This window comes from Jaculus jaculus, chromosome 2 (assembly GCF_020740685.1).
Source record: "Jaculus jaculus isolate mJacJac1 chromosome 2, mJacJac1.mat.Y.cur, whole genome shotgun sequence".
NCBI classification, from domain to species: Eukaryota; Metazoa; Chordata; class Mammalia; order Rodentia; family Dipodidae; genus Jaculus; species Jaculus jaculus.
In genome coordinates, this window is record NC_059103.1 from 65,149,574 (window position 1) to 65,437,931 (window position 288,358).

The following is a 288,358-nucleotide window of genomic DNA, read 5'->3' on the forward strand; positions in this document are numbered from 1 at the left end:
CTTCTATACATGCAGCCCCTATCACTCACCCAAACATTTCAGTGACTCCGCTGCTCAGAGAACAGCCCTACCCCAAGTCTGCTTATGCAATTTGTGAGCACTGGGAATAACCCTTCTCTGGGAATAAACTTCTCTAGTCACCACATGGTTAAAATTTACCCACTCATATAGCCCTTGCACTGAGCACTGGGCATGGCTTGGCTTAGCCAATGTCATTAACTTGAGGATGACCTGACTGCCTCTAGGGTCATGAGCAATTGGAAGCTATGGCATAGGCCACTGGCCTGCAAGACCCCCTTGAGTTCCCAAGTAGTGTAAGCAGTAGCAGAAGACACAGGCCACAAATGACTGCTCCATTCTTCACTCTATTCTCCTTCCCAGCACCCATTTGCCCCAGCAGAGAGGTCACCATCACCTCGGATTCCCACTTTCTTATTTTCCTAGCCAAGTTTCCTCCATTGGCATTGCCTTTCCACCCTTCCATCCTTTCTTCCCTTTCTTCCACAGCCCAGCTTGTCCTCCCTCTTTGAATCCCCTCTGTGGCTTACTGTCCAGTTCAAATCCCCAGCTGAGGCTGAGGCCCTCTCATCCTGTTACTAGCAAAATCTAAGAACAGGATGCCATACCTGCCTTACAGCCAGTAGCTGGCATCTCTCCTGTTGAGCTCCAACCCCTTTATCTCATTCCATGGACATTACTGGCCTTACTCTAGTGAAGACAGTTTGCTAAGAGCAGAGGACCTGGCAGTGCAGGCCAAGCATAACAAAGGGTGCTAGGGGAGACATCTGCAAGCCATCCTTAATGACTCACTGCCTATTTTTGCCAGCAACCTGCATTCATCCTATACACACTAGCACCCACTAAAACATAGCTGTAGATCTAGTTCCTGTTCTTTGCTGAGTAGGGGCCATTTTTATTTTTTAACTTTCTGGTTTTCATAAATCCTACAATATATATCATAGGTTTATCCCCTCTGATATCTAAAATATCAGTCCCAGCTGAAGATATGTTGGGGACCCTTGCTTACCTCATCAAAGGATGAACCTGTCCTTTTTCTTCAGGAGGTGGCCTGGCCCATATTTGAATAGCAAGTATTAAACCTTCTCTTTCCAATAAGAGAAATAGGAGCTAGTGTGTGGTCTACAAACAGATACATACATCAAATTCCAGCACTGCCTCTACCAAGTCGCTTAACATCTTGAAACTTGGGATTTTTACCTATAAAATGGTAAACCATGGTCTGACCTCCAAGGCTTCTTATAGGGACTGAATATCATGCAAGGGCCTGTCTCATGCTTGGTACTCAATATATTGTAGCTACTGATATTTTTCCTTTAATATTTACATAATCTATATGCCAATCCACATTAGAGTGTTAAATATAGGCCAAGAAGGATCAGAAAAAACATAGCCAAATGCGTCATCATGATAGGCAGTGTGGACCACAGCCAGGCAGCGCTTTTCCCTGATGGAGGAGTTGTCTGGGTCAGATTTCATACTAACTTGGAAAAGTGTTCCTGTCATATGAGTCAGATGAGATGGAAAAGAATGCATTTGAACAACAAGGCTGCAACAAGGCAGTTTTCTTCTCCTTATAGCCACAAAGGGCTCTCTGTGTGCCCTTGGGATATCTCAGTTGCTAATGATGTTTCCTTGAGCCTCAGGGCTCCTAGCTGACCTCAGCCACTGGGAGCAGGACCGGATGCCAGGGCACCTGCCCTAGGGATAGTAGGCATTGTACTTCCAAGAATAACCACCCCTCTTTTCTCTCTCAGAATGCACTCACTGCAACACAACAGCCTCAGAAACCAGGTCTTGTCCCCTCTTGGTTCAGTACTGTGCAAAGGCCCTCCACAAAGGACCTCCTGTGCTGTTGTACTTGCATGGCATCTTAGTTCCTTTCCTCATTGCTGCAGTAAAATGCCTGACAAAAACAAAGTAAGGAAGGAAGAGATTATTTTGGCTCTGAGTTTGAGGGGACAGTCCATCACAATAGGGAAAACATAAACAGGGTCATAAGGTGGCTGGACAGGAAACAGAGAGTGATGAATGCTGATGCTCAGATCACCCTCTCCTTTTTGTTCAGCCCATAAGGGATCCCAGCCCATGCAACAGTGCTGACAACAGTTAGGGTAGGTCTTCCCAACTCAACGCAATCTAGAAGCTTCTTTACAGACATTCCCAGAGATTTGTCTCCTAGGTGATTCTAAATCCAATCAAGTAGACAATGGAGATTAACTGTCATAGATAGTATAGCTCTATTGGGGAATCTCTCCTTCACCATCAAGCCCTTATCCAACAGTCTTATAACACTCCTTCTCTCTAATGTCCCCCTTGGTTCAGAAGCCCTAAGATTTAGGATTAAGGTTTTAATCCATAAATTCTTAGCAGCAAGCATATGTTGAACACATGAGCCAAAGAACCAAATAGGGAAAGGCAGGGAAGGGAAGAAGGTGGGTGAGTGCAAAAAAGTTTCTTAGTGGCATATCTGCCCTCCATTTGGGGGCCTTTCCATGCCTCCACCACACAGGCTGCAACCCATACCTCACCATATAGGCTGCAACTCAGCATCTTGTCTCCCTTTTACTTGGCACCAGGACAGAGATTTCTGTGGGGAGTATGAACCTCAGTATACCTAGTACACAGATAGGAACTTGCTGGCTTTGAACTCAGTGAACCTCTTGTCTCAGGTCTCCCAGTGCTGGGGCTACAGGCATGCTCAAAACTGCCCAGTTCCTGAGTGCCTCCTGACTTTATATTGTCACACAATGTGTGTTTTGGAAGCCACCATACCAACACAGTAAAGCCTGTGGTTATCCTTGGGAGCAAACCTGGAGCTAAGTCACTAGAACTACAGCACAAGAGAGGTCCCAGCTCCCATTTCAGCTGAGTTGAGGGAGGTGAGCAGACTAGCAGGCATGAGATTCTCAAAGCTGGACTCCTGAGGCCCAGGTACTACACACCTGCATCCCTGGGTACTGCACAGCTTTCTCCCTGCTTGCCAGATAGCTGTACTGCACATTGTACCTCAGACACTGCACAGTTGTGTTCCAGGTGCTGTACCTCTTCAGGAATCCTAGGATTGTAGTCCTGATCCCTGTCTGACAACAAATTCTCATGGCCCATAGTGTGATCATCTATAGAGCCCGTTACAAATCTTGCTCACTTCTCATCCCAATTTTGTGAGCTATTGTCATCACTTTTGTGGAATCTGAGACCCACAGAAGTTAAACCACTTACCCAAGATCATCTGTAAGGAAATAGAAAAGCTGGGACTCAGCCCAAGCCTCTATTCCAGACCTTACACACTGCCAGCCTGAGTCACTCAGGCTCTTGGTATAAGTAGAAGTCAGCTTAGAAGAAGTGTTCACAGAACCAGAGGGTTTGAATTAAATCTGTCCTATGCTTTGACCCATGAAGTACCTTCTGGGAAACTACCTAAACAAAATATCCGAGTTTATGCACAAAGATATGCATTGCCTTATTTTATTATTTATTAAAAATATGCTATACCTAAAATCCTAAAAAGAAAATGTAAATATTCACCCAGAAGCAAATGTAGTATAAGAAAAATATAAAACTATGCATTCATCTAAAGGATACTTTAAAATAGGGTTAAAATGTTATACTATGGTGTAACTCTAAATGAGGACAGGGGGATACAAAACTAGGTGTGTATTATTGGTTTACAAATGTCTTTCTTGAATACAGCTGCATACAGAGTACTGTAAAGATATCAGGAATCAAACAGAAAATGATACCATCATATTAAATACCCCCTCTGTCCCTTTCTATTCCCTTTATATCTCCTTTCTAGCTTACTGACCTCTGCTACTGAGCTTTCTTCCTACTCACGTAGAAGTCCAATCATTTGTAGCTAGAAGCCACATATGAGAAAGAGCATGTGATGTTTGGTGGGCCTGGGTTACCTCACTAAGTACAATACTTTCCAGATCCATCCATTTTCCTGCAAATTTCATAACTTTATTTTTCTTTACTGCTGAGTGGAACTCCATTGTATAAATGTGCCATATCCTCATTATCCCCTCATCAGTTGAGTGACATCTAGGCTGGTTCCATTTCCCAGCTATTGTGAATACAGTGACAATAAATATGGTTGAGCATGTATCTCTAAGAAGTCAGTGCTTTTGTAAGAGGAAACAGAATTTAATTTTTAGAGACACATTCTCCCTCTTAGGCCTACCACCTATTCAACATTTGGTTGTGGGAGACATTTGGTGCCAGGTTCTAGTAGTTCCTATCATGTTGCACAAGGCCTGCAGGTCATGGAATTCAGCTACTGTCCCTAATGGGGTCAATGTAGCCATGTGAGAGGGCTGAGTCTGGCCATAGGACATATGTAAATGTGGATCCCAGCTCAGCCCTCCCCTGGCAGTGTGATCCTGGGCTTGCCAGTATACCTGCACACACAAATGCATACAAAACATGCATATACATGAAGGTAGAGAAAATGGACTTTGTTGAAAGGTAGAAGAAACAGAATGTTAGAACTGAGTACTTTCTGACAGTGATGTGGATCAACAAGTTTAGTGAATAATCACCTTTATTAATTAGGCCCACTAAGGGGCCTAGGATGCTTAATGAGTGATAGAATGGTGCCTGAAGACCTATCAGGTGGCATCAACATGGCCTATGGGGACTTTGTCTCAGAAAAAGACCCAAAGCAGACCTTCATAGTCCACTGTCTGGAGGGGACACTGGTACAGTAGAAAGTCCCTGGCTGAGGCTCCCTGGTCTGGGAGCAAATGCTAATCCTGACAAGACTGCCCACCCAGGAAGACAGTCATGCCTATCCTTCTTCCTCTCCTCTGCATGTCTCCCACAGCTACCAAAAGAAAGCAGAAGTGTGATCAGCACTGCAGTCCTGAGTAAGACAGAAAAAATGCAGGTAACGAGACGTTTTCATTCTCTCTGACCCTCAAAGTTGCCATCATATGATGTCTTTAGCGATCTCTGACAGCACCTCAGACAAGGGCTGAACAAAGGCAGAACAGGCCCAAACTCAAAGACATCTTGGCACTTGGAGTAGTCTTTCCTTCACAGTAGATGTGTCAAAGGCTGCAGAAAATCTATTTTCCCCTTTTGTGTATCCCAAATAATGCTAATCTCATGACAAACATCAGTAGGTGGGTGCCTAGCCTCAGCTCAAACTTGTTCCTCTCCAGCCTCATGCCCACGTGTAAGACATGCCACTGGGCCTAGATAAACCTCAGAATCCTTCAGTCTATGACAGAATGAGGATGACACTCATTTCTATGCAACCTCACTAACTTCTGACCATGGCCTGACCCTCCCAGCTTTCTCTTGGTTTTCACCATGCTTCATAACCTGCTATGCTTTCATCAGACAAAACCTTCCAGAATGAGGAATTCCATGGACAGAGAACCCACCAGCCCCCATGCAAAGTATTCAAAACGAGAGTATGGTAGTGAGGAAGGAGACCCAATGTCATCTGATCAACTTCAAGCCAACTCTTAGCCAAGATAGTTCAAGGGTGCACAGTGGCCAGCAACGGTGTCTGATCTCACTGGTGCATCCCTTATTGTGTATTCATTGACCGGAACTACCTTGTCTCTATGAGCATGCTCAGACTACTATGATGAAGACCTACATTTGGAGGACTACACAACAGAAATGCATCATCTCCTAGTCATTACTTTTATGCATGTGGATGAACCTACATGTCTTCCACAGGCTCCTGTATTTGGGCACTTGGTCCTCAGCTGGTGCTGCTATTTGGGGAGGCTCTGGATTCTTTAGGAGGCATAGCCTTGCTGGAGAATGTGAGTCACTAGGGGCTGGCCTTGAAGTTTTATTGCCTGGCCCTACTTTCTGTGCCCTAACTGCTTCCTAACTTTAGACAATATGACCAGATGCCTCATGCTTCAGCTACCATGCCTTTCCAACTATAATAGATTGTATCCCTTCTTAAACCATAAGCCAAAATATACCCTTCCTCCCTGAAATTGCTTCTTGTTAGGTATTAGGTCATAGCAATTAAAAAAGTAACTAACAGAGAGGGAAAGAAGGCCTACTAAATGTTTATGAGATCCTCAGGAATATATAAGGCCCACAAAAAGCTTTTGATACATATCACAATGACTTCTATTCTGCCACACTACCCCAGCCAGGCCTTCTCCACTCCATCTTGACAAATAATTCTACCCTGCCTTCAATGTGCAAAGCACTTTATATTTAGAAAGTGCATCATAGTGCCCCAGATAGGTGATTAGTCAGTGTCCCTGGGCTTATCTCATTCAGTACTTAGACCAAGAGAAGCAGAGTGCCCTGCCTCACTGTCCTTGGCCCACATCTTCTGATTCCAGAGCCAGGACTCTGTCCACAGTAAGCACAAAACTTTGCTTCTCCCTTACATGAACCCTAGTGATCTGTACTGATAAAATTTAGAATGATGTTTTAGGCCCTGGCTTGAACTTGCTTTTGGTATTGTTCTTCCAACTATTTGGGCTGGCTAGTCCTCCCAATAGTTACTTGTTACTAACACTCTCCTACTATGTCTCTCCTTTCCTAGTTTTACACTAAAGTGCTTCCAGCCAATAAAAAAAATGAAGGAATGAAGGGGTGTAGGGTAGTCAGTGTGTGTGTGTGTGTGTGTGTGTGTGTGTGTGTGTGTGTGTGCTCCTGAACATGTGCACATGGATATGTGTGCAGGTATACATGGATGTGTGGGAGTTACAGCACATATGTGAATGGAGGCCAGAATATAATCTTGGCTGCCAGGGACTGTCCACCTGTTTCTGAGTCAAGGTCGCTCACGGGCCTGGAACACAACAAATAGGCTAGACTGTGGTCAGTGAGCTCCAGGGATCCTCTTTTGTCCACTTCCCCAGCACTGGGATTATAAGTGCATGTTACCATGCCTAGATTGTCCTTTGAATGGGTTCTGGGATTTATAGTTGCATAGCAAGCATTTTACCAACTGACCTAACTCCTCAGCCCAGTCATTATATTCTTAAATATACAGATAAGTTAATCACAATGTATTTTATGTGATACGTGGAGAGAAATAAGTAAAACTTACAAGAATTTTTACTTTGATGTCTTATTTTCCTGTTTCCATAATGAACTAAGGACAAAAAGCATCTCTCCTTTGAGTACTGCCTTTACACTTGACCTAGCCAAAAAATACTCAGCTGCCCCCAAGTTCCTCTGACCACTTCCCACCTCCATTGCTGAGGGTCAGGAGGCACAGCGACTATTAGGTCTGTGCTGGGTAGATGTGGAGCTGGCCACGGCCTCCCTGTACTGTGTTCTATCATGTCGCTCAGGCTGGGTTGGCCTCATTTCTCTGCTGTTCCTGAAATGGCAAGGTGCACAGTCCAGATTCTCTCTTTTTCTCATTCTGACGAGGCTTCTGATGAGGTACCATGCTCGCTCACTCACTTTCCACTATTGGCATAGAGTCCAAAGGCCTCCTGCCCTATGCCAGCCCAGAACTTCTGCTCCGCAGCCTGTGGGAACAGCCCCATTCATCTCCAGCATGTAGGAACTCAGCAACTGGGCTTTGCCTGAGTGTGCTCCAAGGTTCAGTGTTTGAGACTCAATGGCTAAATTCAGTAATAACACCATAATTTCATCAAAAAAAGGCATTGTAGTGATTACTGAGTTATATCAGGAGCTTATTTAAGATAACATCTTATTTGCACAATGCAGTTCAAATAACTGGTTGGTGCAGCCTGCGTGACTGTTAAACTCCTTATGTACATTAGCATAATCACTCTGGAAATGCTTTGCTGCTTTCAGACATATGAGCAGCTAAAACGGAAAGCATAAATATATGTCTCTTAAGGTGGTGGCACAGTGAGAATGAGAGGGTTTAGGTTTGCATGTAAACAAGAATTTAGTTGTCTTCTGTAGAGCAATATAGTAAGATGTAAAAGTCCCTCCAAGTCAGCTTTCTTAAGGAAGCTAAAGCTGTTATCTCAGGCCATCAATTTTATTAATAATAATAGTTCCTGTTGATCAAATACCTTCTGTGTACCAAGCACTGGGCCATGTACTTTATAGAAACATTTCAGATGTCTTATTATTCCCTGCGCTTGCATGCTGTAAATATGACTAACCATGCTTGAGAGAGGATAAAGTTGGGAGTCTGGAAGAGAAAGAGATTTACCTGAGGCTACATGTTACTGATAAAATTCTAACTCTAACATCTGACTCTCCCAGTGACACCACTAAATTCAGAGGAGACTTCTGGGACTCCCAAGCCCCTGACCAGAATGGCCAAGGTTGGGGTCAGTCCTCTAAGAACTCATCCCCTGGTTCTGAGGTACACAGGCACCACTTACCATAAAACAGACTGATGGGAGCCAGGACCCATAGGCCCAGCCAAGAAGGGTGCTGTCTCCTCTGGGCTTTGCTTTCCTTACCATCTTGCATCTCTCTCCTGGAGACGGATGCTTAACAAATGAAATGAAATGGAGAAAACCAAAGAGAATAAAGCATGGTGGAGTCTTCCAAAATTTCTCCTGAGCCACCCTTAGTCACTAAGTATCATCACTACTTCCTGTCTGTCCCCTGTTGCTACAGATGGCTTTCTGTGCTAAGGTTCTCATCCTCACCAAATAAAGTGATTTTCTTCACAGAAAAATGCTTTAAATAGGAACCTTGTGGTTATTAATTTCTGCTTGTCAACTTAACAAAATTTAGAATCACCATGGAAACAAATCTCTGGGAATGCCTGTAAGGGGTTTTCTAGACTGCATTAATTAAGATGATAGGACCTACCCTAACTGTGGACAGCACTATTCCATGGGCTGAAGTTCCAGACTGAATAAAAAGGAAAAAGTAAGCTAAGCAGCAGCAGTCATCTGCTCTCTCCAGTTCCTTCCTGCTGCTTTGACACTGACCTTACTCCTGCCATGCTTTCCCCACCATGAGAGACTCAGCCCTTTGTAACTCTAAGCTGGAATAAATTCTTTCCTTCCACAAGCTGCTTTTTAAATAACAAAATGTAATTGGAACAAGCCCTGAGCTGCCCCAGGGTGCCTCAGGTCCACCAGCCTCCTGTACCCAGCACCCCACCTAGTCTCAAACCAGAGTATCTGGACTTTCCAGACACACAGCTAGTCACACATGGCCCCTGTGTGAATTATCCCCAAGTCAAGGCCTCCCCCTCACTTCCTCCCAACAACAGTTGCCACCTTCTCTCTGCGCTTAGGAGAAATGTGAACCAGTAGCTATAGTGGCCAGTTTGCCATTGACTCTGACCCTTTGGCAAGAACACACTCTATGGCTAGAAATTAACCAAGACACCAGTATATATATATACCTATGTATTCTGTTTAACAGAGGACATAAATTGATTTGATACAGCACATTGAATTATATCAAAAAGGAGTAATAAATTTGCTCAGGTCCTTTTTAAAATATTTTCTTTTTGGTGCATTGAACATTTCTTAGCTAGGTCTATGTGACTGGCATCTCACAGGTGCTATCCAGAGAGTTTCAAGTTGTCCCCTTCTCCCTGCACACTGAAGGCACGTCTCTGTGGACACACCACAACATGAGATGGGCACAGAACCAGTCAATACCACAGTGGCCTTTCCCTCAGCCTGGATAACTTGAGTACAGTCCTCACTGTTTCCAGATGCCTTAAGGGATGGGATCACCTAAGCTAGGAGAACACTTCCTTTATTAGCTTCCTTCCCTTGTATTAGGAGTTGAATTGTGCCCTTCCCAAAACAGTTAAATTGGTGTTTAACTTCCACTACCTTAGCATGTGACCTTACTTGTAAATAGTATTTTTTAAATATAGGTGTGCATATGCAGGGGTCATGTGTATGAGTTCATATATGTGTAGATGTACATTTCTATGTCTGTATGTGGACATGTGCAGGTGGAGGCCAGAAGTCAATATTTAGTGCCTCTCTCTATTGCTTTCCATGTTATTGATTAAGACAGGATCTCTTGGGCTGAAGAGATGGCTTAGAAGTTAAGATGCTTGCCTTTGAAGCCTAAGGACCCAGGTTTGATTCCCTAGAACCCACATAAGCAGATGCACATGGTGGCATATGCATCTGGAGTTTGTTCACAGTGGCTAGAGGCCCTGGTGTGCCCATTCTCTCTCTCTCTCTCTCCTTAAAATAAATAAGTACATAAAATAAAATTTGAAAAGTTAGCATCTCTTACATATGGCAGAGCTCACCAATTCTGCTAGATTACCTAGACAATTTACCCTGGGGATTAGCCTGTCTCTACTTCATGAACACTTGGATTACAGGTATGTGCCACCACACCTGGCATTTATGTGACTTCTGGGGATCCAAACTCAGGTTCTCTTTCTTGCCCAGTATGCACTTTACCAACTGACCCATCTTCCCAGCCCATGGAAATAGTCTTTATAGACATAGTCACATTAGGATGGGGGATTCAATATGACTGTGTCCTTATAAAGAGGGGAAAGTCAGACACAAACACAGATGCAGACAGAAGACACCCTGGGAGAGAAATGTAAACACGAAGGATACAGCTACAGACCAAGCAGCACTGGAAGCTGATAGAAACAGGCTAAGACTGGAACACAACCCTTCTGAGGGCCATCTGTCAGAGACAGCTGCCTACCCACACCTGGTCTTCAAACATCTGGCCTCCAGGATTCTGAGGGCACTTTGTTCCATGTAGCCCAGGACACTAATAGGCCTTAGGTCTATCTCATTTCCTCTGAGCTTTTCTTCCTGGGGTAGTCTCATCAACTCACTTCACTAAAATTTTTGCCTCCATGTCTCCTAGGACCATTCAAACTTAAGTAGCCCTGAAGTGCTATTATTTTAACTTCTTTATCAATATGGATTTTTTTTATTTGTAAAGTTATTTGTTAAATGTTAAATTAATTGTTAAATGTTATTTGTAATATTAGACTCATGCTTGGGATTAGAATTTGTCTGCACAGCTGTTCTTAGAGTGCTGAGATGAGCAATCTGAAGTAGTAGGTGCCAGGCACATCTCAAGGCATAAACATGATGGAAGTTCTGTCCAGGGTACCAGGGAGTGGAAAATGAGAGTGTGAGTCTGTAAGGAGCCACAGTCTTCAAGGAAAGAAAGCAGCATCTAGCCAAGGGCCCTCATCCATCCCCTTCTGTGGTTCACAGTTATAGGAAGACAGAACACAAAGTCTTCAAGGGATACCCCTAAGCCATAAGCCCCAGCCTTTGTCTGGATTTCCGCCTCTATTCACCTAACAAGAAAGAATCTGAGCTTCTCTGTCTGATGGAGGAAATGAATTCCCACAGCTCTCACCCACCCACTTCAGTGGCTCTCATATTCCTGGTGAAGAAGTGACATTGATTTGCTGGAAAAGAGAAGGATCTATGTCTTCTTCCTGTGTCTTCTTTCTGCATCTCCCCCCCACACACCATAACAGCTAACTCTAGGCCAACTTCCACTTCAGTCAGATGGTAGAAGATCAGAAGACCCACCCCCATAACCCTACCAGCTTCTTTAGGCTGTAACCATGGCCCTGACAATACCTATGGATGAAGAATGCCATCGTTAGACCATGTCCTCCTCTGTATGGGGGGCACAGGGATGTGGTTTGTATGGGTTCAATAAGAAAAAGTCCAAATCACCGCCACCTAGATGACTGGTACCTAACAATGGAGGCTGGCTGATTGGATCATCTTGTCTGACCCTTCCGTCCCTTTTCTTCCCCATCAGCCTCTAAGGCTTACTGACAAATTTGTGAACTTTCAGATGTGCCCCTCCCATACCTGTACACTTGGCCTTCACCCCAGACTTAAGAAAATCCCTTACATCTGGGGGCTTTAGCAGGCAGGGGTTGCTGGCACCTCTGGTGCTACTGGGGAACATAATAGAAAGACAGGAAAGACTGTGGGCTCTGAGATTTGCTGCACCCACAGCAGCCATATGGAACTGACTCCTCACCACTGTCAGAGAAGAAGAGGATCAAGCAAGGGTGCTGAGAATTCCCAGGTACCCACAGGTACTCAGAAGAGTCCTCCAGTGAAAATTGCCAGCATCAAATTGGGCCACATTCCTGTTTTCCAGTAGCATTCTCCCATGTTAGGACTGTCTTTGGATGTCTACCTTAGTGTAGCCACTGGGGAATAGCCTAAATGACCACAACAAGATAGTCATTCTCTTCACCTGGGCAGGTCAGATTCAAGAAGAACTCATGCAGGAGAGACCTTGGAAATTCCGTGTGACAGGAGACTAGGTATGTCTACCCAACCTATGAATTTGAAGCACCTCAGAAGAAAATACAGTAGCAACAGTGAATCAAATTATCTGTGCGTATTAACCACCAAGTCTGCCTAGCAAAATATTACTGACAGCAGGCTCAAATAGAAATAGCACCTGCTTATTTTCTTATAGTTCTGGAGGCTGGAATCCAACCAAGATCAGAGTTCTGGGGGAACAATCAGAGTGTGGTGAGAGCTCTTGTCCTGGCTTTCTGACACCCATCTTCCCTTCAGTGACAGGGGAGAGGAGAGAGTAAGAGGTAGGAGTATGCTTCCTGTGTGTGTGTGGATGCTCATATGTATGTGCAGATGTGCATGTGGAGGCCAAAAGTTGATGCCAAGTGCTGAGGACCATCATTCTTCACTTTATTTATTGAGACAGGACCTCTCACTTGAACCCCATAGCTCATGGATTTGGCTAGTGTAGCTAACCAGCTTGCCCCAGGGATTCTCTCTCTTTCTCTCTCTGTCTCTCTCTCTCTCTCTCTCTCTCTCTCTGTCTGTCTGTCTGTCTGTCTCTCTCTCTCTCTGCCTCCAGAGCTCTAGGACTACAGGAGGACTACCACACCTCTCCAGCATTTACAGGGATACTGGAAGTCCAAACTCATATCCTCATATTTGTGTACCAAGCACTTTATGGACTGAGCCATCTCCCCATCCCCTGCTCTGTTCTTATAATGATATGAGCCCAGTCTCACCCTTTATGCTCTCATTTCACCTTACTTCCTAAAAGGTTCAGTCTCTAAATATAGCCACACAGGGCCTCAGGGTTTCAACCTAGGAATATGGGTCAAAGGACATAATTCCTTAGATGGGGGCTGCGTTGCTATTGTTCTTGTAGCAAGAGAAAAATGGACCTTGAACCTATTCAGTGGTTTGAGCTAAGTCCTTACAAAGACTGTGTCCTCTTTTGCAGTCAGGTTTGCATTGCTGGCAGAAATCACCCAACCAAGAGCAACTTTATGGAGAAAAAAAAGGTCTATTTTGGCTTACAGGCTCAAGGGGGAAGCTCCATGATGGTAGGGAAAATGATGGCATGATCAGAGGGTGGAAGTCCCCCCTGTCAATATCAACAGGAGAGTGTGCCAAATACTAGCAAGGAGAAACTGGCTATAACACCCATAAGAGCCCCCTCCAACAATACACTGCCTTCAGGAGGCATTAATTCCCAAATCTCCATCAGCTGGGAACCTAGCATTCGGAACACATAAGTTTATGGAGAACACTTGAATCAAATCACCACACCTCTGTCCCCTCTCTTGCTCTGCTGTCTTTGCTCCTAATGCCAGCCACCATTCTAAAAAGCACCAGCTGAATGTTTGGCTGTAAGTGACCCCAACATACATCTTCTTGGTTGCTCACAGAAACACCAGGAGGCAGGCATGTGAAAACTGAGACAGGAAGAAGATGAGGGCAATGCCTGGCTGGTAAGTGGCGGAATCAAGATTTGATATGAATTGATGTCATTTTCTCAATCCAACAACACCCTTCAAGTGTGAAGTGTGTGATAGAGATGAGAAAGACAGAATAGGCTCAACTAGGGAGAAAATCTCAGCTCTGTGAGAAAGACCTGAAGCAAGGTGGAAATTGAAGCAATCACACAGAGAACTGGGCATGATGTTTAGCACTCAACAGACATGAAGTTGACAGTAGCTGCTATTTATATTAGATGCATAGATGTGTTTCTTCCTTGGAATGTAACACACTCCTTGTGACACATTCTGAGAGAATGTCCCTGCCCTGCCCTGCACATACCCATAAGCATTCCTTATCACCATCCTAATATGTATAATATCACTGCATCTTGACGGGCTGGTTGACTTTCAATAACTGACTATTAGATCTGCAAGCTGGCTGAGTCAGGTGCTCTGTTCCTGCCTCTCAGCCATCACTGTCTGTGTGATCACTTCTGCTCCAGTCTCTTTCTTTCTTGGTCAGAGGCCCTAGAGCCAGAGCAGTGTTGCTTCTCCCTCCCCAGTTGCCTAAACAGGGCAGAAGCTTGGCAAGTGGGTATTTACTGAGCAAAAGTTGCCAAGTTTGCCCCTGGCTGATGATTTAAGTAGGAGTTTCAGTTTATCCCTCCAGTAGCCAAGCAAAGGTGGATTTTAAATTGATAAACACACCTGTGTTTAGCACACAAGGAGAATTCACCCAGTTTCCTGGTGCTGGTCCTAGCACAGCAAGTTTACCAGTAAAATAAGAAGAGCTTCTTCATGCATGCAGCAGACATTGTCCAAGCAGAGGGTGCATACACATTGTCTCCTCTCACCCTTCACCCCAAGAGGTAAGTAGTGTCAGCCCCATTTTACAATGAGAAAATGGACAGCAAGTCTCAATTGCCACAGGTCACACAATTGCTAAACATTTTTCTGAGAGCAGGAAAACAATTGATGTTTATTCCAGGAACTAGGAAGGTTGATGCTGAGAACATTTAAATACTCCTGTGAGTTTTCCCATTCTTGGAACTATCTTACTAAGCAGGAACTTGGTTGTAAAAAAAAATCCAGCAAAGTGACTCAGTTCCAAGCAAAATGCCATCTCTCGCCATCAATCTGGGACAACCCCAGCAAAGTCTACAGAGCACAGAAGCAGAAAGAGACAGAGACCTAGGAGAAAAGGGAGATGTGGACACATCAGCACCAGCACAGAGGCCAAAGTGATATCCTCTCTACAGGTGCTGCAGCCCCAGGTTCTAGGGGTGTTTTCAGTGCTGAACCCCCACCTGTGGTCAAATCAAGGGCAAACTGGAGGAGTGATTCCTGCCTTCTAAATATACTCTTGTTCCAATAGTTTCTTACCCTCTGCAACAAGAAGGAGGGCCACTATTTACATTGCAAATGTCTGAAGCACACCTCTGCCCAAAGGAAGCTGGCCTTCCTTTCTGCCTTCTAGAGCCACAAGCTCAGGCCCTGGCCAGGCCCTAGGTTAGGCCACTACCCCTTATTCTTCCATATCTTTCTCCTTGCTTTCCTGGGACATTTGCCCCGTATTTCCCTCCACCCGCTTGGGTTTCTCTTCTCCCCTCCTCCAGGATGCCCCCAGCCCCAGAGTGGACAGTGACGTCCCGTAGCCTGCTCTTTGTGAATGTTATCAGAGGAAACATTTGAGACCCAAGAAGCAAACAGAAACCATTCTATACCTCTTGTCAGCTGATTCCTGAGCCCCCAACCTCCATCCAGGTGTCCTATGGGAAGAAAGGGCCCATTCAGAACTGCAGCTGCTGATTTTGCAGCCAACATCCTCAGACATGACTGAAAGGAAGGACAGACAGAAAGAAGGCAGCAATGCCTCCCAGAGTGCCTTAAGCTCAGAGCAGGCCTCCTTGTGCCCACTCTGGGTGTCCTGATTTGCTGTCCTTTGGGGAACTGGGTGCCCTGTAGCCTATGTGTGTGTTCTGGTTCACTGAGACAGGAATAGCCTCACAGGTCTTCATGAAGATAGAGAGAGTTGTTGCCTTGAGCCACAATCATGGCTTGTGACCTTGTAGATGGAGAGCCAGTGCTCCCACTGAACCTGGCACATTCATTTACCACTGTAGCACTCCCCCACCCCCTCACCACCTTACCCACACATAACATTCTAGACGACCCTGATCCAGCAAGCTGCTTCATATCTCTCCCTGAGATATCATCTAAACACCTGCCTGCCCACACACAGGTACTGCACCTGGCCACCTGGCCTGCAGAAAGCTTCTGGGACCTTTTCTCATGACATCTGACCAACTTCTGCTCCCATGTCACCCTGCCTGGTCATGCTTGGGCATCATCTACTTAATGGTCTTTTCCCCAATAGACTCTCAAGCTCTCTTAGGCCCTCAGCTACTTCTAATGAATGATTGTGCATGCTCCTTGGTGTCTATTAATTCTTGCACCCTAAAAGAACCTGGTACAAAGGAGGTGCTTAAGAAATGCTACAGTCCAGGGCTGGAGAGATGGCTTAGCGGTTAAGCGCTTGCCTGTGAAGCCTAAGAACCCCGGTTCGAGGCTCCGTTCCCCAGGTCCCACGTTAGCCAGATGCACAGGGGGGTGCACGCGTCTGGAGTTTGTTTGCAGAGGCTGGAAGCCCTAGTGCGCCCATTCTCTCTCTCTCCCTCTATCTGTCTTTCTTTCTGTGTCTGTCGCTCTCAAATAAATAAATAAATAAAATTACAAAAAAAAAAAAAAAAAAGAAATGCTACAGTCCAATCTTCTGCTATAGATTGTATACCAAGGCTTTGAGAAGACATAGCTTTTGAGATGTCACAGAGCTAGTAAGTGGTAGGCCCTGAATTCTAAGTTCATTCTGAGTTCTGCCTTCCTTGGTGTCCCTGCCAAACAATGAACACACCTAAGGTAGTTATTCCTCAAGTAAGCAATGAAGCAAAAGGCTTGGAATGGAGATTTGGAAGGTGCCTACAGTATGAAGACACACTGTGTGCTGTGACATGTTTGTCTCCATCCCTCATTGCCTTTACCAGGCATAGCAGGGTGGCAAGCAGAAAGGCTCTCTCTCACATAAGACTACCCTCCAAATACTTGAAAGAAGCTTGTATGCAGACAGCGGCAACTTTTATGTAGAGAGGATTCTAAGGGCTTGCATTCATGGGTTTCTAGGTGTGCCAACATCTGTTCACAGCATGGGTTGTCTACAGAACTTTGATCCTCCGGAGTACCCTTAAATACATGTGCTGTAACTGACATATGTGGCCTTTTCAAGGTAGGAAATTGGTGCCTGTGGGGAAACAAAAATCAAGAAGCAGGATTCTGGAAATAGGGGCATCACTAGCTGTGTGACCAAAGACAAGTCGCTGAGGTCCCTAGAGCTAGATGGCAAATCATTCCTGATTGCTGCCAGGGTGGCCATCAAGCCATTCCTATGGACAGATTAAGCACACAGGCTTTGAGCCTCTCCTACCTCAGAGCAAAGTCCCTAAATCCTCTGCTCCACCTTGTTAGGTCCTGAGGCCATCAGCTTCCCTACCATTTCTCTCACAAATATAGTATAATTTCCTGATAAGTATAGTTGTGGACCTTCCAAATCAGATGCGTGCTACAGCCAAATACAAGCCGGCTTCTCACACATACCCTTAGCAATGCCTCATAGAAAGTTTTAATTATCATGGGAGAATATTCACAGCCCCAAAATGGGAAATGCTAAATATTGGGACATTTTGTTTGGAGGCGGGTAGGAGTGGTGTCAGTAGCTAAACATTTACCAGAATTCTGCTGAAGCCATGAGTAGCCAGGCAGAATACCATCCCATCTCCTGAGTACCTTGCCTACTTTCTGTACCAGGAAATCCAGCTAGGAACCAGGAGAGCCCTAGGTGGACATGTCCTATACCTTCTGATGGCTGGAGGGCTCAAGCACCAGAGCTCATGTTAGTATCCAAAGCTTACCCCTATCATGGAGTCACTAAGCAACATCACAGAGCTGACTGAGCTTCAGCTTCAGTACCCCAACACACACACACATGGCGGGGGAAGCAGCTATGATAGACTTTGGATTAGGAGCCCAGCATAAACCAGACACCACTGGTTGGGCAACACCCCCACTTAATCTTGTGCTTATCAAGATTTCCTGTGTTTTTCTTCCCCCTGACTCACTTTGATCCTCAGGAGCTCTTGGAAAATTGTCAGGTGAAGGGTGCTTGAGCCCTGGCGAACACAGGAACAAAGAACTACTCTTTACAGAAGTGCTTCCTAGACCTGTTCAGTTTGAGATCCAAAGTGTTAACTAAGCGTGAAAAGGCATCCCAGAACTGAAGGGTCTCCTCTCACTTATCACATACCATTATCTCTCAACTAGGCAACTGGGTCTTGTTCAAGGCCACTTAGCTGTGGATAGTAGTGTTGAAACCAGGAGTGGCAGTGGAAGACATAGTTGCTTTCTACCATCAACCCACCCAAAGTGTCACATGTTCCTGAAGAATTGTTTCTTTTTTTTTTTAATTAATTAATTATTTATTTATTTGAGAGCAACAGACACAGAGAAAAAGACAGATAGAGGAAGAGAGAGAGAATGGGCGCGCCAGGGCTTCCAGCCTCTGCAAAAGAACTCCAGACGCGTGCGGCCCCTTATGCATCTGGCTAACGTGGGACCTGGGGAACCGAGCCTCGAACCGGGGTCCTTAGGCTTCACAGGCAAGCACTTAACCGCTAAGCCATCTCTCTAGCCCAAGAATTATTTCTTGAACAATGAACATTGCACAAATCCACCTTAATCCCATGTACTAGTTTCTCTGGAATGGCCAATTTGCCTTTCCCCTTGTTGGAAGGCACTTCCCAAGCCCCTGTTAAGTGAAAGTTCTAGATGACGATTACCTTGCCCAAAATAGATGGCTTCATGCAGCAGGGTAAGGTGGATGGCCTCCTCTCAGTGTGCTTAACACCAGCTGCTGTACATTCACTAACAGAGATGCAGGCAGAATACAGCAGTGTCTGTATTGGCTACTTTTCATGTGGCTATGACCAAACATTCTCACAAAAGCAACTTCAGAAAGGCATAGTTTATAGTCCAAGGTTACTCCCAATCACAACAGGGAAGGCATGGGTGGTGGCAGGAGTATGAAGCAGCTGGTCATGCCGCATCCACACTCAGGAGGCAGAGAGCAGTGAATGCTAGTGCTCGGCTAGCCTTTCCTTTGTATCTAGTCAAGGCCCCAGCCTATGGAGTGGTGCCGCCCACAGTTAAGATGTATCTTCCCATCTTGATTACCCTAGTCCCTATAGTCCCTCATATGCATACTCAGAGGCTAGTTTCCTAAGTGGTAATAGTTCCTGTCAAGTCGATAAGTACGATCAATGTCCATCCTTCAGTGCCTCTTGATTGGGCTCCTGGATGCTGGGTATTAATTTCCCATCAACTTCTTACTTCCATCTCACTTCTAGACATAGTCTCAGTGTTAGCAGCTCTCCAGATAACCATGCTAGATCCTTCTTAAAGCTATGCTAGAGACCCAGACTAAAGCCTTGAGTCCTACTGATTTTGTAAAGAACAAACTCCTTGCATTAAATAAAGTTCCTCCTGTCTGACATCCTTAGAGTGGTTACTTTTTGCTTCCACATGAGTTGATATATTCACTTATAGGTTCTCAGATCTAGGTGGGGATTTTTTTGTTTTTGTTTTTGGGGGTTTTGTTTTGTTTTGTTTTGTTTTGTTTACTATTGTGAATATAAAAATTGGCTGCCTAAAAAACTAAGTCTCTTTGTACAAATTCCTTCCTGGATACTATAGTCAGTTCCAATTCACTGTAAAGGAGATACTGGAGCCCCATCCTTCAGTGGCTTTTCTGCTAATGAGCATCAAGTGCCTGGGATGCTGGGGTGCCTCTTCCATACAGGAGACAAATCAAATTCACACTTATACAGTTTAAGCCTCTATTGAAGCAAATCTTAGGTTGAGGTAATATATACCCACAATAGACAGATGAAAACTTTGGATTCCATTCTTCCTCTACAGAGTCCTACAGAGAAAATTTAAAACCAGAACAAAAACAGAATCTTCTGTCTCTGGTCAACAGACCAAGTTCCTGAGCCTAGATAGGACAATGCCCTCCCATAGAATGATTAAAGGTCACTCAGTCAGTAAATATATGAGGTGGCACTGGCTAGGATGAATAAAGAATAAAGCACTCTATACTTCATTTAAATTTGGAGGAATACAAATCCCTACCCAGTCCACTATATAAGAGATCACCATCAGGGGGGGGAAAAAAGTCAATTATATGCCACTTAGCTCTCTTCTGATATGATTGCAGTCATCTGACTCAAGGGCTAATTTCAGAACATCTTCCCATTTCTGCTTCATGCTGTGTCATCAGAGACATGTCTGGTCAGTTGGTAGAATTAGAAGTATATGTCAGTCTTAATAACAGAGGGGGGTGGGGGAGGGTTTCTGGAGACCTTTTTCCAACATTCCTTTTGGGAAGATGAGACAGCAAGAAAAAACAAACACTCACTAAGCAAATGTTTGAAAGAAGGGGCGACAATAGACCCTCCCCAGCTTTCTGTTCAACCTCTTCTCTCCCCAGGAGTGTAGTGGAGTCTCTCCATAGCCCTATTCATATCCTCAGCCCTGTCCCAGGCTCTAGGACCAGCCTAGAGAGTAAGGCAAAGGTCCTCTCAACCTCCTAGGCTCAGTTGGGTTCCTGGGTCCCAGGATTGCTGCCCATGCAGCCAAGGGCTCAGCCTCAGGAGCGCCATAAATGGCCTTGCTCTCTGAGCACAAAATCCTGAGCCTTCCTCAGACATCTCACTTGAAGCCACTCTTCCAATCATGTATATCATACATCCCTTATTTCACTGTTCAATATTGTCTTATTTTAAACTAACCATGGCCAGGCATGGCAGTGCATGCCTTTAATCCTAACACTGAAAGCTGAGGTTCCCCACCAGCCTGGGCTACAGTGAGGCCCTGCTTCAAAAATACAAAAAAAGGCCTGGCAAAATGGCTTAGCAATTAAGGTGCATGCTAGCTAAGTCAAAGGACCCAGGTTCAATTCCCCAATACCCACCTAAAACGGATACACAAGGTAGTGCATGTGTCTGAACTTCATTTGCAGTGGCTAGAAGCCCTGGTGCACTGGCTAGGATGAGTAAGAATAAAGAGCTCTCTATACCTCATTTAAATTTGGAGGACTACAAATCCCTACCCAGTCCACTATATATTCTCTATCTATCTATCTACCTCTTCTCTCTTTCAAATAATAATTTAAAAAAAATTAATTAGCCACATTTTTCAATAAAAATTATATACTTATACATAGCAACAAAAAAAGTCAGAACACCATGGGATATATTTTATAATCATGGAAAATGTTAATAAATTTTTTTTTAAAAAAGTCAGAACATAAAGGAAATGTAAAGTGCAAGCCATTGTCTCTTCTCAAGTTCCCACCAGACACAACTACAACTGTCACCTAGATCCCCTTCCCAACAAGTTCTCAACATTCAAGGGCAGATTGCTAGATGACTTAAGTACCTTTTCTGGCTTTTACCTTGATGACGTGGCTAGAAAGCCCCATTCTTACATTCTTAGCTTACCTTGTAGCTAAAAATGGATTAGCTTCCTCCTACCCACCTTGTCTCAGAACCTGGCTGTGCTCCCCACTCTGGCCTATCACCCCACTTCTAGAACCTGTCCCAGAACAGACCCGCATCAGGCTGAGTGAGTAAGGCCACCTTGGCAGCTCCCTGAGGAAATAGAGTGCATGACCACACCCCACCTTTTGTCAGGCACTGGTCCCTGGTTTTAGCACCTGTAACCAAGCTATGAAATTCACACCAGAAAGCCAACCTTACACTCCCACCAAAATCCCACTTGTCACAGAAGCTGAAAAATGCCACTGCTGTATAGAGAGAGACAAGGGGAATTGGTTGAGATCAAATAGCAACAAAACAAACACATGGGTTTACTACCTCCCTATGAAAGCAAATGGAGTTAATATGCTATCAGATCAAACTGGTTTCTGATCATCAAGTTGTGCTCATCCAACCAGGCTATGCAAATAGCTGAGACACAGTGAGCCCAGGGCAGGGGAAGGGTTGTTCTTAGCAGGTCAATTTTCAATCTTAGCTTCTAAAACAAAGGGTATCTTCTCTTACCAGAAGAGTTGCAAAGCTGATTCTAGCCTGTGGACAGCATGGCCTGCAGCCCCTCTCCAACCCTCTCTCAGCATACTCCACCCTTTCCAGTCAGCTGCCCCTGTGCCTGCATGGAACATTGGGAAAGTGTGTCCTCCAAGATCATCTGGACCAACCCAAATTTTGAAAGGTCAACATCATCCAGCCATTTACTTACAAAGCCAAGGTCAGGAACACTAATGCTTCCCTTAATGTGTACCTCCCAGATGCTAAGAACTGTCTTTATCTGCCATTAAAGCTATGAAACTCCCCTGAGAATGACACTCTTGTCCCCATCTTATCCATCAGCCATTATAGACTGATCGAGGCTTTGGAGTTTGTTCCAGAGCACACAGCTGATGAGGAACAGAAGTGAGCTACAAACCTGGCTACTTGACTAATCATGCAGGGCACCCCTTAACACTATGCTTAGGATGAGTATAAAGCCTGGGCCCAAAAGGCAGGAAAATAAAGCATGTATGAAAAGGATGGTTAAGTATGTAAAAAATGAAAATAGACCCACACATCTCACCATACACAGCAATCAAGTCCAAATGGATTAAACATCTCAGTATAAGACCTGAAACTCTTCTCCTACTGGAAGAAAAAACTAAAAGCAACTCTCCAAGATTTAGAAATGGAGAAAGACTTCCTAAATAAAACTCAAGTTGCTCAGTAAATTAAAACAATCACTCAACCAATGAGATCTCATGAAGCTGAAAAGCTTCTACACAGACAAACACACCATAATCAGAGCCAATAGGTTACCTACAAAGTGGGAGAATATTTTTACAAGCTATCCCACTGACACAGGCCTAATACCTAGAATCTACAAAGAACTAAAAAAAAAAGCCAAACAATAAAAAAATCAAACAACCCACTTCAAAAATGGAACAGAGAACTGAATACGGAGTTCTCAGAGGAAGAAATCCAAATGGTTAACACACACTTAAGAAAATGTTCAACATTCCTAACCATTAGGGAAATGTGAATTAAAACAACTTTGAAGTTCCAACTTACTCCAGTAAGGATGGCAATCATTAAAAAATCAAATGACAACAAATGTTTGTGAGGATGTGGGGACAAAAGGAACCCTCATTCACTGTTGGTGGGGATGTAAACTTATACAAAGCATGTGGAAATAAATATGAAGATTCCTAAAAAGAATGAACATAGAATGAACAACAGACCCAGTTATTCCCTTACTGGGCCTCTCTCCTAAATGCTCCACATCTCACTACAGAGATATTTGCTTAACCGTGTTTATAGCTGTTCAATTCATTATAGCTAAGAACTGGAATCAACCCAGGTGCCCACATTGGATGAATGGATTAAATAGTTCTGGCACACACTGGAGAGGGTAGGATCAAGACTGACCTAAATCTCCTACATCTTCCCTCCCTCCCTCTCCCCCTCTCCCCTCTATCTCTCTCCTCTCTAACTCTTGTATATTAGTTATCTTTTTCCTCAATTTCTTAGTGGACACTGACCTGTAACCCCCACTTCCAGCTTGGGCCTACCATCCACAATGAGCTTTTTTTTTTTTTTTAATTTTTTTTTTTATTTATTTGAGAGCGACAGACACAGAGAGAAAGACAGAGGGAGAGAGAGAGAATGGGCGTGCCAGGGCTTCCAGCCTCTGCAAACGAACTCCAGATGCGTGAGCCCCCTTGTGCATCTGGCTATCGTGGGACCTGGGGAACCGAGCCTCGAACCGGGGTCCTTAGGCTTCACAGGCAAGCACTTAACCACTAAGCCATCTCTCCAGCCCCACAATGAGCTTTTGATCAGAGAAACCTACAAGGTTTCCCAAAACAATGACAGACTTCTGTCAGAGTAATGGATGACCCACCAAAGGCCAGTGGTAAGACCCTATTGCTGAAGACTCCATACGCAGCTGACACATAAAATGGAATGACATGGCCAGAAGCCAGGAGAGAGTCAGTCCCCAGACAGTCAGCGTGTCTAGTGCCAGAAGGCGCTACATAGGCGACTGGGGGAAATGACCAAGATCTGTCCAAGCAACACATTGTTTAACCTAATTAGCAACAACCGGATGTGATGCCCACACAAGTGCAATAGTGGTACACAGCCATGGTGAGGAATCAATTGCTCTTGATTTGGCTAACTGATCCACTCAGTGGTACTAGACCCTTAGCTGGAGCTGGGAAACAAGTCAGAACCATACCCAAACACAAGCCCACTCTACAATATCAAGCTACCATCAATCACGGGGTATAAGGGGGCCTACACCTATCAAACTGTCTATCAAAAAAGTAACTGTTATCCCAATTTTCCGGGTGCTAACTTACTCTCCGTTGGAGAATCTGCTTCTCTTTTCCAGATAGATGCAGATCCTAAGAAGAGAGCTGCCCCAACATACCTCTAAAGGGGCCCAACTGAAACTAAGGACAACTGGCGAAATAAGCAAGGGTGATGTTTTCCTGTGAACTGGATACCAGCACAAAGGGGAAGGAGATCAATGCAGAGAAAAATCAACTCCTACCAAATCAGAGAGCCAAAGCCTCAGATGCCCCCAACACCTCAGCACTGAAGCAGACCAAAAATGAACCCAACATGGCTCAGGGAAATCTTGCGGAAGAGGGGGTGGAAAGAATGTCAGAGTTTCATGTTGGGTCATGATTTGCAGAGACATTTATCATACTAATAACTGGGGCTAACTCCACAATGCACGACCCATTTTCATTAACAAGGAGGGTCTAATGGGAGGGGGTAGATCACAGATGAGCCTAAATAATGGTACCAAACTGCCTGTATTTACTGAAAAGAAAACTAATAAATTAAATTTAAAAAAAAAGAAAAAAAATAGTTCTGGCACATTTACACAATGGAATTCTACTCAGGAGGAAGAAAAAAAATGATACAGTGAAATTTGTAGAAAAAATGAAACAGATCATAATCAGCAAACTCACACAGTTTCAGAAAGAAAAATGCTGCATGGTCTCACTCATCTATGGCTCCTAATCTGGACCAGCTTGAGTTGCTGACATACCTGATAGGCAACACATGACCCAGACATTAGGGATGGAAGATATTAGGGGGGAGGGGAAGGGGAGCGTAGGAGAAAACATACACAAAACTCAATCCAAAATGAACTGGTACCATAGAAACCTTTAGAAAACCATGGAAACCCTGGAGATAGACTAAAAGATATAACCCTCATCAGGAATATGGGAGGAGCACCTGAAAAGCAGGGCCCTGGAGAGGGAAGGATGAAGCCTAACCTTAATTTTTTTTGTTTTGTTTTGTTGCCTCTGGCCGGTAACTCCCAATGTCAGAAACTGGTTGCTATTCACAATGAGCTATTGATCCCTCAGACCTCTGAGGTCCCCAAAACAAGACAGGCTTCTATCAAATAACTTGGATACCCATCTGAGGCAAAAGGTAAGACTGTGTTGCTGAAGACACTATATGCTGCTGACACAGAGCATGGAGAGACCTGGGTGTAATCTGGAAGAGAGCCAATACCCACACAGCCTGTGTAATGCTTTAAAGCACTACATGAATTACTGGGAGAAAACAGCCAACAGTGACTTTAGCAACCAGAGGTCTAAGCTACTCAGGAGCAAACACCTTGACAGGAGGATGTACACACCAGTGTGATAGTGGAACACAGCCTTGGCAGGTAACCAATAGCTTTCTGATTGGCTAAGAGAGCTGCTCAATGTAAAGGAACCCATATCTGGAACTGGGAACCAAATCATAATCCTGTAGAGACAAAGATTATGCTCTCCAGTGTCAAGCTATCATTAGTCTTTGGCTAAAAGAGGGATTACATACATCAAATTCTCCCTAAATTAACAATTTATCCAATGCAAACTATGCAAACTCACTCTCTGTTGGAGAATCTGTTCTTTTCTTCAGAAAGTAGTGAGACCTAAGGAGATAAACTACTTACTCCTCATGCTGCAGTCAAGCCCCAGCTGAAACCACAGAGGAATTGGGGAGATGAGCAAGAGTGCTGGTTCCATATGAACCTGACAATCAGTGCCAGGGTGAAGGAGACAGACGCTGAGGGTACCCAACACTTACCAAACTAGAGAGCCAGAGGCTCCTAAGAGTTCATCACTGAAATACATTTAAAACCCACCCTACATGGCTCAGGGAATTTTGCAGAAGAGAGACAGAAGGAATGTAAAGCCACAGGGCAAAACATCATGCCCAGAAAAAGAAAAAAAAAAAAAAAAAACAGACTGCTGCTCCCACAGTACATATCTCACAACCCCATGGGAAATACCTATAACCCCACTGAGGAGTATCCCAGCAGAATGGAGGCAGGGAAGAGGGATAAGAGAGAACCAACATATGATGTGCCCATATAAAATATGTTGTCAATAAAAAAATTTAAATTAAAATAAAAGGATGGTTAACAGTTAGCAATGAGAATGCAAATGCAGTGCCCAGCAGGTGTTCAGTAGAAGTGCCTTTCACTTTAAGTAATGAAGTGTCAGCAGGACCCAACTACCCTCAAAGAATACCCTCTGGCCAAGGCTGGTTCAGTATGAGCAACAAAGTAAATGTCTAAGCATTGGATTCTAGCCCAGAGTTATGCCTATGAACCCATGCTATTCAAATATCCATCCTATATAAAGGGTCTTCACCTCTGTGGTCTTCTTCCCCAAAACCAAACTACCACTCTGACTCTAAGAAAAATATTGGGCAAGCCTGAGCTTGGGGACCTTCTACAAAATACCTGATTAATATGCCCCCTAATTATCAGTGTCATCAAGGCAAGTCTGAGAAACTCTCACAGGCCACGGAATGTATGATGACCAAATTCAACATGGGACCCTCTAGAGGATCCTGGAGCAGAAGAAAGGCTTAGGGGAAAACTAATGAAGTTTGAGTCAACTACACTGTATATCTGTGGGTTCCTTAGTGGTGACAAATGTGTCTCAGTACTGTAAGCTAACTACATGGGCCTGGGAGAGGGGCAGAGGGGGAGTCTCTGTACTGTCTTTGCCGCTATTCTTAAACGTGCAGCCATTCTAAGTAAGAGGTTTGTAATGTCATGCATGATAGTGCCTTCTGCACTGGGCAGGGAGATGGATCTCCATTTCCTTGGACTGAGAGCAAGGAATGAGATCTCTAGGCCTGAGCCAGAGTAGCAGGATGCTGTAAGGCTCCCAGGTGATTTTGTGTGCAGCTACAGATAAAGTCAGGAGCCAGGGTAAGACCAAAGAATTTCTGTGGAATCAAAGGCAATTCAGAAGAACTCTAGAGATCTCCACAGGATTCCAGAGAGCAGTGCTAAACAGCCCCTGACTCTCCTTACCATTCTCCAGAGAATTCATGCTTAGGTCCCTGACATCTGCTCTCTGTTCTCTTCTAGCCAGTGGTGCCCTCAAGTGGTCCAAGGGTTCAGATTTCCCCTGGGTATGAAAATGCAAAGTGACCTAAGCCTTCCAGGTATTCTCTTTCATCCAGCTGGGGTCACTGTCCCCTAAGGGGGCCCAGGCAGGTCCTTTTGGTCACATGACATGTCAGACCTCAAGTTCCTGGGGACCTGGCTGAACTCCAACAGGCCAGTCCAGAAGCACTGGAGTTCCAGCTGAGCCCCAGAGGGCCTGGCCTTCCCAGTCCCATATCCCTGGGCAGAGGACACAGGCATTTCCAAGGGCAGGTTGGCCTCCTGCCAGTGGGTCCCCACGATGCCATGCAAGACACACCTGAGTGAGGTAAGAGAATAGGTGTGTGTAAACAGTGTTTGAAAAAGAAAGTAGCTGTACAAATACAGCACTTGTTAACACAGGTGTCTACAGGTGGAATTATTTTTCCTGGGCTGCTATCTCCCAAGCCTCTTTGTGTGGCTCAGCTCACACCTGCAGGGACTTTCCTGTATAGGGAAGCACAAAGGGGAAATGGCTAGTTCAGATCAATTGTACCACCCATGAGGTCAGTGATCAGCCTTGGCCAAGCCAGCATGCAATTTCCATGGCTGGACTAACTTTCTAACTTTCTTTTTCTTTTGTAATGTTCTCGAACAGGGTCCAGCCTGTTCACCACTTCCTGCTTGGCCAACACAGCTGTTCTTGCCTGACCCAGGGCACTCACAGTATGAGGCCTATTTCTGGAGGGTAGGAGCTAGCCACTCTGGCTCACTCAGGCGTGACTGTCTGACTACCTCTCCCCTGGGGAAGTCTCATGATTTGCATTTTACAAGACAAAGAAACTGAAGACTTTTGTCTCAAGTCACAGAGATGAATAAGTAGAGAAGTCTGGTGTGGACACCAGACTCAGGCAGAATATAGAGCTTCAGCTAGAAAGGACTCCAGTGTATCTCCAAAGGGATACTCAGAAGTAGTAATGCACTCTGTGGGATACCTGAAATGTCACCACCTCATAGAAGGCAGTGCTGCCAGGATAAGAAAGCATGGAAGTCAAGGAAAAGAAGCTAATGCCACCATCTACTCAGAGTTAAGATGGCAATTTTGTTACATGAATTCTGTTACAATTTTGTTTCTTTTAATTAAAAAAAAAATTCAAAAGAAGCCAGACATGTTGGCACATAGCTATAATGCTAGTATTTTCATTAGAAAGATGCCAACCTCGTCTATAAAATAAGTTCCAGGCCAGCCAATACTTCATAATGAAGCCTTGCCTAAAAAGAGAGAGATTGCTCAATGGGTAAAGCTCTTGCTATACTAGTGTCACAGCCTGAATTTAGATCTCTACAACCCATGTAAATCTCAGCATACTTATAGCAAGACAGACTTATAACAAGATAAAGGAGAATTCCAGGAAGCTTAAAGACTACCTAAAGACCATACAGTAGTAGTCAAAAAGAGAACCTACCCCAAATAAGGTGGAAAGCAAGGACCAACCCCAGAGGTTGTCCTCTGATCCCCATACACATACCTGCACACACACTCAAGAGTACACATTGTACACAAAGACGAGAGACATTAAACTGAAGGCATTCTATTCTGTTCCACATGGACCCAACACAAAGTTGTTCATGTTAGCCATAATTAGCTGATCATGATAATCACCCTTGTTAAATTCTGAGGCAGCACTGTCTGAGAGGACCTGGGAGAAGGGTGAGGGTTGCTCTATTGTTTGAGGGAATTCCAAAAGGTGAAATGCCCCAAATTCCAAAGGATAGAGGGCAGGAAGAAAGCAAGGAAGAAAAGCAAGACCAGCCCTGGCCTAGGAAAGAGGAGCAGCAGGAGACCTCCGGGATGTTTGTGGAAGGCCAAGAGCTCCACAATTCTGAGAGGAGGCAGGCTGGTTTCCTCCCATGCCTTAGTAAAGCCAGGGAAGACAGCAGCCTGGGACATGGCTGGTGGCGGGGGTGTGGGGGGCTACCCCACTTGACAACAGCAGAATGGAAAGGAATGGAAAATGCAAGAACAGAGGCCACTACTAGGGAAGCTAAGGTGGTAAAAAGGGATGAACATGATGAGTACCATCCTGAAAGCTCCCACAAAATCTCCAGAGGGTCTCAGATCCTGTAGACACATAGCTAGGACTCATGGAAAATGGAGAACAGTTTTTTTGTTTTGTTTTGTTTTTGTTTTTGTTTTTCAAGGTAGGGCCTCACTCTAGTCCAGGCTGACCTGGAATTCACTATGTAGTCTCAGGGTGGCATTGAACACACAGCAATCCTCCTATCTCTGCCTCCTGAGTGCTGAGATTAAAGGTATGCACTACCACAATGCTCACCCTCAGAGAACAGTTTTGATGTCACTGTACCTACAAACTAGGAAATATCCTTTCTCCGTTTTAGTAGAAAGTCTCTTCCATGTAGCATGAAGAACAATGAGGCTTCCAAAAAATTCTTCAGAAACCACTGCTCTATTCTAGCCTTCCTTTCTGACTGCTCACAGATGAATACCACTTGCTCCATTTTATAGATGAAGAAATTAAAGGTCAGAGAGGCAGGGCCCTCACACTTGCTTCCATCACTGGGAGATTGTCCTGGATTTTAGCACAGGTGTCTTGGTTCTTAGTGTGGGTTTTCCATTTTTCTACATTTTCTCCCAGAAATAAAAAAGAGCATCACTATGAGAAAGAGGAAGCCTGGCCACACTCCAACGCCCTTCTGACTCCTCCATGAGGCCACTTCACCTCCACCCCTACTTCTCTGTGTGCTCCAGTAAACTAATACTGGATACAGGGGGAAAGAGGAAGAAAGGGAGGGAGAGAAGAAGGGAAGGAAGGAAGAAGGAGCCTGATTGAGCATGAGATTTAAAAGCTTACCACTGAGAAGCTTAAAGGTTTTCTGTTTGGCCTATAACAAAGTCTTGAAAAGACAGGATGGTATCTAATTAGACATGCTCCTGTCATTCTAATAAGAATAACCTCATGTCATAATTGTATATCAACTCCTTTCCTTTGAAGTAATTAGAAAGACAGCCTGTACTCTCTGTCTGCTCCATGCGAACTCCATAAACCTCCACCACCTGTCACCCAAGCTTGTCCTCTGAGGCACGTGTCAGAGTTGAGATGGAGCAAGAAGAAAACAGCCCAGCTCACACCCTCATCAGTGGACAGGTGCCCAGTGAGCACCTGTGTGCCATAAACATGCACATACAAGAAATGTGTCTTTCCTCAAGCCCACAATTCCTCTATCACATTACACAGGGGATCTAAATATCAATTTCATTATTTCTCTATCCTTTATTATACTGTTTTTAATATCTGTGTGATTGAATGGAAAGGACAGCTGAGCCCTTCTGAAATACTCTGACAGGAGAAGTTGCCTAAGACAAAGCAGTAGTGTGAGTTACCAGCTAAATTATCACCTTTATCTCATAAAACATCATCTGCTTTCAATATCTGACAAGCTATGATTTTTCAGGTACTTTTGGTCACATGACACGTCAGACCTCAAGCTCCTGGGGACCTGGCTGAACTCCAACAGGCCAGTCCATAAGCACTGGAGTTCCAGCTGAGCCTCAGAGGGCCTGGCCTTCCCAGTCCCATATCCCTGGGCAGAGGACACAAGCATTTCCAAGGGCAGGTTGGCCTCCTGCCAGTGGGTCCCCAAGATGCTGGAACTCCCTTGAAAATGAACAAAGTGCACCTATTAGTTTAAAGAAAATGACTGTCAATTATAAAATTAGAGATTTCAAGTGAAAATCTGAATTTTGGAAATTTTATTTTCATCACCATGTGCTTAACTGAGTGCTTTCCAAGATATTTTGTATGAGATTGATGGTGATATTAAAACAAAAATGTGGTTACTGGATGTTGTATGATGAAATGTGTCAACATTCAGAAGATTTGCATAATAGTAATTTAGTATATTCCAAATGATACTGTGAAATAATGCATGAGTAAGACTCACTGAAGGGAACCAATAGACCGTAAGGATATTTAATCCTCCTGAAAATTAAATTCCTCTCTGGTAGTTACAAAAAGATGTTAGCAATATATCAGTTAAGTAAAATATACACAGTAACTCCTGTAATTATTTACAATAGTGGTGGATAAACCACTGTGACAGCAGCTCTGCCCTCGATGTACATGCACACCTGTGTGCATTGTGCACGTGCATCACACACACACACACATACACACACACACACACTACCATTGCATGCCCTAGTATCATCTCATCCTTGTCAGGTTTGGTTGGAGCTCATTACAGAGTGCAATTTTATCAGCACATGAGCCAACATCTAAGTATATCCATACACAACTAAAATTTAACCCAATAGTGGTGCCACTTCAAGTACTGGATCATGTGCCCAAATATTTACATCCTTTATAATATGTGTGTATTTGTCACTGCATTGTAGTTGGGTCCCACTTCAATAACAGACTACAGACATCCAAGCTGGAATTTCAAATCTACTGTATTTTTTGCATGTGCAGCATATATATATATATATATTTGTGTATATGTGTTCACCTGTATGTAGGTACACATATGTGCAGGTGTATGTATTTTGTGCATATGGAGACCAGAGATCACTGTCAGGAATCCTCCCTCTAATCTCTACCTTATTTACTGAAGGATGGTCTACACTTGAAATCACAGATCACCATTTTTGGCTAGTTTAGGAATCCCTTGTCTTTGCCTCCCATGCTCTGAAATTACAGGCAAGCTCACCTGGTATTTATACAGCTCTGTTCCTCATGCTTGCACAGCCAGTGCTTTACCCATTGTCCCTGCCACTCAAATCTACTCTATTTTTGTAATTTTTTGTTTGTATGCCTGTAAATATGGATGTTAGATGCATGTGTGTACATTCATCTGGAGTCCAGAAAGCAACCTCAGGAAGGATTCTAGGAAACATGATCTACCTCTTTTTTTTGGGAGAAAATTATTTAATTTTGGTTTCTGTAAAACTCTAGAAAATCCTATGAAAAGAGCTTCCAAGCTCTTCTTCAACTCTGAATTTCATGATGGAGAAAAACAAGATGCCACCTCCAGGTCAGAGTTAACTTGATCTTGACTATTTTTGCTATCCTCATCATTTAAGGACTTCACAAATCGAGAGCACATGTTCATATCAAATCGGTTAGGCAATATAAACTTCATTCCCATGGGGTGTTGCCATGATCTACCTCTTTTATTGAGACAGTTTTTCATTGCCGTGGAGCTCACCAAGTAGGTTAAACTGGCTGCCCAACAAGCCCCAGGGATCCTGCTCTCTGTCTCCCAAGCACTAGAATTATAAGCTTATGCCACCATGTTGGCATTAAAAATTTTTATTGACAATTTCCATGATTATAGACAATAAATAATGATAGTTCCCTCCCCCATTTTCTCCTTCACAAGTCCACTCTTCATCATATCCCCACCCTCTCTCAATTAGTCTCGCTTTTATTTTAATGTTGTCATCTTTTCCACCTATTATGAGGGTCTTGTGAAGGTGGTGCTAAGCACTGTGACATCATGGATATCGAGACCAATTTCTGTCAGAACGATTGTGTTGTAAGCAGTCCCAGCCTCTCTTTGCCTCTTACCTTCTTTCCCCCATCTCTTCCACAAGGGACCCTGAGCCTTAGAAAGAATGCTGAATGCCCTCTGTGACTTCTCATCACTCTTGCCTTTTAGGTCATCCCAGTGGTCATGACCATATGAAAAGAGAAACTTCTCTAACCAAAAGTGAGGGTAGTATTAGTATATGGGTATGAACATTAGGTAAAGTGCTTACAGGGAAGTTTGGTGAACAGAATATATGCATTTAGCCAGACAAGAGCAGGTGTTAAACTCCTAGGGCATATGACCTCCCCACCATAGGTTTTGACAAGTATTCCCTCACACAGAGTAGGCCTCCATTTCAATTAGAAAGTGGTTGGTTTCCCTCATAACAGACAGGCCACTATTGCATCTGTTGGATTATTTGGCCTGACTGGCCAAACTTAGGCTTGCAGTGTCTACTATTTTCACCACTGATGACTTTTTTCTCCCATAGGGCTACATACAGTATAGCTTTTTCCAACTTTCTATCAGCTGGTCTATAGGGAAGAGGTTTTAAGCTTAGCTCCAGATTGATTTCTCAGTGACTTTGCTGGCCAAGTATGCAGAATCATCACCAATGGGGTCTTAACATCTATTTCTGGTGGGAAACCAAGAGCTTTGGCAATGGCCTATAATATTTGGGGGACACAAGGGACCTCCCTGGCCAACAACTCACCAGAAGGTATTTTTCTAGCAATAGTCTGTGGTTTCTGGGTGTGCCATTATCCAAACAAGTAGGCTTACATATGGCTTATTCATAATATCTTCAATTTTGATTAATCCTCCCCACCCTTCCTTTACTCAATCTCTTCCCATGACTTCACTTAGACTATTACACCCCCAGTAGTCTATTCATTTACTTACATCTATACAACACCATCTCATTAAGCCCCTCTCACCTCATCCCTTGTATTCCTTTTCCAACTTACTGAACTCTGCTACGGATTTTTACTCCAACTCACACACAAGTCTAAATATTTGTAACTAGGATCCACATATGAGAGACAACATGTGATGTTTGTCTTTCTGGGCCAGGATTACTTCACTTAGTATAATCCTCTCCAGCTCCATCCATTTTCCTGCAAATTTCATAATTGTATTTTTCTTTACCACTTAATAGAACTCTGTCATATAAATGTACCACATCTTCATTATATATCCATTAGTTGAGGGACATCTAGGCTGGTTCCATTTCCCAGCTTTTGTGAACAGAGCAGCAATAAACATGGTTGAGCAAGCATCTCTAAGGTATTGAGAAAGTCCTTAGGATATATGCCTAGGAGTGGTATAGCTGGATCATAGTGTGAATCTATTTTCAACTGTCACAGGAAACTTACATTGATTTCCACCAGATTTCATCCCCACCAACAGTGTAGAAGGGTTCCTCTTTCTCTGTGTTCTCACAAGCATTTGTTGTCATTTGTTTTCTCTAGTGATAGTCATTCTGACGGGAGTGAGATGGAATCTCAAAGTAGTTTTAAATTGCATTTCCCTGATAGCTAAGGATGTAGAAATTTTTTTTAGATGTTTATATGCCATCTGTATTTCTTCTTTTGAGTACTCTCTATTTAGTTCCATATGCAATTTTGATTGGGTTGTTTGATTTCTTGTTAATTTTTAAAATTTATTTTTATATCCCAGATATTAATCCTCTGTCAGATGTATAGCTGGCAAAGATTTCCTTCCATTCTGTAGGTTGCCTCTTTGCTCTATACACAGTGTCCTTTGCTGTATAAAACCTTTTTAATTTCATGAGGTCCCAGTGGTTTTATTTCCTGAGCAACTGGGGTTATATTCAGGAAATATGCCATGCCAATAATTTGAAATGTTTTCCGTACATTTTCCTCTAACAGTTTCAGAGTTTCTGATCAGATATTAAGATTTTTTTTTTAGATATGGACATATTTCATATGCAAACAACACATGTAGATACCATCTTTTCCTTCCTGCCTGCCCCTTTTCTGAAGAGGCCTTCTCATTGGGGATGCAGTTCAATCCCATGGGTATTGCAGGTCATGAATTATGAGGGGTGGGGGGAGATGCAAGGTCTTTGTGCAAAATGTCCCAACTTGTGGCTCTAACAATCCTTCCACCACCTCATCTGCAAAATTCCCTGAGCCATGCTGGGAGCATTATAAGTCCACTTCAGTGATGGGCCTCTGAATCTCTGGTTTGGTAGGTGTTGAGTGTCGTCATTGTCTATCTACTTCACCCTTGTGCTCAAATCAGATTCACTAAGAAAGCATCACTCATGCTCATTTCCCCAGTTCCTCTGTAGTTTCAGCTGGAGCCAGGGTGGAATGCACTGGGTCATTTATCTCCTCAGGTCTAGCTCCCATTCTAAACATAGAAGCAGATTCTCCAACATAGAGTGAAGTTAGCACTGGTTAAATGCTATAACCATTATTAATTTAGAGAGAATTTAAAGGGTGTAGACCCTCTTATAACCCAAGGTTAACAGGAGATTGACAATGGAAAGCAGAATCATTATCGGGATATGATTCTGACTTGTTTTCCAGTTCCAGATAGGATTTCCTTTCCATGGAGCAGAACAGCTAGCCAATCTAAGAGCAATTGGTTATCCACCATGGCTGTGTGCCACTCTTAGACTGATGACTCTTAGACATCACAACAGGTTGCTTGGACAGATGTTGGCCATTTTTCTCTGGTATCTCATGTAGTGCCTTCCAGCACTAGATGGGCTAATTGTGTGGGGACTGGCTCATTTCTGGATGCCAACCAGGTCTCTCCATGGTTTGTGCCAATAGCATATGGTGTATTCAGCATTAGGGTCTTACCATTAATCTCTAGTGTGTAATCAAGGGCTTTGACAGAAGTCTGTCTTGTTTGTTTTGGGAGATCTAGGAAGCGTCTCTGATTAACAGCTCATTGTGGATGTAGACCACATCCTGTACAGGAAATTACAAGCCAGTGACAAGAAAAAAGAAAAAAAAGAAAGAAACATAGAGAAGAAGGAGAAACAAGAAATTTAAGGTTAGGTTTTCTCTCACCCTCTCCAGGGCCATTTGATTCAGGTGCTCCCATTAAGGTCCTCTTGAGGGTTGTACCTTTTAGTCTGGCTTACAGGATATAGGATTCTATGGTTCAAGTTCAATTTGGGTCCAGTTTTGTGTCTCATGCACACCACCCTTTCCCTTCCCCCAAGCCTTACCCTTCATTAGTATTATCCCAAGGTATTTAATTTTTTTTGTTGCTCTTGAAAATGGGACAGCCTTACTGCATTCTTGGTCTGTGTATTTGTCCTTTGTATATAGAAAAGCTACTGATTTTTGTACATTGATTTTGTATTCTGCCTCTTTGCTTAAGGAATTTATCACCTTTAGAAGTTTTGAGAAGGAGACTTTTGGTTCACATATAGGATCATATCATCTTCAAATAGGGCTAACATAAATTGTCCCTTTTCAATTTGGATCCCTTTTATCTTTATCCTGTCTTATTTGATGGGCTATTACTTCTAGTACTATGTTGAAGAGCAGTGGTGAGAATGGACACCCCTGTCTTGTTCCCAATCTCAGTGGGAACTCCTTGAGTTTGTTCCTATTAAGTATTACTTGGGCATATGAGAATTATATATAGCCTTTATTGTGTTGAGATATACACCCTGTATCCCTAATCTTTTCCATGTTTTGATCATAAAATGGTGTCATATTTTATCAAAGGCCTTCTCTGAATCAATTGAGATGATCAAGTGGTTCTTAAGGTTCAGTTTATTTATGTGGTGTATTACATTGACCAATGCCTGTTTCTGTATGTTAAACCATCCCTGCATCCCTGGAATGAAGCCTATTTGATCAAAGTGGATAAGGCTTTTAATGGGTTGTTGAATTAAGTTTGCAAATATTTTGTTCAGGATCTTTGCATCTAAGGTCCTTAGAGATATATGCCTATAGTTTTCTTTCCTTCTTCAATCTCTATCTGGTTTTGGTATTAGGGTGTTGCTAGCTTCATGAAAAGAGTTGGGGTAGGGGGATGGGGCTTTCCTGGTCTCTGATTATGAAGAACAGTTTAAGAAAAATTGGTTTCAGTTCTTCAATGAAGTTTTGATAGAATTCAGCTGAGAAGCCATCTGGTCCTGGACTTTTCATTGGGGGAAGGTTATTAATTACCTTTTCAATCTCCATGGATGTGATGGGTTTGTTTAGGACATTAATTTGCTCTAGGTTTAGTTTGTTAGGTAGTATGTGCCTAAGGAATTCATCCATTTCTTCCAGATTATCAAATTTGGGGAGTTGAGGTTTTGGAAGTATGCCCTGATGATCTGTTTTGTTCTCTCCTTTTTCATTTCTGATTTGGTTACTCTGAGACTTTCTTTTGCTTCATCAATTTGGCCAGGCTTTGTCAATCTTGTTTACATTTTCAAACAACCAGCTCTTCATTTCATCAATTTTTAAAATTGATTTCTTAGATCCAAATTCATTAATTTCTGCTCTAATCTTGATTATGACTGCCTTCATTGTGTCTCATAAGTTTTGGTAGGTTTGTTTTTATTCGATTCCAGGAATTTTAAAATTTCTTTTTTGATTTGTTCCACAACCCACCCATTGTTTAAAAGTGTGTTATTTAGTCTACAAGAGCTGGTGGAGTTCTTGTTAGTAATTTCTAGCCTTAAAGCATTGTGATCTGACATTATGCAGGAAGATACTTCAATTTTTCTGTTTTTATGAAGGCACAATTTATGGCCTAAGATATGGTCAATTTTGGAAAAGGTTCTATGTGCTGCTGAGAAGAATATGTATTGTGTAGAGTTGGGGTGGAAAGTTCTGTAGATATACGTTAGGTCTAGTTAATCTGTGATGTTGTTGAGCTCTATTGATTTTCTGCTTGAATGATTTGCCTATTAATGATAGTGGAGTATTGTAGTCTCCAACTATGATGGTGTTGGTGTTTATTTCTGTTTTGTTGTTGAGTAGATTTTGTTTTATAAATTATGGTGCAATTGTGTTTGGCACATATATATTTATGATTGTGTAGTGATCATCCTGGATCATTCCAACCTTTTACCCTGAGGAAGTGTCTATTTTTGGTGGTGAGGTGGGTTTCTTGAAGACAGCAGATAGAAGGGTCCAGGTTTTTGATCCATCCTGATAACCTATGTGCCTTTCGATGGGTGAGTTAAGACCATTAATATTTAAGGTTGTTACTGTAAGGTTTGAATTAATCCCTACCATGATGAGGTGTTTTAATGAGGTTTGGTGCTTTCTTGTATTATATAGTGTTTTGAGCCTGATCTATTTTAGTTATTGTTTGACAGTTCTGTTTCAAATTTCCCTCTGTACATTTGGTTTTGTGTTCATAAAGTCATAGAGTTGACTTTGCACATGGAAAGTTTTTCTTTCACCATCTTTTATGAGGGATACTTTTGCTGGGTCAAGTAGCTCGAGTTGGAAGCCATAGTTTTATAGACTTTGAAGGGTTCCATTCCAGCCCTTCTGGCTTTTGGGGTTTCCATTGAGAAGTCTGATGTAATTCTAATGGGATTGCCTTTGTATGTTGTGAATTGTTTCTCTTTTGCTGCTTTTAATAATCTCTCTTTGTTTTTATTAAGAGTTTTAACTATGATGTGTCTTGAAGTTTCTTCTTTGGTCCTGTCTGTTTGGTGTTCTGTGGCTTCTTGTTTCTGGATGGGCCTTTCTCTGGAGAGATTTGGAAAATTTTCTTCAATAATTTGTTGAATATGTTCTCTATGTCTCTGGCCTGGATTTCCTTTCCTTCTGGTATACCCATGATACAGATATTTGGTTGTTTTAGAGTGTCTTACAGTTCCCTCATATTCTGTTGATTTTTTTGAACTTAGGAAAGGTTTTGCCCTCCCAATCAATTTCTTCTGTCTTATCTTCTAGGTCAGAGATTCTTTCTTCCACATAAGTAACTCTGTTGGTGAAGGGTTCTAGAGAGGTTTTTATAATTTTTATTTGATTTTTGTTTTCTATTGGGTTATTTTGCATCTTGTCCCATCTCTCTCTCTCTTTTTACTTTTTTTTTTTTCTTTTTTGTTTTTAGAGGTAGAGTCTCACTGTGGCTCAGGCTGACCTGGAATTAACTATGTAGTTTCATGTTGGCCTCAAACTCATGGTGATCATCCTACCTCTGCCTACCGAGTGCTGGGATTAAAGGTATGTGCCACCATGCCTGCCTTTCCATCTCTTTTTTTGAGGTAAGATTTCAATTCAAGTTCTGATTTTCTCAAGGCTTCCTGCATTTGATCTAGTCTTCATTAAGGTTATTCAACCAGTTGTCGAGATCTTCCATTTCTTGACTTACCTTCAATTTATTCATATCACTTTGGAGGGTTCTAATGTTTTCTTCAATCAAGTTAAGCCTACTGTCAAAAGCTGAATGCTCTAGGAGACAATTATGTTCAATTTCATTGTCATGATTATTGGTTCCTTGATAGTTTGCTTCAAGTTCAGCAATTTGTTGTTGTTGTTGTTGTTTGTTTTTTTAAGGTAGGGTCTTTCTCTAGCCCAGGCTGACCTGGAATTCACTATGTAGTCTCAGGGTGGCCTCCAACTCACAACAATCCTCCTACCTCGGCATGTTGTTAGCATATAGGAAGGTTATTGATTTCTGTGGTTTATTTTGTATGCTGCTACATTGCTAAAAGTGTTCATCAATTCTAACAGTATGCTGGTAGAGTCTTTAGTGTCCTTTATGTAAAGAATCATATCATCTGTAAATAATGTTAATTTAATCTCTTCCTTTCCAATTTATATCCCTTTCATGTCTGTCTCGTCTCTTATTGCTATAGCTAAGACTTCTAGTACTATATTAAATAAAAGTGGGGCAGTGGACACTCTTGTTACTGATTTTAGTGTAAAAGCTTCTAGTTTTTCTCCATTTAATATGTTGGCTGTAGGTTTGTTATAAATAGCCTTTATTATGTTTCTTTTATTCCCAGTTTCTGTAGGACTTTTACCAGGTTGGATTTTGTCAAATGCCTTTTCTGTATCTATTGAGATGATCATATTATTTTTGTCCTTCAGTCCATTTATATAGTATATTACATTTATTGTTTTCATATGTTGAACCGTCCTTGCATCTCTGGGATAAAACCTGCTTGGTCAGGGTGAATGATATTTTTGATATATTCTTACATTCTGTTTGCCAATATTTTGTTGAGAATTTTTGTATTTATGTTCATGAGGGAGATTGGTCTGTAATCTCCTCCTCCTCCTTCTTCTTTTTTGTTCTGTCTTTGTCTGGTTTTAGTATCAGGGTGATTCTGTCCTTGTAGAAGGAGTTTGGTAGTATTCCTTCCTTTTCTATTTTACAGAAAACTTGACGAAATCCATGAAGATTTGGTAAAATTCACCAGTGAATCCATTTGGGCCTGGACTTCTTTTAGTTGGGTGATTTTTGATAACTGCTTGGATCTCTATATTTGTTATAGGTCTATTTAAGTGGTTAATTTCAACCTGATTTAATTTAGGTAGGCCATATAAATCAAGGAAATCATTCATTTCATTCAGCTTTCAAAACTTACTGGAATATATGTTCTTAAACTACGTCCTTAAGTTTTCTAGATTTCTTTGTTATCTCTTATAATGGTGGCATTTCCATGTCTATTTTTGTTTGTCTGTTTTTGTTTTTTGAGGTAGAGTCTCGCTCTAGCTCAGGCTGACCTGGAATAGCCTCAGGTTGGCCTCAAACTCTCAGCAATTCTCCTCCCTTTGCCTCCCAAACGCTGGGATTAAAGGCATGCACCACCACACCTGGCCCTTCATGTCTACTTTTATTAGTTTGTGTCTCTTCTCTCTTTTGGTCAAATTTGCTAAGAGTTTACCAATCTTGTTTATCCTTTCAAAGAAGCAACTTTTTGTTTCATTAATTCTTTTGTTTGTTTGTTTGTTTCTATTTCATTAATTTCTGCCCTAATCTTTATTATTTCTTCACATTTACTGATTTTTGGTTTGCCTTGTTCTTCTTCTTCCAAGACCTTAAGTTGAAACATTAAGTTGTTCACTTGCAACCTTTTTAATTTCTCAAAATAGGTACTTAAAGCTATAATTTCCCTTTTAGGACTGCCTTCTTTGTGTCCCAAAGGTTTTGGTATGTTGTGTTCTCCTTATCCTTTGATTCTATGAATTTTTTTATTTCCTTCTTGATTTCTTTATTGACCCGTTCATCATTTAGTTGTGTATTGTTTAGTTTCCATGAGTTTGTGTATGCTCTATAGCTTTTCTTACTGTTTACTTGTAGTTTAATCCCATTATGATAAGATAGAGTTCAAGGAATTATTTCAACTTTCTATATTGTTAATTTTCTCTGTGTCCTTATATGTGGTCTATTTTAGAGAATGTTCCATGTGCTACTTAAAAGAATGTGTATTTTGCAGCATTTGGATGAAATGTCCTGTATATATTTGTTAGGTCCATTTGTTCTATGACCTCATTTAATCCAGATACTTCTCTGTTTGTATTTTCCCGGGATGACCTGCCAATTGATGAGAGTGGGGTATTGACATCACCCACTACAATTGTGTTTGGTGTTATCTGTGACCTAAATTCTAATAATTTTTTTTTTATGAAATTGTGAACTCCCATGTTAGGTACATATGTTTAGAATTGTAATGTCCTCCACTTGGAGTGTTCTTTTAATCAATATAAAGTGACCTTCTTTATCTTTCCTAATTATGTTGGTGTGAAGTCTACTCTGTCAGGTATTAGGATGGCAACACCTGCTTGTTTTCTAGGCCTGTTTGCTTGAAATATTATTTTCCATCCTTTCACCCAAAGATAGTTTTTTTGTTTTGTTTTGTTTTGTTTTGTTTTGTTTTGTTTTGTTTTGTTTTGAGGTATGGTCTCCCTCTAGCCCAGGCTGACCTGGAATTCACTCTGTAGTCTCAGGGTGGCCTCGAACTCACGGTGATCCTCCTACCTCTGCCTCCCAAGTACTGAGATTAAAGGCGTGTGCCACCATGCCCTGCAGGGTCCTGCTTTTTAACCCAGTCTGCTTACCCATCTTTTGGTTGGGATAGTACGGCTATCGATATTAAGAGTTATTGAAAGGTATGCATTTATTCTTGCCTTACTTCTTGTTTTGTAGTTCTTCTTGTTTTTCTTTTACTCTCTTGTGTTAACTAGTATTTGAGTATGGTTCATTTTTTCCTGTTTTGTTAAATGTGAGCTTTCTTTGTCTGCAGCAAGGATTATCCTTTCAAGTTTGTTCTGTAGAGATAGTTTAGTTGTCATACATTCTTTAGCCTGTTTTTCTTGTGGAATACCCTTAATTCTCCATGAATTTAGATGGATAGCTTCACTGGACAAAGTAATCTTCCTTGATAGTTTCTATCTTTCAGAACTTGAAGTACACCATTCCAAGTCCTTCTGGCTTTTAAATTTGTGTTGAATAATCTGCTATTATCCCAATGGGCTTGCCTTTGCATGTGACTTGATTTTTCTCTCTAACTACTTTCAATATATTTTCCTTGGTTTGTGTCTTTTGTAGTTTAATTATACTATGGTAATGAGAGTTCTTTCCTAATTTTGCCTGTTTTGTATTCTAAAGGCTTCCTGTATCTGTACTGGTATCACTTTCCCTATTTGAGAGAAAATTTCTTCTATGATATTGTTGAAAATACCTACTATGCCTTTGGAGTGAAGTTGTTCTCCTACTATTCCCTGAATTCTTATGTTTAATCTCTTCATAGTATCTAAATATCTTGAAATTCCAATTCATGCCTTCCTACTAGTTTGTCTTTCTCTTTGTTGGATTGTATTAGATTGGCTACCTGCTCTTCTAGTTTAGATATTCTGTCCTCTCTGTGATCCATGCTACTGGTGAGATTTGCTACAGAGTTTTCTATTTGACTTACTGTGTTTTTCATTTCTATTATTGCTGATTGATATTTTTTATTATATCTAGTTCCTTATTCATGTCTTGTATTGCCCTCCTTAATTTGTTAAGTTGGTTTCCTGTGTTCTCCTTCAGTAGTTTGTTTTCTTTTGGGATTCCCTTGATTTCTTTGAACATAGATATAATCATTTTATTTAAATCTTTATCAGGCATTTTTATCTAAATCAGTTTCACTGGAGATAATTTCTGATGGATTTATAATTTTTGGTGGAATTGTATTGTCTTGATTTATTGTGTTTCTTGTAGAGATATTTTGCATCTTGAATTAATTTGATACTTTGATTTTCTAATTATCTGCAGTGTTCTTAAACATGTAAATCCAACTTTACCTATCTTCAGGATAGGAGTTTAAAGTTCCAGGTGTAGAACTCATACTTCCAGAGTAACAGCAGAAGTAAACCTTTTGGAATGGCTTCCAATCTTACCAGTGCTGACTGCCCACTTCAGTTCCTCTCTGTTGTCGTGTTTGGGTCTCTGGATATGGTGTGATTGGCTATGCTAGATGCCATGCAGCCAAGGGAGGGGTGGTGGATGAGTTCTCAGGTGGTTCCTGGTACTGGTAGTTGGGGGATGGGAGGCTATGCAGGATGCTTGGAGTTGTACTGGGGCTGCTCAGATGGTCTATTTGTGCTCTCATTCAGCAGCTGCTCAAATGGTGCCTGATGTCTTCCCCTTCAGATTTCTTGGCTTTTCAAGGAGGCTGGTATGAGTGGAAAATCCCTCCATCTGACTTCTGTTCTCGCCAATCTGTGCCAGCTGGGTGGGTACACAGGTTGGGGCTGCCAGTGCCTTAGCAGGACTGTAGTCAGTTTCCTGCTAGGTAGAAGATCTGGGTCTCTCCTGATTCTCTGCTGTGGTTGGTATTACCGTATTTCACTTTTCAGCATAAGAGTGTATTTTTGCTGTTTTTCTGCTTATTTCCCTCCTTAGGCTGCTTTGTTTGGCATAGCTACTATGCCTTCATCTTAACCAGTAGCCCCTTGTCTTGATTTTTTGGGTTTCTTGTGTTATAATGTAAAGATTTTTGTATCTTGGGTTAATTTGTTTTTTGAATTATCTGCAGTATTCTTAGACGTGTAAATTTAATGTTATATATTCTCAGGGTAGTAGCTTAAGATGCCATGTGTGAATCATATATGACTTCCAGAGTAACAGCAGAAATGACCCTAGGTGTTAGGTTTGCCTGCTATACATGTATTCAAGTAGGCTGGGTGGTACACAAAACAGGCAAATTCTAAAATTCAATTGAACAATATACACATTAAATCAAAACCAACACAGATTGTTTATGTAAGAGTGCATTTTAAAACAGATAATCTAACAAAGTTCCAAAGGGTGTGTATGGTCCCATACCCTTAATCCTGTCAACTTGGAGGCTGAAATTTCTGGTCTGTAAAGGGTTTCAGATCAGTCTGGCATTGAATGAGAATGACAGATGAGGAAGAATGGCAATGTGAATCATCAATCAAATCTAATACATAATCTGCCCTAATCTGGAAGATGCAATTAGCACTTCCAATGAGGCCAATATACCAGGCTTTATGGCCAGTATTGACCCAGTGTAAGAAGGCTCGGTTACTTTTTGGAACGGTTTTAGCATCAGCTATGCTGCATGCCTGCTTGAGTCCATCTTTCCTGTGCTGTGGACTTGGCTAGGTTTGCTGGGTTGCTAGGTCCACTGTTCTGATCACCTGTGCTGGGTGCTGTGTGGCTGATCTTCCTTCCCTCCATGCTGGCATTTTTATGTGAGTTCTAGGGACCAAACTCAGATCCTGATGCTACAAGGTAAGCACATTACTGAGTGAGTCTCCCAGCCTTCTCTTAGCAATTTTGAAATATACAATGCATTGTTATTTATTGTAATCACCATGGTGTGAAAAAAGTATGCATAAGCGATGATGGTTAGGCTGGAGATAAAGCTTAGTGGTTAAGGTGCTTGCCTGTGAATCCTAAGGACCCATGTTCAACTCTCCAGGTCCCACATTAGCCAGATGCACAAAGGTGAGGCAAGCGCAAGGTCATACATGCCCACTAGGTAGTAGAAGCATCTAGAGTTAGATTGCAATGGCTGAGGCCCTGGCATGCCAATTCTCTCTCTCTCTCTTTCTTTAATAAATAAATAAATAAATATAGAGATAATGATTAAACTGGGTATTGTAGCACATGCCTTTAATCCCAGCACTTGGGAGACAAGAGATAGGAGTATCACTTTGTGTTCGAGACCATGCTGAGACTACATAGTAACTTACAGGTGACCTTGGGAAGGACTGTACATTGAATACACCACCAAAAAAAAAAAAAAAGAAAAGAAAAGAAAAAGAAAGAGATGATGGTTAAATATCTTGAGTTATCTCATTCTACACTGTAAATAAATAAACATGAGTTTTGCATGATAGCCCCAATAACATGTACCACTATTATTTTTCAATTAAAAATAAACATTATTCCATAAATAAACATACTCTGTGATGTTTGTGTGTTTGTCTGTGTGTGTATGTGTGGTGTATACATATGTATGTACAGATATGATCACAGGTATGGATGCCAGAGGAAAATGTCAGGTGAGGTGTCCTTTCTCTAAAGCTCATCCATGTATTACCTTGAGATGGAGCCTCTCTCTGAACACAGAGCTGTAGTTTTCACAAATTCCAGCCATTCTCTGGTCTCTGCTTTATACAGGACTATAGGAGGTTATAGACATATGTGGCCATACCCAGCTGTTTATGTGGTTCCTGGGGTATCACACTCTGATGGATCAGGCTCTCTCAGGTTCTAATACTGGGATAAGAGCTCATACTCACTGAGCCATCTCCCCACCCCTGTAAAAATAAATATTTTATGATTCTGGGCAGATATTTAAGTGGATAAAAGCACTTGCTCTACAAGCCTTCCAACTGGAGTTCAGCTCCCCAGCACCCACATAAAGCTAGATGCAAAGTAGTGCATTCATCTGTAACCCCAACATGCCTATAGAAAATGGCTGTGGAGTGAGGAGAACCTCAAATTCAAAGGTCAACTATGCTGGCCATATCAGCATAAAAACTACAAGAAAGACCAGTCTCAAACAAGGAGGAAGGATAGGAGCAACACCCTTAGGTTGTCCTCTGACATGCACTCATATGTGTGGCATATGTACACCCACAATACACACACACACACACACACACACACACAAACACATACACATGTTGCTTTTTAAAAAGAAAGTTTGGCAGAATGCAGAGCTGGAAGCACTGTTACTGGCTTGTTCAATTCTTCCACAAGTCATGCTCAGAAAATGTAACAATGCTATTCTTTTTTTTTTTTTCCTCAATTTTTACTAACATTTTCCATGATTATAAAAAATATTCCATGATAATAACCTCTCCCCCCCCCACCAATTTCCCCTTTGAAATTCCAGTCTCCATAAAATCCCCTCCCCATCTCAAACAGTCTCTCTTTTATTTTGATGTCATGATCTTTTCCTCCTCTTATGATGGTCTTGTGTAGGCAGTGTCAGGCACGGTGAGGTCATTGATATGCAGGCCATTTTGTGTCTGGAGGAGCACGTTGTAAGGAGCCCTACCCTTCCTTTGGTTCTTACATTCTTTCCACCACCGTTTCTGCATTAGATCCTGAGCCTTGGAAGTTGTGATAGAGATGTTACTCAGTACTCCAGTCACTTCTTTCCAGCACTATGATATCTTCTGAGTCATCCCAAGGCCACTTCCATCTGACTAAAAGTGAGAGTAGCATTAATATAAGGGTATAAATACTAAGTGCTTACTGGGCAATTTGATAAGCATAGTATATACACTTATCCAGACCTCAGCAGATGTTACACCCCTAGGGCTCATGACTACCCCTGTTTTAAGTTTTCAGTATCAGGGATGTATTCCTCCCCATGGACCCGGCCTCCAGTCCAACTGGAGGGTAGTTGGTTTCCACCATGACAGATGTGCCACTATTGCACCTGTTGGCTCATTTGGCCTGGCTGGCCAATTCTAAGGCTTGCAGTGTCCACTGTTGAGTATCTTCACTGGTGGTATCTCTTTCTCCCATTGAACTACATGTAGAATGGCTTCTTCCAGCTTTCTGTCAGCTGGTCTACATGGAGGAAGTTATCAGCTCAGTTCTAGCAGGATTTTTCAATGACCTTGCAGCCCAAGTATGTGGACTCTTCAGCAATAGGATCATACCATTGATTCCTTGTGGAAAACTAAGGGCCTCAGCAATGCAATGGCCTATAATGTTTTGGGGGCATCAGGTACCTCCCTGGCCAACAACTCACGGGAAGGTATCCCATCCCTGGCACTGAAAATTTTCTAACAACCACCTATGGCTCCTGAGTGTTCTATTGTCCGAAACTGGAGGATTCCATATGATTTATTTGCATCCTCTTATATTTTGATTAGCCCTCCTTCCTCCTTTCCTTTACTCAATCTCTTCACCTAACCTCACTTTGGGCCTTCTCACCACAGTTAATCTATTCTTCTACTTACATATATACAATACCAACCTATTAAGTATCCTCCTCCCTTCCTTTCTCTTCCCTTTATATTTCCTTTTTAACTTACTGGTCTCTGTCTCTGCTATTGAGTTTTTTTCCTTCTCGCACAGAAGCCCAATCATCTGTAGCTAGGATCCAAATATGCAGAAGAATATGCAGCGCTTGGCTTTCTGGGCCTAGGTGACCTCACTTAGTATAATCCTTTCCAGATCCATCATTTTCCTGCTAATTTCATAACTTTATTTTTCTTTACCACTGAGTAGAACTCCATTGTATAAATGTGCCACATCTTCATTATCCACTCATCAGTTGAGGGACATCTAGGCTGGTTCCATTTCCCAGCTATTATGAACTGAGTGGCAATAAACATGGTTGAGCATGTACTTCTAAGGAAATGGGATGAGTCCTTTGGATATATGTCTAGGAGTGCTATAGCTGGGTCATATGGTAGATCAATTTTTAGCTGTCTTAGGAACCTCCACACTGATTTCCACAATGGCTGGACCAGATTGCATTCCCACCAACAGTGGAGAAGGGTTCCTCTTTTTCCACATCCCTGCCAGCATTCATGATCATTAGTTTTCATGATGGTAGCCAATCTGACAGGAGTGAGATAGAATCTCAATGTAGTTTTAATCTGCATTTCCATGATGACTAAGGATGAAGAACATTTTTTAGATGCTTATATGCCATTCGTATTTCTTCTTTTGAGAACTCTCTAGCTCCATAGCCCATGTTTTAATTGGCTTGTTTGATTTCTTATTATTTAACTTTTTGAGTTCTTTGGATATGCTAGATATTAATCCTCTATCAGATATATAGCTAGCAAAGATTTTTTCCCATTCTGTAGACTGCCTCTTTGCTTTATTCACAGTGTCCTTTGCAGTACAAAATCTTTGTAATTTCATGAGGTCCTAGTGGTTAATCTGTGGTTTTATTTCCTGAGCAATTAGGGTTATATTCATAAAGTCTTTGCCAAGACCAATATGTTGAAGGGTTTCCTCTAGCAATTTCAGAGTTTCACGTCTGATGGTAAGGTCTTTAGTCCATCTGGATTTAATTTGTGTCCATGGAGAGAAAGAAGAATCTATTTTCATCCTTCTACAGATACGTATCCAGTTTTCCTAGCACCATTTGCTGAAGAGGCTGTCTTTTCTCCAATGAGTATTTTTGGCATTTTTATCGAATATCAGGTGGCTATAGGTACCTGGACTTATATCTGGGTTCTCTATTCTGTTCCATTGATCTACATGTCGGCTTCTGTGCCAGTACCATGCTGTTTTTGTTACTATGACTCTATAGTACAGGTTAAAATCATGTATGGTGATACCTCCTGCCTTATTTTTGTTGCTCAGTATTACTTTAGATATTCAAGGTTTTTTGTGATTTCAAATGAATTTTTGGATTATTTTTTCTATTTCCGTGAAGAATGCCTTTGGAATTTTGATGGGGATTGGATTAAATGTGTAGATTGCTTTTGGTAAGATTGCCATTTTCCCAATATTGATTCTTCCAATCCAGGAACAAGGGATGATTTTCCATTTCCTAGTGTCTTCTGCAATTCCTCGCTTGAGTGTTTTATAGTTTTCATTGTAGAGATCCTTTACCTCTGTGGTTAGGTTTATTCCAAGGTACTTTATTTTCTTTGATACAATTGTGGATGGGATTGATTCTCTGATTTCATCCCCTGTGTGTTATAGGAATGCTACTGAGTTCTGTGTATTTATTTTGTATCCTGCTACATGGCTGTAGGTGTTTATCAGCTCTAATAGTTTGCTGGTAGAGTCTTCAGGGCCCTTTATTATAGAATCATGTCATCTGCAAATAATGATAACTTGATTTCTTCCTTTCCAATTTGTATCCCTTTTATGTGTATCCCTTACCTTATTGCTATGGCTAAGACTTCCAGTACTATATTAAATAAAAGTGGGGAGAGTGGACACCCTTGTCTTCTTCCTGATTTTAGTAGAAAAGCTTCCAGTTTTCCCCCATTTAGTAATATGTTGGCGATAGGCTTCTCATAAATAGCCTTTATTATACTGAGATGTGTTCCTTCTATTCCCAGTCTCTGTAGGATTTTTATCATGAAGGGATGTTAGATTTTGTCAAATGCTTTCTCTGCATCTAATGAGATGATCATGTGATTTTTGTCATTCAGTCCATTTATATAATGTCTTACATTTATCAATTTGCATATGTTGAACCATCCCTACATCTGTGGGATAAAGCCTACTTGGTCAGGGTGAATGATCTTTCTTTTATATTCTTGTATTCTATTTGCCAATATTTGGTTGAGAATTTTTGCGTCTATGTTCATGAGGGAGATTGGTCTGTAATTTAGTTTTTCCATTCTCTTTGCCTGGTTTTGGTATCTTGGTGATGCTGGTTTCATAGAAGGGGTTTGGTAGGATTTTTTCTTTTTCCATTTTATGGAAAAGCTTAAGAAGCAGTGGTGTTATTTCTTCTCTGGAGGTCTGGTAAAATTCAGCTGTGAATCCATGTGGGCCTGGGCTTTTATTAGTTGGGAGATTTTAGATAACTGTTTGGATCTCCATGCTTGTTATAGGTCTATTTAAGTGATTAATCTCATCTTGATTTAAGTTTGGTAGGTCATATAAATCAAGGAAATCATCCATTTCTTTCAGATTTTCATACTTAGTGGAGTATATGCTTTTATAATATGTCCCTATGATTTTTTTAAATTTCTATGGCATCTGTTGTGATGTTACCTTTTTTATCTCTAGTTTTATTAACTTGTGTCTCTTCTCTCTTTCTTTTGGTCAGATTTGCTAAGGGTTTATCAATCTTGTTTATCCTTTCAAAGAACCAACTCTTCATTTCATTGATTCTTTGGATTGTTTTTTTTTTGTTGTTGTTGTTGTTGTCGTTGTTGCTTGTTTCTATTTCATTAATTTCTGCCCTAATCTTTATTATTTCTTCCTGTCTACTGATTTTGGGTTTGCCTTGTTCTTCTTTTTCCAAGGCTTTAAGGTGAAGCTTTAGGTTGTTTACTTGCGACCTTTCTAATTTCTTAATGTAGGCAATTAAAGCTATAAACTTACCCCTTAGGACTGCCTTCATTGTGTCCCAGAGATTTTGGTATGTTGTATTCTCATTATCATTTGACACTATAAATTTTTTGATTTCCTTTTTGATTTCTTCATTGACCCATTCATCATTTAGTAGTGTGTTGTTTAATTTCCATGATTTTGTGTAGGCTCTATAGCCTTTCTTGCTATTGATTTGTAGTTTGATTCCATTGTGGTCAGATAGAATGCAAGTAATTATTTCAGTTTTCCTGTATTTGTTAAGGTTTGCTTTGTGTCCTAATATATGGTCTATTTTAGAGAAGGTTCCATGTGCTGATGAAAAGAATGTATATTCTGAAGCATTTGGATGAAATGCCCTGTTAGGTCCATTCTTCTATGGCCTCATTTAGTCTAATCCTCTCTGTTTACTTTTTCCTGGGATTACCTGTCAATTGATGAGAGTGGGGTGTTGAAGTCTCCTGTTGGAGGGTGCCTTTAATCAATATAAAGTGACCTTCCTTATGTTTCTTCACTATTGTTGGCCTGAAGTCTACCTTGTCAAATATTAGGATAGCAACCCCTGCTTGTTTTCTAGGTCCATTTGTTTGGAACACCATTTTCCAACCTTTCACCCTAATATAGTGTCCATCCTTTGTAGAAAGGTGGGTTTCTTGGAGTCAATAAATTGAAGGATCCTGTTTTTAACCCAGTCTGTGTACCTATGCCATTTGGTTGGGGCATTTGAGGCCATTGATATTAAGAGATAATATTGAAAGCTGTGTATTCATTTTTGCCATTATTTGTAGTTCTTCTGGTTTAACCTTTACTCTCTTGTGTTAACTAGTATTTGAATATTGTTTGTTTTTTCCTTGTTCCTTATATGTGTGTTTTTCTTTTTCTTCAGCATTGAGGGTTCTTTCAAGTATTTTCTGTAGAGCTGGTTTTGTCTTCAAATAGCCCTTAAGCTTGATTTTGTCATGGAATGTCCTTATTTCTTCATCTATTTGAATGAATACTTTTGCAGGATAAAGTAACCTTAATTGACAGTTGTTATCTTTCAGGACTTGGAATAAATCACTCCAAGCCCTTTTGGCTTTTAAAGTTTGTGTTGCATAATCTGCTGTAATCCTGATAGGCTTGCCTTTGCAGGTAACTTGAGTTTTCTCTCTAACAGCTTTCAATATTTTTTCTTTGGTTTGTGTGTTTGGTAATTTGATTATAATATGGCGAGGAGAGGTTCTTTCCTGGTTTTGTCTGGCTGGTGTTCTAAAGGATTCCTGTATCTGCATTGGCACCTCTTTCCCAATTTGAGGGAACTTTTTGTCTATGATTTTGTTGAAAATGCCTACTATGCCTTTGAAGTAAATTTCTTCTCCTTCTACTATGCCCTGAATTCTTAGATTTGATCTTTTCATAGTGTCCCGAATATCTTCAAATTACTACTCATACTTTTCTATAAGTTTGTCTTTCTCTTTGTTGGACTGTATTAGATCTGCCACCTGGTCTTCTAGCTTAGATATTCTGTCCTCTCCTTCATCCATTCTAGTGGTGAGATTTTCTACAGGTTTTTTTATTATTGTTATTTCATTAACTGTGTTGTTCATTGCTAGTAATTCTGTTTTTTCTTTATTATGTCTATTTCCTTATTTATGTCTAGTATTGAGCTCTTTATTTCATTAAATTGGTGTCCTGTTTTTCCTTTGATTCCTTTGAGTTCCTCTTTCATTCCTTTGATTTCTTCTCTGACTTCTTTGAACATATTTATAATCATTCTTTTGAAATCTTTCTCGGGCATTTCCTCTAACTTGTTCTCACTGGAGGTCATTTCTAATGCTTTAATACTTTGTTGTGATGGATTTATATTGTCTTGATTTTTGGTGTTTCTTGTGTTATAATGTATATATTTTTGTATCCTGTATTATTTAATTATTGGATTTTCTAGTTATCTGGGTAGTATTAGATGTATCAAACAATCTGATGTTATATAACTTCAGTGTAGGAGCTTAAGGCATTAGGTGTGGCTTCTCAGAGTATCTACAAATGTGACCCTAGGTGTTGGGTTTGCCTGCTATGAGAGTATTCAAGTAGGCTGGGTAGAACAAAATACAGGCAGATTCTAAAATTTAACTAAACAGTGTACACTTTCAAGGAATAACAGCTCAGAGTATTTATCCAAGAGTAGGTATTATAACAATCAGATCCTCTAACTGTCCCTTAGGGTGTGTGGTGCCCTACCCACACCCTTAATCCTGACAACAAGGAGGTTAAGATTTCTGATCTGTTGAGGGTTCCAAGTCAGCTAGTGACCAGGTAAGACCCTTTCCTGGTGTAATCCTAGTTACCTCTGCTCCTGCTTGGCTCCTGCTGTCGGTTCAAGTTGGCATGGCCAGGTCCCTGGACCAATGCTCTGTTCACTGTAGCTGAGCACTGGTGGTGGGGGAGAGGAGGTTGCCAATGCTGCTCTAGTTCTCTTGCTGCTCCATGTGTTCTTCTACCTTGTGATCTGCTGTTCCATTGTTCACTGCTGCTGTCCCTTCACATTTCTTGAGTTTGAGGAGAGCTCTGGTGTGAGTGAAAAATCCCCTCGCTGGCTTTTCCTATGGCTCAAGCCAAGCCTGGAGGCTTTCTGGTGTGCTGCGGCAGCTGCTATGGTCGGCAGTCCTGCCAGAGCTGCTTCTGCCAACCCGTGTGGGTTCTGGATTCTCTGGATCTCTCCTACTTGTCCACTGCCATTTCAATTTCCTATACACCTCACTTTTTAGTAAAAGTGTGTATTTTGCTGAGTTTTTTTGTTTTTTTTTTTTTGTTTTTTTTTTTTGCTTTTTCCCCCCTAGGCTGTTTTGGCGTGGTACCTATGACACCATCTTAACCGGAAGTCTCAACTGTGGTATTCTTAAAGCTACCTCCCTCCTTAGCAGCCCATCTGACCTAAAATAAAGCACATCCCCTACTAAGATCAGCTAAAAAGAAAGCCAGAGAGTTCACTCACCCTTTTCATCCTCTCTCTCAGAGGACTGGAGAATAAATTATGCTTGTCCACAAAACATTTCTATCTTAATGTAACTAGTATTCAAGATCAGAACAGACCATTTTGTGGCATTTTATACTGTCCTCCAAGAATACAGCAACTTGAGCAGAGATCAGGACAGTACTTTATAAGTGAGGAAACACCAAACATAGACATCACCCCCAAAGCTAGGACAGAGGCAGGGTGACTTTCTTTCTCAGGTCTGGGAAGGGATACACACACATTGATTTTGGACTTCTGGTCTCCAGAACTGCATGATAATGAACTTCAATAGTGTGAGCCTCTGTATGATGCTGTAACAGCAGCCCTTAGGGAGGAAAAAAAAAAAAAACCTGTCAGGAGCTATCATTACAACTTAATTTTTTTTACAGGTAAACAAACAAGAAAACCAGAGATTATGAAATTGGTCCAAGGTCCACGTGAGTAAAATACAACCAACTGTAGTTAGATCTGGCCCAGTGTGTCTTAATAGCAGTACTTTTCTGTACTGCTTCACCCTGCATCATACAAACTGAGTTGGTAGTCACTTATCTACCCATAAACTCTGAGGTGAGCAATCCATTTTCGTAGATAGCACAAAGTAGAGTTTAAGCAGATAAATCTACTTTACCCTTGGCAAGCCCCAATATTTCAATGAAGGGGAGAACTGGTGAGCTTTGGATTTAACGAGCCTCACAGTAAACGGGCAGGTATAGGGTTTGGAGCCCTGCGTTTGTATGCCAGCTATGGAGATTCCATCACGTGGCTGAATTTTTCTGCATCCTAATGCCCACCCCAGTCAAATAGGAATGCTAAGGTTGAGATGAGGGGGCCAGGAGACCATGCAACCTTTGCCTGTGGCTGTAGCTATAGCACACAGTCATGTCGCCTAAGTGATCCTGCAGCTGATATCATTGTGCTTCCTCTCACAGTAGGCCTGCTGGCTCAGGCATGTAATCTCAGCTATTCAGGCAGGAGATCAAGAGTTTAAGGGTACATTATACTACAGAGTGAGTTCAGTGCCAGCCTGAACAATTTAGTGAGATCTTGTCTCAAAAAGTAAAAACAGGGGCTGGGTTGAGGGCTCAGCTGTTAAAGGTGCTTGCTTGCAAAGCCTGATGACTTGGGTCTGATTCCCCAGTACCCATATAAATCTAGATGCATGAAGTGACACATGTGTCTAGAGTTCACTTGCAGTGGCAAGAGGCCTGACATGCCTATTCTCTCCCTCTCTCTTTCAAATAAATAAATAAAATATGTTTTCAAAATGTAAAAATAGCCAGGTATGTTGGCACATTCTTCAATCCCAGCACTTGGGAGGCTGAGATAGGAGGATCACTGTGAGTTCAAGGTCAGCCTGAGATTGCATAGTGTATATCAGGTCAGCCTGGGCTAGAGCGCAAACCTACCTTAAAAAAAGAAGAAGGAAAAAGAGATCTGGAACTATAGCTCTATAGCATAGCACTTGCCCAGCATGCATGAGGCCCTCAGTTCAATCCTTATTCCATAATATCTAAATAAATAAATCTTATACTCAAAGCCTCTGCAAGCACCCAGCTACCTGCTTTTCAGAAATGCTTTCCTCATTTACAGAGGATCCTCACAATGAACAGGACATGAGGAAGCTCCCTGGAGGGAAAAGGACATCAGGATAGGGGCTGGACCACAGGCCCCTGACCTCCCTTTCCCACAGGTTTCCTGTCCATCTAGAGGGCTTCCCTTTGAGCACTTCCTATCTGAAACTAGGACTATATTTTGTAAACTGAAGCCTCAAGTACTTGTGCTTGGGCTGAAAAAAAAAAAAAGGTAGATCAGAAAAGGGGCTAATAGGACAATGGACCCAAGCCCTAGGCTCAAACCTGAGCAGAAGGATCAAATATATAATACACTAGGTGAAGCTTCCTGCACTTAGAGTTAAGCCTCTAAAACTGTCTACAAGGACTTTCTGTTAAGGACTTTCAGTACTTACTAGCTCATGAATTGGATACCCAGAGGGCCAAGTTTCCTAAGGAGCTATGTCTGTCCCTTTCAAAGGCAAGTTCTCTTCTTTTTCACAACCAATGGAATCTAAGCACAATGGAGCACTGCAATGACCTTCCCTTCTGGATGCTCCCCACCCACCTCTAGACCTCATGTGAATAGCAAAACTCAGCTGAGGACTCCTTTGTACCTCTAACTATAAACTCAGATATGTCATTTGTCACTTAAACCTCACCAAGCTTTGGTGTTTAAATAGGAAGTGTCCAATACAGTGGGAAAATACAACCCTGTAAACGAACCCCTGGCCAGACTCAGTCCATGGCCGTCCCCAGTTAAACTTGCAGACTACAGAAAGAGCTGAGTCAGGCATAGGGAGGAAAGGTTAGAGGGGAACCTGTGTCTCCCTGGAGAGGTAGAAGGGGAGTAAAAGTCCAAGGGCCCTTTAGCACCATCTCAGCAAGAGAATTGGGAACTAGGGCCTCTGCAAGATTTCTTCAACTTTTTTCACTTCCCTACTTTTCCTTGTCACCACCCTTCTGACCTGCATAATTGCTGATTAACCCTTCCAGCAGCAAGGTGGCCTTCAGAGTCAGCTAGGGAAAAACCTTACATAAGATAGCAGAGCTGGCTTTGGAGGCCATAGAGCAGGCCCAACTCCTGGGCCCCCAACACCCTCTGAGCAGGCATCTAAGGACCAACTGCACAAAAAGGGTCCACTTGGAATGAGTCTCATTTAGGAGAGGTGGTCTTAGACCAGGACTCTACTATGCTGAAACATTCTCTGCTTCTACTGTATTAGCCCTTGGAATTCTTCCCTCATGGAAGTCCACATATGTGTGAAAAGATGGGGAGATGTGGTATGATGGGGATGGGAGAGACTCAAGGTGGCATCTGCTTTGATTTGGGAAGGGCCAAGGAGAAGTATTGAGCTCAAGATTGTGCAGATTGCTTCTAGGAACATCCTGAGGGAAAACCTAACCCATGGCTGAAAGTTCCCAAGTGGTCAGAGAGCCTGTCTTCCCCTTGCAAAGGTATTTATAACCTTATAGTGGTGGGCTGTCTTTTGGCTCAGGTGAAACAGAGGGACAGCACGTTGGTTAGGGCTAGGGGCTGTCTCAGAAAGAGGCTAGCCCTGACACCATGTTCCCGGGGCTAAACTTGATCAACTACAGTGTTTCCTATGAAAGACCTCTCTCCCAGGAGCAGTCCTGGTTGTCTGTGGAAAAACATGTCTAGGGAACTAGGAAAGAGATAAGAAGTCAGCTCATCTCTGATTTTTTAACAAGTGTAAAGTTTTCTGTCTTTTTTACCTTTAGGTGTCCAGTTGCCCTAACTGTAGCCCCCTCTCACTATCAGCTGAGCTACCTCCCTAAGCTCTATCCAGAATACAGGGAAGATACTTTCCTCATCCAAGTGTACATGCAGATTTAGTACTCACCTTCATCCTATCTTACCCCAAATCCCCTTCCTCCTAAGTTTTCAGTCCTTCACTCATTTCAGGGGTTACAACCTGGGAGTGGCTAGCAGATGGGAAGCAAAGCTTGGTATTGCCATTGAGGTCTTCTCTGGGCTTGTGCTCATCCAGCAGTACCAGCCCCACTGCTCCCTTTTGGAGCTGTGATGAGATCTGCATCCTAGCTTGGTGTCATGCACAGGGTAGGCACCAAAAACCAATTGGTTTAGAGCCACTTGCACAAGGCCCTCTAACCCTGCTATGCCATAGTCCCTTCCTAAGATTCCACTTCTTCTTTCTGTGGCTCTCTTGGCAATATGGACAAGGTCTTTTATCCTACCTAGAGAAGACCCCTTTCCACACCCCAGGGTGTCCTCTGAAAAACTTATAAGTTCTCCATTCTTTGTCCTGGATGTTATGGTCTCACCAACTGGCCTGGATATCACTGACTGTCATTCTTCCCTGGGTAAGTGGCACCTGAGGCCCTAATCTAGTCAGCTTGTGATCCAAACAGCTGGACAAATCCCCTGTGTTTTCTAGTATGGGGTTGAGGAGGTTTATCACCTGGAACAAAGTGAACAAAGGTCTAACTGAACTCAAAATAGGTGACATATCAGTGCTTGCGATCTGCAAACTTGCCACTCTGCCTAGGAAGATTAGATAATAAGAGGCTGGTCATCAGACTCAGATACCTAATATCTCCTTCTCTCTCATCTGCTTGCAGTGTGTGAGCAGTGTTCAGAAGCAAATGGCTAGCATTTTCTCAGTCTCCCTTCAAAAACATCTCCCCCAGCAATTCTAAGTTGACAGCATGGTGGCCCAGGCTTTCCTCCAGCTCTTTCATTCCTGTTCGCTGACCACACTATCAATACCTTCAGCATTTTCTGGAGAGAAATACAGCCCAAGTGTTTGAGTGTCTTTCTCCATTTCCTTATTGTCTTCAAGTTGTTGGCCAACCATGGCAATATTGCCCTACTCTACCCTATCCATCTTAATGCCTGTTTCCTAGAACTGATCCTATAACAGGAATTAAAAGAATGGCTGCTGTTTGCAGCCCTATTTGCACTTCAAAGAGCTGAAAGAGTTAATGAAAGCATAGATGTTTTACCAGGAGGAAGTAAATCAGGACCTTTGGCTACATTCTGTGGACAAAGTTCACCAACCAGATATTACAGGTGAGGCCTGCCTCTTAGCACCTAGAGAGGAGGGCCCAGACACAAACTGTAGAGCTGAAAGACCTTCAAGAGCTTCCATATCCATTCAACCTGATGTTTTCTGAGCTGGATCTCTCTCCCTCCCTTATTCTTTTCTACCCTTTTCCTTCTCTCTGTTTCTCTGTCTCTGTCTCTCTGTCTCTGTCTGTCTCTCTCTCTCTCTCTCTCTCTCTCTCTCTCTCTCTCTCTCCTACTCTTCCCTCTACATATCCCTGTATCTCCTTCCCCTCTATATCTCTAGACTCTGTCTTCCCCATCTCCCTTTCTACCTCCAATCTTCACTTCGCAGCCTACAGGAAGTTCAGATTTGGGGAGCCCCTTCCCAGCTGAATCTCTGAGCATTTACAAATGTGAACTTCATTAATTTGGGAAGGATTTATCAGTGTAATCTGGTTAATTGTCTTTCTGTAACATGTTTTTACTGAATACTTCTGGTTGACACAATTAATTTCCTCATTAGCTCTTTTTGAAAGTGGAACAAGCTGAGAGGGAATCAGTGAAAAACAGACTTTATGCAGAGTGAACGATTCTTCCCTGCAAGTGGTTCTGCCCGGGTATCCTAGTTCTTACCCAACCAGTCAGAGACATCCAGGTCAGAGGTCAGTAGTCAGTCTCCTACCCCTGAAGGTGTCTAGGCTGAGATGAGGATTATCTGATCTCAGGAGCTCTGAAGAGGGGACACAGGGCCCACCTGGCCATTCATAGCCCCTTACTGCCCTGTGCAGGAAGCTGCCTTATTTCTTAACACCCCAATCATGATTTCTTTTTTTTTTTTTTTTTTTTTTTTTAAGCAGACTGGGAGTTGTGAACAGAGGTAAAGATGCCCTAAGTAGTCCCATTCCAAGGCCTGTCCAACTGGATCCAGAGAGCCAAGCTAAGTTATTCTGATGGTCCCAGGCAACTATGGCCTCCTACCAGACACCTTCCTGTAGAACAGCCAGGACTCTGCACTGAAGTCAGTCCATCCTTGAGAGAAAAGGAGCTGAGAGGTGAACTCCGCCTTGGAATTCTGTGTGGGGACATCCACCTATGATCACCATGAGGAGCCCCCACCCTGATGTGGAATTCAAGCCACTGAGAGTCTGAGGTGTGTCCCTTGGGTTCAACTCACATTCTCTAGGCCTAGGCCTGTTTCCTGGTCTATGGAGGGAATGGTTTGCCCATAGCCTCACTTCCTGGTCCCAGGAACCTCCCAGACACAGGAGTGCATAGTTATCCCCTCCCCTTGTTGCCTCTCAGAGATCTCCCCTTCCAGAGTCAGCCTTCACTTCACTCAGGGCACATTTCAGCCACTGTTGTCTAAGACAAAAGCATTGAAAACACCCAAGATACAAAGTTAAAAACTTGATCATTTATCCCTCATTTAAACCAGAGAAGCAAACAGTTACCTTTGACTGCAGAGAAGAAAACAGTCAAAAGACTGCCATAGGTCTAAGGACAAAAAGTCCAGGTAAAGCCTAACCTCTCTGAGCATTCCCTGTGTCATCATCCCTGGCCTCCTTGGAGAAACCCAGACCTCTGTATTATTCCTGATCTTCCGGGGCAGGGTGGGGAAGAGGGGTGGCTCAGCCTCCCCGTGCTATTCCTGACCTTCCTGGGGATCCCAAGCCCCTGTTTCATCCCTAATCTCTCTGGCCTCCTGTGACTTACCCTGCTGTGGGGGCAAATCATGTTTCAATGACAGGGTAGCCTCAAGGACCCTGTCTCCCCTAACCCCTCAACCACCAGAACTTCTGTTCAAAGGGGGCTGTGCTTCTAGCAACCTTTCCACTTAGCTCCAAACTGCCTTAAGCCTAAAAAGGATTTCCATGTCCTTAGGCTCCATGATAGCCTCCCTGCACCAGCCTATCTCTAGTGGGGTTTTCTGGAGTAAAAATTCAGACTTCCCTCTATGGAGGGACAAGGTTCTGGAAATGAGACAGGATCCTGAAAGACTTAATTATGTTCCCCCCAAATAGGAAGCATTCTATTTGTCCTACCAAGGGGGTAACTAGGAACATGCCATGAGGCACTGTGACACCTTGACACAGCCTTTGAATGAGGGAAATAACCCAGGCATAAGAGAGCCAAAGGAGTTAAAGACGATTTCTTGGACGTACCATAATGAAAACGGAGTAGTTTGTTGTGCTGGTCAAAGAGAAAAGGGTGTGCAGAGAACCAGCATTTTCAGTGGCCCTGGAATTAGGCACTAAGATCCTCTGTGCTGCTCCCCTGGGGCATATGGAATGGGAGGCAGATGAGGGAGGTGACCCTGGGTGCAGGGCAATGGCAGAATCAGGTGTTCAGTTTAACAAGAGGGTCTCTGGAGGCCATGTAGAATCTGTATAGGATAGAGGCCAAAGCAATGTCTGACCTAGAAATCAGGGAGCACTGGAAAATAAGAGGCTTTCTTCTTTGTTTTGTTTTGTTTTTTAATTTTGTGTGTGTGTGTGTGTGTGTGTGTGTGTGTGTGTGTGTGTGTAGAGTATCATGTGTGTATGTAGATGCATGTGCCCCATGCATACACATGTAGAAGCTAGAAGAAAATTAAGTATTCTCTTCTTCTTCTGTCTTATTTCTGTGAGACAGAATCTCTCACTGAACCTGGAGCTCCCAGTTTTTCTGTTAGACTGGCTGAAGCCAGCAAGCCCTGGAGATACTTCTGTCTCTGCCCACCTCAGCACTGGGATTACAGGAATATGTGGACATGCCTGGCTTTTCATAGGTGCTGGGGACCAAACTCAGATTCTCATGATTGTACAGCAAGTATACTTTTACCCACTGAGCCATCTCCCTGCTCCAGTAAGAGGTTTTCTAATGTGATCATTTCCTCTAAGAGAGTGGAGGGACATTGGCAGACACCTTCAAGTGACTTCTCAGAAAACCTCAGAAGGAAATTGGAAGGGATCTGAAACCCAAGCACAGCCATCCTCCCAGGCCCAGGCAACCTCCTTTCTTTCTTTTTATTTAACTTTTTATTAACATTTTCATATATACACATAATTCATTGTGATCATAATCCCTTCCTATTACTTTTGTCTCTCTCCCACACTCCTTTCAACTGAACCCCTTCTTTCCAACTAGACTCTCTTCTATTTCAATGTCCTTTTGTTTGTCCTCTTCCATCATCCATGACTTTGTACCTGGAAGACAGTATTCCAAAACACTCCTCCCCATTCGTTGGCTATTACAATCTTTTCACAACCTCTTCCAAAATGTCCCCTGTGCTTTGGAGGGTGTGATAGAGATGTCTCACTTAGTGCTGAGCACTCCACTGTTACTTCATTCAACACTTTGATGACTTTTGAGTCTCAACAGTGGTCACTGTCATCTGAAAAGAGAAGTTTCTCTAACCAAAAGTGAGAGCAAAATAATATATGGGCACAAACATAAATATAAATATTGAGAGGGCAATTTGATGGACATAATATATCAATTTAGCCAAAAAAGTACTCGTAGATTCCATCTACCTCCCTAGGGTTTATCACCTCCCCAGCCATAGGTTTTTGACTAGCTTTTCAGTACCAGGCATGTATTCTCTCCCATGAAGTGAGCTTCACAAAACTTTTTTTCCTAATGAACAATTCACTCTCTCTTAGCTTTGGAAGAGGAGTATTCTGGGATACCTAAAAGCACCCAGACACCCAACTGTGGAGTCGCAGGCTACCCATGTGTACTTGCAAGAAAGCCTGTATATCTATCACCCACATCAGACTGCTGTGGTCCAGGCAGGAAGTCAGGGTGGTTAGTGCTATTCCTGTTACAGGTATCAACACTGTGATACAAAGCCTGCCTCATCTTGGCTCCTCCTCCTGAAAAAAAATGGTAGGATCTAGCTTATCTGGCTCCACAGCAACTCTTGGGCCACTTTACTGCTCTAGAATGGAAGCCCCTGAGTATACAGGCTTGGACTTTAGGGGCCAAGTGATTCCTTGCTGGGTCTAGCCCAGAGCCTGATTTGGTACTCAAAAGAAGGCAGAAAATATGTTCAAATTCAGTCATGTAATTCTGCTTTGGGGTGTCATTTTCATTCTTCACAAACCACATCTACAAACAGATTAATAAAATCACCAAGCAACAAAATCTATAGGGACAGTTGCTTTAGGTAGAAGCCAGATGGTTGGCTCCAACCCCAGGCTCTGTGCCTAAGACCAAGGGCTGAGCTTGAGATCCTACATCCTGCCTTTTGCACAGTTCCAGGTGACTGTTCTTGCTGGTTTGGGTCACCCTTCAGGGGGCTCTGCTGTCTAGACAGGACTCCATCCCCGAAGAGCAACCTCTGGACAGCATGGGAGTCAGCTTTGAAAGGCTACTTCACACCATAAAAAGAGAACAGCAAATGAGCATGTTTGAAGTATTGTCAGGAGGAGTCATTTGCTGAAGTGGGGATTTCCTCTCCATTTTTTGGAAATGCCAGGAAACAAAATTTTACATGATACGATAGCCTAATTAGAGGCACAGCAAACTCACCCCACTATACCTCAGAGAAAGCTTGGGGCTCCCCATGAAAGAGGCCATGCTCAGATTTCTCAAAACATGAAACTATTTATTTTTTCGTTAGTGCATTCTTTAAAATTTTTCCTAATCTCTCCCCCGCATACACACACACACACACACACACACACACCAGCTTCAGCTTTCAGTTCACAGTGAGTGTGTGACCTGTGTGGTCTTCCCTATGTCACTCACAAAGGCCCAGGGAACAGACCTGGACCAGATAAGTTACCCCACTATGCTCTTCATAGGGCATGTCCTTGTCCCCACACCTCACCTGCCAGAGCTGGTGAATCGCCCAGCCAGCAGCCTGTGCCCTTTCCCAATTATTGCAGCTCTCAGAGTTGGCTGAAAAACCAGTAGCAGCTGGCAGGAAATGGGTAAGAAAACTGACCACAGATAAACTGCAGGGCTCTACAGAGGAGCAGCAGACTAGGGGCCAGGAAGTTACACTGTCATACTTCAAGGTCACAAAGGGCTCAGACCCCAGTAGTGCCCCAGGTCCAGTGAAGTGGTCCCACAGTGGAGCTGGTTACCAGAGACCTCTGGGATCCCTATGTCCCACATTCATGGGTAAAAGCAATGGCTCAAATGACCTGGAAGTGAGAAATCAGACAGGCCACAGCCTACACTTGTAGAACCAGATAACAATTGCCCAAGAGTTTCCTAGTAAGGATATCTACAGCAAAAATTACCAGCTCTAAGAGAGAGATGGGCCAAGGCCCATGGAGTACATGATAGTAACTCTGCAAAGGGTCCATTTCTCAGGGCTACTAACCTAGACCTTCTAGAGGGTTCCATAGCTTCTCACCGGATCCAAAGGGCATCTTTAGAGTTGACACAGAAAGTGACTTCTGAGAAGCAGAGGTACATTTTGTCATACACTTTCTCTGTAATGCTCATAGACATCTTAGGAGATAGGTTGGATTGTCCCATTTGAAAATTTTATTTACTTATTGGAAAGCTGAAAGGGAAAGAATGAATGAGATTGGGTACACAAAAGCATAGTGCCTACAAACAAATTCCAGATACATATATAATGCAATGTTGTTCATCTGGCTTCACATGGGTACAGGGAAATTGAATAAAGGTCATCAGGCTGCGCAAGAAAGTGCTTTTAATAACTGAGCAATAACCCTTGGATTGTCCATTTTACAGATAAGCAAACTGAGGCCCAGGAATTAGGTGTAAATGACCTTGAATCACATAACCTATAAGAGGCAGATCTGATGCTGGTCTAACTATAGTCTACTCCCTGTGCACTGAGTGATTGGCCTTTCTTCACAGTGAGTCAGTATGTGGGTGGAGAGCTATGGCCAGGCCTATATCCCTGGCTGGATGGCATTTCAGTGTTTAGTAGCATCTTCCCAGTGGCCCAGGTGAGCACCCACCTAGGACAACCATCCCTACCAGGTCCCTTTCCTACAATCATTGACCCCTTCTGCACCAAAGTAGTTGTAGGGATTTTTCTGAAGGCTGCCAGGGCAGAGCAGTGACCAAGGCCCAGTGAGCCACCACATTTTCTATAACATGCTTTGTGACCAGCTATCTTGACAAGCTGTGGAAACATCTGCACTTGTACTTGTGACTGATGACAGTCCCTTGGAGGGGGAAGGGACACAGCTGGAAGGATGGGTCTGAGTACCCATGAGGCTCCACATGAGGTCCCCTTCCTTTATGGAGATGAGACAAAGAGCACCTGCCCCAGGAGCAGGTGGTCCCCTGAGCTTGGCCCCAGGGCTATTGGGTTGGCTTAGCAAGACAGGCTTCAGCTGGCTCTGACTCACCCTCCTTCCTGGAACTGTCTGAAGGCGGGAGAGGATGCTGTGGGTAGGCTCCAACTGTATCATCTGGGCTGGGGCCGGTAGCAGATGGTCCTTAGGAAAAAAAAAAAAATACTTCCATGTGGGCTTAAAATAGCACAGCACTCACCATCAGCTGAGTGGGGAAATGTACAAGCCAATCATTTACATGGGAGTGGGCACCATGGGCTGCAAGTTGAAGAAGAGGGACCTCGAAGATCAAGAAGCCTTGGTATGGACAATGTGCTAAAGCCTCCATTTGGAGGGTGGCATACATGGCACAAGCTGAATTCCCAGTGATCCTGAAGCCTTGGGTCTTTCCCATTGTCACAGTGAGCCTTAGCCAGTCATTGGCTAAACACACATCTTGGCAGTGTGTCAGTGGGACAACAGTTTTTTCCACTGCCCCATTGGACTCTTACAGGCAACCCAGGAAATGTCTTCTTTGTTCAGGAAAGTCAGGAAGATGTGACTACCCAAAAGCTGAAGCTGTTAGGAGTTACTTTTGGTTCCAAGTCCATCTCTGTACTTGGGCCTGGAGGAATGTGGAAAACAGGTCTGGAGTCTATGGAGTCTGTCCCAGAGAAACTTTCACATCTGCCCTTGCGATCTGAATATCTGGAGAAGGTTACTTCCTCTGTCTCCCTCAGTTTCCTTATCTGTCAAATGGTGCAAACATGGGGAGAATCCCAGCACACACAGGGGCCAAGGGCTCCTCAAAGAAAACACAGCATAGCCAGCTCTCTCTCTCTCCTCTCTCTCTCTCTCTCTCTCTCTCTCTCTCTCTCTCTCTCTCTCAATCTCCTCTGTGGCAAAAAAGAGGCCTCTACTTTCCTTCCTGCTTTAAATAATGCTTTTGTCTTTACTAAAGTCATGTGACATTTTGACAAGCAGAAGTAACAATTCTGAGAGACTGGGTCAAATGCTGCTTCTCTGAGCTACTGCTTTGTAGACTCAAAGGGAAGGAACTGGGAGCTGCAGCCACACGTAGAAAGGCCTCCTCAGCCCACTCCACTGTAGGAGGCTCTGACTCTCTCATGTTGCCCAGACACTGAGAGCTCAGCAAATCCAAGCCTAGCCACTGTGGCTTTTGAGAGACAGAAGACATACCAACACAGGGCAGAAGGAGGGATTTTTAGGAGCCAGAGGCCTTGTCCTGTTCTGCTTGTCCAGGACAGAAGGATTCTTAGAGGTAGAGGTTTCCACACAGCAAGTCCCAGTGTTCTTTGTGGATTAGGGTACAGTGTGCTAGTCGATATACAACAACTAGCTCTGGGAGGAACAGGATTAAAAATAGCACTATAACCAGGTATGTTGGTGCACGCCTTTTTTTTTTTTTAATTTAATTTATTAGTTTTCTTTTCAGCAAATACAGGCGGTTTGGTACCATTGTTTAGGCTCATCCATGACCTACCCACTTCCAGTGGACCCTCCTTGTTGATGTAAATGGGTCATGCATTGTGGAGTTAGCCCACAATTATTGGTACGATAAAGGTCTCTGCATATCATGACCCAACATGTGACTGTGACATTCTTTCCGCCCCCTCTTCCTCAAAATTTCCCTGAGCCATGTTGGGTTCATTTTTGGTCTGCTTCAGTGCTGAGGTGTTGGGGGCCTCTGAGGCTCTGGCTCTTTGATTTGGTAGGAGTTGATTTTTCTCTATGTTGGTCTCCTTCCCCTTTGTGCTGGCATCTGGTTCATCAGGAAAACATCACCCTTGCTTTTTTTGCCAATTATCCTTAGTTTCAGTCGGGCCCCCCTTTTGAGGTATGTTGGGGCAGCTCTCTCCATAGGATCTGCATCTATCTGAAAAAGAGAAGCAGATTCTCCAACGGAGAGTAAGTTAGCACCCGGAAAATTGAGATAACACTTTTTTTATAGAGTTTAATAGGTGTAGGCCCTCTTGTACCCCATTATTGATGGTAGCTTGGTAATGGAGAGTGGACTTATATTTGGATATGGTTCTGACTTGTTTCCCAGCTCCAGCTATGGGTCTCGTACCACTGAGGGGATCAGTTAGCCAAATCAAAAGCAGTTAGTTCCACACCATGGCTGTGTGCCACTATTGCACTTGTGTGGGCATCACATCAGGTTATTTGTTGCTAATTAGGTTAGACAATGAGTTGCTTGGACAGATATTGGCCATTTCCCCCAGTCGCCCATGTAGCACCTTCTGGCACTAGACAAGCTGACTGTCTGTGGACTGACTCTCTTCTGGCTTCCAGCCATGCCATTCCATTTTACATGTCAGCTGCGTATGGAGTCATAAGCAATAGGATCTTACCACTGACATTTGGGTCATCAAGTACTCTGACAGAAGTCTGACATTGTTTTGGGAAAACTTATAGGTTTCTCTGATCAAAAGCTCATTGTGGGGCTGGAGAGATGGCTTAGCGGTTAAGCGCTTGCCTACGAAGCCTAAGGACCCTGGTTTGAGGCTCGGTTCCCCAGGTCCCACATTAGCCAGATGCACAAGGTGGCGCATGTGTCTGGAGTTCGTTTGTAGTGGCTGGAAGCCCTGGGCACCCATTCTCCATCTCTCCCTCTATGTGTCTTTCTGTGTCTGTAGCTCTCAAATAAATAAATAAAAAATGAACAAAAAATATTTTTTTAAAAAAAGGCTCATTGTGGATGGTAGCCCCAAGCTGGTAGTGGGGGTTGCAGGTCAGTGCCCACTAAGAAATTTAGGAAAAACATAACTAATATACAAGAGTTAGAGAGGAGAGAGAGAGGAGGGAGAGGGGGAAAAGGGGAGAGGGAAGGAGGGAAGATGTAGAAGATTTAGGTTAGTCTTGATCCTACCCCCTCCAGTGTCTTGTGGTTCAGGAGTTTCCTGTAAGGGTCTAGTGAAGGTTCAGCCATTTGGTCTGTCTTTTAGGAAGTAGAATTTTAAGCTACCATTGCTGTTTGGGTCCAGATTACTGTTTTCCACCATGTCAATGCCCTCCCCTCCCTCCCCATCCATCCTATTGTCTAGTCCATGAGGTGTTTGCTGGGTATGTAAGGTGACTTGGGTAGATTCAGGTTAGATGTTGTAGATGAGTGAGACTATGTGTCGACTTTTTTTCTGTGATTGGGTAAGTTCACTGAGAATGATCTGTTCCAGCTTCAACCATTTTTCCTCGAATTTCTTTGTGTCGTTTTTTCTTACTGATGTATAGAATTCCATTGTGTAGATATACCACATCTTAGTTATCCATTCTTCTAATGATGGACATCTGGCTTGATTCCAGCTTTTAGCTATTACGAATTGAGCCACTACAAACATGGTTGAGCAAATCTTTCTGGCCTGTGGTTGGAAGGTTTTAGGGTAGATGCCCAGTAAGTAAGTAATGGGTCTGTTGGTATCTCTATAGTCAGCTTTTTCAGGAGTCTCTATATTGCTTTCCAAAGTGGTTGTACCATCTTACATTCCTACCAACAGTGAATGAGTGTTCCTGCTTCTCCACATCCTCTCCAACATTTATTTTCATTAGATTTTTTGATGTTGGCTATCCTCATTGGGGTAAGGTGGAATCTCACAGTTGTTTTAATTTGCATTTCTCTGATGATTAGGGATGATGAACATCTTCTTAAGTGTATGTTTTCCATTTGTATATCTTCCTCTGTGAACTGCCTGTTCAACTCTGCGCCCCATTTTGTGAGTTGGGTAGTTGTCTTCTTATTGTTTAGAATTTTGAGTTCTTTCTGGATTCTAGAGATTAGGCCTCTATCAGTTGGATAACCTGCAAATATTTTCTCGCATTCTGTGGGTTTTTCTATTGTCTTTGCTTATTATATGCTTGTCTGTAAAGAAACTCTTCAGCTTTGTATGGTTGAGTGACTGTTTAAGAACTTGAGCCACTGGGAAGTTCAGGAAGTCTTTTTCCATTCCTATATCATGGAAAGTACTTCCTAAATTTTCTTCCAGTAGTACTCAAGTTTCTGGTCTTATGTTGAGGTCTTTGATCCATTTGGATTTGAGTGTAGTGCATGGTGAAATGTGTGGATCAAGTTTTAGTTTCCTGCATGTGGTTATCCAGTTTGTCCAGCACCATTTGTTGAAGATGCTATCTTTTTTCCAGCCTACATTGTTTGGGCCTTTGTTGAATATCAAGTAGCTATAGTTGCTTGACCCAAAATCCGGGTCCTCAAGTCTATTCCATTGGTTTATACTCCTGTTTTTCTGCCAGTACCATGCTGTTTTTATTACTATGGCTTTGTAGTACAGCTTTAGATCAGGTATGGTGATGCCACCAGAGGTATTACTTTTGCTGAGGATATGTTTGGATATGCGAGGCCTTCGGCCTTTCCATATGAAATTTGAGATCATTTATTCCATCTCTGTGAAGAACACTGTAGGGATTTAATTGGAATTGCATTAAATCTATATATTGCCTTTGGTAGGATTGTCATCTTCACAATGTTAATTCTGCCTATCCAGGAGCATGGGAGGTCTTTCCATCTTCTCAAGTCCTCCTCAATTTATTTTTTGAGAGTTTTTATATTTTCGTTGTGCAGATCTTTTACTTCCTTAGTTAACATTATTCCAAGGTATTTTTGTTGTTGTTGTTGCTATTGAAAAGGGGACTGTGTCCATTATGTCTTTTTCTGTACCTTTGTCATTTGCATACAGAAATGCTACCAATTTTTGTGCATTGATTTTGTATCCTGCTACTTTGCTATAGGAGTTAATCACCTTCAGGAGTTTTGGGATGAAGTCTCTCAGGTCTCTTACATATACAACCATGTCATCAGTGAATAGAGCTTACTTAACTTCTTCCTTTCCAAATTGTATCCCTTTTATTTCCTTCTCCTGTCTTATTGCTTGAGCTAGGACTTCCAGAACTATATTGAAAAGCAGAGGTGAGAAAGGACATCCCTGTCTTGTTCCTGATCTTAATGGGAATTCCTCCAGTCTCTCTCCATTAAGTATTATTTGGGCCTTTGGAGCTTTGTATATTGCCTTTATTATGTTAAGATGTGAACTGACCATGCTGATTCTCTCCAATGTTTTGATCATGAAGAGATGTTGTATCTTGTCAAAGGCCTTTTCTGCATCTATTAAAATGATCATGTAGTTTTTATGTTTAAGCTTGTTTATGTGGTGCATTACATTGACAGATTTTTGTATGTTAAACCACCCTTGTGTTCCTGGGATAAATCCCACTTGCTCAAGGTGGATAATGCTTTGGATGTGTTGTTGGATTCAGTTTGCGAGTATTTTGATCAGGATCTTTGCATCTATATCCATTAGGGAAATAGGCCAATAGTTTCCTTTTCTTGTGGCATCTCTGCCTGGTTTTGGGATTAGGGTAATACTACCTTCAAAGAAGGAGTTGGGTAGCTTTCCCTGTTCTTCAATTGTGTGGCACAGTTTTAGAAAGATTGGTTTGAGTTCTTCCATGAAGGTTTGATAAAATTCAGCTGGGAATCCATCTGGTCCTGGACTCCTCTTTTCTATGAGGTTATTTATTACTTTTTCAATCTCCATGAGTGTGATGGGTTCATTGAGGTGATTAAGCTGCTCTGAGATTAGCTTTGGTAGATGATATGCGTCCAGGAATTTATCCATCTCCTCCACATTTTCCGGTTTTGTGGAGTAGAGCTTTTTGAAATAAGTCCTGATGATTCTCCCAATTTCACATATGTCTGTTGTGATCTCTCCTTTTTCATTTTGAATTTTGTTAATTTGGAGTCTCCCCTGTTTTTGCTTGATCAAACTGGCAAGAGGTTTGTCAATCTTGCTTATTTTTTCAAAAATCAGCTCTTTATTTTGTCAATTGCCTTAATTGTTTCCTTGCTTTCCAATTCATTAATTTCTGCTCTGATTTTAATTAATTATTTCCTTCTGGAGCTCTTTGGGTAGGATTTTTCTTGTTTTCCAGTGCCTTTAGGTGGATGGTTAGGCTATTGATTTGGGATCTTTCTGTCTGTTTTATGAAGGCATTGAATGCTATGAATTTTCCCCTGAGAACTGCCTTCATTGTGTCCCATAACTTTTGGTATGATGTGTTCTCATTGTCATTCAATTCTAGGAATTTTGCAATTTCATTTTTTATTTCATCCACTATCCATTTATTGGTTAAGAGTGTGCTGCTCAGCTTCCAGTTGCCATTGGGATTCTTGGTGGGTTTTTTGTTGTTGATTTCTAGGAATATAGCATTATGATCTGATATCATGCAGGAAATTATGTCAATTTTCCTAAATATGTGGAGGCAGTCTTTGTGACCCAGTATATGGTCTATTTTAGAGAATGTTCCATGGGCTACTGAGAAGAATGTGTACTCTGTGGATTTGGGATGGAAAGTTCTGTAGATGTCTGTTAGGTCTATGTGCTCTATGGTTTTGTTGAGCTCTATTACTTCCCTGTTGAGTTTCTGTTTGGATGATCTGTCTATTACTGATAATGGTGTGTTGAAGTCCCCAGCTATGATGGTGTTGGTGATTATTTCTGTTTTATTGTCAAGTAGGTTTTGTTTTATGAACTGTGGTGCCCCTGTGTTTGGTGCATACAGATTTATGATTGTAATATCCTCTTGATGGGTTGTTCCCTTGATAAGTAGGAAGTAGCCTTGTCTTTTTTGATTATTTTTGGTTTGAAGTCAATTTTATCCAATATTAATATAGCTACACCTGCTTATTTCTTATTCCCATTTGCTTGGAATATTGTTTTCCACCCTTTCACCCTGAGGAGGTGTCTGTCTTTAGTGGTAAGGTGGGTTTCTTGAAGGCAGCAGATTGAGGGGTCTAATTTTTTGATCTACCCTGTTAGCTTGTGTTTCTTGATGTGTGAATTAAGGCCATTAATATTTAGGGTGATGACTGTGAGATTTGATTTGATCCCTGCCATTTTGTGGTGCTAGAGGTGTGTTGGTGTTTTCATGGAATTTGAAAATTTTTGTGTCTACTCTGGGTTTGGTTGTGATCTGCTTCTTGTAAGCATTTGTGTTTGGTTATTTGTTTCTTCTCTGTGGAGAATTTCCTGGAATACTTTCTGTAGGTTTGGTTTTGTGTTCATATAATTGTAAAGCTGAGTTTTGTCATGGAAAGTTTCCTTTCACCATCTATTATAAGGGAGACTTTTGCCGGGTAGAGTAGTTTGGGTTGGAAGCCATAGTTTCTTAGAGTTTGGAGACTTTCATTCCAGGCCCTTCTAGCTTTCAAGATTTCCATTGAGAAGTCTGAAGTAATTCTGATGGGGTTTCCTTTGAAAGTGGTGTGCTGTTTTTCCCTGGCTGCTTTTAGGATTTTCTCTTTCATGTCAAAGTTTAGAGTCTTAATCATAATATGTCTTGGGGAGTTTCTCCTTTGGTCCAGTCGGTTAGAAGTTCTGTTCGCTTCTTGAATCTTGATGGGCCTGTCTTTTAAGAGACTGGGGAAGTTTTCTTCAATTATTGTGTTAAATAAGTTCTCCATGCCTTTGGTCTGAAATTCTTCTCCTTCTGGTATTCCAATGATTCTGATATTAGGACGTTTAAGTGTATCCCACAATTCCCTCATGTTCTGTTCACAGGAACGTTTGAGCTTACTGAAATTTTTGAACTCTTGAACTGTTTCTTCCATCCTGTCTTCCAGATCAGCGTTTCTATCCTCCACTTCGCTGACTCTATTCTTGAGAGCCTCTAGCGAGTTTTGGAGTTGTTCAATTAAGTTTGCATTTTCTACTACTTTCCTATGTATCACTTCCATCGCTCTGTCCAGCTCCCTTTTTGTCTCATTTTCTGGTTTTCCTGATGATTCTTGGAAATCATCCTTGCATTTCTTTATGTTTTCATTTAGTGTGTCCAGCTGGTTTTTAAGGTCCTCTTTTTTTTTCACCCTCCCTCAACTCTCTTAGCTCTCTTTGAATTCCTTCCAGTGTCTTATCATATTGCCCTAGCTTAGTGATGGTAGCATCCACACGATTATATGTCCTTTGTAGCTTTCCTGCAAGTTCTAGTAGTAGGTTGGTCAGGGTTGCATTGCTCATAGCTTCCACTTGATGTTCTGATCCTAAACACTCTTCTATGTTTTGGTTAGATGTAATCCTTGTTGGACTGGTGATCTGTCTGGATTTTTTTGCATTTTATTTTTCATGTTATTTCTTTTGCGCTGTGGTCTACCCATGTCAGTGTATTGGCAGGTAGGTGGGTGGAGCAGTCTGGGCTCTAGCTCAGTGTGAATCCAAGGCAGCCTGGGGCAGTTGCCAAGCATCCTGGGTTTTTGCTTTCTCTTGCCAAAGCCGCCTATCTACTGCCTGACAGGGGCACCAAAGTTGCCTGAATTCTCACCCAGTAATGCGCCAAAGCTGCCTGCCTTTGAGCTTGAAAGGGGACTGAGGTAGTAAGCCCTGAAGCTGCCCAATCTCTGGCTGGGAACACTGGGACCTGCAAACAGTCTGTGTTCTCCCACCTCTGGGGAGTGGGGGATGGGAGGTGATGGACAGGTATGGGATGGCACATGAGCTGGTGCTAGTGACTCAGTGTGGGCTTGTGTGGCCCTTCTGTGGGACTGGGCCCACTGCACGTGCAATTGTAGTATGGAGGCAGCTGTTGCGGGCACGGGATCGGGGCACAGCAGAAGCTGGCTGGTGGGCTCGCGATCGGAGCACAGCAGCAGGTGTCTGGCTGCCACCTAATCACAGTGGAGGTGGTCCCCACGGGTGTGCAAACTGAGCACAACATGGCGGGCTGGCGCACGAGATCAGAGCACAACAGCTGAGGTCCCAGCACTGTGGAGGTCCTGGCAGGTGTTTGATCACAGCACAATGCAGCAGACTGGCGGGCATGTGATCGGAGCACAGCCACTTGGGGCACGGGGGCGGCAGATGTATGGGGGGGTAGACTACCCACCCAAGAGGGGATCCACAATCCCCTGTTTTTCCCCACTCCATGCCCTTCCACTGGCAAGAAGACCCTGATAACCCTTAATTTCTTGCCTTTCTTTCCCCGGTATTTACAGCGCAGCTAGGCGGTCGCCATCTTGGCCAGAAGTCTGGTGCACACCTTTAATACCAGCACTTGGGAAGCAAAGGTAGGAGGATCGCAGTGAGTTTGAGGCCACCCTGAGACTACAGAATGAATTCCAGGTCAAGCATGTGCCAATTTCTGTGGTATAAACACTCCCACCTTAGCTAGTTTCCTTACGGAAGGAGGTCATGCAAAGAGACAAGAACATTCAGCTACCAAGAGCACCATTCTCTTACCTGTGCACAGTGAAAATGAGACTAGATGGTTCTTTCCACAACAGATTAACTACCTGGCCAGGGGACACAAAACAGGCAATGTGACTAGGCTTAACTGTGAGATAGCAGAGCAGAAGAGTTGGTGGGTATGCTTTAGATGTGAAATGTTCCCCATAGGCTCATGTGTTCAAACACTTCTTCCCCAGCTGTTGGTGTTATTTTGTTATTTTGGAAAGTTGTAGAACCTTTGGGAGGTGGGGCCTAAGGAGGAAGTAAGTCACCCACCAATGTAGTGATAGGGCAGGTTATAGTATCACTTCCTGGTCCAGTGAAATATGAACAAGCAGCCTTATGCTCCTGCCACCATGCCTTCCTTGTCATGATGTAGTGTACCAAAATAAGCCAAAATAAATCCTTCCTCCCCTCCCTTCAGTTACCTCTTCTCAAATATTTGGTCACAGAAACAAGCTCAGAATAAGATACAGATCTTTCATTTAGATGCCAGCTACCTGTGTCAATTAGAACCCCATTCTGTGTGGTTTGGGGAAATACCAGATTGATTCTGGGCCTCATACATACAGAGAGAAGGAAATGGCAACAACTTTATTATATGGATAATCGTGATGACTCATTTTTTCTAATTTTTTTTTTTTTTTTATTTTGAGAGAGAGAGAGAGATGAGAAAGAGAGAGGAAGTGGATGCATTAGGGACTCCAGCCACTGCAAACTCCAGATGCATGCACCAACCTGTGCACCTCACTTCATAGGTTCTGGGGAATTGAATCTGGGTCTTTTAGCTTTGCAGGCAAGCACCTTAACCACTAAGCCCATGACGATTCATTTTGATTGTCGACTTGACTGGATCAAGATATGCTAAGAGATTGGTAAAGCACATTTCCAGGTATTTTTGGGAATGTATTTCCAGAGAGAATTAACTGAAAAGGAAAAACCTTTAAATGTGGGGCAACCATTAAATAGACTGAGGTCTAGATGGAATAAAAGAGATAGTAGGCATATTTATATTCATTCTCATGATGAGAGTTGTGCCACACTCTCAGGCTCTCTTTGTCATGATGGAAGGAGAGACCTACTTATATTTATGAATGTAACTGAGGGTTTAAAGTATAGTTGTCAAGAAGACATTAAGCCTCCTCCTTCCCAAAATTAAATAAATATATGGCTTTTCATGATGCCACTGCCCCTCCAAGTACCTCTATCCTCTTCCCTCAGACATTTCTCCCAAGGGTTACTGGCTGTCCTCACATCCTTTGCTTCCATCCACTTGTCCCCCAATGCTTTTTGGCCTTTCCCCCACCACTCAACCATATCCAATATCATGAATGACCCAGCTTCACAAACTCAGAGACATGTCCCAGTCACCCCTGTACTCACTTTCTCAGTAGTAGTCTAAGGATCATGGTTCCATTTTCACTTTGGAAGCTTCATCTCTAGGGTCTGGGACTGACCCATGCCCTCTCGCTCCTCATCCTGTTACTGACTTAGTCCTGTTCCTCCACCCTATCATCGGGTGGGCATGTCCTCCATTGGGAGACTCCACTCCCTGAACAATATCTCCCACAGGCTATGCACTATGGACTGTAAACTCTCCACCCTGTGCTTGCAACGCAGATGGTCCCTCTGCCTGAATAGCTGTTCCATATGCCACCTAACTATCTTCAGGGTACCACAGGCCCAACTTGCCTTAAACCAAGCTCACAGTGTCCTCAAGCGTTTGTCTGTCACCAAGCCTATGACTCTATTTAACTTCTCTTTCTTTTTCTTTCTTGCCACAGGTCTGAACTCTCCTTTCCTGAAAAGCCCTGCCTTTGATCATCTAGATCTTACACTAAACAAGCCCAGTTCTGGGATAGCTCCATGATGGGTGTCTGCACCTCTACCCTTGCCCAGTCTGCCATACAGCCTTCCAGATAATCTTTCTAACTTCAGGTATGGTTGGGAACCCTCATACCAAGAACTCCTAAGAGATTGGCCATGGTTCCAGTGTGGCTCCTTAAGCAAGTGTGACCACACTCAGCCTCTCCCCATTCCTTCCAAACATCCCCTCTACCTTTTGCCATTTCAGCCCTCATTCATGTGCTACTTATATTTAAGAATATAACTGGTAACTCAAGTAAAATATAGCTGTAGTTGGAACTAGATTCCCTTATTCCCAAGATTTGGAAGTACTAAAGTCTACTGGAAAAACCTTCCTCTTATCTCTAGCACCAGCATCATCCCTTAGCACCTGCCTGTGCTTCAAGTTCCAGCCAGCTATTGCCACCTGTATTCTGTGTGCCCCTTTCCTGGTCCAGAGTTTCCTGAATCTGCCTTCACAGCAGCAGTTGATATAGTTTTCAACTACTCACTTATTTGCATGGCAAATTAATTAATATCTAGCTCTCCCACTAGATTGGAAATTTCCAAAGGTACATTGGACAGTTGACTAGCATTTTAAGCAAGATAACTCTTTGCCACAAGGTACTGTCTGTGAACTGTAGGATCTTATACTTACTAAATGCCTAGGGCATTCCCAATCACTGTGAAAAGAAGCTAGTGCCCTCAGTCATTTTCATTCACCCTGGGACCCTGGACCACCTTTGCAGAGGAAACCTATTGCTTACATTCTGGGAGAACAAAATCTCTGTCTCCCTTACAGGAAACACCTGAAACACAAGACACTGGAGAGGGTAGGATCAAGACTGACCTAAATCTCCTACATCTTCCCTCCCTCCCTCTCCCCCTCTCCCCTCTATCTCTCTCCTCTCTAACTCTTGTATATTAGTTATATTTTTCCTCAATTTCTTAGTGGACACTGACCTGTAACCCCCACTTCCAGTTTGGGCCTACCATCCACAATGAGCTTTTGATCAGAGAAACCTACAAGGTTTCCCAAAACAATGACAGACTTCTATCAGAGTACTTGATGACCCACCAAAGGCCAGTGGTAAGACCCTATTGCTGAAGACTCCATACACAGCTGACGCGAAAATGGAATGACATGGCTGGAAGCCAGGAGAGAGTCAGTCCACAGACAGTCAGCGTGTCTAGTGCCAGAAGGCGCTACATAGGCGACTGGGAGAAATGACCAAGATCTGTCCAAGCAACACATTGTTTAACCTAATTAGCAACAAATAACCGGATGTGATGCCCACACAAGTGCAATAGTGGTACACAGCCATGGTGAGGAATCAATTGCTCTTGATTTGGCTAACTGATCCACTCAGTGGTACTAGACCCTTAGCTGGAGCTGGGAAACAAGTCAGAACCATACCCAAACACAAGCCCACTCTACAATATCAAGCTACCATCAATCACAGGGTATAAGGGGGCCTACACCTATCAAACTGTCTATCAAAAAAGTAAGTGTTATCTCAATTTTCCAGGTGCTAACTTACTCTCCGTTGGAGAATCTGCTTCTCTTTTCCAGATAGCTGCAGATCCTAAGAAGAGAGCGGCCCCAACATACCTCAAAAGGGGCCCAACTGAAACTAAGGACAACTGGCGAAATAAGCAAGGGTGATGTTTTCCTGTGAACCAGATACCAGCACAAAGGGGAAGGAGATCAACACAGAGAAAAATCAACTCCTACCAAATCAGAGAGCCAAAGCCTCAGATGCCCCCAACACCTCAGCACTGAAGCAGACCAAAAATGAACCCAACATGGCTCAGGGAAATCTTGCGGAAGAGGGGGCGGAAAGAATGTCAGAGTTACATGTTGGGTCATGATTTGCAGAGACATTTATCATACTAATAACTGGGGGCTAACTCCACAATGCACGACCCATTTTCATTAACAAGGAGGGTCTAATGGGAGGGGGTAGATCACAGATGAGCCTAAATAATGGTACCAAACTGCCTGTATTCACTGAAAAGAAAACTAATAAATTAAATTAAAAAAAAAAAATCTCTGTCTCCACTTGTCAATATCCAGGACCAGGTGGGGTCCCAGCACATAGGTTAGGCTGGGGAAGTGCAGAATGGATGGATGAGTGAGCAACCTGCCTGAAGACTTCTGAGTGAGATATTCTGACTGTGTGATGGATAAGGAATTTACCTTTGGTGATTTTGGAAGCTGTCTTGGACCTTAAAGATGCGGTATCTGCCTAAATCTCAATCAGGTATGTCCCAAACCAGGCAAACTGTTATATCACCTTCCTTCAGCATCCCAAGGCACAGGTGACATGGATGTTCCCTGGGCCATGTGGCAGCAGGTGGAGCTTCTTTCACCTCTCAGCCAGGATCTCCATTCTCTGAACCTTCTTTTATGTGCATGAGAAGTGATCCTCTAGGTCCAGCCATTCTGAGGGAAGGGCATACAAGAGGCTATAACAGCAGATGTGAGCATCCCTAGAAGTAGACCCAGAGACCACTGACCACCTCAGGTTCAAAGTAGCCCACAGGCAACTGGTGAGAATTCATGCCTTTAGTTCATACTACCACCACCAGGAATCCCAGTTATGTTTCCTTAGGTAATGACAACAACTTCAAAGTGAGCTAATCTTGACTCCCAACCTGAGATAGTGCCTCATCCCAGTCTTCCCACAAGCTTCCCTCCACTCGCTCTTCCCACAAACTAAGTGCCAAAGAAGACACCCGCTTCTTGTTTTTTCTTGTTATATATCTTTCTATATAGGCCTATATATGAACTCTATATGAACTCAAGCTCATGATGATCCTCCTGCCTGAGTCTCCTGAATGCTAGAATTACAGGTGTATATCACCATGTCCTTTGTGTGTGTGTGTGTGTGTGTGTGTGTGCGCGCGCGCGCATGTGTGTGTACACCACAATTTCCTGGAATTTTTACACTGGACTATCTAATGAAAAGCAGAGTATTTTATTGCATTGGTATCAGGCTAGAGGCTTGGCACCATTCCTACCCCTCCATGCCTTCCCCATACATATAGGTGTTCCTCACTCCTCTAAAGAGTTTTTTTTTTTTCCCTTTCCTTTTCTTCCCTGCTGCCTATAATGAAGATACACCTTGAGTTCTAGAGCTAGTTTCCCTTTCAGTCACTTCCTGGGGTCACTCTATGAGTCACTTTCTATGAACCCAGGCTCAGACAGCCAAGTCATTGCCCAAAGACTATCCAGGGCTCCCCTGGCCAAACAGGAATCTGCTATTCAAGACCATCTACCTTGTATGCCAAGTCACACCCCAAAGGGCTCTTCACTCCTGTTAATCTGACCTGTTCACCTGCCACCATGCCTTCTTGTACTCTGGCTCCTAACTTCACATGTTTTCCCTATGTTCCCTCTCACTTGGATCCTGGTCATCCTTCAAGGTCAAGTTTTATAAGCCCTTCCAGAACACTCCAAGTCTGCAGTGTTGGCTTAGCAAGAGACAGTATGTGTTCAAAAATTCTTTTGTTGTTGTTTTTTTTGTTGTTGTTTATGTGGTTTTTTGAGGTAGGGTCTCACTCTAGCCCAGGCTGACCTGGAATTCACTCTGTATCCTCAGGGTGGCCTTGAACTCACAAGAATCCTCCTACCTCTGCTTCCCAAGTGCTGGGATTAAAGGCATGTACCACCATGCCCAGCTTCATGAATTCTTTTAAGTAAAAAGCCTCATCACTGTTGGCAGTTAATGGTTGCAAGGGATGCTATGGGAGGGAGAGACATTTTCTTTAGTGGTATAGCCACTGGTAAGTTGCCATTCTCCTGTAAATAAGCCTTCATGATAATTAAACTCATAGGTCACTAAAAAAATAAATATGAGCATAGAAGAAAGACTAGATGGGAAGAGAAGGGGGATAAGCATGTATTTGAGGATAACAAGAGAGGACAATGGGTTGAATATGATCAAAATATGCATACATGAATATATCTTAAAGAAACCTATTATTAGGTACAAATTTTTTATATAAATTGAGGTGATAAAAACTGAGCACCCTCCAATCACATATGTGTCTATAATTATAATATGTTGTTTGGTGAAAACAAAAAATAAAGGCATAAGTAGAATATATCTTAAATACTTATAGCCATACATATCCATAATAAAAAATTAACATGAATATACCTTCATCCCTCAGTGGGGCATGGGTCATGTAACAGGGTGATAGGGATCCAGGAAGGTCCTTAAACCCCAAATCCTAGGTTTGTTTCTAATTTTTTAAATATTTTATTTATTTATTTGAGAGCAAGAAAGAGATAGAGAGAGAGGAGGGAGAGAAAGAGAATGGATGCACCAGGGCCTCTAGCCACTGCAAATGAACTCCAGGTGTATGTGCTACCTTGTGCATCTGGCTTATGTGGTTACTGGGGAATTGAGCCTAGGTCCTTAGGGTTCACAGGCAAACACCATACTGTTAAGCCATCTCTCCTGCCTTTGTTTCTAATTTTAATCAAAGAATTGAATAAAAAAGGATAATTATTAAATCATTATATTTATTGAGGGAAGTACAGAGTCAAGGAAAGGCACTCAGGTGGCTAGAGATCCCATGTGGAGGGCCTGAAAAAAAAAAAAAAAACAGGGAAAGAAAAAGAGAAAGAAAAATTCAAGGAGCTCATGCTATGTGGGGAGCTGGAGGGGATAAAGGAGCCCATGTGGAGAGTAAGGGCTAGGGGGCCCACCTGGCTGGGCTTGGGCCTGGTCAGAGCCAGCGTAGGTTCAGCTGAGGGAAAAAGTCTCCCACAGCTGGAAGTTCCCAAGTCAGAGAGTTTACCCACCCTTGCAAATGTATTTATAACCTTATAAAGGTGGGCTGGCTTTCAGCTCAGAACCAGAGATAGCTGTTTGGTTAGGGCTAGGGGCTGTCTCAGGAAGAGACTGGCCCTGACATCAAGTCCTTGATCAACCACAGTGTTTCTTATGAAAGAGCTCCCTCCCAGAAGAGGTCCTGGTTGTTTGTGGAAAAATAGTTCTAGGGAACTAAGCAAGAGATAAGAAGTCAGATTATCCTTGATTTCTAGCAAGTGCAAATTTGCCTACTTTTCCACCTTCAGGGGTCCAGTCACCCTTACTGTATCCCCCTCTCACTAAGACTGCTGTGTTAGTCAGGGTTCTCTCGGGGAAGAGATTCAACAGAATGAATTGTATTAAAAAGGGAATTTATTAGATTATCTTACAGCAGTCCAACAATAGCAAGTCTGCAGGCTTGAGAGTCAAGAAGCTCAGTAGCTTCTCAGTCCACATGGTCGGATACCTCAGCAGTCCCAATCCAGCACTGAAGGCCTGACAGCTTCCTGGAGAGCTTCTGGTCTTCAGTGTACACTGGACAGCTGAGGAAACTTGGTTCCAATGCTGAGGAAGGATAGCTGAACAGGGTAGAAGCATGTACAATTGACACACTCACCAGTAAGCACCAGCAGCAGCCAGACAGAAGGCTCTTTCCTCTCAGGCTTCTTTACATAAAATCCACCACCAGGAGTGCTGTCCACCCACTCTGGGGGTAGGGCTCACTCTGGAGGAAGAACATCCTCCTTCATTCAGTACTTCCTGGGAACAATCTCATAGACCCACCCAAGAGGAATATTTATGGATTCCTAACCAGATCAAGTAGACAGAACTTAACCGTCACAACTGACTATCTATCAAAATCCTCAAATACTCAAGTTCCTTGTATAAAATGGTGTGTCATGAACAATTAATATATGTTACTAAGAAGTGCTTCATCACAGCAAACAGACTATGAAAGAGAAGATGGGGATTTTGTACCGCTACCTGTGCATGCACCCCATTCCTGTCCTCAGCATGTAGTTGCCTGTCTGAGTCACTCTGTATTTGACCTTCCAGTTCCTCTTAGGAGCAGTTCTGAATCTCCTTTCCCCTGAAAACCTGTTCTTTACAGATAGTACCTGAAGACAGCATTCTCTGCCCTCTTCTCCCCAGACACATTCATTCATTTCTTACACCAGGCACAGATATCTTTACAGTTGCAAACAAAGACTAGAAACTCAAGTGCAGAGCACCCAGAGAAACCATGCATAATGGCTTTGATGGGAGAATTATACAGAGCGCTGCTCAGGTGTGCAGCTGAGCCCCACTTCTCTGAGGCAGGATGGTGTTGGTATCAGGACTAGGTAGAAGGGCAGAGGTTAAGTAGGTCTGTGGTGGTCCCAACTGCATGGATGGCACCTCCTGACATTAGTCTGGACTCTGGGCCTCAGTGGTGAGACTCCTGTTTCCTGACTCCTTCTAGATGATGCCCATATTACTCAATGGCTGGCTACTTTTACAACTATAGTTCTGCTGTTCTGTGTTGCTTTATACACATTGTTCAGAAATAAACTATTGACCATATCACATTTTGCTTCTAAGTATCTTGCCAAAGAGGAGGTATGACCAGTGTTCTCTAAGTCACATCCCACCAGACTCTGGCCATTTTCAGACTTGGAGAAAACTGACTGACAGCAGGTAGGACCTGCCTTTGCCTGGAGCAAGTCCTCAGCAGCCAGGTGCCTTTTTGAAAGTCTCTTAAGTGTTTGATCTGAGACTGAAAACTTCTCCCAGATGCCTTTGGTCTCATGACTACTTGGCAAAACTCTTACAAGTTATTGGTTGACTACGGTCACACATGCCTGTAACCTCAATCCTGTGAGAAGCAAAGACCAGAGAACTGCTGGGGCTTGCTTATTAGCCAATCTGAATGAGAGTGACAACTCTGGATTCAGTAAGAAATTCTCAAGGAAACATATAAGTAACACAGGGGAGGGTATATGACATGCACGCCTGGAGTGGGACATGTCCACACCCACACTTGCATATACCACATACATAACTATGTACCCACACACATATACATATAAAAAAGTCATTGGGCATCCTAAAGGGCTAGTGTCAAATATGTTGTATTTCATGATGTTTGCTATATTAAAAGTTAAAACTGAGGGTATCAGTTAGCCAAATCAGTGGGCACTGACCTGTAACCCCCACTTCCAGTTTGGGAATACCATCCACAATGAGCTTTTGGTCAGAGAAACCTACAAGGTTTCCCAAAACAATGACAGACTTCTGTCAGAGTACTTGATGACCCACCAAAGGCCAGTGGTAAGACCCTATTGCTGATGACTCCATTCGCAGCTGACACGTAAAATGGAATGACATGGCTGGAAGCCAGGAGAGAGTCAGTCCACAGACAGTCAGCGTGTCTAGTGCCAGAAGGTGCTACATGGGAGACTGGGGGAAATGACTAATATCTGTCCAAGCAACTCATTGTCTAACCTAATTAGCAACAAATAACCTGATGTGTTGCCCACACAAGTGCAATAGTGGCACACAGCCATGGTGGCGAACCAACTGCTCTTGATTTGGCTAACAGATCCCCTAAGTGGTACAAGACCCATAGCTGGAGCTGGGAAACAAGTCAGAACCATACCCAAACATAAGCCCACTCTCCAATATCAAGCTACCATCAATCATGGGGTACAAGAGGGCCTACACCTATCAAACTTTCTATCAAAAAAGTAAGTGTTATCTCAAGTTTCCGGGTGCTAACTTACTCTCCACTGGAGAATTTGCTTCTCTTTTTCAGATAGATGCAGATCCTAAGGAGAGAGCTGCCCCAACATACCTCAAAAGGGGCCCAACTGAAACTAAGGACAATTGGCAAAACAAGCAAGGGTGATGTTTTCCTGTGAACCAGATACCACCACAAAGGGGAAGGAGACCAACGCAGAGAAAAATCAACTCCTACCAAATCAGAGAGCCAGAGCCTCAGAGGCCCCCAACACCTCAGCACTGAAGCAGACCAAAAATGAACCCAACATGGCTCAGGGAAATTTTGAGGAAGAGGGGGTGGAAAGAATGTCACAGTCACATGTTGGGTCATGATATGCAGAGACATTTATCATACCAATAACTGTGGGCTAACTCCACAATGCATGACCCATTTACATCAACAAGGAGGGTCCAGTGGGATGGGGTAGATCATAGATGAGCCTAAACAATGGTACCAAACTGCCTGTATTTGCTGAAAAGAAAACTAATAAATTAAAATTAAAAAAAAGACAAGTTGGTTCCCCACCATGGCTGTGTGCCTCTATTGCACTTGTGTGGGCATCACAACAGGTTATTTGCTGCTAAATAGGTTAGACCATGAGTTGCTTGGACAGATATTGGTCATTTTCCCCCAGTCACCCTTCTGGCACTAGACATGCAGACTGTCTGGGGACTGACTGTCTTCTAGCTTCCAGCCATGCCATTCCATTTTACGTGTCAACTGCATATGGTGTCTTCAGCAGTAGGGTCTTATCACTAACCTTTGGTGGGTAATCAAGTACTCTGACAGAAATCTGTTTGTCTTTTAGGAAACCTTGTAGGTCTGTCTGATCAGAAGCTCATTGTGGATGATAGCCCCATGCTGGTAGTGGGGGTTACAGGTCAGTGCCCACTAAGAAAATGAGGAAAAAAGATAACTAATATACAAGAGTTATAGAGAAGAGAGAGAGAGAGAGGGAAAGGGAAAAGGAGGGAGGGAAGATGTAGAAGATTAAGGTTAGCCTTGATTCTACCCTCTCCAGTGTCTTGTGGTTCAGGTGTTCCATGTAAGGTACTGGTGAAGGTTATGCCATTTGGTCTGCCTTTTAGGAAGTAGAATTTTATGGTACCATTGTCCTTTGAGTCTAGATTGGTGTTTCCCACCCCCTTTGATGCCCTCCCCTCCCTCCCCATCCACACTAGTGTCTAGTCCAAGAGATGTTTGCTGGGTATGTAAGGTATCTTGGGTAAATTCAGGTTAGGTGTTATAGATGAGTGAGATTATGTGACGATTTTTTTTTCTGTGATTGGGTAAGTTCACTGAGAATGATCTGTTCCAGGTTCAACCATTTTTCCTCAAATTTCATTGTGTCATTTTTTTCTTACTGCTGTATAGGATTCCATTGTGTAGATATACCATATCTTAGTTATCCATTCTTCTAGCGATTGACATCTGGCTTGATTCCAGCTTTTAGCTATTACAAATTGAGCGGCTACAAACATAGTTAAGCAAATCTCTCTGGCCTGTGGTTGGAAGGTTTTAGGGTAGATGCCCAGTAAGGGAATAACTGGGTCTGTTGGTATCTCTATAGTCAGCTCCTTAAGAAGTCTCCATATCGCTTTCCAAAGTGGATGTACCATCCGACATTCCCACCAACAGTGGATAAGTGTTCCTACTTCTCCACATCCTCACCAGCATTTATTATAATTTGATTTTTTGATGTTTGCTTTCCTTATTAGGGTAAGGTGGAATCACATAGTTGTATGGGACTCATAGCTGGAGCTGGGAAACAAGTCAGAACCATATCCAAACATTAGCCCACTCTCCAATATCAAGCTACCATCAATCATGGGCTACAAGAGAGCCTACACCTATTAAATTCTCTATAAAAAAAAGTAAGGGTTATCTCATTTGTCCTGGTGCTAACTTACTCGGTTGGAGAATCTGCTTCTCTTTTTCAGATAGATGTAGATCCTAAGGAGAGAGCCCCCCCATCATACCTCAGAAGGTTCCCAGCTGAAACTAAGAAAAATTGGCGAAACAAGCAAGGGTGCTGTTTCCTGATGAACTGGATACCAGCACAAGGAGGAAGGAGATCAACACAGAGAAAACTCAACCCCTACCAAATCAGAGAGCCAGAGCCTCAGAGGCCCCCAACACCTCATCACTGAAGCAGACCAAAAATGAACCTAACATGGCTCAGGGAAATTTTGCAGAAGTGGGGGTGGAAAGAATGTCACAGTCACATGTTGGGTCATGATATGCAGAGACATTTATCTTATCCATAACTGTGGGCTAACTCCACAACGCATGACCCATATACCTCAACAAGGAGGGGCCAATGGGGAGGGGGTAGGTCATGGATGAGCCTTGTAATGGTACCAAACTGACTGTATTTGCTGAATACAAAACTAATTAATAAAAATAATTTAAAAAAAAAAAACCACCAAAATAAATAAATAAGTCAAAACTGAGAGGACATTAAATTTATATAAATGTGTGAAAAATTTAATAATTAGAATTAAGCCTGGTAGCACAAGCCTGTAAACCCAGATACTTAGGGAAGCTAAGGCATAAAAATTACAATTTCACAAGTTCAAGGCCAGCCTGGGCAGCTCACCCCATCTCAAAATAAAAAGTGAAACAAAAAAAGAGAGAGAGAAAGGTGGAACTGGGAACTTAGCTCAGTGGTAAGTCAGTTGGCTAATATAGCCCTAGGTTCAAACCCCAGCACTACATTAGTTAATCAATTAATTAATTAATTTCATTACATTTTAAAATGAATGTCATATATCAAGAATAACTATAATTTTTCAAATAAAAACAGCAGTGAGGGAAAAGCAACATCCTATATGGTCCAAAGCTCCCTAATATCTGCCTAGCAGTAAACAGCTGTATTCCCAGCTCTGCTCAGTCTATAGCATCCTATTGTTTCACTGGTGTGGAGAAAATTCAGCCTCAAACAGAGACTTTGAAAGAGGATATTCTTGTAATGGCTTTGTCAGATGTTTGTTGATTCACTTCTTTAACTTATACTAAATGGCAAAAAGTGGTGGCTTCTTAAAGGTCAGCTACAATACAGAATCTGGAAACCTATTCATTTTTTTCACATATATATATATACATATATATATATATATACACATACATATACACATACATGCATACATACACACACACACACACACACACACACACACACACACACACACATACACATACACACAGTTACATTAAAATCCATTAAGGGCTGGAGAGATGGCTTAGCGGTTAAGCGCTTGCCTGTGAAGCCTAAGGACCCCAGTTCGAGGCTCGATTCCCCAGGTCCCACGTTAGCCAGATGCACAAGGGGGCGCATGCATCTGGAGTTCGTTTGCAGAGGCTGGAAGCCCTGGCCTGCCCATTCTCTCTCTCTCCCTCTATCTGTCTTTCTCTCTGTGTCTGTCGCTCTCAAATAAATAAATTTTAAAAAAAAAAATAATAAAAAAAAATCCATTAAGCATCATGTACCATGAATAGATTGCTTTTTAATCCATTCATAATTTTGCCATATTGTGCATTAGTCATTAGGCAAATATTGATACATTGAGTTATGCAGATCTATAAATATTGGCACATTTCATCATTCAATCATAGCATTAATGCAGCCACTAATCTCTTCAGGAAAGTCTCTGGGGACTAGCAACCTGTTGAACTTACAAAGTGAATAAGTTTTCTAAAACTCTAATTTTCACTTGAAAGCATCAGTTTTATCATTGGCAGCAGACACTATTAGGGATTTTTCTTAAAGTATCAGGCTCACTTTGTTTATTTTCAGGAAAATGCTTAAATTAGGCCTAGTGGCACAGGCCCGTAATACCAGCTATGTGGAAGGCAGAAGAATTGCAAGTTCCAGGCTTGCCTGGCCAACTTAGTGAGATGCTGAATCAAAATTAAAATGCACAATAGGGGCTGGAGAGATGGCTCAGCAGTTAAGTGCTTGCCTGTGAAGCCTAAGGACCCCAGTTCAAGGCTCAATTCCCCAGAACCCACGATAGCCAGATGCAGAAGGAGGCACACACATCTGGAGTTCGTTTGCAGTGGCTGGAGGCCCTGGTGCACCCATTCTCTTTCTATGTCTATCTCTCTCTGCCTCTTTCTCTCTCTGTCTGTCACTCTCAAATAAATAAATAAAAATAACCACAAAATTTTAATAAAAAAAATAAATAAAATGTAAAATAGTTGTGGGAGAAAGGGTGGAGAAATGTCGCTCAGCGGTATAGTACTTGCTAACATTCAGGCACAAAACCCTAGGGAAAAAAAGGGAATGGGGAAAGGCAGAGAAAGACAACAGGGAAGGGACTAAAAGGAAGAAGGGAATAGGAAGTGTTTGGGACATTGCAGAACAGCAAGCAGGGTAAAGTCAAAAAAGCGATGGAGTTCAGATTCTGACTCTCTTACCTATTAACAACATGGCTCTGGCAAGATACTTAATTGTTCTGTACTTCAGTTTCTAATGTGTAGGCCTGGAGCAATAATATGGCCTTGTGATACAATGTTAGGACTGGGGGAGCTCTTGGCAATGAAGCATATTAGTAGCAATCCTTAGTGACATGGGCTCTCAATTTCCACATGTGTTCATCTCTGCAGAGAATTGTCACTCATAGCCTTGAAGTCCCGCTTTGACTGACTTTTCACCCATCCAGACACTATATGGCTCTGTCTCAGGAGTAACACACCCAGAAAAGTTAAACAAGCAGTTTCCATCCTCCTCAGTGAGTAGAGACAAACATGAGGAGAAAGGGACCCTTGTAGTAGACTTAGGAATCTAAGAGAACATGGGGCTGATGTTACCTTCAACACAAGTCACATATGTCAAGCAAGATGTTGTGGAAACAATCATGGCCACAGCTCCATCTGGGCACCTACCACCCTGCAGTTATGGGTGTTGTAAGAAACACCACAGGAAGCATTATCTCCATGGTGCAATATGGGGCTCTGTCAGGCTGTCCAGCCAGTCAGGCCATACCATATCACTATGATGGTTAATACAATATTACCCTAGATCTAAAATCACCTACAAGACAAACTGCTGCACATATCTGTAAGGAATTTTGTAGATTAGGATAACTTAGTTGGGAAGACTCAATCTAACTGTGGGCAGCATCACTCCATGTGCTGGGGTCCCAGACTGAATTAAAGAGAAAGCAAGCTGAGAGCCATCACTCAACTTTCTGTACAACCTCAATGTAGATGCAGTATTACCAGATGCATCATACTCCTACTTCCCTGCCTTCCCTGCCATGATGGACTGTGTCCCCTGGAGCTTGAAGCCTCCCTTATTTCTTGTCTGCCAAGTATTTGGTCACAACAACAAGAAAAGTAACTATTTCAGACTCCTTGCAAAGACCACGTAGGGAACCCTCTCTTAGATGGAAAGACCTATTGTAAAGCCAGAGAAGACCATGAGCCATAAGATACAGCATGGTGATCACAGAGACACAGTAACATGGAGCCAGCTGTTGTCTAGTTCAATCTTAGCTTCAGAAAGACTTTTGTAGAGTGACACAGGGGATTCGCATGGAGGTTCCTAGAAAATAGACAATCACTCTGAGGGCTAGAAACACATATGGTGCATGCAGCAGGGAGGAGCTGGGTGGCCAAGCACTATAAGGAGCTGCCTGGCAACTGCACCCTCTCCACAGTAAAGCTTTTCCAGTGAACACTTACCTGGGCTTTATTTAGGTTGGTTTATCTGGATTCTACTCACCCAAGAATACTTTATCAGTCTTACTGGTGACATTCAACTAGCAATGGACCTAATGCCAGTCAAAATTTCTTTCACAAGAAATCTGGTCAACATTGCCCACTGCTATTTTCAAGCTCAGGAGCTAAGGGGATGAATGTAAGTGGATCAAGAAGAGAAGATGGAGCTGGAGAGATGGCTTAGCAGTTAAGTGCTTGCCTGTGAAGCCTAAGGACCCTGGTTCGAGGCTCAGCTCCCCAGGACCCACATTAGCCAGATGCACAAGGGGGGGGGGGCACACATGTCTGGAGTTCGTTTGCAGTGGCTGGAAGCCCTGGCATGCCCCATTCTCTCTCTATCTGTCTCTCTCTCTCTCCCTCTCTCTCTGTCACTCTCAAATAAATAAATAAAAATAAAAAAAAAATTAAAAAAAGAAGAGAAGATGCATTTATTAACAGGAAAGAAGAGGAATAGAAGGAAGATGAAGAGAAACAGGAGGAAGTGGAGGGGAGAGAAGGTGCTACAAAGTTCAAAAGGGAAGCAGAGAGGAGAAAGGAGAAGGCATGTGCAGAAGACAATGCATGGAGTGTTTAGCATGTTCAGGACACTGCATGAAGAGTTTAATGTGTGCTAAGAACTTTGCAGTTATCACCTCATACTAACCCAAAAAACCTGAAGCCAAAAGTATCCCCCTTTATAGACAAATTAACTAGAGGGATTTGTGGAAAGTCACAAATGACAGATGTGCTTCAGAGTCCAGAGGTATGCCTCTTTTGTTTCCACAAAACTGCTCATAAGACTAAGGAATGTGAAGGTGGTAGGAAGTTTCTGGACAAAGTCATTGGTAAGTCCATGTTTGCTCTATGGTTTAATGTCAACATTATACACACAGATAACCAAAGTACTTGCCAATTGCTACAGATGACCATTATTAGAGAGCAAAGGCAATGGAGCCAAGAATCTAGCCTAATAAGACAGGCAGAGAATTGTGCATGGGTACCAGGGCCAGCCCTGCCTACAACACATTAGGAACCAGACCAAACCATGAATAACTTTGCATGAAATTATTTGGTCTATAAAATGTGAGGAGAGATGGATTAGCAGTTAAGGCTCTTGTCTGTGAAGCCTAAGGACCCAGGTTCAATTCCTCAATACCCACATAAGCCACATGCACAAGGTGGTGCATGCATCTGTAGTTTGTTTATAGTGGCTGGAGTCCCTGGCACACCTATTCTCTTTCTCTATCTGCTTCTTCTTCCTCTCTCTTTTCTTCTCCCCCTCACTCTCTCAAATTAATAAATAAAATAAAATATTTTCTTAAAAAATGTGAGAGCTGGAAGACATGTCTGAAAATTCCTTCTGAGTATAGATATAAATTATGAAACACCAGCAAATGACATCCTGTGTGCTCATCCTAAAATTCTTCAAACTCCCACTGGATATTAACAAAGAAAACCTTCTAACCAAAAATTTATAAAGCAATGATTTAAATATATTCCCAAATGTAAACATATTTATAAGGTGATAGGGAAGCAAAAGCTTTACTACAGACCAGTAATAATTAGAAAACATTTTTAATGTTCCCATTCACAATAGCTTTAAAAATCTCTAGAGAAAAACGAACAACAAAATTCAAGATCCATATTAGGAAACTTACCAAACTTATATTAAGATCTTCTTGGAGGTGCCAGTAGTGTTGCTTAGTGGTAATATACATGCTTAACATTCACTAGGACCTGACAGCAGCAAATAAGAGAGAACCTTATTTCTGGACGGGAGGACTTTATTTCTAAAGTTGTTGTTTTTCAAGTTAACCTATAAATTTAATGCCATCCCAATCCAAATAATCAAAGAATGAAAAGACTTATAAAATGTCATATAATGTATATATTTATTTTATTTTATATTATATTTAACATTTTAAAAAATAAACTCTACCTAGAAGGCCTTACCCTACCAGGTGCCAAAGCATATGTTGATTTATAGAAATCAAATCTTAAATCAGTAAGACGCTAGTGTAACCACAAGTGGACCAGAAGACTAGCTCAGAATCTAGATATAGGTTCAATAAAAAAAGTAAGTTTAATACACAATGAGAGAGGGTGAAGCTGTTTAAATGTACAGCCACAAATCCATTGGTATTTCCAGTGGACATGCAATAGCCTACCAGTTGAAGTGATGCCATGTGACTTCTGAGGTGACATCATAAAAGGCCACAGTTTTTTCCTTGTCATTGGAATATTTATAGTCTTGGTATCCTGAGTTCCCATTAAGAAATCAAACCACTCAAGGCCTCCATACTGTGAGGAAGCTCAAGTCACACAAAGGCAAAGTGTAGGGTCTCGGGGTCTGCTCCCAGCAAGTTCAACTTTTGAGTCAACCCAGCTTAAGAGACCAAATGTGTCAGAAATCCCAGCACCTGACTGTTCATATCACTGCAGCCATTCAAATCTTTCCAACTGGTGTCAGCCATGGTGAGGCAGAGACAAGCTTGCCACATTATGCCAAATTCCCAATCTACACAATTCATGAAAATGATAGGAAAGTGGTGATTCTATACCAGTAATTCGAGTCATTTGTTACTCAGCCACAGAGAGCCAGAAGAGACATTTCCAAACATGACAAGTAGTGACCTCTTCAACAAATGATATAGACTTAGAAATTAATTTTTAATGTTGATCCTTACATCATGCCAAAAAAAGTAAATTATAAATAGATTTATAAGATAATCATTTATAGTTATAAAATACAGTCAGCCATTCATATTTGTGGGTTCCATGTTTGCAGATTCAACCTATCATAGATCAAATATGGCATTCCTGCTAATGTGTGCTATGTTGGTAGCAGCCATAATGAACATATGTGCATATACACAGCTTTCTCTTGTTATAATTCCCTAAATAATATGGCATAAGTACTACTTATATAGCACTTGTAATATCTGAAGTATTATAAGGAGAATAGAAATTATTAAGCTTTGTGCAAACAGTTTTACTATTTTATATCAGGGACTTGAGCATCCATAAACTGTGAGATTCGTGAGAGTTTGTGGAACCAGTCTCCTCACATCTCATAAAAATGGCATAATCTCCAACATAGTCTCTCTAACACACATATAACATAAAAGATTGACAAATTAAATTAACCTTGTGAAGACAAAATATAAGAGCAGTTTCATTTAAAGAGAATAGTTTCATCTTTCTTGACATAGCTAAGAACTGAGACATCCTTAGCTCCCATTAGAGAAGGAGAAAATGAAGCAAGCATCCAATTTCTCCATCCTTTTGGGTCATGAGCTAGGAGGCCCACTTCTCTCATACCTCATCCAAACCATTAAAGACTTGTTTACCTGGGGTAAATAAGAATAAAACAAAGTGTAGCTGGAGAGATGTCTCAGTGGTTAAGGCACTTGCCTGCAATTGAACTACACTCAGGTTAAATTCCTTAGTACCCACATGAAGCCAGATGCACAAAGTGGTGCATGTACCTGGAGTTCATTTGCAACAGCTGGAGACCATGGTACACCTATTCTCTCTCTGTCTCTCTCTGTCTCTCTCTCTCTCTCTCTCTCTCTCTCTCTCTCTCTCTCTCTCTCTCTCTCTCCCTCTCCTCTCCTCTCCTCTCCTCTCCTGGCAAATAAATAAATAAAATAAAAATAAAGAAGAATAAAGAAAGGGGCAGATTTTACAACAATTGGCAGGCAGATCTCAACAATCAATCTGTAGACTCCATCAATTAGCTTCCCAACTGGTCCAGTTGGGGACCTCACCCAGCCAGTCAGTCTGTGGACTCCACCAACCAGATGGCCCTCACATAAATCCCAAAAGCTGGTCTTTTGGTGCCTCTGCAGGTAGTGCCTAGAAAATTCCCACAGATCACATACACCCTAGCAGAGAGCAAATTAATCTCAGCCATTGCCACCAATCCCAGCAGACAGCTCGGCTCTACAGGACATATCAACAGCTGACTAGATCAAGCAGAAGAAATAATCAGTGAATTCAAAAACAGGTCCTTTTGAATTATTTACTCATGGACAAGAAAAGAGTAAAAAATACTCTATGGGACTTAATGAATATTAGCAAGCAGAAAGTGAGCATATTGCATGTAGCATATAGCAAGCAGAAAGCTCATAAAACCCAGTGGATACCCAATGGGTGGATCCTTGAGGTCTACCCTAAAACACGCCATAATTAAACTGTCCAAAGTCAAAGACAGAGGATTATGAAAGCAGCAGAAGAATGGCTCATCACATGCAAGGAATCAATCACCAGACCTTCCACAGATTGCTCAGCAGAAATACTACAGGCTGAGACAGATCAATAATATGTTTAAAGTGCTGAAGAAAAACTTCCAACTAAGAATGGCATATGTTTGTCCATTAAATTTGTCCATTAAAAATGAAATCAAGCTATAAGCTTTCCCAGACAAAACTAAAGGAATATGTCACCATTAGACCTAGAGCTACCTTGTAATAAGTGTTTCAGGCAATATTTAACTGAAAGAAAGGAAACTAAAAATACCAAGGCATATGGAATTATAAATGCCACTGATAAAGATAACTGCATAGACAAATACAAAATAACATAGTGCTTTAATGGTGATGCTTAATCACTTTTAACCCTAGTATAAAAGTTAACAGTCAAAAGAGTTAACAAGTTTAGCAAAAAAAAAATAAGAAAGGATATTCAATATAATAATGAGAATAGACATGCAATATAAAGATTAGAATATAAAAGGAAGGAACTCTGATATCATTAGTATAATGTGTGAGGAGAAGTGATAAGTATAATTTTTGCATGGAATTGTAGTTAATTGTTGTCAGCTTGCAATAGCTATTTTGACTATAAGAAGTTTTATGCAGGGCTGGAGAGATGGCTTAGCGGTTAAGCGCTTGCCTGTGAAGCCTAAGGACCCCGGTTCGAGGCTCGGTTCCCCAGGTCCCACGTTAGCCAGATGCACAAGGGGGCGCACACGTCTGGAGTTCGTTTGCAGAGGCTGGAAGCCCTGGCGCGCCCATTCTCTCTCTCTCGCTCTATCTGTCTTTCTCTCTGTGTCTGTCGCTCTCAAATAAATAAACAAAGAAAAAAAATTTAAAAAAAAAGAAGTTTTATGCATATTTCACAGTAATCACAGATAAAACTACTACAAAAAAGATAAACAGACAGTAATCACAAAATATATCTTTTAAAAAATCATCAAATCAAAAAGGTGAGCAGCAAGAGAGTAAGAGAAGAATAAGAAAATTACAAGACATAGAAAACAATAAAATGACAATGAATTATAAGTAATGACTTTAAATGTAAAATGATTAAATTTGCCAATCAAAAGATAAAAGTGGCTGAATTTTTTTATTAAGAAGCCAAGTATATGCTATAAGATCCAACTATAGTCTAAAAGGATACATGAAGCTAAAAGGGAAAGTATAGAAAAAGATATTTTATGCAAACAGAAACCAAAGGAAAGAAGAAAGTTCTATATTTACATAACAAAAAATGGACTTTAAATTAAAAATTGTCACCAGAGATGGAAAGGATCACATAACAATAATAAAATAATAACAAAAGGGATTTTACAGCAGTAATGAATACATATGCTTCTAATGTCAAAGCACCAAAGACATAAACATTCCCTGATCTAGAGAGAGAAATAGATCACAATATAATAATATGAGGAGAATCCAATGCCATATGTTCAAACATAGATGTAACCCTTAGAAAGAAGAGTCAATAAACACACTTCAACAACACTATGGGTAAATGGACCTAACAGACATATAAAGAACATCTTACCCAATGGCAAAGAATGCACATTCTTGTTAAGAACATACATGATCTTCTCCCATGTAGATCACATGTGTTGCAGTTGGGTTTGCATTGGTGAAAGAAAAAAACTGACCAAGAGCAGCTAGCTTATGGGGAAAAGGGGTTTATTTTGGCTTATGGACTCAAAGGGAAGCTCCATGATGGCAAGGGAAAACGATGGCATGAGCAGAGGGTAGACATCACCTCCTGGCCAATATCAGGTAGACAACAGCAACAGGAGTGTGCCAAACACTGGCAAGGGGAAGCTGGTTATAACATCCATAAGCCCGCCCCCAACAATACACTGTCTCCAGGAGGCTCCAATTCCCACTGCTACCAACTGTGGACCTAGCACTCAAAACACATAAGTTTATTGTGGTCACTTGAATCAAACCACCACCTTCCACCACTGGCACCTATAAACTGATAACCATACATGATATAAAATGCAATGCATTCATCCAAATTTAAAATTCCCCATACTTTTTTTTATCAATCCCAATGATGTTTAAACATCTCGTAGTCCAAGCTCTTTTAACTGAACTATAATACTATATATACATACATATATCCATAATGGCACAGAATAAACATTCACACTGCAAAAGATGGCATTGGGGCATCTTTTCAACCAATACAAGTTTTAGACAGAGCAAACATCAAACTCTGTAGTTCCAAGTCCGACAACTCTAGTCAGTGACAAGTCTTTGAGTCCAACAATTCTAACCAATAACAAGTCTCTGGAGCTCCAATTCTACCCCTCCAGCTAGGCTACTCACAGTCCTGGAAAACTTCATCTAGTAAGAGCAGCTCTCCTTGGCAGCCATCTCATAGTCCTAGCATTTTCACAAGGTCTCCACTGTAACCCACAGTTTATTCTGATAGCTCCCACTGGGCTCCACACAGGTAATCCAACAAGCCTGCTTCACACTGCCCATGGCAATTTCCAAAATACAAAACCATGTTTCAAATTCAATGACCCTCTCTTTCCTGCATTTATTGTACTTCATAATACCAGGTGGGCTACCAACTTGTTAATCCAAGGGGGAATAAAGCAAACTTTGAAGAACAGGACACTCCTTCAGCATTTAGGCCCCTTCAAAAGACTCTGCATGCTTCCTATTATTCCACTGCAGGTCATCTGGCACAATCTCAATGGTTGTAATCTCTCAATTGCAGATGAATGGGCAGCACTCTCAGCCCAAAGACTTCCTTTCTTTTTTCTGTGCCATATACCCTGGCTCATACCAGTCCATTTCTACACAATGGAATTCTGCACAAGTTCTCAGGACAGGGTCATGACAGAAAGCCTCTCACACAAGCTGCTTCTAGTTCAGTCCCTACAAAGTTTTTCTCATCCTCATAAGCCAAGCCACACAATCCATAGTTCTTACTACATTCAGGTCTTTCAACTCTGACCAGAATAGTCCATCCAGCTGCACTGACAGCACTACAAGGCATCTCCTAGGGCAAGATTTCAAATCCTCCCACATTGCTTCCTCAAAAATCAGCTCCAAAAGCCAGGCATGGTGGGGCACACCTTTAATCCCAGCACTCAGGAGGCAGAGGTAGGAGGATTGCCATGAGTTCAAGGCCACCCTGAGATAACAGAGTTAATTCCAGGTCAGCCTGGACCAGAGTGAGACCCTACCTCAAAAAAACAATAGCAAAAAAAAATCAGCTCCAAAGGGCCAAAGCCACACAAGTCGGGTTGTTTTGAGCAGCAACAACCCAACTCCTGGTAATCAATTTTACTGTTGTAGTCAGAGTCATGTTGCTGGCAGACAATTCCCAACCAAGAGCAGCTTGTGGGGAAAAAGTTTTATTTTGGCTTACAGCCTCAAGGGGAAGCACTCCATGATGGCAGGGAGAAATGATGGCATGAGCAGAGGGTGGACATCACCTTCGGGCCAAATCAGATGGGCAACAGCAATAGGAGAGTGTACCAAACACTGGCAAGAGGAAGCTGTCTACCCATAAACACACCTCAAACAATATACTGCCTCCAGGAGGCTTTAATTGCCAAATTGCCATCAGCTGGGGACCTAGCATTCAGAACATCTAAATTTATAGGGGACACCTAAATACAACCACCACAACATGCCAGGCCATAAAATAAGTCTTCAAATTTTGGAGTCTTCAAAATTTGTAAATTTTGGTGTCTTTTCCAAACACAATGGAATAAAATTAAAAGTTCACTTAAGAAAAACAGAAGAAAAAATCACAAATATATAGAAATTAAATTAGAAAGAGTTGAATAATTGGGTCAAAGAATAATGCACAAGATAAATTAGAAAAATTCAAAACAAATTAAAACTATACTATATAATACAAAAATTTATGAATTTGGCAAACACAATATTAAGAGGGAATTAAATAAAACAAGCTAAACCCAAAGTTAGCAGAAATCAGATCAGTGGAGCTGGGGATATAGCTTGTATTAGCACGCATGAAGCCTGGTTTCATTCTCTAGCTCAGGACTTATTGCCAGAGCACAGAAAACTTACCAGTGCTCACATCACTGAAGAACCCCTTAGATATTATTAATGGCTAATAGCTTCGTGTGGTTCCTGAGTATGCTTGCTATAGAATTAAGTTTCTCTCCCCTCTCCTCCCTCTCTAATCTCTCCCTTCCCCTTCCCTTCCCACCTACATTTCATTCATGCTCTCTCTTGCCCCCACAATATCCCCTACCATGTTACAACATAGTACAAGGCTCTCACCAGATGCAGCCTGGACCTTGGATTTCCCAGCCTCCAGAACTGTGAGCTACATTTCTGTTGTAAATCACCCAGTCTTAGCTATCCTATTGGACAAGAACCAGCTGGCAAGTGTGTGACTGTGTGACAGGCAGCTCAAATCCAAGTTAGATAACCATTCCTTAGTAAAGGCATGAATGTTAACACCAGGGCCCAAGTCCTAAAAGGTCCTGTGAGTGATGGTTCTCCAAGCCATCAACGTGTTCCTCACAACTCTACACAAGGAGTTCTGAATGGGAACAGGAATGGTATCTCCTTGAAGTGGGGCTTCTTCAGGGTGAGCACCTACTTTTTCATGTAGGTCTTTGCATCTGCAATCAGGAACTCATGCTCAAAAGAATAATAACCTCTCTTCTCTGCAGTCTGGATAGAAGCAGACTCAACCTGACATGCTACAAAACTATTACAGGTATGTTTCAAGAAGACCCAGGAGGCCAGCCCAGGCTAGTGCCAGAGAAGAAAGTCCACTGCACAGTGAAAGGGGCCATAGATGGCTTGAACCTATAAAAAACCATTGTGACTCCCTGGAGGGCTTGGTGAACAGCAAGGGCAGCCTGGGCAGGAGCTGACAGGGATTGCTAGAAACAAATTTCTCTAGCATAAAGACACTGCCTCCATTGACATCACTCAGTGCCATTTCAGAAGGCAGAGACACCCAGAAAGCTGGTAGGAAGCACTGTGGGTGCCTGGAAAGTATGGAAGAAACCTGATGAAGATCAAAGACAAGGCCTACTGGTCAAAGTGTGAAGTGCTGTGCTTGTATGAAGTTACAGGAGCCATAATGATGCTGTGTCAGAAAGTGAACTAACAGGTATGCTTGTAAGATATTCATAAATGAGAAAAGAAATGTTTTCAGAGTCATTTATAGAATATGATCCAATGTTGGCCAATGGAAATAAATGCTACAATGGGATTTGTAGGCATTCAGAAAAGATTGATTTTAGTTAATACTGCAAAATATGAACAGTGTTTAAATCTGAAAAACATAACAACTTGTCTTATTCTCTTTCTTGCGCTCCCTCTCTCTCTCTCTCTCTCTCTCTCTCTTTTTCTCCTTTTCACCTTTCTTTCCTCCCTCCAAATTGTATGCTGAAAAAATATATATAATTTTATATTTTGGAACAAAATTACTATTGTGGTTTCATCTTCCAGATACCATGGAACTGAGTCATAGTTAGAATTTCCAATGCTTTCTGTGGTAAGCTCACTCTCAATATGCCCAAACATCGGCACCCATCCTCATACTCTCTACAGCGGGAAAGGTGAATACAGTGACTGTCACAAGACGGAAAGGCATAGACCCTCCAGGCTCATGCGTCATCAGAAACCAAATGCAGGTGAGCAGGAAGGAGAAAGGATGAGAATCTAAGACAAAAAGTGCACCCCATACCAGCCACCTGCCATATTCCTCACATATATTTGCTCCCCTGCAGGGATGGAGGACCTGGCAGCATGATCTACCATGGGCTTGTTGATTTGAGTCTGGTGGCATCATTACATTAGCAGTTTCCATGTGAGCTTTGAGGGGCTCACAAGGACATATGTGGCTCTTTCCAATATGTTCTGAGCACAGATGGCAAACACTGTGTATAGCAAAGTTTACTAGAAAATGGCACACACAGTTGGTGAGTAAGGGAGTAGTAACTCATGTCCAACCAGGGGAATCATTCTGTCTCTAAACAGTGGCTGTAAGCTCCAGTGTATATAGACACTGCTAGAACTGCATCTCCTAGCTCCCATCCAAACAATATCCATCAAACTCTAGTGTGTATTAAAACTCTCAGAGCTACATCTCAAAGATCTTCATCCAAAGACTGATTCAGAAAGTCTGCAGGATTCATATTTACACTCTACCCCCAGGCTCAAATGAGCAAAGCAGAACATCCACAATCTGCAAATCACATTTTTTGAGGGAGGAGGAAGAAAGAGGGAGTTGCAAAGAGAAACAAGGCAGATGGAAGAAGGGAGGGAGAAACAGGGAAGAGAGAGAAGCTCCAGTAGCCTCACACCAGACAGACTCCTGCACCTTTCCCCAGACTTATTCCCATGGCCCACCAGCCCAACTCCCACTTCTCCTGTGGGTACCCTCTGCTTACTACGCTCTAAGGTCATGCTGGAACACCCTCACTCTTCTGAAATTGCCTGCTTCTGTTCAGTCCAAGACCTTGGGTGCATAGAAGGGCTCGAGAGTAGCTCTGCCAGGTGTTTCTCTGCAGCCTTCCAGGATTCTGAGCACTAACAGTCACCTTAGCTCATTTTAACCTCTTCACAAACCCCAAGAGATGCAGGTACCTTGCAAAGGGACCACAGGACAGACAGTGAGCCTGAGTTGTACATTCCAAACACAATGCCCTTACCTCTCACATCCACCACGGAGTGACTAGACCTTAAGTTATGCCCCTAAAGACTCTGAACCTTGCAACAGAAGCAAAACACAAAAAGCCTGGGAGAGTGAAATACAGAGATGAGATAAAGGTAGTACAAGTATTGTCCAGTTAGAGCTGGGACCAATTAGATGACAAGGGCCAATCAGAAGATCCCACTCAACTACAAACATCCTTCAAAGAGTCCTTTAAAAGTCTCAGAACCCAACAATGGGCTGCCTCAATTAAATATGTCAAGCACAGAAGCACAGCAAAAACACTCATGGGTTTGTTTAATAACTAGTCTAGACAAAGCAATGACCTAAGGGAAGGAAGATGAATACATTCAGATGCTGCATTTGAATACTTCCCAGGAAAATTTAGGGTCCGAGGCAAGAAAGATCACAGGAAAAGAACCAATTTTGATAGTCCCCAAACTTGGCCATAAAAGACCACAAAACTTCTCAGAGTAGCTCCCTAAGATGCATTTGTACCAAACTCAAACCCAAGGTGGTCTTACCTACCCTAGAAGGGTGAAGCTTCTATTGTCCTAGCTGATAGGGTTCAGCTGGCTTTCCTTTCATGAAATGAAAGCTAAGCCAGAGTTCCATTCACATCTAAGGTGATTCATTCACAAGCAGTGCAGGATGGCACAGATCACAGGCAAGAATGACCCACAAGGGGCCAGTGGAGACATCTCCATTGCATCAAGTCCTTCTATCACACAGACTTTTCTCCCTACCAAGGATACCAGAGCAAACTATGGTTGCTTCCTTTTTCACTCCATACCCTAGAAGTGGCCTGTGGCTCTTAGGAGAGCCCTGAGTCTGGGCCGAGAACCTGAGAATTGAGTTGGGCTGTAAGAGCCCCTAAGCCTTGCATCCAGCTGCAGGGCATTCGGGGCTAGTGCAGTGGGCTGCCACTGTAGCCTTCACTCACAGGCCTGAAAACCAGTGTGGTTAGCACAAAACTCTCCTCATCACTAGACAGGGCTTGATCACCTAACACCAGCTTAGAAGCACATTTGTTCAATAAATCACACTTGCACACTTTGACAACCTTGGCTTTGGCAGAGATGTGAGGAACACTGGTAGCATAGATCCTGATCCTTTACATGCCCTAAACAATTGTAAATGGTGAATTAGAAGAGGTTTCAATGAAGTGACAGCCTGGGAAACTGAGAGCTCCTGCCCCCATATCTTTGTGTCTTCTCTTTCTTTGTTTTGCTATCTTTTCTCCGTACCTTTAATGTGTGATAATTCATAGATTTGCATTCATTTACAGTCCATCTGAAGTTCTTTCTCCACCAGGGATGGGTACAATGAAATGACTGGACATAACAAGAACCACCGAAAGCTGACCAATCATCACTCAAAAGAGGAGGAAACAGGTCCAGTGTGAAACTGCATATTTTTTATGCACACCAACATCTTTCCATTTATTTTATTTATGTCTGTCTTTATTTTTAATAACAACATATTTTACATGGATGCAACATGTGTTGGTACCCCCTTTTACTTCATCCCTGGCCCCATTCTGCTGGAGATCCTCCTTAGTAGGGTTGCAGGTATTCCTCATGGGATTGTGGGTTATGCATTTTGGAAGTTTTGGGGGAAAGGCAATACCTCTAGGCATGATGTCTCAACATGTGCCTCTTACAATCTTTCTACCCCCTCTTTCATAAAATTCCTGGAGCCTTGGTGGGTGAGTTTTAAGTCTACTTCAGTGATGAGCTCTTAGGAGCCTCTGGATCTCTGCTTTGGTAAGTGTTGCATATCCTCAGGGTCTCTTCCCTTCATCTTGGTGCTGTCAGGTTCACTATGGAAGCAGCACTCTTGCTCCCCAATTCCTCTGTGGTGTCAGCTGTGGCTTGGCTGAAGTGCAAGGGGTAGTTTATCTCCTTGGGTTTCACTACCTTCTGAAAAATCCAAGTGTGGTGGTGCACACCTGCAATCCCAGCACTCAGTAGGCAGAGGTAGGAGGATCACCATGAGTTCAGGCCACCCTGATACTATATAGTGAATTTCAGGTCAGACTGGGCTAGAGTGAAACCCTACCTCAAGAAAAGGAAAAAAAAAAAAAAAAGATAAACAGATTCTCCAATGGAGAGTGAAGTCAGCATAGTTGAAATGGGATAAAACTCATTTGTGGCTCCTAACCTGAATCTGCCCAAGATGCTGACATACCTAATAAGCATCTTGAGGACCAGACAATAGGGAGGGTGGGGTGAGAGGGGAGGGTAAGGGTGGGGGTGGGGGAAACAAAACTGGACCTGAATGGCAGTGGTACCATAAAATTCTATACCCTTAAAGACAGACTAAATGGCTGAACTTTCATCAGGTCCTTAGAGGGAAAGGAATACCTGAATCACAGGGCCCTGGAGAGGATATGATGAAGACTAACTTTAATCTTCTCCTGTTTCTCTCTCTTCTTCTCCCTCTCCCTCACCCTCTCTCTCTCCCTCTCTCTCTCTTCTCTCTATCTCTCATATTACCTATCTTTTTCTTCCTTCTTTTCCCTGGCTCTGGCCTGTAATTCCCAGTACCAGCATGTGGTTAATATCCACAATGAGCTGTTGATCAGAGAGACCTACAATGTTTCTCAAAAGAAAACATATTTCTGTCAGAGTACTTGATGACCCATCACAGGTTAGTGGTAAGCCCCTACTGCTAAAGACACCATATGCTGTTGGTATGGAACATGGAGAGACCTGGCTGGAATCTGGAAGAGAGTCAGTCCCCAGACAGTGAACTCTTCAAGTACCAGAATGTGCTACATGAGTTACTGGGGGAAAATGACCACCTGTCCAAGCAACTCATGGTCTAAGCTACTTAGCAACAAACAACTTGACATGATGCTAATACAAGTGCAATAGTGGCAAACAGCCATGGTGGGTAACCAACTGTTCTTGGTTTGGCTAACTGATCTACTCAGTAGAATGGAACCCACAGTTGGAGCTAGGAAACAAGTCAGAACCATATCCAAAAAATGAGCCCACTCTCTATTATCAAGCTCCCACCAATTGTGGGCTACAAGAAAGCCTACACCTATTACATTTTCTCTAAAATAATAATGGTTATCCCATTTATCTGGTGCTAACTTCACTCTCCATTGGAGAATTTGCTTCTCTTTCTCAGATGGATGCAGATCCTGAGTACAGAATTAACCCATCACACCTCAAAAGGGCCCCAGCTGAAACCAAGAGTAACTGGGAAATGAGCAAGAGTGCTGCCTTCTTGGTGAACCTGGTACCAGCACAAGGATGAAGGAGATAGACACAGGAACACTCAACTCCTACCAAACCAGAGATCCAGAGACACAGAGGCTCCCAAGACCCCATCACTGAAGTACACCAAAAAGGAACCCATCATGGCTCAGGGAAATTTGTGGAAGAGGGGGCAGAAATATTGTTAGAGCCACATGTTGGGACATTATGCACAGAGACATTGCCCCTTACCCATAACTAAACCCACAATGCACAACCCACATTCCCCAATGAAGAGGGTCCCTGTGGATGAGGGAGGAGGCTAACAATGGTACCACCCTGGCTGTATACACATTGTGTACATAACTAATTAAAAAAGAATGATTAATTTAGAGAGAATTTGATATATGTAGCCCCTCTTTTAGTGAGAGCTTGACACTGGAGAGCATAATCTTTGTCTCCATAGTATTCTGACCTGTTTCCCAATTCCAGATATGGGTTCCATGCTATTGAGCAGATCTCTTAGCCAATCAGAAAGCTATTGGTTACTCACCAAGGCTGTGTGCCCCTACTGCACTGGCATGACCTCCTGTCAGGGTGTTTTCTTCCCAGTAGATTAGACCTCTGGTTGCACAGACTGTTGTTGACCACTTTCCCCCAGTTGCTTATGTAGCACTTTCCAGTACTAGATGGCCTAACTGTTTGGGGACTGGCTCTCTTCCAGATTCTAGCCAGGACTCTCCACACTCTGCGTCAGCAATATATGGTGTCTTCAGCAATAAAGTTTTACCTTTTGCCTCAGGTGAGTAATCAAGTACTTTGTCAAAAGCCTGTCTTGTTTTTGGGACCTTGTAGGCCTTTTCAATCAATAGCTAACTGTAGATAGTAACTGATTTCTGGTACTGAGAGTTACAGGCCAGAGACAAAAACATGTTTTTAAGATTAGGCTTCATCCCACCCTCTCCAGGGCCCTTCTTATCAGGTGCTCTCCCCTTACTCCTGTTGAGGATTATATTTTTTAGTCTATCTTCAAGGATACCAGTTCATTTTGGATTTAATCTTGTGTTTGTTTTTTCCCCCACTATCCCCTTTCTCTTCCCCTAAACTCTTCCATCCCTACTGTTTGGGCCTTGAGTTGCCTATGTCAGCAACTTGAGCTGGTCCAGGTTAGGAACTGTACATGAGTGAGCCCATGCAACATTTGTCTTTCTGTAATTGTGTAAGTTCATTGGTTATGATCTGTTCTAAGTCTGTCCATTTTTCTACAAATTTTATTATATCTTTTTTTTCTGACTGCTGAGCAGAAACCCTTCCATGGCTGGAAGTACTTCTACAGAGGTGTTTCTGAGTCAAAGAACCCACACTGGAATTTCCTGGGTGCCAAACTTAGAACGCACTTTCCCAGGGTGCTTCTAAGACAGTATCTGAGGGGTGGGACCAAGGAGCTCAGCTTGTTCTTGAGAACTTTGGGACAACGTGAGGAAGTTGAGAGTACAGCCTCTAAGTGGAAGGAGCGCAGTCTCCTGCTCTCTGCCAGCAGCTGTCCTATCATGATGGGCTCTTACATCCCATGTCACCTGCCCCCAAGCCCAGGGTCCTTGCATGGCATCCCACACCCCCAGACAACCCCTGTGCCACCTAGATCCCCAAGTGCATGGACAATCCTTTCTGACTCCTGGTGACTTCCCTTGATCCTTTGCCATCCCTCTGTACTCTGCACCTCTGACACTCTAAGGGAGTCCCCAGCATGGCAACCACCTGGCAGCCCTGACTAGCTAGTCTTCCAGCACCCTCCACAGTCTCAAAGTGGCCTTCACTGAACTATACATAGGGACAGGGACAGGGTAAGTAAATGTTAAATGAACAAAACTTGACTTCTTTCTTCCAGGGCCTCACTCACCAAAACACAGCGTGTGACAAAGCAAGGTCTCACAGGACCCTGGGCAATTTGGCACCTGTCTGCCTCTAGCTAGGCATTTCACACCTCTGACTCCCACCATACAGTCCTCTCCCCTAACCCAAACTTACATGCCACCTTTTCTAGGCAGCTGTCCTACCACTCATTTAGAAAATATTTCCTAGGTGTCTACTATAGTCTAGGCATTTTGGTGAGCCAAGCATAAGCAAAGAAGACAGACATGGCCCTTGTCTGCTTTCCTACTGAGGACAAAATCAAGGAATCACAGTCAGGACCTGGCTCTTGGTGTCTGTTTCCTCATCAGAAAAAAAGTATAATAACAATGTTTTATGTGTTGCAAAAATGCTATGTAAGGGCTGGAGAGATGGCTCAGTAATTAAGGCACTTGCCTGAAAAGCCTAATGACCCATTTAGTGTCCCCAGTACCCTCGTAAGGCCAGATACAAGTGATGCATGCATCTGAAGTTTGTTTGCAGTGAATAGAAGTCCTGGCACACCCATTCTCTTGTGTGTGTGTGTCTTCTCTCTGTCTCTCTCTGTGCAAAGAAATATAGTATTACAAGAAAGATAGAAAGAAGGAAAGCTATGCCAGTTAAAAGATGTGCATTGTAGGGGCTTTGCAGTATGGGAAGCAGGAAGCCTGCCCTGCCTACCCTGAGCCATGTACCAAGCTCCAACCCAGACCTCTGATCATCCTTACTTACCTGATCTCAACCCCAGAATCTAAAGAAGCACTTTAGTTTCCATATTCAGAGGAGAAACTAGAGGTGGCTTGATGTTCTTAAAGCTATCCAGGTCAAGACTATGTTTGGTCCCAGGACCCCTGCCTCCACCACTATTACATGGCTCGGCCTCTACAGGTGGAAGTTCCCAAAGAGATGCTAAGCCTTCTTTAGAAACTGGACACCCCTGTCTCAATAAGCAGCCTGCCAGCCAGGCACTGATATGCAACAGGTAGACTACTCTTGGAAAAGCCTCCTCCCACTGGGTTTAGGAGGTATGGGAAGGGCAGGCTAGACAGAAAACCCCAGGTAATATAAGTGGAAACTAACAAACACCCTTCACCTGGTGTTTTCGCATCTCCTAAGGCAGCTGAGGGGATTGTGTGTAAAGCTTTGCCCACGCTGGCTCCTGGGTCACTGTCAGGAATGGCCTGGAGGAAACAACCCATCTTGCAGGATAACTGCTCTAGGCCTCAAAGCCACTCCAATTTTAGGTTAGTCATTCTGTGCTGGCACTATTTAAACCTGTCCCTTGTATTTCTTGAAAAATACAAGAGCTCACCCTTCACCTCAACTCAAAGCCAGAATGCACTATCTATTCCCACAGGACCCCTTGTCACATCCTGCATCTCCTATTGAGAGCTTTGAGGGGGTTACAGTGGGATCCAGTGAAAGAGCAGCATTCTATCTCCCCACAGGCTCCTAGAGCCTCAAGGGAGATCCAAGATCACCTGCCAAGGCTACAGACCAAAAGGTTACCACCACAGACCCTTTCCTTGCAAATCCAGTTCACCTCACTGGGACCCTGAGCATCTGGTACCATCTTATGACAAATGCAGTCCCAATGCACAGGTCTGGATTGCAAAGTTCAAACAGCTCTAGGGCCTTGCCCAAGGTCATAGGAACTAGAAGAACAAGCCTCAGAGCTCTCCTAGGTCCAAGTCTCTGCCTCTCTATAAACTTCAGTGCATAAGACCTGCAACTGCAGCTGCAGCTGTGTAGAGAAACCAGCCTGAGCATGTGGCCAAGCATTTGCCACCCCCTAGGGAGAGGCACAAGCTTGGGCACTGGGGAAATTCCAAGCACACAGAAGGCAAAGTCCTTAGCTTTAAATTACAAGCAGGACAGACACAGCGTGTGCAAATGACCTCAACCAAACCCCCATCTCAGCAGAGCTGGCCCCAGCTTTGTATAGACATGCAGTCACATGCTGAGAGTCATGGGCCCAACGTATGGTATTGATAAGGGCTGCTGCCAGTACAAACTGGCTGCAGAGGATTGTGTCAATGCAGACTAAATGTTACAGTGGCCAAACTGGCCCACAGCCAGTGGGGCTTCAGAATCCAGCACAGCTGCTGGAGGCACCTCCTCACCTGGCTCAGGCACCTTTTAGTGACACAGCAAGATGGGCAGAAAGCCTGACTTGCCTCAGAAAGTCTTATATCCTATAGGCAGGCACTGGAGTCAGCCTACAGAAGAAGGTCCTGCAGGCTCCAAGGCCTAAGTTCCAGGGCACACCCACTCCTACCAGGGAAGACAAAGGCCATTATCAAAATAGTTCTCTGTCAAGGAATGTTCCAGGTTTCTTAATTGAAGTGTACCAGCTCTGGGCTTCAGTGAAAGCACAGCATTACCTGTCATAGTCCTTTGAGCGGTGACTCCATGATCATAATAATGACACTGACAGCTCTTTTTTTTTTTTATTTTTATTTAATTGAGAGCGACAGACACAGAGAGAAAGACAGATAGAGGGAGAGAGAGAGAATGGGCGCACCAGGGCTTCCAGCCTCTGCAAACGAACTCCAGATGCGTGCGCCCCCTTGTGCATATGGCTAACGTGGGACCTGGGGAACAGAGCCTCAAACCGGGGTCCTTAGGCTTCACAGGCAAGCGCTTAACCGCTAAGCCATCTCTCCAGCCCACTGACAGCTCTTTTAAGCAAGAGTTCCAGAGCTGAAAAGGCAGATAAAGTCCAGCTGTTGACCAAGAGACTTAGTGGCTGATTAAAAAAAACAAAAAAAGAAAAACAGTATTTAACTAAGCATTTAACTAAGCTAAACTCAGGCAACCACCTGCAGATCTTCTCCAGTCTATCCCTTGACTGTGTTCCTGTCCTCTTGGGGTCTCATTGGCCCTCCCCATCCTAAACTTTCTGTCTCTATAGTCCTGATTCCAGCCATCAGCAAATGCTGAGGACACACCTTCCAAAAGAGGTGACATTCTGCTCAGAGGGCAGCTCCAATTAGAGCTCTGACACCTCCCTACATTATCAGCAGACTGCCAGGAGCTACACTCACAGAGGAAGCAGCCCTATGACATGAGAGCATGAGTCAGACCAAAACAGGTGGCTATTTTTACCCTCCCAGAGATATGCAGCTGAGACCCAGCAGCTAAAGGGTGTCCAGGCTCTAAGTGGGTTTCTCCCTAGCACTCCATCAGCATCCTCTGCCCCCCAAGCTCTCCTAGCCTTCTCCAGGGAGTAGAGAAAGTGGGTCAGGTCAGAGCAATGCATTCTTCATCCTGCCATCTCCTTGGGAAAAACTAATTAGTCACCAAATATTCCAAATGGGTAATTGCTAACTGAATTAATAAGGGCAGATAGCCAGGAAGAAAACAGCAGTTTACCATTTCTGAGAGCATGCTTCCCTTCACACCAAGTTCTCTCATACACTTGCTGATGGTGGCAGAACTCCCACTGGTGGCCAGCAGAAAACAGGAGATCAGGGGATAAGGAGATGGCTCAGGGCTCAGTGACTATTGCAGCCAGGTTCACATTGCTGGCAGAAATCACCCAACCAAGAGCAGCTTGTAGGAAAAAAATGTTTATTTTGGCTTACAGACTTGAGGTGAAGCCCCATAATAGCAGGGGGAAATGATGGCATGAGCAGAGGGTGGACATCATCACCTTCTCACCAACATCGGGTGAACAACAACAACAGGAGAGTGTGCCAAACACTGGCAAGGGGAAAATGGCTGTCATATCCATAGCCTACCCCAAACATTACACTGCCTCCAAGAGGCCTTAATTCCAAATTGCCATTAGCTGGGGACCTAACATTCAGAACACCTAAGTTTATGTGGGACACCTGAATCAAATCATCACAGTAAAAAAGCACTTTCAGCATAAGCATGAGGACCTGACTTTGGATCCCCAGAACCTTGTAAAAATGTCAGGCATAATGACACACACCTGTAATCCCAGCAGTGAGGAGACAGAAATAAACATATCCCTAAGGATTACCGGCCAGCTAGTCTAGCTGGGTCAATGCCTTCTAGTGCAATGAGAGTACATGTCTTAAAAAATAAGGTGGAAAGTGAATGAGGACACCCAATGTCAGCCTCTGACTTGTGCACATGTACGTGCACACACACACACACAAACATATATACTCACACATATGTATGCACTCTACACATATACATACAAATAGACACATTAAAATAAAAGAGAAAGAGAAGACCACCTGGGCCAAGCACTTCTATACTTGAGTCCACCTTTTGTCTCTTCTTATGCACACACATTCAAGCATACACATGGATTTGTGCCTATGCCATATACATTACACTACACAGGTATGTGCATACCAAAGACTCATACCGCACACACACACATGGACCCAAGATGCTCACTTGGAGTTCCCACAAGTTGACATGAGTTCCTGACTGTGACACACATCAAAGCACAGAAAATCACATGCAATGGGGAAAGAGAAAAGGAAAGGAAGGTGAGGCAAAGAGAGGGAGAAGACAGGGTATTAAAACAGCTAGGAAAGAGACCCACCAAACCCCTGATCTCCATCCCACCCTCCCTGAGGAACATGGATTTCAGAGTCCTCTCAGAAAAGCCCTAAACCCCAACTCAGTCATTACATTACTGTAACCTCAGAATCCACTTCTCTGAACTTAGCCTATAACTGATGTAACAACAACAACAAAAAAAAGTTGTCTAGTTTCTTCATAGAGGCTTCCGTTAAAGTTAGGGGCAATCATTGCTACCTCCTTGCCTATCAGCCCTTCCCTCTCCATTTCATCAAAGCACCTACTTGTTTGAATTAATGCTGATGACTTCACTCCCATGTACTCCCAAAGGCCTGAGTGAGCTTTTCTGGCTTCAACCCTCTGGAAGGGTCCCAATGTCATGGACAACTTTGGCCAAAGGATTCCAGCCACTGGAACTGCCATCCAACCTACACAGGAAGTGCTGGCCTGCATCCAGATACATTGTCAGCGTGGCATCTGTCTCCACGTGACACAGCTATAGCAAATGGAGGGAGCATGCTCACACCAAGTATACAGTTCAGCCCCCACACTGTCACTCTGTTCCCACTTCTGTGCACAGGGCTGCCCTACACTTGTCTAATAACAAAGCAATAACCTTCCTGAGTGTCTGGATATCCTGATATGAAGCCCTCAGGTCATGTGTGTTCCACAATTGGCTTTCACAAACGTGGCCAGAGTCAGCATGCTGGCACACACATGTTATACACGATATTCCAAATGTATCACTATCTGTCTACCGCATTCAAGGGTTAGATTTTCATCAGAACATAATCTGAAACACACCAGTTACTAATGGGATCCCTCTGAGAGATGGCTAGGAAGATAGAACCCTTAAACTTTACATGAGCCAGTGGTACTCTGATGTTTGAGAAGGGATGGAGTAGAAGAGAAATACCCAAAATGAAGTGAGTCCTCAAGGTCTCCTAGAAGTGGCTTCAAGAGAACGGGCAGGAGCAAAGCCAGGTAATCATGGAGGGGAAGGCATAAACCCCACAACAGGACCAATTGCCCTGCCCTCTTTGGCCAGTCAATGCCCCTGAGAGGACAGGAGTCAGATGAGTTCCACTGGGTTGTGTGGCTGATAATCCTAGCTGGTTGTTTCCTTCCTCAGGACTGCAGTTCTCCCTGTGTTAAATGGGAAGGATGGGCATGGTGACCTGCAGTAGGATGGCTGTGATAGCAGACGACACAAGTGACACAAAGAATGTAGAATTGCTCAAGGGCCATCATCAGCATTCTCTTCCTTCTTTTTGTCCATGGTATAGAACATTCTACCTTCCAGGAAGAAAAAGAGCTCACATCCACCTCACCTTTTCCTGCTTCTCCACGCCAGTCCCTAGGGCAGGTAGCCAGTACAGGAGGTGGCAGGTTATGGACCTGAGGCCGTTGTCTCTGAAGAACAGCTTTCCTGATCACTCTATGACTACTATCTAAACATTTCAAAATGATTGGTGACTACAACAGCCTCCTTTGTAAGCAATTATACACAATAAATGAACCAGCCAATGATTTTTTAAATCTCAAGAAAAACCTGATAAACTCAAAAAATAGTCTCAATATAACTACCTCCCATGGGGTTTATACTTTACAAGGGTGCAATATAAATTAGGTGTCAGGGCTCTTGTGAGCTTGATCCAAGAGGTTACCTAACACTGACCCCTATACACAGCCCTAAGCCCTAACCTCCATAGCTCTCACCTCCCAAACAGGGGTTGCATTTTTGCCTCAGCGCCCCCCATCTACTACTACAGATTAGTAAATCAGTGCCTTTAACCACACTTGGCCCACTATCCTTAGCTGCAGAAAACATCTCTTCCTCATGGCTGTGGTGGGAAGGACAGGTGACCTTGGAGAGATGATTGTCAATGTATTGTCACAGATCTTGGGAAGGGTGTTGTCCATAAGATCAGAATGAGATTGGATCTGTGAAATAGCCATCGACTCTGCAAAGCTATAAGAAGCTGTACAGAGAACCATGTGTATCACTACTGACGTGGGTCCCCACCCTAGATCCAGCCAATCTTATGACCCTAACCAACTAAAATCCCTAATATGAGAAGGAAGCCACTCAGAATCAGTAGTTACTAAAGCCTCTGATTTGTTTCTCCTTGACCTTCCTACAAACCCTATAGCCAACCTCCACCTGCCCTCCTTCCTGCTCTGGTATACCCATATCATCAAGGGAGCACCCTTGGCCTCTCTCTGTACACTGAAATCTCACATGGCCTATTCCAGACACATCAAAAACAATACTTTCCCTCACTTCCTTAACCAGTGGCCTGTGGAAGTCTAGTGGTCACAGAGCCTGCAGAATGTGCTCTAGGAGGTCAGCTTTGATCAATGGCTCACTGACCCAGCCAACAACTATGCCCCACATTCACTTCTTGGCCAGGTGAGAAGGCTCTGCTGTCAAAGGCAGCTGCTGAAAAGATGCCAGAGACTCACATGTCTCTCCTACTCCCCAAGCCCTGCATCTCCCAGAGCTGCAAACCATGTTATTCGGGGTTAATAGGTTAACTAACCACTTTTAATTTTAGAACCAACTGTGAACAATGGTGTAGAAGACACGGCTTCCTATCTCACAGTGCACTCTCTGCACATAGGAATAGCAATATTTTTAGGCCCTATTCAAGTAACTCACACCAGCTGCAGATGAAATATTAATTAAAGGTTACATTCTCAGCCTTCAGAAAATGATTAGTCAAGATAGCAATTATATTTTTGTATATTAAAATTGCACCTTGCTGTGCCATGGAATTAATAATTCCAAACCCTGTTGTTACAGTGACATCATCAAAGCTGGAAGGAGGCATGCCCAGGAGGAGAGAGCAGACCCACAAAGAAAGTATGTGACTTCAAAGAGCAGGATCCTATATTTGGGGCTGGGATTGTTTCTCAAGGTCATTAGTGATTTGACCTGTCTTACAGAGGGGCCCAATTCTCAAGTATACAAAGAAATGAAAACTAGAACAAGATGCAGCTACTGTCTGGACTCCAGGCTCTATGCTCCCAGCACTCTGACTTCCATGGAACCAACTTGTCCAGCTTTTTTCCAATGGACCCAAAGACCTAAGTCAGCTTGCTGGTAAGAGCATAAGCACTTCAGAACTTCCCAATCCTCAGTGAGAAGGACAGCAAACAGACTGGGAAGTGACAATAAGAAAAGCCTCATTGGGTTAGGGAGATGGCTCAATGGTTAAAAATACTGTATGAGGGCTGGAGAGATGGCTTAGCAGTTAAGCGCTTGCCTGTGAAGCCTAAGGACCCCGGTTCGAGGCTCAGTTCTCCAGGTCCCACGTTAGCCAGATGCACAAGGGGGCGCACGCATCTGGACTTCGTTTGCAGAGGCTAGAAGCCCTGGCGCACCCATTCTCTCTCTCTCCATCTATCTGTCTTTCTCTCTGTGTCTGTTGCTCTCAAATAAATAAATAAATAAATAAATTTTTTAAAAAATACTGTATGAACCTGAAAATCAGAATTTGGATCTTTAGAAGCCATGTATAAAGCCAGACATGAATATTGTACATGCCTATGACCCCAACACATCTACGGGAATGGGAGGCAGAGTCAGGAGGATCCTGAAGCACAGGCCAACTAGTCAAGTGTCCACAGTAGCAAACAAGAAAGAGCCTCTCTGAAACAAGGTGGAAGATAAGGACCAATGCTTCAAGGTTGCTCTCTGACCTTTACATGCACGCCCATACATGCACACACATCATACACAAGTGCACACACATAAAAAATAATAGTCACTGGGCTGGAGAGATGGCTTAGCAGTTAAAGCGTTTGCCTGCAAAGCCAAAGGACCTTGGTTCAATTCCCCAGTATACACATAAACCAGATGCACAAGGTGGCACATGCATCTGGAGTTCATTTTCAGGGACTGGAGGCCCTGGTGTGCCTATTCTCTCTCTCTCTCTCTCTCTCTCTCTCTCTCTCTCTCTCTCTCTCTCTCTCTCTCTCTCTCCCTCTTTCTCTCTCATTCCCTCAACTAAATAAGTAAAATTTTAAAAATATTATAAAAATAATAATAATAGTCACATTTTAATCAAGTACCTACATATCCTTCTGGGTGAGGCAGGAACTTCTATCTTTATTTTGTAAAAGCTGAGGTCCAGAAAGACTAAATTACTTGCCCATGGCTGTGCATAAATGGCAAATGGAGATCCAAACTAATGGTCCCACAATTCCATGAGTGCAAGCTGCCAGGTTTGTTCACAGTTACATCCCTACAGACTACCTCATATCTTGCCTACCACAGTATAAGCATGCAAGAAAGTTTACTATGGAATTAATGAATGAATGAATGAACACACAAATGAATCATCCACGCTTTGGAGGCAAAGCAAAGTAGACTTCATTTGTAATTGCTGTGACTTGGGATGAATCTCAGCATCCTGGGCAGTAGGGGAGAGTGAGCAGGCTTTTTTCACATGCCATTTTTCACAGGCACAGCACTACCTGCAGCATCACATGACCTCATTTTTCCCTTCGAGGCATTGTCAAACATTTTCCACAAGACAAAATAAGACATTGGTGGTATGTGTTATGAAATAATTATAATTTATTTATAATTATATTTATTTAAGAATGGGAAAATCTGACACTTTCCACAAAGTTCCCTATGAGAAACTTTTGATGACCATGTCAAATCTTACCCTGACCCTGAATGAAGGCCCCACGACCCTCACTGCCCTTCAAGTCTGAGAATTGGTCACACAAGATTGCAAGTCACAAAGGAAAGGATCTGTGGATAACTATGACTCTGCTGTGTCTCCAAAGAGAGTGAGCTGGAGCAGCAGTCTAAATTCAAGGGAGAATTTGCCACATTCATAGAGGTGGAAAGAGCAGGGTTGTTCTGCTATCTCCATGCTTGAACTCCTGGTCTCCCCTTAGAAGGGAATAAAAAGGTCCCCAAGAGCCAACAGTGAAGGGTCCCCAGAAAGTCAGCTCCAGTGAAGACAGGAACCAGTAGAAAGTGATGCAGCCTGCCTAAGTGAATGGATTCTTCTGGAAATTCCACTGAACAGTAGAGCAGCTAAGGTAATCTTCCACTATCTGGAAGTCCAAAGAGGCAGGAGAGGAAGCTATTGGGAGCCACTCAGGGAATTCAGGAGCCCCTAAATACAAGTAGGACTGAATTCCTGGACAGAGGCTAGAGGGGATCAGATGCCCATTGTAACAAGCACTGAAGCTGATGAGGTTACTGGTGAGTGAAACATGTCTCACTTAGCATCCAGCATAGCTGTCCCTGGAGGCTGGATACAAATATATATGTACATGAGGCATTGGAATCACAGGTACTTAAAGGCTGAGGCTAGAGAATCTCTTGAGCCCAGTGGTTTAAAGTCAGCTTGGGCAACATAAAAAGACTTGATGTCAAAATAGATAAATAAATAAATCCCCACTGGCCTTGCCCTTGAGAATCACACCACATTTGGGGAGGACAGGCACACAGGAAGCCTACTTTTAGTGTATCCAGTGCCAGGGCTAGAGACTGGTTTGTGTGTAATAGAGCCCAGTGACTTCCCCTAAGACCTTCCATGGCCATCTCCTCAAAGGAAGTGTTCCCAAGGCACACTGATCACAGTCCTACAAAACACTTATGAGATTGTCCCCTGCAGTGAAAACACCATGGCAGGAAGCTCAGATAATGCCAAGGCTAGGGGCGCTGTGAGAAGATACAATGAGGGGGAGGAAAGGTCTGGCAGCCAGGGAGCATCACAGAGCTGGGGCATGAGCCCCAGTATGATTCATCAACACTGCAGACATACCCAGCAAATATTCCATAAGAAGTGGTATGGAACAACAGGTGACTCTGGATTCTTTGGCCAACCTAGGCACTGGACTCAAGCACAGTGTATGTTCTGCAAGGCTCTGCACCAGGCTGAAGATCCTTTCCCTGTTGCAGTCATTTCATTTCAACAAACAAAAGCCTAGGCCCAGGGAGCAATTACTGACACATCTCTGTTCTCCAGGAGCTTCAGCTGCCTCACTGCTCTACTGTGAGTGCTGTGGTGACTGCAGGTGACACTCCACGACTGCCAATTTATTTTCTTCCTTGAATTTTGTATGTGTATATACATGTATACGTGGGTGCACATGCATGTAAAGTCCAGAGTCTGATGTCAGATGTATTTTTCCATTGCTCTGGACCTTATTTTCACTGAGACATTGAGAGGGGGTACAGTTAGGATGAGTGGATCCCTGAAGGTAAAAAGGGCAGAGAAATTTGCACTTGCTAGAGATCAAAGATGATCTGACTTTTTATCTCTTGTCTAGTTCCCTAGACCTGTTTTTACACAAACAATCAGGACCCCTCCAGGGAGCTAGAGCTTTCATAGGATTTAAACTTTGTGGTTGGTCAAGTTCAGGCCCCAGAACTTGGTGTCAGGGCTAGCCTCTTCCTGAGACAGCCCCTAGCCCTAACCAACCAGCTGGCCCTCTGGTTCACCTGAGCCAAAAGACACCCCACCCCCATAAGGTCATAAATATCTTTGCAAGGGGAGGGCAGGCTCTTTGATCACTTGGGAACTTCCAGCTGTGGGTGAGTTTTTCCTTCAGCTGGCCCTGGGCTGGCTCAGCCCAGGCCAGGACCCAGCTGAGAGGACTCCCTGGCCCTTACTGTCCACATGAGTTCTTTATCCCCTCCACATGAGTTCTTTATCCAGCTCCCCACATGGCAGAAACCCCATGGATTTTCTTTTCTCTTTCCATGCTTTTTTCTAGGCCCTCCACCTGGGATTTCTAGCCATGTGGGTGCCTTTCCTTGGCTCTGTACTTTTCTCAATAAATATGATAATTTAATAATTATCCTTCTCAGTGTTTTTCAAATTTAATTCTTTGATTAAGATTAGAAGCAAACCTAGGGTGTGGGGTACAAGGACTTTCCAGACCCCTAGAACCCTGTTACAACATGGTCCCTCATTGAAACTAGAGCTCACTGATTTGACTAGACTAGCTAGCTGGCAAGCCCTAGTGATCCTCTATCTTCACGTCCCCAGTATTGGGATAATAAGCATGCACCACTATGCATGGCATCTTGTGTGGATACTTGGGGTCCAAACTCAGCTCTTCATGCTTGTACAAGCAAACACTTTACCCACTGAGCCATCTCTTCAGCCCCTCTCTTTGTTTTGTTTTGTTTTTTAAAAAAAAACAAAAAACACTAGTTTTCTTGCTTTTGAATAGGGACACTAAAGTGCCTGGGAAAAGCCCCCTCTGGTTTGCTTGTTTGAGTTCTATCACTTCCAACAAATTATACCCAAGGCTGCTTGGTCTTATTGCTTCCAAACTAATTCCCTATGCTCATCTCTGTACATATGAGCCCCAGGACCCAGAGAAATGGCAGCTTCCCTAACCATCAAGACACCCAGCCTCCTCACCCCTAATTTCCAGGTGCTTCCCTGCTAAGTCAGGACTAGCTCTGGAAGGTGCCAAGGTCAAGGAAACAGTGGCAAGGATGGAAGAGGAGTAGACACAGGCAGAGGTAGCCATAGGCAGGCAGCTACCAGGAACTTGACGAGGACACTGAAAACTAAACAAGTCCATTTCAGCCCCAACAAAGACCCCACTTCCAGAATTCCTCAGGAAGCCTCCCTACCTTAGGACCCTTAGAATTAGGGTCACCTCTGAGAAGGGTAAAAGTATAGATATTGATGGCACCATGAAATAGGAGTTGGCAGACTCCAGCTAAGAAGACTAAGCCAGGGTAGGGTCTCCTGGTGAGTGCCTTCATGATCCTAAGACTGGCTGCCTGCAATGAGAGCTCAAAGCACCCAGTAGAAAGGGGCACAATTCTGGTACAGTCTAGCTGCACAGGATGACAGGTGCTCAGATGAGGAGTGACCTACAGGCTTCCTGATGGAAAGCATTTCAAGAATCAGGTCCTCCTTTCCTCCTCCAGCAAATTGAGAGAAATTCCCAGCAAGCTACCTGAGCTGTTCATTGGGGCACTGAGGTTCAGAAGAGAGCTGCCACTCATTATGGATGCCAGTGGTATAAAGAGCCCTGCTCCAAGATCAGGGCAGGTATACCAATGCAGACACCCAGAGAAGCTGGGTTAGAGCTGCTCCTGCTCAGGAGCCAACACCCTGGATTTCCTGAGGGCCAATGGACAGCATGTATAAGGAGAGTTTAAGAATTCAGGAAGATCACAAAATGTACCACCTTGCAGCCCAGGGTCTAAAGGGAGAACAACAGGCAACAGGTACTCTCTTTTTCTAAATAGATGCCGTGGCAGCCCTGGCCTGATCAGGAGGGATAAAGCTCTCTTCCCACAGCAGGCACTTTATATACACTCATGTGTTTATTCCCTAAACATGGATTCCTCTAAGCCCCTGCTAGGGAGCTCACAGGGAACAAATGTAGAAGTCTGGACCACTACAGGACCTGATGCAGGTAGTCCCCAGCCTAGTAAAGGACCTAGAGCCATGGGCATGTCTGTGCTGTTAGGGAAGACACAGAGGGGCTGGGCATGGGTCTGGGGCATGGACAGAAGTATACAGAAAAATTGGGAAGGGGGTTGTGGCCACCTGCATGTCCTCACACAGCCAGGCACAAAGGATTTGAGGTGGGAATGTCAGCTTTTCCCCAGTATCCCCAGAGAAGCCAGCACCCAAATTACACAGACCACCCCGTTTGAGTGTCTATATGAGGAAGTTGTAGCCATAGCTCCAGACTGGAGTCCTTCTTGATAAATTCCCCTTCCAGACATCTGAGGCAAAGAGGAACTTTCAGTCACAGGCCACCTGCACCAGCACTTCCGGGCTGGGCCACAGAAACAGGTTGCCCTATCTTGCCAGCAGGAATGCCTGAAGCAGGTTCCTCTTCTGGGCCTTAGCAGCCAGCCAAAGCTCCAGGGAGGGTGAGGGGACTCCCCATAGGGCCGAGCTCAGGGTAATCCCCACCCATGGCCTCTGCCATACACCCTCTCCTTCCAAACCCTCCTTAGGTGGTATTAAAGGTTTCCATCCAGCACATCGCCCTAGGCCTCCAGCCATGTGTTCCCCATAGCTTACCTTTCCAGCCCCATTTAGGACAAATTGCTACTGCCTAAATACACCCCTTCCTGCCCCAAGTGCTCTTCATCAAAGTCCTGTCCTCCTCTAGCATGCAATTACGCCTGCCAAAAATCACCTCTTTTGTGTTATTTTTCAGTACTGGAAATGGAACTCAGGACTTGGGGCATGCAGGAAAAGTAATACCACTGATTTAAAGCCTAGCCTCAAGTTACCCCTTAATTGTTTAAGTCCATATTTCTGCTTAAGGACTTTCATGACCCTTGGGCCCCAATATAATATTGTTCTCCTTTTACCACTTGACCCTCCAATAGCCCAACCTCCACACTCAATCTGTACCTACCTCTAGTCCCACTTAATATCCTTTAGGCATGCCAATAACGTATCATGCCAAAGCAATGCATTGTACACTATACATGAAGGAACTGAATTTATGAACTTTTCTCAACAAAAGTGCTCATAGAACACTTTTTTTAATTTTTTAAAAACATTTTATTTATTTATTTGCAAGCAAAGAGATACAGACACACAGAGAGACAGAGACAGACAGAGAGAGAGAGAAGTAAGAGTATGGGCACACCAGGGCCTCTAGCCACTGCATGCACCACTTTGTACACCCTGCCTACATGGGTACTGGGGAATCAAACCCAGGTGGTTGGGCTTTTCAGGCAAGTGCCTTAACCACTGGACCACCTCTCCAGCCCTCATAGAGCATTTTAAAATGGAAATGCCTACCTGTTAGAGTTGTTAGAGGAGACTGAGTCCCCACAACACTTTGAAGAGCTTACAATGGTGAGCTCTCCTTCAACTCTACCCATGTACCATATATACCTCACACATCATCTCATTCATTCTTTATAACATCCCCACAGGGTTAAAAAGTATCTTTATTCATTGTATGAGTAAGAGACAGGATTATCAGAACAGCTAAGTCACTTTTGCTTGGAAGTTACAAAGGCCGAAGTTAAACCCCAGGTGATATGAGAGATACCATGCCCCTGTCAAGGGGAAGAAGATGAGCAAGCAAATCAAAGGGCACCCAGAGTTGGAAAATGGCCACAACCACACCTCCAGGAAGGGGAGAGACCTGTGGTTGGGCAAGTGAGTGTCTCAGTATCCTTGGAAACTGCAACTTCCCTGACCTGATTAAGACCAGACCAACCTACTATTGCCAATATTGCTACGCCTCCTCCAAGGCCATAGACTGAAAAGTACAGGAGCATGGAGGTGAGCACTGTCAAGAGGAAGAAGCATGGTGGAATTGCGGATCTGTGAAAGCCTGGGGTTTCTGGGGTCTTTTGCAATTTGTTCTTGGATCCTTTTTTAAATATCATTATTCAACCCACTAAAAATGTCTGAACTTTCCACATCCAAGTTGACTGTAATTCACCTCACAGGGACGTTGCTATGAGGGAGAGTTCTTTACATTTGAGATGTCATCCTGTTCAGACATGGAAGAAAAGGTCACCAAGTGAAGGGCATCCTGAGTGCACAGCTCTGTACCTCTGGAATAACACTCACAGAGATACTCACAGCCCAAACTCTTGTCAGGATATCTGCCACACAGCTGTGCCCCTTTTTCAGAACAGCCCTGGGCATCTCTAGCAAGGGAGTCATGCCCTCAGCTGATCATCTCTGCCTAAGGTTAAACTCACACCTGCTCTCTGAGCAAGGGGAAACTGGGATCTTTGGAGACATGGTATCAGTACAGGTTTGAGAGGCATCCTCTGGGCCTAGAACTGGAAACTAGAGACCTGGCCAATAACAAAGTAGCCTTCAGTTGGTTTGTCACATTTGCATAGCTGCATGATAGAGTAAGAGAAGTGAGAATAGGGAAGGCACTGAAGCAACTTGCTGACAAGTAGGACCTAATCTGAATGGACACAAGGAAAGGGAAGAGTGTGGTAGAACTCTGAGGCAGAATAGGACTGAAAGGGCCCAGCCAAGGGGACCTCACAAGGCAGCTAGGGTGCCTCCAAGCCCACTCTCATGTCCAAAGTCAAAACAGTTCAGACCAGACTAATGTAGGCCAGATCAAAATGGTATGCTTTCAAACCTCCAGCCAACCTCACATTTGGCACAGGTTTGCTCCTAAACCCAAATGCTAAAGTTCAGATGCTCAAAAACCTTCCCTGCAGCCAGATCCACTCTCCTCCAACTGCACAGCACTGAGACATGCTGCCTCTCAGAGAAGACAAAGGAAGAGCGAAGAGTATTGTGACACTAGCCTTCCACCAAGTTCCTCCTTTCCCCCTTATAAGAATGGTCATGAGAGGCAGGGATGGTTGGCTTATTATCTCCTGATTTAGATTGTCCCAAGAAGTGATTTTGAAATGTAGATCATCTCTGATTTCCTAGAATCATTAGGACTCCTGACCTCAGAAAGAAGTTCTTGCAAAGCCAGCTGTCAGACAGGTACAGGAGACACCTCAGGTGTCATGGTCTTAGCTGTCCATGGAGTCCCAGGCCTCAGAAGACACAGAGGACTCACTACTTTTGAGGACTGTACTAGGTAAAGCTCTGGACACTCAGAGAACAGGCTGTTGAATAAAATATCAGAATCTTGACAGTATCTTTAACATCAGCATGCCAATAAGTCACAGCAAGGATGAATCAAGAACTGAAGTCATACAATGGAGCTCTAGAGAAGGAGCAGCATGCTTTCAAAAGCATTGGTATTCTCTACCTCACTGTCTGGGGAAGGGGAGGGTGTACATGCATGTATACACTGTCACAAGTTTTGTGACAAGTATAATAATCTATCTTGGGTCTTGAGCTGTCTTCACACCACTTTCTGAAGGATCTGGAGGAAGTTGCCATGTATGTACTTCCTAAGGTAGAAAGAATTATTTGAACCTTAGCACCTTAAGAAAACAATAATGTTTGTTACTTACAATGAATCCTGCTGTTTAGGAGGATCTGCCTTATAACTGGAATTTAGGTCTTATAATTTCTTTAATTATCTATACTAAACACTTTGAGCTCAGTTTGTTGTTTGTTAAGCAATTTCTATATGCATTAGCTGATGACTAGAATGTAACCAGTGCCAAATAAAAGTTGATTTAATTGAATTGAGTTACCCAATTTGATTTGCTGAATGGCCCATAAGGAGTTACATTTTTGTTGGTGGAAGGAGCTGCCTTTTTAAAATGAAACTATTATATGCCCTTCATTACCAGGTTCAGTCACTACAGTCATACACTCTCAGTTTCCTGCTCATTTCCACCCCCATCCACTCTCCAGAAAACATTGCTGTCCACAGTACCAGAAATCTTTCATCTATAGAGATACATGCAAGTATCTTCTTTTTTTTTAAATTTATTTATTTGAGAGCAACAGACACAGACAGAAGGACAGATAGAAGGAGAGAGAGAGAATGGGCACGCCAGGGCTTCCAGCCTCTGCAAACGAACTCCAGATGCGTGCGTCCCCTTATGCATCTGGCTAACGTGGGACCTGGGGAACCGAGCCTCAAACCGGGGTCCTTAGGCTTCACAGGCAAGCACTTAACCATTAAGCCATCTCTCCATCCCGCAAGTATCTTCTTATAGAAATGAGCTGTGTATCCTTGACATGAGTGCTTACCCTTTTGTTTGAATTTGATAGCATATCTGTCATGCATTCCATACAAAATCTACCTCACCCATCTAAATGGCAGTGTAAGATACCTTATGTAGATGACAAAATTAATGTGCCAAACTTTGAAATCTTGATTTAAGGTGTTTCCACATTTAGTTGCCTTTCTTGTACCTCCACAGTCCTGGAAGTAGAATGAGGGACTCAAAACTTATGTTATGTTATGTATATTACGATATTAATATACAATGTAAAGTTGCCACCAAATAACACAAAGTCCAGATATGACAGTTAATATCTATCATCACCTTTATTAGATAAGGAATTAAGCAAAAATAAGAAGCATGTATCTCAAGTAGGTCTGTAAGGGCATTTCCATATACCACCACTACCTTTGTCATTGATGGCTTTGCCATCTGGAATCTTTCCTTTTGCGCAGAATAATGTTTGTACATACCTAAACAAACCTACCTCACACACACACACACACACACATACACACACCATCCATTCACAGGCACACACACTGTATTTTTGTGTCTGCTGACCTATTAATATAGGCAAGTTCACATGGGCTGTACACACTCTACACAATCTTACTACAGCTAAGTCATCAGCTATCTTTCCTGTTTGCTTGCCTTTCAGTGGCATAACATGTGATTGTGTGTCCAGATGTTGAGATACTCAGGAAAGAAAAAGAAACTCAATGTTTTGTTATGCAGAAGAAGCTACGGGGCTAGGGCTGTTGCCCACACAGCATGTGTGAAAGCCCAAATAAGCATGTGGACTTACAACATGTTGGGGGAGCCTGCAGAGCACACAGTTGGAGTGTGGATCCACAAGCACCAATTAATGCAGAGCTAAGCAAATAGAGGCCAACTTGGAGTTGATGAGACCTGCCACAAGGACACCACAAAGGAGCTCTCTTGCATGGAAACAAGTGAATATATGATATGAATACAACATGAATATGCAACATACAATGATTGTACAACATAGGGAGAATATTTAACATACCTGAATGTGCACTATACAATGAATACCAAAAAAAAAAAAGGCAACAAGGGCTGGAGAGATGGCTCAGCGGTTAATGCGCTTGCTAGCAAAGCCTAAGAACCCAGGCTCAATTTCCTAGTATGCATGTAAGCCAGATGCACAAGGTGATACATGCATCTGGAGTTCGTTTACAGTAGCTAGAGGCCCTGGCATCCTTTCTCTCTCTCTCTCTCTCTCTCTCTCGATCTGCCTCTTTCTCTCTTTCAAATAAATAAATTAATTATTTTTTTTGAAAAAGGAACAAATAAATATACAATATACATTATGCAACAAATATACAGTATAGAAGAGGGCTGGGTCCAGAGTGCCCAGCATTGGCCACAAGTACTCTCAGGCTGACCATGAGGAAAATCCAGAGTCCAAGTCATAGAGAATAGGAGCAATGTAGCTTTTTATAGGAAGTCAGTCAGGAACAGAGGCCCAAGAAAATCACAGATGCCAACCTGCCCTGACTGGTTTAGAAAATGGCCACTCAAAGATACTTTCAGGTCCTTGACCTTGAAAAGATTTGTGCATGTTCCTTGAACCTGTGTTCCCACCCCTTCCCAGGTTAGTGGGCTCCTTCTAAGCCTACACATCTTTCCTAGGTGCCCAACAGCCAATCAATATCTCTCCTATGTACTTAAATCTGACATATCCCAGCTAAGTGTCACTTAATTTACATTTCTAAGGTTAAAACCCATATTGGGTTGACAGCCTGCTCAGGACCCTTCCCAGCTACTCAGTTTAGGAACTTCTTTCCTCTTACCTATATTCTTTCCTAAAATAAATCTTTTTTTTTTTTCTTTTTGATGTTTTCAAGGTAGGTAGGGTCTCACCCAGGCTAATCTGGAATTTACTATGTAGTCTCAGGGTGGCCTCGAACTCATGGCAATCCTCCTATCTCTGCTGCCCAAGTACTGGGATTAAAGGCGTGTGCCACCATGCCCAGCTTTCCTAAAGTAAATCTTTAATAATTTACCCATTGTGTCTACATTTTCTCAAGTTTTTGGTAAATGTGAATTAGGACTTGATTGGTGCTCTAATCTTACTAAGAGCTCAATCCCATATCACAAATCAATTTAGACACAGAGATATGAGTACAGAAGAGGGAGGCAGAGTCACAAGCTAGTCAGCAAGATAGAGTAGCATCTGGATCACTTGCCCAATGCCAGGACTCCTTTCATGGTGATGCCACTATCAAAGGCCAGGCCAAGGGGCAGGGCTATTTCCAAGGATCAAAGCAGTCTTTTCCAGTCAGGTCTCAGGAATCCCTTGTGAGGTGCCTGTCAGAGCTGAGGTCCTCAGGCCAACACTCTAGGGTACCACACAGACCTCCACACAGACATCTAAAGGTAGTGGTCAGTCAGCCAAAAGTCAGTGACCAGCTGAATGTTATTTATTCTCACAAATTTCCATAGAAGACAGGGAGCTGATATATACTGTGAGACAGCTTTTAAAAACAAGTCCTGAGCTTTCTGAAGGGAAGCTCTCTTTGAGCTGGACTCTTCCCCCCACCCCACAATTCTCTAAACTCACTAAACCGCAATCATCTTGGGGTCAGAATCCCTATCTTTGGGTTTCAGAGTCTTATGGTAGGCATAGAAGGGTTGGCTTCCCTCTCTTTACAGGCCTAGGGTGAATACCCTTCCATGACAGACCTGCATGAGACCTGGGTAATGGAAAATGATTAAAAGAACATTCTAGTTCACCAGAAGCTCTTATCAAAATGAGGGATTCTCAATAGAAACACTGAATGGTAAATCCCCAAAGAGAAGACCACCATTCTCTGATACAGTGGGGTCAGCTGGCCCTCCATGAATGCAATTGACCACTGTTGTAGTAGTTTGAATGTGAATGTATGTCCCCCTAGACTCAGGTTTTTATTAAGCTTGTAACTTGAATCTCCAGTTGCCCTGGCTAGAGGAGGTGTCACTGGGGGGCAGATCCCAGAGTCCAGCCCTAAGGTGTCACAGGGGCAGATATGAATTCTAGTAGTTCAAAGGTGTAAGAGAGCAGTGCTGCCAGTTTGTGCTTGCTGCTTTGTTTTTTTGCTGGCTGTTTGGTTGTTTCTCTCTACTTGGTTGTATGATAGCAGTTTCTTTTGCCACTGATGGAACTTGCACTTGGATCTATAAACTTGAAATAAAATTTTTCCTCCCATAAACACTGTCTGGTGTGGATGTTCATCCCATGAATGTGAAGCTGTGTACAACAACTGTGGTTAGACAAATAAGATAGGAAGACAGGGGTTGAAGATGCATACCTATAAATGCAGCACTTTGGAGGCTGAGGCAGGAAGATGAATTTGTGACCAATCTGGGCTTCTAGTTCAAGATCTTCTAGGAATATACAGCAAGAGTCTATCTCAAGAAAAATTAAGATCTTGAGTTGCAGAGATGTCTCAGTGGAGAAAATACTTACTGCGGAATCTTGTTCAGATCCCCAGAACCCACATAAAGCTGAGCACATTAGCATAAGCATCTGTAATTCTACTGTACCCACAGTGAAATGATAGGCAGAGAAATCCTATGGAAGCTTGAAGCTCAGCTAACCTAGGTAATGCTACAATAACAAGATATTCTCTTTCAACTAAGGAGGAAGACAAAGACCAACACCCAAGGTTGTCCCCTGACCTCCACACCTGCACCATGGTGTGTATGTGTTACACTCATGCACGTGAACATGAGCACACATACACAAAACACACATATACAAATATATTAGTAAGAAGAATATGGGGTGAGAAGCCTATACCTTGGAAGCTCATAGATCTAGACAGAAGCTTCCACTGTTCTTTGGCTAAAATGCATGGCTATGCCATCAAAAAAGTCTTCTAAATGTATATGCTTATCCTCTTTGATCCATGCTGCTCTCACTCTTGGTTAGAGTATCTGCTTTTTATAAGTGGCAGTGAATACCAGGGACACCCAAGACCTGTCATTACAGCAAGTAAAGAAAGCCAACTATCTAGCACTAGATGAGTCATGTTTATCACATCTGCCAGGGCCTAGGACACAGTGCAGAGGAAGTGGCAGATTAAATATGAGTGCTACTTTAAATGCTAGCCTGAGAACCAGCTCTAAGGAAATGGTAGTAGACACTTAAGAGTCTAAAAAATCTGGGCTAGAGAGATGGCTTAGCAGTTTAGCACCTGCCTATGAAGCCTAGGGACCCGGGTTCAAGGCTCAATTCCCCAGGACTCACGTTAGCCAGATGCGCACATGTCTGGAGTTCATTGGCAGTGGCTGGATGCCCTGACATGCCCATTCTCTCTTTCTCTCTCTGTTTCTCTCAAAAAAAAATAAATAATAATAAACAAAAAATGTCTTAGAAAAAAGAGACTAAAAGCTCATCAAGACAGAAAATCAGAGGCTGCAGAGAGTTTGACAATGAAGGCTCAAGGAACATTGTGGAAGAGGGGACAGAAAGACTGTGACAGCCACAGTATGGAAAGGAGTATCCTGTGGCATTGGTCCCTCCACAGAGAATGACTTGTGAATTCATAATCCCACCATGAACACAGATAACCCCACTGAGGATGGACCTTAGTGGAATGGGGCATAAGAGATTGAATATAAGAGTAAATCCTGGGCTGCAGAGATGGCTTAGCAGTTAAGCGCTTGCCTGTGAAGTCTAAGGACCCTGGTTTGAGGCTCGATTCCCCAGGACCCACATTAGCCAGATGAACAAGGGGCGCATGCGTCTGGAGTTTCTTTGCAGTGGCTAGAGGCCCTGGCATGCTGATTCTCAATCTATCTATCTGCCTCTTTCTCACTCTGTCGCTCTCAAATAAATAAATAAATAACAAATTTTTTTAAAAAACATTAAGAAAAGTGTATAACCTGATAAGAATATGACCAGCATGTAATATGTTTAAATAGTAAAAATCATAATTAATAAAAAATGAAAACATAAAGAAAATTGGCATATTAATACATTAGCAGAAGTGTGTGGCTCATAGGAACTTAATATTTTTTCTCCTTAGGGAGGGATTGTTGAGTATTTGCTAATTTATTGATCATAGTCTGTGGTGCTTTAAATGTGAAATATTCCCCATAGCCTCATGTGTTTGTAATTAAGCCTCATACTCATTCCACAGTTAGTGGAGCCTTTAGAAGCTTGATTCATGCTGTAAGAGGTATACTACTGGAAGTGGACCTTGAGGTTCCTTAGCCCAGCTTAAAGCCCATTACTTAGACTACTTCCTTCTGTGCATGCTCATGCTTTCATTCCTTGCCATGATAAAGCTTACCTTCCAACCTGTAGGCTAAAATAAACCCTTCCCCCACACACACAAAATAAGAATATGGGCACCATCATATATGTTGCCTGCTGTTGATACAAATATAATTATGCAACTCATGAGAGTAATTAAAATATTTATATAAACAAGCAGTGCAGTTAGAATCAACTTTTATTTTCAGTAGCCCTGATTCCATTTTCTCTCACAAAATACACATAACATGTTGTTTGTTTTTATACATCATTCTCTTGCAAATTTTTGTTTAAAAAAATGTCTCCTGAAATCTAAGCTATCTGTACACTACTTGCTATTTAAAACAGACTAAGATAAATGTTTTTTATTATTTAATTTATTTTAAACATAAGTTAAAATAAATGTTAAAGTTCTATTTCTAAAAAAGGGGAAAAATGATCGGAAGACTCTTTAGCCTGGATAAAGAGAGCCTAGGTTTGTTTGGGGGGTCTTTTATGGGGAGTATATTTCTGTATGTATGGTATGTATGAGTGTGTGTATGTATATTTGTATGTGTGCACATGTGTGAATGGGTGTATGGAGGCCATCAGTCAATATCAAGTCTTCTGTAATCACTCTGTATAATACTTATTGACAATAGAGCTCTCACTGAACCTTGGGCTCACCAATTCAGCTAGACTACCTGGCCAGCTTGCCCCAGAGATCCACCTATCTCTGCCTCCCCATCCCTGGGATTTCAGGCTTGTGCCACCCTGCCTAGCATTAGTACAGGTACGAGGGAATCCTAAGTCAGGACCTTATGCTTCTGGACAGTAATTTTCCTGAGCCATTACTCCAGCCCGAGACCCCAGTTTTTAAACTTGCAAATGTATGGTACCTTTCTGTATACACTGAATATTTCACAGTTCAGAGGCCTATGGGCATGAATCCTAACACAGCCTCACACAGTGTATCTTCTGAAAGGTAACTTGTGAAATGTCAGTGGGGAAAAGAATTGGATAAATATGAAATCTGCAAATGTTATGAAGAACAAAGAATCATCCTTTAGCACTAATTTTAACAGCTAAGAACAGTAATAAAGTAGGAGCTAATCTCAACTCCCCACCACCACCACCACACATATACCTAACTTAACCAACAAACCACTGATATCTTTGCTGAAACATGTTAAAGTGTCTCTGAGGAGGGGTGGTACCAGGACTCAATTCTGAACCCTCACACACTACAGAAGCATACAGGCTGCTCAGATCCTTTCCAGAAGTGACAGAATGCGAACATTCTCAGAATGTCCTAACCAGTTGACTTGGATATCCTCCTGCTGGGAGACTGCCCTAAGGAAATGACTCAAAAGAACAAGAATGATATATACACACACTATCTTCACTGAAGAGGCTTTTCTAAGTTAAAAATAGGGGTTGCACAGTGATTAAAGTTAAAGGTGCTTGCTTGCAAAGTCTGATGGCCTGGGTACTGCACCCATGTAAAGTGGTGCATGCATCTGGAGTTCATGTGCAGTGGCAGGAGACCATGACCCACCCATACTCCCCTCTTTCCGTTTGCCTCTTTCTTTCTGTCTCTCTCTCAAATAAATAAATAAAATATTCATAAATATTTATATTTATAAATAACTAAAAGGTGATTGTAATATTTAAAATACATGGGCATGATAAGTCAATGATGTCACATCAAATCAAAATAATACCACATTCATTAGAATTGCAATTATGATAACTATTGTTAACAAAGAAACACTTGTGTATGTGTGTAATGTGTGCATGCATGCATGTATGTGTACATGTTTGTATGCTTGTGAGTACACATGCACATGGAAGCACATGTGCATATATGCATGTATGTATATGTAGGGGACAGAGATTGACCTCAGGTGTCTTCCTTGATTGCTCTCCACCTTATGTACTAAGGCAAAATCTGTTACTTGAACTCAGAACTTGCCAATTTGGCTAGTCTCACTAGCCAGCTTGTCTCAAGAGTCCCACATTGGGATTACAGGAGGCCCACTTACCCCATCTGGCATCTACATGGGTTCTGGGGACCCAAACTCTAGTCCTCATGCTTATAGTGCAAGTGCTTTATGCTCTAAGCCCCAGAGTATCTTCTTGATGCTGTGATGTGATAACCTACATAAAAAGTTTGAGTACTAGACAATGTCAAGAAGGCACTTCACAAAAACAAAGGCTATGATGAAGCTCATTACATTACCTCTCCTCTTTGTACCAGAAAATGCTCATAGGGCCATTATGTACTTGTTTAATTAGGATTTTGGGAATGGGGGAGACATTATTTTCTAAAATCTTTTGAAAATTTATTCTAAGGAAATCATCATTGATGCATTGTGATGCTGCTTCTGTTTTTTTTTAATATTATATTTATTTTCAAGCAGAGAGAGACAGACAGAGACACACAGAGAGAAAAATTGGATATACCAGGGCCTCCAGCCACTGAAAATGAACTCAAAATGTATGTGCCACTTTGTGAATCTGGCATTTCATGGGTACTGGAGAACTGAACCCAGACAGTGCCTGCAGGCAAGCACCCTAAGAGCTGAGCAAGCTCTCCAGCCCTTAGGATCCTGAACAAAATCCTCACAAACCAAATTCAACAACACATCAAAAGCATTATCTACCTTGATCAAACAGGATTCATCCCAGGGATGCTTCAACAAATGGAAATCAGTCAACATAATATACCATGTAAATAAACATAACATGAACCACATGATCATTTCAATAGATGCAGAGAAGGTACTTGGCAAAATACAGTATCAGTTTATGATAAAAACATTGGAGAGAATGGGCATGGATGATCTATGTCATAGATAATATGTTTATTTATATATATTATAACACAATAAAAACTATACATAAAGTATCCAGAGCTCAAAGAACACCTAATGGGGAAAGACTCAAGGGGTTCCCAATGAGATTGGGAACAAAACAGGGGTGCCCATACTCTTTTTTTTTTTTTTTTTTACTGTTCACTAAACTACAGACTTTATTTCGTTTTGCTAGATTTCACATGCATTGATTTGCATTGTACAGACTTACACAGTTTTAGCAATAGAACTAAGATACAAAACTATTTGCTCAGCACAAAGGAACGCTTGTTCCATCCCTTTAGTTATGTATGCCGTATAACATCCAGTCTGTATCCCCCCCAAACATTAATTTGTTATTCCTTTCCATAATTCTGACATTTCAATAATGTTACATAAATGTGACCATACAGTACATGTCCTTTTGAAACAAACTTTCTTCATTTACTGTAACATTTCCCCCAGGTCCATTTAAGTTGTATGTGTGAGTGGCATAGTTCCTTTCCACTATAGAATGGCATTCCATGGTAGGGAAAATTTGTCTAATCATTTATTTATTGCAGGCTATCTGGGTTATTTCCAGTTTTGGGTTATTACAAATAAGGCTGCCATGAAATTTTTGTGCAAGTTTTTTTGTGCCAACACAGGTTTACACAGATAAATGATAAATGTCCAGGAATACAACTGCTAGACTACATGATTAGTATATATTTAACCTTACAAGAAATTTCCAAACTTTTCCTCAGAGTAGCTATATTATTTTACATTCCTGCCACCAACGTATGGAAAATCTAGTCTGCATACTCGACATCATTTAGCATTTTCACTGTTCTGTTCTTAGTCGTTCTAATCAATGCATGTCATATCCCATTGGAGTCTTAATTTGCATTACCCAATGACTAATGAAGTTCAATGTATTTTCATGTGATTATCTGCTATCTATACATCTTCTTTGGTGAAAATGTCTATTCATGTTCTTTTCTCATTTCCTAACTAGTTTTTGTTTTTTTCTTACTGTTGAGATTTTGAGTACAATGTTTTCCAAGCTAATCAGATACTACATGATTTGCAAATAATTTGTCTTTAATATTTTTTACAGAATAAGAGGTTTTAATTTTGATGAAGCCCAATATAGCTACCCTTTTCTTATGGGTTGTGCTTTTGAGTTTAAGAATTTCTCTTAAAGATATTTCTTATATGATTTTCTCTTAAAAGTTTTTTTTTTTCAGAGATAGGGTCTCACTCTAGCCCAAGCTGACCTAGAACTCACTCTGTAGTCCCAGGATGGCCTTGAACTCACAGTGATCCACCTATTTCTACCTCTCAAGTGCCAGGATTAAAGGCATGTGCCACCGTGTCTGGCTAAAAGTTTTACATCTTACATCTAAATCCATGATACATTTGAAATACTTTTATAGAAGGTGTAAGATTTTGGCTGAAGTACATTTCCTTTTCCTTTTGCTAGCTGGTGGGGTTCAGTTGCTTCAGCATGGTTTGTTGAAAAGGCTATCCTTCACTGAATAGTTTTACACCTTGTCAAAATTCATTGAGCATATTATTGTGGATATACTTATGGACTCGCCTTTCTGTTCCATTGATCTATGTGTCTTTCCCTCTGCCAATACCATACTATCTTGATTACTGTAGCTTTATAATAAGTCATGAAGTTGGGTCATGTGAGTCTTCCAACTTTATCATCTTCAGAATTGATTGAGCTTAATAGTTTTGTGCTGGGTATTTTCATTTTTCCACATTTTCCTCCTGCTTTATTCTAGGGAAGAAAGTTCTTCCATAAGCTCTTCCTTTTCTTGTTGCAACTCCTGCAAATGCTGCTGGTTTTGTTCCAATCTGTCCTCCAGCCATTGTAAGAGTGGCCCACTGACTGCTGACATTTGACTGCACAAATTCTTGGTAAACACTGAGCCATTATGGATCTTGGTTACTGAGTCCAGATGTGTAAGACTGTGAATCCTTCTATAGGCATCCTGTTCTTCCTGGCACAGAATTTTGGGCAGCTCTACTGCTGACTCAAGGCACACTTTCCCAATGGTGACATGAGGTACAATATGGATAGGGATTTCAATTCTCTCATACCTTTCCTCTTCCTTCTGGCCCTCAATGGAGATGTGCTGGCTGGAGCTCCAGAAGTCGTGTGGACCATGAAGGGACTCTGAGCTCTTCTGGGCCTGTATCGATTGGAAGCAAGTGTACAGTACCCGACCAGTCTTTGTGTTTTTATCTTCTATGAAACATGAAAAAAAATAAGTCCTACAAAGCCTTGATCCATCATTTGGTACATGGCTTGTGTTATAACATCAACATGTGAAGGCCAAACAGTTATATGAGGGTGGGAATGATACCAGCCCACAACTCTCATAGGGCGACCTGTTAGTTCAGCTAACCTTTCTGCCTCTGTTGAAGCTGCAGACAGCTGCTCTGGAGAAATTTCTACTCGGTCTTTCCTCTTATCAGAACGCCGCAAGATGATGACAGAATGAATGTGAACAATTCTGATGGTATCAACCTTTTCAGCAACTGTGCGCATTTCAGCTCCAGTGTAGGTAAATTTGGAGTTGCTCCTTGTGTCATCATTCAACTCCCCTATACATAGACCCATCACCTCCTCCTTTTCTGTGCTCAGAGCGTGGTTGAGACAAACTAGGAAAGCGTCAGACTCAAGATGAACCGCCTGCACCACCTGCACCGCCACCTTGCTCCGCTCCCCTCACGTCCGCTTTTCGGTGCCCATACTCTTTCACCACTGCTCTTCAACATAGTACTAGAAAGTCCTAGTCCAAGCAATAAGACAGGAGAAAGAAAGAAAAGGGATTCAAACTGGAAAGGAAGTCAAGTTAGCTCTATTTTCAGATGACATATTCCAATACATAAGTGATGTGAAAATCACCATCTCCAAATTTCTAAAGGTGATTAATTTCTTGAGCAAAGTGGCAGGATACACAATCAACACACAAAAATCAACACTTTCTATATGTTAAGAACAAACATACAGAGAAAGAAATCAATGATGTTATTCCATTTTCAATAACCACAAAAAAGTCAAACACCTTGGAATAACACTAACCAAAGATGTGGAAAACCTATATAATTAAAACATAAAAACACTCAAGAAAGATAATAGGGAGGACTTGAGAAGATGGAAAAAACCTCTCATGCTCTGGATAGGTAGAATTAATATTGCAAAATGGCAATTCTATCAAAAGCAATTTACAAACTTAATGCAATATCAATAAAAATCCCAGCATCATTCTTCATAGAGATAAAAAAAAAATCTCAAAATTCACATGGAGTCATAGCAGGCCTCAGATATCCAAACATATCCTTAGTAAAAGAAACACTTCTGGAGGTATCACCATGCCTGATCTAAAGTTATACTACAAAACCATAGTAACAAAAGCAGCATGGTACTGGCATGAAAACAGAAATGATAAATTATTAATGGAACATAATTGAAGACCTGGATCTTAGGTCAAGTAGGTACAGCTACATGATCTTTGACAAAGTTGCCAATAATGTAGAATGGAGAAAAAGCAACACTTCACTAAATAGTTCTGGACAAATTGGATAACGACATGTAGAAAAAACCGAAACTAGAACCACTCATCGCACTGCACACAACAATAAACTCCAAATGGATTAAAAACCTCAATATAAGACCTGAGATTCTTCAACTACTAGAAGAAAAAATAAGAGGGACTCTCTTTGATGTAGGAGTTGGGAAGGACTTTCTGAACAATACCCTAGTAGCCCAGGAAATAAAACAATCTCTCACGCAATGGAAGTGCATGAAGGTAAAAAGCTTTTGCACAGACAAACATATCATAATCAAAGCCAATAGATTATTCAAAGAATGGGAGAAAGTACCACTGACAGAGGCCTAATACCTAGAATCTATAAATAACTCCAAAAACTGAACAATAAAAAAATCACACAACCCACTCAAAAAATGGGGTGGAGAACTGAATAGGGAGTTCTCGGAGGAAGAAATACAAATGGCTATCACATACTTAAGAAAATGTTCAACCTCCCAAATTAAAACAACTATGAGATTCCACCTTACTCCAGTAAGGATGGTAATCAATAAAAAAAAAATCAAACAACCACAATTGTTGAAAAGAATGTGGGGAAAGAGGAACCCTCATTCACTGTTGGTGGGAATGAAAACTTGTACAGCCACTATGGAAATCAACATAGAGATTCCTGAAAATGATTAATATAGAATTACCATCAGACCCAGCTATTCCCTTACTGGGTATTTATCCTAAATGCTCCATGCTTCACTACAGAGATTTACTCTACCATGTTTATAGCTGCTCAATTCATAATAGCTAAGAATTGGAATCAACCCAGATGTTCATTATTGGATGAATAGATAACAAAGTTGTGGTACATATACACAATGGAATACTACTTAGCAGTAAGGAAAAATGATGCAATGAAATTTGTAGGAAAATGGATGGACTTAAAACAGATCATACTCAGCAAACACACAAAATGACAGGAAAACAAACAGTGCATGTTCTCGCTCATCTGTAGTTCCTAAGCTGGATCAGCTTGAGTTGCTGACATATCAGATAGGCAACTTGAGGTTCAGACAATAGGGATGGAAGGGTTTGGTGGGTGGAGGAAAATGGGAGTGTAGGAGTGGGGAATAACCACAAAACTAAAGCCAAAATGAACTAGTACCATAGAAACCTTTCTCCTTGAAGGCAGACTAAAAGATATATCCCTCAAAAGGAGTACAGTGGGAGCACCCAGAGAGAATGGGATGAAGCCTAACCTTAAAAAACATTGGCTCTGACCTATAACTCACAGTACCAAAAATAGGTGCTACCCACATTCTACTGTTGATCCGAGAGACCTAAGAGGTCCCTACAACAAGGCAAGCTTCTGTCAAAGAACTTGATTACCTGCTTGAGGTCAAAGGTAAGACCCCATTTCTGAAGATACCTTATGCTCCTGGCACAGAACATGGAGAGTCCTGGATGGAACCCAGAAGAAAGCCACTCCCCAGACAATTAGCATGTATAGTACTTGAAAGTGCTATATGAGTTACTGGGGGAAAGTGGCCAACAAAGGTGTGAGCAAGCAGGGTCTAAGCTACTCAGAAACACCTGGCCTAACAAGCAGTACAAACCAGTGCAATGGTGGCACACCTTGGTGGGTAACCAATGGCTTTCTGATAGGCTAAGAGATCCACTCAATGGAAAGGAACCCATATTTGGTACTGTGAACCAGGACTGAATTCCATGGAGTCAAGGATTATGCTCTCCTGTGTCAAGCTCCCACTATTCTTTGGCTAAAAAATGGGCTACATCCATCAAACTATCCCTAAATTAATAAAGCTTATCAAATTTAACCTATGCTGACTTTAATCTCCGTTGGAGAATCTGTTTTTCTTGTGAAATCCAAGGAGATAAACTACCCCTTTCATCTCAGTCAAGACCCATGCAAAGCCACAGAAGTGGGGAGATGAGCATAAGTGCTGCTTCCATGGTGAGCCTGATAATCAGTGCCAGGGTGGAGACAGATGCTGATGATACTCAACACTTACAAAAGGTGAAATCCAGTGGCTCCTAAGAGCTTATCTCTGAAGTAGACTTAAAACATACCCACCAAAACTCAGGGAATTTTGCAGAAGAGGGGGTGGAAAGATTGTAAGAGTCACAGGTTGGGATGGCATGTCCATTGACATTTTCTCTCCCCCAAAACTGACTGCTGCTCCCACAACAAATAACCCACCACCCCATGGTGAATACCAGCAACCCCACTAAGGAGGGCCTCCTGAGGAATGGGGGCAGAAAGGAGGAAAAAGACAGTACTAAAGCATGATCTATCAATACAAAATATGTTCTTTTTAATGTGTAATTTTTTGCATATTTTATATTTATTTATTTGAGAAAGAGAGAATGAGCACACTAGGGCCTGTAGCTGCTGCAAATAAACCCTAGATACATGTGCCACCATGTGCATCTGACTTATGTGGGTCCTTGGGGAATCAAACCTGAGTCCTTAGGCTTCATATGCAAGTGCCTTATGCACTATGCCATCTCCCCAAAATATGTTCTTAATAATAATTTTAAAGTTATGTGACTCAACACAGAAAAATAACTCTTAGAAATAACCATAAGTCAAAATTTTCATGACCTGTATTAGCCAATACTTTCTCCTGTGACATCAAATGCACAGCAATGGAAGGAAAAACATAGATAAATTGAACTTTATCAAAATTAAAGAAAGCAAAATTCAATCGACAAAATAGGAGAAAATATTTACAAATTGTTGACATATCCTATAAGGGTCTAGGATCCAGAATTTATAGAACACTTGTACAGTTCAAAGAATAAAAGATAATAATAATAATAATAAAATAATAAAAGAGCTGGGTTTGGTTACACAGAGCTGTAATTCCAGCTTCCCCAGCTGAGGCAAAATAATTGCTAGTTCAAGGTCAACCTGTCTACATAGTAGACCCTGTCTGAGAATAAATAAATAAATAAATAAATGGATAAAAAGATTTCAGTTGAGATGTCTCCAAAAATGTACAAAAGATCAATAAGCATATGAAACAAATATCACAAGTCGCTAGAGAAATGCAACATAGAGACACACTGATATACCACTTTAGAGCCACAAGGATGACTAAAATTAAAAATACAAATAAAGTGTGATAAAGATGTGGAATAACAGGAGCCCTCACACATTCCTGGCAGGAGCATAAAATGATGCTGCCCGTTTGTTATCCAGTTAAGCAGCTCCTCAAAATATTAAACACAAGGTGACTTTTCGACCCAGCAAACTTACTGCTATGTATGTGCCCCAAAGAATCAGAAACGTATGTCTAACAAGGACGTGAACAAAAATGTCCATAGCCACTTTGTTCACCAAATAGTGGAAGCAACACAAAGGGGCATCACCTAAGAAATAGAGAAGCTACATATAGTAGATCCACATAGCAGAATATTATGCACAAATAAAATGAATGACCAGTGAATGCTGCCATACAGATAAGCCAGGAAATTATTGTGCCAGCCACAAAAGACCACTAGCTGTATAAATTCATGTGTAAAAAATTAGGGGTTGGAGACAGAGAGAGCTCTGTGGCAGACTGTTTGCCTAGAATATGCAAGTACCATATTCCATCTCTAGTACCACAACAAAAAGGAGGAAGCCAGGCGTGGTAGCACACACCTTTAATCCCAGCATTCGGGAGGCAGAGGTAGGAGGATTGCTATGAGTTCGAGGCCACCCTGAGACTCCAAAGTGAATTCCAGGTCAGCCTGGGCTAGAGTGAGACCCTACCTCAAAAAAAAAAAAAAAAAAAAGGAGGAGGAAGAGATAAAATAGGAGGAGGAGAAAGAGAAGGAGAAGGAGGAATAAAGGAAGAGGAGGATGAAGGAGAAGGAGGTAAAGGAGAAACAGGATAAGAAGTAAATATAGGGGCTAGAGAGATGGCTTAGTGGTTAAAGCACTTGCATGCAAAGCTAAAGGACCTTAGCTCAGTTCCCCAAGGCCCACATAAGCCAGATGCATAAGGTGGTGAATGCATCTGGAACTCATTTGCAGTGGCTGGAAGCTCTGGTACACCCATTCTCCCTCTCTCTCTCTCTCTCTCTCTCTCTCTCTCTCTCGCTCGCTCGCTTGCTCGCTCGCTCGCTCTTGCTTTCGTTCTTGCTCTGCCTCTTACCCTCTCTCAAATAAATAAATCAAAATAAAATATTTAAAAAGGAAGTAAACATCTTAAATTTCATATGGAAAGGCAGAAGGCCTCAGATATCCAAGCATATCCTCAGCAAAAGAAATACCTCTGGAGGCATCACCATACCTGATCTAAAGCTATATTACAAAGCCATAGTAATAAAAACAGCATGGTACTGGCATAAGAACAGGAGTATAGACCAATGGAATAGAACTGAGGACCCAGACTTTGGGTCAAGCAACTACAACTACTTGATATTTAACAAAGGCCTTAACAATATAGTCTGGAAAAAAGACAGCATCTTCAACAAATGGTGCTGGACAAACTGGATAACCATATGAAGGAAATTGAAACTTGATCCACACATCTTGCCATGCACAACACTCAAGTCCTAATGGATCAAAGACCTCAATATAAGATCAGAAACTTATCTACTACTGGAAGAAAATATAGGAGGAACTTTCCATGATATGGGAATGAAAAAAGACTTCCTGAACAAAACCCCACTAGTGCATGATCTTAAACAGTCACTCAACCAATGGGATCACATGAAGCTGAAGAGTTTCTTTACAGACAAGCATACAATAAGCAAAGCCAATAGATTACCCACAGAATAGGAGAAAATATTTGCTGATTATCCAACTGACAGAGGCCCAATCTCTAGAATATACAAAGAACCCAAAAACCTAAACAATAAAAAGTCAGACAACCCACTCACAAAATGGGGCAAAGAGCCGGATAGGCAGTTCACAGAGGAAGAAAAGAAATACAAATGGCAAACACACATTAAGAAAATGTTCATCATCCCTAATCATCAAGGAAATGCAAATTAAAACAACTATGAGATTCTACCTTACCCCAATAAGGATAGCAAACATCAAAAAAATCAAATGAAAATAAATGCTGGCAAGGATGTGGAGAAATAGGAACCCTCATCCACTGTTGGTGGGAATGTAAGATGGTACAACAACTTTGGAAAGCATCCTGAAACAGCTGACTATAGAATTACCAACAGACCCAGTTATTCCCTAATTGAGCATGTACCCTAAAACCTTTAAACCTCAGTCCAGAGAGGTTTGCTCAACCATGCTTATAGCGGCTCAATTCATAATAGCTAAGAGCTGGAATCAACCCAGATGTCCATCACTAGAAGAATGGATAACTAAGATGTGGTACATCTACACAATGTAATTCTATGCAGGACTAAGAAAAACTGACACAATGAAATTTGAAGAAAAATGGTTGAACCTGGAACAGATCATTCTCAGTGAACTTACCCAATCACAGAAAGATAATCGCCACATAGTATCCCTCATCTACAGCACCTAACCTGAATCTACCCAAGATGCCTTACATACCCACAAGCATCTCATAGACTAGACAATAGAGTGGGTGGGGATGGAGGTGAGGGTAAGGGAGAGGGTGGCAGACACAAATCTAGACCCAAGTGGCAATGGTACCATAAAATTCTACATCCTAAAAGGCAGACCAAATGGTTGAACCTTCACCAGGCCCTTTGAGGGAACACCTGAGCCACAAGGCACTAGAAAGGGTACAAGGAAGACTTACCTTAATCTTCTATAGTCTCTCTCTCTGTCTCTCTCCCTCTCTCTCCCTCCCTCCCTCCCTCTCTCTCTCTCTCTCTCTCTCTCTCTCTCTCTCTCTCTCTCTCTCTCCCTCTCTCTTTTCTCTCTAACTCTTGTATATTAGTTTTCCTCAAAGAAAGACAGATTTCTGTCAGAGTACTTGATGACCTACCAAAGGTTAGTGGTAAGACCCTATTGCTAAAGACACCATATGCAGTTGACATGTAAAATGTAATGACATTGCTGGAAGCTGGAAGACAGTCAGTCCCCAAACAGTCAGTGCATATAGTGACATGGGTGACTGGGGGAAAATGACCAATATCTGTCCAAGCAACTCATGTTCTAACCTACTTAACAGCAAATAATATGTTGTGATGCTCACACAAGTGCAATAGTGGCACACAGCCATGATGGAAAACCAACTGCTCTTGATTTGGCTAACTGATTCTCTCAGTGGAATGGGACACATAGCTGGAGCTGGGAAATAAGTCAGAACCATATAAGCCCACTCTCCATTATCAAGCTACCACCAATTGTGGGCTACAAGAGGGCCTACGCCTATTAAGTTCTCTATAAAAGCAATAAGGATTATCCCATTTGTCTGGTGCTAACTTTACTCTCCATTGGAGAATCCGCTTCTCTTTTTCAAATAGATGCAGATCCTAAGGAGAGAACCACCCCCTCATACCTCAAGAGGGCCCCAACTGAAACTAAGAATAATTGGTGAAATAAGCAAGGGTGCTATTTTCCTTGTGAAATGGGTACCAGCACAAAGGTGAAGGAGATAACACAGAGAACAATCAACTCCTACAAAATCAGATATCCAGAGACACAGAGGCTCCCAATACCTCATCACTAAAGCTGACAAAAATGAACCCAAGATGGCTCAGGGAAATTTTGCTGAAGAGGGGGCTGAAAGAATGTAAGAGCCACACATCGAGTCATAATATGCAGAGACATTTCTCCTAACCATAACTGCGGGCTAACTCCACAATGCATGACCCAAGGAGGGGCCAGGGGGAGGAAGTAGGACATGGACGAGCCTAACAATGGTTCCAACTTGACTGTATTCACTGAGTACAAAACTAATTAAAAAAAAGAAGAAGTAAATATAACAAATCCATAGGGACAAAAGTTGATTAGCAATTATTTGGAGCTGAAAATGACTACTGGTAGGGATAATATTTATTTTGGGGTGATAAAAAGATTTTTGAGTTAGATGTTATGGTATGTGGATTATATCTCAATTTTTAAATTATGGAGAGAGAGATAATAGATAGGTGATAGATAGATAGATAGATAGATAGATAGATAGATAGATAGATAGATAGATAGATAGATAAATGATAGATAGATAATAGATAGATCATTATCTACAGGTAAGTTTAAACAAAGGTACTAGAAATAGGGACCCTATTATCTGGAATGTTGACTTTCCCACTGTCAGTCTCAGTAAAACATTCCCATGATCTCAACAGAAGGCAAGCAGACTCCTTTCTCCATAAGTTAGTGACAAAAGGCAATGCTCACATGGAGATTTCAGATACTATTAAAGATTTTAGGGGGAATTGCATTGTCTTAAGTTTATAAATCTACACACTTTGCATTTTAATACTTTTTAACAGTCAGCAGTTAGACATATACTAAAATAGGAATTGCCAAACAATTATCACTTTATATAAACCTAAAGTCTTAGGGACAAAGAATAGCAGCTCCCACAGCCTGTAAGTCCTGCTGTTTATCTAACTAGCCAAGGTTTCTTATCTAAACTTCAACCTCAGTTTCCACCTTTGCACCAAAGATTCCCTCTTAGTATCACAGAAAAAGCTAAGAATCTTTAGTAGTCTGAGACTGGTTGTAGAAAGACAGTAACTTTTCTCTCCTCTGAAACTGCCACACAGTTGCTTGTGGTTGCCACTAAGATCAAAAGTCTCTCCTGACCAGGGCCCTCAATGAAGATGCCAAGGGTATAAGGTTAGGCACTTCCTCAGACTAAGCATACAGTCCTCAAGAGTAGGTAAGATCTGATTCTCTCAGGAGTACTGGGTTCTCAAGACCTTCTCAACAGAAGGCCTTTCCAGAGTCATGCTAGCTGCACAAAAACAACACAAGGAAGGCCAGAAGCGGGGCATGCTCATAAATGAGAAGTCATGGAAATCATGGAGTCTAGCCCCCACAACATGTTGGTAACCCCATCCAAAAATTGCCCTTATAAAGGGCCCTTCAGTTACTGGGACATCACTAGTATGTGACAAGCAGTTTCCAGCTAGACAGCAGGAATTTGTTCCTGTTGAGGCAGGGCTGGGAGCTGCCTTCCTGTGAATTTGCCCACAGGCCCAGGCAGTTCCCGGGAGAAGCATGGAGCTAGGTCATGTGACAGTCCTGCCGACCAAACAGAAGGAGACCTGGCCACCAGGTACAGGCCTTGGTTCCAAGACCCTGAGAACAATGAAATCATGGAATGGAGATGGAATGACCCTGAACTACCCTGGGTCTGTGCTTGGAGCCTGTGTCATAACCAGAGGCTGCTGTGCTGTGACACTCCCTCAGAGCACATCACACACTGCTCTTGATATGTTTTCAGGGAAATCCACATGCCTGCATAGAGGGCTTTGACCTCCTTTGAGACAGTCAAGTGGCAATGGCCTCCAGTTTCTCCATCTCACAAATGCCAAGAGTTGGCCCCTCTCTGCTCAACCCCTTTGTATGTTTCCTCACAAAGGACCTGCTGACATCCCATTGGCTATGACACCAAGAGCCATTTGTAGAAGTCACTGATAAGTGGAAATGGAGTTCTAGATCCTCTAGCTCCCCATATACACACAATAGACAGGGACAACAGGCAGGACCCTTCTCATGGTACACACATTAGTAACAGGAAATGGTCAAGGCTCAGGATTCTGAGGCCACCAAGCATGCACAGCAAGAGTTCTTAACCATTAAGCCATCTCCCCATCCCTTGGTTGGTTCTTGATTTCCCTCAGTTCAAGCTGTCTTTCCAGAGTCTAGCAAGGCTAGGCTGGGTATCCACTGAGGTAGATTCATACCTGATTCCATATTAGGATCTCCCTCTCACAATCATGCATGACTCCCAACCACCTGTACACCACGCATGCATTCATTCAACCAACACATACTGAAAATGTCCTTTGTGCCAGACACAGGGGACTGAAATGGGTAAAATGTGGTTTGATGTCTGGAGCTCAGAGACTAACAGAAAACCACCTTTTTCATCCACAATGAGCCAGTGGTATTGCAGATATCAGTTCATGAAATGTCTTTATCGTCCCTGTGTGGTACGACTATCTTTATTGGATCAGGAAGTCATCAAGAAACATAGAAAGGTGAACCGATTGTTTAAACTCACTGTTTTCATAACTTGGTCTGCTTGACAAAGTACCACAGAACAGGTGACTAAAAGAGCACATTTCTCAAAGACATAGTCAAGATTCAGGTAAAATTGGAGTCCACAGCAAGATCCCTTCCTGGTTTGCAAACATTTGCTTTCTTGCTGTAGTCCCACATGGCAGGGAAAGAATAGGTGTGTGTGTGTGTGTGTGTGTGTGTGTGTTGCATGTATCCATCTCTTTCTCTGTCTCTCCCTCCCTTTATAATGCCACCAACTCCATCAGATTAAGTTGAACTTCTTCCTAATAACTTCATTTAACCTCAGTTACCATTCAAATCTCCATTTCAAATACTACAACATGTGAGCAGGGAGGTCCTATTCAGTCTCAGACAGTAACTGAGCTTCAGAGCCAAGTCCTGAAGTAGATATCTGAATTCAAAACTGTTCTACTTGGCTTTCCTTACCATCAACTTCCTTCTCTCTTACTACCTGCAAGTTGGACACCTCCAAAACAATCTAAGGATATTACTGTCCCCAACATGTAGATCAGCTGTTTGGATGGTGCCAATATTTTAGAATTGGTGAGTATCCAATCTTGACTGCTGAGATTAATTTCCCACTAATTTGGGTATATCTGGCCCAATTGACTCCACTCAAACAGGAAACCAAATAGTGTTGCCCTTTGTCCTAGGAAGGTGACCACCTCTGTGGATAAGAACAGAAGGTCAAAATAAAAACAACAAAAAACCATCGCATTTCCTCAGGGCAAAACCACACAGAATACCCTGATGATATGACTGCACTGATTAGCAATTAAAGAAGAGAGAAAAATCTGTAAAAGGAGATGCCTCCTCCCCATGATGAAGCCATAAAGATCACAGATATTACCTGAAGTTAAGAGATTACCAGGTGGAAGGCAATAGCTAACCCTGAGGTAAAGCCACTTAGATAAGAATTTTATGCCTCATGGAATTCCAACCATGGATATTCTCAATTTACTGTGTCCCATGACAAGAAGATACAGATCCTTTGCAAATGCTGAAAATATGCCAAACAACTCATCAAGTAATTTGGCCTCCCTAGACTGCCATCAATCTCAGTCTTGAGTGAATGTTTCTTTTATGTAGATTACACATGAATGGTTTTGCTAATGTGAAGATGAGGACACCTCAATACAGACAAGTAATTACTCCAACCAGAAACAGCTGCATGGTGACTATACACTGGAGTGGTTACATACACTGAAGTGCACTCGGCTTCCAAGATGGGTGTGGCAAGTTCCAGTACAACACGTGAGCACCTGTGGGTCAGGACATGCACCCTCTGCCGAGAAGCTGTGAGACATTGACTAGTTCTGGGGCTGCAGAAGTACAGGCTAGCAGTTCATATCTGCCCTGAGGTCCTTTATTTCACCCTTAAACCTCACATGACCCATGTGAATTTCCATTTCTTCTGCACTTTTCTCATGTGGAATAGAAGCACAACACTGAGCTTATGGTGCATAAGAGAACAGCAGAGGAGAGTATGTATGTATTGAAGAACCAAATCACAGATAGAAGGAGGAATGAATTCCCAGGTACTACAGTGTACAACCATTTGTTACATATTTTATATGAACTAGAAGAGAATAAATGAGTTCCTAACACAAGGAAGTGATAAATGCTTAAGGAGCTTAAAATTCTGATTCCCCTGATTCGATCATTACAAATCATGTGCATGTATTGAATTATCACACTGTATCCCATAAATATGTTTCAATTAAAACTTTGAAGTTTCTTTAAAACCTTGGGGTGGGGGGTGTGAAGGTAACCATGCTGAGCACCTGAATGTTTAAACATAATATTCCCAACTGAAATGCTTCCTCCAGCATATCCAATCAGACCCAAATCAATGGCTCATGGAAGCTAAATTGTACTGTAGCTGGCATATATTGAACACCACTGGGAAACCCCAAGACTTCATCTGCTTCCCAGTTGCCCTTATTTGATGTCAATATTACAGTTTCATGGATAAGGAGACTTAGAGGGTGTACAGAGATGGCTCAGCAGTTACGGCGCTTGTCTGCCATACTTAATGACCCAGTACCCATGTGAAGCCAGGTCCACAAAGTGGCAAATGCATCTGTAGTTTGTTGGCAGTGGCTAGAGGCCCTGGCAGGCCCATTTTCTCTGTCTATGTATACCTGTCTCTTTCTGCTTGAAAACAGAGAGAGAAAGAAAGAAAGAAAGAAAGAAAGAAAGAAAGAAAGAAAGAAAGAAAGAAAGAAAGAAAGAGAGGGAGGGAGGGAGGAAGGAAGGAAGGAAGGAAGGAAGGAAGGAAGGAAGGAAGGAAGGAAGGAAGGAAGGAAGGAAGGAAGGGGAAAGAAAGAGGGAGGGAGGGAAGAAGGAAGGAAGGAAGGAAGGAAGGAAGAAAGGAAGGGGGAGTTTGAAAAAGCCCAGTTTCATGAAGTGAAAAAAAAAAAAAAAAGAACAGCCTATTTGAGGTAAGCAAGTAAAGGTGAGGTTGGGTTCTGGTGAATTTCCATCCCAGTGCCTGCTTCTCATTCCTTTGTGCCACTTGCTGAAGGAAACAGCTAGTCCTATGGACAGGGTGCAGTGATTCTTCAGCTTGGCTTCCCTCCTGCTTGACCTAGAAAAGAAGAAATATAGCCTAAGGACATCCTGCAAGCCCTTACCCCACCATTGCTCATAAAGTAAGGGCTAATGCAGTTCCTTTATCTTGTTTGGGTTTTTTTGTTTGTTTGTTTGTCTCTTTTTTCAAGGTAGGGTGTCACTCTAGCTGAAACTGGCCTGAAACTACCTCCTGAGTTCTAGGCTATTCTTGACCTCACAGCGATCCTTCTGCCTCCCAAAGTGCTAAGATTAAAGGCATACCACCACGCCCAGCTGCAGCTGGTTTTTGAAGAGCTGACTGCCCTGTGTGACCCTAGGGATCCTGAAAGTCACACATAGCACCACACTAGCTGGAGCTCTGTTGTCACAGGCCAGCCTCCCTTTGCACCCACAACAAGGAGGATTGTTCTGTCCTTGCTGACTCTTCCATCCCCTGGTTGGTTTATTTTGGCTTTGATCCTTAGTAGTGCCTGTATATAGAGTTACCCTGAACAGAAAATGCCTTTGTTCTGATTGGAAAAACACCAGACACCTTGCTTCCTTCCTTTAGGGTGCATTGGAGCTCCCACCTCACGAGGAAGCCCTGAGAAAGACCCAGCCTCAAGCCCCATTCACAGGCAGCTAAGCAATGCCCTGGCTGCTTTCTGCCTGGGGAATAATGCTTGGTGAGCTAACAGGGATCGTAAAGTTTGCTATGACATATGAAGAAACATTAACAGAAGAAGCTCAAGCAGGCCTGTCATCTCAGCAACTCTGGAAATTAAGGCAGAAGGATCAAAAGTCCAAGGCCAGCTTAGAGTATAGAATTACTTCAAGGTCAGCTTGGAGTATAGAATTACTTCAAGGTCACTTTCAAAGTCCTGTTACCAAATGCAGTCCTATTCTGAGGTACTGAGAGACTGTCATCTATGAATTGTGTAAGGGCACAATTCAGACCCAAATGAATGCTGACTGAAGCCACTGCTGCTCCCAGTTCTACATCTAGCACTTCTGTGACCTTGGATGACTCCAATATTCTCTGGATTTTAGTTTCCTTATCACCAACATAGGAGGTCAGACAAGAGCACTCTGAGCCCGCACAGCCTAAAAACTGCACCATAATGCACAATCACCACCTGCTTTCATAATCCATGCAGCATAGGGTTTGAGGGATCAAAATAACTCATCCATGATGTAGGCTGAAAATTTTTCTCTCTAGAACTGGGGATTGATCATAGATTTTCATGCATGCTAGGTGAGCAATCTACCCCTGAGTCTATTCTCAATGTCCTCTTTTACTTTTAATTTGACTTGGAGATTTGTCACTGGCTAGAGTTGTTGGTCTTTGAGTTAGAGTTTGATGTTTGCCCTGGTTGTTTTAAATCTTGTATTGGTTGAATGTTTCTTTGCTATGCCCAATACTATCTTTTGCAGTGTGAATGTTTATTGTGCCATTATGGATTTGGGGGAGATTTTTTAGTATTATGGCTCAGTTAAAAGATCTTGGACTATGGGGATGTTTGAACATCATTGGGATTGATTAAAAACTATAGGGACTTTTAAAAGTTGGACTGAATGCACTGTATTTTACAACATGTATGTATATCAGTTTATGGTGCCAGGGGTGGAATGTGGTGGTTTGATTCAGATGTCCCCCATAGACTTAGTTGTTCTGAATGCTAGGTTCCCAGCAGATGGAGATTTGGGAATTAATGCCTTCTGGAGCCAGTGGACTATTGGGGTGGGCTTGTAGGTATAGCCAGTTTCCCCATGCCAGTGTTTGGCACATTTTCTTCTTGCTATGGTCCACCTTATGTTGGCCAAGGGTTGATGTCCACCCTCTGCTCATGCCATCATTTCCCCCTGCCATCGTGGAGCTTCCCCTTGAAACTGTAAGCCAAAATAAACCTCTTTTTCTCACAAGCTGCCCTTGGTTGGGTGATTTCTACCAGCAATGCAAACCTGACTGCAACAATGAAGTCTAATTCCATCTGATTAGTGTACTTTAAAGGAAATTAGAGAGGCTGGAGAAATGGCTCCGTAGTTAAGACATTTGTCTGCAAAGCCTAATAATCTGAGTTTGATTCCCCAGTATCCATATAAAGCCAAATGCACGAAGTTGTATATGCGTCTGGAGTTCAGTTGCAGTGGCTAGAGGCCCTGGTATGCCCATGCCCATATTCTCCCTCTCTCTCTTTCTCTTTCTCTCTCTCTCTCTTTTTCTCTCTCTTTTCTGGACATGGTAGCAGCATGCCTTTAATCCTAGGACTCAGGAGACAGAGGTTGGAGAATCCCTGTGAGTCTAAGGCCAGGCTGAGTCTATGGTTCATTCAAGGTCATCTTGGACTAGAGTAAGAACTTACCTCAAAAAAGGGGGGTGGGGAGTGAATAGAACATGGACATGCACAGAGACATAGTGATGTAAAAACAGTGAGGATTCAAAGAGAAGATGGCTGTCTGAAAGCCAAGACCAAAGGAGGAAAAAAATAAACTGGGCTGGCAATACCTTGATCTTGAACTTCTAGCTCCCAATATTTAAATAAACTAATTTCTATTTAAACCTTCCACTGTGTAGTAGTTTGTCAGGCTAGCCCTGGAATACTAACCCAGTGTCTCTCTTTCACTAAAAATGGCAGCCAGTCAGAAAGTTGGACTTTTTATGTACATCATTTTTACATACTTACAGAACTTGAAGATATGAAAGCATTCTTCACTTAGTGAGCATTGTATTTGATACCATTTTTATGTATACATGGTAATAAAAAGTAATGGAAATAATTTTCCTGCATGACCACATGAAGTTATAGGTGAAGTCAGTTCCAGAAAGATACCATCCAAGATATTTCCAGCAGTGATGACAACCTTGCAGTGAATAACTAAGATAAATTATGTTCCATCTAAAGGACAACATCAAGTTCATTTCTTTGAACAAAGTGGAGTGATTAGACAGCCTCACATTATTTCCTTCTTGTTGTTTTTTTGAGATAGGTTCTGTCTCTATGGCCAGGGCTAGAACTTAATATGTAGCCCATGCTGGTCTTGAGCTAACAGCAATCTTCCCATTTCTATTTCTCAGGTGTTAGGATTATAGGTATGAACCATGGCCTTTTCTCATTGCTTAACTTATACAAATGTACTAGGAAAGAAAAGGCAGGTACTTTCTAAGGAGACTGTATATGAAAGAAGATGGAGAAAACTAAGAGAAAAGAACTCACTCCAGTGTGTATTCAGCAGCACACTGGAGAGGAGGAACACAGTATCAGCCTCCATGGGAGCAGAGAAGATGAGAAGGTTGTGTCACACGTGTGGATTTGGAGCCAGCCTGTCTGTGATATGTATGAGTGGAATGAGTATATGCAAGTTCCTCAACCTCTCTGGACTTCAGTTTCTCCATGATGGCTTTAGACAGAAATCACAATGATGTTTTTCTCACAGGATAGTGGTGAAAATCCAGCAACTTAAAGCCTCCAAAGTACCTGCCTACAGTTAGGCTGTTAATCTTTGGCCAGAGCAGAAGTCAGACTCAAAAACAGTTGTAGGGTCTGGGGAAATGGCTCTGTGAGTAAAGCATTTGCCAGGTAAGCATGAAGGGCAGAGAGAAGCTAAGATGGGCTGAGTTCATTCCTCAAGCATCTATGTTTACATCTGAGAGTGAGCATGCACACCCGAAACCCTGGTCCTGTGGGGAGTGGAGACGGAGTCACTAGGCTCACCAGTCAGCCAGCCTGACCAAAATAAGGGACCAGAAATGTTCAGTGAGAGACATCATCTCAACAAAACACTCATATTAGTGATAGAGGATGACACCCTACCTCCTCCTTTGGTCTCCACATATGTGGACACAAGGCATGCACATTTGTTTTGTGGTGGTTTAAATGTTATGGACCCATAGACTCAATGTTTTTTGTAGCTGGGTGTGGTGGCACATTCCCTCAGGTCCCAGTAATTGAGAGGCTGAAGAAGTGGATCAGGAGTTCAAACTCATCAGCTACATAGTGAATTTGAGTTCAAGGTCAGTTTGGGTTACACGAAACCCTGTCTCAAAAAACCAACAATGTTTTACATTGATTGTTCTCTTTTCTTCCAATCCTTTGAAGACACATGAAAGAAAATCAAGGCATGCTATAGTTGAATCAACTTTGTGATGATCACAAAGTTAAAAAGTTAGGTGTGATCAGATAGGTTTGTTCCAGAAACAGATGTGTGAAAAAATGTTTACCCTTCTCAAACAGCTGGAGTTGGTACCAGGGAAGAGATACACAGAGAAGGGATTTTCCTTAGACTCTTCCAAGAGAAGTGCATTGATTTCCATGGGACAATGCCAGCTCCAAGGTTGAATTCTTAAGCCACACTCTCAGAAAAGGGCCCCATTGCCTCCACAGTGAGGAAGGTGGCTCCTCTCACCCTGTGTGCTGGAAGGAATGTCACACAGTAGCATACTGGAGTTGCAATGTCAGTTTCCAGGGGGCTAGTGTCACCTCAAGGAATCGACCACCCAAAACAAGTTCTGCTTTCTACTTTCTACCAATGGAACCTTCCTCATTCCTCATATTTTTTGAGTGCTGGCCTCTTCCCTACACCCCCAGGTAGTAAACTAACCCCTAAATGTAACCTTGGGGTTGCTTGTCAGCCTTCTCTCTCCCACCACTGCATCTCTAGCAGCAGCTGGTCTCCTAAGCAGACAGGCCTGTAACTTCCTTGTTTTTATGTTTGAGCTGATCCTCTGGAGATAGGTATTTTACAAGGTGAGATAAAGAGGCAGAGCATCTCTTCAGCTAGCCACTTCAAAGACATATGGCCTGCTATCCCACCAGTTAGAAAGTGATTATTGGAATGGCACAAGCATTTTTTTTTTTTTTTGTCAAAGTGAAGGTGTGATTTTCTCAGGTTCTGTGATAACTCACACCCACACCACCCACAAGCACACACACACACAGACCCACACACACATATTTTTACCAACCCAACTGTTGTCTAGCAGCCAGTGGCTATGAAGTCTGGGAGCTGAATTAAATGGCTGAGAGTCACATAGTTGTGTGTGCTGAGCTCTGTAGGCTGCAAGCCACCTGGCTGAAGATAGAGCCCATTAGGCCAGCTCTCCAAAGATTCAAGTCCATTGGATGACTGTGAATAGCTCCTCCCCACATCCTATCTGCCTGGTCCCTTACCTGTGATAAGAGGGATCTTCACAAAAGCTTCTTGCTCATGGAGCAATATGAGAGGACTTATCTGCACAGGCCTAACACTTTTAACTCCATCCTCCTAATTTAATTCTAGGAGCTCTGAAATAAAAGTTGAGACATGTGAGAGACATCATGGTAAAGATGGCCAGTAGCATGTATTTCTATACTTCATTCCCAAAAGCAAGGAGAGACCTGTGTCACCAAATATTGGAGGCTGCCACTAGCTATGTGGGTTTGGTTTACGTTTTTATGAGTTCTAAAATTGCAGTTTCTAGATTGCCATACAGAACTGCCTAACAATGTGAATGAAGAATAGCTCCACCATCTAGACCCACAGAAAAAGAACCCTGGGAAGAGCAAAATTATGGACCAGAAAAAGAGGAGGGAGAATAGGAATCAGCTGAGCAAGCAAGGCAGAGGTGAATACTAGGCCAAAATAGGGAAAGCCAAGAAGCCAGCTCATGCTTAACATTCACATGACTTCATAGAGAGCCTATGTACTCTAGCTCTAAAAAAAAAGAAACCTCTAAGGAAGAAAACTTATTTAAAACTTTAAAAATAAGAGTTTCTACTCTGAAACCACATAGTGAATTCCAGGTCAGCCTGAGCTAGAGTGAGACCCTACCTCAGAAAACCAAAATAATAATAATAATAATAATAATAATAATATTTTCTTTCCTCTGCTTAACAGATATTTCCTCTCCCTCTCCCTCTCCCTCTCTCTCTCTCCCTCTCTCTCTCTCTCTCTCTCTCTGTGTGTGTGCGCGTGCGTGCGTGCGTGCGTGTAGGAGGTCTTCCTAATAGCTTTCCACCTTATTTTTTGAGACAGGGTCTCACACTGAAGTTCAAGCTCCCTGATTTCACTGCTAGTCAGTCAGGTCCAAGGACAGGAGACAGCCTCTTATTTCTGATTCCCAAACACTGGGTTTACAGGCACACTCTGCTACTCATGACTTTTATATGAGTTCTGGCGCATCAGACCTCATTCTTTGACAGCAAACACTTAACCCACTGAGCCATATGCCCGCCCCAGATATGCCATTCTGATGACATGAAAAACAAAGATGCATCAATCTCCCAGGACTTTGGTAAAAGACAATAGAAGTTTTATTGACTCTTCATAGTGGAGGCCAGAAGTTCAGGGTGAAAATGTCCAAAGCACTGACCTCTGAGGCTGTGAGAGAGTACTCCATGACAGTTCCCAGCATTAGGCGGTGACTGGCAATTCTGGGATTATAGAAGCAATTCTGCTTCCACCTCCCAGTGGTGTCCCGTCTTCTTACAAGGACACTAGTCATTTTGGATTAGAGTCCTTCCTCTGTTAATTATATCTGCATTCACTCTATTTCCAAGTAATGTCACAACCTGAGGCACCAGGAGTTAGGACCTGCACATACCAGGTTCAAATTGATAGTCACCCTCAGGACACACCACCACCAAAAGCCACACTTCTCTTCTTTTTCCCTTCTTCTCCACTCACGGGTCCATTCTTTTCCTGAGACGACTTGTCATTTCTCAGTCTCAATGCCCGTCTTCCCTGCAAACATCTTGTTATCCAGCCACTTGCAGCGTGCTGACTCATTCTGGTACCACAGGCCACTCCAGGGGAGTAGAATCCAGAAAGGGTACATTTAGGTCTTGGAAGTGGGGTTGCAATCTTTAGGACAGCTCCAGTCTAGACCTACAGCTTCTTGACAAAAAGACTCCAGATTTACCAGGAGTGGAGGGCCAGGAGGTTGAGTATGCTGAGCATTTCTGAAGATGATAGTGGATATATACAAGTTACCTAGAGGTCTGTCTCAGAAACAGGTCCTAAGATCATCCTCAACTCAAAGAGCCTAAGGGCATTTGTTTATATATTAGTTACTTTCTTGTTTTTGTGAACAAACACCCAAGAAGAAGCAATTTAAGGAAAAGAAACAAGTATTTTGGCTCACAGTTTCAAGGGGACACATTTCATTGTGTTTAGGAAGGTATGGCAGGCCACTTCCTCACATTACAGCCAGAGTCAGGAAGCAGAGGACAGCAGGAAGCAGAAAGTGAAGCTGGGCTATAAAACCTCAAGACTCATCCTCAGGGACCCATTTCCTCCAGCAAGTCTCCAACTCCTAAAGTTTCCATGACCTGCCCAAATAGCACCCCACCACTTCTGTGGGCCAATTGTTCAACCACATGAGCCCATAGAAGACATTTTACATTCCAACCTCAATAATTTGTTTAATTCTTCTTTATTTGAGTGTGATGTGTACTTTTTTTGTTTTGCTTTGTTTGTTTGTTTGTTTGTTTGTTTTTTGTTTGTTTTTTGTTTGGCTTTTCAAGGTAGGGTGTTGCTATGGCCCAGCCTGACCTGGAATTCACCATGCAGTCTTGAACAGGATGGCCTCAAACTCAAGTTAATCCTTCTACCACTGCCGCTTGAGTGCTGGGATTAAAGGCATGTGCCACCAAACCAAACATGATGTGTATTTGTGTTGGTGTATGAATACAGGTACATGTGTCATGTGCCTAGAGGTTAGAGAACAACCTCAGGTGTCCACTTCCACTTTAAGTGGAGTTTCTTATTGCTCACTATTGCATATGCCAGACTAACTTCCACAAACTTCCAGGGATTCTTTTTCCACTACCCATCTTGTCATAGGAGCACTGGGATTATAGATGCACATTACCACACCCAGCTTTATGTGAGCTCTGATAACCCAAACTCAGGTCCTCACATGTGCACAGCAAGCACTTTACCCACTGAACCATCTCCTCTGCTGACTATGTAGTTCACTATGTAGTTCAGGCTGACCCTGGACTCACTATGTAACCTAGGATGGCCTCAAACTCATTGGTTTTCCTGCCTCAGCTTCCCAAGTGCTGAGATCACAAGGCTGTGCCATCATGCTCAGCTGACAGCCAAAGGTTTGTCCTCTGTATAGGAGTGAAGAGACAATGTTTAGAGTGGAAGCTGCATCCACAGCTGAAGACAAGACCACCCAGAAACAGGGTCTAGGTGGAGGCCCGGATACCAAGTCCTAGTTCACTCCATCACTCAGTCAGGAGGCTAATTCTCATTCTTTCTGACTCTCTAGCCACTCTGAGGTGGCCATAGCCACTTACTTCACATGCTGGAGAAAGAAGGTGCCAATGGGAAACACTGTACGCTGATCTCCCTGGGTCAGGAAGAATAGCAACTGGTTCACAGTGACAAGTTGGTGCCATCACAGTAAGGCCACATGAACCCCTGCACCCCAGAGAGATGAGCTCAACCTTGCAACTTCAGTTCTACACAGCAGCAGGAACTCTTTGGATGCTTTCCCAGAGTCTGTAGGAAATGGAGCCCCCAACATGGGCTCTTTCTGGACTGCCTGTCACAAGTGTCTGGGAAACATTACACTGCCAACTGGGAACTGAAGAGCTAAGGCACAGGGACCTCAATAGGCCATGGGCCATGGGCCACAGGCCACATGATTGAGCATTAGAGAACACAAAAATACCAGGTAGCAGGATGGCTCCCCAACCATAAGCCAGAACCACAGGATGCCTCAGACTTATCACCAGAGCCCAGGGCAAGGACTCTGGGAGACCCTGACCTCTGCTGGCAAATATAGTCCAGTATCTTGACCACAGAGGGCTGTACCATGAGGACCTGTCTCCAGCAAGCTGACACTGTGTACATAGCAGACAGTGCCTTTCTGCAGGCCCTAACAGGACCAACTCTTCCTAGAAAGGAACAGCTGAACCACTGAGGCTCAGCCAGGCTGAGGGTAGGTATGTACACCTGTCCTTGGTGTCCTGACATTGGGCCCCAGCCACAGTCTAGCACTGGGTCCAGGCCTTGGTACATATTCATATGCACGCTCCCAGAGATCATTAAACAATAGGAATATGAGCTGTGATGCAATCAGAAAGACAGTGTGCCATTTTAGTGGTGACTTGGCTTCCTGAGGTTTCAGGTGGGGAAGAGAGCTTGGCTTGGGGAAGGGACACAGTTGGAGACCTTTAGAGCCAGAGGGGAATAAGCAGCCACATCACTTGGAAGTCAGTGGTCCCTGGTGAGCTAACTATTCAAAGTCCCTGAGCTTCAATTTCCTCATCTCTAAAGAGAGGATGGCAACAGTGTCAACACCACAGTTAAGCTGGGGACAAGCCAGAAGGTATGGACACACATCCCTTCTGCATAACCAGAGGTGCCTTTGCCACTTCAGTTGGTAGACTGGCTACTTTTTTTTTTATTTCCCCAGAACAAACAATTTCATTGAAATATTTGCTATCCATAGGCTGGTCCATGGATGTATCATATCTCCATGTTTTCCTTCTTGAAATGAGGAGGTTGGGGAAGGAAACTGCCCTGTTCCCAACTCCACACACTTAAGGGCCTACATATTTCCAAAACAGTATATTATGGAGGACCTATATTCTAGATGGGAAAGACAGATGAAAAATGATAGGCTTGGTACACAAATAAGTTACAGAATAGGTTAAAGGTCTCATGTAGAAGTAACATGGGGGAAGTTGAATTGGGGATGGGGAAGGTGGAGGCAAGTTGAACATTAAATGGATAGTCAACACAGACATCACAGGGAGATGAGATCTAAAGCGGGTGTCTGGGGTGAGCCCATTCCAGGGAAAAGAGATGGCTGGGTGTGTTCCTTGGAGTGTTTGCCAGTGTCCTTCAGCCCAGACTGCAGGCCCACCCTTTATCCCCTGATTTTGGCCCTGAGCCTCTGATACCAGGCCAGCCCCTGAGAGTCCACCCTAGCCAGTACTAAAAGCTGTAGCCCTATCATCACACACTGCTCAGATGGTGTGTATGACCCTGTTCTACAGGGACACTGGGTCACTATAGAGAAAGCTCTCAAAGATAGCTCCACTCCAGAAACTCCACTTCTGCTATTGCCTAGCTAGAGTTCCACTGACCCCTCTCCCTGCTCCTTCCTCCAACCTGTGCCAGTGTCCCTCCCACCCATCTCAATGTCCAGAACCAGTTTCCCTAAGGAGCTACAAAGGATCAGGTTTCACAGCTAGTACTTAACACAACCACAACTCACCTCTTGGGCACCATTCCACATGCCATCCAGGCTGTTGTGTTTTCTAGGGCCACAAGGAAGAGTGGGTAGGACTGAAGGAAGCCCCAGAAAATGTAGCAACCTGGGTGGTGCATTGACTGGTATGTGGATGGAGGCTATAAATGGACAGATGGGTGAAGGACAAGTGGGTACACCACTGGAGAGCACATACAAGATAGAAAACAGCCTTAAACTTTCCAAAACATGTTGTGAAAGGGAGCACAATCTCACTCATCATCTCCAGTTCCTCCTTCTCTAGACAGGCTCACACACGAACCCTCACTCACCTCTTGAATTGCTCCCATAGGGCTCTGGGGGCTTTTGACCCAGGTGAGGTGGCCCACTACACTAAAACCATTTCAGCTACAGAATTATTGCTTGTCATGAATCCTCATGAAGAGCTGTCTCAGAGAAGTTAAGTTGGTCTGACAATGAAAAGAAGGAACTCACTGTAGCGCCAGCACTCGCCCATCCCAGCCCTTCCTGTCCCTCAGCCAGGACCTGCAAGCATCCAGCAGCATGGATAAGAAGACTACAGCTCCACTGGGTCTTGAGGCTCCTACAATGGAGTGTTGTTATGAGGCCCTAGGAAAAAAACATTGGAGCCAGAACAGATGAGCTTGCCCTGTCTCTCTCTCTCCCTCTCCCTCTCCCTCTCCCTCTTCCTTTCTCTCTCTCTCCGCCCCCCCCCTCTCTCTTTCTCATTGTGTGTGTGTGTGTGTGTGTGCACGTGTGTGTGTTTATGTGTGTGCATCTGTCTGTGTCTGCTATGTGACTAACTATATGTGAGTGTATAGTGTATAAGAGAATAAATGTGTGTATAACAGAGAAATCTCAGTTGATGTGTAATTTAACTATATAAGGCCATGGTCACAACCACTTCACCATACAGCCATAAATCTAAAAGATAAAAAGGATATCCCTGAATGACAGGGATTTTTCTGAGCAGGGAGTGGTCTGATAACTGCTATGTGGTATGAGTCATACCTTCAGTGACCCAGGCAGGTAGGCAAACAGAAAGAAAACCCATCCCCTTTGGTTGCCCATAAAACCTGGTCCTCAAGGGTCAGGTCAGGGCCTGGTCCCCAGGTGTAGGGGAGTGGTTTTCAGCTCATGATGGAGAACCACATACCTCCCCACAGCAGGAAAGCTCACCCTTGGCCCCACAACATTCCAGTGACCTGGGAAAGTGAGTGTAGGCCTCAGTCACTGCCACCCTGAGGCCAGGACTTTGGGGGAGGTTTCTTTCCCTGACAGCCAGTTGATCTCACAAACAAAGGAAAGGAAATTTAGGCAACCTCTTGGATGTTACCCATGAAATGTAGCAAGCCATGGATTAGACCCCGGGCCTCATTGTTAAGTCATACTGGCTACTATATGTCCCATCTGCAGTCCTAGAGCACCAAAGGCAATTCTCTCTACAGTTCCATTCTACAAATCAGAAAATACCACTGTCCTCCCCAATGTCCTCCTTAGCAAAGGAAGACCAGTCTTGGCCATGCAGCCACATGGATGGCTCCCATCATAGAGGCTTCATAGCTTGAGGGCTAAGTCATATATACGTGAGGGCTGCAGAATGTAAGGTAGCTTCTTGACAGGCCTGGGGAGTAGGGAGAATCAAGTCCCCTCCCCATGATGCTTATCTCAAAAGACCCCATTCAGAGACTTCCCTGTGTCCTTAAGAGCCACATATCTTCCTGACCCCTTGACCCTTCCACTCTCCTGGATGTTGAATGCCAGAGATACCACTGGGACTGGCAGCTTCCACCAGGTAGCCACATTCAAGGGCATTTTGTTCTTTACATTTTCATACAAAAGTAGTCTAAGACTCTGAGGAGTATATATGGCTGCCAGTGTGCGCTTTGACAGAGCTCAAACTGGGACTCTGTCCTGCCCAACCAGGCATTCCCAGACACCACCCAGCAGATGCAAACACACCAAGAGCAGGGTCTGTATTGTCACCGGGGAGTCATAACTTCATTTGAGTGCGTGTCTGGGTTCCTTCTTCTCAGTGTCCTGAGCTCCCCCAAAAGTACAGAGTGGCTACAACCACTGGGGGCTTCTCAGGCAAGCAGAACACTACTGCAGATATAGCAGGGGACACTTGAGAGAGCAAGCTTAATGAATTTAACAAGACATAAGGATATAGGTAGGAGGGAAGGATCTGAGAGGAACAGCTTTTAAAGACATTAGAAGCATAGTAGAGAAGTGATATGCTCCAGCACCAGCCATGGTGGCACACACCTTTAATTCCAGCACTTGGGAGGCAGAGGTAGGAGGATCACCAAGCCATGAGCTCTAGACCATCCTAAGACTACATAGTGAACTCGAGGTCAACCTGAATTAGAGTGAGACCCTGCCTCAGGAAAAAAAAAAAAAAGGAAAAACCTCAGGCTTAGCAAACATACACATTCAGACTACTACAATGAGACAGGCATGTCATTAAGAATACTAAGATGTTTGTGTCAGGGGTCAGGGAGATTGTTGTGTATGAAAATAACCAGTAAATTATAATCACTAAATGTATTGTGTGGACCTTGATGGAGTTTTGACTGAAAAACTCATAGTAAAAGTTGTATTTTTTTTTTTAAAGAAGAAGTGGGCTGTAGAGATGGCTTAGTGGTTAAGGTGCATATCTGTGAAGCCTAAGGACCCCGGTTCGATTCTCCAGGTCCCACATAAGCCAGCTGCACATGGTGGCACATGCATCTGGAGTTCATTTGCAGTGGCTAGAAGTCCTGGCATGCCCATTCTCACTCTCTCTCTCCCTCTCTCTGTCTTTAATAAATAAATAAATTTTTTTTTTTTTTTTACAAAGAAGTGACCTGTTCTTATAAACCTGCATTTAGAATTCCAAGCCCTGTCACTTTTACACAAGCCTCAGAAAAAGAGTGATCAGGTCTGTTTTACTGGTAAAGAAATTTCTCAGAAAGGTTAAGATATTTGTCCACAGTCTCAAAGTTAATATGCAACAAAGGGGGAGGGGCACTGTCCAGAGAGAGACTCATGGGACCAGCTGGGGGCAGGGAAGGACAAAAGAGTAACTGGGGCCTGTACTCTGTGGCCTACTTAGTACATGGGGAACACCCCCAAGGCTGTTTCACTCTTCTTCCTGTGAGGGAGGACAGGGTAGAGAAGCCCAGAGAACCTTTCCCAACCATGTGTCTGAGATCACATAGCAGGTGAGACTTGCAGTCCCCATAGATGCCCATGAGCTTCTCAAGCCCTGCTTGAGAACTTTGAGCCATGATGAATCACTTGATAGCATGTTCTGTCAATCAAAAGATCAGAACTGCCCAGTTCTCCTGCATTAATTTTGCAAAAATGAACCCAGTGAGTTTCTCATTAAATCTTGCTCCAAGGTATGAATTTTCTACAACCCCATTCTCTCACATCTCAAAAAGGTACAGAAATCAGAGCCTGCACCCCAACAACAGCTGGACAGCAGCAACAGGAGGATAGAAGAAATTTGCTGGCTCAGTAGAACATACAGGGAGCAGGTACTCTGGCCATTAGTAATGGGGGTAGGGGTCTATGTTTTTGGTGGGCTGCCATCAAGCCTCCAAGAGATGACTTCAAGCCACAACTCGACAGTGGACTCACAATGAATCACTCCTCATGGGGTATCTCAGACCAGGCTCTCCTTTATTCATCCATAGCATCTTAACCAGTCTCAGGCCTACCTCCCAGCTGCAGGTTGTCTCAAACACATCCATATGAGATCCAGGGCAGATCTGGCTGAAACTGGTATGGACTACTATGACTACCACTGTGGCTACTATGCTTGGTATCCTGGGATTGATTCATTGGCACCAGGAGTGGCCTCCACACCCTGGCTTATGCCTCAGCCGAGTGTTTGTCTATGCCCTTTCTTGGTGGTTTTAGTCACCTATCCAATGTTAGTTTAGGGCAAGAGTAAACTGACACTTTGGAACACACTAGAGTTTGTCTCTAGAAGCAGTCAACACGGCCCTCCAAGACCGCTGAAAGAAAGAGAATGGAGGTGGCAGTGTGCATGGCTACGCAAGCCAGATAAACCAACCCACCACAAAACTTATGCCTATAAAATAAATATTCAGGGTAAAACGATCACTGGTGGTAATATGACCCCTTCTTGTTTAACAGGCATGAATTTCTTTCAGTGGAATGGGTCCCAAATCCAATCAGAAAATGGTTGGTCATTCCAATAACAGCCATGCCACTATTGTAGCAGTAAGCACATCTTGCCTGCTTGACTAGCTGGTTGATATTGTAGCATGTAGGGTCTATGGCTGGGTAAGACTGTTGATGATTTTTCTCTCTCAGCAGCCTGCCTAGAACCTTTCAGCACTATGAAAGCTAGCCAGCAGTGAAGACACTGCCAACTCAGTCCCAGCTTAATTTCACTATGTCCTGCAACCCAAACATATCTTCAGCAATAAAGTCTTATCCAGTTCTGGCAGGCAACTAATAACAATGGCAATGGCCTTTGTTGTTTGGAGTGGGGCCTCTCTGACCAACTCATAGGGAGGTATCCTACACCTGGCATTGGAATTTTTGTTTATCTGTGGCTTCTGGAGGGCACTTCTGTTCAGACTCTGTTTTGTTTTCAATTTTGTTGTTTCATTTGTGTGTTAAGTTATATTTCACCTCTTCTTAAATCTTTGGGCCTGATGCTTTTCTTTTAATCTGAGAGGAAGAATTATCTCAGAAAGTTCTTAAATAAAGGTGATAGTGACACCCAGGCTGGTCTCATCAACACTCCCTGTACCTTTAAGACACTCCATTAATGAATATGCATATAAAAAGTTAGCAAGTGTTGCCTATCACCTCTGGATTTTTTTAGGTATGTGAACATCCACAAATCATCATGGTTCTAATTTCTACTTGACATGCTAGTGTAACAAAGTTTAAAATGAAAAATGTGTCAAGTTCAGACTTCCCTTTCCTCCCAGCACCCTAAGTAAATGGAATAGAAGCTACTGGAGTCCCACTCTGTCCAAGGGTGTAAAACTGGCAAGCACTGGGCAGGAGCTTAATCTCCTGCTCCAGCCGGCTCATGCCCAGAAATAGTGGAGCTGGCCACGCATGTTCCTAGAAAGAGTATTTGCTGTGGCCAAGGGTGTTTTCCAACTGCCCCTCGCCACCTACCACAGGCAAGAAGAATCAAGGTGTGGCCCTCTCCACCACCGGACAGCAGGAAAACTCAACCCTATGGACAGCCTGTGGCCATCTTTTGGCCTCATCACCTGTTTGTATGACTCTCAGTGAACTACCTAATTCTTTTAATTTAGTTTTATTTTGTTTTAGGTTGTTTTGTTTTATTTTGAGGTAGGGTCTCTCTCTAGCCCAGGCTGGCCTGGAACTCATTGTGTAGTCTCAGGCTGGCCTTGAACTCAGAGTGATTCATCTGTACCAGGAGTGGCCTCCCCACCCAACTACTGTGATTAAAGGTGTACACCACCACAAACTCCAACTACCCAATTCTTTTTTTTTTTTTTAATTTTTTTTTTTTATTTATTTGAGAGCGTCAGACACAGAGCGAAAGACAGATAGAGGGAGAGAGAGAATGGGCGCGCCAGGGCTTCCAGCCTCTGCAAACGAACTCCAGACGCGTGCGCCCCCTTGTGCATCTGGCTAACGTGGGACCTGGGGAACCGAGCCTCGAACCGGGGTCCTTAGGCTTCACAGGCAAGCGCTTAACCGCTAAACCATCTCTCCAGCCCCTACCTAATTCTTATATGCTCAGTTTCCTCATCTCTGAATTGAGTTCTTATAGAATACATCAAGTAAAATCCTTGTGATGATAAAGTGGACAGGATGTAACAAGTTCACTATGAATTGTGACATGGTATAACCAAAATGCACTGCTTGTTAAATGATCACAGAATGATTGAATTTTATAACAGAAAATACAGGGAAAGAGCCTTGACAGACATAACTTTTATGGTTTTATTTATTTTATCCCAAAGATGACTCTCTAGGAGTCAAAGGTAGTATGGACACAATCTTTCTCTGAGCAATAGTCACATAATTACTAAATGTCTCTATGACCCTTAATTTAAATCTTAAAGGGTCTCTGAGCCACCATTATTATGTATTGACTGCCTTACACAACTAAGAATCCAGGATAAGCCAAGTGTGGTGGCGCATGCCTTTAATCCCAGCACTTACTCGGGAGGCAGAGGTAGGAGGATCACCGTGAGTTTGAGGCCACCCTGAGACTACATAGTGAATTCCAGGTCAGCCCAGGCCAGAGCAAGACTCTACCTTGGAAAATGAAAAAAAAAAAAAATTAAAAAGAAGAATTCAGGATACAGGAATTCTACTCATAAGCTAATAGGATAAGTGCTAATAAATGCAGTCTGTGTGTGTGTGCTAGTGGAATATGCACATATATGCAGAGATAACTGTTCCTCACGTGCATAGGTGAAAAGGCCAAAGGAAGACATAGGATATCCACTTACATTGTTCTTCCTCCTTATATTCTAGATATAAAGTCTCTCACTGAACCAGGAGCTTCCCATTTTTCAGCCAGACTCATTGACCAGGAAGCCCCAGTGATCCTCCTGTCTTTACGCACACCCACCCTTAGCACTGGGGTCACAGGCATGTGTGGTCAAACCATGGATTTTTATGTAGGTCAGGGATTGAACTCAGATCCTCTTGTTTATATAGCTAGCATTCTTACCCACTGAGCCATGCCCCAACCCCATAAATATGCTTTATAATGTGTTGCAAATGGTTTTGCTGCTTTCAAATTTAAAAATCTCAAACCTTTCTTTTACAAAAACATCTACTGTTAAATGTCCCTATTCTGTCTGAGCCTAAACATGATTGCTTTCATGCTATGGGTCATTGTTATACAGCTTCCTAGTACTCAGAAATCCACTGCAAAGACCATGAACTGATGTCCCTGAAAACAAGCCTATAGCATCAGCATAGCTAGAAGAGAGAGGATGGGGGAGAAGTTCTTTAAACTGGAACCCTTTACTTGGAAGCAGAAAGTTAATGATCTCTCCCAGTGGACTTTATACTCCACAGGACTGTTACCCCAGGCTATCTTTCCACACTTATAAACTCATTGTGCTGTTTTCCAGCCCCACAAAGGCACTATTTCTGAGCCAAGTTAGTTCTTCAGACAGGCTCACTGTGCACAGAAAAGCGACCTGGAGTCTCTGGGGCTTAACAAGCAGAGGCCAAGATGCTATGAACATTGACATGTCACTGTGGTAGAGAAGAGAACAGGGTTCATACAACACCTCACAATGCAATAGTTACAATGGGGTCCCCAACTTCCCTGGAACCAGGAAGACCCCATGTGTCCTGAAACAAGCGAACTGAGTAGGAGCATCAGGAATTGGTCACACTCCCTCACCATTGTGGCTCCATACGTTCAAAGTCTGCCAGAGTGCCTCCCAGCCCTTGACTGCCACTGTACCATCTGTGCAGGCCTGGCCCCTTTCTGGATTCCAAAGGCTGTTATTTTAATGATGGAATTAGGAGGCACTGAAATGCTGGCAGATCAAATAGGAAGGTTTCAGAATCTTCTGGATCACAAGACCTTATTTCTTATGGCCTAATACCACTATTTATCAGTGTACATGGAAAACTGTTCTCTGAAAAATGTCACAGGAAAAGATGCCATACAGTGTATTCATTTTCTATGACTGACCTAATAAACTATCACAAACTTGGTGACTAAAATGACACAGATTGATATATTCTACTTCTGCCAGAATGTGAAATGGATCTGGCTGTGCTAACATCAAGGTGTGGGCAGGACTACATATTTTCTGAGGCTCTAGAGAAGAATCTTCTCCAGCTTCTAGAATCTGCCTACTAGTTCCAAATGGCACTTCCCATGGAACATTCTATGACTGCAGATATACCTTCAGGTCCATGTCAGAGACTGAGAGGAACTGGCAACAATGCTCCCTGAGTGCCTAGGGGCTCTTGTGCTGGGCAAGAGCTCTCCTCGTGACCACTAGTCCCTCAAATCCATGTTTTGTGCAGGTGGAATGACAATGAGTATATAATTCTTTGAGGCAGTGGCATTTCAGCTGTATCATGTGCAAGAAACAGCTAGCACAGCTGATCTAGCAGAGAATACACCAGCATCCAGACCATAGCCTGCCAGAAGATAGCACTGGATTCCCTGAATAGCTAGACCTGAGGGTTCCCCAGGCTATAAGAATATCCTGGGGACTCCAATAAAGAACTCAGAAGCAGAAGAGTATGAATAGGAGTCCTGAGGGCACAGAGGAGCTTCTGAAACACAAATGCCTTTGTTAGAGAGAGTGAGGATATGTCTATCACAGGATGTGTGAGGAAGGAATGGGGCTGATACAGGCTTCCCAGGACTGATACCTCACTCTGTGTCTGCCCTTTTGGTATGTAGCCCATATGAAAATATCGTGGGAAGCTCAGCCAAGAGAGAGGATACTCACTGGGCACTGGGATTACTAATATTCAGCATCTCTTAGGAAGGACTTTTCACCCCTAAGTCCAGCTGGTTTCAGCATAAGGTCCTTAAGATTTACTTCAGGGCTAGGTAGATGACTCAGTAGATAAAGTGCTTGCCATGAAAACATGAGTACCTGAGTTTGGATCCATAGCACCCAAATAATGTCAGGTGGACATGGAAGCCAGCCTCTAATCCCAGCACTTGGGAGGTGAAGATAGGGAATCCCCAGGGCAAGCTAGCTATCTAGAAGAGCTAAATCAGTGAGCTCTGAATTCCTGTGAGAAAGCGCATCTTAGTAAATAAAGTGGCAAGTGATCAAGGAAGACCCTGCTATGTCAACCTCTGGCCTCCACACATACTTGTAAACATCCATGTACCCACACATGTGCAAAAAAGATGAATCACTTCAGAAATCAGAAAAGTATGCAATCCTCAGACAGAACAACATCCTACAATGCCATCTGGTCTCCCCACCTGCAGAAAAAAGAGCCATTAAGTAGCCCTTTTACAGAAGCTGCAAGGCTGTCCAAGCCACCAAACAGGTACTTGTGGATTGAGTCAGTCAGTGGCAGAGCAAGAACAGGAAATGAAGCTTCCACTTCCTGTACAGGGGCCTAGAGACTCCTCTCCACAGTTTCTGGAGCCTAGGAAGTTGGAACAGCTATCAGGATTCGTGCAAGGGTAGAAACCACGGTTCTGTTTCCCGGTTCCTGACTCAGGCACTTTTGCCAGCTGAAGAATCGTCTGCCAACTATTTAACCTCTATGAGCCTCAGTTTCCCCAGTGGGGAAGAGGGACAAATCAGACCTCACTCAGATGATCCCCAGACACTGGCTCCTCTTCCCTCACCTGTATCCTACTCATTCTTTAATTCATATCAAGCCAAATTGATTTTTCTAATCAGCTTTACTAATTTCCTGTTCTGACAGTTTCTGAAACTAAAATTTTTATTATTCAGGCCCCACACAGCCTGAGCTTCCTGTGGTCTTCCCATATAGGCTACATGACAAAGGGGCAGGCACAGAGTGGGGTCAGTCCTGGGGACCCCGTATCAGCCCCAGCAAGCAGTAGTGGTGTAATCAGTTTAGTTATTAAGTTCTCCATTGCAGCTAGCCTCCCACCCACACTGCTCTGACATATCAGCCCTTCATCTCCTTCAACATCACTGGGCGTCCACAGGACAAGACAGCAGCATGCTTGGCTCTGAGTCACCACAGCACGGTATTCCATTCCTTCCTGTGCTTCTTTATCATCCAGAATCACATATGTCATAGATGTGGACAGCTCACTTTCAGCCCTCCTTCCTTCCCCAGTCCTCCATGTCACCTCAGAGTCCCTGGGCCCTTTTCAGTACCATGACCCTGAAAAGCAGAGGCAAGTCTTCTTTTCATGTGGAAACCAGATGAAAGCATTAGGTGTCATTCCTTGTAGGATTGTCCACCTTTTTTTAAAATAGAGACAGGGTTTCTCATTGGCTTGGAACTCCCCAAGTAGGCTAGACTGCCTGGCCAGCAATCCCTGGGACTCCAACTGTCCCTACCTCCCCAGCACTGGGATTGCAAGCATATGCCACCACACTTTGCTTTTGTATGTGGATCCTGGAGCTCAAACTCAGGTCCTCATGCAGGGAAGTAAATTACTTCACCCACTGAGCCATCTTCCCAGGCACCACTTTTCTCTCTTAAGCACCCCTAATTCCAAGGAAATTCACAATCTTCTTTCCTCTGGACACGCCTTTGGTGTCACGGGAATTGGGCATTTCCTTTACCCTCAAATCTCTCTTGATGTGCAAACATCTTAAACCTTCTCCTGCTTTCCTTTTTTTAACTTTTTTTTTCAGGCAAGCCAGTCAGACTTGCCTTTTTTGTTTGTTTGTTTTATGAGAAAGAGAGAGAGAATTGGCAAGCCAGGGCCTCCAGCCAATGTAATCAAGCTTCAGATGCATGTGTCACCTGTGTGCATGTACAACCTAGTGCACTGTGTTATCTAGTGCATCTGGCTTACTTGGAATCTGGAGAGCAGAACATGGGTCCTTAGGCTGTGCAGGAAAGTGCCTTGACCACTAGACCATCTTTCCAGCCCCTTTTTCCTTCTTTGTATTTCCAAAGCTCCCTTATATGTAGGTTATACCAAAGTTCATGAGTATTCTGCCTTTCTAAGACCATGGGCCTTTTCTGGTCTTCTAAGACCAACATTATTCCACCCTGCACATCCTATCACTACACATGTCCTAGCAAGTGACAAGCACAATGCTCCTCCCTGTACCTATTTGTTCCCTCCATCTGCAACACCCTCTCCTCTGTCTCTACCTGTGCTGTGAAATTCACTTTTCCCACCTAAAACTCCATTGGACCCCACCTTGATTTCCTTACTAGCAGCAGAAAATGAGTCCTGCTCCCCAGATGACCCAGGTATTACATGCACATGACACCTTCCATCAGCATCCCCACAGCACCTGCTATAGGACTCCTCAAACACACCACCAAAACAAGGGTGAACTCTCATTGGGTTTGTTTCCTGGACTTGTCATAACAAGTGACAGCAGAGTGGGTAACTTAAACAAGAGAAACATATTTCTTCACAGCTCTTGTGCTCAAAATGCAGACTCAAGATGTCCATAAGGCTAAGTTCATAAGAAAGCTCTAGAAGAGCACATTTCCCTATCTCTTGTCAGTACCAAAGTGGCAAACACTTTTTTTTTTATTTTTTAAATTATTTGTTTATTTATTTGAGAGTGACAGACACAGAGAGAAAGACAGATAGAGGGAGAGAGAGAGAATGGGCATGCCAGGGCTTCCAGCCTCTGCAAACGAACTCCAGACGCGTGCGCCCCCTTGTGCATCTGGCTAACGTGGGTCCTGGGGAACCGAGCCTCAAACCGGGGTCCTTAGGCTTCACAGGCAAGCGCTTAACCGCTAAGCCATCTCTCCAGCCCAACACTTTTTAGCCTGTGGATGCATCTCAGTCACCTCCATTGTCTCTGTAGGGTACACTCTCTGTGCATGTCAAAATATGCCTCTTTATACAAGGACAAGGACACTAGTCACTGAGCTAGGGCTCACCCACAGGACCTAATCCTACCTTGATTACTTTTGTAAATACTGTATCCAAATAAAGCCATATTTGCAAGGACTTGATGTTAGGACTTGGACATGGCTATTAATGGAACACAGGTCTAGCTACATCATTAGCCATGTGCCTTGGACAAGGTGCTGCATCTGCTTGAGTCTAGATTGTGTGGACTGTATATCAGGAGAATCTAAAGACACTATGAAAGAGAATAGACTAGAATCTGGAATTGGAACACTTCTCACCAGGCTTCTCAAGCTTTCTTGTCAAGACCCATGGTATATTCCTGCAGGAAGAATTATAAGCCCAGAGCTGCTACCCTCACTGTTTTCCTCTTCTCCTCCTCTCTTCTCATTATTTCTCTTTCTCCTCAAAAACACATCAGAAAGAAACAATATTGTGCCAAAACCTAGACTCTATACTAATTAGCTAACTAAGTAGTCATGAGCAAACTATGCCACTTTACAACAATTTTCAGAAATTTATCAGTTTTTCAAAAACAAATAAGAACCCTTGGTGTGGAGCACAGAAACTACTTATGGGGACATTTTTCCCCTGCCCACTTTCATGGAACCCAGAGCAGTACTGAGCTCAGGTTCTGGGGCCTGGCAGTCCAAACTGAACTCCAGGCATGTCACACTTGCAGCCTCAGTGTCTCACCTGAAATAACAGCATCCACTACCAGGTAGAAGCCCTTAGAAAGCTCCCATCAGACCAACTGCTAGCATGTGTTCTCACCCATTTTCCTGTTTGGTGCAGTGTAAGAAGAATAGAGGCAATTTCAGGCTAACTTGTTTATATTAGACAAAATTGAAGACATGTACAAATGCTCTCTTGCACTTTGAAGGGGTGACATACAATCAACATGTAAAAATAGACCATGATGGGAAGCAGTTAAAGGCAGTTGACAGGCTAAGAAGATGACTAAGTGGTTCAAGTCACTTGTTTGCAAAGCCAGATGGCCCAGATTCAATTCCACACATGCACAAAGTGGCACATGCATCTGGAGTTTATTTGCAATGCCAAGAGGCCCTAGCATACCCATATTCTGTCTCAATCTCTCTCTCTCTCTCTCAAATAAATAAATATGCTTTAAAAAAACAAATGAAGGCATTTACCTACAAAGTCCATCAACCCTGGTTTTCTTTCCTTAGTACCCAGGTAAAGCCAGATGCAAAAAGCGGTGTATGTGCCTGGAGTTCCTTTGCAAGAGCAAGAAGTCTTGGTGTCTCTCTCTCTCTTACTTCCTTCCTAATAAATAAAATAGTAATAAAATAAATAAAAGGAGAGGTGATGGAAACTGGGAGACTGAAACCCTCTCAATGCTGGCTATATGTAATACATGAACACAAGCATAAAAAGCCTGTGAGAGGCATGTGCTATGTAAATGTTCTATAAAGGACCTTGAAGTTCATGATGGGGTGGGGTAGGTGTTAAGTGTGTGTCCTTTCTCAGGAGTGCCTTTCTCCTTTAAAAAAAAAAATTATTTATTTATTTGCAAGCAGAGAGAGAGAATCAGAGAGAATAGGTGTGCCAGGACCTCCAGCCACTGCAAAGAACTTCAGATGCATGCACACTTTGTGCATCTGGCTTTACATGGGTACTAGGGAATCCAACCCAGGTTGTCAGGCTTTGTAGGCAAGCACGTTAACTGCTGAGTTATCGCTCCAGCCCCCTTTTTCCTTACTGTGTGTTTCTGGTACAATTCACTGTTAAGAGACCCAAGAACCTAGAAACCACAGCTCATGGTCCCTGGAGACTCAAACCTGCAGCTACCCATGATGGTTTCATCTAAAACACTAGGAGAGACTTCAGCATGAATGCTGACATCAAGGCCAACAGGTATGCCCTTCCAAGCTTGGGGGTTTGGTTCAGTCAACAAGGGGCTGTTTGCTGAGTGTTATCAGAAACTTCGAAGGCTCCATAAAGCTATGTAGTTTGGCTCCCCACCCTGAGAAGGCAAAGATAACTCAGAACACAAAGAGCACACAGAGCCCATTAACAGTGAGAGAGTATTGCTTCCCACCGTCACTCATTCCCCACCCCCAGACCTCTTCCCATTTAATTCCAACAAGTTCTACTGTGATCACACAGACAGTGAACACATGCCTAACTAAAATGAATTAAAACAGATTTGTTCTGAAATGTCACAGGAGACTTTGCAACTTAGAAGACAGGCAACACAGTCTGTACCACCCAGTCCCACTAACCTTCACTTTCCTCAGCCTCTCAGACCCATCTTCCACATCTCTCCATTCCCACAAGTTTATGTTGCATTGTGTTCTGACCTTGCATCTCTGCCCAGAATTTCCACCTCTTAATGCATCATGGGTACAATGCTAATCAATCCTCCATTCTTTCCTTGTATGCAGTTTTCTCCCTCACATTCTCAAAACACTCCCTCCCAGTCCTATGATCCAGTCAAGACAGGGAGGAGCTCTCAAAAAGGGATGAGAAGAAAGAACTGAGTTGAAATAGGACCCAGCACCCTCATGTGGCATTAGCATCTGGCCAATGGGAAACTATTGTGGAGCTATGTGGGTCTCCCAAGAAAGGATTTATTTTTTTTTTAATTTTTTATTTTATTTATTTGAGAGCGACAGACACAGAGAGAAAGACAGGGAGAAAGAGAGAATGGGCGCGCCAGGGCTTCCATCCTCTGCAAATGAACTCCAGACATGTGCACCCCCTTGTGCATCTGGCTAACGTGGGACCTGGGGAACCGAGCCTCAAACTGGGGTCCTTAGGCTTCACAGGCAAGCGCTTAACCGCTAAGCCATCTCTCCAGCCCCCAAGAAAGGATTTATTATATACATTTTTCTTTTGTTACCTCTTATTCAACATCCTCCATGGTATAATTTTTCATCTTTGTTCCTAGTTGACTTTAACAGTAGTTTGTGACTTTTTCCAAGAGGCCAAGGCTAAGTTTGTCATATGTTGTTTTCAAGGGAATTATCTGTCTTGTTGCTATTGTTTTTCACATTATGTTGATGTGGAAAAGTAAAGAATAAAACAAACAAATCTCTGAACAAGAGCTACTCTAGATATTAGTGGGGAAGTACCTGACAGGAAAATGCAAGACTAAATGAGCCCTCTGTTGCAGTCAGGCTCACACTGCTGGTAGAAATCACCCAACCAAAAGCAGCTTGTGGGAAAAAAAACAAAGAGGTTTATTTTGGCTTACAGGCTCGAGGGGGAAGCTCCATGATGGCAGGGAAAACAATGGCATGAGCAGAGGGTGGACATCACACCCTTACCAACATCAGGCAGACAACAGCAATAGGAGAGTGTGCCAAACATTGGCAAGGAGAAACTGGCTATAGCACCCATAAGCCCACCCCCAACAATACACTGCCTTCAAGAGGTTTTAATTTCCAATTGCCATCAGCTGGAGAAACTAGCAGCCAGAATACCTAAGTTTATGAGGTACACCTGAATCAAACCACCACACCCTCCAAGCAGGGGATGACTTGTGCTGAAACGCCAGTACATCTGCACCCTGGAGCCATCAGCTGAACAGTCCTCAATGACCAGCTGACCCAGCCCCAAAGCTCCCAGAGCACAGAAATGATCTCAGCTCTCCAAACGTACAACACTGTCCATGTATGAGCAAGAGGTACCTACTAGCCTCATGTAATTTAAAAAATGGGACATTTATGCAGGGTATGTTGGTGTGCACCTTTAATCCTAGCACTCAGGAGACAGAGGTAGGAGAATCACAGTGAGTTTGAGGCCACCTTGAGACTACAGAGTGAATTTCAGGTCAGCCTGGGCTAGAGTAAGCCCCTACCTCAGAAAAAAAGAAAAGAATGGAACTTTTGCTAAAGGCTAAGGCAGTTTTGAGAATGAACAGTGACAAAGATGACCACCTTGTCAGTCTTCCCTAATTCTAATAGCTTGGAGTGGAGTAATGGGAAAATGTGCATACAGTATTATTACTACATTCTATATAATAATATGTATTATGCAGCAGGTATTATTTATGTATAAATACAATTTGTACATGGCATACAATATAATTTATCGGTCTATAAAGAAAGTTCTATCAGCAAAAACATACATATTGATAATGCTTTTTATTAGAGCAATTGGCTTTTAGTCCAGTATTCCATTATTCCTTGATTTGGAGGCAAAGGACAGACAGGATATAATCCATTTGGATCCATCCAGAAAAAACACCACACTTGGTTTATTCACTGTATATTCCAAGTCCCAGCTTCCCTAACCCCAGGGCTTATAGCCATACTAACTTGCATTAGGCTTAAGAATTCATGGGGCTGGTTTTGCCCCTTTCCCTGTAGAAGCTCCTGTGCTCCTGTATTGTCTTAGATGAGGCAGACCCATGTCTCCAAAGGCAGGTTTTAAAACCATGAAGGGGAAAGGAGGTGGCTTCACTCTCCTCCCAGTAGGATCTTCAGTCTGCCCACACTCAAAGATCCATATTAGCTTCCCAGGGACTTGAGCTCCAGGCAGATCTGCTTCCTCCCTAGCCAGCCTGAAGCCTTAGGGCATCATTTCCTCTGTTGTCTATTTTTGTTTGTTTGTTTGTTTGTTTGAGGAGGCAGGGGCTCACAGTAGCCCAGACTGACTTAGAACTTTACTCTGTATTCTGAGGCTGGCCTTGAACTCTTAGCAATCTTCCTACCTCAGCCTCCCAAGTGCTGTAATTAAAGGCATGAGCCACTATACCTGGCTATATTTTTATATTTTATAATATACTGTGTTGCATAAGTCCATTCTCATGCAAAAATACAATGTACTTGTAGCAAATTCCCCCTCCCCCTCTATCCATCCCACTCTTGCCCCTTCCCCATTAGCCTACTTTGTTCCCCATATGCACTTTAGCTTCTATTTTCATGCCAGCTATACATACATGGTTTCATATGTTTGTAAAGTTTAGCATCCACAAATGAGAGATATTTGTCTTTCTGGGCTGACTTAATCCACTTAATATCATGATCACCTATTGCATCCATTCTCCTACAAACAATCTAACTTCATTCTTCTTTATGGCTGAAAAAATTAATTGTGTGCATAAGCCACATTTTCTTTTTCTGGTCTTCTGTTGATAGGCACCTAGGTTGGTTCCATAATTTACTATTGTGAACAGTGCTTCTATAAATGCTGATGCTATGTGCAAGTATCCTGTGATATGTTGACTTAGAGTCTTTGGAGTAAATTCCCAGGCATGTTTCTAATGGTGCTTTCTTTCTACTCCAGACTTACCCTCAGTAGTTGAAACCTTAGCCTAGGAGAATATTTGGCAGCATTACACATACAGGCAGTCTTGTAGGCTGTATTTATTAGAGACCATTAAGCAAGTGTATTTTCACTCCTTCCTTTCTCTCTCACTAACATCAAATCTGCTTTCACAGATTTTTAAGTTAGAAATATTTGGTGGTGTGAGCATGTATGTTTAAAACCAAACAGAAATTTCCTGATCCTCCACACAAAATAGAATTCAAGTTTATAAAAGAGCCTATAAAATCTCATAATCAAGCCCATTAGCCAAGGACAAGCTCCACTTTGATTCTGTGGCAGTTAGCTTTCCTTTCTTAGCACCACTTCATTAGCATGCTTTTAATGGGTGTTTCCCAAGCCTGCTCCTTAAAAATGCTGGAAAAGAAAACACAGTTTTACAGCACATGATACAGGAAAAATAACCCTGGCTCTTTAACTGTGGGGACTAGGAAAGGTCCAAACACGCATGGGACGTGTAGAAACCTAGCCTGGCCCCCAGCTACCACTCCTCACTGAAGCCCAGAATCATGCATGTTTGCACATTGGCCTCATAGCTCACTCATTTCTAGCTCATTGCTGCTTTTAGCAGACCAGATTTTCTTGATTAATAACAAAAGGTTTTGTTAGGATCAGAGCTGTTTCCCACCATCTCTATGCAAACCTAGGCAACACTCACTGTGAGAATTAACATTTCAAGGCACTTATTAATGATAGGCAGAAAGCCCCTCTTGGCGGGTGAAATCTATTTTATCCTCCCTTTTGACGCCTGTTCTAACATTTAAAGCAAAAGGAAACTTAGATATGCTGAAGTGTCCTTTGATTTACAGTACATGCTCTTCAGACATTGCTCCACCTCTATCATGTAAGGTTTTCCTATCTGAACATGTGAGAATATAAAAATTTTCTTCAACTAGACAATTCCAAAAGTAATGCAGATCATTTAATTATCTTTTTTAGGATTTCTTAATAACATTTTCAATTACTTTCAAATCTCACAAAACTGAGTTTTTAAACCTAAAAATTGAAAAAAAAATTGAACATTTAGGGCTTGCTGCTACATTTCATTTTTGCTTCTTGCCCTCTCCCATCCAAGCTAATTTTGTTTTAGTGAGCCAGGAAATCAAAGTAAACTCAGTTAGGCAACTGGAATATATACACAAATGCAGAAGAAATGCTGCCAGTGAAAGAATGAAAAAGAAAAGAGAGAGCAAGGCAGATCCAGGGTCTCCTCCCACCATCTGTGCTGAGAGCTCTCAGGTCTCCTACATTGGTCATCCTCAAACAAAGCTGAAGGCAGATTCCAGCCGGTTTCCTATTCACTATTCATTCAGGGGTCCATCCACTCCATATGCATTCAGCCCACTGCTGTGCTAAATCAGTGCCTACTCCAGGAATTGACATGGTAATGAAGTCATGACCGGCTCCCTGAAAAGACCCCTAGAGGTATGCTCCTCTACAACAAATCCATCCTTTCACCCCATGGAGGCCTGGAAATTATCTTATAACACTGCAACATCTGTGCACAGGGTCCTGCCACTGGAGCTGGGCCTGTTTATTCCTGGATGATGCCTTCCATACTGGTTTACTAGGAGTAAGGCCAGACCTGCATGCCTCAGGCCATAGCCCACCAGTCTTGTGGCTCCCTACCTCTCCCTCCTTCCCAAAGGCTTTGTGTGTTGCCCTCCCCAGGGCCCTTACCCAGAACTACCAATGCCAGATGCTACACACCAAGAATATTTGATAATTTTCAGGTGTTAAAGGTGGAAGGGAGATCTAAACATTTCCTGTGCACTTGCTGTCATCAGAAAACCTTACAATTAGCTCAGCAAGGAAACCAAGCAGAAACAAATGGGGCAAGGGTAGGAAATAGGGATGGAGGAGAAATTAATTAATGAATTTTGCTCAGACTCTAGCAAACGATATTTTCTCAATTAATAAGTGTATTTCAACTTAATATAAGCTGGCCTAAGTCAGTAAAATGCTTCTAAAGGAAGAAGTGAAATGGAAAGGATTATATAAGGGCTACATTGTCCATAACTTATATGTATTCTGCCCCAATGCAATAATTTAATTTAATTTAATTTAATTTAATTTGGCATTTAAGAGACCTTGTTGGGGAAAAAAAATGGCTATTTCTATATTCCATTTGCTATAACTTCACATGACTCAGCATATAGCCTGGGAAAATAAATGTCACATTCAATCAAAGACATGGTGGACCATCCTAAAGAGGGGCTCACCTTAGGGTGGGGAGGTGAGAATCAAACATTTCCAAGGCACATCTGAGATCCAACAGTCAGAGGGATACCCTCAGTACAAGACTAATTTTGTCATATTTTCTCATGTCCAAATTCAAGTTATGGTTGAATAAATATGGTTGAAAAACTATACTTTGCTATGCATTCTTGGCTGACAACTGAGATACATGGAGTAGTTCTTCCAGACAGGGGTCTCAGAAGCCTTTATAGTTTGGATATGAGATGTCTGCCAGAGTATCATGTGAGACCTAATCTCAAAAAGGGAGGATGGCATCTCCAGTATCCACATGAATGTACACAGACATTCACCCACACATATAAACACAATAAACAAACAGAAATAAACTCTAGATATGTTAGAGGAACAGGCTTGGAAGACTTGAGAGAAGATGGCCAGCTACCAGCCAAGAAGGAGAGCCTGGACTAGATCCTTCCTCTTAGCCCTCAGAAGAAGCAACCTTGATCTCTAACTCAGAGCATCTAGAACTGTGTGAGTTAATACACTCCTGTTGAGTAAGTAACACAGTCTGTGGTACTTGTTGCAGTGGGGCCAGAAAATTATTTTAATACAGGTTCAATAGGACCAAGAGATCTGCCCACTGGGAATTTGGCCATGGGAAGATCCAATTTCTCAGACCTACCCTGGCTGTAGAGCTCCTCTTGGTATGGTCTGACAGGAAATGACCTCATTGCTAAGCATAGCTTGGACCCAAAGTACCACTCTTAGGTGCAGAGGAGTCTGGATTGAAGGCTGAGTATCACGGGCCACTCATAAAGTCATGGTGATGGCAGACACACAAAGAGACAGGAAGTGGAAGGATGTGGACCAGAAACACCAGGGGTCCCTCCCACTGCACACTCCAACCAGAGTTGAAAGCTACATATCTCAAATAGTGTCCTTGATATAAGGCTGGAGTCCTGGGAGGGATTAGATCTCCATAAAGATATAGGAGACTCCAAGGCCCATGAGGCCCTACTTCAGGTCTTTGTCAAAATTATCCAAGAACTGAAAATGCACACTCAAACTTATCTCTTTGCTATCTAACAATATGTATGTTTAAAAAAAAAGAGTTTGGGGCAAAAGTACAATGTATGGGAAGATAATATTGTGCACAGAAGCCATAGATTATTACTAGACGATTTCAGTTCCAGGGGTGGGATACCTTCCAGTGAGTTGTTAGCCAGTGAGCTCCCTGATTCCCCCTCACCACCCCACCCCACCCCACACACAAACACTACAGGCTATTGCCAAGGCTCTTGCTTGCCCACCAGAACTAGATGGTAAGATCCTATTGCCAAAGACTCCACAAGTTAGGACTTCAGGTCACTGAGAAATTAAGCTGGAACTGAGGTGTTGACTAGCTGTCATGATGCCAGAAAGAGCTATGCAGCCTGCTGGGGGAGAAAAGTTATCAATGGTCTTAACTAGAAGTGGACCCTGTAAGTTCTGCAGCTGGCCAGCCATGCCAAATGTATGAAGTGGTACAATAATGGCAAATCTGTTATGGGGAAAATCACTGCTCCCTGTTAAGATTTGAGGCCAGCATGGGAGTGAATTCTTATCTGGTACTGAAAAACTAATCAAAAGCCCTAGCCAGGGAAACTACTACTCTACTCCTATTGTCTGGCCAAATGGATATTGAGTACCCACCAAAATATACTCTAAATACTTATGTCTATGCCCATATATTAATGCTACTCTCACTTTTGGTTTGAGAAGCTTCTTTTTTCAGATGGTTGTGACCACTGGGGAAACTTGAGACTCACCAAAGTGCTGAGAAAAGAAGTGACAGTAGAGTGTTCAGCACTAAGTGAAACATGTTTATTATACTCTCCAGACAGCTTCCTTTGAGGTCAGGAAGTCAGAAGCATTGGGCCAAGTGGAGGCCTCCTTTCCCTGAGCAAGGTCCAAGTCTCCCATCTGCCTTAACCCAACCAGGGTGCCACGGAACCATGTTGTTTCCAAAGCTGAAGTCAGTTCCAGCACAGGTCCCACTAGCACTGAGCAGCCATGTCAGATCAGCCCAGCCATGGGGAGATGCCCACTGGGGGAAGCAGCCAGGACCTTCTCAGTGGTGTCTCCTCAGTAATTGGGTACCTTTTCCAGGACCTTCAGATTAACCCTTCCCTCAGTCTCAATACATGCTGGAACCACAGTCCCTTCCCTGAGCCTCAGCAATGTGCTTCTGCTAGCAAAAATGTCCCCATAACATGTTTATTTTCACAAACTGAAGTCCCTTGCAACACCCAGAGAACATTGTGTCCATGGAGAATCAAGCTATGTCCAGTTTACCTGCACAGCTGGACAAATAGCTCTGAGTGTCCCAGGACCCAAGGGTTCAATGGTTCAGAAGTCACTATTTTATTTTGTTATAGCAGATACTGATTTTGTTAAAAATCTGACCTGGACCTTGCTTAGACATTAGGGCAACTGATCTCCCTGTCCCTTTAAACTTCTTGGGGTGCACTTCACTCCCAAGTGTGTGGCATTCTATAACAAGTCTTCTAGGTACTTCCTTTCCCTCTGACATCTATTATCTTTGGCTCATGGCTCCTGTTCCAGGGAACTTCTCCCACAGAAACTCATTATTTTCTCCCCAAAGGCAAGGTGGCATGATTCTCATAAGCAATCCGAGTTTGGAAATAATTTCCCCTGACTCCTATGAGTTAGGGGATTGCTTCAGGAGGTGGCCTGTGTGACCTCAGGTCCTCTAACTTCCTATCACCATGGGCCCTAAATCCTTGACTTTCTTCCTTAAACCCAGTGTGGTAGTTTCAATGGATGTCCCCCAATAGATTCAGGAATTTATTAAACCTTCTTATATTTCCAGCTACTTGAATGGAGGAGAGGTCACTGGGCAGATCTTGGGATTCAGCCCTAACGTGTGGTGATAAATTTAGAATTCCAGTCTAAAGATATGCGAAGTGCCTGAGTTATACCTGTAGTTCCTGAAATGTGCTGTGTGGTGTTTGGGTTTTGGCTTATGGTCCCTCTCTCTCCCTCTCTCTCTCTCTCTCTCTCTCTCTCTGTTTAGACCTGTGAAAGTGGTCCAGCTTCTTCTGCCATTATGGAACTTTCCCTGGATCTATAAACTTTAATAAATGCCCCTTCTTCCATGACTGTGCCTGATCTGATAGTTCATCTTAGTGACCTGAAGTTCTTCACCACACTGTTTTCCACAAACCCCTCTGTAGGCTCAATTGTATGAAAGGTGACTTTGCCTGTGCTCCTCTCAGCAGGGGTGAAAACCCCTCCATGAATGGTCTAATCTAGGCCTACTTTGGTTAGTAGGATTAGGCAGAAATGAGACCTCTGGTGGCTTCTTGGAGACAGGTTCAGGGAAACAACTCAGAGCAGTGTAGAAGATGACAAGAGTCCATGGAGAGGGTCACTTAAATGGAGAGTCTTCCTGGACACAGCTGAAGACCCAGATCAGTGTTGTTGCCCTGGGGCTGTAATGTTTTGCTCTACACTGTGGTAGCAGTCTTCTTGATTCAAGCCTGGATCCAGTTTTGGACTCTGATTGCCAGGTTGTGTTCCAGGCTTTGTTTTCTGCATTTAATGACTGCTCATTGTGTTTCCAGAAGTCAAATTGATAATGACCAGTGTCCTCATTAGAAAACTAATTCATCCTTAAATATTCCAGGAGAGTCATGTTGAAAATATGAGCAGGTTACCTAGGCAGAAGTTTCTACTAGCTATCTATAGCATTTGACTTCTATTCCTTATTTATAGTTTCCTTACAAGTATATGTTATCTGTTGTACATATTTCCTCTTCCCATTTCCCCTTTACCCTCCCTTTTCCCAACCCCTCCCATAAGTTCCCTTTGTTACCCTAGACAATTTCACTTCTACTTTGATTTAATACATACATACATGATTTTATGTGAGTATATAAAATCCAGGACCCACAAATGAAGGAAAGCATATGTAACTTGTCTTTATTAGACTGGCTTAATTCATATAATATGATCATCTCCAGCTGAAGCCATTTTTCCACAAATAATACAACTTCATCCTTCTTTATGGCTGAATGTATACCACATATTTTTCTCTGTTATTGGACACTTGATTCTATAACTTAGTTATTGTTAATGGAACTGCAATAAACATTGATTTGCAAGTATCCCTGGATATATGAGTCAGTTCCTGGAGACATACCCAGACATGTCCCCTTTGCACTTTTTACAACCCTTTTGCGCCTTCTGCCCCAACCAATCAGAGAAGTACAACTGTGACTGCTGCTTGCCTAGCCAATCATTTTTAAAAGATAACCCAATCTGCCTGGAATTCCCCTAGACCTATCCCGCCAAACTTTAGAACCAATCAAAAAGGTACAAGTACAGTTACTGTTCAAATTAGCCAATCATGTTAGAAAAGACTAAGCCCACCAAAAGTCCTCTAGCTGTGCTTAAAAGGAGCCTGAGAGCTCCTCTCAGGGTCACCATTTTGTATGAATGGTTGACCCCTACATGCTGGCTGATTCTGTAGAATAAACGCTCTTTGCTTTTACATACTATTTGGGTCTGGGGTCTTTCTTCAGTGATTCTCAGACCCTTACACTGACTTGGGTAAACACCCAGGAGTGGTATGACTGGGTCCAAAACATTCAACTCCTCTATTTGATCTAAATTGAAGTGTGTGTGTGTGTGTGCGTGTGTACGCGCGCGCACGCGCGCGTGTGTGTACACAGTCTACTCAAAGATCTGTATTTGGAAACATGTCACGGACTCACATCTTCTCTCTGTTGATACCTGCTCCATCTCAGGCACTCAGGGCCTCAAGATGTTCCATTATGCACTGTATAGCCTTGCTTCAGAGTCTCTATCCCTTTCTGCTATTACCAGGTATTTCATAATACAACTCATTCTACTCCTATTCAACCGGACTCCATCAAATCTTTGGTATAGCATAGTATAGTATAGCAATCCTGAGCCAGGCCAATGTGAAGTTTGATTGAAAGCACCAAAGCCTTCATGACTGATAGTGATTACCAAGTCAGAAGCCCTATGGCTTAGAAGGTCATAGACCCTAGAGAAAATATGTTTATCCCTTTGATCAATGCTGCTCTCACTCTTTGTTTGAGAACCTGCATTTATGACCCCACAGTGATCACAGTGAGGAGGGCCATCAGTAAAATAGGAGCAGAGAAGAAGGCAAATGAGAAGATAACCTAATGGAAACATGATCAATTTGCAACATGCTCATAATAATGTGTGTGGGGGGGTGTACCACAGCCACTAATGCAGAATTTAAGGTGGAATAAAAAACACTCAATTATTAAGAGAATCATATTATCATATTTTAGGGGCTAGGGAAATTGCTCAGTGCTTACAAGTACTTGCTTGCAATGCCTGCTGGTTAATTCCTCAGTACCCATGTAAAGCCAGATACACAATGTTGTGTATGGGTCTGGAGTCTGCCTTCAGTGGCAAGAGGCTCTTGAACATCCATACTCCATCTCTCTCTCTAATTAATTAATTTTTTAAAATACAGAGTTATATTTTAGTGAAATATGCAAGAAAGCAAAACCAATGCAAAAGTCTAAGTTGAATAAACAACCAACATTTTTAAAGTTTATTTATTTATTTGCAAGAAGAGAGAGAGAGAGAGAATAGGTAAGTCAGGGCCCCTAACCACTGCAAGCAAACTCCAAATGCATGCTCCACTTTGTGTGTTTGGCTTTACATGGGAATTGGAGAACTGAACCTGGGCTTTGCAGGCAAGTGCCTTAACTGCTGAGCCATATCTTCAGCCCTCCAAAATTTTAAATAAAGACAAAATCACACATACATGGAAATAGGACATAGAACAGTAGTTAGGGACATGATATGACATGGGGAGATGAAGAACAAAGGGTGTAAAGCGACACATCTTCTGGGTGAATTAGTGCAAAAATCCAATGCATATAAAGAAGACTGGGGTTAATATCACTGGAAAATTATCACAGGTCATTTTCCAGAAAAAAAAAGCATGCATATATAAATACAGGGCTATGTTTATTTGCCTGGCTGTCATAATCATTTCCCCATACATTTGGATATCACAAAATTATATTATACATCTTAACTACCTATGTGTGTGTGCATATACATACTCTGAGGCTCACTGCCTAGCCAGTCTAGCCAAAATGGTGAACTCTAGATTCAATAAGAAACCCTGTCTCAAAAAAAAAAGGTGGGGAGTGACTGAGAAAGTCACCTGGTACATTCTTATATACACATGACCATGTGCACCCAAACACAGACTCGTAAATATACTGACAAAAACATACACACACTTCACATTGCTGACACAAAGCACCCAATCTAAAGTAGTTTATAGAAGGAGAGGATTTATTTTGACTTATAGACTCCAGGGGTAGCTTCATGATGGCAGGGAAAATTGTGGGATGACAGAGGCTTAATATCCCCTCCTGGCCAACATTAGGTAGACAACAGCAGCAGGAAAGTATGCCAAGGATTAGCCAGAGGAAGCTGGCTATAATACACATAAGCCTGCCCCCAAAACACTCTCCCTCCAGAAGGATCCAATTCCCAAATTGCCATCAGCTGGGGACATTCAAAACATTCAAAACACATGAGTTTATGGAGGACACCTAATTCAAACCACCATACTCCGCCCCTGGCCTCCATATCTCGTGACCATCCATGATACAAAATGCAATGCATTCAGTTCAACTTTAAAAGCCCCCATAGTTTTTATCAATATTAATGTTGTTCAAACATCCCCATAGTCTAAGATCTATTAACGATAAGCCTGTAAAACCAAAGAAATAAGAACATAATGTCACAGAATGAGCATTCACACTACATAAGATGGCACTGGACATAGCAAAGAAAGATTAAACCAATACAAGTTCTAAAACAAACAGCAAATAATCAAGTTCTATAGCTCAAAGTCCAGCATCTCTGACCAGTGATAAAGTCTATAGTTCCAATTCCACTCCTCCAGCTTGGCTGCTCATAGCTAAAGGTATACTCTATTGAGTGCTGGCAACTCTCCTTGACAACTATCCTATAGTCCTAGCATCTTCACTGGGTCTCCACTGCAACCCATGGTTCATCCTCATGGCCCCATTGATCCTCCATGCAGAGACTTCCAACAACCCTGCCTCACATTGCCCATGGCCATTTCCAAAAATCAAAGCCACATTGCAAATCCAATGACCCTCTCTTTCCAGCACTTGTTAGACTCCATAGTTTCAGATGGGCTACCAACTTTTTAATACAGGGGGCAATAAAGGCAACTTCGAATAGGAGGGAAATTCCTTCAGCATTCAGTCCCCTTTCAAAAGAGTCCACATTCTTTCTGTTGCCCAATGCAGAACAGCTGTCCCAATCTCATTAGTAGTAATCTCTGAAACAATTACAGCTGGACAGGCAGCAGTTTCAACTCAAAACTTTGATTTCTTTCTATGTCCATTATCTTTCTGCTCATACAAGTACATTTCTATGCAACACAACCTTGTGCAACTTCTCAGGACACAGGCAGAACAAGCCTCTCATACAAACTGCCTTTAGCTCAGTCCAGGCGAAGATCTTTTCTTCCCCTCATAAGTTAAACCTAATAATTCACTGTTTTTACTGCATTCACATCTTTCAACTCTGACCAGAACAGTCCATCAAACACTGCTTAACATGTTGCAAGTCATCTCTTAGATCAATGTTTCAAATTTTTCCACATTCCTCCTACAAATGAGTTCCAAATGACCAAGCCACAGTGACAGGTTTCTAGTAGCAACAATCCCATTACTTGGGACCAATTCTATTGTTGCAATTAGCTTCACATTGCTGACACAAAACACCTGACCAAAAGCAGCTTATATATAGAAAGAGTTTCTTTTGGCTTTCAGACACAATGGGAAGCTCCATGATGGCAGAGGAAACTGTGGCATGAGAACAGTCTGGACATCACCTCCTGGCCAACATCAGGTGGTCAACAGCAGCAGAAGAGTGTGCCAAACACTGACAATGAAAAGCTGGCTATAACACCCATTAGCCTACCCCCAACAACACAACTCCTCCAGGAGGTTCTAATTTCCAAATTGCCATTAGCTGGAGAACCTCGCATTCAGAACAGATGAGTTTATCAGGGACACATAATTCAAACCACCACAAACACACACAAATATATCTTTGTAAGTGTACACAGCTATAGGTACTTGTACTCCACCTTCTTTTGGTTTCTCATAAGTAATTGCCTTGGTTTTTACTTCTGAGAAAAAACACATTCATAGGGATGGGGAGATGGATCGGCAGTTAAAGGCACTTGATTGCAAAGCTTGCCAGCCCTGGTTCAATTCCACAGTACCCACATAAAGCAAGGTGCATCTTCCTGGAGTTTGTTTGTAGTAGCTGGAGGCCCTGGTGCACCCATACTCACTTTCTTTCTCTTTCTGCCTCTTTCTGTCTGTCTCTCACTTAAATAAATAAAATAAAATATAAAAAGAAAAGAAAACACTGGTGAAAACTGTACCCAAAGCTCACCTGTCCCTCCTCAATCACCAGAAGACTCTTTTGCCTTCAAGTTCCCTATACCTCTTGCAAAATTAAAACTTTTTAACTGAACATTCAGTTTAGGAGCTGGAAGCTCTCCTCCACATTGAATCCTGCTCAACACCCCTTTCCTCTGTTACCAAAGGTCAAGCCCAAAGTTCAGGCCACAGAATAAGCAGCTGGCCTAGGACAAGCAGATGCCTGTGCATCCTGTGGGAAGCCGTGATGGTGAGTGGGAAGCTGTGATTATGAAGGGGCCAGGCTTACAGAAGCTGCCTGGTGCTGGCCTCTGAGTCACACAGGCTTGTGAAAGGAAGGTGTGTGGAGATGGATATGGATATTAGTGGTATTATTGAGGATTCTAAGGATAGGGAGGAGGTGACTTGAATACCTCAGGACTTTCCTTAAAGGAATTGACAGGAAAAGGCCACTCAGCCACTGGGAAGATGCCAGCAGCAGGGGAGTCACTCTGTAGGCCCAGTCCCTCTCATTAATTGCCCAGTAAGGGCTTAGGAACAAGTTAAAATTAAGATACCTTCTTTTCTATCATGACTGACATTTTTTTCACTTGTAAAATATTGGACATTTTAAATGAAGTTTGTTGCTCTTCAATCTTAGCCAAGAAGAAAACTTTTTCTAAGTTTAAGATTTTTAAATGTCTCATAGAGTTTATAATTCCCATTAATTGCAAAGTGGTCATTAATTCAGCCAAAGAAAAGAAATGTCCACAGCACCAGTGGCATGAGAGATCAAGGGGCCACTTCTCCCTCCAAAGCAGGGAAGGCCAGAAGGCTTGATGGCAGGGCTGCTTACAGGTAGGATGAGGAGCTCGCCTGGGAGATTTCCTCATTAGTGCACCATACAGTGTCATTCTCTTCAAATGCAGTTTCATCTTCCTGACCCAGTCCCATTTGCCTTGGAAAGTGTACATCTTCCTTAGTGATAGATCAAGAATGTAAAATCATCATACACTATCTGAGAGTAGGAATAGTATTAATACTAATGACAAAGGAAACACATCCTGAAGCCCCTTTTGAAATAGCAGAAATAACATCCAAGATTAAGGACAGCAATGATAAGAGGTTGCTGAAAGTATAGTGCCATTGGAAAAATATAACAGCAAAAGCTCTTCTAAGGAGCTCAGTCACCCTTAACAATTTCTGCAGCCTACATCCCTGCTGGTCTGCACTTGCACCTTGCCTTGGGAAATGAGTGAGTGAAAAGCCAAAAACAAACAACAAAACAACCCAAAAAAAACAAACAACAAAAAAAAAAACAACTGCTACTCCTTTGGTTGGATGAGGTCAGCAGATTAAAACAATAAAACAAGGAATGGTAGGACAACTTACAATGTGCTCCTCCAGAGGCCAGTAAGCTAGAAAGGGGGAATAAAGGGAATAGAAATGGAGGGGGAGGGGACTTAATAGGATGGTATTGTATATATGTAAGTAGAACAGATTAATGGGAGTGAAAAGACCTAAGTGAGGTCAGGCGAAGAGATTGAGTAAAGGAAAGGTGGAGGGAGGGCTAATTAGATTCAAAAATCTAAGAGGATATAAATAAGTCACATGGAAACTTACTTTTGTTGGACAATGGAACACCCAGGAGCCATAGGTTATTACTAGAAAATTTTCAGTGCCAGGGATGGGGTACCTTCCAGTGAGTTGTTGGCCAGGGAGATCACTGATGCCCAAGATAATACAGGCCATTGTCAAGGCTCTTGGTTTCTCACCAGAAATAGATGGTAAGACCCTATTGCTGAAGAATCCACATATTTGGGCTGAAAGGTCACTGAGAAACCCTGCTGGAACTGAGCTGAAAACCTCCTCAATGTAGACCAGCTGACAGAAAGCTGGAAAAGAAACAACTACACTGCATGCAGCTCAATGGGAGAAAGAAATCACCAGTGGAGATACTCAACAGTGGACATTGCAGGCCTTATATTTGGCCAGCCATCCCAAATGAACCAAAGGGTGCAATAGTGGCATGTCTGTATGGGGGAACCAAACTGCCCTCTAATTGAACTGGAGTTCCACTCTATGGGAGGGGATACATCCCTGACACTGAAAACCTACAAGCAGGGGTGGTCATGAGCCCTAGGGGTCTAACATCTGCTGCTATCTGGCTAAATGTATATACTTTGTTCACCAAAACTACACTTCTCTTAATGTTCATACCCATAGATCAATACTACTTTCACTTTTTCATTAGAAAACTTTCTCTTTTCAGATGGCAGTGACCTTGGGATGACTTAGAAGGCATCATGGTGCTGAGAAGTGACAGAGGAGTGCTCAGCACTGAAATATCTCTATCATACCTTCCAAGACTCAGGGTCCATTGCAGAAGAGGTGGCAGAAAGAATGTAAGAGCCAAAGGAAGGATAGGACTCCTTACAACATGCTCTTCCAGACTCAAAATAGCCTGGATATCCATGACTTTGCAGTGCCTGACCAAGACCATCATAACAGGCAGAAAAGATGATAACATCAAAATAAGAGACTGATTGAGAGGAGGAAGGGGTATGATGGAGAGTGGAGCTTCAAAGGGAAAACTGGAGTGAGGGAGGGAATTACCATGGCCTATTGTCTACAGTTTTTAAAGTTGTCAATAAAAAAACAAATTTAAAAAATGTTTATGTCTGCACCTTTCTCTACCTGTTTTCGTAATAGCTAAAAGCTGGAATCAACCCAGATGTCCATCATTAGAAGAATGGATAACAAAGATGTGGTATATCTACACAATGGAATTCTATACAACAGTAAGAAAAAAACGACACAAAGAAATTTGAGGAAAAATGGTTGAAGCTGGAACGGATCATTCTCAGTGAACTTACCCAACCACAGAAAAAAAATCAACACATAGTCTCACTCATCTACAACAGCTAACCTGAATCTACCCAAGATACCTTACATACCCAGCAAGCACCTCATGGACTAGACAATAGGATGGATGGGGAGGGCAGGGAGGACATTGAAGGGTGGAAAACAGTAATCTGGACCCAAACGGCAATGGTACCATAAAATTCTACTTCCTAAAAGATAGACCAAATGGCTGAACCTTCACTAGACCCTTACAGGAAACACCTGAACCACAAGACACAGGAGAGGGTAGGATCAAGACTGACCTAAATCTTCTACATCTTCCCTCCCTCCCTCTCCCCCTCTCCCCCCTCTCTCTCTCCTCTCTAACTCTGTATATTAGTTATGTTTTTCCTCAATTTCTTAGTGGGCACTGACCTGTAACCCCCACTTCCAGCTTGGGGCTACCATCCACAATGAGCTTTTTATTATTATTAATTTTATTTATTTTTAATTTTTAGTAGCATTTTCCATGATTATAAAAAAATCCCGTGTTAATTCCCTCCCTCCCCCCCCCCCACTTTCTCCTTTGAAATTCTATTCTCCATCATATTACCTCCCCATAACAATCACTGTACTTACATATATACAATATCAACCTATTAAGTACCCACCTCCCTTCCTTTCCCTTCCCTTTATGTCTCCTTTTTAATTTACTGGCCTCTGCTACTAAGTATTTTCATTCTCACGCATAAGCCCAGTCATCTGTAGCTAGGATCCACATATGAGAGAGAACATGTGGCATTTGGCTTTCTGGGCACAATGAGCTTTTGATCAGAGAAACCTACAAGGCTTCCCAAAACAATGACAGACTTCTGTCAGAATACTTGATGACCCACCAAAGGCCAGTGGTAAGCCCCTATTGCTGAAGACTCCATACACAGCTGACACATAAAATGGAATGGCATGGCTGGAAGCCTGGAAAGAGTCAGTTCCCAGACAGTCAGCGTGTCTAGTGCCAGAAGGTGCTACATGAGCGACTGGGGGAAATGGCCAATATCTGTCCAAGCAACTCATTGTCTAACCTAATTAGCAACAAATAACCTGATGTGATGCCCACACAAGTGCAATAGTGGCACACAGCCATGGTGGGGAACCAACTGCTCTTGATTTGGCTAACAGATCCCCTCAGTGGTACGAGACCCATAGCTGGAGATGGGAAACAAGTCAGAACCATACCCAAACATAAGCCCACTCTCCATTATCAAGCTACCATCAATCATGGGGTACAAGAGGGCCTATACCTATCAAACTCTCTATCAAAAAAGTAGTTGTTATTTCAATTTTCCAGGTGCTAACTTACTCTCCATTGGAGAATCTGCTTCTCTTTTTCAGATAGATGCAGATCCTAAGGAGAGAGCTGCCCCAACATACCTCAAAAGGGGGGCCCGACTGAAACTAAGGACAATTGGTGAAACAAGCAAGGGTGATGTTTTCCTGATGAACTGGATACTAGTACAAAGGGGAAGGAGACCAACACAGAGAAAAATCAACTCCTACCAAATCAAAGAGCCAGAGCCTCAGAGGCCCCCAACACCTCAGCACTGAAGCAGACCAAAAATGAACCCAACATGGCTCAGGGAAATTTTGCGGAAGAGGGGGTGGAAAGAATGTCACAGTCACATGTTGGGTCATGATATGCAGAGACATTTATCGTACCAATAACTTTGGGCTAACTCCACAATGCACGACCCATTTACATCAACAAGGAGGGTCCAATGGGAGGGGGTAGATCATGGATGACCCTAAACAATGGTACCAAATTGCCTGTATTTGCTGAAGAAAACTAATAAATTAAATTAAAAAAAATAAAGTTGTCAATAAAAAAACAAATTTAAAAAATGTTTATGTTTGCACATTTCTCTGCCTGTTTTGGTGATTCTACAAATTCAGTGGTCATGTGCTTTTCCCCACTTAGGCCCACTTTTTGTCAAAAGGCCTGAGTCACTAATAAATTTGATCGTGAACTATGGCTTCCTCAAGGCCAGTGGAAAATTGTTAAATAAGTCCATCAAACTGAGAGGGCAGTGTGTTCCCCAAAGAAAGATATATGTGGTCTGATTGCATGGTTTTTACTACTATCATTTGATTCCTGCTGAGAATAAAATATCTTCTTTCATTCACAAGTATCAATTTGAATTTCTGTATGTTGGTCGCAGTGCTAGGTGTTGGGGAATGACAGAACCAGACATCTTCAGCAGGTTTCTAAGGAACTTATTGTGTACAAGAGAAGCAGAAATATCTTCAAACAAGTGCCATATACTTACCATTGGTGTTCTTGATGCCTTGCTGGAAATCCATGCAGGGCAGAGTATAGTCATGGAGAAGGGATTGGCCTCTTCTAATGGGAAGGCTGGGACAGAAAAGGAGCTGGGGTCAGCTAGGCATGGTGGCCCACACCTATAATCACAGCACTTGGAAAGTTGAGGCAGGAGGATCACTATGACTTGGAGGCAGCCTGAGGTGGAGAGTGAGACTTTGTCAATGAAGCCAAGAGAAAACTCCTAGGGGTGTTGAAGAGCCTGGGGTCTGTGGAGAGCAGTTTGGGGGATGCTTTGGATGCTGTTTGTGGAGCAGCTGGGGGAACCACTGGTGAGAGAAAACCTGGGAGCTGAGGTTCTGAGATCTGCTCCAGGGGCAGCATGAAGGAGAGATTGGAAGGTATATCCAGACTCTCTCCCAGTACTCATCTGGAATAGTACACTGGGCTGGGCGGAAGTACATTGGCAGTGGCTCCTAGCTGACTGAGTCTTGACATAAGGCCATGAGAAGAATGTCACATCTAGTGGACACACCAGTTGCCTATCTCTCTGACCTGTCACTGCTTCCAATCCTGAGAGATACTGTCATGGGGTTCCTACAGGGAACTAGCTAGTGTTTCTGGGGATCTCTCTCATTTCCCCTCCTTCCATGAGGAACTGGGATAACTCAGGTATAAGAGATGGGCAGAGGCAGCTGGCCTCCACACTCCCCAAGCCTGAAGCCATTCCCAGGCACAGTGTCACCTGAATGTGGTCTAAGCCTAGCCTTTCCTCACTCTAGATCTTGATTTCTCAATTAATTTTTAAAATGACACAAAGTGAACTTCAGGGCTTCTCTTTTCTCTGTTGCATTACTTTTTTAAAGTTTATTGTCTTTTATAAAAAGGTTGCTACATAGACCCCCTTTCCCTGCCCAATTCCTGCTGAGGCTCTTTGGCCATAGTGAAGAAGAAATCGGAGCAAACCTGGTGGGCTCTGTAATATAAATTATATTAGTAAATCGTCATGTACTAATTAGATTCACTGAGAGCTGACTCTAAGGACAGGGTTATTGGTATTGATTGTGGGAACCAAGAGGCCTCAGTCAGTCTCTGCAGGGATGAGGAAACATCATGTCTCAGGCAAGTCCCACCCACCCTCTGGCAATATTTTCTGTGAACATGACAAATAAAATGACCAGTCTGATGCAAACCACAGCCATCTCCAAATTCTGGGCTACCTCTGTTACCCAGGTGCTAGACTTCAATCTGTATTTCCTAGTGCCAGCAGGGCCTTTTGGCCTCTCAGGATCCTACTAGCCTGGGCCCAGCCTCTGGTTCCAGGCTTCCTGTCTGCCAGGCTGGCACTGGCCTTGTCCCTGGTGGGTGTGTTGACATTGTTTTAAACTATAGTGACAAACCTTCTCTGGTGGATGTACTTTCAAGACACAAGATCATCCTTGGTTGCTTTTGCATGACCTGGATTCAGTCTAAGTATATGGGGGAGGCTGCCAGAGGAACAGGGATGGCTCCTTTCCCACTCCTGTTCCCATGGTGCCCAGTAGCTCTCATGCAATGCCTCTTGGGCAACAAGTCAGCAACCTCAGCAGAATGGATATTTCTGATGAGATCTCAGGTGATGCTGATGTCCTGACCCAAACTGGAGAACCATTGCCATCTTGTACCTACACTAAATAAAACTGGTTGTTTTGGCCCCTGGATACTGTTCCAACTGTCACAAAAGCCCCCTTCCCATTCTATCACAGTCCTTCTGCTGACTAAGCTCAAGAAAGCACCAAACTAGCAGGCAGAACAGCCCAGCACAGGCAAGTTCCATGGAAAAGGAGGTAACAGATCTAGCACAGGGGAGCAGAGGGTGTCAGGGAAAAGTGACCCCTGAGACCTAAAGGATGAGGAAGGTTCATCTAGGCAATGTGAGAGAAGATAAAGGGAACTGGGAAAAGAGGGATGGAATAGACTAGGTAGACCTGAAGGGCTCTGCAATATAAGTTATATTATTAAAACGCCCTCTTCTATTTAGATTCCTTGAGCGCTGATTCTAGGGATAGGGCAGCTCTTCCTGACCCCACCCCTCAACTCAGACCCCAGCATACTTATCACAAAGTGTTCTCTGAGACTCCTTGTTCCAAGTCTGGCTGGCCCCATGGCCACGTGACAAGGGAAATGAAGAACCACAAATGGCTCCATGGTTAAAAATATTGCATCCAAGCCAGGCCTACCTCAAAAAACAAAACACACACACAGACACACACACAAATATATATATATATACATATATACATACATACACACACACACACATACACACATCTATTGTGAAAGGTTAAACCATTGCCCCGACGGGCTGGCTGGCACCCTTCCCCCATACTTAAGCAGAGGTCACTATTGTTTATCCTATTGATATAAAAATGTCTGTGATGAGAACTGCTAATGAGAATCCTCACCTGAGGAAAAGGTGCTCTGCCCAGGACCTTCCATGGATAAAAACAACAGCTGACTGTTTCAATGGGTCTTCAGTTATTTCTGCTGTCATGCATGCCTAATTTGATATTCTGTTATTGACCTGCTAATTTCCATTTGTACTTTCACTTTGCAACACAGCTACACCAAAACATGCCCACCTTGATGTTCTGTTATCAGCTACTTCCCACTTTTACTTTTGCCTGATAGAAACTCATTCATTCAGAACCAAAGGCATAAGAATCTTAGATCATTTTCCTGAATTGATCAGGCTTCAGGGCAGCCAAAGGTCTGGGCATCAGGCATTTGGCAGGACCAAGCACTTCAGGTGTCCACTATCATTGAATAAACTGATACAGCTCAAAGTAGGGATGATACCTGTCCTGGACCAGAGCAGAATGACTGTCCAGCCGAGAAGGAAACACCCTGAGAGCCAGGACTGAGGGGAGGGCTGTGTCAGACCTGATTTTTCTTTCTTCAGAAGCAAAGCTAAAGGTGAAGTAGGGTGAGGGAGGAGGGAAAAAGATATTCTGACCACATGGGTATCACACCATTTTAAAAACCTCCAGGGCTGGAGTACAGCTCAGTGGCAGAGCATTTGTCTAACAAACGTGGCCTTGATTTAGATCCCCAGCACTGTAAAAACAAAACAATCTCAGTTACTGATTTTCCTTTTGATCTCTACAGGATTAAGTAATACTTGTTGCCTCTCCAAGATAGTCTAAATCAATTTGCACATGGTTGTACATGTGTGCTTGGCTCTGGTCTCTTGCATGTGGCTTCCACATGGGCTCCATATCCTTCGACTTGGGATTCCTTTCATGACCATATTGTAACACACATGAACTTTCTCAGAACACCATTCTTGCTGCTCTATGGAGAGGAGCACTAGATCCCTTATTTTAAAATGAGGGGCTGAGGAGATTTCCTAATGATTAAGGAGCTTGCCCACAAAGCCAAAGGACCCTGGCTTGATGCACATAAGCCATTGATGCATAAGATGGACCATGCATCTGGAGTTTGTTTGCAGTGGCTAGAAGCCCTGGCATGCTCATAACCCTCCAACCCGCACCCAAGTACTGATGGTTAGGCTTGACCCTGCTTAGCTTCTGGGATCAGACAAGATTGGATGAGTTCAGGGTGCTATGGCTTTAGACACACACCCTCTCTCAAATAAAATATTAAAAAAATTAGAATCAATGAATACATGGAGTCAGTGGATAAGAGAAAGAACTTTCTAAGGGCAATGTTCATTCAGTCACCCTCCTCCACAAACTCCATGCCAGGCACTCTGTCAGGAATGGGGATAAGGGGTGCAGAGGGTAAATGAGGTGGCTTCTTTAGAGGTGCTGATCACACTGGAACATTGTTATGATAACAAGTAGAAAGTGCTTGTCTAGAATGCATTAGGCCTTGGATTCCATTCCCAGCATCACAGATAAAACAAGAAAACCCTTACAATCCTATGCTCTACTAACTGACCTAAGCAGCAAATTCTCCTAAAGCAGAACAAGCTAGTTCCACTGAAAGAAACAGCTAATTTGGGAAGGAGATGAATTCAAACGAACTTGGTCATAAGTGTGCTAAATAAAAAGATTCCTTCAGAATAAGAGGCTTGCCCAAACCAGCTGCTTCCAAAGGGAGACTCTTTGAGGCGGGCTACACAGGAGAACCCAGGAAACTGAGGAAGATGCACTCCCACTAGCCAGCTTCTAGTGGGGAGAGTCAGAAAGACCCTCACCTACTGTGAGATTCATATAATTAAAATCCCATCTGGAAACTGAGAAGATAGCTCCATGGGTAAAGTGTTTACCAGTAAAGCACATCCACCTGAATTCAGATCTCTGGTACCCTCATAAAGGCTGGGCATGGTGGTGCATCTATAATCTCAACACTAGGGAGACAGAGACTGGAAGATCCCTGGGACTCACTTGCCAGACAGTCTAGCCCAGTGAGCTCTAGCTTCAGTGAAAGAGATATTTTTCTCAAAAAAAAAAAAAAGATAGAAAGTGATAAGAGACATCTAACTTTGACTTCTGGCCTTTACATGTGTGCACACCTGCATACATACATGCAACCATACACACACATACACATGCAAAGGCAAAAATTCCATCTGCAGAGCTGGCCAGAATCCTTGTCAAAGGGCCATCCTTCCATGAAGCTTATAGAGAAAAAGAGCCAAGGGCCACTAAGGTTAGAATGTAGAATGAGCCTTAGCTCTCCCCGCAGATAAATAAAAGTACTACAAGCAAAGCTCCTAACACCATCATTCTATTCTGGAGCCCATATCAGAAGTATGAAGCCATCTGTGTTTCTTTCTTAATTATCTGTCATATTTAACTTAGAATTGCTCTGCTAAACAACATGGGCATTTATCCTATCTATACTGGATGTGTGATGAATTATCCTGCTTCCATCCAATGTTAGGTTGCTAAGTCATGATTAGTCACTGGTCTGCAGGGCTCTGTGGAGGTCATAGAGCAGACTGGAGCAGGCTAGGGCAGACAGTGCCCTCTCTGCCCTGGGAGCCTAGAAGGCAGAGCTTGCAGTCAGTCTACAAAGTATGCATGAGGGCAGTAACAGAGCACGTTTTACAGGACAGGAAATGGCACTTGCAGTTTTCTAGAGCAAGGCCCACAGAGGAGAGCACAGAGATGGTGCCTGGCACCATGAATGAACTCATGGAGAGAAATACATTACACAAAACAAAAAGTGGAATGCCATCAGCATCAACACAGAAAGATGCCTTTCAATATACAAATGTTTGTACATGTGTGCATGTTCATGTGCAAGTGAGAAATCAACCTCTGGTATGATTACTCAGAAACTATGCCCATCTTTTATGGAGATAGTCTTACATTGGTCAAAAGTTCACCAGTTAAGACTAGTTGGACAGTAAGCCTCTGGGGTATTCCTATCTCTGCCTCCCCAGCCCTGAGATTAAAACTGTATACTACCATGCCAGCATTTTTGTTTAGAAGATCAAGCTCTAGAGTTCAAGCATTAGAAATTGAACTCATGTCTTCATGTTCTCAAGTTAAACATTTTATTTATAGATCTGTCTTCCCAGTCCTCATTTTATTTATTTATTTATTTTTATTACAGACATACTTAGTATGGATATATCATGTGTTGGTACCATCCTTTTCCTCTTCCTTGCCCCCTTTCCACTAGGGACCCTCCTCAATGGAGTTTCAGGTATTTCCCATGGGGTGCTGGGTTATGCATTGTGGAAGCAGCAGTCAGTTGTTATGGGGAGGCAATACCTCAAGAAATGACGTCCCAACCTGTGGCTTTTACAATCTTACTGCCCTGTCTTCCACAAAATTCCCTGAGCTGTATTGGGTGTGTTTTAAATCTACTTCAGTGATGAGCTCTTAGAAGCCTCTGGATCTCTGCTTTGGTAGATGTTGAGTATCTTTAGGGTCTGTCTCCATCACTGTGGCACTGATTGTCAGGTTCACCATGGAAACAGCACTTTTACTCATCAACCCCCAATTCCTCTGGTTTTAGCTGGGGCTTAGCTCAAGTGTAATGTGTAGTTTAGCCCCTTGGGTCTCTCTACCTTCTCAAAAAAAAAAAAAAAAAAAAAAAACCACTGGGACCTAATGAAATTACAAAGATTTTGCACCGCAAAGGACACAGTGAAAAAAGCAAAGAGGCAACCTACAGAATGGGAAAAAATCTTCGCCAGCTATATATCTGATAGAGGATTAATATCTAGGATATACAAAGAACTCAAAAAGTTAAATAATAAGGAATCAAACAAGCCAATCAAAAAATGGGCTATGGAGCTAAATAGAGAGTTCTCAAAGGAAGAAATACGAATGGCATATAAGCACCTAAAAAAATGTTCTACGTCACTAGTCATCAGGGAAATGCAGATTAAAACTACTTTGAGATTCCATCTCACTCCTGTCAGATTGGCCACCATCATGAAAACAAATGATCATAAATGTTGGCGGGGATGTGGAAAAAAAGGAACCCTTCTGCACTGCTGGTGGGAATGTAATCTGGTCCAGCCATTGTGGAAAACAGTGTGGAGGTTCCTAAAACAGCTAAAGATTGATCTATCATATGACCCAGCTATAACACTCCTAGGCATATATCCAAAGGACTCATCTCATTTCCTTAGAAGTACATGCTCAACCATGTTTATTGCTGCTCAATTTATAATAGCTGGGAAATGGAACCAGCCTAGATGTCCCTCAACAGATGACTGGATAATGAAGATGTGGCACATTTATACAATGGAGTTCTACTCAGCGGTAAAGAAAAATGAAGTTATGAAATTTGCAGAAAAATGGATGGACCTGGAAAGTATTATACTAAGTCAGGTAACCCAGGCCCAGAAAGCGAAGTGCCACATGTTCTCTCTCATATGTGGATCTTAGCTACAGATGACTGGGCTTCTGCGTGAGAATGAAAATACTTAGTAGCAGAGGCCAGTAAGTTGAAAAGGAGACATAAAGGGTGGAGAAAGGAAGGGAGGAGGATACTTAATAGGTTCATATTGTATATATGTAATTACAATGATTGTAATGGGGAGGTAATATGATGGAGAATGGAATTTCAAATGGGAAAGTGTGGGGGTGGGGAGGAAGGGAATTACCATGGGATATATTTTATAATTATGGAAAATGTTAATAAAAATTAAAAAAAAAAAGAAAAAGAAAAACAGAGAATGAAGTCAGCAAAGCTTAAATGGGATAAGCACTATCAATTTAGGGAGAATTTGATGGATATAACCCCTCTTTTAGCCAAAGACTAGTGGGAGCTTGACATTGGAGATCACAGTTTTGTTTCCATTGGACTCTTACCTGATTCTCAACTCCAAATATGAGTTCCTTTCCATTGAGCAGATCTCTTAGGCAATTAGAAAGCTATTGGTTACCCACCAAGACTATGTGCCACTATTGCACTGGTGTATATATCTTGTCAGGGTGTTTGCTTCTGGTTGGACTGTTGTTGGCCACTTTCTCCAAGTAACTCATGTACCACTTTCAAGCACTAGACAGGCTAACTCTCTAGGGCCTGAATCTCTTACAGATCCAAGCCAGGTTTCTCCATGTTCTGTGCTGTAGCATATGATGTCTTCAGCAATAGTGTCTTACCTTTTACCTAAGGCAGGTAATCAAGAAGCCTGTCTTGTTTTGGGGACCTCAAAGTTCTCTCAGATCAACAGTTCATTGTGGCTAGCAACTTCTTTCTAAAACTGGGAGTTACAGGCAAAAGTGAAATTTTTTTTTTTTTTTTGATTTTTCGAGGTAGGGTCTCACTCTGGTCCAGGCTGACCTGGAATTCACTATGTAGTCTCAGGGTGGCCTTGAACTCACGGCGATCCTCCTACCTCTGCCTCCCAAGTGCTGGGATTAAAGGCGTGCGCCACCACGCCCGGCTCTCGCGAAAATTATTTTTAAGGTCAGCCTTCATTAGACCCTCTCCAGAGCCCCTCTTTTCAGGTGCTCCACCCATGCTCCTGTTTAGGGTTCAGTCTTTTAGTCTATCTTCAGTCTATCATCATAGCAGTTCATTTCAGTTTAGTTTTGTGTTTATTTCCCACCCTCCCCTTCCCCTGTGTCCAAACCCTTCCATCCCTATTGTCTGGACCACGAGTTGCCTATCAGTTATGTAAGCAACTCCAGCTGATCCAGGTTAGGAACCACAGAGGAGTGACAACATGTGACATTTATCTTTCTTTGATTGTGTGAGTTCATTGAGTATGATCTGTTCCATGTCCGTCCATTTTTCTACAAATTTCATTGTGTCATCTTTTTTTTTATGAAGTCAAATTCCATTCTGTAAATGCTGTTGGTAGAATTGCCATGATCACAATATTAATTCTACCTATCCAGGACCATGGGAATTCTTTCCATCTTTCAAGTCCTCTTCAATTTCTTTCTTGAGTGTTTTTATGTTTTCATTATAAAGGTGTTTCACATCCTTGGGCAGTGAAATTCCAAGGTATTTAATTTTTATTGTTGCTATTGAAAATGGAACAACCTTGCTGATTTCATTCTCTGTATATTTGTCCTGTGCATATACAAAGGTTACTGACTTTTTTATTTTTTTATTTTTCAAGATATGGTCTCACTCCAGGGTGGCCTGGAATTCACTGTGTAGATTCAGGGTGGCCTCAAACTCATGGCAATTCTCCTATCTCTGCCTCCTGAGTGCTGGAATTAAAGGCATGCACCACCACACCCAGTTAGGTTACTTATTTTTGTGTGTAGATTTTTTTTATCTTGCCACTTTACTGAAGGAATTAGTCACCTTTAGAAGTTTGGAGATGGAGACTTTCTGGACACTTATGAATAGAATCATGTCATCTGGAAATAGGGCTAATTTGACTGCTTCCTTTCCAGTTTGTATCATTTTATTTCTTTCTCGTGTTTTATGGCTTGGGCTAGGACATTGAGTACTATGTTGAAGAGCAGTGGTGAAAGTGGGCACCCCTGTCTTGTTCATGATCTCAATAACTCAAAGACTCCTTGAGTCTTTCCCCATTAAGTATTATTTAGGCTTTAGGTGCTTTATATAGAGCCCTAATTGTGTTGAGATATAAACCCCCCATGCCTATTCTCTCCAGCATTTTGATCATGAAGTGGTGTATTTTGCCAAGGGCCTTCTCTGCATCTAATGAAATGATCATATGGTTTTTGTGATTAAGTTTATCTATGTGGTATATTACATTGACTGATTTCCATATATTGAACCATCCCTGAATCCCTGGGAGGAAACCTACATTATCAAGGTGGATAATGCATTTGATGTGTTCTTGAATTCAGGTTGCAAAATTTTGTTTAGGATCTTTGAATCTAAATTCATCAGGGATATAGGCCTATAGTTTTCATTTCTTGTTCTATCACTTTCTGGTTTTGGTATTGGGGTGATACTAGCTTCATAAATAGATATGGGGAGTATTCCCTGTTGTCCAGTTATGTGAAACACTTTGAGAAAAATTGGTTTCATTTCTTCAATAAAGATATGATAGAATTTGGCTGAGAAGTCATTTGGTGCTAGACTTTTATTTTTAAGGAGATTTTTGATAATCTTTTCAATATCCATTGATATGATAGGTTTATTTAAGAGATTAATCTGCTCTGAATTCATTTTTGGTAGGTGGTATGTGTCTAGGAATTCATAGAAGTTTTGGAAGTAAGCCCTGATGATTCTTCCAATTTCATTGATGTCTTTTGTGACCTTTCCCTTTTCATTTCTGATTTTGTTAATTTGAGACTTCTTTGTTTTCATTTGATCAAATTGACCAGGGTTTATCAATCTTGTTTATGTTTTCAAAGAACCAGCTTTTTGTTTCATCAATTTTCTTTATTGTTTTCTTTATTCCTATTTATTAATTTCTTCTCCAATCTTGAATATTTCTTTCCATCTGGAGCTCTTTGGTTGGATTCTTCTTATTTTTCCAGAACCTTTAGGTGGATGATTACGTTATTAATTTGAGTTTCCTCTGTCTTTGCTATAAAGGCATTTACAGCTAAGAATTTTCCCCTTAGGACAGCCTTCATTGTGTCCCATAAGTTCTGGTAAGTCATGTCCTCATTGTCATTCAATTCTAGAAATTTTACAATCTCATTTTTTATAATTTATTTCTTGCACTATCCATTCATTGTTTAAAAGTGTGTTGTTCAGGGATGGAAAGATGGCTTAGCAATTAAGGGGGTTGCCTGTGAATACTAAGAACTCATGTTCAACCCTTCAGGTCCCACGTAAGCCAGATACATGGTGATACAAGAGTGCATGGTTTCACATGCACACAAGGGGGCACATACCTTTGGAGTTTGATTGCAGTGGCTGGAGGCCCTGGTGTGCCAAGTTCTTTCCCTTTCTCTCTTTCTCTCTCTCCCTCTCTCTCTCTCTCTCTCTCTCTCTCTCTCTCTCTCTCTCTTTCTCTCTTTCTCTTTCTCTCTCGCACTCTTTCTTTCTTGCATAAAAAGAAATCCAATTTATTAGGCTTGTCTAAAAAAAATGTGCATTGTTCAGTCTCCAGGAGCTGGTGGAATATTCCTGAAGTGATTTTTTTGTTGTTAATTTCTAGCTTTATAGCATTGTGATCTGATATGATGTAGGAAATCATGTCTATATTCCTGAATTTACTGAGGCATGTTTTATGTCCCAGTATATGATCTATTTTGGAGAAGGTTCCATGGGCTGCTGTGAAGAATGTATATTCCATAGAATTTGGGTGGAATGTTATGTAGATGTCTGTTAGATCTAGTTGATCTATGGTTTTGTTAACCTCTCTTATATGCATAATGATGCTATGTTTCCCTGAACTGTTGATGGTAGTTGAATATTTTTTTTTTAATTTATTAGTTTTCTTTGCAGCAAATACAGGCAATTTGGTACCATTGTTTAGGGTCATCCATGATCTACCCCCTCCCATTTGACCCTCCTTGTTGATGTAAATAGGGCATGCATTGTGGAGTTAGCCCACAGTTATTGGTATGATAAATGTCTCTTCAAATCATGAACCAACATGTGACTCTGACATTCTTTCTGGCCCCTCTTCCTCAAAATTTCCCTGAGCCATGTTGGGTTCATTTTTGGTCTGCTTCAGTGCTGAGGTGTTGGGGGCCTCTGAGGCTCTGGCTCTCTGATTTGGTAGGAGTTGATTTTTCTCTGTGTTGGTCTCCTTCCCCTTTGTGCTGGTATCCAGGTCACAGGAAAACATCACCCTTGCTTGTTTCGCCAATTGTCCTTAGTTTCAGTTGGACCCCTTTTGAGGTATGTTGGGGCATCTCTCTCCTTAGGATTTGCATCCATCTGAAAAAGAGAAGCAGATTCTCCAACGAAGAGTAAGTGGGCACCTGGAAAATTGAGATAACACTTACTTTTTGATAGAGAGTCTGATAGGTGTAGGCCGTCTTATACCCCATGATTGATGGTAGCTTGATATTGGAGAGTGGGCTTGTGTTTGGGCATGGTTCTGACTTGTTTTCCATCTCCAGCTATGGGTCTAGTACCACTGAGGTGATCAGTTAGCCAAATCAAGAGCAGTTGGTTCCTCACCATGGCTGTGTGCCACTATTGCACTTGTGTGGGCATCACATCAGGTTATTTGTTGCTAATTAGGTTAGACAATGAGTTGCTTGGACAGATATTGGTCATTTCCCCCAGTCACTCATGTAGCACCTTCTGGCACTAGACACGCTGACTGTCTGGGGACTAACTCTCTCCTGGCTTACAGCCATGACATTCCATTTTATGTGTCAGCTGCGTATGGAGTCTTCAGCAATAGGGTCTTACCACTGGCCTTTGGTGGGTCATCAAGTACTCTGACAGAAGTCTGTCATTATTTTGGGAAACCCTATAAGTTTCTCTGATCAAAAGCTCATTGTGGATGGTAGTCCCAAGCTGGAAGTGGGGGTTACAGGTCAGTGCCCACTAAGAAATGGAGTAAAAACATAACTAATATACAACAGTTAGAGAGGAGAGAGATAGAGGGGAGAAGGGGAGAAGGAGGGAGAGAAGATGTAGAAGATTTAGGTTAGTCTTGATCCTACCCTCTCCAGTGTCTTATGGTTCAGGAGTTTCCTGTAAGGGTCTAGTGAAGGTTCAGCCATTTGGTCTGTCTTTTAGGAAGTAGAATTTTATGGTACCATTGCCGTTTGGGTCCAGATTACTGTTTTCCACCCTTCAATGCACTCCCCACCCTCCCCATCCATCCTATTGTCTAGTCCATGAGGGGCTTGCTGAGTATGTAAGGTATCTTGGGTAGATTCAGGTTAGCTGTGGTAGATGAGTGAGACTATGTGTTGATTTTTTTTCTGTGATTGGGTAAGTTCACTGAGAATGATCTGTTCCAGCTTCAACCATTTTTCCTCAAATTACTTTGTGTAGTTTTTTCTTACTGCTGTATAGAATTCCATTGTGTAGATATACCACATCTTAGTTATCCATTCTTCTAATGATGGACATCTGGGTTGATTCCAGCTTTTAGCAATTACGAATTGAGCCACTACAAACATGGTTGAGCAAATCTCTCTGGCCTGTGGTTTGAAGGTTTTAGGGTACATGCCCAGTAATGGTATAACTGAATCTGTTGGTATTTCTATAGTCAGCTTTTTCAGGAGTGTCCATATTACTTTCCCAAATGGTTCTGCCATCCTGCATTCCCACCAACAGTGAATGAGTGTCCCTGCTTCTCCACATCCTACCCAGGATTTATTTTCATTTGATTTTTCGATGTTGGCTATCCTTATTGGGGTAAGGTAGAATTTCATAGTTGTTTTAATTTGCATTTCTCTAATGATTAGGGATGATGAACATTTTCTTAAGTGTGTGTTTGCCATTTGTATATCTTCCTCTGTGAATTGCCTGTTCAACTCTGTGAGCCATTTTGTGAGTGGGGTATTTGTCTTCTTATGGTTTAGACTGTTGAGTTCTTTGTAAATTCTAGAGATAAGGAATCTATCAGTTGGATAACATGCAAATTTTTTCTCCCATTCTGTGGACATTTTATTGGCTTTGCTTATTATATGCTTGTCTGTAAAGAAACTCTTCAGCCTCATATGATCCCATTGCTTGAATGACTGTTTAAGAACTTGAGCCACTGGGGTTTTATTCAGGAAGTCTTTTGCCATTCCTATACCATGTAAAGTACTTCCTAAATTTTCTTCCAGTAGTATTCGAGTTTCTGATCTTATGTTGAGATCTTTGATCCATTTGGATTTGAGTGTAGTGCATGGTGAAATGTGTGGATCAAGTTTTAGTTTCCTGCATATGGTTATCCAGTTTTTGCAGCACCATTTGTTGAAGATGCTATCTTTTTTGCAGCCTATATTGTTTGGGCCTTTGTGAAATATCATGTAGCTATAGTTGCTTGACCTAAAATACGGGTCCTCAAGTCTATTCCATTGGTCTATACTCCTGTTTTTATGCCAGTACTATGCTGTTTTTATTACTATGGCTTTGTAGTATAGCTTTAGATCAGGTATGGTGATGCCACTAGAGGTATTTCTTTTGCTGAGGATATGTTTAGATATGCAAGGCCTTCTGCCTTTGCATATGAAATGTGAGATCATTTTTTCTATCTCTGTGAAGAACACTGTAGGGATTTTAATTGGAATTGCTTTAAATCTATATATTGCCTTTGGTAGGTAGATTGTCATCTTCACAATGTTAATTCAACCTATCCAGGAGTATGGGAGGTCTTTACATCTTCTCAACTCCTCCTCAATTTCTTTTTTGAGAGTTTTTATATTTTCGTTGTATAGGTCTTTTACTTCCTTGGTTAATGTTATGCCAATGTATTACAATTTTTTTGCTGCTATTAAAATGGGACTATGTCCTTTATTTCTTTTCCTGTTTCTTTGTCATTTGCATACAGAAATGCTACCAATTTTTGTGCATTGATTTTGTATCCTGCTACTTTGCTATAGGAGTTAGTCATCAGGAGTTTTGGGATGGAGTCTCTTGGGTCTCTTACATATACAATCATGTCATCAGCGAATAGAGCTAACTTTACTTCTTCCTTTCCAAATTGTATCCCTTTCATTTCCTTCTTCTGTCTTATTGCTTGGGCTAGGACTTCCAGAACTATATTGAAAAACAGAGGTGAGAGAGGAAATCCCTGTCTTGTTCCTGATCTCAATGGGAATTCCTCCAGTCTCTCTCCATTAAGTATTATTTGGGCCTTTGGATCTTTGTATATTACCTTCATTATGTTAAGATGTGAACTGGCCACGCTGATTCTCTCCAATGTTTTGATCATGAAGTGATATTGTATCTTCTCAAAGGCCTTTTCTGCATCTATCAAAATGATCATGTGGTTTTTATGTTTAAGCTTGTTTATGTGGTGTATTACATTGACAGATTTTCGCATGTTAGACCACCGTTGTGTTCCTGGGATAAATCCCACTTGCTCAAGGTGGATAATGCTTTGGACGTGTTGTTGGATTCGGTTTGCGAGTATTTTGTTCAGGATCTTTTCAGCTACGTTCATTAGGGAAACAGGCCAATAGTTTTCATTTCTTGCGGCATCTCTGCCTGGTTTTGGGATTAGGGTGATACTAGCTTCATAGAAGGAGTTGGGTAGCTTTCCCTGTTCTTCAATTGTGTGGCACAGTTTTAGGAAGATTGGTTTGAGTTCTTCCATGAAGGTTTGATAAAATTAGGCTGGGAATCCATCTGGTCCTGGACTCTTCTTTTTTGGGAGGTTTTTTATTACTTTTTCAATCTCCATGAGTGTGATGGGTTCATTGAGGTGATTAATCGGCTCTGACTTTAGCTTTGGTAGATGACATGTGTCCAGGAATTTATCCATCTCCTCCACATTTTCCAGTTTTGTGGAATAGAGGTTTTTGAAATAATTCCTGATGATTCTGCCGATTTCACTTATGTCTGTTGTGATCTCTCCTTTTTCATTTTGAATTTTGTTAATTTGGAGTCTCTCCTTTTTTTGCTTGATTAAATTGGCCAGAGGCTTGTCAATCTTGTTTATTTTTTCAAAGAACCATCTCTGTGTTTTGTCAATTGCCTTAATTGTTTCCTTGGTTTCCAATTCATTAATTTCTGCTCTGATTTTACTTATTTCTTTCCTTCTGGAGCTCTTTGGGTTTTTTTGGGGGGGGGATTTTTCTTGTTTTTCCAATGTCCTTAGGTGAATGGTTAGGCTATTGATTTGGGATCTTTCTGTCGTTTTGATGAAGGCATTGAGTGCTGTGAATTTTCCCCTGAGGACTGCCTTCATTGTGTCCCATAAGTTTTGGTATGATGTGTTCTCATTGTCATTCAATTCCAGGAATTTTGCAATTTCATTTTTTATTTCATCCACTATCCATTTATTGGTTAAGAGTGTGCTATTCAGTTTCCAGTTGCTGTTGGGGTTCTTGTTGGTAGTTTTGTTGTTGATTTCTAGGAATATAGCATTGTGATCTGATATCATGCAGGGAATTATGTCGATTTTCCTAAATATGTGGAGGCAGTCTTTGTGACCCAGTCTATGGTCTATTTTAGAGAATGTTCCATGGGCTGCTGAGAAGAATGTGTAGTCTGTGGATTTGGGATGGAAAGTTCTGTAGATGTCTGTTAGGTCTAGGTGCTCTATGGTTTTGTTGAGCTCTCTTACTTCCTTGTTGAGCTTCTGTTTGGATGATCTGTCTATTACTGATAATGGTGTGTTAAAGTCCCCAGCTATAATGGTGTTGGTGGTTATTTCTGTTTTATTGTCAAGTAGGTTTTGTTTTATGACCTATGGTGCCCCTGTGTTTTGTGCATACAGATTTATGATTGTAATATCCTCTTGATGGATTATTCCCTTGATAAGTAGGAAGTAGCCTTCTTTGTCTTTTTTGGTTATTTTTGGTTTGAAGTCAATTTTATCTGATATTAATATAGCTACACCTGCTTGTTTCTTATTCCCACTTGCTTGGAATATTGTTTTCCACACTTTCACCCTGAGGAGGTTTCTATCTTTAGTGGTACGGTGGGTTTCTTGAAGGCAGCAGATTGAGGGGTCTAATTTTTTGATCCGCCCTATTAGCTTGTGTCTCTTGATGGGAGATTTAAGGCCATTAATATTTAGGGTGATGACTATGAGATTTGATTTGATCCCTGCCATGTTGTGGTGGTAGAGGTGTGTTGGCATTTCCATGGAATTTGAAATTTTTTCTGTCTACTCTGGGTTTGGTTGCTGTGATATGCTTCTTGTAGGCATTTGTGTTTGGTTATTTGTTTCTTCTCTGTGGAGAATTTCCTGGAATACTTTCTGTAGGTTTGGTTTTATGTTCATATAATTGTAAAGCTGAGTTTTGTCATGGAAAGTTTTCCTTTCACCATCTATTATAAGGGAGACTTTTGCCAGGTAGAGTAGTTTGGGTTGGAAGCCATAGTTTCTTAAGATTTTGGAGAGTTTCATTCCAGGCCCTTCTAGCTTTCAGGCTTTCCATTAAGAAGTCTGAAGTACACACTTTTACTAAAAAGTGAGGTGTATAGGAAACTGAAGCGGCAGCAGAGAAGTAGGAGAGATACAGAGTATCCAGTGCCCGCACAGGACGGCAAAAGCGGCGCTGGAAGCTGTACCAACCGCCGCGGCAGCGGAACGCACCAGAAAGCCGCCAGACTCGGCTCTAGCGGCAGGAAAAGCCAGGTGCAGGAGCTTCCCCTCACAGCGCGCTCTCCGCAACTCAGGAAACGTGAAGGGAGAGCGGCAGTGAGCAGCGGAGGAGCAGACTGCGAGGTAGAAGAACACGTGGAGCAGCGAGAGAACCAGAGCAGCTGTGGCTCCCTTCCCCCCCCCCACACCACTTGAGCCCAGCTCCGGCTAACAGAGCAGCGTTCCAGGACCCAGCCACGCCAACTTGAGCCAACAGCGGGACACAAGCAGGAACAGAATCCGGGAGCAACATCAGCAGCTCTGGCATTGGTAATAGCGGCCCCAGCAGCAGCAGACCCAGCAGCAGCAGACCCAGGGGTAGCAACAACAGCATACCAAGCAGCAGCAGCAGCTTCAGCTGCTGACAGACCCAGCAGAGGCAGCTTTCAGAGAAGCAGTTCCAGCAGCGGGGGTGCTGATCTGCAGGGCCACAGTTGCCAGGCTTGGTTTGCCCCGCAGGAAAAGCCAGTGCCCAGCTCCAGAAATCAGAACAGCAGCACGACGACCCAGGCAGCAACTTGACTGAGACCAAAACCATCCAAGGTAACTGGGTTTGCACCAGGGAAGGGTCTCACTTGGTCACAAGCTGACTGGGATCCCTCAACAGACCAGAAATCTTAACCTCTGTGTTGATAGAGGACCTGGTTGTTATAATAAGTACTCTGGCATACATACTTGGGGCTGTTTTTGACTGAATGGGTACAGTGTTTAGTTAACTTTTAGAAACTACTGGTATTTTATTCCACTCAGCCTACTTGAATACTCCCATAGCAGGGAAACTCAACCCCTAGGTGCACCTTTGTAGATACTCTCAGAGTCTTAAGAGCCACATCTAACACCTTAAGCTCCTACCCTGAAAATATATAACATCAAATCAATTGATACAGCTAAGAATACCAAGCTAGCTAGAAAATCCAAGCATTAACATAATGCAAGATGCAAAAATATATAAATTATAACACAAGAAACACTAAAAAGCAAGACGATATAAATCCACCTAAAATTATTAATGCATCAGAAATGACCTCCAGTGAGAACGAGTTAGAGGAAATGCTTGAAAAAGATTTCAAAAGAATGATTGTAAATATGTTCAAAGAAGTCAGAGAACAAATCAAAGGAGTCAAAGAGGAACTTAAAGAGGAAATCAAAGGAATCAAAGAAGATGCAGGACACCAATTTCATGAAATAAAGAAGGCAATACAAGATATAAATAAGGAAATAGAAATAATAAAGAAAAACCAGTCAGGATTACTAGCAATGAACACAGTTAATGAAATAAAAAACTCTGTAGAAAATCTCACCAGTAAAATGGATGAAAGAGAGGACAGAATATCTAAGCTAGAAGACCAGGTGGCAGATCTAATACAGGCCAACAAAGAGAAAGACAAACTTATAGAAAAGTATGAGTGGGAATTTCAAGATATTTGGGACACTATGAAAAGATCAAATATTAGAATTCAGGGCATAGTAGAAGAAGAAGAATTTCACTCAAAAGGCGTAGTAGGTGTCTTCAACAAAATCATAGAAGAAAATTTCCCCCAAATTGGGAAAGAGGTGCCAATACAGATACAGGAAGCCTTTAGAACCCCAGCCAGACAAAACTGGAAAGAACCCTCCTCGCCATATTATAATCAAACTTCCAAACACACACACCAAAGAAAAAATATTGAAAGCAGTTAGAGAGAAAAATCAAGTTACCTACAAAAGTAAGCCCATCAGAATTACAGCAGATTATTCAACACAAACTTTTAAAGCCAGAAGGGCTTGGAGTGATATATTCCAAGTTCTGAAAGATAACAACTGTCAACCAAAAAAATCATAGGGACATACTATAAAAGCATATACTCCACAAAGTATGAAAATCTGAAAGAAATGGATGATTTCCTTGATCTATATGACCTACCTAAATTAAATCAAAATGAGATTAATCACTTAAATAGACCTATAACAAACATGGAGATCCGAACAGTTATCAATAATCTCCCAACTAAAAAAAGCCCAGGTCCAGATGGATTCACTGCTGAATTTTACATGACTTTTAAGGAACAGCTAACACCATTGCTTCTTAAGCTTTTCCAGGAAATAGAAAAAGAAGGAATTCTACCAAACTCCTTCTGTGAGGCCAACATCACCCTGATACCAAAACCAGGCAAAGATAGAAGAAAAAAAAAATTAAAGACCAATCTGCCTCATCAACATACATGCAAAAATTCTCAACAAAATATTGGCAAACAGAATACAAGAATATATCAAAAAGATCATTCACCCTGACCAAGTAGGCTTTATCCCAGAGATGCAGGGATGGTTCAACATACGCAAATCTATAAATGTAATACATTACATAAACGGGTTGAAGGACAAAAATCACATGCTCATCTCATTAGACGCAGAGAAAGCATTTGACAAAATCCAACATCCCTTCATGATAAAAGTCCTACAGAGACTGGGAATAGAAGGAACATATCTCAATATAATAAAGGCTATTTATGACAAGCCTACAGCCAACATATTACTAAATGGGGAAAAACTGGAAGCTTTTCCACTAAAATCAGGAGCAAGACAAGGGTTTCCACTGTCCCCACTTTTATTTAATATAGTTTTGGAAGTCTTAGCCATAGCAATAAGGCAAGAGATACACATAAAAGGGATACAAATTGGAAAGGAAGAGATCAAGTTATCATTATTTGCAGATGACATGATTCTATACATAAAGGACCCTAAAGACTCTACTAGCAAACTGTTAGAGCTGATCAAAACCTACAACAATGTAGCAGGATACAAAATAAATACACAGAAATCAGTACCCTTCATATATGCTAACAACAAACACACAGAGGATGAAATCAGAGAATCACTCCCATTCACAATTGCATAAAAAAAATAAATAAATTACCTTGGAATAAACCTAACCAAGGAAGTAAAGAATCTCTAAAATGAGAACTTTAAAACACTCAAGCGAGAAATTGCAGAAGACACTAGAAAGTGGAGAAACATCCCTTGTTCCTGGATTGGAAGAATCAATATTGTGAAAATGGCAATCTTACCTAAAGCAATCTACACATTTAATGCAATCCCTATCAAAATTCCAAAAGCTTTCTTCATGGAAATAGAAAAAACAATCCAAAAATTTATTTGGAATCACCAAAAACCTCTAATATCTAAAATAATACTGAGCAACAAAAATGAGGCTGTTGGTATCACCATATCTGATTTTAACCTATACTACAGAGCCATAGTAACAAAAACAGTATGGTGCTGGCACAAAAACAAACATGTAGATCAGTGGAACAGAATAGAGGACCCAGATGTCAGCCCAAGTAGCTATAGCCACCTGATATTCGATAAAAATGCCAAAAATACTCATTGGAGAGGAGACAGCCTCTTCAGCAAATGGTGTTGGGAAAACTGGATATATATCTGCAGAAGGATGAAAATAGATTCTTCTCTCTCGCCGTGCACAAGAATTAAGTCCAAATGGATTAAAGACCTTAACATCAGACCTTAAACTCTGAAACTGCTAGAGGAAAAAGTAGGGTAAATCCTTCAACATATTGGTCTTGGCAAAGTCTTTCTGAATACAACCCCAAATACTCAGGCAATAAAACCACAGAGTAATACTGGGACCTCATGAAATTACAAAGATTTTGCACCGCAAAGGACACAGTGAAAAAAGCAAAGAGGCAACCTACAGAATGGGAAAAAATCTTCGCCAGCTATATATCTGATAGAGGATTAATATCTAGGATATACAAAGAACTCAAAAAGTTAAATAATAAGGAATCAAACAAGCCAATCAAAAAATGGGCTATGGAGCTAAATAGAGAGTTCTCAAAGGAAGAAATACGAATGGCATATAAGCATCTAAAAAAATGTTCTACATCACTAGTCATCAGGGAAATGCAGATTAAAACTACTTTGAGATTCCATCTCACTCCTGTCAGATTGGCCACCATCATGAAAACAAATGATCATAAATGTTGGCAGGGATGTGGAAAAAAAGGAACCCTTCTACACTGCTGGTATGAATGCAATCTGGTCCAGCCATTGTGGAAAACAGTGTGGAGGTTCCTAAAACAGCTAAAGATTGATCTATCATATGACCCAGCTATAGCACTCCTAGGCATATATCCAAAGGACTCATCTCATTTCCTTAGAAGTACATGCTCAACCATGTTTATTGCTGCTCAATTTATAATAGCTGGGAAATGGAACCAGCCTAGATGTCCCTCAACAGATGAGTGGATAATGAAGATGTGGCACATTTATACAATGGAGTTCTACTCAGCGGTAAAGAAAAATGAATTTATGAAATTTGCAGAAAAATGGATGGACCTGGAAAGTATTATACTAAGTCAGGTAACCCAGGCCCAGAAAGTCAAGCACCACATGTTCTCTCTCATATGTGGATCCTAGCTACAGATGATTGGGCTTCTGCGTGAGAATGAAAATACTTAGTAGCAGAGGCCAGTAAGGTAAAAAGGAGACATAAAGGGTAGAGAAAGGAAGGGAGGATACTTAATAGGTTGATATTGTATATATGTAAATACAATGATTGTAATGGGGAGGTAATATGATGGAGCATGGAATTTCAAATGGGAAAGCTGGGGGTGGGGAGGGAGGAAATTACCATGGGATATATTTTATAATCTTGGAAAAGGTTAATAAAAATTTAAAAAAAAAAAAGTCTGAAGTAATTCTGATGTGGCTTCCTTTGAAAGTGGTGTGCTGTTTTTCCCTAGCTGCTTTTAGGATTTTCCCTTTGGTGTCAATGTTTAGAGTCTTAATTATAATATGTCTTGGGGAGTTTCTCCTTTGGTCTAGTCAGTTAGAGTTCTGTTTGCTTATTGTATCTTGATTGGCCTTTCTTTTAAGAGATGGAGGAAGTTTTCTTCAATTATTGTGTTAAATAATTTCTCCATGCCTTTGGTCTTAAATTCTTCTCCTTCTGGTATTCCAATGATTCTGATTTTAGGACCTTTAAGTGTATCCCACAATTCTCTCATGTTCTGTTCACAGGAACTTTTGAACTTACTGAAAATTTTGGACTCTCGAACTGTTTCTTCCAGCCTGTCTTCCAGATCAGAGTTTCTATCTTCCACTTTGCTTACTCTATTCTTGAGAGCCTCTAGTGAGTTTTGGACTTGATCAATTAAGTTTGCATTTTCTACTACTTTCCTATATATCACTTCCATTGCTCTGTCCAGCTCCCTTTTCACCTCATTTTCTGATTTTCTTGATGATTCTTGGAAATCATCCTTGCATTTCTTTATGTGTTCATTAATGTGGCCAGCTGATTTTTAAGGTCCTCTTTTTTTTTCACTCTCCCTCAACTCTGTTAGCTCTCTTTGAATTCCTTCCAGTGTCTTATCATATTACTCCAGCTTAGTGATGGTAGCATCCACACGATCATTTGTCCTTTGTAGCTTTCCTGCAGGTTAGATGTAATCCTTGTTGGACTGCTGATCTGTCTGGATTTTCTTGCATTTTATTTTTCATGTTATTTCTTTTGCGTTGTGGTCTACCCATGTCAGTGTATGGGCAGGTAGGTGGGTGGAGCAGCCTGGGCTCTAGCTCTATGAGAATCCAAGGCAGCCTGGGGCAGTTGCAAGCAGCCTGGGTTTTTGCTCTCTCTTGCCTAAGCCGCCTATCTACTGCCTGACTGAGGTGCCAAAGTTGCCTGAATTCTCACCCAGAAATGCACCAAAGCTGCCTGCCTTTGAGTTTGAAAGGAGACTGGGGTAGCAAGCCCTGAAGCTGCCCAATCTCTGTCTGGGAGCACTGGGACCTGCAAGCAGTCTGCACTCTCCTGCCTCAGGGGAGTGGGGGATGGGTGGCAACGGACAGAGGGGATGGTACCTGAGCTGGCGCTAGTGCCTCAGTGTGGACTCGTGTGGCCCTTGCTGTGGGACTAGGCCCGCTGCATGTGCAATTGTAGTGCAGAGGCAGCTGATGCGGGCAGGGGATCAGGACACAGCAGAGGCTGGCTGGTGGGCAAGCAATTGGAGTACAGCACCAGGGTGTCTGGCAGCTGCCTAATCACGGCAGAGGTGGCCCCCGCGGGCATGCGAACCGAGCACAGTGTGGCTGGCCAACGCGCAGGATCAGAGCACAAAGTTGGATGTCCCCGCGTCAGTGCAGCAGGCTGGCGGGCACGTGATGGGTTGGCGGGCACACAATTGGAACACAGCCACATGGCTTGGGGCGCGGGTGCGGGGCATGGTGCGGGGTGCAGGGCGCGGTGGCTCTATGAGTGGGGGTTGACTACCCACCCGAGGGGGGATGCATGCTTCCCTGTTTTTCCCCACTCTGTGCCCTCCCACTGGCAAGAAGACCCTGATGACCCTTAATTTCTTGCCTTTCTTTCCCTGGTATCTGCAGAGCAGCTAGGTGGTTGCCATCTTGGCCGGAAGTCCCTGGTAGTTGAATATTGAAGTCCACAACTATGATGGTATTGGTGTTGATTTCTGTTATATTCTTAAGTAGGTTTTGTTTTTTAAACTGTGGTGCACTTGTGTGGTGCATATAGATTTATGATTGTGATGTCCTCTTATTGGATCATTCCCTTGATGCTTAAGCAGTGGCCTTCTCTGTCCTTTTTTATTACTTTTGGTTTGGAGTCTATCTTATCAGATATTAATATAGCAACATCTGCTTGTTTCTTATTTCTATTTGCTTGGAATATCATTTTTTCACCCTTTCACCATGAGGAGTTGTCTGTCTTTAGTGGTGAGGTTTCTTTCTTGAAGATAGCACATGGATCCAGCCTGTTAACTTTTGTCTTTTGTTAAGTGAGTTAAGACCATTAATATTTAAGGCTATAACTATGAGGTTTAATTTAATCCCTGCCATGTTAGGGTGCTTCTTAGGGGTTTGGTGTTTCTTGGACTTAGTACTATTTTAAGCCTTCTCTAGTTTTGGTTGTTGTGATCTTCTTGTTAGGGGCTCTTGAGATTGGTTGTTTCACTCTACTGTGTGGAAAATTCCCTGAAGTAATCTCTGTAGGTCTGGCTTTTTGTTCCTATAATCATAAAGCTGGCTTTTATCATAGAAAGTTTTTCTTTAACCATCTATCATGAGGGATACTTTTGTTGGATCCAGTAGTTTGTGTTGGAAGCCTAGTTTTTTAGACATTGAGGTGCTCCATTCCAGTCCCTTCTGGCTTTCAGGGTTTCCATTGAGAAATCTGAGGTAATTCTGATGATATTGCCTTTATATCTAATGCATTGTTCCTCTCTTGCTGTTTTTAACGCTCTCTCTCTCTTTGTTTTTGTTGTTTAGAGTTTTAACAATGATATGCCTTGGAGAATTTCTTCTTTAGTCCAGACTGTTTGGAATTCTGTTGGCTTCTTGTATCTTGATGGGGCTCTTTTGAGAGGCTGGGAAAGTTTTTTGCGATAATTTTGTTGAGTAACTTCTCCATGCCTTTGGTCTGAATTTTTTCCCCTTCTGGTATACTCATTATCTGAATGTTGGGATGTTTTAGGGTATCCCACAGTTCCCTCATGTTCTGTTCACAAGACTTTTGAACTTATTAAAGCTTTTAGACACCCAAACTGTTTCATATGTTTTGTCTTCCAGCTCAGAGGTTCCATCCTCCCCATGATTAAAACCTATTCTTGAGGGTTTCTAGAGAAGTTTACACTAGTTTAATTTGGGTTGCATCTTTTTGTTGCCTTTGTTCATATAGCATCCATTTGTTTGTTGAGTTCTAATTTCAGGTCATGCTTTGATCTTAATGCTTCTTGAAATTCATTCTTGCATTTACTTATGTCTTCATTAAGCTTAACCAGCTGGTTATTGAGATCCTCTATTTTTTACCCTCCTTTGGCTCACCTTCAATTCATTTAACCTCTTGTGAGGTCTCTCTGATCAAGCCTAGTGTAGACAACTGTATGGATTTCATTTTTTTTGATTGTTGGGTTTTTGTTGATTTCCTGCCAGTTCTGCTTGGTCAGTGAGCGATAACTTGTGTCTTCATTTTGGAGTTCTACTCCAGTTGTCTCCTCTATGTTTTCATTGGAGAATTACACTGTGGAACTAGGCAGAATAGTTAGAGCTTCCTCCATTTGATGTTTCTTTCTTTTTAAAAAAAAAAAAATTAGGGTCTCACTCTAGCCCAGACTGACCTGGGCTAGAATTCACTCTGTATTCTCAGGTGGCCTTGAACTCAGAGTTATCCTCTTACTTCTGCCTTGCAAGTGCTGGGATTAAAGGTGTGCACCACCATGTCCAGCTCTACAGTGTGGGAATCTTATTTAATTAAGGAGGAAGTGAGAGTTTTTCCTTGTAGTGTCTTCAGTGAGTGTTCTGTTTAATGTTTGAATAGAATAGTGTGATGATAGCTTTGTATTTTTGGATGTGCAGGTTGTGTAGGATTTAAGTGTACCAGAAGCTCCAGGATGATGCTTAATACCAAAGGTGTGATTGGAGGCCTGAGTTCCCTTTGACTTGGTCTCAGCTATATCTTGTCTGTGGCACTGTGAGCATAGCACTTGCCCTTGCTCTCCTACTCAACCCAAATGGGCAGGTGATAGAGGACAAACTGGTTCCCCTAGCAGGTGATTGACTGATTTCCCTTTTTTCCCCTTCTGGGAGCTGATGTGATACCCCAAGTAGTCCCTGGGAGTGGGGCAGGGCATTGGAGGATTGGTGGGGGTTGCTGGGCTCCACAGCTCAGGCCAGACCAGGGAGTTGGCTGGTGTGGGGGAGACAGGAGCACTGGCCAAGGGATGCCTATAGGCAGCACGGTGTGTTGAGGGTCTGTGATCAGATAGAGCAGAGGCAGCCTTTGGGCCAGTGCACCAAGGATGCAAGACAGGGGAGCACAACAAGATATAGGAGCAAGGGACAAGTGGGCTGTGTGCTTAGTCAGTGCAGCTTGAGGTAGCCAGGCATGGGCTGGACACAATGGGGTGGGTCTCCAGGAGACTGGGTAGGTGCATAGACCACTGACAGACACAGTTCGGGGAGCGGGGGAAGCTTCTGGGAGACAGGGAAGGTACATGACCACCAACAGACACTATACATGTACCACTGACAGATGCAGGGGAGCCTCTGGGAGATAGGAAAGGCCACCAACAGACAAAGGTGGGGATCCTCGGAAGACAGAGAAGGCACACGGGTCACTGGCAGACAGTGCATGTGGACCACCAACAAATGCAGTGGACGGGGCGGAGGGGCTCCAGGAGACAGAGAAGGCCCGTGGGCAGTGTTCAACATAGCCTGCAGGTAGTGCAGCAGAGAACCTGAGGTGAATAGTTGAGGGGACCTGAGGGCCTAGTGGGCTATCTGAGAATGTGGGCATCAGTAGATTCCCCTCCATGCCTGCTCACTGGAGGTCTATTAAGACCTACTCAAACTGGAATATCTTGCCTGATATTACCACAAGAGCTGAAGCATTGTTAGGAAGACACCATCTTGACTAGAAGTACCCCATTTTATTTATTTTAAAAAATATTTTTACTTATCTGAGAGAGAAAAAGAGAGAGAGTATGGATACACCTTGCCTCTTGCCACTGCAAACAAATTCCAGACACATGTGCCACTTTGTGCATCTGGGTTTACATGGTACTGGGGAATTGAACATGGTCAACAGGTTTTGCAAGCAAATGCCCTTAAATCTCTGAGACATCTCCCCAGGCCCCCATTTATTGATATGGGGTCTCATATAGCCCAGGCTGACTGGAACTCTTGATCTTTCTGCCTCCACCTCCCAAGTGCTGGTATTAGAGGCTTGCAGCGTCATAACTAGCATGATTTTGTTTTTTAAGAAATTGTAAGCTCCTTGAACTGGAAAGAGATGAGAAGACCTGTAGCGGACAGCATGCACCTTGTGCAGCAGACACGACAGGAGAGTCTTTTGGAAGCACATGGGTGAGTGGATGCAGAAGGAATCTTCATGTGACCAGTTGGTCTATATAAGAGTTACTGTTATAAAGGTTCCTCATTTGAAGTCAGGTTCTATAATGGTAATGGACACTAGCAAGCCATGTTTACTGCAGCATGACCTCCATGGAAACTCAACTGATGCTTTGTCCCATTTGAACTTGGTGAGTTCTTGACTCCCCAAAGTATGATTCACTCTTCACTGCACCTGCCCTGGTTCCATGGTCTTCTGGGTTTGCTTTTGATTTTCTACTAACCAGAGACAGCAGGATCTAGTCAGATGAGCCTTAAAACCTCAGGTTGTCTGAATCAAACTGTTGGTGGTGCAATCATGATTTCACTGTGTGAGGGTAAATGTGTGGTGGGAGCTGTATGGACAGCTTCAGCATTTGAGAACAGCTGGATCAGACACTCCACAGGAAGTATAGATATTAAGACAGTGCCATCTAAAACAGCAAGGGTTTATTTCAAATGTCTTCAGTGCTAATCAGTTCAGCAGAACCCTCTGCCACTTCCTGTAGCTGTGGAGCACAGGGGTCAATTCATCCTCCTTGTTGAGGAATGGGGGATGTTGTGGTTGAATGCTCATTTTCTGTAATCCTATAGCTATAGTAAAGTGTGTGACATAAGACTTGATGACCCCACTTACAATATTTCTAAGTGTTTTTCTTCGATACACTGCCTGAAATCATGATGAGTTTGTATTATACTTGGATGGTCTACTGTTCATGTCTGTTTTTTGCTATCTCATACATTGGAGCCTTCTCTGAATAAGACCACTTATACAGATGCCATTTTTAAGAACTTGAATTCCTTAAAACTTTGGCTGTGACTTTAAGAAATTATAAATATCACATGTACATGGCTAGAAAGTATCACTGATCATGGTGGAAACCAACTGCCCTCCAGTTGGACTGGAGGCCCGCTCCATGGGGGGAATATATCCCTCATACTGAAAACTTAAAACAGGGGTAGTCATGAGCCCTAGGGGTATAACATCTGCTGATGTCTGGATAAGTGTATATACTATGCTTACCAAACTGCCCAGTAAGCACTTCTCTTAATATTTATACCCTTATATTATCGCTACTCTCACTTTGGGTAGAGAATCTTCTCTTTTCAGATGGCAGTGACCTTGGGATGACTCAGAAGTATCATAGTACTAGAAAGAAGTGACTGGAGTACTGAGTAACATCTCGATCACACCTTCCAAGGCTCAGGGTCTAATGTGGAAGAGGTAGTGGAAAGAATGTAAGAGCCAAAAGAAGGGTAGGACTCCTTACAATATGCTCCTCCAGACACAAAATGGCCTGGATATCCATGACCTCACAGTGCCTGACACTACCTACACAAGACCATCATAAGAGGAGGAAAAGGCCATGACATCAAAATAAAAGAGAGACTGATTGAGATGGGGAGTGGATATAATGGAGAATGGAATTTCAAAGGGGAAAGTGGGGGAAGGGCTATTACCATGGGATATTTTTTATAACCATGGAAAATGTTAATAAAAATTGAGAAAAAAAAAAAAAGAAAGGATCACTGATAAACTATGGAATGAGGACTGGAGAGAAGGCTTAGCAGTTAAGGTAATTGCCTACAAAGCCAAAGGACCCAGGCTCAGTTCTCTAGGATCCATATAAGCCAGATGCACAAGGTAGCACGTTCTTCTGGAGTTAGTTTGCAGTGGCTAGAGGCCCTGGTGGGCCCATTCTCTCTCTACCTCTCTCTATCTCACACTCTCAAGTAAATAAAGATAAAAATAGTGTTTTAAAAAAAGAGTAGAATGATGTGGAAAGCACCCTCACCATGCTGCCAGGACATTCTGCTCATGCAGCTATTGTTGATTATTTGTTTAAAATTAATAAAGACTGTTGACAGGTTTACAAAAAAGTTATAAGCTGACCAAGTAAGGCAAGCCTATAGTAAGTTATCCATAAGGCTCAGGCAGGATTGCTTAAAGCAAGAATACAAGGTCAACCTGGACAGCATAGTGAAACTTCATCTCAAATAAATAAGTGAAAATGTAAAACTGTGTCATTCCTCCTAATATTTAATCATTTGCCTTTAAAAGTGAATGCATGAATTTATTCTGATGACAACTAATGGTATTTCTACTGGGGTGAGAGGTTAGTATCTACAGTTGCTTTCAAGGTCTCCAAAGTTAGAATCTCCATTTTATCATCAGCCACTTCCAGCACCACCTGGTCATGGCTTTTGTTAAGTACAGAACTCTAGGAAATTTTCAGCTGTCACTCATAACCTGCTGTTAAAGGACCCACCTGGACTCTCAAGCAGGTTGTGCACAGGCAGCAGTCAGCTGGGACTCTCTGAAGCACAACTTTATGGTCACAATTCACTTCTACTGACAAGCCAAGCTTGAGAGTGGCCCTTTAAACCTGAGCCAGGAATGTCCAGAAGTCTTGTGGAAAGTTTGAATTCCTTCTACCATTCCATACCTGACCCAGCTTCTTCTGGGCTGGGTAGGGTTGGGTTCCACAATCAATAGTATCTAGAAGCTTTCAGGTCTTTCTGGCCATGTTTCCCTTGGCAGCATGTCACTATATAGATAGTCTTCCTGAATTGAGTAGACATGAGCATGTTACCTATGGGTAGTGTTGCTTTGCTTTGCTCAACACTCAACAACCACCTTCCTGGCTCATTTCCCATAGTTGACTGAAGAAAAAGAATGAAAAAAAAAAAGAACAAAATGAGTCATCAAGGCTTTTGCTCCCTGGTCTTTCAGCAACTCTGTAATCTCATATATGTTGCTTAATGTCTGTGAGGTCCAGTTTCTCACTTACCCCAAGGGGGATCCCTTAAGACTTAGCTTCTTCTAGTGGTAATCATGATGCCAAATGCACATATTTATGACCCTTCCTCCTCTACTGTTGCTAAGTTCCAAGTGCTAGGCACAGAGAATATGATTCTTCCTCTAAACAATAGAACTCCAAGAATGGATGTTCACTCAAGGTTGGGAGTAAAACACAGCTTAAACCATCCCAAGAGCCAGGAATCAGCCTTGGCAGAAGTGAACTCTAATGGCTCAGAGAATTTGGAGTGTGCCTTTTCCTCAGATGAAGCTGGGGCCCTGAGAAGAAGGCACTGGAAGGACTGTCACTGGGGAAGAATTATCACTGGGCAATTGATGCACCTAGCCAATTCCAGGTACTGTTAGGTGCCAATGTCACATACCCACAGATTCATTTAATATGGGTTCAGTGTGGTGGTGCACTTTTAATCCCATCATTCTAGGTCAACCTGGACTAGAGTGGGACCCTACCTTGAGAAAAAAACATAAATAAACAAATAGGGGCCCAGAGAAGTTATTTAAATTTCTTAGCCTGTTGTATTAATTTCTTATTGCTGTGACCAAATACTTGACATGAAGCAATTTAAGGGAGGAAAGGAAATGGTTCATCCTGGCTTACAATTCAATGATACAGTCCATTATGATGTCAAAGGCACTGCGGCAGGAACCTGAGGCAGCTGGTTACATTCAGTCCACAGTGAAGAAGCAGACAGTGATGAATGCTGGTGCTCAGCCAACAATTTCCTTTCTATTCACTCTGATATCCCAGCCCATGGAATGCTGCAGTTAGGGTACATCTTCCCATCTTGAGTAACCAAATTCTTCCTTGTTTTCCTCAAGTCCCTACTCAAATGTCACCTTCTCAATGGAACTTCCCAGGGCCACTCTACCCAACTCATTTCTCAGTCCTTGCTCCTGGCACTTCTCATTCCCCATCCCTTCCTTATTGTCATAGCCCCATAACCTTCTAGTAGATTAAGCAACTTGCCCACCATTTCTGTTTCTCTCTCTCCCTCACTGAAATGTAACATCTTGGTGGTAAGAGATTTTTGCCACTCAAGTTTCATAAGCTAGGACAGTGTCTGGCACATAACAGGTCTTCCATTAATGAAACAAAGAGTGGGTACAAGGGCAGGTGGGTGAGCAGAAGGATGAATGCCTTTGAACTCTCTTTCACTGGTACTTCCAGTCACACTGGCTACAATCTCTGAGCTCCAAAGACCTGTACTCTTTCCAGCCTAAGGGGAGATCTGACTTCCTCCATTGTACCCCACTTTGTTGTTTTACTACTGAGGTGTTTTCATCAGATCTGTTTGTGTATTCATTAACTCATGTAAATGTTCATAAAAGGACTATGAAAACAGCTTCCTACAGGTTTCCTCTTGCTTTCACTAAGGAGTAATTACATGAATGCCCTATAGGCCACATATGCCAATGGGGCAATCTCTTTATTGTGTTTCCAAGTTACAGCACCTCTCTGGGAGCACACCCAAATACCAGATATTTGCCTTTCTCCTTCTCCCCCATACCATTCTGCTTCTGAATGATTCAAAGGTCTTGAAGGTAGGCAAAGCTATCAAAGACTCCTCCCTATGAGATGGCTGTCAACCTCATCTATTCCCTCCCCAGGGAAGCAAGGAATTTATTCTTACCTTTAACAGTGTTCTATAAACTCAACAGTAGATTCAAATAATAGCTATCTCCTCCTCTATAGCATCATCCTCACAATGATTCACCTACTCACCAACATTCAGCACTGTTGTCAAACAAGACAGTAGTTTCTCCATCCTGATGTCCAGTGTTCTATTAATCACTTTCATAGATGTGGCTATGGTGCTAAGTTCACCATCATTCTCAACCAGAGTAATGACATCTAGTGATGTAAGAAGACATCTTTGGTTCTAGAGGCCCTTGCACTTCCATCTCTTCCTCTTTCTCTCAAATAAATAAATGAAATATATAATTACAACTACATTCAATGAAGGGACCAGACTATAAACAGGGACAGATTTTTTTTTGTGCCTCACTTTCAGTTTTAGAGACAACTTCGGTTATCATCACATCAATATAGCCTAAAAATTAGTGGGGTTTATTAGTAATTTGTCTCATTACTGCCACAAAATACCTGACAAAAGCAACCTAAGGAGAATGGTTTAATTCCACTTTTAGTTTGAGTAGATATAGTCCATGTTGCTATGGCATAGCAACAGGACCATGAATCAGCTGGCCACACTTAGTCTTTTGTCAGGAAGCAAAAGTAGAACTTTTGTATGATGGTTTACATTGTTTGTTAATGTCACAAGTCCTAGATAACCTAGAAACAAGCCTCTGGAAGTGTCTATAACAGTTTATGTAGATTAGGTTAGCCTCTGGTATGCTTTGAGGGATTACCTTGATCAGGTTAACTGAGGTGGGAACACCCACCCTAAAAACAAGGAGCAGGATTCTATGGGCTGGGATCCTAGACTGGATAAAAAGGAGAAGGCTAGCTGAGCAGCAGCAGTCATCACTCCACTTTCTCACTTTGGACTGACTATGACTACTGCTTTAAGCTCCTGCTGCCATGCCTTTCTCACTATGATACACTGTACTCTCAAACTATAAACTGAAATAAACCCTTCCTTAAGTTGCTTTTGTCAGGTTATTTTATCACAGCAACAAGAAAAGTAACTAAGAAAGCTTGCTTTCTCCCCTTTGTTCAGTTTGGGATCCCAAGGCATGGAATAGTGCTGCCCACAGCTAAAGTGGGTCTTCTAAACTCAATTAAATGTATCTAGACCTCTCTCACAGACATATACAGAGATTTGTTTCCTAGGTGATTTTAGAAGGCAGCTATGCTCACCACTATACCACCAACACTGTACCCCTAGGTGATTTTAGATCCTGTGAAGTTGACAACCAATATAAACCATTATGTGAAATTAAAAAATAATTTATTCTCCACAATCTTATAGATTGGCTCCAGTTGGCATTATCACTCAGTCTGCTTAGGAATGTGTGCATGTGTGCTGTGAGCACACAAGTAGTCACTCAGTAATTGGGACTAAATCATGTTCCTGGGTTGGACATCCAGGTGTCTTCCTTTCACAGGTGCTCAGCTGGAGTAATGGGGAGGGGCTAACTGTCCCCTCCTTTAGCTCTTCACAGCATTATAATTGAAAACTACAGTAACCAAGATTAAAACTTGAACTGAATGGGCTCAAAAGCAAACTTGAAAGGGCAGAGGAAAGACTCAGTTAACTTGAAAATAAAACAGTAGACTAAACAAGTTGAGCAATGAAGATAATAGATTTGTAAGAAATGATCATAGCCTTATGAACTTGTCAAAGGACTAAAACTAAAGACATAACAGTCATGTCCTCCAGTTCCATCATGGGAAGGTAGAGCTGAAATTTTATGTGAAGAAATAGTGACTAAATACTGTCAAGTTTGGCAAAAGACAGAATACACCTAAGACATAAGACATGCCACAGGCAAACTTCTGAAAACTAAAGGCAAAGAAATAAGGGGGGATAGCTTTCTGCCTACAGAGGAGAAAGAAATACAGATGTCAACAATGTGGATGACAGACAGTGACTTCCTCATCAGAAGCCCCGAGGAAAGGAAGTACCACAATGTGCCAACTGCTGCAAGAACTCAGAAGAATTCTATGCCCAGCAAAAATGTCATTCTGGTCTGGAGGGGAGAACAAAGTTCAAATACAGCAAAACTTACTACCAACAGAGCTTCCGCAAAAGGATATCTAGATACTAGAAAAGGAAATGAAATGACAAAAAAAAAGATGCAAAAAAAAACAACCCTAGAGTCTGAGAAAAAAAAAAAGAGAGAAAAGTTGAGATATATATATATATATATAAATCCTACTTTCCTTCTCTTGATTTTCTGAAAACAAACACAAAGCTCTGTCAAGGGTCTGAACTGGCTCTATCTCACCCTGCCTGTTGCAAGGATCCTTTGAGAGCTCTGAAAACAGGTTCCCACAACACCTGCAGCAGCCTCACCACAGGACACTTGCTTAAAATCCTGCTTCCTAGCAGGGCATGGTGGCACTTTTTTGTTCGTTTGTTTGTTTATTTTTACTTAGTTATTTGACAGCAACAGACAGACAGAAGGAGGGAGAGAGAGAGAGAGAGAAGTCACCTCAGGGCTTCCAGCCACTGCAAACAAACTCCAGACATGTGCACCCCCTTGTGCATCTGGCTAAGGTCCTGGGGAATGGAGCCTTGAACCGGGGTCCTTAGGCTTCACAGGCAAGCACTTAACCACTAAGCCATCTCCAGCCCATGGTAGCACACACTTTTGATCCCAGCAATTGGGAGGCAGATTTAGGAGGATCTCTGTGAGTTTGAGGCCAGCCTGGAACAATAGAGTAAGTTTCAGGTCATCCTGGTTGATAGTGAAACTCTATCTCAAAAAACAAACAAACAAAAATTCCTATTTCCTGGGCTGTTAACCTGAATCAGAATTTTGCAGATGTGGACTCAGGACTCTGCATGGAAATTTGATTCTCTCACACACTAAGATTTGAAGGGTTGTACTGGAAAATCCAGTTATTCCCATTAAGACTGGAATACCTATCAAGGTTAAAAAAAAAAAAAAGTAATCAATAGGCCACCTAAGTCAAGATCAAATGTTTACACTGTGACAAGTGTAGGCTGGAGTCTAGACCACCAAAGAGGAGGAGTCTTTTTACCCATGCTTCAGTTTCTTCTGTTAAATAGGGGCAACACCTGCCTTTCGAGTTTTTTGGAGTCAAGGTCAAGAGCAAACGAGGTGAGCAGGACACCAGCTTTCTGAAAGGTTATTTTTACCCAATGTTCACCCCTTCAAAAGAGTTTCTTATTGCCTTTTTTTTTTCTCTGTAAAGGAACATGTGCATTCTACACACACACACACACACACACACACACACACACACACACACACACACGGGAAGACAGGTTGGTGTAGTGGTTAGTTAAATGCAAGGCTTGTAGATGTTAATTTTCATACCAGTAATCCTAGCTCTCAGGAGCTGAGGCAGGAGGAGTGTCGTGAGTTCCAGGCCAGCCTAGGCTACAGAGTAAAACCTTGTTTCAAAACCCCAAGTGGTTGTGCAGCCTTTAATCCCAGTACCTGGAAGGCAGAAGTAGGAGGATCACTATGAGTTCAAGGTTAAATCCTATTTCAAAACAACTAAAAAATAAATAAATAAACTAAAATTGAAAAATAAAATAAAAAGAAATGCAGTTCGCCAGTCTTCTTTTCTCTGTCCTCTCCTTCTTTTCTCTGTTTCCAGGGTCTGGCTGAAGCACAGCGCAGGCATCTCAACAGGCCTGTGATAGGGCACAGGAAGGTCGCAAGACCTCAGGACCCCAAGGATCAGACCACTCAAATTCTTGCCCCACATCCGGCGGAAAAGTCTTGCCAGGTTCCTGCTGCTTTTGGTGTCAACTGCAGTCACCTCCCAGTGGATGGAGCTTAGGTCCTGCCCCGTTTCCCCGAAAAGGGGAGCAGAGACATGCGACAGACACGTGGCGAGGAGAGGGGGGTGTGGCAGGATCTTTAGGCAAGAGCTCTCAGGAGAAGTCTGTAAAATTGCCATTTTATGGGGGAGGGAGCAGTGTAAAACACGCGGAAAGGAGAGGCATCTAACTATTTAAAAAAAGTTTTTCCACCAGCCAACCCGAGCTGGCGCCGCCTGGGTACCAGACACCAATGCACAGAGATGGGCCCAGTGGCCTGCGCAGTCCGCAAAAGGCAGGATGACCAACACCACCCGGGACAAGCTCGGAGCTTGACCTGGCCCTGGACGGGGGCGGGGGCACGGCAGGATGGCGGCCCCTGCTGGGAGCGCGCGTGGAGCGGGACGGCTGGGTTCTTCTCCCCTGAAGTCGTGGACTTGGCCGACTACTGCGAGGCTGGCGCGCAAAGGCGGCTAGAGCCAATAGAGGTGGGGAGGGGGCGCGAAAAGGCGCTCACAATGTGTTTCTTGTTAGGGACTCACAAGCTGAAACCGCGGGTTTTGCTTTTGGTACCGCATTATATTAAGATGCAGTTTTATTCTGGACAAGCCCGCCCTTGTATGCAGTCTGTTGCGAATTCCCAAGGAGGCCAGTAGGCACATGCGGGTGGCAGGGACACAGCGCTCGGCGCTCCCGGGGTCCTCGCTGTGACCCGACTGGCCGCGCGCCTCTGGGTGGCGCAGACTAGGCGACGCCAGGCCAGTTCCCACCAGCAGCTAGCTGGCGGCGGGAGATTGTTTTCAAAGACCTTATCTGTCTTGAATTTGGTGACCAGTACCCCTCCCCCGCCAAAAAATCATAGGAAAATCTTTCGTGAAAGCCAAATGCGACCACAAATTGGGACGTCACAGCATTTGTAATAAAACATTTGCGGCCCTGGGTAGTTAAATCTGACCCTCCGCCACACTTTGCAAACTTAGCTTTCTTTGAACCACGCTGCAACACTGCCTTAAAGGGGTCGATCACACGGTGGTGAGCAATTGGACTGGGCATGGCGTTTTACCTGGAGAGCGAGATCTCTGCGCAGAGTACCGCGCCTGAATCTTAGAAGGAGTTATGGCCGGAATCGTTGCGGCCGGGGATGACAACGCTAAGCCGGTACAGTAGCTGAAGCTGTGTACGACTTGACGTGTAAAAGGTTAGTCAGGTCTTCAAAAATACCCACACCCAAAGAGAAAAATAAACATCCTCTTGTTTCCTTTGCCTTCCTTTCCTGTCATCCAAAACTTTTTTATTTTTTTATTTTTGCTTTTCGAAGTCTTTTAAAACCCAAATTTAGTTATCTACTTTCACTACTTTTAGGGTAAGGACGCCCTCTTGCAAGGTATTAAATTAAAAAGTAAAGTAAAAAGCTCGAATCCTTATGCAATCCAGATGCTCTTTCCTCGAAAAACCACAACAAACTCGGCTAACCCAGATAACAGGGCCAGCCAGTCATCCAGTTGCACCCGCCTCCCCCTCCAAACACACACACACTAAATGGCCCCACTTCCCCCCCTAGGGTTTTAGGGCCAACTGTGGACGATTATATTTGGGACCTCTTCTGCAGGACAGGCGATGAATATTCGCTGCTAACTCTACACTGCAGAGAAGCACCCTTGAGGGATCCGGATTCCATAAACTACCCGGGAATGTTGGCATCTGGTTCCTAAAATATAACTTTCCCTGGAGATAAAACCCAGACCTAGGAGGCGCCTTTAAAGTTTCTAGACTCTTGATGTCCTCAGTCGAAAGTACAGCATTATAAAGGGGTTCAGTCTGGTCCCAGCTTTGTAGTGGAAATGAGGATGCAAATACTGGCCTCAGTGGGCACTCAAAAGGTACCAGGACCAGGACTATACATCCTCCCGCCTACCCTCGGGGACAGAGGGGATTCTGTTCTGGAAAAGTTGTTGTTGTTGTTGTTGTTTTCCCCTGTGTGGGTTGGGAGGGGTTCCTTCAAAGTATTTTTAGGAGTCATCAAAACCGTCCCAGTGAGAACCGAAAAGATAAATAAATAAATCTTGCCCTGGTATGGACAGTGGCCTCCCCATCAACCCCTTTCCTCGCGACAGCCCCGTCCTGGAAGCCTAAGTTGCAAACACAAATGAAATAAAGCAAAACCTTTTGCTTTGGCAACGTTCAGGCACATTATGCCTTCTTTTGCAAGAAGATTTCTTTCTTCTCCCTGTCCGAGCTCTTTTTTCTCTCCCTTCCTCCCCCCACCCCTTTCTTCTCGGTCCTCTTTCCTTCCCCCAGATCGCTGGAAACTTAAGACAGAGGCTGCAGGTGCGCGAGGCCGGCGGCCGGGAGCGCGGGCCGAGGACCACCGGGCCTGGCGGGCATTGATCAGCCCGGCGCGCGCTGAGTGACGGCGCGGTTGCCATGGCAGCCGCCTGAGCGGCGCCGCGAGGACAAGGCTGTGGGGCGGCGAGAATGGGCGGCGTCACGCGCCTGGCGCCAGAGAGTCTGCTCCGGGCTCGGGCTCCGACCCTCCGCGGCCGGCCGCGCGCCGCCGCCGCCCATTCATCACCTGTCAGGGATCGCTGGGGGGTCACGGGCGGAGCGGACACAGCTGTGAGAACAAAACCCGCAGGAAGAGAGGCGAGCGCGCCCAGCGCCGCCAGATGTGCAGGGGCGGGTCCCGAGGCTCCCCGCGCCGGCTCCTCCCGCTCGGGTCCGTCGTCACGCGGGCGCTTCCGACGACCGCCAGCGGCCTGGACGCGGTGGGGCGCTCGGCGGGGCCTGGAGCGGAGGCTCTGCGAACGGGCGAGCCTGGGACCCGAAGCACTGGGAACTTCCATGCCTGAGCAGGTCTGTCGCTTTAAGTCAGGGGCGTCCCAGTGGGCAGCTGGGGCGGCCAGCGCATCCACCCCCGGAAGCCCTTCACACCTTCCCACCACCCTTGGGTCCAGCCTTTCCTACTGCTGGGATCCTTTGAACTTTGGAGCCCGCAAATGCCAACCCACGTGGACACCCCAATCGTCAGATTTTAAATATCTTTGTAAGCACCCCCACCCCAAAGGCTCCAACACACTTTCTCCCCCACGCAAAGATAATTTTAAAGGTGATGGTTTTCTTGGCTTGCTGGGACTGACTACTAACCGGGCCCTTTTTTCAATCATTAACTTATACAGCTTCATAATCCCCTTAAGATCATCTCTAAATGGATGTAAAATGGATAGCATGCCAACAGAATGGGATTCTACGCAGCCAAACTGACTGGACCCGAGCATGGCAGCTGAAGAAAGAAACGCCAGGGAACTTTCACCATATTTAGCAATTTTACTACATCAGGGTACAAGAATGATCATGGGAGTAGGCGCTGCCTGCTTAGATGCTGCCAGTGTGTTGAGGGAAAAAAGCCACAGCACTCATTCCCATCCAGCCTAGGAAGGCCTTTCCGTTGGGATAATGAGGCTGGCACAGGCGCTAACATACGGTGTCCTTGGAAAAAGCTAGGAATGCGTCAGTACCCGCCGGGCTGCAATGTCCAGGAATCATAAGTAATAATTTGAGAATCCCAAAGATGTTTGTTTACATTGGCTATTATTGTAAAATAGTCAAAGTATAACATCATGAACTAAAATAGTGTCAAAACAAAATCTGCTCTGCTGTGGCACGTATGTGACAGCAACACATGCACACAAAGTACATCAAAAGGCTCGAACTGTGGGGGGACTCTTGAATAGTAAATCACTTCCAGGCTTAATACCAGAGATGATGCGTTAATGTAACCGTCAGTGACTGGAGTTGCTGGGCCTTGGGCAGACACTAAGCAGATTTCCCAACTGGCAACATCCCTTCCATCCTCCAAACTGATGTGGCTGGTTTTTATAGAAATGATTTCCGCCACTCCTGTGCCACCTACTTTGCCTCCCCAGAGTGAAGCCCCAGGGCACATGGCTGTGACATGGAGGCCAGAGACTGCCTGGCTCACCAGCTGAGAAATTAATCATTAATTGAAGGGAAAATACTGTTTCCCCATTATTGATCTTTGGCCTAGTTGTGCCTTGTTCCTCTTTGTTACAAAGGTGGGCATCCACACCAAAACTTGTCAGTAAGACAATTGTACCCATTCTGGATTTTTCTGGAGAATATGTTTCTCAAACACAACTAATACCCCCTTGGTCCTCATTTGAGCCAGAATTCTATGTGAAATATGGAGTCAAGTGTTGTGAGCATTCTTAGGGATTTAAGTCAAAGAGCCCAACCTGAAGCTTCATCTAGTTAGTACTAGAGCCAAAAAGATTCCAAACATCACATGTAACAGATTTTTTTTTAAACAACAAGATGTCAGTCAATGATTAGGACCACCCACCTGACACAGAATTTTAGCTGTGCTGGAATGTGACACCAGAAATCACGATTTGTGTATAATTAATACCATCTCTTTGCCACCTACACTGAAGGGAAGAAAGCGGCAGGGCTCTCGAGGGCTGAGTATGGAAATGTAGCTTCAATATGCAAACGCTCCTAATGATCTCCAATTAATAGAATCTGTATTCTAGTGCTGGATCAGTCCAGAAAAGGGAAAGTGCTATACGTGCCGGGGGGGGGGGGGGGGTCATCAGAGGTCACAGGACACTAAGCTCCTTGTCCATTATGTACTGAGGTCACCAAGTCTGTAGTAATACCTCCACCCACCCGCGTTGCTCTGGGCTACAAAATCCCACCCTAAAACTGTCCTTGAAAGTGTGCTTTTTGTTATTACTGTTGTTTAGTTAGTACTTGGGGGAGGGGAAGGGAAGGCAGGGTCTCATGTATTCCATGCAGATCTCAATCTATGTAGCTGAAGAGGACCTTGAACTTCTGGCATGTACCACCATGAGTGGTTTATGCGGTGTTGAGGATTGAACCCAGGGCTTCAAGTTTGAGCAAGCACTCTATCACCTGAATTACAGCCCTAGCCCACGGTGTTCTTTAGCATATCTTTTCCTTATGTTAAAAGACGGAACTCAGTCCGCAAACGTCACTTCACAGTAGCAAGCTTCTTTTAAGTTTTCCCTTCTGAAATGCTTGCTGTCTGTCCTGACGCGATCTAGTGAGCTGCAGTGACCTGTGACTTTCCCTCTGATGTATTAAACTTGGCCGCGTCACTGACACGGACTTTGAGGGGAAGGCTTGCTTCGGGCACAAACCCCCAGGGCGAGGGTCCTGCTGGGCACTGGGAAGCGGGATTAAGGATGCACATTTAGACACCAGCCATGCCCGCCGGGCGCCTGCAGTACCCTATTTACTTCCACAGCAGGTCCCTGCGGAAGCCCCGCCCATTCCTCGGGGATTGGCTCAGAACGCGGAAGGACAGAGAGCTCGCCCGCACCGGCCTCCGCCAATGGGAGCGCCCTATCCGGCCTGATGGACGCGCCACCTCCCACCAATGGCAACGGAGGGAAGCCCAGTCTGGTGGCCCCGGCAAGGGTGCATAAAAGCCGCCCGCCGGGCTCCGGCTTCATTCTGATGCACAGCGCAGCTGGTCCAATAGTCTGTGTCTTAAGACAGTGGCCTGAACTCCTGGGCAGCCTGCTCCCTCCAGGTATCTCCTTCCACGGCGATCAGCATGAAAGCGTTCAGTCCCGTGAGATCCGTTAGGAAAAACAACCTTTCGGACCACAGCCTGGGCATTTCCCGAAGCAAAACGCCGGTGGACGACCCGATGAGCCTGTTGTACAACATGAACGACTGCTACTCCAAGCTCAAGGAGCTGGTGCCCAGCATCCCCCAGAACAAGAAGGTGACCAAGATGGAAATCCTGCAGCACGTCATCGATTACATCTTAGACCTGCAGATCGCCCTAGACTCTCACCCCACTATTGTCAGCCTACACCACCAGAGACCTGGGCAGAACCCGACCTCCAGGACGCCGCTGACCACCCTAAACACGGACATCAGCATCTTGTCCTTGCAGGTAAGACCTGCTACCCATGCCCCCCCGCTGCGCTACTGCATACCCATGGAAATCGCCTGGATTGTCACTATTAAATCCATTGTGACTTACTGATAGGCCCATTAACTTTATTTTCTTTACAATTCCGTTGTAGATTACGCCACGCGTGAAATTGCATTAAGTTCTGATGTGTGGATGCATCCGAGTGTGCGTGGTTGCATAAACCTATTTAGTGGGGCTTGCTGGTCTTTGGAATCTTTTAGTTAAGAGGCCCTTTCTTAAGATTGTCTAACATCCTGCCTTTTATTCTCTTCCTCTCCAGGCTTCTGAATTCCCTCCTGAGTTAATGTCAAATGACAGCAAAACTCTCTGTGGCTGAATACTTGGTGAGTGTTTGCTGGTTCCCCTCCGTATATGCGCGCGCGTGTTTTTGTAATTTGCTTGTATATCTGTAAAATGTTTGATTTAGTAAACGCATGCTTGCTTCACTGTTACGTACACTTGCCTTAACAGATGTAAAAGGGCTTGTAGCTGTGGTTACTCGAGATCACAGAACATTTATCCTTAAAAAAAAAAAAAAGCAATAATTTACTATGAAGGTGGTGGTGGTGGGTAGTGGAGTGTGTATTCTGGCTTTTGTAAGTGAGGAAAAGTGCCCTGGCTCTTCTGGCTTCTCCAATGTTACTATGAGGTACTAACCTCAGCTGTAATTAATCTTATGGTCACAAAATCCATAGTGATCCTCCTTCCTCAAACTGCAGTTCTCTGGGGTTCTCCCGCTAGCTGAGGACTACTACTCTGTGCTTTTGCTCCCTTGCTCTGGGATCTAGAGTTCCCTATGTCAACCAAAGGGCTATTTTCAATCAAATAATTGTTACAAGAAGCAGACCGGCGCCTGTGAGCATTGCCATTGCAGATCCAAATAGGAGATTGGGTTGGGAAGTTTTTCCCTTGAGTCTCTGCTATTTTCTTGTTTAATTTGCGCTGTTGAGGCCCAGTGTGTGTGTTGCATCTGGACGCCAGGGTTTGCCCAATCTCCCAGTGTTTGCTGTGGCTTCTTCGGCGCCAGTCTGCCGGTTTCTGCCCTTGGGTTACATTCTCCTAAGCATGCCTTTCTCTCCCAATCTTTTGCAGGTGTTCAGGACTTTTTTCTCTTTTGCACAACATGTCCACAGGATCTTTAAGGCGGTGAACTTAATTTTTTTTTTCTCAACCATTTCACCAGGAGAACAAGTTGAATGGACCTTTATAAAAAGAAAAAAATGGAAGGAAAGCTGAGAATAATCATATTCCCGGAATGTTGATCTGACCTGGACTGTGATATTTGTTATTTATGAAAAAGACTTTTAAATGCCCTTTCTGCAGTTGGAAGGTTTTCTTTATATACTATTCCCACCATGGGGAGCGAAAACGTTTAAAATCACAAGGAATTGCCCAACCTAAGCAGACTTTGCCTTTTTTCAAAGGTGGAGCGTGAATACCAGTAGGATTCAGTATTCAGTTACTTAAATGAAGTCTTTTGGTCAGAAATTACCTTTTGACACAAGCCTACTGAATGCTGTGTATATATTTATATGTAAATATAAATATATATGTTGAGTGAAACCTTGTGAACTCTTTAACTAGAGTTTTCTTGTATAGTGGCAGAGATGTATATTTCTGCATAAAAGTGTAATGATGTACTTACTCATGCTAAACTTTTTATAAAAGTTTAGTTGTAAACTTAACCCTTTTATACAAAATAAATCAAGTGTGTTTATTGAATGGTGATTGCCTGCTTTATTTCAAAGGACCAGTGCTTGGATTTTTATGATGTTATGTTATGTTATGTTATAACAACCCAAATAAATACAAGTTCAAATTTATGTAGACTGCATTTAAGATTATAATAAAATGTGTCTGAAGTCACTATCTGGATTCTGAACCATTCTTAAGATCTCATGCTTGCTTCTGGTACTCTTCTCTTCCCTTCCTGTCCCTTCTCGTGTCTCCCTTCCTCCCTCCCTCTTTCCCTCTCCAACCCTTAGCCTAGGGTCTTGAGTACAGAGATTTCTCCTTATCACACAGGGGATCATGCCAGTCCTATGGGCCAGAGCATTGCTGCTGCTGTTAAGGGATGTCTGAGCCTGCAAAGTCTTTACACCAAGAAATTTTTGTAGGTCCTTAAGAGTTTAGTTCTGGGCCTTGGGGCAGAGTTTAAAATGGTGAGTTGTAGGTGATTTAGGTCACTGAAGTACATTCAGGTCTTGTGAAGACTACCTGTGTGAGTGTGTAGAAGGCACCTTCCGAGTAAACACGAGTCTTCCTTATGACAGATTCCCATGTATTTTGCCCCAGTTGTCGCTGTTTGGCTTCTGTAATTAAGCGGTAACCTGGCCCTGAACTGCAGCAGCTACCTTGTCTTCCTCCATCTGAAGCTCACCCTTGCCTCTCAGAAGGTAGAGCTGGGCCAGCTGCTTTCCCACTGACAACCAGTGGCAGAGCAGGACTGTATGGGAAAGAAGGAGGGGACAGGCCAGTCCCAGTCAGAGAAGAGGTACCACTGCTATTTCCACTGAATCCCTAATTTAATTAAACGTGCGTTCACTAAGTGTTGAGATTTCATTTTTTTGTTTCCAAGTTTGAAGCAACTTGGGCAAGGTTGGTTTTGGAAAGCTAGTCCAAGGAGGAGAGGAACAGCCAAATGAAAGGGTGGGCCTGGGGTGCGGGTGTATGTGTCTCACCTGGGGCCCCCTTCTGGGCCAAGCAGGTGTTTGGATGACGCCAGGGAGACTGCCCTGGCGGCAGACGGCTTTTCCTGGCCCCCTGACACGGTGCCTCGTGGGTGGAGGAGGGGTGGCATCACGCTCTTGCCCAGCCTAGACCTGCGGTCCCCACCTCCTTCCTGTGGGGCGCAGGATCGTTGATTAACACACCCCGGAAGCGGGCTGGTGACCAGTCCTGGAGACTTCTGGCCCTTCAGACGGGTCACCTGTGGTCCTGCCACTTGTGGCCCTGTGCGCACAAGGCTCCCTCAGGGCGGAGCTGGAAGTGCAAGGACAGGTCGCTGTCCTATACTGGCCCTCTCAAGAGGTGAGGACAGACCCCGGCCCCACGGTGACCCTCGTGTCGTCCACTCCGACGGCAGTGGGGATCTGTCCTCGACAGTGCAATCGGAACCGCAGGGCCCTTTCAGAGTACCAATGAGGTCACTGGTCCCCAGGCACTGTTTAGAACTTGTAGACTAGGACACAGCAGCAGCTGCCCCAGTGCAAAGTGGCACCTTTGGGAGCCGACTTTCCACCTCTAAGAGCCCCTACCCTTAAAACTGGTCGCTCTGTGGAGACCGAGCGCCACCTACTGGCAAAACAGAGCATGGCCGCTCGCCCGGGTTCTTGGTGTCCCTGGATTTGGGCTAGCGGAGCCAGGTTGGTCAGGAGACTTGCTGAACAAACGCTGGAAATGCAGCCTTCTAGAAACCAACTGATGCTGTCATTAAAGAATCCGTCTCTAGCGTGTGTATCTAAAATGAATTTATTTTCTCTTTAGTACTCGTAACCGTTTAGCAAATTATCTTAGCGACCACCATTACAAGATCCTCAGCCTAAAAGAGCGTGTGATTGGATTGGTGAAATGCAACAGGGACTGTCAGGTCAGATGATGGGCCATTATGCTTTTCATTCTGTCACAGTAGGTCCACTACTGGTTCCCCAATAAAAGGCGACGAATGTAACAGAAATGTCTGGAGAAAGCTACTTTATAGTTTTTAAATTCAAGGGTAGCTTAGGGGCTCTATACAAATGAAGAGCCCACGTCTGCAACTATTAAAATCCTCATTAGCTTGGCTCCCCACTAACCCATCTTCTGAGTTTGGGTGTACTTTGCTGCTAGAAAGAAGGCCTCAGGCTTTGAATGGCTTTCTGGGTGGTCCTGCCTGGACTTTGGATGTCTTTCTGTCCCATGAAGTAGTATAACTGCTTCCTCTGCACTTGGCATGATCATGGCCATCATGAAGCAGAGAGTGTCTATGGTAACCAACAGAGGTCCTTAGCCTGCAACAGGGACGGTGAGGTCAGATGATGGGCTATTATGCTGATATAGCAGAGGAATATAGTTCATGAATAAGTCTATGTCAGTGCTAACAAAGTTGTTAACCATCCTGCTTGGAGGTGGGGATGGGTCAGGATACCCTTACCCGGAGATTCTACTCACTGTTCCTCTGCCCCAGCTGGTGGTAGTGGCTGGGGTTGGGATATTGGAGGGGACATGAGATGGGAGGGGTTGAAACCTTACCCATGAGCCACTCATGCTGAAGTTGGGACTTCTCCCTTGCCTAACTACCAGTAGGTCACCCTAGGGACTTACTGGTGGTAGAGATGGCTCTGAGTCGCCCATGATCTTATAGGTAAGAAACTAATAAATTCATTGGTTCACTGTCTTGGATGAAATCTTTTTTAGAGGGTGTTCTGTTGTGCCCTCTTTATCTAAGTTCAATAGACATTTCTTATATTTCTACAGGAAAAGTCATGTATCATACATAAAGACCATGTAAACCAGAGGCAGCAAACTGACCTCTGAAGCCTAATGTTGGGTGTTGTTTAGTGGAAAGTATTGAAAGAGATGTCCATAAGGAATTCCACCTAAGGCACATGAAAGGGGGGTATTTTCTTAGAGCACATGCAAAGATAGCAGGATGTCAGGGAGTGAGTAAAGTATGCACATACCTGTGGCCTGTCCTGGGTGAGGGTGCCAGGCAGAAATAGAAGACATGGTGCAGCAACCTGATGAAGCAGAACATTGAACTTTATTTATTCATTTGCAAGGAGAGAGAGAAAAAGAAAAAGGAGAGAAAGCTTTACATGGATACTATAGAATTAAACCCAGACCATCAAGCTTTGCAAACAGGCACCCTTAACTGCTGACTCATCCCTATAGCTTGGAAAATCTATAACCGAAAATCATGGTTATAAATTCATAAATATATTTTATTTAAAATTTAAAGTAAAATTTATAATATAAATTATAAAATTTATAACCATATATTGCCCTTATCAGCAATGGAGATGTAAATATATTGTACACACTTGTTAGAGAAATTTCAATGCTGGAAGGGCACATCCAGAGGAATTGCACCACCCCCACACAAGCAATGACTGACTGCTGCTCTCACAACTCATAACCCACATCCCCACAGGGAACACCAGCAACCCCACTGAGGAAGGGCCTCAGCAGAATGGGAGCAGGGAGGAGGGAAATGATGGTACCAACATATGATGTGTCCATACAAAGTATGTACTACATAAAACAATTTTAAAACTTAAAAAAAAAATCCAATGCTGAAAAATTAAGATAAAATGAGATTCTGAGAGGGGACCCTTAGCCACCACTCAAACTGGTTGGTGACAGCCCTGTGTGCCTAACACTGACAAATATGAGGTTTGTTGGAAACAAAAGTCCTCTTGGGACTGGAGGGATAGCTCAGCAGTTAAGGTACTTGCCTCCAAAGCCCAAGAACTCAGGTTTGATTCTCCAGTATCCACCCACACAAAGCCAGATGCACAAGGTGGCACATGTGTCTGGAGTTTGCTTGCAGTGGCTAGGGGTCCTGGCAAACCGACCCTTCCTCCTTCCCTCCCTCCCTCCCTCCCCCCCTCTCTCTCATTCATAAATAAATAAATAAATAAATAAATAAATAAATAAATAAAATTGTTAAAAAATTTTAAAAGCCCTCAAAGGAGTTCTCACATTTAACTGTTGGATGAAAGTCATTTATAAAGATCTTAAAAGTCGATTTGAAGATCTTAAAAATATATTTATCTATTTCCATGTGTGTGTATATACATGTTCATGCCTGGGTCTATTGCTGATGCAAAAGAATGCCCATCTTCCTTTACCTGGGTGGGTAGCAAATTGAAGCCAGGGACAGCAAACTTTACAAGCAGGCACTTTAACCACTGAACCATTTCCCCAACCCCTATAAGTTAAAAATATAACAAACACTGGAAACAATTTACTATGAGAGAGAAGCAGAGAAAGATTAGAAACAAAAGGCATATTGAAGGTATGGCAATCAGCTTTGCATTGATGTCAGAAAATACCTGACAAACAGCAGCTTGTGGGAGGAATGGGTTTATTTTAGCTTACAGACTCCAGGGGAAGCTTTATGATTGTAGGGGAAAACACTGGCATGAGCAGAGTATGGACATTACCTCCTGGCCAACATTAAGTGGACAGCATTAAGTGGACAGCAGCAGGAGTTTATGCCAAATACTGGCAAGGGGAGGCTGGCTGTAACACCCATAAACTCACCCCAATAATACACCTCCTCCAGGAGGATCCAATTCCCAAATTGCTATCAACTTGGGACCTAGTATTCAGAACACATAAGTTTATGTGGCCACCTGAATCAAACCACCACAGAAGGTATAAACTAAGAGCAACAAAATGATTCAAAAATTAAAGATTAATTGAAAATAAGACAATCACGAGGTGCCATATGATAACAAATATGAAGAGCTGAAATTGAATACAGTAGGAAGTGATGCAGTCACCAAACTCAAAAACTCAATGAACATGTTAAAACCCAGATTAGAGATACTGAAGAGAGAACTGATGAACTGAAAGATGGACCTGAAGAAATTACCCAGGAGAGACCATGGATAGGTAAAGTTATCAGAAGCATGGAATCAAGGTGATGAGCATGAAGGATAAAAGGGAGAGTTCTACCTTACAAAGCAGACTCTGCTGAGAGTACTGATGGAAGGTTCCCATCATAGCCAGTAATTGCACATTAGGCCTATCTGTTCTTAAAAGCACTTAATCAAGGCACTACCCTTAGATATGAGGAGACATATAAAATAAAAACAATAAAATAACTAAAAATAATAAAAAGCGTACATAGAAAAGAAATCAAGCTAAAGAGTCATATAAAGAAAAGGTCAGCTTAAGCTGGGCATGGTGGCACACACCTTTAATCCCAGCACTCGGGAGGCAGAGGTAGGATCGCTGTGAATTCGAGGCCACCCTGAGAATACAGTGAATTCCAGGTCAGCCTGGACTACAGTGAAATCCTACCTTGGAAAACCAAAAAATAAGAAACTAAAATAAATTTAAAAAATAAATAATAGAAAGGGTCAGCTTTATTCATAAATACAAACAGAAACTGTGTGAGATACCAGTTGTCGCCTGTTACAGGAACAGAAGCTCAAATGTTCAGCAATAAGCTCTGTTGCCAAGGCTAGAGAAAACAATCTTCTATATTTTTGGTAATAGTGAAACCCCTATGCAGAGGAATGTGATAACACCTAGCAAACTTATGCATGCATTTATTCATTATCCCAAGTGTCCCACTTCTAGAATTGTGCCTGAAAGTTATATTTGAAAGAAGGAAGGAAGAAAGGGAGAGAAAACACATGCACCAGGTTAGCATCTTGTTTTGTTGTTTTATGATTTTTGAGACAAGGTCTCACTATGTAGCTCCCTCAGCCTTCTGAGTATTGAGATGCAGGTGCATATCATTGTGCCCAGTTTAGGATTAGCTTTAATAGCAAATTTTGGGAAATAATCCAAATGTCTACCAGCAAGGGACTGGCCAAAAACTATGCAATACAATGATAAAGATGTTCCATTCAAAAAGCTCTTTATATAAACTGTTACTGCCTTTCCAGAACTTGCGTCAGGCAGGATATACATAGTATGAAACAAGTGCATATTTAGTATGCTAACTTCTGTGCAAGAAGGAAAGTGTGATTTTATACACACAATCATACTTGTTTATATTTGCAGAAGTAAAGTAGAAAGAAAACTTAAAGATCAATTACAATTGTTACAATAGTGAAGGGACAGAGCAAATAAACAGTGAAAGGAATTTTCCATTCCTGATTCAAGCCTGCTTTATAGTTTTGACTTTGGAATATGAGTGTATTTTTGCTTTGCTTTGTTTTGCTTTTGTTTGTAAATTAAGTCTAAAAGTAAAAAGTCAATGTGGAAGTATATTGTCCATTTCCATAACGAAAATAAATGGATATAATTTTATATCCATGACAAATCCACAAAAGGAAGGAATTGTCCTTATTCCAACTGATCTTCAGACAAAGCAGTTTTACTGTACAATCCCAAGAGTTATGTTCTAAGGACAAAAGGAATTGCAAAGAATGATATTGGTGTCATTACCTTTTTTATATATGTAGGAGAAACAGAGACGTAATTAATGCTACTGGAACCAAGATTTTCCTTATAGAAGAAATGAAGCACAGCATAAAGTTAAAGAAAGAAAAACCACGAAGTCTAATATAGGATTAAATGTTTGATATCAATGACAACATGGTAAGTGTCTTTTCATGGTCTGTTATCCAGTGCCATTTGTTTCAGGAGAGGCCAGATTGCTTCTGAAATGCCAGAGCTGCATACAGAGACAGAAAGTTTAAGTAAAGATAAAAAGGTAGGTTAGATGAAGGAAAAGGTCTTTAGACATCAATGGAGGCTAAAGGACACTAACTTGTTCTAAAAAATGAATACCTAAGGAGAAATAATGATGCTCCACCTGCCCAGTATGAGCTATTCCTCTGATTGATAACAATAAGAGGGTAAATTAGAAAATCACCATGCTGGAGCAGGTCGTGGTGGTGCATGCCTTTAATCCCAGCACTCGGGAGGCAGAGGAGGATCACCTTGAGTTCAAGGCTACCCTGAGACCACATAGTGAATTCCAGGTCAGCCTGGGCTACCTCAAAAAAAAAAAAAAAATCACGATGCTGCACTCACTGTCTACAAACATATTGACATATGACTACTATAATGTGACCACCAAGGCTTTCACTGAGGTGGGCAATGGTCATCAGAATAAAGGGAAAGCAATGCTGTGAGGTGGTGGAGAATTAATAATGAAATGCATGCCTGCTCCCACCCACCCATCATGAAAACAAGCAACTGGCTTTCAGGTGATACCTGGTGTGATCTAAGTTCACGTATTCTCCTATGAAGTTTTTTTGCCCCCAGTAAAACTCAATTTGAATAGCATAAAATTTTGAGATCTGATGACCTACCCATGAGAAACCAAGAGCAAGTGAAATAAGGCCCAAGAGATGATCAGACAAAAGCCCTACCAGATCCCTGCAGGAGTGCTGACCCAGCTTCGCGACAGGCTTGTTGCATTAAAGAGGCTAATAAACGAGCTTTATTAACACAGTAGGTGGCATGTTGGTCCATTAAGAGACTGGGAGCTTCAAAAACTTAAGGACAAGGAGAAAGGTGGGCTTAGGGGGAGGGGGTAGTTGATATGTAAGTAAAGGAACATAATACTCAGGTGGAAAGGTCTAAGTGGAGTCAGGGAAGGGAGTGGTGGAGAAGAAGAAAAGACGTGGAAATGTTCTGAATAAGTCATATAGGAATCTATTTCTTTGTAAATTAATTGAAGAACTTAATTTTAAAAAGAGAGAGTTTGGGAAAATGTACCTTGTGAGGGTGGAGAATGCTATACACAGAAGCCATAGTTATTACAGGAAAACCCCGATACCAAGGCTAAGATACCTTCTAGTGAGTTATTGACCTTGCAGGCCCATAAAACTACAGAACACATAAGCTATTGCTAATGCTCTCGAACTAGATGGTAAGACCCTATAAGTGAGGACACCACGTGCTTTGGTTGCAGGTGCTGAAAAATCAAGCTAGAGCTGAGCTGGAAGCCTCCTCCCTACTGACTAGCTGTCACAGTGCTACATTCATGCTACTGTGGAAGAAAAGTCATAAATAGTCTTACTCGAAAATGGACCTTGTAAACTACACAACCAAGAAGATAAGCCATGCAAGGTGTGCCCATTGATGTAATATGGATATGACTCTTATGGGGGTAATCAACTGCTCTCTGATTAAATCTAATACCCACGTCAGGGTGGGAACTTATGTCTGCTACTGAAAACCTAGTTAAAATCTTATGGCTGGGAATATCATAGACCCTTTGGTGGGGAACAACTACTGCTATTGTTTGGCTAAATAGATATATTCTGCCCATCAAATTTCCCTCTAAATATTTATGCTTACCTTTGGTCAGACAAGCTTCTTTTTGCAGGTGGCAGTGACTGCTAGGGAGAATCAAAACTAGTTAAAGTCCTGAGAATAAGTGGCTGTTGAATGGTAATTACTAAATGAGACATCTTCAAGGCTCAGAGAACATTGTGGGAGAGGGAAAAGAAAGAATGTACCAGCCAAAGGATGGAAAGGAGTGCTTTAGAACATTATCTTCTGGATATGAAATGGCTATTACATCCATGACCACTCAACAGCTGTTGCTATCTGCACCAAACATACAAAATATTGGGCCCATCAGCATTTGAACATGGATAATGAGGCAGGATTACAAATTTTTAAAGACATCAAAAAGAAGAGGAACTAATCAGAAAGAAGAAGGGTTCAGTGGAGGGGGAATGGTAATAGGGAGAAAGCAGAAGACAGTGGAAATTAAAAAACAGTATATGTATGGAAATTATCAATAGAAAAGGTGAATTTAAGACCCAGAGGATGGGAAGAAGTACTATGAAACATTGTCTTCGGAACAAGAGGTGCCCTTGCATTCATGATCTCACAGCAGATGCCATTACCTGTACAATATTGGGCCCAACAACATATCATGGATAATGGAAGAGAGGCAAAAAATTATCAACACATGACACGGACTAGTGGGAAAAAAAGTGTTCAATGGAAGGGGTGAGGGAATGGAGAAAAAAACAACAGTAGGGGATTATGATCAAATGCATTATGTACATGAATGAAAATTGTTAAAAAAAAAGCAGAATATATTATATTTGTATTTCTGTGGCAGTCTTATTTTGTGTAACATAATGAGAAGGGGGTTGTTGGTGAGAGGAAAGGAACCAGCAAGAGGGGGCCAGGGCCATTGGAAAAAGTAGTAGGGGAAGGGGGCAATTAAAACAAAATAGGCATGAAATATCATAATGAAACTCATTACTTTTTATAATAACTTTTAAAATATCATAAAAAGTAGCTGAAAAAAAACCCAGAATATTGAACATCCGGTTAAGATCGCAGTGTAGGAACCATGCCAAAACAGCCTAGGAGAGAGAACAAAAACAAAAAAAAAAAAACAAAAAACAGCAAAATACACTCCTCTACTAAAAAGTGAGGTATATAGGAAATTACCAACTGTAGCAAAGAAGTAGGAGAGATCCAGAGCATCTAGAGCCCACACAGGCAGGCAGAAGAGGCTTCAGCAGTGATGGCACCAGGTCCCCAATGGCAGCAGTTCCGTGGAGCCACAGCTGCAAGGCTCCACTAAAGCCACAGGAAAAGCCAGGTGAGGGGCTTTTCCACTCACACTAGAGCTCCTTGCAAACTCAAGAAACATGAAGGGAGGACCACAGCAACCAACAGAGGAGCAGATCACAAGGTAGATGATCATGTGGACGAGTGGGAAAATTAGAGCCACCACCCACAGCATCCCTTACCCCACCACTACCATAAGTGCCTGCAAGCACCAGAGACCTGGGGAAGGGAGAAAACAGCACCCAGAACCAGCAACCAGAGCAGTGATCCAGCAACCCAGCCAGCCTACTTGAACCCACAGTGCATCAAAGAGGGTCCCAAGCAGGAGCACAGCATAACTGAGACCAAAATCATCCCAAACTGTAACTGAGATTACACCAGATCAGTACTCATCAAATAAGCCTAGTATATAGGCTTGAGCTGGAAGTGTTAATTGTACCTTCCATATCAGGATAAATTATATGTTAAATCTGATTGATGGTCAGATTTGCCATTCTTAAATAAGCTACATTTTGGACATATTTGTTGCTTCATAATTTATACTGGCTTTGTTTCCTCTTCTGTTGTTCATTAGGGAAGGGTCTCACTTGGTCACAAGCTGACTTGAAACCCTCAACAGACCAGAAATCTTAACCTCCTAGTTGACAGGATTAAGGGTGTGGGGCAACACATACCCTAAGGGACTGTGACTTTATAGAGGATCTGGTTGTCATAATACCTACTCTTGCATAAATACTCTGTGCTGTTTTTCATAGAATGTTTACATTGTTTAGTTAAATTTTAGAATCTGCTTGTATTTTGTTCAAATCAGCCTACTTGAATATTCTCATAGCAGGCAAACCCAACATCAAGGGCCACTTTTGTAGGTATTCTGAGAGTGTTAAGAGCCACACCTAGCACCTTAAGATCCTACCCTGAAGATATATAACACCGGATTGATGGATATATCTAATAATACTGCAGCTAACTAGAAAATGCATTAAATTAAATCAAGATGTAAAAATATGTACATTATAACACAAGAAATGACAAAAATCAAGACAATACAAATCCACCAAAAAGTATTAATTCATCAGTAATAACCTCCAGTGAGAATGAGTTAGAGGAAATGCTTGAGAAAGATTTCAAAAGAACGATTACAAGTATGTTGAAAGAAGTCAAAGAGGAAATCAAAGGAATCAAAGAAGACACAGGAAAATAATTTAATGAAATAGAGGGGTCAATACAGGACATAAATAAGGAAATAGAAATAATAAAAAAAAACAGTCATAATTACTAGCAATGAAGAACACAGTCAATGAAATAAAAAGCTCTGTAGAAAATCTCACCAGTAGAATGGATGAAGGAGAGGACAGAATATCTAAACTAGAGGAACAGGTGGCAGATCTGATACAGTCCAACAAAGCCAAAGACAAATTAATAGGAAAGTATGAATGGGAATTTCAAGATATTCAGGACACTATGAAAAGATTAAACATAAGAATACAGGGTATAGTAGAAGGAGAATAATTTTACTCCAAAAGCATAGTAGACATTTTTCAACAAAATCATAGAAGAAAACTTCTCCCAAATTGGGGAAGAGATGCCAATGCAGATACACTAATCCTTTAGAACACCAAACAGACAAAACCTGGAAAGAATCTCCCCTCACCATATTATAACTAAACTACCAAACATACAAACCAAAGAAAGTATATTGAAAGAGTTAGAGAGAAAAATCATGTTACATACAAAAGCAAGCCTATCATGATCACAGCAGATTACTCAACAAAAACTAAAAGCCAGAAGTGCTTGGAGTGATGTATTCCAAGTCCTGAAAGATAACAACTGTCAACCAAGGTTACTTTATCCTGCAAAGCTATCCATTCAAGGAGGCAGAGAAATAAGGACATTTCACAACAAAAGCATGCTAAAGGAATATTTGAAGACAAAACCAGCTCTACAGAAAATACTTGAAGAATCCTCCATGCTGAAGAGAAAGCAAAGCACACATATAAAGAATCTGGAAAAAAAAATTACTCAAATACAAGAGAGCAAAGGTAAAACTGGAAGAACTACAAAAAAAATTAGCAAAAGTAAATACACACCTTTCAATAATATCTCTTAATAGTAACGGCCTCATTGCCCCCACCAAAAGACAAAAGTTTGCAGGCTGGGTTAAACAGCAGGATCTTTCAACTTGTTGCCTCTAAGAAACTCACCTTTCCACAAAGGATGGACACCATCTTAGGGTGAAAGGTTGGAAAATGGTGTTTCAAGCAAATGGGCCTAGAAAACAAGCAGGGGTTGCTATCCTAATATTTGACAAGATAGACTTCAGTCTAACACTAGTTAGGAAAAATAAGGAAGATCACTTTATATTGATTAAAGGCACACTCCAACAGGAAGACATTACAATCCTAAACATATATACACCTAAACCAACGTCATCAAACAAATGCTATTAGAACTAAGGTCACACATAACACCAAACACAGTTGTAGTGGGTGACTTCAACACCCCACTCTCATCAACTGACAGGTTATCCCAGCAAAAATTAAGCAGAGAGGCATCTGGATTAAATGAGGTCATAGAACAAATGGACCTAAAAGATATATGCAGGACATTTCATCCAAATGCTGCAGAATACACATTCTTTTCAGCAGTACATGGAACATTCTCTAAATATATTAGGACATAAAGCTAATCGTAACAAATACAGGAAAATTGAAATAATTTCTTGAATTCTATCTGACCACAATGGAATCTAACTACAAAGCATTAACAAGAAAAGCTATAGAGCATACACAAAATCATGGAAACTAAACAATACACTACTAAACAATGAATGGGTCAATGAAGAAATCAAGAAGGAAATCAAAAAAATTATCTATAAGTGATAATGAGAACACAACATACCAAAATCTTTGGGACAAAATGAAGGCAGTCTTAAGAGGGAAATAGATTGCTTTAAGTGCTAATATTAAAAAATTAGAAAGGTCTCAAGTAAACAACCTAACACTTCACCTTAAAGCCTTGGAAAGAGAAGAACAAGGCAAAACAAAAATCAGTAGATGGGAAGGAATAATAAAGATTACAGAAGAAATTAATGAAATAGAAGCCAAAAAGAAAGCCAAAGAATCAATGAAACAAAGAGTTAGTTCATTAAAAGGATAAACAAGATTGATATACCCTTAGCAAATTTGACCAAAAGAAAAAGAGAAGAGCCACAAATTAACAAAATTAGAGATGAAAAAGGCGGCACACTACAGATACCAAAGCAATTCAAAAAATCATAGGGACATGCTATAAAAACATATACTCCACTAAGTATGAAAATCTGAAAGAAATGAATAATTTCCTTGATTTATATGACCTAACTAGATTAAATCAAAATGAGAGTAATTACTTAAATCGACCTATAACATGTATGGAGATCCAAGAAGTTATCAAAAATCTCCCAACTAGACTTCCGGTTAAGATGGCGGCATAGGTACCACGCCAAAGCAGCCTAGGGGGGAAAAAAAAAACCAAAAAAACTCAGCAAAATACACGCTTTTACTAAAAAGTGAGGTGTATAGGAAATTGAGGCGGCAGCGGAGAAGTAGAAGAGTTATAGAGCATCCAGAGCCCGCACAGGCGGGAAAAGCGGCTCCAGCAGCTCAGGCAGCTCGGCCAAACGCCGCAGCCGTGGCGCAGCAGAAAACCACCAGACCAGCTCGAGCCGCAGGAAAAGCCAGGTGTGGGATTTTCCCCTCACACTGCGCTCTCCGCAACTCGGGAAACGTGAGGGGAGAGCGGCAGCGGGCAGCAGAGGAGAAGACCGCGAGGTAGAACACGTGGAGCAGCGAGACAACCAGAGCAGCCGCGGCTCCCTCCCCTCCCCCACCGCCTGAGCCCAGCTCCAGCGAACACAGCAGCGGCCCGGGACCCGGCCACGCCAACTTGGGCTGACAGCGGGACCCAAGCAGGAGCAGAGTTCGGCAGCAACTTCAGCGGCTCCAGCACCGGTACCAGCGGCCCCAGCAGCAGCGGACCCAGGAGCGGCAGCGGCGGCAGATCCCGCAGCAGCGGCTTCGGGGGGAGCAGCGGAGGTGGTCACGGCAGCGGCAGCTTCAGCAGCGGTGGTGGCTCCGGTGGTGGCAGCTATGGGAGCAGCAGAGGCAGCAGCAGCGGCTCAGTTTGCCCCGTAGGAAAAGCAAGTGCCCAGCTCCAGAAATCAGAACAGCAGCCCGACGACCCAGGCAGCAACTTGACTGAGACCAAAATCACCCAAGGTAACTGGGATTGCACCAGAGAAGGGTCTCACTTGGTCACAAGCTGACTTGGATCCCTCAACAGACCAGAAATCTAAACCTCTTTGTTGATAGAAGATCTGGTCATTATAATAACTACTCTTGCATACATACTCGGGGCTGTTTTTGATTGAATGTGTACAGTGTTTAGTTAAATTTTAGAATCTACCTGTATTTTATTCCACTCAGCCTGCTTGAATACTCCTATAGCAGGGAATCTCAACCCGTAAGAACATCTTTGTAGATACTCTGAGAGTCTTAAGAGCCACACCTAATACCTTAAGGTCCTACCCTGAAAATATATTACATCAAAACAATTGATACAGCTAAGAATACACAGCTAGCTAGAAAATCCAAGCATTAACTTAATCCAAGATGCAAAAATATATACATTATAACACAAAAAACACTAAAAAGCAAGATGATATAAATCCACCTAAAAGTATTAATGCATCAGAAATATCCTCCAGAGAGAAAGAGTTAGAGGAAATGCCTGAGAAAGAGTTCAAAAGAATAATTATAAATATGTTCAAAGAGGTCAAAGAACACATGAAAACAATCAAGGAAGAAATCAAAGAGGAAATCAAAGGAATCAAAGAAGAGGCAGGACACCAATTTAATGAAATAAAGAAGGCAATACAAGACATAAATAGGGAAATAGAAATAATAAAGAAAAACCAGTCAGAATTACTAGCAATGAAGAACACAGTTAATGAAATAAAAAACTCTGTAGAAAATCTCACCAGTAGGATGGATGAGGGAGAGGACAGAATATCTAAGCTAGAAGACCAGGTGGCAGACCTAATGCAGTCCAACAAAGAGAAAGACAAACTTATAGAAAAGTATGAGTGGGAATTTCAAGATATTGGGGACACTATGAAAAGATCCAATATAAGAATTCAGGGCATAGTAGAAGGAGAAGAACTCCACTCCAGAGGCATAGTAGGCATCTTCAACAAAATCATAGAGGAAAATTTCCCCCAAATTGGGAAAGAGGTACCAATACAGATACAGGAAGCCTTTAGAACCCCAGCCAGACAAAACCCAGAAAGAACCTCACCTCGCCATATTATAATCAAACTTCCAAACACACAAACCAAAGAAAAATTATTGAAAGCAGTTAGAGAGAAAAATCAAGTTACCTACAAAAGCAAGCCCATCAGGATTACAGCAGATTATTCAACACAAACTTTTAAAGCCAGAAGGGCTTGGAGTGATATATTCCAAGTTCTGAAAGATAACAACTGTCAACCAAGGTTACTTTATCCTGCAAAGTTATCCATTCAAATAGATGGAGAAATAAAGACATTCCATGACAAAAGCAGATTAAAGGAGTATTTGAAGACAAAACCAGCTCTACAGAAAATACTTGATAGAATCCTACATGCTGAACAAAAGGAAAAGCACACATATAAGGAACCTAGAAAAAACAAGCTATACTCAAATACCAGTTAACAGAAGAGAGCACAGATAGAACCAGTAACACACACACACACACAAAAATGGCAAACATAAATACACACCTTTCAATAATATCTCTTAATATCAATGGTCTCAATGCCCCAACGAAAAGACATAGATTTGCAGACTGGGTTAAAAAGCAGGATCCTACAATTTGTTGTCTCCAAGAAACTCACCTTTCTACAAAGGATAGACATTATCTTAGGGTGAAAGGTTGGAAGACAGTGTTTCAAGCAAATGGGCCTAGAAAACAAGCAGGGGTTGCTATCCTAATATCAGACAGGGTAGACTTTAGTCCGACGTTAGTCAAGAAAGATAAGGAAGGTCACTTTATATTGATTAAGGGCACACTCCAACAGGAGGACATTACAATCCTAAACATATATGCACCTAACATGGGGGCTCCCAAATTCGTCAGACAAACACTATTAGAACTAAGGTCACAGATAACACCAAACACAGTGGTGGTGGATGACTTTAACACCCCACTCTCATCAATTGACAGGTCATCCAGGGAAAGAATAAACAGAGAGGCATCTGGACTAAATGAGGTCATAGAAGGAATGGACCTAACAGATATATACAGGACATTTCATCCAAAGGCTGCAGAATATACATTCTTTTCAGCAGCACATGGAACATTCTCTAAAATAGACCATATATTAGGACATAAAGCAAATCTTAACAAATTCAGGAAAATTGAAATAATTCCTTGCATTCTATCTGACCACAATGGAATTAAACTACAAATCAGTAGCAAGAAAGGCTATAGAGTATACACAAAACCATGGAAACTAAACAATACACTACTAAATGATGAGTGGGTTAATGAAGAAATCAAAAAGGAAATCAAAAAATTTATAGAGTCAAATGATAATGAGAACACAACATACCAAAATCTCTGGGACACAATGAAAGCAGTTCTAAGAGGTAAATTTATAGCCTTAAGTGCCTATATTAAGAAATTAGAAAGGTCGCAAGTAAACGACCTAATGCTTCGCCTTAAAGCCTTGGAAAAAGAAGAACAAGGCAAACCAAAAAGTAGTAGACGGGAAGAAATAATAAAGATTAGGGCAGAAATTAATGAAATAGAAACAAAAAGAACAATCCAAAGAATTAATGAAACAAAGAGTTGGTTCTTTGAAAGGATAAACAAGATTGATAAACCCTTAGCAAATCTGACCAAAAGAAAGAGAGAAGAGACACAAATTAATAAAATCAGAGATGAACAAGGCAACATCACAACAGATTCCAGAGAAATTCAAAAAATCATAGGGACATACTACAAAAGCATATACTCCACAAAGTATGAAAATCTGAAAGAAATGGATGATTTCCTTGATCTATATGACCTACCTAAATTAAATCAAAATGAGATTAATCACTTAAATAGACCTATAACAAACATGGAGATCCGAACAGTTATCAATAATCTCCCAACTAAAAAAAGCCCAGGCCCGGATGGATTCACCGCTGAATTTTACCAGACTTTTAAGGAAGAGCTAACACCATTGCTTCTTAAGCTTTTCCAGGAAATAGAAAAAGAAGGAATTCTACCAAACTCCTTCTATGAGGCCAGCATCACCCTGATACCAAAACCAGGCAAAGATAGAACAAAAAAAGAAAATTACAGACCAATCTCCCTCATGAACATAGATGCAAAAATTTTCAACAAAATATTGGCAAACAGAATACAAGAGTATATCAAAAAGATCATTCACCCTGACCAAGTAGGCTTTATCCCAGAGATGCAGGGATGGTTCAACATACGCAAATCTATAAATGTAATACATTACATAAACGGGTTGAAGGATAAAAATCACATGATCATCTCATTAGATGCAGAGAAAGCATTTGACAAAATCCAACATCGCTTCATGATAAAAGTCCTACAGAGACTGGGAATAGAAGGAACATATCTCAATATAATAAAGGCTATTTATGACAAGCCTACAGCCAACATATTACTAAACGGGGAAAAACTGGAAGCTTTTCCACTAAAATCAGGAACAAGACAAGGGTGTCCACTGTCCCCACTTTTATTTAATATAGTTTTGTAAGTCTTAGCCATAGCAATAAGGCAAGAGACACACATAAAAGGGATACAAATTGGAAAGGAAGAAATCAAGTTATCATTATTTGCAGATGACATGATTCTATACATAAAGGACCCTAGAGACTCTACTAGCAAGCTGTTAGAGCTGATCAAAACCTACAGCAATGTAGCAGGATACAAAATAAATACACAGAAATCAGTACCCTTCATATATGCTAACAACAAACACACAGAGGATGAAATCAGAGAATCACTCCCATTCACAATTGCATCAAAAAAAATAAAATACCTTGGAATAAACCTAACCAAGGAAGTAAAGAATCTATACAATGAGAACTTTAAAACACTCAAGCGAGAAATTGCAGAAGACACTAGAAAGTGGAGAAACATCCCTTGTTCCTGGATTGGAAGAATCAATATCGTGAAAATGGCAATCTTACCTAAAGCAATCTACACATTTAATGCAATCCCTATCAAAATTCCAAAGGCTTTCTTCATGGAAATAGAAAAAACAATCCAAAAATTCATTTGGAATCACAAAAAACCTCGAATATCTAAAATAATACTGAGCAACAAAAAAGAGGCTGGTGGTATCACCATACCTGATTTTAACCTATACTACAGAGCCATAGTAACAAAAACAGCATGGTACTGGCACAAAAACAGACATGTAGATCAGTCGAACAGAATAGAGGACCCAGATGTAAGCCCAAGTAGCTATAGCCACCTGATATTCGATAAAAATGCCAAAAATACTCATTGGAGAAGAGACAGCCTCTTCAGCAAATGGTGTTTTGAAAACTGGATAAATATCTGCAGAAGGATGAAAATAGATTCTTCTCTCTTGCCATGCACAAGAATTAAGTACAAATGTATTAAAGACCTTAACATCAGACCGGAAACTTTGAAACTGCTAGAGGAAAAAGTAGGGGAAACCCTTCAACATATTGGTCTTGGCAAAGACTTTCTGAATACAACCCCAATTGCTCAGGCAATAAAACCACAGATTAACCACTGGGACCTAATGAAATTACAAAGATTTTGCACCGCAGAGGACACAGTGAAAAAAGCAAAGAGGCAACCTACAGAATGGGAAAAAATCTTCGCCAGCTTTATATCTGATAGAGGATTAATATCTAGGATATACAAAGAACTCAAAAAGTTAAATAATAAGGAATCAAACAGGCCAATCAAAAAATGGGCTATGGAGCTAAATAGAGAGTTCTCAAAGGAAGAAATACGAATGGCATATAAGCATCTAAAAAAATGTTCTACGTCACTAGTCATCAGGGAAATGCAGATTAAAACTACATTGAGATTCCATCTCACTCCTGTCAGATTGGCCACCATCATGAAAACAAATGATCATAAATGTTGGCGGGGATGTGGAAAAAAAGGAACCCTTCTTCACTGCTGGTGGGAATGCAATCTGGTCCAGCCATTGTGGAAAACAGTGTGGAGGTTCCTAAAACAGCTAGAGATTGATCTACCATATGACCCAGCTATAGCGCTCCTTGGCATATATCCAAAGGACTCATCTCATTTCCTTAGAAGTACATGCTCAACCATGTTTATTGCTGCTCAATTTATAATAGCTGGGAAATGGAACCAGCCTAGATGTCCCGCAACAGATGAGTGGATAATGAAGATGTGGTACATTTATACAATGGAGTTCTACTCAGCGGTAAAGAAAAATGAAGTTATGAAATTTGCAGAAAAATGGATGGACCTGGAAAGTATTATACTAAGTCAGGTAACCCAGGCCCAGAAAGCCAAGCGCCACATGTCCTCTCTCATATGTGGATCCTAGCTACAGATGACTGGGCTTCTGCGTGAGAATGAAAATACTTAGTAGCAGAGGCCAGTAAGTTGAAAAGGAGACATAAAGGGTGGAGAAAGGAAGGGAGGAGGATACTTAATAGGTTGATATTGTATATATGTAATTACAATGATTGTAATGGGGAGGTAATATGATGGAGAATGGAATTTCAAACGGGAAAGTGTGGGGGTGGGGAGGGAGGGAATTACCATGGGATATATTTTATAATCATGAAAAATGTTAATAAAAATTAAAAAAAAAAATCTCCCAACTAAAAAGTCTAGATACAGATGGATTCACTGGTGAATTTTACCAGACCTTCATGGAAGAGCTAACACCATTGCTTCTTAATTTTTTCCATAAAGTAGAAAAAGAAGGAATCCTACCAAACTACTTTTACAAAGCCAGAATCACCCTGATACTAAAACCAGGCAAAGATAGAACAAAAAAGTAAAATTACAGACCAATCTCCCTCATGAACATAGATGCAAAAATTCTCAACAAAATATTGGCAAAGAGAATACAAGAATATATCAGAAAGATCATTCACCCTGACCAAGTAGGCTGTATCCCAGAGATGCCAGGATGGTTCAACATATGCAAATTGATAAATGTAATACTTTATATAAATAGACTGAAGGACAAAAATCACATGATCATCTCATTAGATACAGAGAAAGCATTTGACAAAATCCAACATCCCTTCATGATAAAAGTCCTACAGAGACTGGGAATAAAAGCAATATATCTCAACATAATAAAGGCTATTTATGACAAGCCTAGAGCCAACATGTTACTAAATGGGGGAAAACTGGAAGCTTTTCCACTAAAATCAGGAACAAGACAAGGGTATCCACCATCCCCACTTTTATTTAATATCATACTGGAAGTCTTTGCCATAGCAATAAGGCAAGAGAACACATGAAAAGGATGCAAATTAGAAAGGAAGAGATCAAGTTATAATTATTTGCAGACATGATTCTATACATAAAGGACGCTAGAGACTCCACAAGCAAACTGGTAGAGATGATAAACTATAAACTCTATATACAGTTATATAAACTATAAACTCTATATATAGTTATATAAACTATAAATATATAAAAGAATTATATATATATATATATATATATATATATATATATATATATATATATATTATAGCCATGTAGCAGGATACAAAATAAGCACACCATAATCAGTACATAATCAGTAGCCTTCCTATATGCTAACAACAAACATGGAGGATAAAATCAGAGGATCACTCCCATTAACAATTGCCTCAAAAAAAAAAAAAAAAAGAAATGAAGTACCTTGAAATAAACCTAACCAAGGAAAAAGGACCTCTACAATGAAAACTTTAAAACACTCAAGTGAGAAATTGCAGAAGGCACTAGAAAATGTAAAGACATCCTTTGTTCTTGGATTGGAAGAATCAATATTGTGAAAATGGCAATCTTACCAAAAGCAATCTACACATTTAATGCAGTCCCCATCAAAATTCCAATGGAATTTTTCACAGAAATTTTTAAAAATCCAAAAATTCATTTGGAAGCGCAAAAAATCTTCTCTATCTAAAACAATACTGAGCAACAAAAATAAGGCTTCTGGTATCACCATACCTGATTTTAACCTATGTTATAGAGCCATAGGAACAAAAAAAAGCATGGTACTGGCACTAAAGCAGACATGTAGCTCATTAGAACAGAATAGAGGACCCACATGTAAGTCCGGGTAGCTATAGGCACCTGCTATTCAACAAAAATGCCAAAAATAATCATTGGAGAAAAGACTGCCTCTTCAGCAAATGGGAAAACTGGATGTATTTGTATTTGTAGAAAGATGAAAATAGATTCTTCTCTCTCTCTCCATGCACAAGAACTAAGTCCAAGTGGATTAAAGGTCTTAACATCAGACCTGAAACTCTGAAACTACTAGAGGAAAAAGTAGGGGAAACCATTCAATATATTGGTCTTGGCAAAGACTTTATGAATATAATCCCAAATTACTCAGGCAATAAAACCACAGATTAACTGCTGGGACCTCATGAAATTACAAAGCTTTTGTATGGCAAAGGACACTGTGAATAAAGCAAAGAGGCAACATACAGAATGTGGAAAAAATCTTTGCCATCTATACATCTGATAGATGATTAATACCTAGGATATAGAAAGAACTCAAAAAATTAAATATTAATAAATCAAACAACCCAATTAAAAAATGTGCTATGGAACTAAATAGAGACCTCTCAAAAGAACAAATACAGATTTCATATAAACATCTAAAAAAAGTTCTACATCCCTAGTCATTAGGGAAATGCAGATTAAAACTACATTGAGATTCCATCTCACTCCTGTCAGATTGGCTACCATCATGAAAACAAATGACTATAAATGCTGATGAGAATGCAGAAAAAGGGGAACCCTTCTACACTGTTAGTGGGAATGCAATCTGGTCCAGCCATTGTGGAAATCAGTGTGTAGGTTCCTAAGATAGATAATAATAGATCTACCATATGACCCAGCTATAGCACTCCTATGATTATATATATATATATATAATGTCCATCCATCCATCCTAAGGACTCATCTCATTACCTTATATATACTTGCTCAGCCATGTTTATTGCTGCTCAATTCACAATAGCTGGGAAATGGAACCAGCCTAGATGTCCCTCAACTGAGGAGTGGATAATCATGATATGGCACATTTATACAGTGGAGTTCTACTCAGTGGTAAAGAAACATGAAATTATGAAACTTGCAGGAAAATGGATGGAGCTAGAAAGGATTATATTAAGTGAGGTAACCCAGGCCCAGAAAGCCAAACGTTGCATGTTCGCTCTCATATGTGGATCCTACCTACAGGTGACTGTACTTCTGTGTGAGTAGGAAGAAAACTCAGAAGCAATGGCCAGTAAGCTAGAAAACAAATATAAAGGGAAAAGAAAGGGAGGGAGGGGGGTACTTAATAGGATGGTATAGTATATATGTACATAGAAGAATAGATTAATGGGGGTGAAAAGGCTTGAGTAAGGTCAAGGGAAGAGACTGAGTAAAGGAAAGGTGGAGGGAGGACTAGTCAAAATCTAAGAGGATATAAATAAATCATATGGAAACCTATTTTTTGGACAATGGAACACTCAGGAGCCATAGATTGTTACTAGAAAATTTTCAGTGCCAGGGATGGAATACCACCAGTGAGTTGTTGGCCAGGGAGGTTCCTGATGTCCCCAAAACATTACAGGCCATTGCCAAAGCCCTTGGTTTCCCACCAGGAATATATGGTAAGACCCTGTTGCTGAACACTCCACATACTTGGGCTGAAAGGCCACCAAGAAATCCTGCTGGAACTGAGCTGATAACCTCCTTCATGTAGACCACCTGACAGAAAGCTGGAAGAAGCCATTCTGCATGCAGTTAAATGGGAAAGAGAGAAATCACCAGTGAAGATATTCAGCAGTGGACATTGAAAGCCTTATATTTTGCCAGCCAGGCCAAATGAGCCAATGGGTAGCAATAGTGGCATTTCTGTCATGGTGTAAACCAACTGCCCTTTAACTGGACTGGAGGCCTGCTCCATGGAGGTAATACATCCCAGATACTGAAAACCTAAAACAAAGGAAGTCATGAGCCCTAGGGGTGTAACATCTGCTGCTGTCTGGCTAAATGTATATACTATGCTCATCAAACTGCCCAGTAAGCACTTCTCTTAATGTTCATACCTATACCCACTTTTGGTAGAGAACCTTCACTTTTCAGATGGCAGTGACCTTGGTATGACTCAGAAGGCATCATGGTGCTGGGAAGAAGTGGCAGGAGTGATAAGCACTGCAATATCTCTATCACATCTTCCAAGGCTTAGGGTCCACTGTAGATGAGGTGGCAGAAAGAATGTAAGAGTCAGAGACAGGTGTGGTGGTGCAGGCCTTTAATCCCAGCACTCGGGAGGCAGAGGTAGGAGGATTGCTGTAAGTTCAAGGCCAGCCTGAGACTGCAGAATGAATTCCAAGTCAGCCTGAGATAGAGTGGGACCCTACTTCAAAAAGCCCAAAAAAAGAAAAAAAAAAAAAAGAATGTAAGAGCCAAAAGAAGGGTAGGACTCCTTACAATGTACTCCTCCAGACACAAAATGGCCTGGATATCCATGACCTCACAATGCCTGACACTGACTACACAAGACCATCATAATAGGAGGAAAAGATCATGACATCAAAATAAAAGAGAGACTGATCGAAAGGGGGGAGGGGACATGATGGAGAATAGAGTTTCAAAGGGGAAAATGGGAGGAGGGAGGGCATTACCATGGGATATTGTTTACAATCATGGAAGTTGTTAATAAAAAAAATAATAATTTTTTTAAAACCAGAATATTAAAGTGCAAAAGCAATACCCTTGTGTTGCAGCTACCTTCTTGTTTCTGGGTTAAAATGCCCAACCAGAAGCAGTTGATGTGAGGAAAGGGTTTATTTCAGCTTAGTGTCTTTCTGGGAACTTTCATTGTGGATCATGGTGGATAGGAAAGCATGGCAGATGTCAGTGATAGAGAGTGAGGTAGCTTAATTAGGTAGTTTAGAGTGACTAGGCCCCCGAAAGTAACAAGAAGGAATGTCTTTGGACCTATCCTGGTAGTCTCCACTTTGATAGAGATCAAAGTATGATTTCACTTCTTACCTCTTCTCCTAGATCTCCCCCCACCCCCGCATCCCCCCCCCCCCCGCCCACACACACAAACAACCTGAGACCTTCCTGGGAGGGAGATCCTCTTTCTTAGAGATTAAATCTAATCCTGCCTTGTGGTTGGTCAAGTTCACCCCCAGAACTTGGTGTTTTGGCTAGCCTTTTCCTGAACCAGCCTCTAGCCCAGACCAGTCAGCTGTCTCTCTGGCTTACCTGAGCCCACCACCAAAAAGTTATAAATACATTTACCATGGGAGGGTGAGCTCTCTTGGCTGGCTCCTAAACTTTGACGTTCTGGTAAGCCTTGGAGAGGGGGCAGAAACAAGAGGAAACCCTTCCTTAGTTACATGAGGTTTCTACTCCCTCCTCTCCACATGGCAGGAGCTCTTGATAGTTTCTCTTCTTTCCTGTCTAAATCTCTTTTCACATTTCTTTTAGGCCCACATGGGCTCTTAGACCACATGGGTGTATTCATTTTCCTCCCCTCAGTTTTGTACTTTTCTAAATAAATATAATAACTTAATAATTATCCTTCCCAGTTTGGTTTGCCTAATTCTTTAGTTAAATACAAACATGAGCCTTGGGTTTGGGGTTCAAGGATTCTATTCCTAAACCCCTAACACCCCATTTCGACAGAGTAGAGGCTGGACATCACCTCTTGCCCCAGCAACTGGCAGAGTGTGGATCCGTGGGTCCTCTGGGATGGCTGCGGTTCCCCTGAAGGAAACCAGGTAACCCTGGTGGTGAGCACATGAAAGAATCACTTTTGGGAGACAGTCGCTGTGAACAGTTCACCTTAATCAACAGGGAAATGGGTTTATAAGCAGTTGAGGGCCCTAAGGGGATTGGATGTACAAGGTTGCTTGCTAATGCCTAATTAGCATATGGGGACATATATTCCAGCACATAAGCAATGGCAAAGAGAAGGTATAGGGTACAGGGGATGGGCTGTGCAAAGGTTGCTTGCTGATACCATATAAGGAGTTTCCTAGGCAACTGGCCAGAGGTCACAGGGCAAAGCCTAAGTTCAGGTTTGCTGAGCTTGGAGAGGGAGTAGTCTCCTGTAGCCCAGGGGTCTCTAGCCATGCCTGGCAGCTCAGGCCTTTCTACTGAAGGCTCCAGCCTGTGCCTGGCAGTGTCCAACAGCAGAGAACAGCAAGTGTGAGCTGGGTCACATATCTGGGTGGGAGAAGTCTCAATACTAGGGTCACAGCTGAACTAATAAACCTCAAGGTCTGGCCCCAGTGTACACACTTCATCCAGCCAGTGTCCACCTCCCAAATTGCCACCAGCTAGGGATTAAATAGGAGGCTTAATCACAAACACATGAGGCTGGCACACCTAATTTGAGTTCCTAAACTATGAAAGGGCCCTCTACTTAAATAAGGATTGGGAATTTATTAGAGAGTAAACATTCTTTTTTGGGGGGGAGGAGTGTAAAATCACTGTGCATTGATAGGCATTCTGACATATTTTCAGGTGAAATATCAGAATGTTTAGTATATGCTGTAAAGTACTTCAAAAAGTTTCCTAAGGGCAGGAAAGATGGCTCAGCAGTTTAGGCACTTGCCTGCAAAGCCTAAGGACCCAAGTTCAATTCCCCAGTAGTGAACTAAAGGCCCTGGGTTGCCCATTCTTCATTTTTCTCTCGCTTACCCTCTTTCTCTCTCTCAAATAAATTAATTAAATATTTTTTTTAAAGTGTCTTAAAAAAAACTAAAAGTAGGTAACTTCTGAGTCACATAGTGCAATATAAGTCGTGTTTGAGAGAACAAAGGAAGAAATACACACAAATAGAGGCTTCAGGGAAGTTTCTCTGCCAAGCTAAACTACCAGTGCAAGCTCCAGGACAGGTAGCTAGAGCAATGACTACAATCCAGGAAGACAAATCCCTAGCCTCAAAGATTACCAGCCATCAGCTACTACAAACTCATCCAGGACTCCAACTCTCCTGCACAGAAAAAAACACATGGCATAGGACAAAGCCAGCTACCTATAAGTCCTCTTCTCTGACATCAACTGATCAGAGGCCCCTTCAAGGGGCCTCTCATAACCTCCCTCAGGCAGCAAAAACTTACTCCCCAGCTACAATGATCATCCTCAGAGAACATCTGAAGGTGAGATCAGCTATTCTGACAACTGTTTTCTATCTAACACGTAAGCAACAAACACTCAGGATCCCAGTATCTCAAGCTAGCACCTGTAAGCACCCCATTGGAGAAACTGAATCCCTGAGCTATACTGCTAATGGCAGCAGCTGTCTTCCCCCAAAGTTGCAAGAGAACCAAGCACATCAAGCAAGCACCAGCACCCGTGGCACTTCCTTGAAGACCTGAAAGCTGTGAGCTCTTCTGCTAAAAATGGCCAGCTATTCCCCTCCCCAACACAACACCATGTAGTTGCAGAGGAACTCAGCTTCTCAAGCTACCACAGCCAGGTCCTTCTGTGAGCAAGGCTTCCACATTCCCCTACAATTAATCTGACCTTGGGGAGGTGGTGAGTGTAGGGAGGAGCAGAGAAGCCCAGGTCTGAGATGTGAATAATAAAAGTGGTTTGTTTTCTTTTTTCTTCTCTGAAGTAGGGTCTCACTCTAGCCTAGGCTGACTTGGAATTCACTATGTAGTCTCAGGTTGGCCTTGAACTCACATGATCTGGGATTTAAGGCATGAGTCATCATGCCTGTCCTGTCTTCTACTTTGATATCATAATTTTCTTCTCCTGTATGTAGGTCTTATGTAGGTTGCTTCAGCTACTGTAATGTCATGAATGCTACCACCTTTCTGTGTTGAATACTGTTACTGCAAAGTATTCCTCCACTTTTTTTGTGGGGGGTTATCTTATATTCTTTTTGCCACCTCTTTCACAATGGTCCCTGAGCCTTGGAGGGTGTGATAGAGTTATCCCAGTGCTGAACACTCCATTGTCACTTTTTCTCAGTACTTTGATGAATTTTGAGTCTCCATAGTGGTTACTGCTATGGGAAAAGAGAAGCTTATCTAACCAAAAGTAAGGGTAGCCTAAACATAAGTATTTAGAGGGCACGTTGGTGGGTATAATGTATCCATTTAGCAAGACAATAGTAGTAATTTTTCCATACCCCTCAATAAGGACTTCTGACCTCCTTAGACATAGGCTTTTTGATTAGGTTTTCAGTACCAGGTATGAATTATTTCACATGGGACAGGCCTCAAATCCAATCAAGAACACTTATTTTTCCCATAATTAGAAATGCCACCATTACCTTCATGATGAAAGTCCTGGAGGAAATGGTAATAGATGGAACATACCTCAAAATAATAAAGGCTATACATGACAAACCTACAGCCAATATAATATTAAGTGGAGAAAACTGAGACCATTTCCCCTAAAATCAGGAATGAGACAAGGATGCTCACTCTCACCACTTTGTTTCAACATTTTGCTCAAGGTCCTAGTTAGAGCAGTTAAGACAAGAATAAGACATAAAAGGGAAAAAATAGGAAAGAAGGGCTAGAAAAATTGCTCAGTGGTTAAGGTGCTTGCCTGCAAAGCCTAAGGACCCAGGTTCTATTTCCCAGTACCCATGTACAAAGCCAGATGCACAAGATGCTGCATGTGTCTGGAGTTAGTTTGCAGTGGCTAGAGGCCCTGGTGCACCCATTCTCCCTCCATTCTCTCTCTTTCTCATAAACATTATTTTAAAAAAATAGGAAGTCAATCTATTCTTCTTTGCAGATTGTATGAATCTGTACTTAAAGACACAAGAAAGACTACAAAAACTCCTAGAATTAATAAATACCTTTAATAAAGTTCAAGGACCCAAATGCAACACACAAAAGTCGGCAACTTCATACACAATAACAATGAACTTACAGAGAAAGAAATCAAGGAAAACAGTAACTACCAAAAATGAAATATCTAAGAATAAATCTAACTAAAACAGTGAAAGATCACTACAACAAAAACATTTAAGATTAAAAAACAACCTAAAGAGGACACCACAGAATGAAAGTCCTCCAATGTTCCTGGATGGCAGAACTAACATTGTGAAAATGACTATTATACCAAAAGCAATCTATAGATTCAACTCAATTTCCTTCAAAATTCCTATGATGCCCCCCACACACCTAGAACTAGAAAAATAATCCAGGAATTTGTATGGAACTGCAATAGAACAGGAAAACCAATCCAAAGGAGGAAGTTCATAGCAAGAAATTTCATAACCTCTGATTACAAATTATACCATAGGACAATAGTGATAAAGACAACATGGGGACAGCAGGGCATCCAGAACAGATGATTAGAACACCAGATTCACAGCACAACACAAAAGGATAGAGTTGGGCACTCAGCATTGGTGGTATTTGAAGCCACTCTCAAAGATACTGAGGCCAACTGACAAAAAAAGCAGGTACGTAGGCTTACAATGGAAGTGCTAATCTCTCTATGTCATGACAGGTTATGGGTTACATATCATTGGTTGGCTTTACCATTCTCATCTGGATTAAATGATGTTTGGAACAAATGGACCAAACAGATATTTACAGAACATTCCATCCAAATGCTTCCGAATATACATTTTTTTTCTCAGCAGTACATGGAACATTCTCCAAATAGACCATATCTTAGGACACAAAGCAAATTTTAACAAATGTAGGAAAATTGAAATAATCTCTTGTGCTGTATCTGGCCACAATGGCATTAAACTACAAATAAGCAACAAGAAAAACTACAGAGCCTATACAAATTCATGGAGACTAAACAGTACACTATTGAATGATGAATGGGTCATTGAAGAAAATGACATTAAAAAATCCATAGTATCAGATCATGATGAGAATACAACATACAAATATCTTTGGGAAACGATGAAGGGAGTCCTAAGAGGGAAATTTATAGCTCTAAATGCCTATATTAAGAAATTAGAGAGTTCACATGTAAACATTTCACTGCTTCACCTTAATGTCTTGGAAAAAGAAGAACAGGCAAACCGAAAATCAGTAGATGGGACAAAATCATAAAACTTAGGGCAGAAATTAATGAAATAGAAGCAAAAAAAATTCCAAAGAATCAATGAAACAAATGGTTCTTTGAAAGAATAAACAAGATCAATAAACCCTTAGAATTTGAGCAGAAGAGAGAAGAGACACAAATTAATGAAATTAGAGATGAATAAGTCACCATTACAGCAAACACCAAAGAAATTCAGAAAGTCCAAAGGACATATTTTAGGACTATATAAACCTCTAAGTTTGAAAATCTGAAATAAATAGATGATTTCCTTGATTCATATGAACTACCAATATTAAATCAAGATGAGATAAACCACTTAACTAGACCTGTAACAAGTATGGTAAACCAAGCAGTTATAAAAAGTCTCCCAACTAAAAAAGTCCAGGCCCAGATGTATTCACTGGTGAATTTTACCAGACCTTCATGGAAGAACTAACACCACTGCTTCTCAAATTTTTCCATAAAATAGAAAAGGAAGGAATTCTACCTAATTCCTTCTATGAAGCCAGTAACACCCTGATACCAAAACCCGACAAAAGACAGAACAAAAAAAAAAAGAAAAGAAAGAAAGAAAAGAAAAAAGAAAGAAAGAAAGAAAGAAAGAAAGAAAGAAAGAAAGAAAGAAAGAAAGAAAGAAAATTACAGACCAATCTCCCTCATGAGCATAGATGTAAAAATTCCCAACAAAATATTGGCAAACAGAAAACAAGAATATAGCAGAAAGATTATTTGCCCCAATCAAGTAGACTTTATCCTAGAGATGCAGGGATGGTTCAATATATGCAAATTGAAATGTAATACACTATATAAATGGAGTGAAGGACAAAAATCACATGATCATCTCCATAGATGCAGAAAAGGCATTCAAATAAATAGAGCATTCCTTCATGGAAAAAGTCCTACAGAAACTGGGAATAGAAGCAACATATCTCAACATAATAAAAGCTATTTATGACAAACCTACAGCCAACATAATTCTAAGTGGGGGAAAACTTGAAGCTTTTCCACTAAATTAAAGAAAAATACAAGGGTTTCCACTGTCTCACTTTTATTTAATATAGTACCAGAAGCCTTAGTTATGGCAACAAGGCAAGAGACAATTATAAAAGGAATACAAATTAGAAAGGAAGTGATCAAAGTATTTGGAGATGACATGATTCTATACATAAAGAACCCTAAAGATTCTGCCATCAGACCTAGCTGCACTGCAAATCCCGGGGAAAGAAAGGCAAGACATTAAGGGTACACTGGGGCTTTTAGGAGAGAGCAATCTCCAATAGATTGTCAGTGAGAGAGAGCATGGCGGGGAGAGGGAATCACGGATCCTCTCATGGGATGATAGCCCATCCCTCCCCCCAAATAGCTGTCATGTTTGCCAACACTGCCACCGCGCGGGTACTGATCTAGCCCTGCTGCGGAGTTTAGACTGCTCTGCACACTCACCCATTTTATGCTCTGGCCACCATGCATGCAGTGACTTCTGGCAATAACAGAGAATCCCTGATTGCCTCAGGAGCCGGTAGCCCACCCCTCCCAGATTCCACAGCGCAGCTGCAAGCAGACTGACCCCTGCTCGTGGAAGTTTCGCAGACTGCTCCTGCTGCTGCATGTTCAGCCATTCCAGTCCCACAGCAACTGCCACACAAGCTCAGATTGTGTCTGTCGCTTGCACCAGTTCAGGTGCCATCCCCTTCCTGTCTGCCGTGCCTGCCATCCACCATTGTCCTATGGAGGGGGAGTGCAGACTGCTTCCAGGTCCCAATGTTCCCAGCCAGAGTTTGGACTGCTTCAGTGCTGGGTACCTCAGTGTCCCTCCTAGCTTGAACCCAGGCAGCTTTGGCACATTACCACTTGAAAATTCAGGCAACTTTGGCACTGCTGCCAGGCAATAGGCAGGCAGCTTTGGCAAGTGAGAACTAAAGCCCAGGCTGCTTGGCAACTGCCCCAGGCTGCCAAGATTCCCATTGTGTTTGAGCCCAGGCTGATCCACCCACCTACGTGCCCATACACTGTCATGGGCAGACCACAGCACAAAAGAAATAACATGAAAAATCAAATGCAAGAAAATCCAGGTAGATCACCCAGTCCTACAATGAATACATCTAACCAAAACATAGAAGAGACATTAGGATCAGAACATCAAATTGAAGCTAGGAGCAATGCAACCTTGACCAAACAACTGGTAGAACTTGCAGGAAAACAACAAAGGACCAATAATCGTGTGTGGATGCTGCCATCACTAAACTAGAACTAATAGATAAAAAATTGGAAGGAGTTCAAAGAGAGTTAAGAGTTTGAGGGAGAGTGAAAAAAAAGAAGACCTTAAAAATCAGCTGGCTATGCTAAATGAAGACATAAAGAAATGCAAGGATGAATTCCAAGAATCATCAAGAAAATCAGAAAATGATGTGAAAAGGGAGCTTGAGAGAGGGATGAAATTATACATAGAAAAGTAGTAAAAAATACAAACCTAATTGAACAAGTCCAAAACTCTCTAGAAGCCTGCAAGAATAGAGTCAGCCAAGTGGAGGATAGAAACTCTAATCTGGAAGACAAGATGGAAGAAACAGTTCAAGATTTCAAAAATTTCTGTAAGTTCAAAAGTTCCTGTGAACAGAACATGAAGGAATTGTGGGATACACTTAAACATCCTAATATCAGGATCATTGGAATACCAGAAGGAGAAGAAATTCAGACCAAAGGCATGGAGAACTTATTTAACAAAATAATTGAAGAAAACTTCCCCAGCCTGTTAAAAGAAAGGCCCATCAAAATAGAAGAAGCCAACAGAACTCCAAACAGACTGGACCAAAGGAGGAACTCTCCAAGACATATTGTCATTAATATTCTCAACATTGACACCAAAGAGAAACTCCTAAAGCAGCTAAGGAAAAACAGCACACCACTTTCACAGGTAACCCCATCAGAATTATTTCAGACTTCTCAATGGAAACCCTGAAAGCTAGAAGGGCCTGTAAAAAAAACACTGCAAAGTCTAAGAACCTATGGCTTCCAAACCAAACTACTCTACCTGGAAAAAGTATCCCTCATAATAGATGTTGAAAGAACAACTTTCCATGACAAAACTCAGCTTTACAACTATATGAACACAAAACCAAACCTACAGAGAGTATTTCAGAAAATTCTCCACAGAGAAGAAACAAATAATCAAACTCAACTTCCTGCAAGAAACAGATCACAAAACCCAAACTCAGAGTAGGCACAAAAAACTTCAAAGTCCATTAAAACACACATCTGCCATCACAATATGGCAGGGATCAAATCTCACAGTCATTACCCTAAATATTAATGGCCTTAATGCACCCATCAAGAGACACAAGCTAACAAGATGGATCAAAAAATTAGACCCCTCAATCTGTTGCCTTCAAGAAACCACTAAAGACAGACACCTCCTCAGGGTGAAAGGGTGGAAGACAATATTCCAAGCAAATGGGAATAAGAAATGAGCAAGCATAGCTATATTAATATCAGATAAAATAATCAAATACATTGTCAGTGAGAGAGCACAAAAAAGACAAAGAAGGCCACTTCCTACTTATCAAGGGAATGATTCGTCAAGAGGATATTACAATCAGAAATTTGTATGCACCAAACACAGGGGCACCACAGTTCATAAAACAAAGCCTACTTGACAATAAAATAGAAATAACCACCAACACCATAATAGCTGGGGACTTCAATAAACCTATCAGTAATATCAGTCATCCAAACAGAAAATCAGCAGGGAAGTAAGAGAACTCAACAAAACCATAGAACACTTAGACCTAACGGACACCTACAGAACTTTCCATCCCAAATCCACAGACTACACATTCTTCTCAGCAGCCCATGGAACATTCTCTAAAATAGACCATATACTGGGTCACAAAGACTGCCTCCACATATTTAGGAAAATTGACATAATTCCCTGCATGATATCAGATCACAATGCAATATCGCTAGAAATCAACAACAAAAGACCAATCAAGAACCCCAATGGCAGCTGGAAACTGAACAGCACACTTTTAAACAATAAATGTATAGTGGATGAAATTAAAAATGAAATTGCAAAATTTCTGGAATTGAATGACAATGAGAACACATCATACCAAAACTTATGGGACACAATGAAGGTGGTTCTCAGGGGAAAATACATAGCACTCAATGCCTTCATAAAAAAGAAAGATCCCAAATCAATTACCCAACCATCCACCTAAAGGCACTTGAAAAACAAGAAAAATCCAACCCAAAGAGCTCCAGAAGGAAAGAAATAATTAAAATCAGAGCAGAAATTGATGAATTGGAAACCAAGGAAACAATTAACACAATTGACAAAACAAAGAGCTGGTTCTTTAAAAAAGTAAACAAGATTGACAAACCCCTGGCAAATTTGATCAAGGAAAAAAAGGAAAAATTTCAAATTAACAAAATTCAAAGTGAAAAAGGAGAGATAAGTGAAATTGGGAGAATCATCAGGACTTATTTCAAAAACCTCTACTCCACAAAACTGGATAATGTGGAGGAGATGGATAAATTCCTGGATGCATACCATCTATCAAAGCTAAACTCAGAGCAGATTAGTCACCTCAATGAACCCATCACACTCATGGAGATTGAAAAAGTAATAAAAAAAAAAAAAAAACCCAAAAAGAAGAGCCCAGGACCAGATGGCTTCTCAGCTGAATTTTATCAAACCTTCATGGAAGAATTCAAACCAATCTTCCTCAAACTGTGCCACACAATTGGAGAACAGGGAAAGAGATTTGCTCAACTATGTTTGTAGCAGCTCAATTCATAATAGCTAAGAGCTGGAATCAACCCAGATGTCCATCACTAGAAGAATGGATAACTAAGATGTGGTATATCTACACAGTGGAATTCTATACAGCAGTAAGAAAAAATGACACAATGTAATTTGAGGAAAAATGGTTGAAGCTGGAACAGATCATTCTCAGTGAACTTACCCAATCACAGAAAAAAATCGACACATAGTCTCACTCGTCTACAGCACCTAACCTGAATCTACCCAAGATACCTTACATACCCAGCAAGCATCTCATGGACTAGACACTAGGATGGATGGGGAGGGAGGGAAGGGCATTGACAGGGGGGACACAAATCTAGACTCAAATGGCAATGATACCATAAAATTCTACTTCCTAAAAGGCAGGCCAAATGGCTGAACCTTCACCAGGCCCTTACAGGAAACACCTGAACCACAAGACACTGGAGAAGGTAGGATCAAGGCTAACCTTAATCATCTACATCTTCCCTCCCTCCCTCTGTCTCTCTCTCTTCTCCCTAACGCTTGTATATTAGTTATCTATTTCCTCGTTTTCTTAGTGGGCACTGACCTATAACTCCCAGTACCAGCATGGGGCTATCATCCACAATGAGCTTTTGATCAGATAGACCTACAAGGTTTCCTAGAATACAGACAGATTTCTATCAGAGTATTTGATGACCCACCAAAGGTTAGTGGTAAGACCCTACTGCTGAAGACACCACATGCAGTTGACGCATAAAATGGAATGGCATGGCTGGAAGATAGAAGAAAGTCAGTCCCCAGACAGTCTGTGCGTCTAGTGCCAGAAGCTGCTACATGGGTGGCTGGGAGAAATGACCAATATCTGTCCAAGCAACTCATGGTCTAACCTACTTAGCAGCAAATAACCTGTTGTGATGCCCACACAAGTGCAGTAGTGGCACACAGCCATGGTGGGTAACCTACTGCTCTTGATGCCCTCAGTGGTATGAGACCCATAGCTGGAGCTGGGAAACAAGTCAGAACCTTATCCAAACATAAGCCCACTGTCCATTATCAAGCTACCATCAATCATGGGCTTCAAGAGGGCCTACACCTATTAAATGCTCTATTAAAAATTAAAGGTTATCTCATTCATCCTGGTGCTATCTTACTCTCCATTGGAGAATCTACTTCTCATTTTCAGATAGATGTAGGTCCTAAGGAGAGAGCCAGCCATGGTACCTCAGAAGGGCCTTGGCTGAAACTAAGAAAAATTGGTGAAACAAGTAAGGGTGCTGTTTCCCTGATGAACTGGATACCAGCACAAGGGGGAAGGAGACCAACACAGAGAAAAATCAACTCCTACAAAATCAGAGAGCCCCCAACACCTCATCACTGAAGCAGACCAAAAATGAACCCAACTTGGCTCAGGGAAATTTTGCGAAACAGGGGGCAGAAAGAATGTCAGAGCCACATGTTGGATCATGATATGCAGAGAAATTTATCTTACCCATAACTGTGGGCTAACTCCACAATGCACGACCCATATACTTCAACAAGGAGGGGCTAATGGGGAGGGGTAAGTCATGGATAAGCCTAATAATGGTACCAAACTGACTGTATTTGCTGAATATAAAAATAATTAATAATAAAATTTTAAAAAATTCTACCATCAAACTGTTAGAGCTTATAAACACTTTTAGCAACTAGCAGGATACAAAATAAACACACAGATATCAGTAGTTTTCCTATATACTAACAACAAACGTGCAGAGGTTAAAATCAGGGAATCTCGCCCATTCACAATTGCCTCAAAAAATAAATAAATAAAAGTACCTTGGAATAAGCCTAACTAAGGAAGTGAAGGATCTCTACAATGAGAACTTTAAAACACTCAAGTGAGAAATTGAAAAAGAAACTGGGAAATGGATGAACATTCCATTTTCTTAGAATGGAAGAATCATTATTGTGAAAATGTCAATCTTACCAAAAATAATCTACACATTTAATGCAATCCTCATTAAAATTCCTGTGCTATTCTTCACAGAAATAGAGAAAGCAGTCCTAAAATATATTTTTAAAAAAAAAAATTTTATTTTTTTATTTGAGAGCAACAGACACAGAGAGAAAGACAGATAGAGGAAGAGAGAATGGGCGTGCCAGGGCTTCCAGCCTCTGCAAATGAACTACAGATGCATGCACCCCCTTGTGCATCTGGCTAACGCAGGACCTGGGGAACCGAGCCTCGAACCGGGGTCCTTAGGCTTCACAGGCAAGCGCTTAACTGCTAAGCCATCTCTCCAGCCCCTAAAATATTTTTGAAAGCACAAAAAACCTGGAATAGCCAAAACAATTTAGAGCATCAAAAATAAGGTTGGTGATATCACCATACCCGATTTTAAGTTATATTACAAAGCTATAGTAACAAAACAGCATGGTATTGGCATAAAGTCAGACATATAGATCAATGGAAAATAATAGAAGACCCAGATGTTAATCCAAACAGCTACAGCCATCTGATTTTTGACAAAAATGCCAAAAATGTTTATTGGAGAAAAAACAGCCTCCTCAACAAATGGTGGTGGGAAAATTGGTTATCTATATGTAGAAGGATGAAAATAGGTCATTTTCTTTGTCCCCGCACAAGAATGGATCTGGGAAATTAATATCAGAACTGATCTGAAACTGCTAGAGGAAAAGGTAGGGGAAACCCTTCAACATATTGGCATAAGCAATGACTTTCTGAATATTACCCCAGTTGCTCAGTGGAAAGAAAACCCACTAATCAACCACTGGGATTTCATAAAATTACAAAGCTTTTGTACAGAAAAGGACACTGTGAATAGAGCAAAGAGACAACCTACAGAATGGGAGAAAATCTTTGCCAGTTATACATCTGACAGAGGATTAATATCCAGAATATACAAAGAAATCAAAAACTAAACAATAGGAAATCAAACAGCCCAATTAAAAAATGGGCTATGGAACTATATAGAAAGTTCTCAAAGGAAGAAATACATTTGGCATATAAACATCTAAAAAAGTGTCCTAACAAAAAAGAAAAAAGAAAGAAAACTGTTCTACATCCTTAGCCGTCAGGGAAATGCAAATTAAAATTACTTTGAGATTCCATCTCACTCCTGTCAGAATAGCTATCATCAAGAAAACAAATGACAATGCTCATGTCAGCAGCACATATAGTTAAAAAAATAAGAAAACAAATGACAAAAAATGTTGGCAAGAATGCAGAAAAAGCGGAACCCTTCTACACTGTTGGTGGCAAAATAGTCTAGTACAGCCATCGTGGAAATCAGTGTGGAGGTTCTTTAGACAGCTAAAAATTGATTTACCATATGATTTACTATATATATATAGTAAATACATATACATATATATATGTATATATATAAATATATATACATATATATTAAATATATATACATATATATGTATAATGTATATATATGTATATGTATATAGTATATATATATAGTAAATAAATAAATATATATATATGGTACATCATATGGTAAATATATATGAGATATATATATATGTATATATATATATATATATCTCCTAATGACTCTTCTCTCTACCTTAGACATACTTGCATAACCTTTATTGCTACTCCATTCACAATAGCTAGAAAATGGAGCAAGCCTAGATGTTCCTCAATAGATGAATGGATAATAAAGATTTGCCACATTTATACAATGGAGTATTTAGTGGTAAAGCAAAATGAAATTGTAAAATTTGCAGGGAAATGGATGGATCTGGAAAGGATTATACTAAGTGAGGTAACCCAGACCCAGAAAGCTAAACATTGCATGTTTTCTCATATGTTGATCCTAGCTACAAATGTTTAGACTTGTGTGTGAGCTGGAACCAAACATCGGTAGCAGAGGGTAGTAAGCTAGAAAAAAGCTATAAATGGAGGGAGGAGAGAGAAGGACTTAAGGGGATAGTATTATATATATATGTAAATAGAAGAACAGATTACAGGGAGTGGAATGGCCTACGTGAGGTTAGGGGAAGAGACTGAGTAAGAGAAGGGTGGAGGTAGGGTCAATCAAAATTCAAGATATTCTCAATAAGACACGTGAAAACCTACTTTTTTGGATAATGGCACATCTAGTAGCCATAGACCACTACTAGAAAGGTTTTGGTGCCAGAGATAGGATACATTCAAGTGAGTTGTTGGCCAGTGAGGTCCCTGTTGCCTCCAAAACATTACAGGCTATTGCCAAGGCCCTTGGTTTCCCATGAGAAACAAACAGTAAGACCCTGTTGCTGAAGACTTCACATGCTGGCTGGCAAGGTCACTGAGAAATAAAGTTGGTGTTGAGCTGAAAACCTTCCTTTAGGCCAGCCAACTGAAAGCTGGAAAAAGCTGCACTGCATGCAGCCCTATGGGAGACAGACATCATCAGTGGTGCAAACAGTGGACACTGGAAGCCTCAAGTTTGGCCAGACAGGCCAATAGACTCATCAGGTGCAATAGTGGCATGTTAGCTCTGGGGGAAACCAACTGCTCTCTAATTGGACTGGTGGCCACTCTATGGGAGGGAATACATGCCTGGTACTGAAAACCTAATCAAATGCATATGGCAGGGGAGGTCATGAGCCTTAGGGGTATAAAGCCTACTCTTTGTCTGGCTAAATGCATGTATTATTCTCACCAAACTTCCCTGAAAGCACTACACTTAATGTTCATATTCTTATATTAATGGTACTCTCACTTCTTGTTAGAGAAGCTCTTTTTTCAAATGGTAGTGACCACTTGGATGACCCAAAAGGAAACATAGTGCTGAGAAGAAGTGATGGAGGAGTGCTAAGCACTGAAACATCTCTATCACGTCCTCCAAGGCTCAGGGTTCATTGCCAAAGAGGTGGCAGAAAGAATATAAGAGGCAAAAGAAGTGTACTACTCCTTACAATCTAACTGTCCAGCCAAATTGGCCTTTTTATCCATGACCTCACAGTGCCTAGCAATACCTTCACAAGAACCTCATAAGGGGAGAAAAAAATGATGACATCAAAATAAAAGAGAGACTAATGGAGAAAGAGAGGTGATGATGGAGAGTGGAGTTGTGAAGGAGAAAGTGGGGGAGGGAATTAGCATGGTTTATTGTCTATAAGTATGGAAATTGTCAATAATTTTCTAATGTAAAAAAAGGAAGACAGCATGGTACTGGCATCAAATCAGACATATAAACCAATGTAACAGGATAGAGGATCCAGAAATTAATCCACATTTTTTGGCCCCCTAACCTTTGGCAAATGGGCCAAAATTATTCAGAAAAAAAAAATAACAGCAAAACTGAATATCCATGTGTAGAAGAATGAGATCGATCCATATCTATGTCCCTGTACAAATATGAAGTCAAAATAGATCATACCTCAAGATAAAACCAGAAACACTCCTGGGAAAGTAGGACGACCCTCCAGGATATAAGCATAGGGAAGGACTTTCTGAATAGGATTTAATTGCACAGGGAATAGTATCAACGCATGGTACTATGTGAAATTAAAAAGGTTCTGCACAGCAAAAGAAACCATAATCAAAGCATACTGAATGAGAGAAAATCTTTGCCACCTATACTTCAGACAGGGGGTCTAATACCCAGACTTTACAAAGAACTATAAAAATTAAACACCATAATTAATTAATCTGCCTATTACCAAGTGGGCTAATGAAATGAACAGACAGTTCACAAAAGAGAGACACAGAAATAGCCAATAAGTACTTTAAAGAATGTTCAACGTTGGTCTGGAGAGATGTCTTCGTGGTTAAGGCACTGCCTGCAAAGTCAAAGGACCCAGGTTTTATTCCCCAGGACCCATGTAAGCCAGATGCACAAGGTGGTGCATTGGTCTGGAGTTCATCTGCAGCAGCTGGAGGTCCAGGCCTGTCCATATTTTCTCTCTCTTGCTAATAAATAAACTAAAGTAAAATATATTTTTTAATGTTCAACATCACTAGCCATCAGGGAAATGAAAATCAAATAAACTTTGAGTTACCATTTTACTCCAGTCAGAATAGCTACCATTAAAAAAAAAAAAAAAAAAAAGGAAAAGGAGAGCTGGAGAGCTTGCTTAGTGGTTAAGACACTTGCCAGTGAAGCCTAAGGACCCAGGTTCAATTCTCCAGATCCCACAAAAGCCACACATGATGGCACATGCATTTGGTGTTCATTTATAGTGGCTAGAGGCCCTGGTGTGCCCATTATCTCTTTCTCTCTTTCTTTCCCTTTCTCCCTAATAAATAAATAAAAATAAAATATTTTTTAAAAAAGGAATAAGAAAGAAAGAAAAAAATAGGACTGGAGAGATGGCTTAGCACTTAAAGCACTTGCCTGTGAAACCCAAGTTTGATTCTCTAGTACCCATATAAGCCAGATGCAGAAGGTAGAGTATAGCATGCTTCTTGAGTATGTTTGCAGAGGCTGGAGGCCCTGGTGTGCACATTCTCATTCTCTCATTCTCATTCTCTCTCTCTCTCTCTCTCTCTCCCCCCCCCTTCTCAAATAAATAAAAAAGTTTAAAAAAAAACCTGACTCTTGGAGTTGTTTACCCAAGAGTTGGCTAGCTGCATCTTAGAGCAAAACTTAAAAGAAGGAAATCCTTGGAGTTATTGAAACCAAGGAGTGAACCCATTGTTCAAAGCAAGTTTTGCAACTCCTAGAAATTTTCTAAGAACTCTCAGACCATCAAACACACTCACATTTGCTTGATTGCTAACATTCAATGATAAATACCATAAATTCTTTTGGTATTAATTCTATAAATTCTCCTGGACAGTGGCAATAATTGTAGCAGATTCTCCTTGTTCCTGTAAATGTGTTGGGTAGTGCTCCTGGCAGGTTCCCAGCCCCTCTACTGCCCTTGAACCTGGCTGGAGCAGGGATGTATAATGAGGCAAAAGCCAGACCTTCTTTGCCTGAGTGTTTTTGTCCTAGAAATCGGGTTCCTGCCTTGAGACACTGAGGGGGAAATGAAGCTGTATAGGCTTTTATTTTTTAAACTCTTCTGTCCTCTAACTCCTAACACTCACTGTGGTGACTTGATTCAGGTGTCCCCCATAAACTTAGGTGTGGTGAATATTGGGTTCCTAGCTGACTGAAAATTTTGGGATTGTATCCTCCTGGAGACAGTGTGTTGTTGAGGGCAGGCTTATGGATGTTATAGCCAGCTTCCTTTTGTCAGTGTTTGGCACACTCTCTTGTTATTGTTGTCCATCTGATATATTCCATGAGTTTATGTCCATCCTTTGCTCAATGCCATCATTTTCCTCTTGCATCTGTAAGCCAAAATAGACTCCCTTCTTTTCCCCACAAGCAGCTCTTAATTGGGTATTTTCTGCATGCAATGAAAACCTGACTTCAGGTGTAAAATTGGTACCTAGAAAGAGTATTATTGATGTCATAAACCTGATTCTGTAGTGTTGGACTTTTGGAACTGCTTTGCAGGAGGAATGTGGTCAAATTTGAAAGCTTGGCCTAAAAGATACCTGGCAGTGCTGTAAGTACTGCTTGATGGACTATTCTGGTCAGTGTTGAAAGACCTGAATGCAGTAAGAATGATGGACTGTGAGGTTTGGCTAATGAGGGTGAGAAAGAGCTTTGTCTGGACTGGGCTAGAAGCAGTTTGTGTGAGAGGCCTGCTGTGTTCTGCCTGGCTGTGTCCTGGGAACTTGTGCAGGGTTGCATTGTGTAGAAATGGACTGGTATATAGCAGAGGGATATGGTATAGAAAAGATGAAATCTTTGGGGAACAAACTGCTGCCCATTCAACTGCAATTGTATGAGAGATTGCAACCATTGAAATTGGGCCAGCTGACCTGCATTGGGACAACAGAAACAATTCAGACTTTTTGGAAGGGGCCTGAATGCTGAAGGAGTGTGCTGTTCTTCAAAGTCTGCTTTATTCCAGCCCCCTCCCACTCAGATTAACAAATTGGCAGCCCACTTGGTATTATGTAGTGTAACAAATACAGGAAAGAGAAGGTCATTGAATTTGCAGCATGGCTTTATTTTTTTGGAAATGGCCATGGGCAGTGTGAAGCAGGCTTGTTGGATTACCTGCATGGACACCCCATAGAGCCATGAAGATAAACTGTGAGTTGAGTTGGAGACCCAATGCCAGGACTATAGCATTACTGCCAAGGAGAGCTGCTGGCACCAGATGAAGTTTTCTGGGACTGTGAGCCTAGCTGGAGGGGCAGAATTGGAACTCCAGAGACTTGTCACTGGTTAGAATTATCAGACTTGGAGACCTGTCACTGACTAGAGTTGTTGGACTGAGAGATCCAGAGTTTGATGTTTGCCCTATTTAAATCTTATACTGGTTGAATATTTCTTTTCTATGCCCAATGTCATCTTTTGCAGTGTGAATGTTTATTCTGTGCTATTATGTTTTTTCTCATTTTAATGATATTATTATATATGGACATATTTTATATGTAAACATCACATGTTGGTAGCATCCTTTCCCTCCTTTCTGTCCCTTTTCTGAAGAGGCCTTCCTCTTTGGGTATGCAGGTCAACCCATGGGTATTGTGGGTCATGCATTATGAGGCAGCAGTCAGTTATGGGGGAGAGGCAGTGTATCTGTGCAAAATGTCCCAACTTGTGGCTGTAGCAATCTTTCAACCCCTCTTCTGCAAAACTCCCTGAGCCACACTGAGAGCATTTTAAATCTACTTCAGGGATGGGCATTTAGGAGCATCTAGATGTCTTCTTTTTGTATGTGTTGAGTGCGCTCAGTATCTTTCTTCATCACTCTTGTGCTGATATCAGCTTAAGTAAGGGAGCAGCATTCTTGTTCCTTTCCCCAATTCCTCTGTGGTTTCAGCTGGGGCCAGGGGGGAGTGCTCTGCGTCGTTTATCTCCTAAAGTCCAGTTTCCATCTGAAAAAGAGAAGCAGATTCCCCAAGGGAGAGTGAAGTCAGTGCCAGCTATATGGGATAACCATTATAAATTTATGGAGATTGTAGGGGTTTAGAAACTTTTATAGTTTAAGCTTAGCAGGAGCTTGACAATGGAAAGCAGAATCATCTGGATATAATTCTGATTTATTTCCAAGTTCCAGATCTGGTTTCCTTTCCACTGAGCAGATTTGTTAGCCAATCCAAGAGCAGATGGTTACTCACTATGGCTGTGTGCCACTATTGCACTTCAGGTTGTTTGCTTCTGAATCACTTAGACTTTGAGTTGCTTGGACAGATGTTGGCCACTTTCCCATGGTAGCTCATGTAATTCCTTCCAGCACTAGCTGGGATAATTATCTGAGGACTGGCTCTCCTCTGGATTCCAATCAGGTCTCTCCATGGTCCACACTGACAGCGATTGGTGTCTTCAGCAGTAGGGTCTTACCATTAACCTCTGGTGGGTAATCAAATGCTCTGACAGAAGTCTGTCTTGTTTGCTTGTTTTGGGAGATCTAGTGGGTCTCCCCAATCAACAGCTCATTGTGGATGTAGACCACATCCTGGTACAAGGAATTACAGGCCAGTGGCAAGGGAAAAGAAAAAAGCAAAATCCAGAAAAACAGGAGAAATTTGATGTTTGTCTTACTCTCTCCAGGACCCTTTCATTCAGGTGCTCCTTCTAAGGTTTGCTTGAGGGTTCTACCTTTTAGTCTGATTTCCAGGATATATAATTCTATGGTACCAGTTCAATTTGTGTTCAGTTTTGTGTCCCCCCCCCTCCTCCAAGTCCTACTCTCCCTATTGTACAAGCCTCAAGATGCTACTCAGTTATGTCAGAAACTTGGGCTGATCCAGGTTAGGAACTGCAGATGAGTGAGATCATGCAATGATTGTCTTTCTGTGATTGTGAGTTCACTTAAAATGATCTGTTCCATGTTTGACCATTTTTCTACAAATTTCCATGTGTCATTTTTTCTTACTGCTGAGTAGAATTCCATCATGTAGATATACCACATCTTGTTTATCCATTCATCCAATGACGGGCAGCTAGGTTGATTCTAGTTTTTAGCTATTATATATTGAGCAGCTATAAACATGGTTGAGCAAATATCTCTGAACTGAGATGTAGAGCTTTTAGGGTAAATTCCCAGTAAGGGAATAACAGGGCCTTCTGGAAACTCTGTATTCCTCCCTTTCAGGAGTCTCCAAATTGACTTCCACAGTGGTTGTACCAGCTTACATTCCCACCAATAGTGAATGAGGGTTCCTAGTTCTCCACAGCCTTGCCAACATTTGTTTTCATTTGATTTTTAAATGTTTGCTATCCTTACTGGGGTAAGGAGGAATATAGTTGTTTTAATTTGCATTTCCTTAATGGTTAGGGATGTTGAACATTTTCTTAAGTGTGTGTTAGCCATTTGTAATTCTTCCTCTGAGAACTCCCTATTTAGCTCTCTGCCCCATTTATGGAATGGGTTGTTTGATTTTTTATTGTTTAGTTTTTTGAGTTCTTTTTAGATTCTAGATTTTAGGCTTCTGTCAGTGGTATAGCTAGCAAAGATTTTCTCCCATTCAGTGGGTCATCTATTTGCCCTGCTTATGGTATGTTTGTCTATACTAAAGCTTTTTAGCTTCATGAGATCCCATTGGTTGAGTGTTTATTTAATTTCCTTGGTTACTGGGGTTTTGGCCAGGAAGTCTTTTCCCAGTCCTAAATTGTGAAGCATGCTTCCTTATTTTTCTTCAGGTAGTTGAAGTGTTTCAGGTCTTATATTAGGGTCTTTAATCCATTTGGGCTTGATTTTTGTGTATGGTGAAATGAGTGGGTCTAATTTCATTTTTTTACATATGGTGATCCAATTTGTCCAGCACCACTTGTTGAAGATGCTGTCTTCTCTCCAGCCTACATCATTGGCACCTTTGTCAAAGATAAAGTGGCTGTAGTTGCTTTCCCTAAAGTCTAGGTCTTCAATTATGTTCCATTGGCCTGTTTCTGTTTTTATCCCAGTACCATGTTTGTTTTGTGACTATAGCTTTGTAATAAAGCCTTAGATCAGGTATGGTAATACCACCAGAGGTGTTTCTTTTGCTAAGGATATTTTTAGATATATGAGGCTTTCTGCTATTCTATATGAATTTTGAGATCATTTTTTCAGTCTCAGTGAAGAATGATGCTGGTATTTTTATTGGTATTATGTTAAATCTGTAAATTGATTTTGGTAGCATTGCCATTTTCGCAGTATTAATTATACATATCCAGGAATATGGAAGGTCCTTCCACTTTCTTAAGTCCTCTTCTATTTCTCTCTTGTATGTTTTTATCCTTTCATTATATAGTTCATTCACATCCTTTGTTACTGTTATTCCAAGGTATTTAATTACATTTTGTTATTGAAAATGGGATAGTCTCACTGATATATTTCTGTGTGTATTTGTCCTTTGCATATAGAAAAGCTACTGATTTTTGTGCATTGATTTTGTGTCCTTCCACTTTGCTGAAGGAATTTATCACCTTTAGAAGTTTTGGCATGGAGACTTTTGGATCACTTATATATAGATGCCATCTGAAAATAGGGATAACTTAATTTCTTCCTTTCCAATTTGAATCCCTTTTATTTCTTTCTCCTGTCTTATTGCTTCAGCTAGTACTTCTAGCACTATGTTGAGAAGCAGTGGTAAGAGTGGGCAACCCTGCCTTGTTCCTGATCTCAGTGGGAACTACTTAAGTTTTTCCCCATTATGAATTATTTGGACTTTAGGAGCTTTATATATAGCTTTTATTTTGTTGAGATATAAACCCTCCATGCCTATTCTTTCCAATGTTTTGATCATGAAGTGGTGTTGTATTTTGTCAAAGGCCTTCTCTGCATCAATTGAGATGATCATGTGGTTCTTATGGTTCAGTTTATTAATGTGGCATATTACATTGACTGATTTACATATGTTAAATCATCCCTTCATCCCTGGATGAAGCTTACTTAATCAAGGTGGATAATGCTTTTGATGTGTTGTTGAATTTGGTTTGCAAAGATTTTGTTCAGGATCTTTGCATCTAAGCTCATTAGGGATATAGGTCTATACTTTTCTTTCCTTGTTGCATCTCTGTCTGGTTTTGTTATTAGGGTGATGCTAGCTTCATAAAAGGAGTCAGAGAGGATTCTTTTGTCTCCAACTATGCAGAATAGTTGGAGAAAAAAATGGTTTCAGTTCTTGTATGAAGGTTTGATAGAATTTAGCTGAGAAACCATGCAGTCCTGGACTTTTTTTGGGGGGGGTAGTTTTTTTTATTACCTTTTCAATCTCCATGGGTGTGATAGATTTGCTTAAGAGATTAATCTACTCTGAGTTTAGTTTGGGTAGCTGGTATATATCTAGGAATTCATCTATTTTTCCAGAATGTTTATCTAGTAGAAGTTTTAGAAGTACACCCTGATGATTTTTTAAATTTCATTGATGTCTGTAGTGATCTCTCCTTTTTCTTTTCTGATTTTGTGAATTTGAGACTTTTTTGTGCTTGATCACTTTGGCCAGGAGTTTGTCAATCTTGTTTATTTTTTCATAGAACAAGATTTTAATTTCATTGATTTTTTAAATTGCTTCCCTAGTTTCTAATTCATTAATTTTTGCTCTAATCTTGATTAGTTCATTCCATCTGGAGCTCTTTGGCTTGGATATTTCTTGTATTCCCATTGCCTTTAGGTGGACAGTCAGGTTATTGATTTGTGATCTCTCTGTCTTTGTAATGAAGTCATTTAGGGCTATGAATTTTCCCCTTATGACTGCCTTCATTGAGTCCTATGTTTCGGTAGGTTGTGTTTTCATTATCACACAAATCTAGAAATTGTACAATTTCCTTTTTGATTTCTTCCTTGACCCATTCATTGTTTAAGTATGCTGTTTAGTCTCCAGGAGTAGGAAGCTTTCTTGATGAGTCTCTTCTTGTTAATTTCTAGCTTTAAAGTGTTGTGATCAGACATGGTGCAGGAAACTACTTCAGTTTTCCTGATTTTATGAAGGCATGCTTTATGGCCTAATATATGGCCAATTTTAGAGAAGGTTTCATGGGCTGCTGAGAGGAATGTGTATTCTATACAGTTGGGGTGGAAAGTTATATAGATATCCTTTAGGTCTAGTTGATATATAATGTTGTTGAGCTCTGTTATTTCCCTGTTGATTTTCTGCTTGGATGATCTGTCTATTGATGACAGTGGACTATTGAAGTCTCCCGCTATAATGGTGTTGGTGTTAATTTCTGTTTTATGTTGAGTAGATTTTGTTTTATAAACTGTGGTGCCCCCATGTTTGGGTCATATATATTTATGATTGTGATGTGCTCATGTTGGATCATTCCCTTGATGAGTAAGAAGTGGTCTTCTTTGTCCTTTTTGATTACTCTTGGTTTGAAGTACATTTTCTCAGATATTAATATAGCAATACCTGCTTGCTTTTTATTTCCATTTGATTGGAATATCATTTTCCAACCTTTCCACCTGAGGAGGTGTCTATCTTTAGAGGTGAGGTGGGTTTCTCAAAGACAGTAGATAGAAAGGTCCAGTCTTTTGATCCATCCTGATAAGCTGTGTCTTTTGATGGGTGAGTTAAGACCATTAATATTTAAGGTTATTAGTGTGAGCTTTCAATTAATCCCTGCCACGATGAAGTTTTCTTTGTGGTTTGGTGCTTACTTGTGTTGTGTACTGTTTTGAGCTTGGTCGATTTGGTTATTGCGATCTTCTTTTTGTTGGCTCTTGAGATTGGTTGTTTGACTGTTTTGTGTGGAGTATTCTGTCAAGTATTCTCTGTAGGTTTGGCTTTGTGTTCATATAATTATAGACTTCTTTCATGGAAAGTTTTTCTTTCACCACCTATTATGAGGGATACTTTTGCTGGGTAAAGTATCTTGGGTTGGAAGCCTAAGTTTTTCAGACTTTGAAGTGTTCCATTCCAGGCCCTTCTGGCTTTCAGGGTTTCCATTGTAAATTATGAGGTTATTCTAATAGGATTGTCTTTGTATGTTGTGAATTGCTTCTCTTGCTGCTTTTAACACTCTCTCTTTGTTTTCATTGTTAAGGGTTTTAACTATGAAGTGTCTTGAAGAGTTTTTTCTTTGGTCCTGCCTGTTTGGTGTTCTGTGGCCTTCTTGTATCTGAATGGGCCTCTGTTTTGCACTATTTGGAAATTTTTCTTCAATAATTTTCTTGAATATGTTTTCTCTGCCTCCAGTCTGGATTTCCTCTCCTTCCATGCTCTGGATGTTTGGTTGTTTGAGAATGTCCCACAGTTCCCTCATATTCTGTTCACTTAATTTTTTTGAACCTAGCAAAGTTTTTGGTCTCCCAATCAATTTCTTCTGTCCTGTCTTTCAGGTCAGAGGTTCTGTCTTCCACATGAGTAACTCTGTTGGTGAATGGTTCTAGAGAGGTTTTATTAAATTCTATTTGATTTTTGTTTTCTGTTGTGATGTTGCATAGTGTCCATCTCTTTTTTGACATATGATCTCAATTCAAATTCTGATTTTCATGATGCTTCTTATAGTTCATTCTTGCATTTGATCAAGTCTTCATTACACCTAGCCGGTTGTTGAGGTCTTCCGTTTCCTGACTTACCTTCAATTTATTCATATCTCTTTGGAAGGTTCTAACATTTTCTTTCATCAAGTTAAGCCTACTATCAAAAGCTGAATGCTCTAGGAGACCATTCTGTTCAATTTCATTGATACGATTATTGGTTCTTTGATAGTTTGCTTCAAGTTCAGTGATTTTTTTTTTTAAATCAGGATCTCATTGGTTGTTGTGTTTTCATTTTGGAGTGATTTTGTTGATTTCTCTATGATTTCATTAGAGGCTTCTGTAGTAGGACTAGGCATCGTTGGTGGAGATCTCTCAATTTTCTGACTTTTGTTGGCTTTTTTACATTCTTGCTTACCCATTTTAGGAAGACTATTTTTTTTGAGGAGGAAGCAAGTTTGTGTCCTTTGGCCCATTCACCCTCTGACTCAGGTGAACAAGGATGTTGGTACTTAGTGTCCTGTCAAGGTATCAGAGCAAAAGGCCTGATTCCATAGCTCACACAGGAGTCAGGTCTCCTTGAGCAAGGCACAATGGGACCAGGGGACTAGGAGGAGTAAAGGAACAGGAATCTGCCTAACTTCATGCTGAGTCCTCCAGGACATGGACCAGTGCTGGCAGCCTAGACTGGGAGGTCGGAGGATTCTATACACTGACCATGCAGGGAACTCAGACCTGAGCTGTGGGAGGGGACCAGAAATGGGTCCAGCCTATTCACTCTGGACTGCTGTGCCTGCCCACACCCTGACTGCTCAGGGAACTCAGACCCAGGCTGTCAGAGGGGACCAGAAATGAGTCAATCCTACTCACTCTAGACTGCTGTGCCATCCTCACACTGACTGTGCAGGGAACTCAGACCTGGGTGATGGGAGGGGAGAAATGCCATTATGGGTTTTTTTAGGGATTTTTTTTTTTTTTTGTATTATGGCCCAGTTAAAAGACCTTGGATTATGGGGATGTTTGAATATCATTGAGATTGATTTTAAAAAAATACAGGGATAGAGCCAGGCATAGTGACACATGCCTTTACTCCCATCACTCAGGGGGCAGAGATAGGAGGATTGGCATGAGTTTGAGGCCACCCTGGGACTACATAGTGAACTCCAGGTCAGCCTGAGCTATAGCGAAACCCTACCTCAAAAAATAAAACAAAAAACAAAAACCAGCCGGGCGTGGTGGCGCACGCCTTTAATCCCAGCACTCAGGAGGCAGAGGTAGGAGGATCGCCATGAGTTCAAGGCCACCCTGAGAGTACAGAGTTAATTCCAGGTCAGCCTGGACCAGAGTGAGACCCTACCTCGAAAAACCAAAAAAAAAAAAAAAAAAAACCCTATAGGGACTTTTAAAGATGGACATAATGCATTGCATTTTACATCATTAATGGTTCAATTTATGGGGGCCAGAGGCAAAATGTGGTGGTTTGAGTCAGATGTCCTCCATAAACTTAGGTGTTCTGAATGTTATGTTCCCAAATGATGGCAATTTGGGAATTGGATTCTCCTGGAAGCAGTGTATTGTTGGGGGCAGACTTATGGATGTTATAGCCAGCTTCCTTTTGCCAGTGTTTGGCAGACTTTTTTGTTGCTGTTGTCCATCTGATGTTGGCCAAGAGGTGATTTCCTACCTCTGCTCATCCCATCATTTTCTCCTGCCATCATGGATCTTCCCCTTGAGTCTGTAAGCCAAAATAAACCTCTTTTCCCACAAACTGATCTTGGTCAGGTATTTTATTCCAGCAATGAGAACCTGTCTACAACACTCATACATAAAATTCTATAATACATTTTTCCACATTTTGACTGGTGTACTATTAGAAAATATATTTTTTTTCTTTTAAAAGTAATTAATTAATTTATCTAAGAAAGAGAGAGAGAGAAAGAGGCATAGAGAGAATGAGTGTGCCAGGTCCTCCAGCCACTGCAAACAAACTCCAGACACATATGCTTTCTTGTACATCTGGCTTTATGTGGTTACTGGAGAATTGAACCTGGGTCCTTTGACTTTGCTGGCAAGTTCCTTAATTGCTAAACCATCTCTTCAGCCTTTTGTTTTTCTTAATTGTTCCTAAAGTGCTAACACAACTTCTCTAGATTTGGTAAGATGCTATTTTAATATGTGGCATACATCATATTGAGTTGTATTTTGTATCCTTAGAAATTTTAATGGACTAGTTGTGATTTACATTCAACTGACCCCCTAAGTTGCATACTTTCTGTTGTTTATCCTGTATTTATTTTAGATACTTAAAGTGTTACATGCATTCATTATAATAAAATTAGTTTACCTTTATGCCTGACAATGTTCTAAGACTTTTGACATACTAAACAATTTAAGCTTCATGATAACTTCATACAATTGTTGCTATCTCAGTTTGCAAGTGAGAAGCCAATACAGAGCTACTAAGTGATTTCCCAAAGCCATACAGCTCCTAAGCAATAGATCCAGGATATGATTACAGGCTGAACTTCCATCATGCCTTCTGCTATCATTTTGCTTTATTGTTCCATCCAATGGGTGAGTCACTTATTAAATCTTTGAAACATACATTTGAATTGTAGTTTTCTTTATAGAACACCCTCATAGCCATATAAATTAAATTCATAAGGAAGGAGAATATAAGTTCCCTGCAAGAACTTGTTTCAAAAAAAAAAAAGAGCTAGAGAGATGATTTAGCAGTTAAGGCACTTGCCAGTGAAGCCTAAGGACCTAGGTTTGATTCCCCAATACCCATGTAAGCCAGATGCACAAGGTGCATGCATCTGGAGTTTTTTTGCAGTGGCTAGAGGCATTCTCTCTCTCTCTCTCTCTCTCTCTCTCTCTCTCTTATAAATAAATAAATAAATAAATAAATAAATAAATAAATAAACAAATATTTTAAGGACAAAACTTTAAAAAAAAGAAATAGACTTGCAAATATAGTCCTCTTTTTACAAAGTCACAAAGATACTTAAACATAGGAGAGTTTCACTTCCACATACAATGTTGGAACAATTGGGGGGTCCATGTGCCCTCTCATCAATGAACATGCACATAGATCTAAACTTATATAGAGACTAATTTAAAAAGGATCACATGTGAAATGCAAAATTAAAAACTAATAGAAGAAAATATCAGAAGAAGTCACTATGGATACTCAGTAACCCTGGGAGAGGCATGCAAAGATGAAAGGAGGAGAGAGAGAAGAGAAGAACAGTAAGAACTGTCAACAAGTCCACATCCTCCCCCAATTGTACAATTACTTCCATTCAGGATGTGAACTCAAATTTCCAGAAAAAAAGAAAATCCATCCCTATTAAAAGATTCTATGAGGCTGATAGTCTGATTTAGAAGTGCTGTGATTGTAGAGAGCTAGAGATTTGTGTGTCTGGAGTCAAATTATCTTGGGCTGTCTTTAGTTTCTTTTAATAGCCACTCATTGCCCACCTCTGTGTTTGACCTAACATTTATTCTTGTAAATCCTCTTCAAAGGTACAAAGAATCCCTTAGCTGCCAGTGACCCAAAAGCTAAGTATGCCCTCAGCCAGCTTTTTAGGCTTACAAGAGATAGTTTTCCACTGTGCTGTAATGAACCTATTTGATGTTCTCACAAATGTATTTGAAAGGGCCTTGATTTATAACTTTATTTGCTCTATTATTATATCAATTTCATGGAATTGCTACCATGTTGGAACAGGGTGATTAGAGTTACCTGAATCTGTGTTCCTGGATCATGATCACTCATATTTGGTTCTGGAAGAGACTATATCTTGTTGCCTTTGTTTATTTGCTTGCTTATTTGTTTGTTTCAAGGTAAGGTCTCACTCCAGCTCAGGTTGACCTGGAATTCACTATGTAGTCTCAGGCTTGCTTCGAACTCCTACCTGTGCCTTCTAAATGCTGAGATTAAAGGTACTAGCCACCATGCCCAGCTGAGAGCTAAACTCTTGTATCACCAAGGAAGATCTGAGGCCAGGCTTCCTGAAGTCCAAAACATTGAACCCTTTTCAGCCTACTCTGACTTTATTTCCTTTGTGTCTTCTTTTAAAATGTCAGTAGCAATTAAAATCACTAATCTCACATTTGATTACATTTTACCATTTTACACTATAATTTTATTGAAGTTTTGGCATTCTTTGGGGCATGTTTTCTTTGTTTTTAACTTGCAAAGCATAAACCTTAGTACTTTGGTCCTGCAATGTTATTCCAGTGCTTTCTTCAGGCGTTTATGATCTTATGTAACTCTACTCCACTTTGCTGCTCTGCACACTGATTTCTTAGTGGAAGCTGTCCCTGCACTGCCATCTTCAGAAAGTCACATAAGCCCACAGACCTTAGCACCAAGTTTATCCTTGCTCCTCTGCAGGCCCAGCGTCTGTTTCTTCCTCTCCCAAACATTGAAAGACTCTATTTACCCTCATGGCACAGTGTCCTCCACTGAAAGGAGATTGTCTTGGGGTAACCCTTGAGGCTCAAAAGCCAATCACAGCCCTCAAAGTGTTCATTCACATGGGGCAGTCAGCCCACAGCAAACTGGAACAAGCTGGGTAACAATTAACAGAAATGTTGACAGAAAACATTGCAATAAGATGAAAAATAATTGAATCTCAAAAAATTTTTGATAAATTTTAATGAACACCAAGTTATTAAGAATGTTCTTGTATAACAGAACTCGAAGAGTTCTGAGCTTAGCAATATACAGAATCCTAAAGGCTATCAAAGAGGCTGGATTCTAGTCTAGTAATCTTTACCTACCAATCTAAAAATCTAGGCTCCAAGACTTTCTAACATGTTGCAACTTACTTTGACTCTGAACATCACAATCTTAATATTGTCTAAATTAATCTTATTTTAGAGATTTAAAAAAGCATAAGAATAAATTATTATATGTGCTATTTAGGGGGCACATCCCTGAATTTATAGAAGACTAGATCCTGGAATTTTCTTATCCAGAAGTGGGAAAACTGCTTTTAGGAGCAGAGACTGAGAAATAGAACTAACTCTTGGGATACTCAGCCCAGGAATGGGGTAGCTGCCTCAAACAGCAGCCTGAGGATCAAAGAAGGTGAAGAAAAGTTTAAGCCATTAGTAAACCTGCTGCATCTGCTACAGCTGACTCTGATTTTCTGTGGCTATAGCTTTCTTCAAATACAGGTACTCATTGGCATGATACTGAACAATGAAAAATCAGTAATATGTGAGCAAATAGTGCATTGTATGAACAAAGGATAAGTAATTTTTGACTTCAGATGATCCTTAAATATTTATTAGAGGAGGAATTTAGGGGTATGACCTGTTGGACTCTGCTGATCCAGAACACACATACACTCTGATCATAAATGCAATCACATTAAGCTCATCTGTTTCCTTGAACAGATCTATGAGCCCATAGTTACTGACCTTGCTGTCTTCCATATTATGTTCAGCACTTCTTATGCATGTACGTTTGTTCTGACTTGTGAGTTCAATCAGGTCACTGTGTAACTTGGGCAAAGAGCACAACTTAAGATATGTCAGCATCTCTAAATATTGCTTATCAGTATTTGTCATCTGAGATGTTCAGGCCAAAGGAACACCAGGACAGAGAAAACCCAGCAACATTATTTTAAGTGGGTGAATTACATAATTATAAGATTAACTTTACAGCAAATTACAGGTAACCAACCATGAGGACACAGCATTAAGCCGATTAACCCTAAAAGTAAACAGATACCACCATAATGAACATATCAAAGTAAATTGGGACTACATGGGCACATGGGTGTATTAAAATCATATAGAAAAATCCAGGTCTAGGAGCTTACCCAAAACACCAGTCCAACAAAGGGCAGAATACTGTCACCAGGGTCTCATTAAAAGATACTTAGGTGCTGGAGAGATGACTTAGCTGTTAAGCACTTGCCTGTGAAGCCTAGGACCCCAGATTGAGGCTCGATTCCCCACGACCCACATAAGCCAGATGCACAAAGTGGCACGTGCATCTGGAGTTCATTTGCAGTGGCTGGAGGCCCTGGCACACCCATGTTCTCTCTCTCTCTCTCTTGCTCTCAAATAAATAAATAAAAATATATATAACATTTTAAAAGATACTTAACATAACAATGGCTACTGCCCCACCAACCTGTCATCTGACCATCGGGTGCATGTGACAAGGGATGCACTGGCATAGAAGTACAGACATTATCTTTGGGGCTTCAGCTAACTAAAATAGCTAATTGTCCTCCATCCATCTGTCTGTCTACCCATCCTTCCTGATTGGTTCATGCCCACCTTGACCTTCCTGTGCCTTTGTGAAATGACTTTATCCTGGAGCTCCTCTCTCTAGGAGCCACCTGCAGTGACTAATCACATCTGTATTATCTCTCTAGCTGCTCCTCCAGAAAGGACTTTTTGAACTCTGAACCTCCTTAACCTTATGCTATAATTTTGTAATATAGATATCTCAATGCATAAAGTATAATGTGAAACCTGAGCATTCATACTAGTGATTAAAGTTGTAATAAAGAACTTGTAAAATAAAGAGGACATTGTCCCATTTCTCTGACATGTAGTGGTGGTGTTCAAACCAGGAGGTCACAGAGCTGTCCATCCCTGTGTGCATTCATTCTAAAGTGCGAGGAGGTTGCATCACAGTGCTTAGCTGCTGACCCCACTATGTCACAACCCAGTTGAGGGGGTATGCTGAGAAAGTTTCTTGCCAAAATCTATTAGCTGGTTTAGTTCTTAGCTCAGCCTTTCCTTTGGGATGTTCTGGGAAAGTTGAGATCTTTGTAGTATGTAGCAGTTAGCTCTTTGTAGTTGGAAAAAAAAAAAAGAAACACCTGACCACAAGCAGCTTATGAGATGAGAAGGTTTATTCCAGGCTTATAATTTCTAGGGGAAGCTTCACCACAGCAGAGAAAAGCAACAGCTCACAACATCACACATCTTCATCAGAGAAAGAACAGCAAGTGCAATCTAGCAGTGGGCTAGGCTCAGCACACCAGCCAAAGTCTGCCTGAAGAAACACTCCCTTTAGCAAGGGTCCACCTCTCAAATGTTCTGCCAACTGGGGACTAAGTAGGAATCACAAACACCTGAGAAAATGAGGAACATTCACATTCAAACCACCACAAAAGTTTGAATCTGTAGAGCCTGGATATAGCATAATTTATTGAGTGCTTGCCTAGCAAGAATGAAACCTTTGATTTAATCCTCAACTCCCCATAAACCAAGCATGGTGGCACATGCTTATCATAGTAGCACTTGTGATATAGAGGCAAGAGAATCAGAAGTTCAATATCATCCTTGGCAGCAGAGAGAGTTCAAAGCCAGCCTGAGAAAACCTGTTTCAAAAAGGGGAGTGGGTGTGGGTTGGAGAGATGACTTAATAGTTAAGGCATTTACTTGCAATCCTGATGTCCTAGGTTCAAATCCCCAGTATCCACATAAAGCCATATGCACAAAGTGGCATATGTATCTAGAGTCCATTTGCAGTGGCAAGAGGCCCTGGTATACCCATTCTCTCTCTGTCTCTTTCTCTTTACTTCCCTCCTCCCCTGCTTGCAAATAATAATAAATAATTTTTTAAAGTGGGGTGTTGGATCTTTGGTTGAACCAAATAGGTGGTTTTATATACAATTCATTTCACTTTTCAATGTAAACTTTGAAACTTCAAAAGAACAAATATTGAAATATCTCTTGCCTTTTTTCCCAAAGTAATATCCTATAAAAGGATTTGCTGAATTATAGGTTTTCCACCAAATGATTTTTGATAATTTCCATAAATCAAATCTAGCACTGGGCATATTTTTTTTAACTGATGTTACTATTTAAATCAATTCCAAGAGGAATACCATGGAGTGTTCATCTTCAGAGTGTGAAGCACTCAACTTGGCAAGTCTGAGCACAAATTATTGTCTGTCCTTAGGATAGGAGTCCAATCATGTACACTCCTTTTTATCTTCACCCAGTTATCAATGTTTAAGGGCAAAAAGTACTGGTAAAATAAGCTACTTTACATGTACTTTTCCTAGGAAACTATTGGAGGATATACTCCAGCAAGACAAGGTAGGAAACCAAGAAAGAGGAAGACATCTGGGGCAGGAAAGTAGGATCTCAAAGGTTAGCAAAGTAAATAATGTCAAAATTAAAAGAAAAGTCATCTGATACTCTCAGCCCTACATACAGATTAAGGCAGGTGGACAGAAGCCTTCATGGAAAATTAAAGACTGATATGTTTGAGTGTATGGAAAATAAACATAGGACAGTTGCTGTGTGTGCTAGTTTGAATAGATAGCCCCCAATATATTCAGTGTTTTATTAATTTGTTGTTTGCATCTGTAGCCACCTGGCTGAAGGCGATGTCATTGGGTGGATCTGAGGGAGTGGTGGTGGGTTTGAGATTTCAATCTAAAGGTATGCAAAGTGTGCCTAGCTGGAGTTCCTGAAGTGTGCTGTGCTGTGTGGCTTTTGGCTTGTGTTTCTCCCTCTCTCTCCTTGGTCCTGTGAAGGCAGGCCAGCTTCTTCTGCCACTATGGCACTTCCCCTACATCTGTTGAGAGAGCAAAATGTTATATTTCTCTCTCTCTTTTTTTTTTTTTTTTTTTTTTTTTTTTTTTGTTTTTCAAGGTAGGGTCTCATTCTAGCTCAGGCTGACCCAGAATTCACTAGGTAGTCTGAGGGTGGCTTCGAACTCACAGCGATTCTCCGACCTCTGCCTCCTGAGTGCTGCGATTAAAGGCGTGCACCACCATGCTCAGCTACAGTTCTTTATATCAAGTTTAGAGAAAAATAGAAGTCACTTCCTTGTAGGAGCTCATAAAAAATGGAATGAAATACTTGCTTAAGCAGATGGGGATGGTAGAGAAACAGGATATTCTGCTGGTCTGAATAGCATTACCCTGGACCTACATTGTTGAAGAAAATCATTAAGGGCAGATAAGCAATACATTTGGAGACTCTTGGTCACAGGCCTGTCTCACACCCCCCCAGGTGCTTCCTGTAACTAACCAACAGACCTGTTCACAAATTCGTTTTGTTTCTTCTTCCCGATAATCTTCTAAGATTAGATGTTCCTGCTGTAATGCACCAAATTCCCCTTTATATTTAAAATTACTTTTATGACTGTAACTGTAACATGTGAGTTGTGATTTATGGTTTAATTCCCATCCTGTTTTTATAATAAACATTTTGTAGGTTTTTTTTTTTTTTCTAGTAAAAGTTGACACTGCAAGCAGTTCAGGGCTGCTCTCAGAGATCCCACCCTCTGATGTGCATTCCTGGCCAGCATCAGATCACACTCAGCACTTCATGATGACTTGTGAGACACCAGACCCCACTACATTCTTGGAAGCTCCTCCGGGATCCATATTTCAAGAACCCACACCCTCACCTCCCCTATGCCTCTCTCCTGACTCTGAGGCAGCTGGACTGGGGAAGTGCCCCAATCTTGGCCTGAGAACCAGACCTCCACTCACCTGCATGTTCTTGGGAGTCGGAGTTTGAGCTGATAGCAAGCCAGTGATGGCAGCTTTCTCCTAGGAAGACTGGTCCCTTCCTTTGCTGGGTAAGAAACCTTTGAAGGTGCCTTTTTTTTTTTCTTTACTGTTCTTTTTGTTTTTGTTTTGTTTTGTTTTTTGGTTTCCTGTTTTTTTAATCTTTTCTGGGTCCAAGAGGGAAGCTGGACACAGTGTTAGTTCCTTTGGACGAGGGATCAAGGGGCTGTCCATGACCCTCTCTGGATCTGTTCGGAGATTTCAAATGGCGGTCTGTTCCTGGTGCAATTTCAGTTTGGCAGCCATGCGGCATTGTTAGGAAGGTCATAATTGCTAGCTTTTTTGGCTTTTCTGTTATGTTCATGTATCTTGTCCTTGTCTTTAGAGATATGGGTCACAATCAGCCCGCTGAAAAACTCCTTCGGAATAGGTTAAGAAACACTTTAAAGATTTTCAAAAAAAAAAAAAAAAAAGGTGCAGAATCAGGAAACCAGGTCTTGCCTGGTAAATTAGATACTTATTGTGCAGTTGAATGGCCATCATTTAACACAGGATGGCCACTAGAGGGCACCTTTAACCTATCTATCATTTATTCTGTTCAAAATAAAATCTTTTCCTCCTTTGGACATCCAGCGGCCCTACATCAATGCCTAGAGAAACCTTGTAGAAGAGCCCCCCTCTTGGTTAAATAAATTACTCCCTCCTTCTGGCCTCACCTCTTTCCTTGTAACTAAGCCTAAA

General features: G+C 42.2%; 1 protein-coding gene and 1 pseudogene across 2 annotated transcripts; one reads left to right on the forward strand and one right to left on the reverse strand.

Annotated features, from left to right (window-relative positions):
* Positions 1–130,957: 130,957 nt before the first annotated feature.
* On the reverse strand, positions 130,958–225,299 carry LOC123458663 (annotated as a pseudogene).
* A 2,459-nt stretch (positions 225,300–227,758) lies between these two features.
* Positions 227,759–230,291, forward strand: Id2 (inhibitor of DNA binding 2). Of its 2 annotated transcripts, none has more exons than XM_004656887.2 (3): positions 227,759–228,403; positions 228,705–228,768; positions 229,517–230,291. In XM_004656887.2, exons 1-2 carry the CDS (start codon positions 228,056–228,058, stop codon positions 228,759–228,761), a joined length of 405 nt encoding a protein of 134 aa, XP_004656944.1. In that variant the 5' UTR covers positions 227,759–228,055; the 3' UTR covers positions 228,762–228,768; positions 229,517–230,291. The 2 variants fall into 2 exon arrangements, with proteins under 2 accessions (XP_004656944.1, XP_045000472.1); XM_045144537.1 differs by having other exon boundaries at positions 227,809–228,403; positions 229,608–230,291.
* The last annotated feature ends 58,067 nt before the right edge of the window (positions 230,292–288,358 follow it).

Coding starts and splice junctions, on each gene's coding strand:
- Id2 (XM_004656887.2), top strand. CDS start 228,056: ATGAAAGCGTTCAGTCCCGTGAGATCCGTTAGGAAAAACAACCTTTCG. Junction 228,404..228,704: donor TCAGCATCTTGTCCTTGCAG/GTAAGACCTGCT, acceptor CTTCCTCTCCAG/GCTTCTGAATTCCCTCCTGA.